The sequence below is a fragment of the Crinia signifera genome, chromosome 6, assembly GCF_055691185.1.
Source record: "Crinia signifera chromosome 6, ASM5569118v1, whole genome shotgun sequence".
Taxonomy (NCBI): Eukaryota; Metazoa; Chordata; class Amphibia; order Anura; family Myobatrachidae; genus Crinia; species Crinia signifera.
The window spans coordinates 112,689,487-112,977,844 of record NC_139222.1 but is presented as its reverse complement, the minus strand read 5'-3'; the positions used below and the strand labels follow the sequence as shown (position 1 = coordinate 112,977,844).

Genomic DNA, 288,358 nt, shown 5'->3' with positions numbered 1-288,358 from the left:
TGACGCTGGGCGGGCTGCTACATGTTTGTTCACAGTTTCTTTTGACAAAAACTTCTGATGGATGCGCTGCAAATGACGTAACAGTGAGGAGGTCCCAAGGTGCTGCACGTCCTTACCTCTACTTACAATAGCTTTGCAAACGCATGGCATGGCTTGACAGTTGTTGTCCGGATTTGGGTAGAAATAATTCCATACATACGAGGTGGATTTTTTGGTCTTTTGCCCTGGCATGACAATGGGCTTTTCCACACCCCGGACAACAACTGTCTCCGTCGGTGCCTTAAAACAAACAACATCATCCTCAACATCGTCATCATCCGCATCCCTCTGTGTGCCAGCTTCACCAACAGAATCCACATCCAATTCCTCAGAAGCATCCTCAATAACCAGGTCAAAATCTTGACTGGGGATGCTCTTGCACACACTTGCAGAGGGCATGCAAATGGTGGAATGAACCTCCTCTTCACAAACAGTATTTGAAAGGTCCGGCTCACATATGGCATCCGCGGACACACTTAGACTCTCCTCTGGGATTTGTGACATTTGTGAACTCGCCTTTGTCTTAAAAACTTTCATTCTTTTTTTTGTAGTAGCAGAAGGGCTACCATCATTCTTCTGAGACGCTGTACCATCAGTCAGAAACAAAGGCCAAGGCCGTAGCCTTTCCTTCCCACTGCGTGTGGTGAACGGCATATTGCCAATTTTATTTTTCTCCGCACGTGACTTAATTTTTTTTTTAAATACTTTTATTTATTTTTCTGATTTTTTACACTGGACACAGCCTGTGACACTGGACACTGCCCCTGGTCACTGGACACTGCTCCTGGACACAGCCCATTACACTGGATATATGTCGTCCCACTGGACACAGGATATATGTCGTCACAGTGGACACAGGATATATGTCGTCACACAGGACACAGGATATATGTCGTCACACAGGACACAGGATATATGTCGTCACACTGGACACAGGATATATGTCGTCACACTGGACACAGGATATATGTCGTCACACTGGACACAGGATATGTCATCAGTCGTCACACAGGACAGGACACAGGATATATGTCGTGAGTGACTCGTGACACTGGACAATGGATAAGATATAGGCCGTCACACTGGACACAGCCCCTTGTATTACTGCAGCCCCTGTACACAGTGTACTACTCAGCAGCACTGCAGCCCCTGCGTGTGAGCACTGCAGCACTGAGTTAGTTAGTTAAATCCCAAAAAACACAGGGTTCAGGGCTAAATAAATCACAACACAGGGCTTAGGGCTAAATAAATCACAACAGGGCACGGGCCACAGGACAGCCCCTGGACAGTGGACACTGCAGCCCCTGCGTGTGAGCACTGCAGCACCTAGTTAGTTAAATCACACTACAGGGCTCAGGCCTATAAACAGTCACTGACTCTTAAGTCTACAACACAGGGCAGTGAGGGCAGGTCACGAAGCACAGCACAGCACGGAGCACATGGCACGGAGCACAGCACAGGGCAGTGAGGGCAGGTCACGGAGCACAGCACGGAGCACATGGCACGGAGCACAGCACAGGGCAGTGAGGGCACAGGTCAGGTCACGGAGCACATGGCACAGAGCACAGCACGGAGCACACGGAGCTTCCCAACCACCCTCTTCCCTCTCCAAGATTGGAGTGAAGATGGCGGGGCGCGCGTGCGTCTTTTATAAGATCCCGCTCCCGCGAGAATCCGACAGCGCGATGATGACGTTCGGCCTCGTTATTGGTCCGGAATTCAGGCGGGAACTCCCGAGCCGGCTCGGATCTGGCCCGGATCCCCGATATTCGGATCTGTCGGATCTCGGGAATCCGGACCCGCTCATCTCTAATTATTTTAGATTAAGACAGTGTTAAAAGGCAATTACTTGGAAAACACACGTAAACATAGCAAGATAGAATAAGATGAAAGTAGTTTCTCAAATTTTCCTTCATGATATTTCTTCTATCTCCATTATTGAAATTTAACCATTTGCTAATTTATGATCTTCAGGTGCAAGTGATCATCGTTATGCAATGACTAAAAGGGTGTATAAATAGTAAACAGCCTTACGGCATTCATTCCTATGAGCAAAGATATTCTGCTGTTGTGCCTCATAGCAGCAAAACCGGAGTGTTTAAACTGCAAGCCATAAATGTGTTATGTTAATTGTCTATAACCTACAGAAATGTACTATTTTTTAAGGTTTGGTGGTACAGTTTGTGGTGTATTAGTTGTGCAATTCTATGTGTAAAAAAAAAAAAAAAAAAAGGAGAACAGCGCATGAAAAATACCTGACTCATCTACTAGTCAATCTGGGGTCAATATAACATGAATTATATTAATTCCAATCAGCAGAAACCTATAATAATTATAGCTAATATATCATTTAGAGCATGTTTTATATTTGACTGCAAAATATTTTATATTTCACAATTGTCTTTATTCAGATTCTCGGACACTTACAGTAGTTGGACCTTTTTCACTTATTTAAATGACAATACAGTTCATTACAAATTTACAAACGATATACATAAATCTGAAATTCCTGCCATTATCACTACTCAGACAGTTTGAATAAATCCCACAAATAAAGATTAAATAGCAAGTCCGTTTCTGCTCTCTTTTCTAGTACGATGCACTCTTAAAATTGATCCTGATCTCCATGAGCTCACCAAACCTTAACAACATTTCTCTATCCTTTTTCATCTTTGTTCCAAATAATTGTCAATCAAATGTTACTTGGAATAATCCGTTATCCAGAATTCTCCTGGTCCCAAGCATTTTGGATACGGGATACTCAACCTGTAATACCAGCAGATGAACGGCTTTCCCGGCGATGATGCAGGAGCGCGCAGCAGCGCTCATCGCTGGGCAGCTTTGAGCTGAAAGCCGCTCAAACATGCTGGCAATAGTAAAGCATAAGTATCAGAGAATATGGGTCCTTCATATAATTTAGGCTTTCAGGGGGAATATATGAAAACCAGCTAGTTAAATATGGGTTAAGGGTCAAATATCAATATGCGCTACAAATCATATATTACCTCTATGGATATGGTCTCAGCCGCTGGGGAGAGCTCCGAGAATCTGCCGGCCTCTCATCACTGTTTTTTTGTTCCTGTGCCTGCACACTGAACTGGCATTTAACTCTGGCATCTCTCCACAGGTGGTACCTGCCAGCTTTGGACTTTGGCCACCTACATATTTTCATCAGTCTGATGACTACTGACCTAACCAATGTGATACTTTCTCTAGGACACCTGACTCCAGCAGCACCTATAAGAGGAATTCCTGGAGGGATGGCTGATTGCCTGTGCAATGTCTCACCTACCCAGCAGAGTATTGCTCAGGTCTATGCTCTAGAGCAGGCATGTCCAAAGTCCGCCCGGGGCCAATTGCGGCCCGTACCGTCATTTCAAGTGGCCCGCAGCCTCCAGCCAGAAGCGGGCGGAGCATCAGATGCAGGATGCACAGCACAAGACACTAAAGGTGGGGTCCCGGCGAGCACGCCTTTACCTTGCTGTCTGCAGCAGTGAGGAGGTGCCGGCCGCCACAGTGAGATGTGTTTGGCGGCTTTCGGGAGAGTGAGTGTCCAACCCCTGGACATTCAGAGAAGGGGCAAGCTATGGGTCAGAGTGAATGGGTGCATAGTGGGGAACATACAGTGAATGGGGGGCATACAGTGAAGGAGGGGCAGGCTGGGGGACATACAGAGAAGAATGGTTAGTCAGGGGAATATAATGTGAAGGGGCAGAGTGGGGGACATACAGTGAAAGGGGGAACACTGGAGGACATAACGTGAATAGGGGCAGAGTGGGGGACCATTCTGATGTGATTAATGATTCAAAGAATGTCAGGCTGAATGGTCGCCCCCCACACATTTTCACCTCACCAAATCTGGCCCTCGTCGCAAAAAGTTTGGACACTCCTGCTCTACAGTGTCCTAACACTAATCCTGCACCAGTGCCCACCATATTCTGTCTGGTCTCCAGCATCACCATTTCCAGTCCAGTTCTCTCATCCACCCATCACATGACCTAGTACATGTTTGTAGATTAATGTAAATGTAGCTGCCTCTCAAATATGATAAAAGACGCTCGCCGCATATGTATTAGCGGACTATGGGGCTAATTTAGCTAGCTCAACAGAAGTACAAAAATCGCAATCAAGTGATTTTCATACTTCTACACAACTGCAGTCACTGTATTGCGCATGCGGGAAGCGCAAAAGTGCTATTGACATACCAGAAGGATGCAATTGCAATTTTATGTGGGGGCGGCAACGGGGCGTTGATGCTTGAGTTGTTGGGGGTGGTTCGGACATTACAGGACTGTTTGTGCGTAATATCTTATGCAGCTTCTGTGACCCCCCCAAAAATGGTGGCTTGTGCCTGCCTTCGCAGCCAGGCTGTGAATGCAAGCAGGTACCCTTAACAGCTGGATCAGTTATGCAATGGCATTGAATTGCGATTGCATCGCAGGGTGGCATGTTACATGCTGGGCAGCCTAGCCTTGTCCTGGGCGGCCTAGAGCATGCGAAAGACAGCAGTTGCAACTGATCTTGAATCAGGCCCTGTATGCAGTTTTGGAGAACACTGAAGCTAAAGCTGTGTACACACGGTACAATCAGCATGAGATTTTGACTATATAGTCAATATCGCATCGGGATCATATGCAGATCGCACAGGTTTTCTACCTTGCGATTCCGATGCACGCTCCAATGACAGCACAAATCGAAACCCAGATAGACAGGGCTGCAATGACTATATAGTGCAAATCGAATGTAGATAGCATGAATTGTATGCAAATAGTACAGAGATAACAAGGGGATCTGGGTTGGTCTCTAGGCTATGAAGACCAGCCACAGCAGTAGCGACTTAGATGCCACGTACTTGCACATACGATCATGCAGCTATCAGAAGGTCCAGGACTGGGTCCAGGCAGCCAGACAGCCAGGGTAGCCCCAGCAGCAGAGTGAGATCTCCCCAGGATGGTGCATATGGGACAGCAGCCATCAGCAGTGACTCTGGTGCGTCACCTCTGTCATGCTCGTGTCAATGCTGTCCTGGCTCTGTCATTTCTGTTCTTCTCCACTGTACTATCTCTGTCATCTCTCTCTTGTCCCTAACCCTCCTCTCCAGTCACCTCTGTCCTGGCTCTGTCACCCCTGTGGCCTATTCCTTCTGTTCTGTTCCTCCTGAACTGGTTCTGTCCCTGTCACCTCTATCTTATACCTGTCAATTCTTTGCTGTCCTATCACCTATGTATTGATCAAGTCCTGTGTTGTACTGGCCCTGTCATTTTGGTTCTTCCCCACGGTACTATCCCTGTCATCTCTGTACTGGCTCAGACTCCACTGTCCTGTCCCCTCTGTTCTGTCCTGGTCTTATCACCACTATCTACTATCCCTTCTGTTCTTTTCTGGCCCTTGTCCCCTCTGTCCTGGTTCTGTCCCTATTACCACTATCTTATCCCTGTCACTTATGCCCTAACCCTGTCACCTCTATCCTGGTCGAGTCAACACTGTTGTGGCCCTGTCATTTCTGTTCTTCCCCACTGTACTGTCCCTGTCACTTCTGACCTGTCTATAGTATCTCTCTCTCCTATCCCCTCTGTTCTGTCCTGGCCCTGTCACCTTTGATTTTGTTCTTTACACTCTTTCCTGGTCCTGTTGCCCATCCTATCCACTTCGTTCTGGGTCTGGTCACCCTTGTCCTGTTCCCTCTGCCTTAGTGTTGTCACCTCTGTCCCGGTCATCCCTGTTTTGCATGTGCGTGTGTACAGGGGAGGGGTGACTAATTCTCTTTTCACGCACAGGGCACCAAAGTTTCTAGTTACAGCACTGGTTGTCACCGACTCATGTTTTGCTATACTGACATGTGCTATTCTAAGTAGTTTCCTTAAGGCTATGCAGATTGTCTCCACTGAAAAACATACATTCCATCTATTAGCCAATGGCCAAAGCTTGTCTGGGTCAGGTGGCTTGCACTGCCAATCAGGACCAAATATATGATGGACAGGTTCTCATGTGCTCTTTATGTGTGTTGTTCCCAATAACAACTAAAATGATTAGGGAGCCAATTGCTTAATTTACTATACTGTCTAACTCATGGGTCTTCAACCTGTGGCCCTCCAGATGTTATGAAACTACATGTTCCAGCATGCATTGCCACATTTTTCCCTATGAGAGCATGCCAAAACTGTCATGGCATGCTGGGACATGTAGTTCTACAACATCTGGAGGGCCACAGGTTGAAGACCTGTGGTCTAACTGTATAGCTAGATATGTCTAGTTGTTTATAGCTGATATTTTATGGTAAATTAATGTTCAGTTCCTATTTTAAACTGGATTGTACATACATATAATTTTTGCCATGTTCATGAAGGCAGGATATCAGAAATACATGCATCCAATACATTTCTTGTACAAATTGAATTTGTATATCATATTCTAAGAAATTTCCAATTTAGCTGGACGGATTCATTGAGTACAGTATCTGGCACCTTGCCAGATGATAGCTTGATTACCTCTTTGAGGACCAGATGTATCAAGCTTTAAAAAGTGATAAAATGGAAAGTGATAAACAACCGGCTAATCAGCTTTTATCTGTAATTTTTCAAACCCGGACTGTAACATGGCAGTTAGAAGCTGATTGGCTGGCTATTTATCACTCTGCATTTTATCACAACGCTTGATACTTCTGACCATTTGTGTTCATGGTTAATCAGAGGACGTATGAGAAGTAAAATGAACCCCAAACAATACACAGTACAACCCTCCAGTTTTTCTCTGGATCCTCACCAACTGTTTTCATTGTCTTGGTGGGAATGGAAGCTTCCAGCTTGTTCAGAAATCTGTCTTTTAACCCTTTGAGTGCCAAGTGAGTTTGACAAAATAGGCGTGAAAATTGTCAAGCACACATTTTTATTCATCATAATGACCTGTAATGTATATCTTATATAGGAAATATTATCTTTTTTTACAAAATATTTTTATTTGAAATGATATAACAAATGTGAGCGACGCTGGCATTTTTAGCAGATATTTTGCACATCTCTCAGATGTTGGCACTCAAAGGGTTAATAAGAAGTATACAGGCAATTCTAAAAAAAATCATGTTAAACCAGATACCTTGGGCTTTCAAACCTCTGGTGTGCTCCCACTGTACACATTCCTGAAATAATCAACATTTCAATATTGGGCATGGCGGACTATCGTCAGAGGCATGCTACCTGCCAACTCCATCAGAAGGTGACAAATATACTGTAGCAACCAAACATGGTTTTTGAAGCTTTATAAATCTAAAAACATTGTTGTTCCCACCATTATCCATGGGAATGGCAGGGGTATCATTTCCCAATGCCTTTGTGATGTCTCCTGCAGATACTTAAAAAAATATGAAAAATATATGGAAAATGTCAATCTAGTATTTTTTGTAAAAATAAGGAATAAGGAAACCGGAGTACCCGTGGTAAACCCACGCAAGCACGGGGAGAATATACAAACTCTGCACAGTTAGAGCCATGGTGGGAATTATGAATAAAATGGAGCTAGGGTGGCCAATCCCGGGATCGGGATCGGCGGGATCCTGGGATTTGGCCTCAAAAAGTGCGGGATTTCAATCCCGGGATTGGAATATCCAATCCCGGGATTAGACTGCGCATGCGCAGTCTAATGCCGGGCAGCGTCTGAGCACTCGCTCAGACGCTGCCCGGCTCCTGAATCCTGACCTCTGCATGCAGCCAGCGTAGCGTGACAGTAGAGGTCACGCTGCGCAGCCTTCTCCTGTGCCCGCCCCCTCTCGTCTCCTCAGCACGCGCGCCCACCCGCTTCCTTTCCGGCCTGCCCTGCCTCTTCGTTCCGGCCTGCCCTGCCTGCTAAGAAGGAGGTGCACGATCCTGGAGGCACCGTGCACCTCCGAACCCACTCCCGGCCGGCCGCCCGCTAATGTAAGTAAATGTGCGGGTCGGCCAGTGTGGGGGTGGGTATCCACAAATATGCAGCACAGCACAGGTAGGGATGCCAATCCCGGGATCCCGAGATTGAGCATTTTTCAATCCCGGATCCCGGGATTGAAAAAATGCCCCGGGATTGGCATCCCTAAATGGAGCCCCTCTCCAGCTTGCAGGGGCTGATGATAGCCAGTACACACCTGACTCAAATGTAAAGCTTATTTGGCCAGGCTATGGCAAAAAAAAAAAAAACAGACTTAGTTAAAATTGCTCAGTACACTAAGCAGCAGCCTGCCCCTGTGTATGCCCAATAACTCTCCCTACATATTACATCTGCCCCACCTGCAGTGCAACAGGGTTTTTTCCATATTATAAAAAATGTGACTGCATACCAAGAACACGCCCATGTGATACATCTGTTACCCCTGCTTTTATTTATGTTAGTAGTAGGTGTTAAATGAGATATTAAAGCAGGTATATTTAGGTATAGAGCTAATAAATGTTGATATTCCCACCTATAGTAGATGTTAAGGAACTGTATGTATGCATGTTATTTGATTTGTAAAATTGGCATTATTAATATCTTATTAGAGAAATATACACTGCATCACGGCCAGCCTAGTGCTGCTTGGGAGCTGTGGAGGTTGAGCATACTTCCCAACACTTTGTCCCCCCCGTGGTCAGGACTTCTGTGCGACCTCGCATAAAGGGTGTGGGGGGGGGGGGGGTGGCTTAGCAGGAATGGTGTAGTGGCGTGCGGTGGGGTGAGGCAGGTGAGGCACAGCCTTTCCTGTCATACTAGCGTATATGCCGGCGTTTTGAATTGATAAAGTATGTCAAAAATACAAATAATTTATAAAAAAATTATTATTTTTATTATTCTAATCATTTTTATAATCAAAACTGTGGAGTAAAATGTCTATGGCAGGTGAGGCAGTGCCTCGCCTGGCTACCTTTTCTGCACATCTTTTATAAAAACTCAGTGAATCTCCAGCAGTGTATACTGCTGCACATGTGTATAATGCTGGCATGTACCCCATGGCTCATATATTGTGTGCATATCTGGCTCTGGTACTTGCCAGGGACTCTTGAGCCATTTACTTCACCGCACTTCCCTGCAATGGTGCTACCACAAGTTACGCATCCAATTTTTCACGCTGAAGGGTATGGCCAGAGCTTTGTAAGCTGCTTGCCATACCCCTTGTCCATCTGTCTCCTGTGAAATTTGCAAATTTGCACAACAGCGATCAGGTCTGTTTAACCCATAGGCCGACACTGGTGAGGGTGCGGAGTACCTGTTCACTCCTCAATAAACCGTTGGGGGAGAGAAACACTGGAGGACAGATGCAGCTGGGGAAGCCATCAATCAGTATCACACCCTACCTTAGCTGTCAGATGAGCAAATCTGACAGGAGATATATCATAAGAGACAGGTCAGACTAGTTATTGTGTGACAGGGAGCTGCCATTTCAACCCTGGTGTAATTGTGCATTAAAACTATTGAAAGAGTCTATTGCATGACATCCATTTCTAGAATAAGTGACAACTCCAGTGGTGGGGTTGCGGCACAGTTCTAAACTCAAGTAGGGGAGTCACACCAACTGCCATTCCAAACGGACTCACTGGAAGTTGGTGTGACTCCCTATTTGAATTTTGAACTGTGCTGCAACCCCTTTTCTGGAGCCAGTACTGGCAAAGACCTGCTACACATGTAACAACCCGAGCTGAGGTAAAGTAAGCAGCTGTCATTTCTTTTACACATGAGAAACTTGTTTGTACAGGCAACTGTTCTATCTCTTCTCACAGAGGGCTGGAAGCACTTAACTCTGCCAGTGCATCATGCCATATATCACATCCATGATAATCGCAAATGCACTAACATACTGTATGCAGTTAATAACGCAAAGGATAGCTCTTCCAATATGAGGCTCACTAGGCATGTGCAGAGTGATGCCAGCGGCTGCAGGGCATGCTAGGATGGATTTGCCACATAAAACTATATTCCACCATGTGCCATAAGGCTACGCACCATCCCAGGGAGGATCCTACTATTAATCGTACAAAATTCCAAGTGGCCACTAATTACCAGATTGCAGGACATCCATTGATGTGCCCCAACGACAACAGCTACGAAATGTATTAATGTAGATATGTCAGTTATAGTAATATAGAGACTGTAGCCATGAGTAACTATTTGCAGAAATGTATCCGTCACAGGAAATACTGGTGTGTATGTGAGTGTCGGTGAAGCAGAGGATTTGGATTAAATTGTGTGGTTATAGGCACATTATCATAATAGTATACAAATGGATTACAATCCTTTTGGTGGGAGGCCTCAGTTCTCAATCTGGAGCACACATAATTCCTTTTGAGCCTGGGTTTAAAAATGTCCAAGGGACTATTATGAGAAAGAGGTGGTGGGACCAGTGCTGTATGGGTGTGGCCAATGCCATGTAGACCATGTTCACTACCAGCCTTAATGTCTCCCTAAATATGTAATTATTATGTAAATAAGTACAAAAATGGCATAACTTTGTGTGGAAAATAGAAATACATTTTACTACTAATGATTTATGGCCAACCATGTGGCCAGCTGGTGGCTAGAGATCATTATGCTGTCACATACCTCCCAACTTCTCCTTCTGCTAAGTAGGAACAAATGCGCACACCATAAATAAAGGGGTGTGGCCTCATGACTAGGGGGCATGGTATATGATCACGCTGGGGGCATGGCCAGCGCTCTAGGAGCTGCCGTCAGTGTATGGGCGTATGGGCACCTTAAGTGCAGTAACCTCCAAAACTCACTATGGTTTTTGTCAGGGCTTAAAATGATCCTGGAATGGTGATAGAATGACTTCTTCTCTGCCACCTAATCCTTCCCCCCTCCCCACCTGAAAACTGGAATGCTTTTCTGTTATAATGGTGAGGTGAAACTAGTTTAACCTCCACCTTGGACATGCACAGTAATTATTTTACTTTAACCCCCTTGTTCTATTCACTTGACATGTTGTGGTAGTAGGTATTCAAAAAGGTTTCCTCCACTTACCCTCTCAAATTGCCACCCACTGTTAGAGACGGAAGTTTACCTACAGACCTTAGACTCTAAATATAAATTTAATAGAGCTTATTCACAGGTAACAATATAAAATGTTTGTAAATGGTTTCAGATTTATTTTATAGGAACTGATCACTAGACATCTTTTCTGGAAACCTTTAAAAAAAAAAAAAAAACAGGTTAACTTGTTTTACATTCAATTGATCAACAATACAAAATAAGTTTAATGCTAGCAAATTACTTTTATGTTGCTAATGACAATATACTTTTAGCACTAAATTAACTTTTGCATTCTCTTCACAACAAATTACAAAAAATAAATAGCAAAATACAGTAATAAATTATACTGTAGTATATATAGAACCTTTGTCTAATTAAAGTTCGAACTAGACCATGGTGGTGCACAATGTTACTTTGCTCTTCCCTGTAATAATTGTTCTTCCCTGTAAAAAGTGCAAGTTAACCGACTCAGCTGCAGATGCAGTTTTGCTAAAGTAGCAAAACTGCAACTGCTGTCTCCCGCATACTGGCAAGCCTGCCCAGCATGTAAAGTCCCTCCACTCCCTATAATGCAATTGCAACTACAGTGCGACTATCGCTGAAATTGCTGAGGTTGCAGCAGATGCGCAATTTCATCCCTGTTGCCCAGAGGCAGTATAAATATTTTGCACCCCCGACATTAAAAAATATATATTATTAGTATTTTAACCCCTTCATGACAGAGCCAGTTTGTGCCTTCATGACAGAGCCCTTTTTTTCAAATCTGACATGTCTCACTTAAGTGGGGATAACTTTTTTTTGCTTTTACTTATCCCAGTGATTTTGAGATTGTTTTCTCGTGACACATTGTACTTCAAGTTAGTGGTAAATTTTGGTCGATACAGTCTGTGTTTTTTTGTGAAAAATACCAAAATATCGTGAAAAAATGGAAAATTTAGCAATATGCAAAATGTCACATTTTCTGCTTGTGAGACAAATAATCATACCACTCAAAATAGTTAATAACTAACATAGACCATATGTCTACTTTATGTTGCAATCATTATTTCAACTTCCTTTTAATTTTTTTGGACACTAGGAGGCTTCAGATATGACTAGCAAATTCTCAAATTTTCAAGAAAATTTCAAACACTGATTTTTTTAGGGACCAGTTCAGTTCTGATGTGACTTTGAGGGACTTGTATGTGAGACACCCCCATAAATGATGCCATTTCAAAAACTGCACCCCTCACAGTATTCAAAACAGCATTTTGGAAGTTTGTTAACCCTTTAGGTGTTTCACAGGAATTAAAACAAAGTGTAGGTGAAATTTCAAAATTTCTTTTTTTTTGCAGAGTTTCAATTTTAATACATTTTTCTAACGAATACAGTAGATTTTACTAGAGAAATGTGACTAAAAATTGATTCCCCCAATTCTTTTGTTTTCAAAAATATCCTATATGTGGCCCTAGTGTGCACGTTGACCAAACCACAGGCTTCATAATAGAAGGAGCACCTACTTGATTTTGGAGCCTCCTTTTTATGAGATTTTTTTTTAGGCACCATGTAGGTTTCTAGGCACCATAAGTGCTAAAAGTTAGGAACCTCCCCCACAAGTCACCCCATTTTGCAATCTACACCCCTCAGGGAATTCATCTAGGGGTATAGTGTACATTTCAAACCCCCAGGGGTTTCACCAATTTTGGTACAACTGGGATGTGAAAATGGAAAATTACATTTTTTTACACAAACATGCAGTTCTGGCTCAAAATTTTTCATTTTCACAAGGAATGAAGGAGACAAAGCACCCCAAAATCTGTGCCCCAATTTCTCCCGAGTACGGCAATGCCTCACATGTGACCAAAAAATACCAGTTGGGCGCATGGCAGGACTCAGAAGGGAAGGAGTGATTTTTGGATTTTGCAGCACAGATTTTGGTGGAATAAATGGTGGGTGCTATGTTGCACCAATACAGTGGAACCCCCCCACAAGTCACCCCATTTTGCAAAGTACACCCCTCAGGGAATTCATCTAGGGGTATAGTGTACATTTCAAACCCCCAGGGGTTTCACCAATTTTGATACAACTGGGCAGTGAAAATGAAAAATTACATTTTTTTACACAAAAATGCAGTTCTGGCTCAAAATTTTTCATTTTCACAAGGAATGAAGGAGACAAAGCACCCCAAAATCTGTGCCCCAATTTCTCCCGAGTACGGCAATGCCTCACATGTGACCAAAAAATACCAGTTGGGCGCATGGCAGGACTCAGAAGGGAAGGAGTGATTTTTGGATTTGGCAGCACAGATTTTGGTGGAATGAATGGTGGGTGCCATGTTGCATTAGCAAGACTCCCAAAGCACCAATACAGTGGAACCCCCCCACAAGTCACCCCATTTTGCAAAGTACACCCCTCAGGGAATTCATCTAGGGGTATAGTGTACATTTCAAACCCCCAGGGGTTTCACCAATTTTGATACAACTGGGCAGTGAAAATGAAAAATTACATTTTTTTACACAAAAATGCAGTTCTGGCTCAAAATTTTTCATTTTCACAAGGAATGAAGGAGACAAAGCACCCCAAAATCTGTGCCCCAATTTCTCCCGAGTACGGCAATGCCTCACATGTGACCAAAAAATACCAGTTGGGCGCATGGCAGGACTCAGAAGGGAAGGAGTGATTTTTGGATTTGGCAGCACAGATTTTGGTGGAATGAATGGTGGGTGCCATGTTGCATTAGCAAGACTCCCAAAGCACCAATACAGTGGAACCCCCCCACAAGTCACCCCATTTTGCAAAGTACACCCCTCAGGGAATTCATCTAGGGGTATAGTGTACATTTAAAACCCCCAGGGGTTTCACCAATTTTGGTACAACTGGGCAGTGAAAATGAAAAATTACATTTTTTTACACAAAAATGCAGTTCTGGCTCAAAATTTTTCATTTTCACAAGGAATGAAGGAGACAAAGCACCCCAAAATCTGTGCCCCAATTTCTCCCGAGTACGGCAATGCCTCACATGTGACCAAAAAATACCAGTTGGGCGCATGGCAGGACTCAGAAGGGAAGGAGTGATTTTTGGATTTTGCAGCACAGATTTTGGTGGAATAAATGGTGGGTGCTATGTTGCACCAATACAGTGGAACCCCCCCACAAGTCACCCCATTTTGCAAAGTACACCCCTCAGGGAATTCATCTAGGGGTATAGTGTACATTTCTTTTTTTTTAACATCAATAGTTTTTATTGAAGAATTTTTACATTTTGTATAGCAAAACATAACAATTGGGGGTGGGAGGGTGAGACAAAAAGGAGAACAGGGGGGGGGGGGGAGTCACTCTATCCGATCATAGTCATAGAACAAGATTATAAAGCAAAATTAGGCAACAGGCAATGTCATATGGCTATACAATCTCCATACGTGATATGTACTGAATGTTAGTTGTGAATAAGAGGCCGTCCTAAATTGAGTCAGTTGGATCTAGCTTGAGAAGGTTAGCACCCTCCCCAACTGTGACAAAAGCCCTCCACGGGTTCCAGCGAGCTGGAAAATCGTGTGTAGAGAGATAAGTGGGGGAATAATCTGTCTCCATCAGGAAGTGCGACTGGACCTTATGAACAACTCTAACACAGGGGGGTGGAGTTACTTGCTTCCAGCACTGTGCCAGCGTAGCCCGGGCCGCAATGCATATATGGCCCAACACATAATGTAATTGGGGGGGGACTGAGCTTGGGAAGCAGTTCAGGAGGGCAATGAGGGGGGAAGGCGATAGCGTTAAGGTTAGTGCTTTATTTATGAGGTCGAAAACATCTTCCCAAAAGGGTATTATACGAGGGCATGACCAGAAGATGTGAAACTGATGGCCAACTTCTCCACAGAGGCGCCAGCAGAATTTGGAAGAGGAGGGCCATATCGTGTGGAGTCTGTCGGGTGTGAGATATAACCTATTCAGAAGCTTGACGTGCATCTCGGAATGATTCAAGCACTTGGACATTTTATGTGAAGAGTTGAAAATTTTTCTCCATTGTGGTTCCTGTAGTGTACAACCAATATCTTCCTCCCACCTGATCTGTGCTTTGGTTTTGGGGGCCGGGGTCATTTCTAAAAGGGTTCTATACCAAAAGGAGATTCCTCCTTTGGACTCGCCGTTGGAGAGTCTGTCAACTATGCTTACATTGTAAGATATTGGTACTGTATCTCTACCCGAGAGGCTACTCCACCAGTGGTTTATCTGGTAGTATTGCAGTCTATCTGTGTCAGGTAAGTGAAAACGCTTTTGTAGACCTTGGAAGGAGATAAGGGTCGGCCCATTCAATACATCAGCCAACGATTTGATCCCCTTAGAGATCCATTTATGTGGGTTAAAAGTAGGGATGATAGCGGCTATAGTATGAAGAGATAAGGAGGGCATGTTGTGGAAATTATTAGAGGCGGCCCTAGTCAATCTGTCCCAGGTAGCCAGGGAGGCCCGTGTGGCAGGAAGGAGGTTCAAATTTTTAGGGCGTAAATTGGGTGGGAGCCAAAAAAGATCTCTCACGGGGAAATGGGGGCAGGCCTCGTCCTCCAGACTCGCCCATCCCCGGGGGTCATCTTGAGTAAAGAGAGTTTGAAGTTGGGCCAGGAGGGCAGCTTCTTGATACATTTGTAGATTAGGAAGGTTTAGGCCACCCTTACTTTTGGGTAAACACATTTTGGTGCGGGCTAATCTACAGGGGCGCGATGCCCATACATATTTCATCATGATAGAGTTTGCTTTGTCAATATATTTTTTGGGGAAAGTATAGGGGATTGTGCGGAAGAGAAACATCAGCTTAGGGAGAAGTGACATCTTGAAGGCTGCAATTCGGCCGAGCCAGGATATATCGTAATGGAGCCAGGATTTGCAAAGGGACAATATTGAGTTAAGGAGAGGGGGAAGGTTGACCTCAAAAACCTGGGAGGAGGTAGGAGGGATGCGGATTCCTAGGTAGCGAATTGCTGTGGATTGCCAGTTGTAGGGGTATAAGGGTCGCAGAGAGTTAATGGAATGATCTAGATTAATGGGGAGAGCATCGGTTTTTGTTGTATTGAGTTTGTAATAGGAAGCTGAGGAATATGCGTCCAATATTTTATGCAATTGTGGAAGAGATGTAGCCGGCTGTGAAACTAATAAGAGGACATCGTCAGCAAACATACAAAGTTTATGGGGGGTCGAGCCGATTAATGGTCCTGGAAATAGTGGGTCTGCACGGATCTTAGCCGCCAGAGGCTCGATAGCCAATATAAATATAAGAGGGGACAGGGGGCATCCCTGCCGAGTTCCGTTATAGATTAAAAAGGGGTCAGATAGGAAACCATTACTAAAAACACGCGCGGATGGGGAGCTGTAGAGTGCAAGAATTGAAGAGAGTATTTGGTTGCGTAAGCCAAATTTCAGCAACACCTCACGCATGTAAGTCCAGTTTAAGCGATCAAAGGCCTTCTCTGCGTCTAACGACAACAGGAGAAGGCCCTGGTCTGGGGGAAGAGAGTCGATAATGTTGAAAACCTTACGTGTGTTGTCTGATGCCTGTCTTCCCGGGACAAAACCCACTTGGTCAGGGTGAATCAATGAAGGGAGGAGAACTTTTAACCGGGAGGCAATTAGCTTAGCATAAATTTTTACGTCTCCGTTCAGTAGGGAAATTGGACGATAATTTTGGCATAGGGCGGGGTCTTTTTCTGGTTTAGGTATGGTGACAATTTGGGCTTCCAACATCTCCCTGGGGATATTGCCACAGGCGGTGATCTCATTATAGACGCTCACTAGGGGGGGAGCAAGGAGATCTTGGAAAGAGATATAAAAATCATTAACGAAACCATCCGGGCCAGGCGCTTTGCCCTTGGGTAGGGATTTAATAGTGTCGTGCACTTCTGCAGCGGTCCATGGGGCATTTAAGGATTCTAGTTGTAATTGGGTAATTGAGGGGAGATTTAAATTGGCCAGGAAGTAGTTAATAGACAAGAGATCCGGTTGAGGTATGGAGGTATCAGCAGATAGGTTATAAAGTTGAGAGTAATATGATGCAAATTGGTTTGATATTTCAGAGGGATTGGAAATCTTTAAGCCCGAAACAGTCTTAATGAATTTAATCCTATTTCTAGCCTGTTGTACCCGGAGCTTGCGGGCCAGCATTTTTCCAGACCTATTACCGACTAGGTAAAATTTTTGCCGCAATCGATTGAGGGCTGCTTGTGTGCGTGTTGTAAGAATTTTCTGGAGTTGAGATCTAACTTCGGCTAGCTGTTTCTGAAGAGATCTTGAGGGCTTACTTTTATTTTGTGTTTCAAGGTTCTTTAATTTTAATTCCAGATCAGCTATGGTTTGATGGTGTAACTTTTTAAGTCTAGCTCCTGCCTGTATCGCTGCTCCTCTAACAACTGCCTTTAAAGAGCACCAATAGTTCAGGATAGACGTGTCAGAGGGGGAGTTGCATTTCTGGAATGTGTCAATCGACTCTTTGATGATCCCTTTAGAGATTGGGTCGGCCAATAGGTAGGGAGAGAGTCGCCAAGGGCGGGGGGGTGTAAATTGGTGCAAAATGTCCCAGCGAAAACTAATCGGGGCGTGGTCCGACCATGTGATTGGTAGGACATCGCTAGATTTAGCTAATTGAAGGGTCCATTTATCTAAAAGAATGTAATCGATGCGGGAGTACGTATTATGGACAGGGGAGTGATAGGTGTATTCTCGCCCAGAGGGGTTATGAACCCGCCAGACATCATAGAGGTCATACTCTGCCAGGAGGGTCCGGAATGCAAGGGAACTTGAGTTGAGGGCCGAAGCTGAGGCAGAAGTTGTAGTGGACTTATCGAGTTTGGGGTCCAGGACCATATTGAAATCTCCCATCAGAAGAAGGGAGCCCTTACGTACTTTCTGAATTTCTGAGCATAATTTACGTAGGAATGGTATTTGATTTGAATTGGGGGCGTATAGCGAAACTAGAGTAACTGGTTTATTTTCCAGGGCTCCTGTCAGAATAAGATACCGTCCATTCTTATCTGCTACTTGGGTATGTAGAGTAAAGGAGAGAGGGCTTTTAAACAATATGGCTACTCCATTTCTCTTGAAGGGGCCATTGGCAAAGTATCCATTAGTATAATGACGGTCCTTAAGGACCGGGGGACGGAGGGCTGAGAAATGGGTCTCTTGAAGTGCTACAATATCGGCTTTTTGTTTGGCAAAGTATCCTAGAGCTAATCTGCGTTTATTGGGGGAGTTCAACCCCTTAACATTGAGGGAGAGTAATTCAATCATGAGAAGCTTTAAACGGTACTATAGAAGTACTGCGGCTCACAAACCCTGCTGGCAGTAGCATTGTGAAAATTAGGGGGATATAGCCCTTCGTAGTAATGTGAGTGACCTGGGGGATGGAGAAAGGGAGGTGTACAGGGAAGGGGGGAGACAAAAACCAAGACATCCCAGTATATCGGGATGGAATGACTACTGCAAGGTAAAGGGGAACGTGCAGTAGTTCACTGAAAGGGGCAAACATGTGGCCTAGCGCCACCACCCAAATAAGTAACAGTATGACACATATTTAAGTAACAATAGCAAACCTATACGGTCAAATAGCGATTTAGTAACATTTAAGATATAATAGATAAAAAGAACAAAAGAGAAAAAAAAAAAAGAAATTAAATAATACACTCAAGTTGCAACTCTGTGAGCTAGAGGGCTCAGAGATAGAAGCAGGCAACATAGGATTCAACTTACAGTTATAAACAGACCACTATCAGAAGGAGAAGATAGAGTCCCAGTGGACTCCATGCCCGGCTGAACAGTTAATGAAGGTACCGCCAAGAGAGGGAGTCCATGTCAGGCAACGGCCCATTCAGATTGAACTGGAGGCTGTTTCTTCTTTCCCGGAGGCAGGGTGACCGAGATGTCCCATTCCATTAGTAGCTTGACGCCTGCGTCCAGAGAGGTGACCGTGTATGAGGTGTTATCATAGGAGATAATAAGCTTCACAGGGAACCCCCATTTGTAGGGGATCTCCTGAGAGCGTAAAGCCGTGGTAATGGGAGCTAAGGCTCTTCTTTTAGCTAGAGTGAGAGCGGAAAAATCTGGAAAGAGCTGTAGACCGCCAAGGCCATCAGAGACCGCTGCTTCTCTGGCTGCCTTTAAAATTCGTTCTTTTGTTGTGAAAAAATGCACCCTTAAGAGGGTATCCTTCGGCAGCGATGAGGCGACAGAACGTGGTCTGGGGAGTCGGTGAATCCTATCGATGAGGAGATCTCTCTGGTCTAGGTCAGGTAGGAGTTTGCGGAATAAGGTTATGGCGTATCCTTCCAATTCGCTGTTCGCCACTGAGTCTGGGATGCCCCGGATCTTAATATTATTCCTCCTGGAGCGATCTTCCATATCCGCTATCTTATCTTTGAATGCTTCAAGGTCGGCTTGTTGTTGGTCATGGGCCGTTATAAGATCATTATGGGAGGAGACCAGTTCTTCTAGTTTCTTTTCCAAGTGATCAGTACGTTCTCCGATGGCGTTGACGTCTGCCTTCACCTCGCAAATTTTGGCAGAGAGGTCTTGTGTTATTTCTGATTTAAATGCACTGAGAGCTTGATACAGGATTTTCACAGTGAGGGGGGCCTCAGAGTCAGGGTCAAAGCCCGGCGCTGAGGTGGTGGATTGCGAGGTGGGAGTCGCAGAGGTCGGGGTTGTTACGACTGCATTAAAAGAGGGAGTGGCAATTTTCTGGGAAGGAAAGGTCACCTTCGGGGGGAGGATGTTCTTAGCTTTTTTACCAGGCATGTTGATATATATCACAGGACTCAGAGATGAGATAGTTTGATGTAGCTGAGCAACTTGAGAGATTGTGGAGAGGTTTAGGTAAGCATTAACGCTTTGGGTGGTGGATTGTAGAGTGCATATTACATTGGGGCAGCTCTATCCACAGGAGCAATGAAGTGGCCCATGAAGTTGGGAACCCGCATTACCCTAAAGGGAGTGCCGGTAGGACTCTAATGCACCCTATATAGGGGGATGTAAAGTGATCCTCCAAAGGGATGGGTCAGTGTCCTGCAGAGGATATACTGCCCTTCTGGGTCAGGGTTGCAGCACCCGACCTTCCTGGGTGCAGTGCCTCTATTATATATGCAGGCACCAGAACTGTATAGGCCCTTGAGAGGGGGGCAGGGGTTGGCAGAAGGGGACAGCAGCAGCCACAGAGTTTAACCCCGAGGCGGGGGGGGCCCTCACCTCCCAGCTCCGGGCTCACTATGTCTGTGCTGGTATAGGCAGGGCACCACAGAGAGGGAGGGGGGAGATCTTATCCCCAGATCTATATATTCAGGGGGTACCTGTGGTCAGCAGACGTATTAGCTGCCCCCAGTGATGCCAGCGGTGCAACTATCAGAGCACAGTAGGTAGGATGCGGGAGGAGGGGGGCCCGGCCTCAGACAGGCCACGGAATCCGGCACACAGCGGGAGCTGCAGATAGCAGGGAGCGGAGGGAGAGTGAGACTCACCGCTAATTGAGGCCGCCGAACGGGATGTGTGGGTGAGCTGCAGCGATCGGGGCACGCTGCGTCAGTGTGGCGGTGGTCCGTGATGCGCGTCCTTACTCCAGGTCCCGGCTCCAGCTACCCGGATAGGCCGCAATCCGCAGACGCCGTGAGAACGGCGCCCCGACTCCGCGACACAGACAGCCGGCACCGGAGGATGGATGGATCGCCAGGGGTCCGGTAAGCAGCTTCCCCGGGTGTAGATGCCACTGCTAGGGGATATCTAAGCTTGAAGGGTCCGGAGCGCAGAGAGAAGGCTGCTCGACTCTATGGCTGCCAGGCCACGCCCCTATAGTGTACATTTCAAACCCCCAGGGGTTTCACCAATTTTGGTACAACTGGGCAGTGAAAATGAAAAATTACATTTTTTTACACAAAAATGCAGTTCTGGCTCAAAATTTTTCATTTTCACAAGGAATGAAGGAGACAAAGCACCCCAAAATCTGTGCCCCAATTTCTCCCGAGTACGGCAATGCCTCACATGTGACCAAAAAATACCAGTTGGGCGCATGGCAGGAGTCAGAAGGGAAGGAGTGATTTTTGGATTTGGCAGCACAGATTTTGGTGGAATGAATGGTGGGTGCCATGTTGCATTAGAAAGACTCCCAAAGAACCAATACAGTGGAACCCCCCCACAAGTCACCCCATTTTGCAAAGTACACCCCTCAGGGAATTCATCTAGGGGTATAGTGTACATTTCAAACCCCCAGGGGTTTCACCAATTTTGATACAACTGGGCAGTGAAAATGAAAAATTACATTTTTTTACACAAAAATGCAGTTCTGGCTCAAAATTTTTCATTTTCACAAGGAATGAAGGAGACAAAGCACCCCAAAATCTGTGCCCCAATTTCTCCCGAGTACGGCAATGCCTCACATGTGACCAAAAAATACCAGTTGGGCGCATGGCAGGACTCAGAAGGGAAGGAGTGATTTTTGGATTTGGCAGCACAGATTTTGGTGGAATGAATGGTGGGTGCCATGTTGCATTAGCAAGACTCCCAAAGCACCAATACAGTGGAACCCCCCCACAAGTCACCCCATTTTGCAAAGTACACCCCTCAGGGAATTCATCTAGGGGTATAGTGTACATTTCAAACCCCCAGGGGTTTCACCAATTTTGATACAACTGGGCAGTGAAAATGAAAAATTACATTTTTTTACACAAAAATGCAGTTCTGGCTCAAAATTTTTCATTTTCACAAGGAATGAAGGAGACAAAGCACCCCAAAATCTGTGCCCCAATTTCTCCCGAGTACGGCAATGCCTCACATGTGACCAAAAAATACCAGTTGGGCGCATGGCAGGACTCAGAAGGGAAGGAGTGATTTTTGGATTTTGCAGCACAGATTTTGGTGGAATAAATGGTGGGTGCTATGTTGCACCAATACAGTGGAACCCCCCACAAGTCACCCCATTTTGCAAAGTACACCCCTCAGGGAATTCATCTAGGGGTATAGTGTACATTTCAAACCCCCAGGGGTTTCACCAATTTTGGTACAACTGGGCTGTGAAAATGAAAAATTACATTTTTTTACACAAAAATGTACTTCTGGCTCAAAATTTTTCATTTTCACAAGGAATGAAGGAGACAAAGCACCCTAAAATCTGTGCCCCCATTTCTCCAGAGTACGGCAATGCCTCACATGTGACCAAAAAATACCAGTTGGGTGCATGGCAGGACTCAGAAGGGAAGGAGTGATTTTTGGATTTTGGAGCACAGATTTTGGTGGAATGAATGGTGGGTGCTATGTTGCATTACCAATACAGTGGAACCCCCCACAAGTGACCCCATTTTGCAAACTACACCCCTCAGGGAATTCATCTAGGGGTATAGTGTACATTTCAAACCCCCAGGGGTTTCACCAATTTTGATACAACTGGGTAGTGAAAATGAAAAATTACATTTTTTACACAAAAATGCAGTTCTGGCTCAAAATTTTTCATTTTCACAAGGAATGAAGGAGACAAAGCACCCCAAAATCTGTGCCCCCATTTCTCCAGAGTACGGCAATGCCTCACATGTGACCAAAAAATACCAGTTGGGTGCATGATAGGACTCAGAAGGGAAGGAGTGATTTTTGGATTTTGCAGCTCAGATTCTGGTGGAATGAATGGTGGGTGCTATGTGGCATTAGCAAGACCCCCGAAGCACGGTGAAATGATGAACCTAATAATCCATAGATGTGTGGTATATTTTGAAACACTCCTTTATACATAGGCCGGGTTTGTCGGGGCAAGTTTCACAGTGGAAAATAGTTTCCTTTCTTATTCCCTTTTTATAGCAAACTTTGCACCTTTTTTGTGTCCTGCCCTTTCTTGCAGTGGAGGGGATTTCGTTGGGAAAATGCTGCCCTGGTACAATACGGGGGCCAGTACTAGAAGTACTGGGGCCCTCTGCCTGCTGGTTCCCAAATATTAGGCCCTTTATGACTTCCTCTTGAAAGTGCATAAATGTCCCCCTCTGGCCGGTAGAACGGAATAGCACGTAAGCGTTATACAGTGCCATCTGGATGATATACACGGCCAGCTTCTTGTACCAGATATTTGTTTTCCGCAGGGCACTGTACGGCTTCAGTACCTGATCTGAAAGATCCACTCCGCCCATGTACTTATTGTAATCTAGGATACAATTTGGTTTTGAGGTGTGGGTACTGGTACCTCGTACAGGGATGGAGGTGGTACTGTCTCCATGAATTGTTGTCAGTATAAGGACATCCCTCTTGTCCTTATATTTGACCAACAACATATTTTCGGTGCATATTCCCCTGCTTTCACCCCTTCTCATTACTTGGGCAATGTGCGTTTTTGGGAGGCCTCTTTGGTTCTTACGCACAGTACCGCAAGCTGCTGTACCTCTTGAACCAAGGGCCTTAAACAGGGGGATGCTGGTGTAAAAGTTATCCACATAGAGGTGATAACCCTTATCCAGGAAGGGGTGCATTAAATCCCAGACAATTTTTCCACTAACACCTACGAGGGAGGGGGGGCATTCTGGCGGTTCAATTCTTGAATCCTTCCCTTCATATACCCTAAACTTGTGGGTGTACCCTGTGGTGCTTTCACACAGCTTATACATTTTTATGCCATACCTTGCCCTCTTACTGGGAAGGTACTGGCGGAATTTAACCCTTCCTTTAAAATGTATAAGGGACTCGTCGATGCTAATACATTTATCAGGGATGTATAGCTCTGCAAATTTGGCACTGAAATGATCAATGACCGGCCTGACTTTGAATAGCCTGTCAAAGGTGGGATCATCTCTGGGTGGGCACTGTGCATTATCGGTGTAATGTATAAATTTATGGATTGCCTCAAAACGAGTCCGAGTCATGGCCATACGGTAAAATGGGGTGCTGTACAGAACATCTGTACTCCAATATTGCCTAATTTGTGGCTTTTTTACTATGCCCATATGAAACACCAGACCCCAAAACGTCATCATCTCTACTGCATCTACAGGGGTCCACCTAGCAAATGATGACGTGGGGTTTTGAGCAATAAACTGCTGGGCATATAAATTAGTTTGGTCCACCATTAAATTTATAAAATCATCAGAGAAAAATAATTTGAAAAAGTCAATTTCTCTGAGACCTGTGGAATCAAATTGGATTCCTGGCATGGCCAAAAACTCAGGAACCTGGGGCTCAAAATTGTCTGGTGGTGGGGTCCATACGAGATCAATTATTGGGGGGGGTCTCAGCTGCTCTACGGGGGCGTCTTTGAGGGGGTCCCTCATCACCAGAGGAGGAAGAGGAGCTTAAGACGAATCCTTCAAATTCCCCGCTTGCCTCACTGGCTGTGTCAGAATCAGAAGCAAGCATGGCATATGCCTCCTCCACTGAATACATTCTTCTGGATGACTGGGATGACATTTGGGATGACATTTGGGATGACATTTTTATTTTTGTGTTACTGGTAGTGAAATGTTTCAACACGTGTATAGTGTAGGGGGGGGTACAAACTTTATTTCAACCCGGGGGGTATGTAGTGTGTTGTGTGTATGTAGTGCAGAACAAAAAAAATACTTTATACAAAAAAAAAAAAATTGAAGGGGTTAAAAAAAATAAAAAATTGAAGGGGTTAAAAAAAAAAAAAATTGAAGGGGTTAAAAAAACAAAAAAAAAGGTCCTGCGCCAAAAATTGAGCACAGATGTTGGTCAGTAACGTCTGTCACTGAACAGCGCTCAAAGGCAACAGGAATTTGATAAAAAAAAAAAAAAAAATAGATCAACCCTGTGCCGAAAAAGCTGATCAGTGATGTACGTCACTGATCAGCGCACAGTGGCCACAGGACACCCACAAAATCACAGTGTGTGTAAAAAAAAAATTAAAAAAAGACCACACAGCACCCACAAAAAAAAAAAAAAAAGGTGATCAGTGATGCGACACTGATTACCAGTGAGGGGCAGCAGGTGCACAACCTTTGGTGCAACTGGCAGCAACTGACAGGTATATATAAAAAAAAAAAACCTCTGCGCCCCCAAAAAGTTGCTGATCACCTCAGATATAGTGATCAGCACAAAAGGCGGGGGTAGCAGACACAAAATATACACTCTCTATCACTCTCTGTCACTATCTCTCTCTATCTCTCACTATCTATCACTATCTATCACACTGCAGCAGCAGCACTGACAGTTATATGTATAAAAAAAAACCTGCACCCCCAAAAAGGGGGGGGTAGCAGACACAAAATATACACTCTCTATCACTCTCTGTCACTATCTCTCTCTATCTCTCTATCTCTCACTATCTATCACTATCTATCACTATGACACTGCAGCAGCAGCACTGACAGTTATATATATATATAAAAAAAACCCTGCACCCCCAAAAAGGGGGGGTAGCAGACACAAATCTCTCTATCTCTCACTATCTATCACTATCTCTCACTATCTCTCACTATCTATCACTATCTATCACTATGACACTGCAGCAGCAGCGACAGTTATTTATATATAAAAAACCCCTGCACCCCCAAAAAGGGGGGGTAGCAGACACAAAATATAGCTCTCTCTGTCACTATCTCTCTATCTCTCTCTATCTCTCTCTATCTCTCTATCACACTGCAGCAGCAGCAGGAAGTCTCAGGAAGTCAGATCCAGGAAGCGTCCAGCACGCTACAAGCAGTGATCAAGTGATCAGGTAAGGTATTTGCAAGGATCAGGTAAGTATTAGCAAGGATCAGGTCAGTATCACGACAGATAGGCACGGTGACCGCTCTGCACGCTACTCCAGACCGGAATGGCGTCTGCAGCGCAGTCACCGTTAGTTTAAATGTCGCGCCTTGGCTGTGATTGGTCCGTGGGTCCCACGGACCAATCACAGCCTTGGGGGCAGGTGGGGTGAGGGTGGGGTGAGGTGTCATCGTCACCGATGACCCCCTCATGCCCCCTGACGCCCGGCGGTGATTGACACCTGTGTTACCAAGCGTCTGATTCGCTGGTAACACAGGAAACCGCTATGAATGGCTGTTCACACTGAACAGCCAATCACAGCGATCGCCGACGGGGGGGCGACATCGCAGCCCCCCCTGGGCATGCAGGGACATGTCTGCTGTCAGGGACAGCAGACATCGTCCCTCTGTCACTGCGTCTCGAGACGCAGTGACAGTTTAAAGTCATGACGTATATATACGTCATGTGTCGGGAAGTACTTCCCGGCCATGACGTATATATACGTCAAATGTCGTGAAGGGGTTAACTGATACCCACCTCTACATCCCTGACCTCTCTATACCCTGTACTACATCCCTGACCCACACTATGGCCCTTATTCAGAGATCGCAGTACAAATTTGTTCTCAAAATGGGCAAAACCATGTGCACTGCAGGTGGCGCAAATGTAACATGTGCAGAGAGAGTTAAATTTGGGTGGGGTGTGTTGAAACTGAAATCTAATTTGTAGTGTAAAAATAATGCAGCCAGTATTTACCCTGCACAGAAATCAAATAACTCACACAAATCTAACTCTCTCTATACATTTTACATCTGCCCCACCTGCAGTGCACATGGTGCCCATTTTGAGAACAAATTTGTACTGCGATCAGATCTGAATAAGGGCCTACATCCCTTCACTACATCCAGTGGAACAGCTTGTAGATTGTGGGTCCAGGTGCAAAAATATAATTTAGGCCTCCCTCTTCCACACCTAGGCAAGTTCACATTATGCAACATAATAGTGGGTGACAGGGAAAGAAAGAAAGTGATAGTGTAAGCCAAGGGGAGGCAGAGTGGTTGACAGGGAAAGAAAGAGGGTGATAGTGTAAGCCAAGGGGAGGCAGAGTGGGTGACAGGGAAAGAAAGAGGGTGATAGTGTAAGCCAAAGGGAGGCAGAGTGTGACAGGGAGAAATAGTGGGAGACAAGGGAAGGACATGGATAATATAATTGAGTTCCACTAAAGGCACCACTATATCAATGCAATCACTGACTGGGGGTAGCTATAATAGGTATTATAAATGATGGGTGATCTTATAGGGAATGGGGGACATGCTACAATAAGGTTGGGGGTGGGGGGGTCAGTGTGTGCCTCCCTCAGCTATGCTTGTGGTAGGTGGATGTTATACACTGTACGTAAAATACCTCCCCCCTCCATCTATTGGAATTTGAAATAGGTGGATGTTATAAAAAATGGAAATAAAAATAGTGTAATGAAGTACACTGGAAGACCCCATGTTTCTCCCTGTGTGTCGGCTGAATCCTCTCTTCTCTGTTTGTCTGACGTCATACTCATGTTTGTCATGATGGGCCACAGGAACAATACTGCAGGACTGTAGACACTGGCGTGTGCTGGAGTACCCAACAGCTGTCTAATAATTGACAGTATGCCGAGAGTATTTAGTCAGTCCAGCTCTTGGATAATTTCATCAGAGTTTGCGCTCTGCTTGAAATGCCCTTTATACAGCCTTGTTAGTGGGCCCTCTGGGACCCACAGGGCCCTAAGCAGCTGCTTTGGTTTCCTTGTGGTAAATCCACAACTGAATGTATAGCTACTGTAGTGGCAGGTTTGTGTTTTGCTAAAGCAGAAATCAGTAGCATAAGCGTATTCACTATGTGGTCCACTTTGCCTGCAGCTGTAGCTATTTGCAGTGCTGAAACTCTTGTTTCTGTCCATGCCGAGATCATTTTGTAAAAGGCATCTGGAGCATCATCTCTTTAGCTAAGACCACTCCACCCTTTTGTCAGTCACTTGCTACTTGCCATCAAATAATTCCTGGTACTGCTGCTGTAACACAGGAATTCCACTCTGTCCCTCCGTACAGCTAAGCCTCCTTCTCCATGTAAGTGCTCCAATTTTGTGTAATTCTGAAGCTCCCGTAGTGTGCCTTGAGGACAATGGTTGGTCTCCCCTATTCTACTGGTTAACTTACTCTACTCTCTGGTAACTCATTTTGCGCTGGGACATTGGGCCTTATTCTGGTCTGTGCGTACTTTCCCGCACTCTTTCGGATGGCGTTTTTTAGCCGTCTGCGCATGCGTGGGCAACGCTATGCGCATGTGCCACGCAAGGTCTCCGTACTTGTTCTCACCAATACCGTACAGAAATGTGCACCGCATTCACTCGGGAAATTTGGGCGTATTATGGGCGTCATTCGGAACTACACAGGGGCGTAGTTTCAAAGTGGGCTAAACTGGGCGTAAACATGGGCGTACACGAGGGAGTGCACTCATTCTGGTACGCGTACATTCGGACAGCACACCGAATGCACGCGAACGAAAAGGCAGGAAACATGCGGTCTTCATAAGTATTGCTTTGCGGACACCACTCGGTCATGCGCTAGGCATTCGGAACGCCCAATCACTACGGGCGCACCTCAACCAATGTCAGCTAAACACAATACAATCCACTCCTTTACTCATTACTCATTAATTACACTCTTCTCATTGCTTCAATTGGAAACCTTGTAGCTTAAATGGACCATTACTAAACACACAAATATATGCTCAAAGCACGGCTGCATTTTTGACACACATTTACACTGCAAGCAATGGACAGAACTTCCTATCACTAATATAAATATACATGTCACTTGTACATTTACCAATAAAACCACACATTTGGGGATCAAAATATTAATTTATTACACTAACGTCAAACACAAAAATGAAAAAACATGTTTTAGGACACATGCAACAAATTAAAGGTACCATACCAGGAATGTTGGCAGAAAACTAAATATATAACAAGGTATTAATTACATACATAGCCACAGCAGAATCATTAGGAACACACCAGGTGGCTTCACAACAAAAGTATAGCACCAACACTTCAAGTACAGCATACAGTAATGGCAGCCAAAAGAGGCCAACAGAGGAACCAAACACAGCATTCGAACCGAGGGCAAATGTGGGTACCCTGTGCACGGGATTGGTTTGCACACAGGAGGCTGACACACACACAGCAAAATGAAAGATTTGGGAAGACATAAGGGTGGATATTAATGTGGACACAAGTTCATGTGCGGGGCTTTTTGGCCTTGGAAGGGCCCTTGCCACGTGCAGCAGCAGCTCCTCGCCCACGGCCACGTTGGGATGGTGGGGCAGGTGGGGCAGATGATGGCGAAGGGGATGATGCTCTTCCCCTTCTGCCAGCAGGGAGTGTTGGTGGTGGGAAAGCACCAGAGACGGCTGCTAATAGGGCCCGATTGGTGGTAGCTAGGTCTTGGAGGAGGTCATTCATCCGGCAGGATTGATCTGCCAGCACCCGCAGGCTGGCAGCTATGGACTGCTGGGTGCTGACAAGACCCATCATGACCTCCTCCGTCCTACGCATCCGCTCTGATGCTATCTCTCCCTGCTGGTGAATCTGCCCAAGCAGCTCCTCCCACCTGTCCACATCCTGTGTGGCCGGTGGCTGCTGCTGCTGCTGCACATGTCTGGCAGTGGTGGCAGGTGGCACAGACTCCTCCACCTCCTGAAGACTTGCCTGACCAAACGGCGGGGATGCTGGTAAAAGAGAAAATTACAATTACAACACATTCAAACAAAATTAGTAACAACTACTTATGCCATGCCAAATAATTACCTTCAACAAAAGCAGCAAAGACTTCCGCTGGGGCCTCGCTATCCATGTTGCTCACCCCCCGGATCTCCTCTATGGCTATGCAGCCAACTGCCATCTCTTCCAGGGGGGTGAGCTTCAATTTTGCTGGCATGGGGCCAGCCCCAGAGGTTTGGCTGCGTTCCCGCCGTTTGGTCAGCTTCTTCTTCAGGTTGGTTTTGAAGTCATGCCACCTGCATGCAAAGTTCTCATATGAATACATGTCACCCCTGACGTTTGATGCAGCATGCATTGGAATCTGCTACCGATGTCAACGTGTGCTTCATTCTACATAACTTACATTATGTGAAACTATCAACCCAACACTTAGAACAAACATTCCCACTCAACCTCCAAAAAATATAGAAGAAGAGACATGCCAATCATGTCTGTTGCTCCTAGCAACGTGACCGACCATTCGCCAACTCCATCTAACATATAATACAAACATTACTGGTCTACTTCTGCACAAATGTAGCACACTTTAACTTGCCTCTTCTTCACATGCTCCTTCTCACGAACTTGTGGAGCTACCACATTAATCTCTGCGGTTATGTCCTCCCAAATCTTCCATTTCCTGGTGTGTGTCAGCTTCTCCTGTGGACACTCTATCCAATCCCTTGCACGGGGTACCAGAATGGCAAGCTCCTGCAGTTCGAATGCCATGTTCCTGGTGTCTGGATCCTCTGTTGGGCTCTTTTGACCACGACCACAGCCACGGCCACGCCCACGGCCACCTGTCGCTGTACCTGAAGTGCTGGCCATGCTACTATCTTGGGAAGCCACCTGCTGTGTTCCCAATGATTCTGCTGAGGCAGAAGATGGGCCAGCTGCCCTGCTCTCCTCCAAATGCCTGTTGGTGGAGGGGCACATAGGAGGTGCTAGAGTCCAGGCGTTTCAATGAGGCTATGGATCTCTTGCTCTCCCTCAGAATGAGAGCCTGCCATGTTTGCAACACCATTTTGTGGTTCTAGCTCACCTTTATTTGTGTCAGTGGCGTACTTCAGCCCCACCCTGGAATGTTGTTGTTTTTTTGCGGCAGCATTCCGTACGGCAGCGTTCCGTACGGCAGCATGTGCGGCGCATAGGCCACGCCCATAGTAGCGACAATTCGATTTAACAAAACCTGGCGTACCTTCAAAGTATAATTTAGGTGAAATGTTGTAAGATTTACTATAATGGCCACCTCCAACGTTATGAAATCATAAATGCTATCTGTGAATGTTCATTAGTACTGTGCTATTGTTGTCAATGTCCTAAAAATGTAAGTAACCCAATCCATTTGAAAATCCAGCCCACAAGTCATGCAATAGTCATCACTGATGTCATGCACAACACATGTGATAGGCCTATATATAGTGGTTTGCTGCTAGATTCATTTGTCTCCAGATCTGTATTGTGCCCGGGTCTAAGGTAAGCTCTCCCATGGTCATTGTAGAGATGATATACATTAACAATGTAAGGGTTATAATGGATGCACCATTGGTTCACATATTACTGATTTTTTGTTCAGCAAAGGCTTGTTAGCATTAATGAATCATGTTACCTGGCCACCATTTAACACACAGGTGTTAAACCTGTGTGCCACCATATATTGGTGAACTACATGTCACAGCAATTGTTGAAATGTGTCATACTTCAATGTGAAATACTGTTACAGTTCACAATGGAGGTTATTCATGTTACAACATTCCCTTTCACACCATCAGAAGGCGCAAACTTTGCTGTGCCATGCATTTTCACCCAACATATTCTTTCAATTTGTCATACATGTGTCAGACTACATGATTTCATGATCAATTGTTCTTACATATACTACTTAATTAGTGTTTAGGTGTTAAATGTATTCGAGATATTTGTGTTTACAAAGTTGTGTGGTGAGGTAATATTATTGTTACATCATTGTAGATCATTATGGATATTCGGGACTTCACTGGGCGGCCGTCTATTGTACGTATGGATTCATCTAATTATACTAATTTTTTGGGATGAGCATTCTTTGCATAGGTGTTCCATTTTATTTGATCATTTAATTGTAGGTTGCTGAAGCAATGATGGACTTCATGGCTAATGGGCTAAGGGCACTTGCGGCTCAACCCACTTGTCGCCCAAGGAGGCCAGGACGTGCAAGAATCTTTCGCACACGGGTGACACTCTTTGGGATGCCCGATGATGAGGTACTCACTAGGTACCGGTTACCCCCACATGTCATTCTAGATATACTCTCTTTAATTGAGAGTGATCTAGAACCTCTTCATGGGCTCACGACGGCAATTCCGCCTCACACTCAGCTGCTGGCGGTGTTGCATTTCTGCGCCTCAGGATCAATCCAACAAGTAGTGGCAGTACTTGCTGGAATATCCCAGCCTGCTTTCAGCAGAATCCTGAGGCGTGTGACGTCAGCCATGTTTAGGCGCAAGGGGCACTTCATGGCCATGTCTTTTGCACAAGAGACCCTTCACAGAAGCCAGCAGGCATTCCATCAAATTGCTGGCTTCCCTAATGTGATAGGGGCTGTGGATGGCACCCATGTACCATTTGTGCCTCCATCACGAAGTGAGAAGATCTATAGGAACCGAAAATTGTTCCACTCACTCAACGTGATGGTGGTATGTGGCCCATCCATGGAAATTCTCACCTTCAACTCGAAGTTTCCCGGAAGTGCCCATGACTCTCATGTTATCCGACAAACCGGGATTTCGCAGAGACTCCAAGAGCTTGAAGGCCGTGATGCGTGGGTTCTGGGTGACTCCGGTTACCCATGTACGCCCTGGCTACTTACGCCGTACAGCTCCCCAGCACCAGGCCCACAGGAGGCATTCAATAGGGCACATGTTGCCACCAGGCAAGTGGTGGAGCGCTCAATTGGCCTGTTAAAGGGTCGATTTAGAGTGCTCCACCGGACTGGTGGTGACTTACAGTATGCGCCTGAAATGGTGTCGAGGATTGTGGGCTTGTGTGCATTCTTTCACAACATAGCTGTGCGGCATGAGAAACCCTTTGATGAGTGGGAGGTTCCATCTGAGCCGCAAGATCCTCCCCTGCGCCCATCCCGCTACCCGGAAAGCCGTTGTGGATACCAGCTGCGGGACTCTGCTGCCCAAAGATTCTTCAGGTACATTTTTGAATGTTGCACAGACCAACCCAATTTCTGATCAATTACACCCATCAAGGTGGAAAATGATGTTAATTTTGTGTCCTCCAAATTTAAAATTAGCCAGCATGGGCTCTTAATGCCAATATCAATAGCACTACGTATTATGTTTAAGTTGTATTGGTTTAAGACCAAAATTGCAGGTCACACTTATACCTTGTACATAGATTTGAAAATGTTTTTTTATGTTTCCAATATTGTAGCTGAGCTTATCATCCATGTCTGGTGAGTAGATTGATTTTCATACTTTTTTCACCATGTATGTGTGGTATGTGGTGGTGATTATTTTATTTGTAGATGTAATATTTATTATCACATATATATATATATATATATATTGTTGTGTGTTTATTTTTAAATATATTTGAAGTAGGAGCTAGGCAGGCAGGCAGGCAGGCAGCCAGCTTAGGTGTATTAGGTGTCCAATATATGTTGCCATGCATTTTTGAAAGCTATTATGTAGGATGGATTGACCTTAGAAATTGTTTGGTGTATGGAAGCGGATTAGTGCTGCACTTTCACCTATCTGGCAATGTGACAAGGAATCATGAAGTAAGGGGTAGAGGGAATAGCCTAGCCTTTTAATGTGGTATCTATCTATCTATCTATCTATCTATCTATCTATCTATCTATCTATCTATCCCCTTCCTGACAGAGCCAGTTTTTGCGTTCCTGACAGAGCCCTTTTTTTCAAATCTGACATGTCTCACTTAAGTGGGGATAACTTTTTTTTGCTTTTACTTATCCCAGTGATTTTGAGATTGTTTTTTCGTGACACATTGTACTTCAAATTAGTGGTAAATTTGGGTCGATACAGTCTGTGTTTTTTTGTGAAAAATACCAAAATGTCGTAAAAAAATGGAAAATTTAGCAATTTGCAAAATGTTAAATTTTCTGCTTGTGAGACAAATAATCATACCACTCAAAATAGTTAATAACTAACATAGACCATATGTCTACTTTATGTTGACATCATTATTTCAACTTCCTTTTAATTTTTTTGGACACTAGGAGGCTTACAATATGAATAGCAAATTCTCAAATTTTCAAGAACACTGATTTTTTAGGGACCAGTTCAGTTCTGATGTGACTTTGAGGGACTTGTATGTGAGACACCCCCATAAATGATACCATTTCAAAAACTGCACCCCTCACAGTATTCAAAACAGCATTTTGGAAGTTTGTTAACCCTTTAGGTGTTTCACAGGAATTAAAACAAAGTGTAGGTGAAATTTCAAAATTTCATTTTTTTTTGCAGATTTGCAATTTTAATACATTTTTCTAAGGAACACAGTACATTTTACTAGAGAAATGTGACTAAAAATTGATTCCCTAAATTCTTTTGTTTTCATAAATATCCTATATGTGGCCCTAGTGTGCACGTTGACCAAACCACAGGCTTCATAATAGAAGGAGCACCTACTTGATTTTGGAGCCTCCTTTTTATGAGATTATTTTTTAGGCACCATGTAGGTTTCTAGGCACCATAAGATGCTAAAAGTTAGGAACCCCCCCACAAGTGACCCCATTTTGCAAACTACACCCCTCAGGGAATTCATCTAGGGGTATAGTGTACATTTCAAACCCCCAGGGGTTTCACCAATTTTGATACAAGTGGGCAGTGAAAATGAAAAATTACATTTTTTTACACAAAAATGCAGTTCTGGCTCAAAATTTTTCATTTTCAGAAGGTATGAAGGAGAAAAAGCACCCCAAAATATGTGCCCCAATTTCTCCCGAGTACGGCAATGCCTCACATGTGACCAAAAAATACCAGTTGGGTGCATGGCAGGACTCAGAAGGGAAGGAGTGATTTTTGGATTTTGCAGCTCAGATTCTGGTGGAATTTTGGTGGGTGCTATGTCGCATTAGCAAGACCCCCCAAGCACCAATACAGTGGAACCCCCCCACAAGTGACCCCATTTTGCAAACTACACCCCTCAGGGAATTCATCTAGGGGTATAGTGTACATTTCAAACCCCCAGGGGTTTCACCAATTTTGATACAACTGGGCAGTGAAAATGAAAAATTACATTTTTTTACACAAAAATGCAGTTCTGGCTCAAAATTTTTTATTTTCAGAAGGTATGAAGGAGAAAAAGCACCCCAAAATCTGTGCCCCAATTTCTCCCGAGTACGGCAATGCCTCACATGTGACCAAAAAATACCAGTTGGGTGCATGGCAGGACTCAGAAGGGAAGGAGTGATTTTTGGATTTTGCAGCACAGATTTTGGTGGAATGAATGGTGGGTGCTATGTTGCACCAATACAGTGGAACCCCCCCACAAGTCACCCCATTTTGCAAAGTACACCCCTCAGGGAATTGATCTAGGGGTATAGTGTACCTTTCAAACCCCCAGGGGTTTCACCAATTTTGATACAACTGGGCAGTGAAAATGAAAAATTACATTTTTTTACACAAAAATGCAGTTCTGGCTCAAAATTTTTCATTTTCAGAAGGTATGAAGGAGAAAAAGCACCCCAAAATATGTGCCCCAATTTCTCCCGAGTACGGCAATGCCTCACATGTGACCAAAAAATACCAGTTGGGTGCATGGCAGGACTCAGAAGGGAAGGAGTGATTTTTGGATTTTGCAGCTCAGATTCTGGTGGAATTTTGGTGGGTGCTATGTCGCATTAGCAAGACCCCCCAAGCACCAATACAGTGGAACCCCCCCACAAGTGACCCCATTTTGCAAACTACACCCCTCAGGGAATTCATCTAGGGGTATAGTGTACATTTCAAACCCCCAGGGGTTTCACCAATTTTGATACAACTGGGCAGTGAAAATGAAAAATTACATTTTTTTACACAACAATGCAGTTCTGGCTCAAAATTTTTCATTTTCAGAAGGTATGAAGGAGAAAAAGCACCCCAAAATCTGTGCCCCAATTTCTCCCGAGTACGGCAATGCCTCACATGTGACCAAAAAATACCAGTTGGGTGCATGGCAGGACTCAGAAGGGAAGGAGTGATTTTTGGATTTTGCAGCTCAGATTCTGGTGAAATTTTGGTGGGTGCTATGTCGCATTAGCAAGACCCCCCAAGCACCAATACAGTGGAACCCCCCCACAAGTGACCCCATTTTGCAAACTACACCCCTCAGGGAATTCATCTAGGGGTATAGTGTACATTTCAAACCCCCAGGGGTTTCACCAATTTTGATACAAGTGGGCAGTGAAAATGAAAAATTACATTTTTTTACACAAAAATGCAGTTCTGGCTCAAAATTTTTCATTTTCAGAAGGTATGAAGGAGAAAAAGCACCCCAAAATCTGTGCCCCAATTTCTCCCGAGTACGGCAATGCCTCACATATGACCAAAAAATACCAGTTGGGTGCATGGCAGGACTCAGAAGGGAAGGAGTGATTTTTGGATTTTGCAGCACAGATTTTGGTGGAATGAATGGTGGGTGCTATGTTGCACCAATACAGTGGAACCCCCCCACAAGTCACCCCATTTTGCAAACTACACCCCTCACGGAATTGATCTAGGGGTATAGTGTACATTTCAAACCCCCAGGGGTTTCACCAATTTTGATACAAATGGGCAGTGAAAATGAAAAATTACATTTTTTTACACAAAAATGCAGTTCTGGCTCAAAATTTTTCATTTTCAGAAGGTATGAAGGAGAAAAAGCACCCCAAAATCTGTGCCCCAATTTCTCCCGAGTACGGCAATGCCTCACATGTGACCAAAAAATACCAGTTGGGAGCATGGCAGGACTCAGAAGGGAAGGAGTGATTTTTGGATTTTGCAGCTCAGATTCTGGTGGAATTTTGGTGGGTGCTATGTCGCATTAGCAAGACCCCCCAAGCACCAATACAGTGGAACCCCCCCACAAGTGACCCCATTTTGCAAACTACACCCCTCAGGGAATTCATCTAGGGGTATAGTGTACATTTCAAACCCCCAGGGGTTTCACCAATTTTGATACAACTGGGCAGTGAAAATGAAAAATTACATTTTTTTACACAAAAATGCAGTTCTGGCTCAAAACTTTTCATTTTCAGAAGGTATGAAGGAGAAAAAGCACCCCAAAATCTGTGCCCCAATTTCTCCCGAGTACGGCAATGCCTCACATGTGACCAAAAAATACCAGTTGGGTGCATGGCAGGACTCAGAAGGGAAGGAGTGATTTTTGGATTTTGCAGCTCAGATTCTGGTGGAATTTTGGTGGGTGCTATGTCGCATTAGCAAGACCCCCCAAGCACCAATACAGTGGAACCCCCCCACAAGTGACCCCATTTTGCAAACTACACCCCTCAGGGAATTCATCTAGGGGTATAGTGTACATTTCAAACCCCCAGGGGTTTCACCAATTTTGATACAAGTGGGCAGTGAAAATGAAAAATTACATTTTTTTACACAAAAATGCAGTTCTGGCTCAAAATTTTTCATTTTCAGAAGGTATGAAGGAGAAAAAGCACCCCAAAATCTGTGCCCCAATTTCTCCCGAGTACGGAAATGCCTCACATGTGACCAAAAAATACCAGTTGGGTGCATGGCAGGACTCAGAAGGGAAGGAGTGATTTTTGGATTTTGCAGCTCAGATTCTGGTGGAATTTTGGTGGGTGCTATGTCGCATTAGCAAGACCCCCCAAGCACCAATACAGTGGAACCCCCCCACAAGTGATCCCATTTTGCAAACTACACCCCTCAGGGAATTCATCTAGGGGTATAGTGTACATTTCAAACCCCCAGGGGTTTCACCAATTTTGATACAAGTGGGCAGTGAAAATGAAAAATTACATTTTTTTACACAAAAATGCAGTTCTGGCTCAAAATTTTTCATTTTCAGAAGGTATGAAGGAGAAAAAGCACCCCAAAATCTGTGCCCCAATTTCTCCCGAGTACGGCAATGCCTCACATGTGACCAAAAAATACCAGTTGGGTGCATGGCAGGACTCAGAAGGGAAGGAGTGATTTTTGGATTTTGCAGCACAGATTTTGGTGGAATGAATGGTGGGTGCTATGTTGCACCAATACAGTGGAACCCCCCCACAAGTCACCCCATTTTGCAAACTACACCCCTCAGGGAATTGATCTAGGGGTATAGTGTACATTTCAAACCCCCAGGGGTTTCACCAATTTTGATACAAGTGGGCAGTGAAAATGAAAAATTACATTTTTTTACACAAAAATGCAGTTCTGGCTCAAAATTTTTCATTTTCAGAAGGAATGAAGGAGACAAAGCACCCCAAAATCTGTGCCCCAATTTCTCCCGAGTACGGCAATGCCTCATGTGTGACCAAAAAGTGGCAGGACTCAGAAGGGAAGGAGTGATATTTGGATTTTGCAGCACAAATTCTGGTGGAATGATGGTGGGTGCTATGTCGCATTAGCAAGACCCCCAAAGCACCAATACAGTGGAACCCCCCCACAAGTGACCCCATTTTGCAAACTACACCCCTCAGGGAATTCATCTAGGGGTATAGTGTACATTTCAAACCCCCAGGGGTTTCACCAATTTTGATACAACTGGGCAGTGAAAATGAAAAATTACATTTTTTTACACAAAAATGCAGTTCTGGCTCAAAATTTTTCATTTTCATAAGGTATGAAGGAGAAAAAGCACCCCAAAATCTGTGCCCCAATTTCTCCCGAGTATGGCAATGCCTCATATGTGACCAAAAAATACCAGTTGGGTGCATGGCAGGACTCAGAAGGGAAGGAGTGATTTTTGGATTTTGCAGCTCAGATTCTGGTGGAATGTTGGTGGGTGCTATGTGGCATTAGCAAGACCCCCGAAGCACGGTGAAATGATGAACCTAATAATCCATAGATGTGTGGTATATTTTAAAACACTCCTTTATACATAGGCCGGGTTTGTCGGGGCAAGTTTCACAGTGGAAAATAGTTTCCTTTCTTATTCCCTTTTTATAGCAAACTTTGCACCTTTTTTGTGTCCTGCCCTTTCTTGCAGTGGAGGGGATTTCGTTCGGAAAATGCTGCCCTGGTACAATACGGGGGCCAGTACTAGAAGTACTGGGGCCCTCTGCCTGCTGGTTCCCAAATACTAGGCCCTTTATGACTTCCTCTTGAAAGTGCATAAATGTCCCCCTCTGGCCGGTAGAACGGAATAGCACGTAAGCGTTATACAGTGCCATCTGGATGATATACACGGCCAGCTTCTTGTACCAGATTTTTGTTTTCCGCAGGGCACTGTACGGCTTCAGTACCTGATCTGAAAGATCCACTCCGCCCATGTACCTATTGTAATCCAGGATACAATTAGGTTTTGAGGTGTGGGTACTGGTACCTCGTACAGGGACGGAGGTGGTACTGTCTCCGTGAATTGTTGTCAGTATAAGGACATCCCTCTTGTCCTTATATTTGACCAACAACATATTTTCGGTGCATATTCCCCTGCTTTCACCCCTTCTCATTACTTGGGCAATGTGCGTTTTTGGGAGGCCTCTTTGGTTCTTGCGCACAGTACCGCAAGCTGCTGTACCTCTTGAACCAAGGGCCTTAAACAGGGGGATGCTAGTGTAAAAGTTATCCACATAGAGGTGATAACCTTTATCCAGGAAGGGGTGCACTAAATCCCAGACAATTTTTCCACTAACACCTACGAGGGAGGGGGGGCATTCTGGCGGTTCAATTCTTGAATCCTTCCCTTCATATACCCTAAACCTGTGAGTGTACCCTGAGGTGCTTTCACACAGCTTATACATTTTTATGCCATACCTTGCCCTCTTACTGGGAAGGTACTGGCGGAATTTAACCCTTCCTTTAAAATGTATAAGGGACTCGTCTATGCAAATGAATTTATCTGGGATGTACATCTCTTCAAATTTGGCACTGAAATGATCAATGACCGGCCTGACTTTGAATAGCCGGTCAAAGGTGGGATCATCTCTGGGTGGGCACTGTGCATTATCGTTGTAATGCAAAAATTTAAGGATCGTCTCAAATCGAGCCCGGGGCATGGCCATACGGTAAAATGGGGTGCTGTACAGAACATCTGTACTCCAATATTGCCTAATTTCTGGCTTTTTTACTATGCCCATATGAAACACCAGACCCCAAAACGTCATCATCTCTACTGCATCTACAGGGGTCCACCTAGCAAATGATGACGTGGGGTTTTGAGCAATAAACTGCTGGGCATATAAATTAGTTTGGTCCACCATTAAATTTATAAAATCATCAGAGAAAAATAATTTGAAAAAGTCAATTTCTCTGAGACCTGTGGAATCAAATTGGATTCCTGGCATGGCCAAAAACTCAGGAACCTGGGGCTCAAAATTGTCTGGTGGTGGGGTCCATACGAGATCAATTATTGGGGGGAGGTCTCAGCTGCTCTACGGGGGCGTCTTTGAGGGGGTCCCTCATCACCAGAGGAGGAAGAGGAGCTTAAGGCGAATCCTTCAAATTCCCCGCTTGCATCACTGGCTGTGTCAGAGTCAGAAGCAAGCATGGCATATGCCTCCTCCACTGAATACATTCTTCTGGATGACTGGGATGACATTTGGGATGACATTTGGGATGCCATTTTTATTTTTGTGTTACTGGTAGTGAAATGTTTCAACACGTGTATAGTGTAGGGGGGGGTACAAACTTTATTTCAACCAGGGGGGTATGTAGTGTGTAGTGTGTATGTAGTGCAGAAAAAAAAAATACTTTATACAAAAAAAAAAAATGAAGGGGTCAAAAAAAATAAAAATTGAAGGGGTTAAAAAAAAAAAAATTGAAGGGGTTAAAAAAAAAAAAAAAAAGGTCCTGCGCCAAAAATTGAGCACAGATGTTGGTCAGTAACGTCCGTCACTGAACAGCGCTCAAAGGCAACAGGAATTTGATCAAAAAAAAAAAAAATAGATCAACCCTGTGCCGAAAAAGATGATCAGTGATGTACGTCACTGATCAGCGCACAGCGGCCACAGGACACCCCCAAAATCACAGTGTGTGTAAAAAAAAAATTAAAAAAAGACCCCACAGCACACACACAAAAAAAAAGGTGATCAGTGATGCGACACTGATTACCAGTGAGGGGCAGCAGGTGCACAACCTTTGGTGCAACTGACAGTGCAACTGGCAGGTATATATATAAAAAAAAAACCTCTGCACCCCTAAAAAGTTGCTGATCACCTCAGATATAGTGATCAGCACAAAAGGCGGGGGCAGCAGACACAAAATTTAGCACTCTCTATCACTCTCTGTCACTATCTCTCTCTATCTCTCACTATCTATCACTCTATGACACTGCAGCAGCAGCACTGACAGTTATATATATGAAAAATAACCCCTCCACCCCCAAAAAGTTGCTGGGGGTGCACAAAAGGGGGGCAGCAGACACAAAATATAGCAGTCTCTATCACTCTCTGTCACTATCTCTCTCTATCTCTCTATCTCTCACTATCTATCACTCTATGACACTGCAGCAGCAGCACTGACAGGTATATATATATATAAAAAATACCCTGCGCCCCCAAAAAGTTGCTGATCAGTTAATTTATACTGATCAGCACAAAAGGGGGGGCAGCAGTCAGTTATATAAAAAATATATAGCACGATCTGTCACTATCTCTCTCTATCTCTCTCTATCTCTCTCTATCTCTCTATCTATCTCTCTATCTATAACTCTATTACACTGCAGCAGCACAAAATATAGCACTCTCTGTCACTAGGCCTCTCTATCTCTCTCTCTCTATCTCTCTCTCTCTCTAACTCGATGACACTGCAGCAGCACAACACAGCACAACACAGCACAGGATGTCACAAGATGAAGCAAGATCCCAAGCAGTGATCAGGTAAGTATTGAGCAAGGTTCTGGTCAGTAAATGGCGACAGCTGGGCACGGTGACCGCACTGCACGCTATTCCAGACCGGAATGGCGTCTGCAGTGTAGTCCCCGTTAGTTTAAACCCCCCTCCATGGCTGTGATTGGTCCGTCGGTCCGACGGACCAATCACGGCCTTTGGGGGCGGGCGGGGTGAGGTGGGGTGACACCAGTGTCACCCTTACACCCCGCGGTGATTGGTGCTGTACTTTACAGCACCAATCACCTCCGATCCCGTGTCACCGGCGAACGTTATTCGCCGGTGACACAGAAAACGCTGTAATTGGCTGTTCACACTGAACAGCCAATCACAGCGATCGCCGACGGGGGGGCTGCATCGCAGCCCCCCCTGGGCATGCAGGGACATGTCTGCTGTCAGGGACAGCAGACATCGTCCCTCTGTCACTGCGTCTCTAGACGCAGTGACAGTTAGAAGTCATGACGTATATATACGTCATGTGTCGGGAAGTACTTCCCGGCCATGACGTATATATACGTCAAATGTCGGGAAGGGGCTATCTATCTATCTATCTATTCTATCTATCTATTCTATCTATCTATCTATTCTATCTATCTATCTATTCTATCTATCTATCACGCAGTTTAGCTATTAATCAGTGACATGCAGGTATATATGTATGGCAAAATGTGGCATGTTTTAGTGGATGTAGCTTTCTAGTAGATTGGTGAGTGTTAAGGCAGGAGAAGTGTGAGTGAGGCTCAAGTGTTGTTGTGATTTTGATACATACATTGGCAATTTTATCAGTCACATATTCTGTATTGTAAGCCACTGTGTGTGTGTGTGGCACCATCATATTTTTTTTCCCATTATAAACACTATTGCCGATGTAATTGTTTGTATGTATGATTTATCATGCTGTAGGTACTTAGGATTGACTGTACAAGGTCTACCTGAATAGCATAATTAATGTTGAACCCCCTTTAACATGCCCACAGATGACCAGAGGGAAGAAGGCGAGGGTGTGAGAGGGGCCCTCCTAAGGCTGCGGCAGCACCTACTAATAATGGCTGCAGATGTGCAGGACCTCTGCGACCTCCTGCTCTGAAGCATTTAATTTTTTATTTTTGTGTGTTAATAAATTTGTTGTTAAAAGTTAGAAGTGGTCTGTGTGTTATTGTATTATTTTACAGTATAAGTATAAATATAAGTATATAAGTATAAATAGTGCTGTTTATTTATGTAAGGTGCAAAAGGTATATACAGTATATACTGTAGATGGGTTTATTGCATACAAGTGGTTGAAAGTGAAGGGTAATGTAAAGATGTACATAGTGTGTTGATGTGTATGTGTGTGTTTGCATGTGAAGAATAATTGATGATGTAATATGCATACATAACACATGGGTGTAAAGGGGCGAGAAAGAATGTGGTGAACTTAGCATGATGTAAGGGTTAATCTAAAGTGGTAGTAAAGTGTTTAATTATCAATTAGATAAATAATAGATGACCATTAAAAAAGATCCCTTTTTAATGAGGTTGCCTAATTGCATAAGTGAGTCATGTTACAGATTTCGGTGTTCAGATAATAGTGTTGAATTGTGCGTAAATACACCGCATCGGTGCGTATGGGCAGGTTCCCGTCCGTTCTGACGCGGGAAGACCGTGCATATGCTGTAAGACCGTGCAGAATATGTGTGTGTCCACCGCACACGCAAAGGTTTGGATGTCGTCCGTAAACACGTCCTCTTCTTAAAGAGTGAGTCCGTCCGAATGCGGAGGACCAGTGGGCGTTTTTTCGTACGATGTCCGCACAGCGTGGCGTGCGGACCTCTCCGAAATAAAGCGGAAATATACGCACCAACCAGAATAAGGGCCTTTGTTATTATGGTGGGTAGTAACCCGTCAGATTTGCTGCTATTTATGAATAGGAACTCTGAAACATAAATAGCAACAATAATGATTGTAGTTTGTTGGGTATGGATAAAAACCGGACCAGAACTAGACCACCGGACCGGACATCAAACTCTGCATTTTGGAGCTAGTAGTGTCTGGTCCGGGGGGTCTCCTGTCCAAGGGGCTGCCTTTCACTCCTGTCACCAGGGAGAGGAGGAAAGGGAGAATAAAACCTCCCTGTATGGTCCGGGCATGTAGCAAAAACTGGGAGGCTGTAATCTCCCCTTCCCCATGTCCCTGGTGAAAGCTATCACAGGGACATCCCCGGACAAGACACCCACCGGACCGGACACTACAAGCTCCGGACTGCACATTTTGATGTCCGGTCCGGCGTCTTGTCCGGGTCCGGTTTTGACATAGTCCCTAGTTTGTTGCATATTAGCTGCCTAGGACTTGGGCATCACCAGGACCATTTACATCAAACTCTACAGTCTCTCCCTTTGTCAGACTTTGAAAAAAAAATTGGGTTGTCCCCCTGTATGGCCATGTAGTGTACAAAGATAGATTTATCCCCATTGCACATAGAAACAAAACGTTTAGCCTATAACTTTCCCTTGCACTGGCTGGCGTAACACGGTCCCTATACCATAAGTATTTCCTGAATAGCTAGGGAGCCTTGGTGCCCTAAATTAATGGGGCGAGGTAATGGGAGTAAATTAATGTGATGTCATTTGAGGCACAGACAGCTTCTAGGCTACCACATGTAACATCACAAACTGGACAGTACAAATATCAATAAATAAAATAATTTAATGATAAATGTCAAATATTATACACTTCACATTACATTGTTATCTACATACATTAAATAGACTATTTTTATGTAACTGCTGCTGCTTTCACACCACAAAAACGGCATTGACACTGTAATTTAAAACGTTTTTTTTTTTTTTTAAATGGGTAAGACAGCCTTAACCCCTTTTACACCGCATATCTTAAACGGTATATTACCCGTTTAACTGCGGTCTGAAGGGGGTATTACCGTTTCAATGCCGTTTTGTCCCATCACATTACACAGGGACACTGGAATGGGTAGGACCCTGCTTTTTAACCTGAAGAAAGATAGAGTGAAAAGGTATAGATTGCGCTTAAAGCAGCTCGCTATTAAAGTTACAGTGAGAAGGGTAACACAACACCCTTTGAATGGAAATGTGAGAAAGGTAACTGTGACTTAGATGGTGAGCGCTATGATTGAAATGGTAGTACTCCCCTGTTTTGATGATTCTTTATGGTGCTCCTCAGTGGTATTGAAGGAGCCATATATGTAAGAAAAGAAGGTACTTGTTTCCTAGCACGGCCACAATCGCATTGATCTTGTGCCCTTAATAGTGGTATGCGATGGCCCCCGACGCGATGGACCCGATTTCCTATTGAAATGCATTGAAAAGTTAAAAAATTGCGTCGGTCGCGTCGCATGCGGCTAAATAAGCATTAAATGGTCCCGACGCGATGCCCCCGATTTCCCATAGGGAACAATGTTAAATGCCTCAATTTACCCAAATCAACAGGGAACAATGTTAAATGGTCCAGAAACCCCCCAAAACACCCCTGAACAGTGAAATGGCCCCCCAACATTAGTTAACGCCACCCCACGATCAACGTGAACCCTGAAGCGGATACCTTCACAGGTAAACGCGTCCCCTCGCGGGCTTCACAGGTGTCCGCGTCGCCACGGACAACTGTGAAGCCCGCGAGGGGACGCGTATAACTGTGAAGGTATCCGCGTCCCCTCGCGGGGCTCGCTGGCTCGCTGCGCTCGCCACACTATTCTATTCTCAACTCCACGCCGACGTGGATAGTGGTGGTATGAAAAGGTCGGAGGACGCGTACCGCCGCCCCTCGCGGGCTCGCTGCGCTTCGGGTTCACGTTGATCGTGGGGTGGCGTTTACTAATTTTGGGGGGCCATTTCACTGTTCTGGGGTGTTTTTGGGGGTTTCTGGACCATTTAACATTGTTCCCTGTTCATTTGGGTAAATTGAGGCATTTAACATTGTTCCCTATGGGAAATCGGGGGCATCGCGTCGGGACCATCGCATGCGATTTTTTAGCACGCATGCGATGCGACCGATGAGATTTTTTTACCTGCGATGCCCCAGATTAGAATCGGTGTGGCCGTGCTAGGAAACAAGTACCGAAAAGAATTTATAGGGACACTTCGTGTAATACTGATTGGTTAATTTCAATGTTATACATTCAGTCGGGAGTATCCCCTTATTCTAACACATATAGGTTTAATAGGACTGAATACGGGGAGTTATCCCCTTTCTAATAACTCACAGGTGTCGGAGTTAATCAGGCGTGTCTCAAGGTTCTTGCTTTATCCGGGTTATGAATATAAATGATTCTTCAGTCACAACTAGGACAAAATAGTTTGACTTTTATTACATAATGTTAAAATACCAAGTGTAAAACAAGTGGGGTACTCATCTTGAGGGTTCGCAGGGGTCAGCTGAATGATGGTATAACCAGGAAGAAACGGGGCCCCGTTTCCTGGAGTAGTCCTGCTTTTTAACCATTTTAAATTACCGGTTTTCTTGAACCGGTAATATCAAAACGGACCTTTCACAACGCACATATTACCATTTTGAAACGGTAAAAAAATTGCATTTTACTTGGTAATAAGTGCGGTCTGAAAGGGGTAAACATCTCCTTACAAGGATGCCATGTTCTAGCAGGGTATTACATAAGTGTCAATTTCTGTATGAAGAGCCTGAAAGGTTCAGGGAATTGGGACCAGATATCACTAAAAAGCTGGCTGCTGATCGTCAGTAAGTGGTTTATTATAGATTGCACCTTCATCAGAAGCTCCCTCTATGTATCCACCATGTTATTGGTTTATATAGTTAGACAAGCTCTTACATCCATCTCTCAATATTCAATATAACATGGACACCATATAAGTGTACCGCGTCCCCTTGCATGACTCCCTGCAATGCCATGCTTCGGGAATGCACCCAGCACACTCTCCCTCCCGACCAGTGCGAACGCATTGGCGAATCTATATACATCATAGAATTTATTTACGATGCCTTTGAGGAAACTTGGGGGGGGGGGGGGGGGGGGGGGGGGGGCTAGGCAAGATTCTGCTGTGATTTCCAGTGGCAGGTGCAGCCAAAGTGTGCCCAAGTAGTGATCTGTCGGGCAGCTGGAGGCCCAATCTGTGTTCAGTCGGCAGGGTGGCTAGAGGCTCCTTTGCTGCACTTCCACAAGCCGGGTGTCAGCTCCTGCTCTTGCGGCGGAAACTCACCGCGTTTGTGCAAATTACGCTGGGTTATGTGTGCGGCTTGCACAGAAGTCTCTCCCCCTGGGTGAATGCTGTGGAAAGGTGTGTGGGGCCCTTGAAAGATGCGTTTCGCAGTGCACCGGGCGGCTGTTTCAAAAGAGGGCAGCATCCCTCTACCATAGAGGCTGCTGGTATATAATACACACAGCACTCACCCATAGCACCAAAGACATTTTTGGTATTTAAAGTATTAATTTTCTGCAATCAGGTGTCACCAGGTTCCTTATGCAATCTGAGCTGCAGTTCTGAAAACTCTGGATGAGCACCACTGGGTTTGCGTAAATTTGAATAAGGCTGTTTGCCAGCCTGACTGCTTGGATCCTGATGGCTTCCTGGTGTTCCATATTTACTCAGTTTTAAGCCCCATACACACAGGGTGACTTGTTCTGCTGAGCTATCTAGTTAGCACAGATCTCTTAGCACACATTGTAGACCGCCCATACACAAATAGCGATGTGTGCTGAGCAGTCGGTGCTAACCAGTGCTTTCTTTACCACATGCAGGTGATCTATCCAGACTTGACTGCATGTGCTAAAGATCCGATTGGGCAATGATGTCAAGCAGGACCGTGCATCGTCATCACTATAGAGCATACACACAGAGTGATCCGTGCTGAATTTCTAAGTGATCTGTCTCGAAATCACCCTTTGTCTATGCCCTCTTAGTGCCCAGTCTCATAGCTCAGGTGTTACTCTGTTTTGAGCCTTGCACCAGTCATTATCTTATCAGTCACACAAATCTCAGCTACTCCTATGCTTCCTACCTCTCTGCCAGTACTCATGCGCCATGCCTTTTTATTGCCAACCCATTAACACCAGTCATGCTTGGTCCTGACTAGGGGGTCCTGATCAGTGTGATGTCACGGTGCAGTCTATAACTCAAGTCCTAGTATATCTCCTGTACCATGTTACACTTGTCTGTCCCTCAAAAGTATGAGAGATACACTTGTTAGTTTTCCTGCTCTCAACTTCTCAAGAGACTCCAGAGGCGATGTTCCCGCCATTCCTGAAGGTAATGTTCTTACAGTTAGTGCCAGAGATAGTTGTGCCAATGTGACCACGTAATATACTGATGAAACCCATACTTTATGTTCAGTACATTGTGCTACATCACCATTTGAGTCCATGGATTTATTTAGTCTTCGTTGCACTTTCCAGAAGTCCAAACTTCATTAGATGCAAGGACAAATATAACAGTTAAATACCCATTGTTTTGTGCAAAATTTCCTGAGCATGCATACACTGTGCTCTTTGTTACAGTGGTGTTACATCATGTGTATAAGCCTAAAGAGTACAGAACCCTAAATCAGGCCCATGCTACAGCTGTGAGGCAAGGATGGTCCCAGCATCCAGCTACATCACCCTTCCAAACACACATTGACCTACACAGGAATATTGCCACGCTGTGTCATGGCATAATACTGTTTTGATCTTGTCACATGACAATTTTTCTTAATTTATCACAAAATGTTGATAATTTATTAATAGGATGCAGTAGTGTACCTCTGCCTGTGCCAGTGCTCCTGTATGTGTGGAGCCTGTGCCACAATACATTCTTCATAAGCTCCAGTAACTACATGGTATATATAACTCCCACGGAGGACTGATGCCCATTACTACAAATATCAAAGTGAAGCTTCATATGTGCCAATTACGATTATAAATGTCATTCTGTCAGGAATGTAACAAGGCTTATTGTTTTAAATGATCATTTATGTCTTTGATGATCAAAGCCTACAAGCCAATCCTTTATGACAGATAATGAGTAAGCCCAGGCTGCAAGAACAGTGATTGGCTCAAATCTGTCAGTAAGATGTTCTCAACTGTGGAATGTTTTATTTCATTGTGTTCAAAGAATTCCAAAAATATACTGATACAGAACAGTATGAACCTAACTTTCAGTGACATTATTTCTATTTTCTGATTTGTTACATCAATTTAACTAGAAACTAACTCTTTACAGGTTTCCAGGGATAGACCCGATAGTGCATCTGGTTAATAGACCACTCGTTGCAGCCAGGAAGTGCAGCTTTAAAGGATTGAGACCATAACATACGGTTGTTGCGTACACCTCCGATGGTGGATTAGCTGTGCAGAGCAGGTCCTGCGTGGTCATGTATATGGGCCCCAGGGTATGCAGCCTGATTGACTGCAGGAGTTTGGAGGCAGGTGGAGCTGAGTGGCATTCCTGAAAACAGGAAACAATCACACCCATTGGGGGTAATTAAGACCCGATTGCTCGGCCGTAAATTTGCAGTGACCAGTGTTGAGATGGATGCCGCCCTGTGCAAATGGATGTGTATGGCTCGGACTTGGTGATGTCAGCCTCGTAGCACCCCCAGTGACATGTAGTATCTGGTCTCCTCAGGAAAGTATGCCTGAAGTGAAATTGTGTCTGCAGTAAGTAGACACATGGAAAAATGGGGAAAGGGGGAGGGGATGGGGGCCAGGTGCACAGGACTAATTTGCTAGCAGGTAAGAAGGTTAAACTCCAGTCAACATGTGAGTGAGTAAATTATATTATAATCTCGTTGTGGAGGTGCTCCCGGGGAGTATGGTAAGTACAATTGGAAACGGGTTGATATTCAAGGGAGAATATCAGGAAAGAAACTCCCGGGTGGGGCACTGCCTTCTATAATATAAACGTATCAGTCTAAAATATCAACTTTATTAATACTAAAATTGATCCTGTTAATGGATCAAGAGACGAACATGAGACGAGGACATACAGATAACATGAATAGAAAAAATTGAGAAAAGATCGTGAAAATATGATATCTGGGTCTGAAAATGGGCTAAATGCCTCTGTTCAATATGGCTGTAATATCAGCGTATTCCTGTAAAGGATTATTTCAGACTAAGCACGTCTTCAATTAACCATATTGGTTATCATAAGCACATATCTAATAAATGCGTAACAAATGGCACACTGTCTGGCAGTACAACTTATTGTTATCTTAATTACTTTCTAATGGTCGAAAACTGTGTATAATCTCACTCTAATTGGACTGCAAGATCCAAGAGAAATTGAGAATTGTGGTGAAGTACCTGGGTTGAAAATGCTCGCCTAGTGGCTGCTGCCTGTGCATATGATGGCAACCGGACAACTGCACAGTTGAGCGGACTCTGCGAGCGTCACAGGTACAGGAGTTAAGACAAAAAGGAGGTTTCTGCTGTCTCCAGGGGTGACCAACCTGGCCCTGTTATACAGTGACAGCGCAGAGTCAGGTAATGGGTCCCCTGGGGATGAGAGAACCCCGACTATGGGAGATGCCAGAAAAGAAGAGCAATTTCACTTTAATCCCAGGTATACGCTACTGTCCAGTGTGTACGCATGTAGACGTAGTGAACAATGGTTGAGCGGTATATCTGGGTAGTGAATTGCAGAAGGAAGCACAGGGTGCACTCTGGTATTGTTCCTAGTGTGTCGCTGCTATACCGTGCAAAGGTAGTAAAAAAAGGAGGAGATTTCAGAAAATGCACAATCTGTACTTCACATAAGACTGAATATCTTGCTCTAATTGGCCGCAAGCCCAAGAAAGAAATGGGCTAACAAAAATTGATACAACTCCCAGTCAGATGGATATCTATGATAGAATATACACAATGGTTTAGAATGCAGTCCTGGTCTGTAGTCTTGTGTCGGCACACACGATGTGTCGACCTTACCCAAATACACTATATTCAATGTTGAAATTTTTGATGAATGGAGGGAACAAGTCCCACGTATGTGACAGGGTGAAAATATATATGAAGGAAAGAATCCCCTATAAATACGGAGTCACACTTTAAAACCTTAAGTCAATCAATACATTCAAATATAGCATCAACTCGTATAGGCAGGGTGACAGGGTGGGGTAATTGGAGAGAGAAATCCTCCATGCAATACAGGTTCACAATTTAGTGCATACAACTCCCAATCAGATGGATATCTATGATGGAATATACACAATGGTTTAGATTGCAGTCCTGGTCTGTAGTCTTGTGTCGGCACACACTATGTGTCGACCTTACCCAAATACACTATATTCAATGTTGAAATTTTTTTAAATGGAGGGAACAAGTCCCACGTGTGTGACAGGGTGAAAATATATATATGAAGGAAAGAATCCCCTATAAATACGGAGTCACACTTTAAAACCTAAGGTCAATCAATACATTTAAATATAGCATCAGCTGGTATAGGCAGGGTGACAGGGTGGGGTAATTGGAGAGAGAAATCCTCCATGCAATACAGGTTCACAATTTAGTGCATACAACTCCCAGTCAGATGGATATCTATGATGGAATATACACAATAGTTTAGAATGAAGTCCTGGTCTGTAGTCTTGTGTCGGCACACACTATGTGTCGACCTTACCCAAATACACTATGTTCAATGTTGAAATTTTTTAAATGGAGGGAACAAGTCCCACGTATGTGACAGGGTGAAAATATATATGAAGGAAAGAATCCCCTATAAATACGGAGTCACACTTTAAAACCTAAGGTAGATCAATACATTTAAGTATGGCATCAACTGGTATAGGCAGGGTGACAGGGTGAGGTAATTGCAGAAAGAAATCCTCCATGCAATACGGGTTCACAATTTAGTGCCTAGGTGAATCAACATGTGATATCAATAAATATAGGTAGGGGGTTGTATTGCCATAACCCTGTAATTCCAACCATTAAAAAGCAGATAATGACAGTATTGCCCTGAGGGCTGTTGGTAACTCACGGACACCGGTTCCCGGGTGCAGCGCTGGGAATATCGCGCTGTCAGGGCAGTAGTAGTAGCCAAGTAGATATGTGTGAAGCGTGCAGGGTCCCGCTTGTACACAGCGGGGTCCTAGGACACCGAGACGTACGTTTCACTTAGGAAGCTTTCTCAATCGGTGTAGAGGTGTGCTCTGGCGTTCAGTATTTAAATGATTCTTAGCCAATCCCAAATGGGGGCAGGTGAAAAATGGGAGGGAGTAGGATCTGAGCCTAATTGGAAGTGCATGTTGAGGCTAAAAAGCATCCTGAAATAAGTTAAATGGAAGGTTTCTAATTAATTGATTAATTGATAAATCCATTTAACAGATGGAAGGAGGAAGGAAAAGGAAAGTGAAAGGGTATTGACTGGGAGAAATGATTATGTTTGATTTTCAGAACAGCGTAGAATTCTTATAATAATTATGACCTTATTAAACCCCGTAGGGAGAATATATGTGGCGAAATTAATTAATTAATTAATTAATTGTATGAGATGGAGGTAAAAAGTCCCCAGAACAGTAGAAGCACTAGCTAAAAACATATATGCGTATATATGGTAGGAAGTGCTGCATGCTAGGCACAGTATTGCATTGGCATTTAATATTATGATTGATAATACATATGTCATGAGGATGTTTGTTCATAAACTCAATTCTTCCTATAGTGAAAATAGCAATATGCTGAGTATATAGTGCGTATAGTGACGTTTGAAAGTTATATAAATAATGTATTATCAATCATAATATTAAATGCCAATGCAATACTGTGCCTAGCATGCAGCACTTCCTACCATATATACGCATATATGTTTTTAGCTAGTGCTTCTACTGTTCTGGGGACTTTTTACCTCCATCTCATACAATTAATTAATTAATTAATTAATTTCGCCACATATATTCTCCCTACGGGGTTTAATAAGGTCATAATTATTATAAGAATTCTACGCTGTTCTGAAAATCAAACATAATCATTTCTCCCAGTCAATACCCTTTCACTTTCCTTTTCCTTCCTCCTTCCATCTGTTAAATGGATTTATCAATTAATCAATTAATTAGAAACCTTCCATTTAACTTATTTCAGGATGCTTTTTAGCCTCAACATGCACTTCCAATTAGGCTCAGATCCTACTCCCTCCCATTTTTCACCTGCCCCCATTTGGGATTGGCTAAGAATCATTTAAATACTGAACGCCAGAGCACACCTCTACACCGATTGAGAAAGCTTCCTAAGTGAAACGTACGTCTCGGTGTCCTAGGACCCCGCTGTGTACAAGCGGGACCCTGCACGCTTCACACATATCTACTTGGCTACTACTACTGCCCTGACAGCGCGATATTCCCAGCGCTGCACCCGGTAACCGGTGTCCGTGAGTTACCAACAGCCCTCAGGGCAATACTGTCATTATCTGCTTTTTAATGGTTGGAATTACAGGGTTATGGCAATACAACCCCCTACCTATATTTATTGATATCACATGTTGATTCACCTAGGCACTAAATTGTGAACCCGTATTGCATGGAGGATTTCTTTCTGCAATTACCTCACCCTGTCACCCTGCCTATACCAGTTGATGCCATATTTAAATGTATTGATCTACCTTAGGTTTTAAAGTGTGACTCCGTATTTATAGGGGATTCTTTCCTTCATATATATTTTCACCCTGTCACATACGTGGGACTTGTTCCCTCCATTTAAAAAATTTCAACATTGAACATAGTGTATTTGGGTAAGGTCGACACATAGTGTGTGCCGACACAAGACTACAGACCAGGACTTCATTCTAAACTATTGTGTATATTCCATCATAGATATCCATCTGACTGGGAGTTGTATGCACTAAATTGTGAACCTGTATTGCATGGAGGATTTCTCTCTCCAATTACCCCACCCTGTCACCCTGCCTATACCAGCTGATGCTATATTTAAATGTATTGATTGACCTTAGGTTTTAAAGTGTGACTCCGTATTTATAGGGGATTCTTTCCTTCATATATATATTTTCACCCTGTCACACACGTGGGACTTGTTCCCTCCATTTAAAAAAATTTCAACATTGAATATAGTGTATTTGGGTAAGGTCGACACATAGTGTGTGCCGACACAAGACTACAGACCAGGACTGCAATCTAAACCATTGTGTATATTCCATCATAGATATCCATCTGATTGGGAGTTGTATGCACTAAATTGTGAACCTGTATTGCATGGAGGATTTCTCTCTCCAATTACCCCACCCTGTCACCCTGCCTATACGAGTTGATGCTATATTTGAATGTATTGATTGACCTTAGGTTTTAAAGTGTGACTCCGTATTTATAGGGGATTTTTTCCTTCATATATATTTTTTCCTTCATATATATTTTCACCCTGTCACATACGTGGGACTTGTTCCCTCCATTCATCAAACATTTTCAACATTGAATATAGTGTATTTGGGTAAGGTCGACACATAGTGTGTGCCGACACAAGACTACAGACCAGGACTGCACTCTAAACCATAGTGTATATTCCACCATAGATATCCATCTGACTGGGAGTTGCATGCACTAATTGTGAACCTGTATTGCATGGAGGATTTCTCTCTCCAATTACCCCACCCTGTCACCCTGCCTATACCAGTTTATGCTATATTTGAATGTATTGATTGACTTAAGGTTTTAAAGTGTGACTCCGTATTTATAGGGGATTCTTTCCTTCATATATATTTTCACCCTGTCACATACGTGGGACTTGTTCCCTCCATTCATCAAAAATTTCAACATTGAATATAGTGTATTTGGGTAAGGTCGACACATAGTGTGTGCCGACACAAGACTACAGACCAGGACTGCACTCTAAACCATAGTGTATATTCCACCATAGATATCCATCTGACTGGGAGTTGCATGCACTAATTGTGAACCTGTATTGCATGGAGGATTTCTCTCTCCAATTACCCCACCCTGTCACCCTGCCTATACCAGTTTATGCTATATTTGAATGTATTGATTGACTTAAGGTTTTAAAGTGTGACTCCGTATTTATAGGGGATTCTTTCCTTCATATATATTTTCACCCTGTCACATACGTGGGACTTGTTCCCTCCATTCATCAAAAATTTTCAACATTGAATATAGTGTATTTGGGTAAGGTCGACACATAGTGTGTGCCGACACAAGACTACAGACCAGGACTGCACTCTAAACCATAGTGTATATTCCACCATAGATATCCATCTGACTGGGAGTTGCATGCACTAATTGTGAACCTGTATTGCATGGAGGATTTCTCTCTCCAATTACCCCACCCTGTCACCCTGTCTATACCAGTTTATGCTATATTTGAATGTATTGATTGACTTAAGGTTTTAAAGTGTGACTCCGTATTTATAGGGGATTCTTTCCTTCATATATATTCTCACCCTGTCACATACGTGGGACTTGTTCCCTCCATTCATCAAAAATTTCAACATTGAATATAGTGTATTTGGGTAAGGTCGACACATAGTGTGTGCCGACACAAGACTACAGACCAGGACTGCATTCTAAACCATTGTGTATATTCTATCATAGATATCCATCTGACTGGGAGTTGTATCAATTTTTGTTAGCCCATTTCTTTCTTGGGCTTGCGGCCAATTAGAGCAAGATATTCAGTCTTATGTGAAGTACAGATTGTGCATTTTCTGAAATCTCCTCCTTTTTTACTACCTTTGCACGGTATAGCAGCGACCCACTAGGAACAATACCAGAGTGCACCCTGTGCTTCCTTCTGCAATTCACTACCCAGATATACCGCTCAACCATTGTTCACTACGTCTACATGCGTACACACTGGACAGTAGCGTATACCTGGGATTAAAGTGAAATTGCTCTTCTTTTCTGGCATCTCCCATAGTCGGGGTTCTCTCATCCCCAGGGGACCCATTACCTGACTCTGCGCTGTCACTGTATAACAGGGCCAGGTTGGTCACCCCTGGAGACAGCAGAAACCTCCTTTTTGTCTTAACTCCTGTACCTGTGACGCTCGCAGAGTCCGCTCAACTGTGCAGTTGTCCGGTTGCCATCATATGCACAGGCAGCAGCCACTAGGCGAGCATTTTCAACCCAGGTACTTCACCACAATTCTCAATTTCTCTTGGATCTTGCAGTCCAATTAGAGTGAGATTATACACAGTTTTCGACCATTAGAAAGTAATTAAGATAACAATAAGTTGTACTGCCAGACAGTGTGCCATTTGTTACGCATTTATTAGATATGTGCTTATGATAACCAATATGGTTAATTGAAGACGTGCTTAGTCTGAAATAATCCTTTACAGGAATACGCTGATATTACAGCCATATTGAACAGAGGCATTTAGCCCATTTTCAGACCCAGATATCATATTTTCACGATCTTTTCTCAATTTTTTCTATTCATGTTATCTGTATGTCCTCGTCTCATGTTCGTCTCTTGATCCATTAACAGGATCAATTTTAGTATTAATAAAGTTGATATTTTAGACTGATACGTTTATATTATAGAAGGCAGTGCCCCACCCGGGAGTTTCTTTCCTGATATTCTCCCTTGAATATCAACCCGTTTCCGTAAGTAGACACATGTAAGTACCATAGAGATTATAGTTCTGGTGGTATCCACCATGTAGTTTGTGTCACTGATTGGACTAGTAAAATGCTATAGTTTTATGTTTTCATAAATACCTGTTGTGTTTCAGCCCTTACTTTAAAAACATACAAATCTACAACATCTAACATACTTGGCGATGGAAATCACAGCATCGTAAAAGCCATGCAGCTTGTGTGGTGGCCACTACACAGACAGAACCAGTAGTTTTTCTTACAGGTACTCTGTGCACGTACTGAATGTGCAGGAAAATGTGTCATGAGGGATTATGGGAGACATTGTCACACATGGCACGAGGACATGCACTGAAACTAGAGGGAGGAAGATTTAGGAGAAATGTGAGGAAGAATTACTTCACAGAAAGAGTAGTAGATAAGTGGAATAGCCTCCCGTCAGAGGTGGTAGAGACAAATACAGTAGTACAATTTAAACATGCTTGGGTTAGGCATATTGATATCCTTACAAAAAAATAAGGATCAAATATGGTTTGAGGTAACATGTTTAAAAAAGGGGCAGACTAGATGGGCCAAGTGGTTCTTATCTGCCATCAAATTCTATGTTTCTATCATAGGGACTTGGTCATGTGCCCTCCATTTCCAGGAACTCTGGTGGTCAGATTGATAAACTGCATTATAACATTGTATTGTATTGCTGCTGGAAGGTAGTTTTTTAATTTCTTACTATTGTAGCTTAGTTATTTTATTGTATTGTTTATTATAAATGTCGACCTAGACATTGGGCGGTATTCAATGAGAATACCTGCGAGGTTCAGTGAATCCTTTTTTGGATTCGCTGCACATTCGCGACGTTCCGGAGCCTCACCGGCTCCAGTATTCAACGGGCGGTATTCAATGAGCCTGATTCGCCATGTTTTTATGGCGAATTTGTGCTGTTTGGCGAATTTTGGACTAAAACGGTGAATCACCCTATTCAATGACCACATGGCGAATACATTTGAAGGTTTTTTTCGCCATGATTCACCGAGTAGCAATCGCTATCTTTTGATGGAGAAGTGGAATGTGAACTTTTAAAATAAAGTGTTTTGTTTTTTTACATTTGGTGTCAAAAAATCAGGAATTTTATTCTGAGGAGGGGCATGCTACTTTTATTCATGTACTGTAAGCACATGAATATATATTTAATTTAATTTTTTTTTTTTTTACACAGCAGCCAGCAGGGGGCGCCGGAGCTGAGCCGCTCATTACATATTCATATATTCACTGCACCCGATCGTTACGATCGGGTGTAGTGAATATAGGTCCCCTGCTGGCACCCCCGGGGGGCAGCCTGTGCTGCCTGGCACCCGGGGAGCCCACCTCCCCCCCACAAACGTTCTGGGGCAGGCAGAGAGACCTCCATCTCTCTGCCTGCCACCGTCCTCATGCTCCCTGCGGCATTCGCCGCAGGAGCTCATATTCGCTGGTCAGGGGCTCGCTGCCCCTGACTCGTTGAATACCGGAGCCGGTGAGGCTCCGGAACGTGGCGAATGTGCAGCGAATCCAAAAAAGGATTCGCTGCACCTCGCAGGGAGCCTGAGGACGGTGGCAGGCAGAGAGATGGAAGTCTCTCTGCCTGCCCCAGAACGTTTGTGGGGGGAGATGGGCTCCCCGGGTGCCAGGCAGCACAGGCTGCACCCGGGGGTGCCAGCAGGGGACCTATATTCACTACACCCGATCGTAACGATCGGGTGCAGTGAATATATGAATATGTAATGAGCGGCTCGGCTCCGGCGCCCCCTGCTGGCTGCTGTGTAAAAAAAAAATATTTTTTTTTTATTAAATATATATTCATGTGCTTACAGCACATGAATAAAAGTAGCATGCCCCTCCTCAGAATAAAATTCCTGATTTTTTGACACCAAATGTAAAAAACAAAACACTTTATTTTAAAAGTTCACATTCCACTTCTCCATCAAAAGATAGCGATTGCTACTCGGTGAATCATGGCGAAAAAAACCTTCAAATGTATTCGCCATGTGGTCATTGAATAGGGTGATTCACCGTTTTAGTCCAAAGTTCGCCAAACAGCACAAATTCGCCATAAAAACATGGCGAATCAGGCTCATTGAATACCGCCCATTGTCTATCATCTCTACCAGCGGTTCCCAACCTTTTTTCTCTCCCATACCCCATATTTTTTAATTAGGAGTACCCCTCTCAATTTTAAATAACCACAGTACTTATAAGTGGAGTCGTAGTGAGCGGTATGCATATACTTACATTATGGAGTAGTTGAGGAGTAGTGTGCAGTCAGGAATCGGGTGCCTCTGTTAGTTCCCACTAATGCCTGTAGGATTAATGCTGCTGCTTCCTCCACCAGTGTCAGCACAGGGCAGATGTACACTGGTGTCTGAGGACAGCAAGTGTAGCTCCCAGTGGATTTCTGGTTGGGCAAAAGCACAAGGAGACAATGATGATGCTGCAGATGGAACCGGGAGTGATGGGACGTGGTTCATTTCCACGGCAAGTGGAGACTTCTTCCGCCATGAGGAGACTTCTTTCGTCATTACCAATATTAAGTTCACATACCCCCAACTGGTCTGCGGTGTACACCCAGGAAGACTTGTAACCCAGGTTAGGAACCACTGATCTATACCATAACCACTTAAACAAGGCTTTCATTTAGATGCTAGAAGCTAGATCCTGGAAGCAGAAACACTCACTGGCACAGGAACATAGGGTTTACTGCCCTATAACAGAAACAAGAAACAATCAGCGGCTTCCAGGGAGACCGGTCTCCTAATGATCAAACAGATTGCATCTGTAAGGTTGCACACACACACACACACACAAGGCATCTCAGCTGCTAAGTAACAGCCGAGAACCATGAATCGCCATAGCTGCCTGCATCCCGGTTGCCTAGCAACCATCAGAACCATCAGCCAGTGCGGCTGGTATGACGTGGCATCCCAGTTGCCTTGCAATGACTGTCAGTCAGCTATGGCAGCAGCTCATCACAGCATTACATTACCCAGCAGTGACAGCTCCAAACTGGGCATAGGAACAGGGCTCCCCAATGCCATCCATGGTCCCAGCACCGGTACAAAGAAGTTGACAGGCGCCAGGCCTGGTGCATGCACAGTACCAGTGATGGTACTGCACAAAAACCTGGCTTCTATGGTCTGCAGCCCACAGAGGCCAGTTAGAGCGGTATATCTCTAAGACAGGGGTGGCCAAACCGGTCCTCGAGATCTACCAACGGTCCACGTTTTTCAGGTTACCTAGCTGGTGCACAGCTGTAGTCATTACTAACTGTCACATATTAAAACCTGCTGCATTCATTCCTACTATAGATCCACAGGTTGCCTGAAAAACATGCGTTGGTAGATCTTGAGGACAGGTTTGGCCACCCCTGCTCTAAGGTATAGGAAGTCATTGCAGTCTCACGGACTGCATCTGGCTTCACGACTGCTGTGAGGTGGTGGATTTTAATGTAAGATGGGGGGAATGTCAACCCTTTCCATTTCCTACTACTCTGGGTATGTTGACCTTTTTTTATCTGTCGACCAATATTGGTTAACCTATTGACTGTCGACCTATTAGCTGCATCCCTAGTAACTACACCATGACAGTCTTAACTTAGCTTATTTGAAACAATTATAAATTAATTTAGATTATACAGATGGAGCCACAGGCAGCGGGTGCGCCAGCGCAGCAAGGCAACCAGACTCGGCGTGCCATTTGCTGGAAAATGGACACGCAAGTGTCTTACACACTCATGTGTCCATTGCCGCGAATGGTGCGCATGAGCTTCTCACGAGCATTCTCTGAATGGCATGTTGAGAGCGGCTCAGATGAGAGCGCCTCCGATTGTAGCTGTCTACACTGTTAAATTAAATTTGATTCTGTTGCTGAATTCTTTATAACCATTTAGAAGAGAAAGAAGAAGAAGCTCCATTTCCCAAAGAAACAACATTTGTACAGTCAATCTTACATACTCATAAATATATCAATCAGTATCTAACACATGTTAAGTCACTTATTTCAATATCATCTTCACTGACAAGTTGAAACAAATACAAGCGGCTATAAAGAAACTAAGGTTCTGAAAATTACACTTCTTTCAAAGTATTTCTTATCAAATAAATACAGTAAAATAGTTTATTTTTATTAATAGTCGGTAAAGCTTAAGGTGTGCACACACAGTACGATTTTTGCTAGTGGCCTTTTGCTAGCAATTAGACAAAACCACATGCACTGCAGCAAAGGTGGGTTTTCCACAAGACAACCTAGGCCCCAGCCTAGGACACGGCAAGGTCCCAATGGGCCTCATAAAGATATCCTGGCCATCCAAAATGTTCCCAAAGTAGGATTGCGTGACTACAGTGTGACATGATGACATCACATGTCCACACTTCCAAAGTCCCTTTGATGTTCTTTGATAGGATAACACGTGTTTGTAAAGGAAGAGGTCAATCCGTTTACTTTAAATGTGTCAGCGATATTAAGCCTACTTCCAAACGACCTTGAGCCCGATTCAGATTTGTATGCAATGCTGATTTTCATACAGTTGAGCATTTATTGGCAATCACCCGGTCGACCACTAATGGTCAGCATACCCTAGGTTGACACATTGGCATAGTCAACACCTAAAAGGTCAACACGATTTTCTCATTTTTTTTTGTGTCTATCGACAAGGAAACCCATTTAAGTGTACCGCGTCCCCGCGCAAGACTTGCTGCGCTCGCCCTGCTTCAGGCACTGTGCCATGCTGAGCTCGGCACACTATTATAATCTAACTCTATGTCCACTTGGATGGTAAAGTATGAACCAAGTTGGTCTAAACAAAAAAGACATGAAACAAAACTTGTGTCGACCTTTTCAGTGTCAACCATATCAATGTCGACCTGTCAATGTGGACCATTTATAGGTTTCAACCTAGTCACTATTAACCATTAGGGGTCAGTCTAGTGACGGTCGACCTAGACATTGACAACCCAGGGACCGGATACAGGTAGGAGAGTGGCCCAAACTGATAAATTGTACAGCGCCCCATGAGGTCTTAATCCATCTCTGCACTGCAGATTGTGCAGAGAGAGAGAGAGAGAGTTATGGCCCCCATACATTAGGCCGCCTTGTCCTAAGGACAAAATGGACCCAATTCTCCTGTGAGCCACCAGGCAGCTCCCCGGGAAGCTCACATATGATTTGGCACCGCACTTCAGTAGCGCATGCAGGGGGGGGGGTTTCTGAGTACCCAGAAACCCCCCAGGAGGCTGAAAGCTGAGTGTCCCCTCTTTCCATGGGTACAAGAAGTTTAAAAATCGGCCCTTGGGAACCGGAGATATCTGACTTCAAATCAGTGGTCCCCATCCAAGCCTGTTAATTGCTCTTCCCAGTCAGATATTTCAGATTCTGCCTGACTTAGAGTTTTTCTGAGGGTATATTCCAAAAGCTGGGACTCTCCCCCTTAGATGGACACTAGTAGCTTGTCTCTACTGTTCCCAGAATCAGAGATCAGCCTTCCAGCAGCTGGTACTGCTCCAGCTCCACACACCTGGTATGTAGTTTTATATTCTCGTTGGCAGATTGTTCTAGCTCCTGAACTCTGATCCCCTAGGCCCCAGTACCATTTGGTAGGAGGGATTCTCTAGTTTTTAATTCCATTAAAATCTAAGAAATCTATTTCTGGGAACTGGAGATATCTGCAGTCAAGCAAGCTGTCCTCCCACCAGAAAATTATGAATAATAAGCCCACTCCACTATACACCCCTCCTCTGTGTTTTAAACATCCTCTACCACCCTGGAAGTTACAGTATGTATCAGGGCCCCTTCATTCAGCCCAATGCCCCCTTCTCCCACCTCATCTCCCACAATCTGTGCAGTAAAGGGGACTTTAGTGGAAATTACTGATCCAGGCCCTACATGTTAAGCGGTTGATATAATACCCCCTACCACCCGCAGGACATCAAAGCTTCCCCCAACCCTACCGCTGGAGGATCGGTAGGGGCCACAATACATTGCTATGCCCAGGGGTCTACACTGCTGTTGACGCCCCTGTATGTATGTGATATATATATATATATATTATATATTTATATATTTTATTATTATTATTTATATACATTTGGTCTATCTATAATACTTTTACTGAACCGGCATATAGTGGGTCACCTAAGTGTCCATCTCCGTGCTTTGCTCTGCCCCTCTGGAAACCCCCTTCTGAAAATCCTGCGTTTGCCCCTGCACTTGATGTGCCATTTTTAACATGTGATAAATTGTATGCGTTTTATCCCATGTAACCAGGGAGCTGCAATGGGCAGTGTGGATCAGTGGGGCGGGTGGCAGGTGAGGTGCAATGGGGTGGGTGGTGATCAGTGGGATTGGCATGCTGGGTATTCGAATTTTAAAAAAATGTGTAAAATGACTGGCCACCCAGCATCTATTCCCTGCAGACAGAGGGGCGGTAACGGCAGAACAGGGCGTGGCCATGCGAGTGATGCTATTTGAAGGCCAGGCCCCCTCACTGTAAGGTCACATCCCTAAATTTAACCATGCGCAAAAGTCCCTCTTCAGCATCATAGAAAGTTAGAAGGTACTGTATGCTATGCAATACTGACTTAGCGGAGCTGCTCATCAGTATCGGCTGCTTGTTCTACACAGTGCAATTTTGGCTAAACTTCCAAGCGATTTTGACTAGATATAATCACACCATGTGTACACCCCTTAGTTTTACAATGCCATCAATTTTTGTAGTAGACATATGTAAGTTGCCTCCTATTTACATAAGGGGTTAAACCTACAGTATCAACCTCTCTACTTCTCGGCTTTTTGGCTAAGCTCAAGTGTAGTATCTGTTCTGGGACCCCTCTTTTTTTGCCTGGGAGTGGTGAAAAGTCTGGCTGAGTACCTTCACCTCTGCCAGTGGTAGGAGGTGTTGTTTCCGTAAACCCACTGGCGAGAGGGGGGGGGGAGAAACACTGGGCCTAGTAGTTTGGCTCTCTTGATGGGGTTCGTAGCCCCCCGAAGGATGAGACAGCGAAAGGCTCAGTCTAGTATCCATTCCCAAGGAGCGGAGAAAGGCTGGGACTGAGTAGAAGGCTCCTGTTCCAGAGGTTCGTAGCCTCTGATGGGGAGATCGCGAAAGGCCCAGCTTAGTACCTTAACCCTGGGATCGGAGAAACACTGAGACTGAGTAGATTGCTCTTCCGAGGGGGCCGTAACCCCTAAGGGAGTCTTCCGAAAATCCCAGTGGAGTACCCATTCCCATGCCAGGGGCTGGAAAGTGCCCTACGATGGGAGCAGAGAAACCTTGGTCGGACGCTGATCGGTCAGTTGCTTGGAGTCCGAGGCTGCACTGTGTCCCCGGGGAAACTCAGGGGTGCCGAACATGCACGGGTGATCCCAAAATCACCATGCACTAGTAAGCACTTGCACTGCGCACTTCCCTTCAGGTAGCGCTTCACGTCCTTACCTTGTCCTTTTGGATGGGGTAGGACAATTTTTCACACCCACACCCCGGCCTTCTGGCTGAGGTATCTTTATTATTTATTTCTCTTCCCCTCTCACGTTCGTCACTTTTCACGTTCCTTGTTTTTTGTAGTTTTGTCACGTTTTTTTGGGTAGTGTGGTCGACCCTTTTGGGCCTTCCATTTCCCCAATGTGCCGAAGCTCTCGCCTTTTGGGGAGAGCTTCGGTCCCCCCGAGGACGACCCCGAGCCGCAAGGCGGAGGGAAGTCTACTGAGGGTCTCTCCAAACCTTCGGGTGCGGAGGACCCACCGTCCTAACCCTTCCGGGGGTTGAGGAATGAGGGTCTCTCTAAGCTTCGGCAAGAGGACCCACTGTTCCCTATTTTCCCCTCTTCGGCCTTATGGTTGAAAGGGGTTAGGGGAAAAACAGGGCCCTTCTCCTTCGGTAGAAAGCCCACTTCGATCGCACAGCCCCCTTTGCACGTGTTTAGGCACAGCACTGGTGGTAGGGAGCACACCTCGGGCTCCTGAGTTTTTTCAAACTCATCAACCTCTCTACTGTATTTATTTTACTATTTTTGTATCTATTGCAGACATGTTACATATTTCAAATTAAAATATTGACAGATAACAACATGCCTGGTTTTACCCTTTGATAAACTATCCAAAAACCATGTATTGACCATTATATGCTGTGTGGCCAACATATTGCATATAGTAAATATTATAAGCAGAATTATTTTAAAAACTTATCAACTGAAATTCTTTCCTTGGAGGTCTGGTCACATGAAAAGAAGATACAATTCCCCCATCACGCTGCAGACAAGCCACAAAATAGATTTACATCCCACATAATAAAATAAATAATATCCGATTGTTATCGCGCACATGACTTATTTTGTAACGTATTGTTTTAAACCAGCAATTATGCATGAAATTGGATATTTATCCACAATCGCCTTGCTGGAGGTGCTCCTTGGAACTGCATACTTAGGGAGAAATTTACTAAGATGAGAGTTCTATTTCAGATCGGATGTTGCTATTGGCAACCAGATACTATGGGGATTATTCTGGTTCACTCGCAAAGGCAAATTCACTCTCAGGTGGACAAAACCATCTGCACTGCAGGTGGGGCTGATGTAATATGTGCATAAGGACTTATAGATTTAGGTGAGTTATTTTGTTTCTGTGCAGGGTTCAGTTTGAAGTACAAACCCTACCCAAATCTACAGTAATTCTCTCTGTGCAAGTTACATCTGCTGCCCCCCCTGCAGTGCACATGGTTTTGTCCATTTGAAAAAGAATTTGCCTTTGCAAGTGAACCAGAATAATCCCCAATCTATTCTCATGTAGTAGGTGCTAAATAAATAAGTAACTACTGATAGGTTGCCCATAGCAACAGTCCATGTGAATAGAACTCTCAGGTTAGTAAATCAACCCTAAATACTCAAAATTGTGACTGATTGAGGGTTCAACCAAAGAAACTAGTTCTTTGCACGAACTATCCATGCAATGGCAGCCTATGATTGCAAGACATCGCATGCTGCCCTAAAGGTGATTGATGCCCTGCGGGCGGAAATGCAGCGTTTTTCTGCAGTGTCGTGGAACCGCATGTATCCTTGCGTAGGCAGCCATCGCTGGCTGCTTGCAGGGTGGTTTACCACCCTGAGGCCGTTTGGGGGTGGTAAAACAGCTTTTCCTGGGAGTACCCCAATAAAATGCAGGTGCTTCCCAGCTGTTGGGTGGGAGGGCTGATGCGGCCTCATTCTCCCCACGGCCATTGCAGGTCCGAGTAAGTCCTGAGGTTTGATGGTTAATGATTGGGAATGGATTTCCCCTCATGTGCACATCTGCGAACAAATTTGCAGCCATGCACATGGGTGGGAATTCATTTGTGCCCGGCGGCATGGAGCGGGGTTTACCTGATCACTGGGCTCCGATAACTCGCAGCCTTGCGATCAGGTCTGAATTGGGCCCTTAGGGCTTTCTCTTAAATCCAGAGTTGTTATCCCCCTGCCCTTGAAATGTACATAACAGTTAGGGCTATTTCATATGCTCCGGCTCCTGCTGGGCAGCGAAACCCTGCACGGCCAAGAAGCCATGCCGCACTCAGGAGATTAGAATGGTGGGGATGGCCACAGCCAGGCAGCCGTCCCTTCCAGTGGTGGGATCCGGCTGCAACCGGGAGCCGGGCCGTGGGCGTCCCGTGTGAATGGACACAATTGTGTCCATTATTAAGTACAGTGTGCGGTTTTCGCCGTGCAGGGTTTCGCCGCCCAGCACGAGCCGGAGCGTGTGAAATAGCCCTTACTTGTTCCTGAAATCGATTATGTCTCAACCTTAAAACTTGTACACTCATAATGTTATTCCTACATGATTGAAAATGATCACTTTTATTATTCAAATATATATTTGAAACCACATTTTTACTATACAATATTTGCTAATTTAAATTTTGTTTCCCACCACTGTTATAGCTACAGTCAGATAGTTATTTCAAACTAAATTGTGACATAAGTTTCAGTCCAAAACCATAATGCCCAGTTCACATCAATATCCTGGTTCTGACCCAGGAATTAGATCATGGTTCCAGTCTGGGTTGGACCCTGTTCCTACCATAACTCCGACCATGTCCCTGGCTAGTGATGTTTATACTGCACTTGGGAGGAGTGGGACTGTTCTTCCAGCACTTGGAAATTACTTTATACTCATAGTAAGTAAGCTGTCACATGGAAGGTCCTGTTACCTCTTGTTCTTCCCTCTACACCAGTCTAATCACCAGAACTCTATCCCCTTTTCTCCTACTCTCCTTCAATGATTCTGCTCATCTATACATTGGATACAAGAACATTGCGGATCATGAATGAACTTGACTTGCCATTGACACACCACTTGATTCTCCTTCAAGCTACAGTGAATTGCCCTCACCTTGCACCTTTTTCCTACCCAATTTGTGATTTTGTGGTATTCTTTTAGTCAAGGTACAGTATGTACTTTATGTCTTAGCTGTTATGTATTGGGTTGTATTTATTTATTTATTCATTAATTCATTCAATTTTTGAGGTGTGACCAATGTCCTAGACTTCAATCCTTAGAATGTTAGACTTGCCTGATGAGGTTACCTGGTAAGGTGGGTAGACCAGGGCCAGATTTAGGGGTCAGGCCGCCCCTAGGCATAACATTTTTGCCCCCCCCCCATGCAGGAGGACCCTGGTGAGTATGGATTTTGGGAACCAGGACCGGCCCTTGAGTTTTGTGCTGGTTTTAAAAAATCCAGGGGACCCCTAGTTGGTTTGCCCCGTGATTTTTTTTAAACCAGGACTGGCTCTTTAAGCTTAGGGCTGGTTATGCTCAGGAGGGTGACCCCACGCTGTTTTTTTTCATTGGTTCTGTCAAAATCCCCTATCCGTACCTGGTCTGTTTGTGTGGCGATTTTTGGTAACGTTTTCTCGAAATCGCATACCATTAAATTTACAAATTGTATACTTTTTAATGGGAAAACATCTGCAAATTAAAATGTGTTGAAAAAAATCTTCAGTTTAGAATGTGCAAATTTGCGGCAAAAAGTGTGATTTTTTTTTTGTGTAATTCACATCCCATTAAATTGTCGGTTTTTGAAAAACGGGCGACTTTGGCATTTTTGACAAAAATTGTAAAAAACACAAATTCGCATCCCAAATGTCACTTAAGTATTTAAGAATATGTAGGTGAAAAAAAAAAAATATTCTAGGTTTAAGGTTCAGCTTTAATGTGCCACATTTGTGGACATTCCAGGGGTTAAGTGTATTTGACAAACATAGTCACCGCAGTAATAAATCTCTTATCCTGTTCAGACTTTGGGTGTTTTTCAAGGTCATCACAATGTAGCACGTCTAATGTTGATTACTGGGTTGTGTCTATATTTGCCATGCCCAAAAATAAAGGCCAGGCAGCCTGGGGATAGATAATATCATCTGCACACACCTTAAAAAGGAATCTTGGGAAACAGAAATCAGATAAACCTAGACGAGACTGCTGGAAAGTGGAAACCATAGGGATCGTTATAGGTAATTATTTCTCAAAATAATGAAGCTCCTGCCTATTCTATCACATACTGGGCCAGATGCACGAAGCTTCAAAAGTGATAAAATGGAGAGTGATAAACCACCAACCAATCAACTCCTACCAGACATTTTTCAAACACAGGCTGTGACATGGAAGGTAGGAGCTGATTGGCTGACTGTTTATCACTCTCCATTTTATCACTTTTGATGCTTAGAGCATCTGGCCCACTGCATTATATAGTATGCAAAACAACAACTCTTATAATAATAGGAATGTCTCAGATAATGGGCCAGATGTACTAAGCTTCAAAAAGTGATATAGTGGGGAATTATAAAAAACCAGCCAATCAGCTCCTACCTGTCATTTTTTTAAACCCAGCCTGTAACATGGTAATCAGGAAATTATTGGCTGGCTGTTTATTACGCTCCACTTTATCACTTTTTGAAGCTTGGTGCATCTAGCCAATAGAGATTAGAGCATTGCAGGCACAAACACACATTTTAATTCTTCATGATTTTGTGTAATATACATATATAATATATATTATTTATAGAAGGTGATTTTTGGTGACAATAAAAAAAAATTCCCCTTCATACTTAACCAAAATCGATAAATGAGGCACCATTTTAAAGATGTCTCCATTTTAATGTTCTCAGCTTCTGATGAATTGTTAATTTACAATTGCACATTGTATTGTTTGTTTAAAAAAGTAAGTTAAAAATTGACTATGGCACAATAAGCTCTGCCCCTCCACCTTACAACTTGCCCCCCGGGCTCAGTGTATGTCTCCCCCACTTGAAAGCTAAATACATTAGCCCGGCTTGTCCTAGGGACAAGTCGGACCTGATTTCCCAGGCAGCTCCCCGGGAGGGGAACACCCGATTAGGCACTTGATGTGCCAAGTTTTGAATATGATAAATCGCCATGCGATTTATCATATGCAACTCCCGGGGAGCTGCAGTGGGAGATGCGGGCAGGGGGAGAGCCGGGCAGAATCAGCGGGCGAGGGACACTGGGGAGCTGGGCATGGTAAGCTGTAAAAAAGGCAGCAGGCTGGGGGGGGCGCTGGAGAGCCAGGCAGGGGACACAGAAGCAGCGCGCGGGGGGACGCCGGTGAACCGACAGGTGAGCTGGGCAGGAGGATCGGGGAGAGAGAGAGAGGGAGGGAAGAGAGAGAGAGAGGGAGGGGAGAGGGAGGGGAGAGAGTGAGAGGGGGAAGAGAGAGAGTGGGGGAGAGAGGGGGGGAAGAGAAAGAGAGAGAGAGATGGAGGAAGCATGGGTAGGAGAGAGGACTAGGGGCAGAGAGACAGTTTGGGTAGAGCAGGGAAGAAGGAGGGGGAGAGAGCAGGATTGGCACTGGCACCCACCCCCCCTTCCCTATAGATGGTGCCATATAACTGCTACTTAACCCCCATTACTTACAGGTGCCCCCGTGTAATTACCCCCCCCCCCCACACCCAGTAAAGGTGCCGCTGTGTACATCCCACCCACCCCCAGGGCAGATGACGGTACCTCTGGTAGCACTCTGCCGGGTCTCAGTACTGTCGGGGCCTCCCAGCACGCCACCTGATCAACACCGCGCCGGGTCTCTGTATCATGAGCCGGGAGCTGCACCCACGCTGGGTCTCCAGAGTCCTCACATCAGCGCCGGAAACAGGCGCTTTCGTATGTCGCGCTGGGGCTGGTCAGTGGTCACTACTAGAGAGTGACGTTACCATGACAGACTAGCTGGAGTCTATACTACAGTGCTGCGCTGTCCCTGGGACACTGGACAGCGGCGCTGTCTGCCTGCCGCCGCAGCATTACTTAAAAAATTAAAGGGTGCAGGGGATGTTTGCTTGGCCCCCCCAGCCGCCGGGCTCCATAGCAACTGCATCCCCTGCACCCTCTATTGTTGCGCCACTGGCCTCCGTGTCCCCTGCCCGGCTCTCCAGCACCCCCCAGCCCGCTGCCTATTTGACAGCTTACCCTGCCCGGCTCCCCCTGCAGCTCCCCAGCATCTGCCGCCGCTGACTCGTCCCCCACCCGGAGGCTGCACATAAGATTTAGGAAATGTTATGTGCAGCCAGTCCGACTGCTAGACTCTGATCCGATGCGCACGGGACTGCGCATCGGATCGGAGGGGTTGTCAAAACATGCGATTTGGGACGATTTCCTGGCCCGATTCATCCGAATCGGGTGAAATCGTGCCCAAATCGGATAGCTCAGCCTTGCTGCAGGAGGCGCACACGCGCCACACGGACCCAGTCATAGGCAAAGCCGTAACACCGTGTCCCGGAGCCTTTGCGCTCCGTTCAGATCAGACCTCAGTACAAGCCACTCGTACCACATCCTTGCTTACAAAGCTGAGGCTGAGGACTAGGAGTTGGGGCATACAAAGGCGGTGGGAAGAACGGCTGCTTACCTTCCGGACAGGTGCAGCCATCAGTGGGGATCACAGCAGAGGCTTCTTTACACAGGCACTAATGCGTCCTTCCTTGTCTATACTAGCTAAGCCCGCTCAAAGCAAAAGTTTCGAAAGCTAGTCCTGATTGCCTCTGTGTTTCTGTATGTGTGACTGCCTCTGTGTTTCTGTATGTGTGAAAAAGGAAGAGATGTAGTTTCACTCACTGCCAGCAGATGGCGATTTTTCGGTTACAAAAGGACACTAGACATATATATTTTCTATACCATGATATTATCACATATGGGTGTGTTAAGCTTTAAAAAGGATTTACACCAGCTCCTCAACATCATAAGTGGTATATTGTTTGTGTTACAAAAAATGTATTTAAAAAAATGGCAATCTGTGGGACAGTGCAAATTAGTTTTATATTAGGTGCATGGTGCCTCTGGGCGTGTGCACCTCCTCAGCAGCAGGAAAAGGGGTGGGCAGTGCCACCGCTGGACAGCAGCAGCAGAGCTGCATAGAGTGGGTGGGCACAGGAACAGGATGGCAGCAGGGTGGGCAGTGTGGCCTGCGCAGCATGACCTTTTACTGTCACACTGCGCTGGCCGCACGCTGGTGTTGGACCAGCTGGGCCGCTGCCCAGCATTAGACTGCGCATGCGCAGTATAATCCAGAAATCCCGGGATTGAAATTCCGGACTTTTTGGAGCCAAATCCCAGGATCCAGCTGATCCTGGGATTGGCCACCCTAACTACAATGTTTATTATACTCTTATCGAACATTTATTTCCCAGACTTAAATTGGCTACAGTATTTTTGAATACATTTTTTTGCTGGTTACTAACAGATAACACCATTTATATGGGAGAGGAATAACTCACATACTGTCCTACCACACTGTCTACGCTGAAACTCTTCCCACACTTGGAAGTGTTGGACTGGGCTAGTACTTGAATGGGAGACCACCAGGTAATACCAAGGTACCGTATGTAAATCCTGTGGCTCCACAGGAATCATTGCATCCAGGATTAACATCTACTGTAACTGCTAAACTGACGGTCGAAATACCGACGCCGGAATCCCGACCGCCGCAATGCCGACAAGGGGGGCCCTGGATCGCCCCCCTTGCAGGCTCGCTGCGCTCGCCACACAGTGGGCTACGCTCGGCACACTATTTTATTTTACCTCTATGGGTGTTGTGGACACCTATAGAGGGACAAAGTGCCGACATTGCGGCGGTCGAGATTCCGGCATTGGAATATTGCCCGCATTCCAACTGGGATACCTCTGCTATATCATTCCACAATCTCTACCCAAGGTCTATGACCCATAATTTACAGTACGTTACCGCAAATATAACCACATGGTTAATCAGGCGGTACAAATAGGTTATCAAATATTGCTTACATTCCAGCTGCTATGATACACTGAAACACTGTTCCACTGTTCTACCTCCATTGCTAATTAATAGCTATATACAAAGCAAGTATTTTGCTATGTGCTATATTGCATGCAATAGGGGTTATATAGGCATTTTTCTTTTTAAAGTGATTTTTAAAATGATTTTTTAGCAATTATTATAACAGAATATTCTTGGCAAGTGTGCTCCCACACAGAGGTAACTTCTTCCCTCCTACTGTATACAGTCTCACTCCATAAAGTATCTGAATTTTGAATCAGAATTTTGTGGAACAAGTGAAAAATGTATGGATCCATGTGAATTTTTTGCTGCAGGTGAGATAATATTTTAACACTTTCTTAACACCCTGTGATATGCTATAAACATAAATGCTATAAAATTGGTAGTTCATACTGTACAGTATCTACTCTCAACAACATTTGTAATATGTGTTATGTGTGAAAAAAAAAAGCAAACTTACAAGACAATTTTATATTTTCAAACAAGAGAGTTGTCAATAAAATTAAAATGCCCATACATGTACAACATGTTAGGAAATCTGTACATAGTGGGTATCCAATTACCTGTGGTCATTGAACACTGGCAATTGGTTCACTGGCAGCTATCTGATTAGCCCTGATGCTATGCCCTGTGTCTAACAATACCTGCACTTAACCCCCAATAAGCAGTCACCAGACCCGGTAAAAACGTCCTGGATACCGTGATACTGACCAATGGTCAGAAAGTGATACTGTACCACTTCACAGTAGCAACACCATATTTTAGGGCAGACAGTGGTATCACCCAGCTATAAGGCAGACAGTGGCAGCACCAAGTTATAGGTGAGACAGTTGCAGCACCCAGTTATAGCGCAGACAGTGACAGTACCCGTTTTAGGGCAGACAGTAGCAGCATCTAGTTATAAGACAGACTGTGGCAGCACCCAGTTATAGGGCAGACAGTGGCAGCACCCAGTTATAGGGTAGACAGTGACAGCACCCATTATAAGGCTGACAGTTGCAGCACCCAGTTATAAGACAGACTGTGGCAGCACCCAGTTATAGGGCAGACAGTGCCAGCACCCAGTTATAGGGCAGACAGTGGCAGCACCCAGTTATAAGACAGACTGTGGCAGCACCCAGTTATAGGGCAGACAGTGCCAGCACCCAGTTATAGGGAAGACAGTAGCAGGACCCAGTTATAAGGCAGGCAGTGGCAGCATCTACTTATAGGGGAGACAGTGCCAGCACCCAGTTATAGGGCAGACAGTGGCAGCACCAAGTTATAGGGCAGACAGTCAGCACACAATTATAGGGCAGACAGTCAGCACACAATTATAGGGCAGACAGGGCACCCCTGGATTGATATAACAGAATAGCCAGGGCACCCTGGAGTAAGACAGCAGACAAAGCAAGGACCCACCCAACGCCACCACCCATACTCTCCTATGCTGGAGTGAAGATGACGCCGATCGGCGGAGACTTAAATAGGATCCAAAACCTGTGAGAATACGACAGCAGGATGATGCCATTTTGCCTCGTTCTGTGATCCGAGTCTCGCAGGAAACATAGAGCTGGTCTCGAATCCCGCCTCGAATTGTGAAGTTCGGGGTGTGTGTGTGTGTGTGTGCGATGGGGGGTGTCTCGAATCTCGGATATCCGAACCCGCTCATCCCGAGTTAGAAGCCGGTTGTGATTTACAAAATGCTAAGTCCTGTTAACTCTGAAAAGTCAGAGTAAACTCGCAGTTTTCCATCACTGAGGGTAAGTGATGGTACTGTATACTTATTATGTCAGAACACTTTGTAACACCACTTGGACATTATGTATAATGACTAATTAGACAATTGGAAGTTTCCAGTTTTCTTAATAAGTTCAATAATTACAAGTTATTTTTTGTGGTTTAAAAAAATGGTCTCATTTGACCAAATTAACTCTTGTTGCTTTATAGAAGTCAATTCTATTAGAATTTTTTTAAACAATAGCTTTTTACATTTTAGTCACCTCAAAGTACCCCCAAAACATTTCCTACAATTTTTTCATATGAAAGTAAGCAAAAAAGTTAACTTTTTATAATTATTTTTTTTAACTGTTTTAAAGAAATGCAAGAATCAGCCATTTAACACCATTTAAATACCTCCAGTACCTTCCTCATAACCACTAACTGTATGACTTTTAAATGAATTATAAATTTTTTTGGGGTTCCACGAAGGTCACCGAACTTTTTCATCCAATATACTCATATCCCATATGGCTGACAATTCACAAACTCCGTCTGCGAATACCGCTAATATGCATTTTTAACTGGATAGGAAAACTCTCAGGAGCACTTATACTTTTGAAGTCATGACATGACTTACAACTCACACCTGATTGGATAGGCCTTAAATGATCGATTTTGACTTTCTATGTGTTTTCTCTCCTAAATAACAGTTTTTGTATAGTTTAATATATTATATGCTAGTTTGACATGTTACAATATCACCCACCCTCACAGAACAAATGTTGACAGTTCTCTTTCAAAATTGGTTTACGACCAATTGATGCTCAACACCCACTGTGGCTCCACCCATATTATTCACCAAAGTTATCACCTACTGTAGAGGTGTGAACTAAAAGTTGTGCGTTCTCCCTTTCAAACCTGTCTATGATTTTCTAATTGAGCATCCACATTATAGGTTGGCAATGTCTTGGCAACGGTTAATAAGTCAATACCATACAGCCGACATTGACAAGCTTGATACAAACAAAAGTCAACAGAAGCAAAAAGACGACTTTCCATGTGACATGGTTGTCACATGAAGAGGTTAACATGAGTTTTTTTGGTTTTCTTCTTGTCCTGAACCTTTTCATACTCTACCATCCATGGTGACTCCTATTGGGAATGGTAAAGCATGGTAAGTTAAGCGATACACTCAATTGGAGTTTACAGTATGTTGTCAAATCTACAAATTGACACACACAAAAACATAAACCTTATGCTGATCTTTTCATGTGTCAACAACTTCTGTGTGGACTTTTGCTTGTGTCATCCTTTTGTACAGTATATGTAGACCTTTTAGTATTGACCTAGACATTGCTGATCTAAGAAACCACACCCTTCTATCTGAACAGCAAAAACTACGTGTCTCAGGTTTCTGTCATGGTAAAAAGTTCATGCAACCTAGTTTTTGGCTAACTGAACCTAATTAAAATCAGATTAAAAAAAACAATAATGTAAGTGACACTTTTGGTCATATCAATTGTTTAAAGTCTCTTTAAATGACACACAAGACAATATTTCAGCAGCCATTTCAGTTTTGAAGGCAGCAGAGGTATGTATGAGCAATTTTCCAGAATTTACGACTTACAAAACATTAGCAAATCTGCATAACCAGCTACTCTGCTACTGCGAGGAAGGGGGTGGGGGTTGTCATTCTGAGATGGATAGAGTCACACACAGGTGAAAAGAATGCTTGCAGGGGTGTCATCTTTCAGAGAATACTTACTATAGTGTAGATCTCCCCCCACTTGACTTTGCTGCCTTACAACTTGACCATGCAGGAGATTGCAGGGAAACTTCTCGGAATTGTGGTAAGAAAAAAAAAATATTCTGCAAAAGAAAAGTTGCATGGCATTTAATTGTACTGATACTGACATTTAATGCACTCTTTTTCACACTTATTTTGATTGTGTTATCATAAGAGCCAAGTGATTTTCTTTCACTAGATTCAGCAGATCAATATTGTTCATGTTGTATTAGACATAGGGATAGAGTACATGGCTTTTTGCAATGCAGTGTGATGGGAGTTAGAGGAAATGTGAGGTAGTAATTCAAGTATTTAATTGTATAATTGTTTTTATCACAGGACTGTGGTATGTCAGTTTGTTATATCAAATAATTAGGAGATTTACTCGATGAACGCTAAGCCATCTGTCATTCTACAGGGATGAATCACGGAGCTTTGTAAAAACACCAGTGAATATGTAATGCAGAAAAAGTACTGTATCATACATAGACTTAATATCACCTGGAATACTAGAAAATGCTTCATGACAAGACTCACAAATATGCTCTGAAATTGTACCTGCGTAGAATTTGTGGTATTCAAAGAGTTGTAAATATAATGACCAGTTTGATCAGTAAATCAGCTGCTAAGGATAGTACAACCTCACTGTACTGTATGGTTCCAGATTGATAAATTACACATTTGCATACAGTACATGATTGGTGGTATACTGTAGCAACAGTTCTTCCTGGAATGATAAAAACAGTTCTTTTTGAAAAGTTTTACTGTAAAATTAATGATTTTAATAACCAACACATTTGATCCCTACGAATAGGAGGCTGTTATACTGAAGCCTGAGAACAGAAACTCAAATCACAATGTTACAATCATGGGGGGAGATTCTCTAAACTAAAAATGCGGTTAATACATCTGCCCCAATGATATTTAACACTAGCTAATAATCAGGCCCGGCAACAGGGGGGGTCAAAGGGGACAGCTGACCCGGGTCACAGGGGCCACAGAATCAGCCACACATTTGTGCAGTCAGCCGCCCGGTACCCGATTGCTGTGGGTGACTGACACATACCCCCCCCCCCCCCCCTAACAAGAATATATGCGGCTGCATATAAAAAAAATAGAAAATAAATAAATTTAAAAAACGGCGTGCCCCCCCACGGGCATAACCAGCACCAGGCTGAAAGAGCTGGGGCTGGTTTTAAAAAATCAGAAAACCAACGAAATAGGGGTTCCCTGTATTTTTTAAAACCAGCCCCAGGGCTGGGCCTGGTTCCCAAAATATTGGGACAAAATGAATAGGGGTCCCCTGTATTTTAAGAACCAGTCCCAGGCCCAACCAGCCAGCAGGGTAATGCCACAGCCAGGGCGGAGACTTTTTATACAAGTCCCCCCCCCCCCGGCCAAAGCATTAACCCTACCGACCAGTCAGCCTGGCCAGGGGTCCTGGGGGAGTGGGGACCCCCCAATGAAGGGGGTACTGGGCTGAAAAAGTGTAAAAAAATAGAATGATAAACCATTGGGTTTTGTTGTGGAACTAAGAGTCCCAGCAAGCCCGGAACGCGTACTGGGACTTGGATAACCACAATTTCTAGCATGCGGCCCATTAATGGGCTTGCTGGGCTCTTAGTTCTACAGCAAAACACTCCTGGTCTGGTGTCCTGGTGTCCTGGTCCGGTGTTGGCGTCCTGGTCTGGGTCCGGTGTCCGAAGAAATCCATAGGGGACCTGTGGAAGCAAATTATACTTACAAGTCTCCTCCGACAGGATCACATCCTCTTTGATCCATGTAGGCTCCCCAGGACTTGGCAAGAAATCAACCCGAGTATGCGAACCAAGCCGGACTGAGCAGGAGCCGCACAATGTCTTTGTTTACATTGTGCGGCTCCGTCCCACGAATAGCACTATTGGTCGGCTTGCGGCCTAGCGGCTCCTGATTGGCCTGGGGCTGGTTCTTAAAATATGAGGACCCCTATTCATTTTGTCCCCCATATTTTGGAAACAAGGCCTGGCCCTGCTGCTGGTTTTAACAAATACAGGGAACCCCTATTTAGTTGGTTTTCTGATTTTTTAAAACCAGCCCGGATCTTTCAGCCTGGTGCTGGTTAAACCCGTGGGGGGGGGGGGGGTATTTTATACGAATTAGGCTTACTAAATTTCCCCCATTGGATCTTTCACATCTAAATATGTTGAATAAAATGTGTTCAGAAAGGAGGACAAGAAAAAAAAAACACGTTTATCATGGCACTAATTTTCTTTTTATATACAGTAATGTGTAGTTTAAAGAATCATAGAAAACAAAGTTGTTACCTTAAGCTGCACACTGCACTCCTGATGTTCATGTGAAAAATTGTTTGACATAGTTGTTTTTAATTAGGGGAATGAACAATAATGTACAGGTGAGTGAGCGTTCAGCATTCCCTCCTGTGCCTCCTTACAAACCCCTCTCAGTATGAGCCGTGAGGCATCTGAACAGAACCATGGGCCTTATTCTGGTTCACTCTTAGAAGCAAATTCCTTCTCAAATGGACTAAACCATGTGCACTGTAGGTGGGGTAGATGTTACTTGTGCAGAGAGAGTTAGATTTGGGTGGGGTTTTACTTTAAAGTGAGATCTATATTGCAGTGTAAAAAGAAAGCAGTCAGTATTTTCCCTGAACAGAAACAAAATAACTCACCCAAATCTAATTATCTCTGCACATTTTACATCTACCCCCCTGCAGTACACATGGTTTTGTCCATCTAAGAAAGAATTTGCCAGAAGGAGTGAACTAGAATACCCCCCCATATGCTTAATGGATTTGGCTTGAGCCAGCCACTGTGTTACAGGCACTTATCCTCTGACCCTGAATCCTGTTCCTCCAGTTACAGTATGTGCATGCACCAGCTCGTTCTTTGCTTACACCTTGTATTTAGTATCAATGTCCAGAAACATTGGCAGGTTTCAAAATTGGGTACATAGAGTAGAAATGTCACTTAAGTTCCTTATTATTGACCAATACATAATGATCATTGCTTTTTTCTGATTCCTAAATGTCAGATGCAATTCTTATTAGCTATTATTTTTTGTGGGATTTGAAAATGAATACTAATTGAAGACTATGTAAATACAACAATCACAATACAGCATAAAACAAATGAATCAATCATGATTTAGAAGGATGCCCAAGAAATTTTAATTGACTCTGCTGCTGCAATTAGCATGAAAATGAGCTTGGTCAAAAGTAGTTAGAGATATGCACTACTGCAACAAAACATATTGTGGTTATTCTGCCCCATGTCAGACCTGGTGTGACATGTAGTGTGAGACTGAGATACAGTATTCGGTTATACTGAGGTATAAATATTATATATTAATTTATTGTCTCTGTTTCTATGGGGGTATTTATCAAAGAGAGGAGAGAGATTATAAAGTACTAGTCACTCAGTTCCACACCTTACATTTTACAGGCGGTTAGAAAAATGACAGTTAGGGGGCAATTGTTTGCTACTTTATATCTCACATTTCTTTTGCTTTCCACGCTTTGAAAAATAGCACCCAACCCATGTGTATCCATTTTATTACAATATAGCCCTCTTTTAGGGGATGATTTCAGTGGCGTAACTATAAATTTTGCTCCCCCCTGCCATAAAATTTTGCGGCGCCCCCTCCCCCCCCCCCTATGTAAAAAATACAGTGCACTCCGAAAGAGAGACATGCCATCTCACAAGGACCATACACAATAGTAATCCCATTCCAAATTACACCACACAGTGGCACAACAGAACCAGTGGCGTAACAACCATTTGGTACCCTGTGCCAGAAAGGAAATTGGTGAGTGCACCACCACCACACCTAAAATAAGAGAGTGCGCGCCGTAGGCGCGCGGCAAAATGTAGGAGCGATGCTTCATGGGGAAGGGGCGTGGCCATATAAAAATACTAATAACATTGTAATGCCCATTATGTAGTACGCCACACAGCGTAATGCTCCTTACACAATATAGCGCACACCATAATGCCCATATAATATTACAACACACATTATGCTCTACGCAATGCCCCGAGTACACCTACACATGACTACATAATGCCCAGAGTTACCGACAGTAGTAGCGCTGTATATATATGATATAGATCCTGATGAAGAGATTAAAAACTCTTGAAACGTTGATGTAAGCAGGCGTCTGTCTCCTTTATTCTGAAAAGTCGCCGGAGTGCCGCCCTACCACCACGATATATTTGGGGACGTGCTTGTCTTCCAGGGGAAGGCACCTGGTGCTGCTGATTTTACACTGAACCGTGAAGTGCCGCCCTACCACCACGATAGTTTATATATATATAAATATATATATCTGTACAAACAATAGAATGAGAAGGAGCGCCCAATAGTGCATTAAAATTGTATTTTAATAGACATAAAAACATCCATCCTGGATACAAATAGTGGGGACTCATACCAAGATATAAAACACTGTGGACTGGTTACCAGTACCACACGGCATATGAGTAAATACCACGGCAATACAGCTGGGCATCCGTCTGATCCAAGGTCCCGCCGGACATCCACATGCTGGCTTGCAGTGCAGCGATCCGGGAGACCAAAGCCAAAGTTTTAGCCAGGTGTCAGATGTTTTTATGTCTATTAAAATACACTTTAAGGGCGAGATGTACTAAAGGGAAAATGTGGTAAAACCCCCGTTTTACCGCATTTTCCTATGTACTAAAACCCGTTCGCAGCGGTTTCGCAGGGCAGGGTATCGCCACCTTTGGGTGGCGATACCCTATAGAAGCCTATGGGCTTCTTTTCGCCGCCCGCCGCGTCGCCGCAACCCGCCGCCTCGCCGACCCCCCCTTTCCCCCCTCCCTTGGGCTTACCTTCTTGCAGGTCCTCCTGGACCCCGGAAGGTAAGCCCTTCCTCCCCCTAGCAACGCAGCCGGACGTCCTTCCGGCTGCAGGGGGAGGAGGAAGCGCCGGGGACAGCTTGCTTAGCTGTCCCCGGCGTGGATGCTGCAGAAGCCGGCTGGGAGGTGACGGAGACCCCCCGCACACCACAGTACAGGTATCGCGGGGGGCCTCCGTCACCGCATTGCGATGCCAGCCGCATATGTTAGTACATATGCGGCGGCATCGCGGCGGGGGGGGCGCGAAGGGCGGCGATGTATTTTAATACATCCCGCCCTTAATGCACTATTGGGCGCTCCTTCTCATTCTATTGTTTGTACAGATTTTTCACTCTGTGGATCCTGGAGTTGTTGCTTGTAGAGAAGGGAGCTGTGGCCATTACTGAACGGTCCTAGTGTTCATTAACCCTTGTCGGTCTGAACAGGAGGCTCAGGACCACTGGTCAAGTTCAAATAAGTGACTTTACAGCCCCTATACTCGCTTGTTATATATATATATATATATATATATATAACGCACACAGTTACCGACAGTAGCAGCGCAACTTATACTGTACATAACGACCACACCAGTTGCCGACAGTAGTAGTATCACAACTTATAAATAATGCTCACACCAGTTGCCGACACTAGTAGCGCTGCCTGTACATATTTCCACACCAGTTGCCGACACTAGTAGCGCTGCCTGTACATATGTCCACACCAGTTGCCGACACTAGTAGCACTGATTATACATATGCCCACACCAGTTGCCGACACTAGTAGCGCTGCCTGTACATATGTCCACACCAGTTGCCGACACTAGTAGCACTGATTATACATATGCCCACACCAGTTGCTGACACTAGTAGCGCTGCCTGTACATTTGACCACACCAGTTGCCGATACTAGTAGCACTGATTATACATATGCCCACACCAGTTGCCGACACTAGTAGCGCTGCCTGTACATATGTCCACACCAGTTGCCGACACTAGTAGCGCTGATTATACATATGCCCACACCAGTTGCCGACACTAGTAGCGCTGCCTGTACATTTGTCCACACCAGTTGCCGATACTAGTAGCGCTGATTATACATATGCCCACACCAGTTGCCGACACTAGTAGCGCTGATTATACATATGTCCACACCAGTTGCCGACACTAGTAGCGCTGATTATACATATGCCCACAGCAGTTGCCGACACTAGTAGTGCTGCCTGTACATATGTCCACACCAGTTGCCGACACTAGTAGTGCTGCCTGTTCACAATGTACAAAGATGGAGTGCCTCTCAGCAAGCGCTGGGACTCGCCAGAACACCCCCCGCTAGCGACCCGGCGCTCCATCTGACTGGGATGCGCGTCCCTTTTTCCTGGAGGCAGGGGACTTGAGCCCGTGAAGCGGAGATGGGCAGGTTTAGGGGGGGGGGGGAGTGGAAAGGTGGGATCAGGCGGCATGGGGACACATGCGCATCTGGTGCGCACACGTTCCCTTCCGGCGGCTGGCAAATCTATCGCCAGCCCCTGTAAGAATGACAGGCACTCCATCAGTATGTATATATATATATATATATATATATACACACATACAGATGGAGTGCCCGTCATTCTTGCAGGGGCTGGCGGGGCAGATTCGGCAGCCGCCAGCCCCCGAAAGGGAACATGCTCCATGCTGCCTGATCCCACCTATACAGTATTTATATATTTATTTTAAATAGTACTGGTGTAAAATAAAAAAAAACACACCTCTGTTCTTAACTCGTTTGTGACTGGGACACTTTCTCTTTCCTGCTGGCTTCCCAGCTCCTCTGGCCAGGCTCTCCAGGCTCCAGCGTGTGTGATTGCATAGCAGCTGAAGCTGAGGCAGGGACCAGCAGACACTGCTGCTTCCCCTGCCTCGTCTGACTGACACTAGAAGCCCGCCCACCCGCATCCCATTGGATGTTTCTCCTGACCTCCCTCCCATTGGGCAACCCACCCGCCCATCAAATAAATATATATTTTTTTCAGTGACAGATCCACTGTCATGGCCGCGCCCGTGCCGACTCGCCTGTGATCAGCAAGCGCACGGGCAGCGGCAGGCGGCGGTGGGCGGGCGGCAGCGGCACAACACCCAGCCGCATACTGTGTACTGTGTTTGTGCCGGACACTCACTTGTCCGGCACCCGCCCCCGCTCCCACTGAGTGAAGTGTGACAGACTCTCTGTCTGTCACACTCACTTGTCCAGCACCCGGCGCCCACGCAGCCCCCGCTCCCCCAAGCAGTGGCGGGGGCTGCCTTATGCTATCTCCGCCCCTGGATGATTTATCACCTTCCCCATCCTCAGATGCGGTTGAGCTGTGATAAGATCATCACAAAATGCAATGCGATAATTGATTACATTGCATGGATGTATTCATTATCGCATACAGGGACAGAACTTGTGAGAAAGCTCTGTTCCTGTGATGCCAGTTTGCAGCCATATCGGGGTATTTGTCACAAACTCACGCACCCACCCACTGCTGGTCATACTTACCAAACAAAGTGGATCAGTGAATTGAGTTCCTGGAGGGCTGCCGGTAATTGGAGATTCCTCTGTGCCATCCTGCGCTGATTAGGTAGCCACTGCTTTACAGCATCACTTTACTGTACCAGGGATTACATACGCAGCAGGGATCCCTGATGACTGGCAGCCCTCTCTGGAGCACCAATCACTGACCTGGCATTAATAAATGTATATTTTGGTTAATTATATATATATATATATATATATATATACAACCACAATAGTGTTTAGGCGCCCTAGAACTTATTTAATAGTGATTCCTTGTCTTTCCTTATTCTAAAAGAACCATACATGTAGTTTTATACACATAAAATTTATTAAAACGTGATTTTCCTTAAAAACACATATAATTTCTTCAAATCTTGTCATGGAAGTACATTCGGTACTTATGTATTATCTGGGCTCCCATGTTAAATGCACCCCATTTTTTCATACCCCTACTATCCAACTACGCATGGAGTTGATTTTATATAGTGTGGCGAGCGCAGCGAGCCTCCGTGCCCGAAGCGTGGCGAGCAGACGCGGTCTCATAAGAAAAACTGGAGCCCAGATATTACATAAGTACCATACATTCTTTAGTTTACAGATGGAATCAGATACCCGTATATATATATATATATATATATATATATATATATATATATATATATATATATATATATATATATATATATATATATATATATATATATGTATATATATATATTTATATACCGGGGGTGGTTTGGCACTCCTGCTAATTCTCTTGATGGCCCGCGGTGCCCTCCTTAAATGAATAGTCACTGTGCGCCCTATATCCCTGGAACCAGGTATAAATAAGGCAGGCGGCACTCCAACGGCATTAGGTGAAGAAGATATGCTGTTTATTGCATTGCAGTAGTAGCCTACGTTTCAAGACCAAAGTCTTTTAGTCAGGGCGTGCAATATCAAAAGAATAAAGTGCTGTGTGTTGTGCAGAAGAATCAATACATTGTGATTTCTTACCTTAAGTAGCGTACTGTCTGTGTCTCATGCTATCGGTGTCCCGGCTTCTGTGGGAGCCGCTTCCGGCTGCTGCTGCTCCGCCCCACCTCTGATGCGGCCGTTGCCAAGCAACGCTGGTGGCTTGCGCTCCACCATGTTAGCTGGACGTCCTGTGTGTGCAGAAATAAATATAAATAAGACCAGGTTTAAAGATGCGCTGGATGTTAAGTGCTGTGAATAAAACCAAAACATAAATGTGCCGCTACTTGTGCTACCGTATATTTAAGAAGTGTTGTGCACTCAGGAATGGATTAATACCTTAACTCATTATTTTTAAAGTGTAAGCCATTATTGGCCTTTACTTGAAGAGATTTAATGAAGCATCTAACTATGTTCCTCTAAGTTTTAAATGTGTATTTATGTGTAAACAGGTACATATAAACCTGATGTACATATGTAGAGCCTATTGAAAAAAGTGTTGACATGCATTATCTGATTGTGTCGACAAACATATGTCAATACATGTTATACCATCAAATAGACATATATCTAAGCAAAAACACCTAATTTCAAGGGTTCTATGCAAAAAACTCTACAAAGAAAACCTGAAAAAAAGGAAAAAAGGTTAAGACATCTTCTGAGGGCCTTTCTCTTGTGTTCTGTATTGTTCTTTAAATGAAAGCGTTCCAAGAGATTTTTTCGTTCAAACTGGTAGGTGCAAGTGTCTTAAGTTTGTATATCCATTCGGACTCCCGTTGGTTAAAAAGTTTCTGTCTGTTGCCACCCCGTGCCAGGGGGGGAACATGATCTATTATCATGCAACGTAAGTCGGATAGAGTATGACCTGTTTCCTTGTAGTGTTTTGCTACCGGTTGGTTAATATCTTTCCCCTTTAGTATCCCTGTGATGGCTGATCTATGTAAAGCTACTCTTTCCCTAAAGGTGCGTATGGTCTGGCCTACATATTATTATTATTATTATTTTATTTATACGGCACCACAAATGTTTCGCAGCGCCGTACAAAGGAACAATACAGGGAGACAAAGCTTGGCATAACATTAAATAAATAACAAAAATACAGTACAAATAAAGAGCGCCACAGTTCAATACACATTACAGCTTGGATATAAGTAGTGAGGACTCAATCAACATACAAGTAGAGGCTAGATGCCAATGATGGAGATGAGTATGCGGACGAAGATGGTCACTGAGTGTTGGAGTATAGGAGAGCTGTGAGTGACATGTGAAGAGAAGTGGGCTTTGACAACAGGAGGGAAGAGGGCCCTACTCGGAGGAGCTTACAATCTAGTAGGAAGGGGAGACAGACAGAATACAAGAGGTGCAAGCAAGTGGGTGGTGGTTAGATAGCAGGATGTAAACAGGCAAGAGGTCGGAGATCCATCTGGTTTATGCAGTGGAAGGGTACGCTTTGATGAATAGGTGAGTTTTCAGTGCCCGTTTGAAGCTTTGCAAGGTCGGGGAGAGTCTAATGGAGCAAGGGAGTGCGTTCCACTGAAGGGGTGCAGCACGGGCAAAGTCCTGTACTCTAGCATGGGAAGCAGTGATCAGGGTGGAGATCAGGTACATACACCTTGTTGCAGGGACACTTGATAATGTAAATCACATATTGGGATTTGCAATGTAATACGTGTCGGATCTTATACTTTTGTTCCGTTCCGGGGTGTTTGAAAAAATGTCCCGCTTCCATGTGCGAACAGGTTGTACACGAAGGGCACCTCTAGCACCCGGGTTTTTTCTTTTGTATGTCGAACATCTGATTATGGGGCTGTTTTGTGATGTTGGTCTTAACTAATAAGTCCCTTAGGTTCCTTCCTCTCTGGTAGCTCGGCATGATTTTTTTTTTTAAAGCAAGGTAATTGTCGATCGCTGGTGACTATAGGCCACACCGCGTTGAGTGCTCTAGGAAGTACCTGGCTCGCCGGAGTGTACGTGGTCACAAAAGGGATTTTCTATTACTATTACTATTACTTTCTATTACTATTATTAGTCAAAAAAGGGATTTTCTATTACTATTACTTTCTATTATTAGTATTCTATTACTTTTTTCGTTTTGTCTTGACCTTGTAACAATTGGCTCCGAGGAATTTGTAACACTTGTTGTTTTTGTTGTTGCAGAAGCTTGTTGTCATATCCTCTTGTTTTGAATTTGCTGATCATGGAATCTAAACTGGGTTCCAATTCGGACCTTTCACTGGTGATGCGGGCTGCCCTTATCATTTGAGACTTGGGCAGTCCTTTTTTCAATGCTGGGGCATGAAAACTACTGTGTTCCAACAAGGTGTTCCTATCTGTATCTTTATGATACACCGTAGTTGAGATAACGCCTTCCTTGATGGTAATAGCAACATCGAGATAATTGATGGTCTGCAAGCTTGTATTGTGTGTTTGATTGGACTGTCCAATTGATTAATGTTCATAATTATATTTTCCAGCTGTTCTTGTGTGCTGGCCCATAATAGCAGCAGGTCGTCGATAAATCGAGTATATAAAATAATGTTTGAACTGATGTGGGGATCTGTGAAAAAAAATTCATTTTCTTGTTCAAACATAAAAATGTTGGCGAGAGATGGCGAAATGTTGGAACCCATAGAACAACCTGTTAACTGTAAAAAATAAACACCATGGTGTAAAAAATAATTCCGGGTTAATGTCAGTTCCAAAAGCTCAAGATAAAGGGAGATGTCCAGGGCACTGAAATTGACTTTATGAAGAAAGTTGCGCATGGCATTGATCGCTTGTCCGTGTGGTATGACTGTGTACAGATTTTTTACATCCATGGTACATAAAACAGGAGTTTGAGGGAGATTTTTGATGTCTGATAATTTGAGCAGCAATTGAGTGGTGTCCTTTAGATAAGATTTTTGTGTCATTATGTAAGGTTGTACCAGAATATCCAAGAATTGTGATATGGGCTGAAACAAGGATCCCCTGGCAGATATAATGGGTCTGCCAGGGGGATTGTGAATGTCCTTATGGATTTTCGGGATAGTATAAATGACCGGGTCACTGGAAAATCTTGCGTCAAGGTCTGGTATACCTTTTTGCTGAATAAATCTCTTTGAAAGGCTTGTTTAAGAACTGTGTCCAATTCCTTTTTGTATATATTAGTTGGGTCTCCCTGCAATTTCCTGTAGGTGCTGGTATCTGACAGAAGGGTGTCCAAATTTTGTATATATGTAGCTGTATCCTGTATTACTATACTACCACCCTTGTCAGCTGGTCGTATTGTGACAAGGGGGTTATTGGACAATGTTTTAAGAGCAGCTGCCTCCTTCTGGCTGATATTGGAGTATTTTTTATTTGAGTTTGCATCAAATCTTTGTACAGCCTCATCCACAACTCTGACAAACGTCTTGATAGATGGATTCTGCGATTGAGGATCAAAGGTGAAATGTCCATGTTTAATCAAAAAATTTTCATGTACATCTTTTTTATTTTGCGTCGTGTGCTGAAAGAATTATTTTTCCCTCATTGATCTCTCAAAACGATGTAAGTCCACCTGCCAGTGTAATTCTTGATGACGGTTGTTTGGGACAAATGATAAGCCACGGCTAAATAGTTTCTCCTCATCTTGAGATAGTGGGACCGACGAAATGTTAAAAATTACGCTCTCTTTTTGTTTGTTGGTGGCTTTGTGGATCCGCTCCGTTTGCCCGCCTCGTCTGGTGTAGGTGGTGCTTTTCCTCCTGTGCGGGCCCTGGTGAGCCTTCCTAAAGGGAGTGCCGCACCTCCTTGGTTATCGTCTGAATCCTCAATAGCGAAATCACTATCACTAGTGTTTCTGTAGGACTCCCTGTATTAACGACCCCTCCAGTTGTTTTTCTGGTGCATCTGATTTCTTTTGCGGGTCGGTTCTGATCCACTGAGCCAGCGGTATACCCGGCCATCCTCATAGTCAGCTTGCACTGTGTCCCATTTCTTTTTCTTAAATTTTTCTATTTCCTTCTTATGTTGGTCCACTTGTTGTTCAAGTTTTTCCCATAATGCTTGGGATTTTTTATCAAGTGGCAATTGTGTTTGCTCAGTGCGGGCTTCCGCTATTTTGTTTCTCGTGGTCTCAAGGATCTGTCTGGATTCATTGATAACCAGAACCATCAGGTCCTGGCTGCATTTATTTAAAATGGAGATCCATTTGAGGCAGAATTGGGGGTTATTCCTCCCGATGGTTGGGATATTACTGATGCGGAAGGTATTCTTTGTGCTCTATAGTAGTCTGAAAGGGTTGATCCATGCAACTGGAAATCAACTTCCTTTTTTGTAATTTCAAAAGAACGTTATACAGGTCTTCAGCTGACTTTAGGGGATAGCATGGGGCTCTGGTCCTCTTTAAACAAGATAGCATCAACATGTTCTGGAGTAAAAGAGAAAGTGTGGTTAAGGTGCTTCTGTATCTCCACAAATGAAATGTCTTTTTGTAATGCTGATTCTATTCTTGAAGAAAAGTGCAAGTGCCCAGGTGCAAGTGCAAAAGTGCAAGTGCAAGGTAAAGTGCTTGAATATAGCTGGTGAAGAAATTACACTGTCTGATGACAATCTGTACAATCCATTAAAATCGTCACAAATGGCAAAGGTGCAGGTGCCTTAACTCTTGCAGGGGGAATCCCCTCCAAGCCAAAATACTACCGGGGGTAGTTCGGCACTCCTGCTAATTCTCTTGATGTCCCGCGGTGCCCTCCTTAAATGAATAGTCACTGGAACCAGGTATAAATAAGGTAGGCGGCACTCCAACGGCATTAGGTGAAGAAGATATGCTGTTTATTGCATTGCAGTAGTAGCCTACGTTTCAAGACCTCTCTGGAGCACCAATCACTGACCTGGCATTAATAAATGTATATTTTGGTTAATTATACATATATATATATATATATATATATATATATATATATATATATATATATATATATATATATATATATATATATATATATATATATATACAACCACAATAGTGTTTAGGCGCCCTAGAACTTATTTAATAGTGATTCCTTGTCTTTCCTTATTCTAAAAGAACCATACATGTAGTTTTATACACATAAAATTTATTATAACGTGATTTTCCTTAAAAACACATACAATTTCTTCAAATCTTGTCATGGAAGTACATTCTTTAGTTTACAGATGGAATCAGATACCCGTATATATATATATATATATATATATATATATATTTTTTTTTTTTTTTCCCCCCTATTATTGGTTATCACAGGGCTCACTTACAAAATTCATGTAATGTAAACTATAAAAATGTCACATGAAAATTGACCTCGTTCAGTCATTTAAACTTTTCCATTCTATTATATTAAATTATTATTTAGCTTATCACCATTTGTATCTTATATTAATCATGTTGGAAATGTTTTGAAATTTTTTATCAAAATTCATTATAACTTGAGTTCAAGGGTGAGAACATGCTCATACAAGAAAAGTTATTATATGCTCACTCAATGTTGCAGCTCGATTTCATATTTCTTTTATTTTTAAATAGTATAAATTTTTTTTAAATACAATAATTATTGCGTTAATAGCAAGCTCTTGCGCATGCCCAGAAAGCCGACCGGGGGGAGAGATGTTTTTTTTTTTTTAAATGACGCAGTGACGGGCGCCTGCTTCTCCATGTTATGCAGGATAAGCGGGACACATTATTTTTAACACTTAAGGCCACCCATACATTATGCGATCTGGGTCCAATTTCACCCGATTCGGATGTATTGGGCTGTGAAATTGCCACAAGCATGTGCAGACATCCCATAAGATTTGGTAAATCTTATGTGCAGCCTGCAGGTGGGTAGGGGACGCAGCATATGGGAAGCTGGAAGGGGTGCGGAGGGGCAGGGGAGGCGGCGATGGGTCCCGAGCGCTGAGCGGGGGGGAAGGGGGGGGGGGCTGCAAGTAGAGAGCCAGGCAGGGGAGGCAGTGGGCGCACTGGGCCGGACGGTGAATGCCGCAAAGAGAACAGAAAATGGGGAGCTGGGCATCAGCGGCCGCACATAGAAAAGAAACACATAGAAATGAATGGACAGTCAGTGATTGGCTGAGAGCGCTCTCAGTCAGAGAGTTCACAGCCAATCACTGACTGTTCGTTCATTTCTATGTGTTGTTTTCTATGTGCGTCTGCTGCTGCACAACTTCCCATAAGCTCCCGATTCTCTGTTTCTCTTGCGGCATTCACTGCCTGGCCCAGTGCACCCACTGCCTCCCTTGGCCGGCTCTCTACCTGCAACCCCCCCCCCGCTCCGCTCCACTCCAATTGGCGTTCGGGTTCCCATTGCCCGCTCCCCTGCCCGGCTCTCTGTTGCAGCCCCATCGCCCCGCTCAGCTCCTGGCTCCCCCTGCAGCGATTTATCACATGCAAAATTTGAAAGCAGTCCCCCGGGGAGCGTTCAGTATGATTAGGTCGGCGTAATGTATGGAGGCCCTTAAACTGGATGTTAATGCATCTGCCCCAATATTCTTCACCAAGATAGGCCAAAGGCTGGCTGGCTAAATGAAGCACCAGAGCAGCAGCACAAAGGCAACAGTTATTTCTGTTTAAAAATATAAAATATTTTGAGTGATCGAAGAAGACACAATCTTACTACCGAACATTTGGAACAGTACCTGATTGTTTATGTTTTCAAGAGCAACAAAATGTTAAATGATAGTTAATTATCACTATTTTATTCTACTGCTTACTAATTGTATGTTGATTTTTAAATAAATAAGTTACAAATTACTTTTTTTATTAATAAATGGAGCATAGTAACACTTTTCATGCATTTTTTAAGTATTTTTCAAGCATATTTACATGCATATTTCAAGCTTTTTACGTTGCATATAATCCTGTCTCTAGTTATAACTTTCCAGGCATCATTCAGATATTCTCGTAAGTTTTTAGTATTTGTTACTGTACATAGTTACATAGTTGCTAAGGTTGAAAAAAGACATTAGTCCATCCAGTTCAACCTATTTAAAGGTTTCAGAATACATTTTAGCGAGGATCCCTGCTGAAATATCTTCCTATCTTTATTGATCATTTGGATGACCCAATGACTGTTATGGTCAATACTGGTCCACTTTTATATATTATAATTTATGGTTGTATCCCTGGATAATATTTTTTTTTTTAAAAAGTCTGCCATCACAACCTTTTCCGGCAGAATGTTCCATAATGTAATGACCCTAACTATAAAGAATCCTTTTCTTCACCGGGTATACAATCTCCTCTCCTCTAACCTTAGCGGGTGCCCTTGTGTCTTGTGCCCAGTCCTTATAGTAAACAGATCACCTGACCATTCACTGTATTGACCCCTGATGTATATGTATATGTTAATCTTGTCCCCTCTTATACCCCTTTCATACCAGAAAATGCAGGGACTTACCCAGGAATACAATCTTTGGATCAAGCAGGGACATTCCCAGGTTGGCCCCTTTCACACCAGCCTTGTCCCTGCATTTTCTGGTGTGAGGGGCACTCGGCAGCTCCGTGTCCCCAGGTCCCTCTAGCGATGGGCAGGGGTGAGTGGCAGGGGTGGGGCTCACCCGGCAGCTCCGTGTCCCCAGGTCCCTCCAGCGATGGGCAGCAGTGGTGGGTTAGGGGGGCACAGCAGCAACAAGTCACAGGACCATAAGGGCAAGCGGGGAGGCAGGGATCAGGAGGGCCTGACGGGGGACGCCTCAGCAGCATGAGCATGGCAGCAGCAACAGCAGATTCACATCCAGGACTGGGAAGCCGAGTGAGGTACCTTTCACACCGGCCTGTATCCCGAGCTAGTCCCGGGAGCAACCTTGAAATCTTGAGACATTGGTCCCGGGAACCTTTTACACTAGCGTTAGATGCGGGTTGTTCTCAGGCCAAACCCCGGAATTTATTTTGGTGTGAAGGGGGTATTAGTTGCATAAACATACCTAAACCTCTCTTCCTAGCTCATTGACTTAAAAACTCTTAATCAATTTAGTTGCCCTTTTCTAAGTCCTCTCCAGTTCCAAAATATATTTTATATGAAGCGGTGCACAGTATTTCACGCTGAATTCTAGGTAAGGCCGCACCAATGCTTTATATAGTGGCAATATTATGGTGTCGTCTCTAGCTTCCATGTCTCTTTGTATGCAAGTTGAAATCTTGCTGGCCTTGACTGCTGCTCCTTGCTGCTAAGTTTATTGTCAATGTACACCCCCAAGTCATTCTCCATTAATGATTCCCCTAAGTTGCCCACTGGTTTCTATTCTCAAAAAGCATGACCTTACATTTCTCTATGTTGAACCTCATTTTCCATTTTGCTGCCCAATCTTAAAGTTTATTTAGATCTCTCTGCAGGGTGGCAAGATCCTAGTCTGATTTTGTGGACACTATGCTTAACCCTTTGAGTGCCAAGTGAATTTGCCAAAATTGGTGTGAAAATTGGCAAGCAAAATTTTTTATTCATCATAATGTAATGTTTACCTTATATAGAAAATAAAATCTTTTTTTTACGCAACATTTTTATTTAAATTTATATAACAAATGTGAGCGATGCTGGCATTTCTAGCCAATATTTTACATATCTCTCACAGCGATGTTGGCACTCAAAGGGTTAATAAACCCTCTTCAAGGTCATTAATAAATATGTTAAAGAGAAGAGGCTCCAGAACCGAAACCTGAGGTACACCACATAATACTCTAACCCAATTAAACATGGAGGGATATACACTCTACAGGAAAGACAGGGAAAATAGAAGGGGCGGGGGTGTGTGCCTATATGTAAATAATAACTTAACATCATGTGAGAAAAATATGAGCACAGACCTGGAAGACGACAACTCGGAGACAGTGTGGGCAGAGATAACCGACAATAATAAGAAACCAAAAAACAAATTTATAATAGGGGTATGCTATAGACCACCAAATATAAATGAAAGGGAAGAGTCTCTTCTTTTAAACCAAATCAAACAAGCATCAAATCAGGGTCAGGTATTAATTATGGGGGATTTTAATTTACCCGACATTGATTGGGAAAACGAAACAGGTAAATCAGCAAGAAGCAATGGGTTCTTAAGCTTACTTAAAGACCAGTTTATTACACAAACGGTAGAAACTCCAACTCGTGATGAGGCGCTCTTGGACTTAGTATTAACAAATAACACAGACTTAGTTTCAAACACAAAAGTAATTGAATAATTAGGGAATAGTGATCACAATATGGTTTCACTGGAAATCAACTTCAGTAAATTACATCAAAAAGGATCTGCAAAAATACTAAACTTCAGAAAAGCGAACTTTGAATTATTCAGGGAAGCCCTAACAGGAATTGGGTGGGAAACGGTTATGGAGGGAAAAAATGCAGAGGAAATGTGGGATACTCTAAAAAAGGTGCTTGATTCACTAACTATTGAATACATTCCTAAAGTAACTAAAGGTAAATTCAACAAAAAAAAGCCACCATGGTTGGACAAAGAAGTAAGGTCAGCTATCAACAATAAAACCAGAGCCTTTAAATTCTATAAAAATAACTTGAATGAGGAGGCGTTCGCAAAATACAAAGAATCAAACAAAACTTGTAAAGGGGTAATCAAAGCAGCTAAAATATTATATGAAGAGTGCATAGCCACTGAAAGCAAAACCAACCCAAAGAAGTTTTTTAAATACATAAATAGTAAACGTTTAATTAAGGAAAACATAGGCCCACTAACTGATACTAGTGGAAAAAGTGTTACTGAGGACAAGGGAAAAGCAAAACTGTTAAATGAGTTCTTCTCATCAGTATTTACTAAGGGAGAGCAGACTGTGGAACGAACATTTACCACAAACGGGAAAAATAAGCCAGATCTCATTGTGGATTTCACGCCAAAAGAAATAATACTGAGGCTAAGCAAACTCAAAACAAATAAGTCACCAGGGCCAGATGGGATTCATCCGAGGGTATTAATGGAATTAAGGGATGAACTAGCTACCCCCCTACATTATATCTTTAGCAAGTCACTATCGTCAGGTATAGTACCAAAAGATTGGAGAATAGCAGAGGTAGTGCCAATATTCAAAAAAGGAAAAAAGGAAGATCCAGCTAATTACAGACCCGTTAGTTTAACATCAATTGTGGGTAAACTATTTGAAGGATTTTTAAGGGATGGTATCCAGGAATATTTAGATCATCACCGTCTACTCAGTACTAACCAACATGGGTTCGTGAAAAATCGTTCATGCCAAACTAATCTACTAGGGTTCTATGAAGAGGTTAGCAAAAACCTTGATAATGGAAATGCTGTAGATGTGATTTTCCTAGATTTCGCTAAAGCATTTGATACTGTCCCACACAAGAGATTGATTAATAAAATGGAGAACCTAGGATTGGGTGAAAATATCTGCAGATGGGTAGGGAATTGGCTATGTAATAGAGAACAAAGAGTGGTTGTATCAGATATGATACCGGTACTAAGTGGAGTGCCCCAGGGTTCGGTTTTGGGGCCCATTTTGTTTAACATTTTTATTAACGATATTGGGATAGGGTTACTCAGCAATGTATCCATCTTTGCGGACGATACAAAACTTAGCAAAGTCATCAAATCACCAGAAGATGTCACCATGCTTCAAAATGATCTTGCAATTCTAGATGAGTGGGCAAAAAAATGGAAGATGAGGTTCAATGTAGATAAGTGTAAGGTTATGCACCTTGGGAGACACAACCAGTGTGCAAGTTACAACCTTAGCGGAGAGGAACTGGGTAATTCCATACTTGAAAAGGATCTAGGAGTCCAAATAGACAGCAATCTAGGATGTAGTGCCCATTGTAATGTAGCTACAAAGAAGGCCAACAAAATTCTGGCATGTATTAAGAGGGGAATGGAAACTAGGGACTCAAGGGTAATTATGCCACTATATAAAGCATTGGTGAGACCTCACCTAGAGTACGGAGTACAGTTCTGGGCCCCACACTATAAAAAGGACATCATAGAATTAGAAAAAGTCCAAAGGCGAGCAACAAAGCTTATTAGGGGAATGGAGAATTTAAGCTACGGGGAGAGATTAAGCAATTTGGGACTATTTACATTAGAAAAGAGACGTTTAAGGGGGGACATGCTCAACATGTACAAGTATATCAAGGGCCAATATAAGGAACTGTCACACACCCTATTTTCTACTAGAAAGGAATCTAGGACGCGAGGGCATGAGTATAGATTAGAAGAAAAAAAGATTTCATTCAGCTAGTAGAAAGAATTTCTTTACGGTCAGAACAGTCAAACTCTGGAACTCTCTTCCCAGAGAGGTGGTAACGGCTGGCTCATTAAATGCGTTCAAGGCAAAGTTGGACAAACATTTACTGGAGAAAAACATCCATGGGTACAAATAAGAAATATAATTTGTCTGTAAAATACCAGAACCTACCAAATCAGCAATGGATATCTATACCAGGTTGAACTAGATGGACGCAAGTCTTTTTTCAGCCTTACCTACTATGTAACTATGTAACTATGTAATTTGAGAAGGCCGCTATACCTATGTATTTTGTTTTTCTTGTTCATGGGATTGACTAATCCCAATTTTATAGCCACAGCTCAAAATGAATGAGGCCTCATTCATGCAGAGCTGTTGCCCTGAACACTTGTCTGGAAGGTGAGAACGCCTTCTGAACAAATTTCGGACTCTGTATCGAATTTAACGATTCTGTATTTCAATTAAGACAGCAAAATTCAACAGGAACATTCCCTGGGTCTGCATTAGACCGCACACCAGGTCCACACGAAGCAGTCATTACTATTTTTAACCTACCAAAGGTATAGCAATTTATGAAGATTGAGAGGTCTCATTTACTAATTTACCATCCAAATGAAAGATTACAAGTGATACTGCCCATAAAGAGATTATTTTCACATCAAGTTGGTCTATTCTATAGTATAGAAGAAGAAGAATAGCGATATTTCTCACATTTTTCCTGAGGAGAATCAATTAGAACTCCACTCCATGCCTCAGGCACTTCAACCATACAAGGACCCAATAACCAGCTCGTTACGAATACCTGCTTATGAAAAGTGTTATTCGTAAACCCCAGATGAAGACCCAGGAAGGGACTAAACGTTTTGAGTTTTCTCATTTTGCTATGTTTCCAAGTTTCTGAAATTATTCAATGAACTTCATCACAATCTGGAAAAACTGCTACCATTGTTTGAAATAAGAGACTTTTAAATAAACTTTTGTAATTTATGGACTTCTTTTGATATGCAAACAATTTAAGGCTATATTGGTCTTAGTGTAAAGATCAACACTAGGGGCGCCATCTGACAACGGTACTCCATCTCTTATATATTTAGCCAGATCTGTCACTCATCCCCGTGTGTATAACGTTCCCGCCCAGCGTTATACAAACCCCCCCAGGGAAAAGACCAGTGTTATACACACCACCACCCCTTGACATCACCTCCCCCCACCCAGCCAGGGCTACAGTACACGCCCACCTTCCACCATGTGTAGGTGAACGGCACCCCCCCTCCCGCGATTCGCTGCCCCTCCCGCAATTCACGGCACCCCCGCATCCCCCCTCCCGCGATTCGCGGACCCCCGTGACCCCCCATCCCTCTATTCATGCCGCCCCCCCCTCCCGTGATTCCTGACCCCCCCCATCCCGCGATTCACGATCCCCCTCAACCCCCCCTCCTGCAATTCGCGGACCCCCCGCGACCCCCCTTCCCGTGACACACCTTGATAAAGCCAATTCTTGGCGAAACGCGTTGGTGAACTAAGAGGGTGCTCTTATCTAGTTTTGGACCTTTGCCATTTACCATTACTTTGATCCGGACCAGTCTCCTTGTCTATTATCCCAAAACATCACGGATATCTATTGGGAATCTAACAAAGGACCCATCCAGGATTAAACCCGAACAGAGGACATTATTCTAATAGGAGATTAACACTCCACATCTATTCCTACCGCGGGTGACTCTGGACACTTGGTTACCTTATGACCCAGCTACCCACAAGGAGACATTATAGGAACGGACCTACCTATCAGTGGCTACATAAATACGGTACCGTATCTACTGGACAATTTTTATTACCCCTCCATTGATTTTACCTGGTGAATTTTTTTTATCTATATCCATATGTCATACCCCTTGTTCTTCTATATGTTTTTTAAATAAATATATTACTTTTATATTCCATTGGCACACATTTGTTTATTACCCCCCCATTTTTAGCGCAGTGTACCCCCCCTGTTTTCTCTGTATTTTATAGGAGGTTGACACACTGCAGCTTGGCGAAGCACCCCATATCTCTTGCTCCCCCTACGTGAGGCGGTAACTTTACCCCCTCTCCCCCCAGCTGACTCAAAAACACCCTACTATACTATTGCACACACACCTAAACAACACGCACGCACACCCCCGCCACACCCACAAATGTCACTGTACCATCCACACTATCAATGTACATCTTACTCTGTAACCGCTTTTTAATTAAACAAAACAATGCACACCCCCTTCCAAATCATATGCTCTCTATTTAACACATTTCACCTATAACTCAGGTTGCAATACAGGCCATCTTTCATACAATTCTAACCATATTTCTCACAATACAAACGTTCAAAAATTAAGGGGGCAGAGCCCCTTACGACGGTGTGAATAGCGCCCGTAGGGCGCGATGAATAACCTAGTATATATATATATATATATATATATATATATATATATATATATATATATATATATATATATATATATATATATATATGGTACTCCGACAAGCGGGGGGGGGGAGCGGCACTCCGCGGTCTTCAGTGATAATAATAGTAAATCACAGCAAGATGCCATCTTGCTGTGATTTACTATTATTATCACTGAAGACCGCGGAGTGCCGCTCCCCCCCCCCGCTTGTCGGAGTACCAGATATACTGTGGCTGCAAAGCCTCCTGGAGGTGGCACCAGGGCATCTATTTTTCTGTGATTTGGAGTGCCGGATCATCCCTGTATTATATATATATATATATATATATATATATATATATATATATATATATATATATATATATATATATATATATATATATATATATATATATATATATATATATATATATATACTATAGAAGCTGCAGCATGTCACCATGGTTCTCATTCTTATTAACTCGTTCGGATACACACTCGCACGTAGCCGAGGGAACGGACCACAAATGTACACGATCAGCGAAGGCACGCCCATAACACCGGCGAACCCATTTGTTTGAATCTAAACACAAAGGGGAGTGGCGTGCTAACGCACCTACGCTAACGTGTTTACACGAATCCCAGGCTGTCCGCTCGGACATCCAGCGGGTGCCGAGCGAACAGACTCTGCGGGTGTTTCACATGCCACAGCACAAATTCCCTTGGAAGTAATTTTCAACCCATTAACCAATTAATCTCAAATTATGCTGTTTATTGGATTCCATTAACTAAATTCCTTCCCCAATTACACTATAAATGAACCCTTATTACATGTGTCTTTCTTGTGTTCTGAATGTGCCACTTTCCTAAGTACCTCTCACAGTTGACATGTGTAATTGTGTGTACTATTGTCCCAACATGACAGGCACCCTTGTGTTTTAAGGTTGCAGATTTTGAAATGGCACATAATAGCAGTTAAGAATGCTGGTGCAATTGTTGGTAAAAACAATAAAATATATAAGAGATATGAATGCAGAGAAGTGTCAATGGTTGCATGGGTGTGTATTGCTGCATGGGTGTGTATTGCATGTAGGTGTATGTTGTTTATCAATTGTGCACGTTGAGCGCCCCTGCGAATCTGGGTCCGAGAAGCAGCTGGGCTGCGAGGCGCGAAACTGACTTTTACAGAGCGATTGATTTTGATCTTGATCAGTCTGAGCACTCGCACAGTGGAGCGAAGCCACCGCCCAGCACATGTAGCTACCACCCCAGTATACGCCCTAGTTACCACCCAGTTTTGCCCAGTTTTGTGGCTGCGCCCATCAATATGCCCACATTACGCCTACTCTTCTCAAGTTCATTCGCTAGCCCATTTCTAATCGTAAGGTCACGAGCGTGCACGGCTGATCAAACATTCGTTTGCTTCTCTGAAATATTAATAACACACCATTGAACCTTTTATCAGTCTGGATAAACCACCTGTATTGTGTGGAATAAGAGTATATGTTGATCTAATTACTAAGGTCAACAAAAGGGCTCCATCTTACAATTGCTATCCATACTTTCCTTTACTTCCCCCATCCAACAGGGGATCTTGTAAGCCAGGCAGCCCGGACGCAGTTTGTGGCGCGAAACAGGGGTCTGCTCTCTCTCTCTCTCTATATATATATATATATATACGCCCCTATGTTGTAGTTACTTGTGAGGATTTTTGGTTGGTGCTAAAGCGCTACGCTAACCCCGATGAGACCCGGCCCTGACAACGGTGCTTGCTGTATCGTTTGTCAGTGGCGGCGGGTTACCAGGGCACGACGGTAGCACGACGTCACTTCAGATGTAAGCCCCGGCACTAGGAGACCACTGTGCGCATGCGTGATCGCGTCATTAGGGCGCATTGGACGCATGCACACGTCATGAAAAGCCGGGATCTGTGACATGCTCGGAGGTGTGTGATGCATCTGAGCTACTGATTGGAGCATTGACCGGACACTCCATATTTGGAGATCCGGAGGGTGGCACTTTGCATCACAGATATCGTGGACTGGTGTAACTAATCAATTAACTGCACAGTGGTGATTGGTTTAACCTGATTGGCAACTGCTATATAAACCAGACTGGGGCACTGACTTATTGTGGGTCAGTCCAGGATGAAGGCTGGATAAGCCGAAACGGGCTTGTAGACTGTCATATTGGTGATTATGTATATTCTCAAGCCTTACAACAACAAGTTCACTTGAGAAAGGGGTGTGATATCCCCGAAACGTTGCGAATAAAGACTGCACCTGTTTGCACAGAAAGTTGTCCGGAGTGCCGCCTGATTCTCTTTTGTATGCAGAGGTTGGAGGGGCTCTTCTAGCCTGAGGAAGGCACCGGGACCAGTATACTTGTTTCAATACCGGAGTGCCGGTCATAATTGAGAGACATATATATATATTTAAAGATATAGGAAGCAGGAACAGCAACACTCCAGGGCTGAGCTGAAAGCTGAGGTGAAAGCTATGATATGCGCTGATGATCCATCCTAAAAGCTCCTTGATAAAGGTCCGGTTATGGACCGAAACGTTGGGGCGTGATGGAATATGACTTGCTGGAACAAAGACTATCATTGTGATTTTTACACCAAACCAGTGACTTTACTGTTTTCCTAAGGAGAGTGTACAAATCCCCCTCACACATGTTAACCTCTTTTGAACACCCCAACAGTTATCTTTGATTAAGAGTGAGTGCGGTCTACCCCTGTCCTATATACAGTATATATATATATACAGTATATATATATATAACGAAGTTATGCAGGGCGGCACTCCACAAGAAATAAAGTTGGTGCAAGGTCCATAAAGTTTTTAAATACAAAGCACTTACCCCCCACACTCTTAGTGAAGGATCCAGACCAGCACTCAAACGTAGGTGAAGAAAAAGAAGTTTTTATTCCATGCTGTGCAGTACAATGAACAGCTACTTGGCCCGACGGCCGTTTCAACTGGACTCAGCCAGTCTTCGTCAGGGTGAGTGTGGGGGGTAAGTGCTTTGTATATATATATATATATATATATATATATATATATATATATATATATATATATATATATATATATATATATGGAAAAGCAAAAGATACCAGAAACCGCGCCCTGGTGCCGAATAGCAGCACCTCTGGAAGACCCCTGTTAGCTAGGGCCAAAGCAAGAAGAAATACAGAAAGAATCAGAGTGCACTATAATGAAGTACACAATTTAAAGTCCAAGTGTTTAATAAAACGGCCTAAAATGGCTATGAAACATACATAATAAAATAATAATGTACACTATATATGATTACACAAAGAATTCAGATCAATCTAGTGAAGTGGCTGGCCCAACGCGTTTCGTCATCTAAGTGACTTCATCAGGGGCATTGAAACATGTTGATTAATTTTGAAGGGCAAAATTGCACTGTAAATAAAACTCAAATTTCAACTGATGAAAAAATAAGAACAAGGAGAGGAGGACAGTGGAGAGCAATATAAAACAGAATACATTCCAAGTGATCAGTAAGATTTATTATCTCACAGTATATGAATGAACGGCCTTAACACTCAATTAGGCAACTGGTAGAGGATTTCATTATACATGCATCAATCAAATAATTTACTTGAGTATCATTGGAGTCTCAAGTCTCTTAATTAAACCTCCTCCTATTGGAATAAACCACCACCGTCACCTGATAAATATCAAAGAGGTGGGATAAAGAATAGTATAAGGACTCACATGTCATCGAACATCAAATTATTTGATCTTTAGATGGGACCGAAGATTGCCCACAAACACTCTGTTTCTCAGAATTTCAATGAGGGCACTATCACCCCTAAGATCCGTGGATCAGCAAAACTTGAGAAACAAGCCAAAAGGGAGTCTCATTTAATATACATGTAAATACACACCATATGGCCTTATATGTGACAATGATTAAAAACATGGAGTAACATTGGCTAAGAACACTACTAGAAGGGTACTTACATATAATGGAGCCAGGCTCCCTCTTGCTGGTGAATCGCCAGATTGTCTCTGCTGGCGATCCACCAGCGGCGAGGCGCTCCATCTGACTGAGACGGGGCGACGGGAACCCTGTCCGTCTCCGTTTCAGGGAGACGGACAGGGTTGGGGAGGCGGCGGGAGGGGAGCGGGGAGGCGGTGGGGACCCCGGGTGTCCGCCGGCAAGCCAGCGGGGACCCGGGGGAAGCGCCGTCGGAAGGGGACTCACGCGCATCTCGTGCGCATCTCATGCACATCTCGTGCGCGCGCGTCCCTTTTCGCAGATCAGATGGCGGCTGGCGGGGGATGGTGGCTGGCGATTCTCCCGCCATCCCCTGCAAAGACCAGGTCAGCTCAATTTGTAGTATTGGGTGACCAGATGTGTACTCAAAAAGATCCAAGTACTGAAGGACTGCCTGAAGGTACCCATAGCTATTTATAGGGACAAGTAGTGACATCACTACTTGTCTATTTATAGGGAAGAGTAGTGACATCACTTCCTGTCTATGCTAACTCAATGATAGTGCAAATGCGCTCCTATATATACTATAATGCTTTAATAATAATTGGCTGTTTCCTAATATATAATAGCCCGAAGACGTGCTGAATGGTGCCCAGGTCTTGATATTCTGGGTGTCTTCAAACCAAATAAAAACCTTAATAAGGCTTGTGGAATGCAGGGTGATACCGCCTTGCATTCCAAATGGGCACCTTATTGTTTGAGCGGTGGAACACATATGCGCTCCTCCGCTGTGCGCTGCTTCTACTCGCGGCTGAGTTAAAACAAATCATAGATCGTGGTGAGTGTTGACAATCCCGGAGTGCTTTATAGTGAATGTGGGGCATTATTCGCTTCCCACATAAAAAAATCAATTGGACCGTCAGATACTGTGACCGATCGGGGCGGATATGACGTCATCCCGTAATAAGGAACATACTGACAGGTCCTGGAACGCATCTTGCGTTCCACAAAGCGGAACTACTTTAGATCTGCTGAAAAAATAAGGCTAGTGTTTGATATTATGTGTAAAATCTACAATTTGTAGATTATCAGTGAATTTATTGAAAAATAAATCAGTGTGTGTGTATAAATTATTTACATATCCTAAAAATGTGATTCTAGTGAGAATGATGTATTCCTATAGTGTCCTGAATATGTGGTTTGAGTGGATCATAGACATTAATGAGCCAGTAACTAGTACTCATATGAACGGCCTCCTAATAATCAATCATTGTCACATTTACATCGAAATCTTTATAACTATGGACAAAAAAAATGGGGATATACATATTAGAATTAAATAGTAGTGTAAAAAAAAGTGATAAGGCGCGGAAAGAGCTATGGGAGTAAGATAATACAGCTACAGAAAGGCCACATTATCCACTCCTTCATTTAAACCCTTTGGGGCAAGTGAGTTCAGGGAGTAAATCCAAAGGCTCTCCTGTTTAATCAGTTCTTGGCCCTTGTTACCCCCTCTTGGGTTTACAGGAACACGTTCCAAGATGGTGAACTTAAAATTATCTTTAGTTACGAAAGAGTTATGCTTATCCAGAAAGTGTCTGGGTAGACTGTGTACTTTTATTTTTGATGTTGCGCATGTGTTCCTGGATTCTTATTTTGGCCTGTCTTATGGTCTTCCCGACGTAAATCAAGTTACAACTACAGGTGATCTTTTACACCACGTAGTCTGAATTGCAGGTGACTGCTTCTGTGATTTTATATTCTTTACTATTTTCCAAAGTGTAGTGGAATGGGGCCTTTTCCAAGAAGGGGTAACAAATACACTTGTTGCACGGCATGGTCCCAGGTTTTTTGTTCAAGAAATGAGTTCCTTTAGGGATGGATGGGAGTTCTGGTTTTAATCTGCTCGGTGCCAAGATCGATTTCAGATTTTTGGCTCGGCGGTAAACAAGGTTTGGCCTTGGGGGTAGATGTTGACCTAAAATAGGGTCCCGTAAGAGGATAGTCCAGTGTTTTTCCAGTATCTTTTTAATTTGATAATTCTCACAATTGTATTGTGTCACAAAAGGTCTGCTTTTGAATTATTTTTGTGGTTTAGCCATTTTTATCAGCAGTCCCTCCCTCTAACGTAAGAGTGCTTTTAATCTTGCTTCCTCTACAAATTCAGCCTTATACCCTCTTTCAGTGAAACGGTTGAACATAAGCTGTGACTGAGACCAGTACTCATTATCCTCGCTGCAATTTCATCTTATTCTTAGAAATTGCGCGTATGGTACGCTGTTTTTCCAAGCTGGGAAGTGGCAGATGTATTAAGCTTTTACAAGAGATAAATCCAAGGGTGATAAGGAGAGATAAACGTCCAGCCAATCACATGCTAACTGTCATGTTACAGGCTGTGTTTGAAAAAAGTCAGTAAGGAGCTGATTGGCTGGACGTTTATCTCTCCTTATCACACTTGCATTTATCTCTTGTTAAGGCTTAATACATCTGCCCCAATATTCCAGACAATATTATTTCTGGTACTTCATAAAACACTTGAAAGTAGCAAAGAGATACAGTATATCTTATCTATCTATCTATCTATCTATCTATCTATCTATCTATCTATCTATCTATCTATCTATCAGTATCACATATCCCAAGTTACATCTTGTCTTACATTTGGGTGCAATGTACTCAAAGTATAAAAAAGAACTCTCAGCTAGTAGTCCTCTCATAGCACTTAGAGAATATAATAAATGTCACAATGCATCATGACGTTTATTGTATTTGCTGAGTGGTATGAGAAGACTGCTATATAATATATATATATATATATATATATATATATATATATATATATATATATATCCATTAGTTCATTAGCAGAGCTCATAATACCAGCAAGGAGTACATTAATAGAGCCCATTATAGCAGCAAGCATGTCACCATGGGAGCCCTGATCCAGATTATTTTGGATTTTTGGTATTTTGGTATACTTGCAAATCCTAATGATTTATCTTCATAAAAACAGAATGCATTTGTAAAAATATTGTATAAAATTACTTCAGATTATAGGTAAAAAGTGTATATAGTGTACATATAGTATGAAGGTAATTTTATACAGTTCAATAGTTTTATAAAATTTTGTGCATGAAACAAAGTCTGTTTACATTGACGTGCGGATAGGATGTGACTATAGCAGTCATGTTCAAAAATGTTTGGATTTTGGATATTTGATTTTTGGATTCGAGAGTGGGAGGCTCAACATATATATATATATATATATATATATATATATATATATATATATATATATATGTATATATATATATATATATATATATATATATATGTATATATATATATATATATATATATATATATATATATATAATGTCTATAAGGCAGATCCACATTTAACCTCTTCAGTGGCAATCCCGAGAATTTTCCCGGGCTGTGCCTCAGTGCCCAGTCTGGCAAGCCCGGAAAATTCTCGGGATTGCCACTAATTAGAGCCGGCTCCCTCCCCTCCACCGCGCTTCCTCCTCCCCTCCCCCCCCCCCCCTTATGACAAGCCGTCTGCCGGGGGCAGGACCGCGGCGTCGAGCCGGACAGCAGCTGATTGACAGTTCAGCGGCGCTGCCCGGACCCGGGGAGTCAGTGGTGTTTTTTTTTTTAGGGAGCGCTCTCTGTAAAAAACTGAAGGGGTTAATGAAGAGATTTTGTGCTGGTGAAATTTTGAATTAGAAAAGTAGGCTGTACGCACAGGAAGCTGACCTGCTCCAAAACAAAAAAAGTTCTCACACTACTAATTGTACACAGAAAACATCGGACATATAAGCCACGTGACAGAAAAAAAGTAAAGACTGTGTTCTGCTTATATGCTCCGTGTTCTATATTTTTTGAGGAAATTCAAGCCCTTCTGACTACAAAAATAGTTACTATTCCAGCAAATAGACACAGAATTAACCACTGGAGACGGACATTGGCTACTTACAAAGGTGTTTTCTTGCTAAGACGCGCTCAGAAACTAGGAGAACATTTCATATTTTACCTTAGGCTCTTCGTAGAATTCTGTTTGTTCATGTTATGTGAGGCCCAGAAAAAAGCCCAGGGCTTTTTCCAAGATCTATTCAAGGTCGCAAACAGACAATAGTTTTCAAATGAACACATACATTTTCTTAACCATTTCAGGGTTTTCTTTTTAGTTTTAATTGCAGTTACCATTTAAATGTTGCGGCCATTGTCATGGTGTCCACATAGTCAGTTCATTCCTCATTGCAAATATGTCATTTGCATTTAGACTAGAGCTTACTAGGATATTTTTTCCTCAGTCGAAGAATATTTAATAATAATATTGATGTCAATATTCATGATTTATTTATATATCTTTATATGTGAACCTGAAATAATACAGAAAGAAGACAATTTATGCCCGGAAACATTGCTGGAAAAATCTCATGCTAAACTTTACATATTTCTTCAAAATTCATAAGCAATATAAAGATGATTTTGAAATTAAGGTTAAGATGTTTATGTCACCTATAGTTAGGGCATATTTTTAAGTTGTATATATGACCTAAAGTAAGCACAGTATACTGCATGGGGTGTGGTATGACTGCCGACAATCAGGATCCTGACATGGGAATCCTGACTGCTGGTGCTCCAACAGTGGGACGGAGCACAAAGAAGCCCCTTGCGGGCTCGCTGCACTCCCCACGCTGGGGCTCGGTGGCTCGCTTTGCACGCCACAGGATCTATTCTCCCTTATGGGGTTGTGGACCCCCACAAGGGAGATTATCCCCTGTCAGTCGGGATCCCCCCTTGTCGGAGCACTGGCAGTCAGGATTCCAATATCGTATACTTATACCTCCCAACATGACCCACTCCAGGAGGGACAAAATGCTCTGTTTCTAGACTTTCCTCTGAATGTATGATTGCCATCACCTGTTCCGAACAATGTAATTGATAAGAAAGAGCATTGTGTCCCTCCTTGAGAGGGTCATGTTAGGAGGTATGTATACTGACTGTCTGGATCCCGATTGTCGGGCAGTCCTCCGGCACCCATACTGCATGAGCTGACAACCGTTTTTCAATTTGGAAAAATAGTGCTCTAAACTATTGCCTCGATACCACTTCCTGTTTCATCATTTTAAAGCTTGGCAGGAAGTGAAAGCTAAATTTTTTACTTTGAAACAATATTACAGCACTTTTAAGAATACTGTAATCAGCTCAAAGATCTGGAATTTTTCAATGCTGATTCACCAAAGTAAATAGGCGAGGCTCATCTGTAACCTAAGAGCAGTTTTATAGCAGGGCATTAATGAGCGACTCATTGCACAAATGAGGTCATGACCATAGGTGCGCTCACATTGAGTCTTAGGGGTTCACAGGCACCCCCTAATGCTGTGCACACCTTAATAAATGCCTCCCTGCTGCTAGCAATAAGTTTTACCAAAAAAATTTGGTTTTTAGAACTGTATTCTATTAAAAGAGCACCCATTGTTAATTGTACTAGATCAGGGGTGGCCAACCGGTCAGAGGTAAAGAGACGAAAAATATCGGTAGTCAAGCTAAAGAGCCGACATCATGCGCCAAAAAAAAGGCTGTAGTCTATTTTGACCACTTGGGTGGGTGTGATACAAATATGCCTCCAATAGTGCCAGATACACATATGCCCCCCACGGTGCCAGGTATGCACCACACGGTGCCGGGTATGCCCCCACAGTGCCAAAAAGCTGGTATTCCCCCACAGTGCCACAAACTGCTATGTCCCCACAGTGCCACAAACTGCTATGCCCCCACAGTGCAAATTTCCCAGCAGCAGCACTCACCATTGTTGCTGCTGCTGCCAGGCGAGGAGAGGACAGTCTGGTGTCCCCCTGCAGTCCTCCTGTCATGTCACCGATGGGAGGAGAGCACAGCACACCGCGCTTCTCCTTCACCCTCACTTTCCTGTGACTGGGCCGCCCACCAATCGAAGCTCGCTGGCCGGCTCCTGATTGGCTGCTGGCCCACGAGCTCTGATTGGTGGACGGCCCAGTCACAAGGATGCACAGTAAGGGGTAGGAGAGATGCACGATGCGCGCTCTCCTCCCCTCAGAAGGAGAAGGGATTCAGGGAACCGGCAGCAGGGGGGACAGACGGTGGGCGGCGGTCAGCAGTGGGAGCAGGAGCCGCACTTTACAAAGAGGAGAGCCGCATGAGGCTCAAGAGCCACAGGTTGGCCACCACTGTACTAGATCATTGTCATATCACTACATACCTGTGTCATCTATATATGTTTTTGTCTTTATTTTCATACATTGTTACATAGAGTAATGAGAAGATTAAAACTGAAACATGCAGGAGATGCTAGTAGACACGCATGAATGGGCGTGTTAGACACGCCCAGTAGGTGGTGCTAGACCCACCCCTTTGATGGTGCACCCCCTAATAAAATGTGCTGCGTACGCCTATGATCATGACATTACAAAAAGAGGCCAGGACCAGGAAGCTAAAGACTGATCAGTTAAGCTGATTGTGCAGAGAGAGAATTAAGTCAAGTCCGGTGGATTTAAGTCTTCGTATACCTTCCAACGTCTTGAGAAAGAAGATAAGTGACAAGTTGGTAGAGACATATCATATATATCAAAGTGCATATGTTTGTTTAACATCAAGTGGAGGCTCGTCAGGGAGGGAGGGTTTGGAGATAACCACTGTTTTAATATTAACTTCTTCGCTACTGTTACCAAGATTGTCAGAAATGGGATATATCGAGCAGTGGGCCCGAGAGGTTCCATAAGTCGAAATTCGCAAAAAGTAGAGGGATGGGATTGAGATGTGGAACTTTGTATTATTGAAGGAGATTATCTTATTCCAAAATTTCTTGATGTATCCACATGTCCACAGATTGTGGAACAGAGTTGCCGAGCCCCCCCCCCCCCCCCCCGACATTTTCTACAACATCCTGACTCCTCATCCACATAATGTTTTCTCTGTCCCTGGGAGCCGTACGCCCTATTAATTGTTTTAATGTGTGTCTCTTGCAATAAAAATTATTTTAGGTAAGTGTCATGGGATAGAGTTCCAGGTAGGTCCTTAGACCATTATAGGGTGGTTTGTGACAAGACTGTTTGGGTGAGCAGGGCAAGGTATTTATAGTAGATATATCTGGTTTTAAATTTCTTGATTTGGAACTTGGATATAATCTTATAAAGGGGGTCTTGTATGGATTGTGTGAAGGAGTTGGTTGGAAGGGATTTGGCGTAATGCAAAAGTTGCATAATTGAGAATAGAGCACTGTGAGGCAGCCCAAAATATTCCCGCAATTGCGAGAAAGTCCTATTTCCACCTTCAGGGCCAAGGACTTGCGGTTGAAGGCTGCAGATTGTATTCCTGGGGTAAACATTGGGTTTCCCCAGATGGGTAGCCAGGGGGAGTTAGATAGATCTTTTTTGTGTGTTTTGCAGAGGGAATGCCATGCCTCATAGGTGTCCCTAAAGATTGTGTGTGAGTAAATTTTGGTGGGAATGGCTTCTTGGGGGAATGGAGTAGGGCACTAGGGGGCAAATTTATTAAGCTTGGAGAATAGATAAACTGGAGATAAAGCGGATAAAGGGTAAAAGGAGATAATGCACCAGCCAATCAACTCCCAACTGTCTATCAAACACAGCTGATTGGCTGTGCTTTATCTCCTTTTACCTTTTCTCTGCTTTATCTCCAGTTTATCTCTTCTCCAAGCTTAATAAATCTGCCCCTAGGTGAGTAGGGAAAGAACAGTTTCTTATCTAAAGCTGGGATAGAGTAGTGATCAGTATCTAATAACCAGTCCAGAGCGTACCTATTTAGCAGGGTTTTAGTGTATAAGATCAGATTTGGGAAGCCAAGTCCTCCGAATGTTTTAGGTTGTTGCAGTTTTTGCAAAGAAATTCTAGATTTTTTGGAACTTCAGATAAATGAGGTGCATTTTTTTGTGAGCATAAGCACATCTGTATTAGAGATTTTTATAAGTAGCAATTGCATTATGTAGGTGAGTTTGGTGAATAGGACAGTTTTTATAACCTCTGTTCGGCCTAGTAAAGAGAGGGGTAGGTCCTCCCAACCCTCCATGGTTCTCTTAATTTTCGATATAGTCGGAGTGAAGTTTATTTTATAAAGGTTTTCTATTTTATTGGGTATTTAAATGCCTAAGTATTTTATGTGAGATGATTGTGGGCGAATAGTATTTAAATCCGGATTGTTAGGGAATTGGGGGGTAGGCCATAAAGCATTAGTAATTCTGACTTGTTGATATTAATTTTGGGCAGTACGGATGGTGTAATGGTTAGCATTACTGCCTCACAGCACTGAGGTCATGGGTTCGATCCCTACCATGGCTCTAACTGTGCGGAGTTTGTATATTCTGCCCGTACTTGCGTGGGTTTCCTCCGGGTACTCCGGTTTCCTCCCACAATCCAAAAATATACTGGTAACATAGAAACATAGAATTTGACGGCAGATAGGAACCACTTGGCCCATCTAGTCTGCCCCTTTTTTAAACATGTTACCTCAAACCATATTTGATCCTTATTTTTTTGTAAGGATATCAATATGCTTATCCCAAGCATGTTTAAATTGTACTACTGTATTTGCGTCTACCACCTCTGATGGTAGGCTATTCCACTTATCTACTACTCTTTCCGTGAAGTAATTCTTCCTCACATTTCCCCTGAATCTTCCTCCCTCTAGTTTCAGTGCATGTCCTCGTGTTCTGTTGCTCCTCTTCCTGTGAAGAATGTCTCCCACCTGTACCTTGTTAAAACCCTTGATATATTTGAAAGTTTCTATCATGTCCCCCCTTTCCCTTCTCTGCTCTGGTAGGCTAATTGACTCCCAACAAAATGAACCCTAGAATGTCTGTGCATGTACATGTGGTAGGGAATATAGATTGTAAGCTCTACTGGGACAGGGACTGATGTGAATGTTCAAATATCCTCTGTAAAGCGCTGCAGAATATGTATGCGCTATATAAGAAACTGTTAATAAATAAAATAAATAAATAAATTTTATAACCAGAGAAGCTTCCAAACTGGCATATAATGTCAATGGCTATGGGGATGGAATATTGGGGGCTAGACAGGAATAGTAGCATGTCGTCTGCAAAAAGAGATAGACGCATATCATTTTCACCCAGAGATATACCTTTATATTGAGGGGATTAGCAAAGTGCTACTACCAGGGGTTCCAATGCTAGGGCGAATAATAAAGGCAACAGGGGGCAGCCCTGTCTCGTGCCCCGCAGGACCTGGAAGGGTTCCGAGATGGTGCCATTGCATATGATTCTGGAGGACGATGATCGATATAGGGGTTTTAACCATGATATACTGTAAACATCTCTGGGAAACCAAATCTCTGTAGGGTGAAGAATAAATGATCCCAGTGTACCATGTCGAAGGCCTTCTCCGCATCCAAGGATAATATAGCTCCTGTAGCCTCTGACATGGTACCCTGGGACTCCCACACCATGGAGAGGACCCGTCTGATATTCGTGACTGGGTGGCGACCCATCACAAATCCAGTTTGGTCCGGGTGGACAAACAAGGGGACCACAACCTTAAGCCTATCGGAAAGAATTTTAGTCAGAATCTTATAATCAAGATTTAAAAGGGAGTTGGGTCTATAAGAAGCAGGTTCTTTGGGACCTCTTCCTGGTTTGGGAATCACCCAAATATTTGCTGCATTAAAAAAGTCTGGGACGAGATCACTGTGAAGAAGAGAATTGTACATGGCCACCAAACATGGGGCCTTATTTTGGTTCATTCTTTCTGACAAAATCCTTCTTAGATGGACAAAACCATGTGCACTGCAGGGGGGCAGATGTAACATGTGCAGAGAGAATTAGATTTGGGTGAGTTATTTTGTTTCTGTGCAGGGTAAATACTTACTTGTTTTATTTTTACACTGCAATATAGATCTCACTTTGAAGTAAAACCCCACCCAAATCTAATTCTCTCTGCACAAGTAACACCTGCCCCCCTGCAGTGCACATGGTTTTGCCCATCTAAGAAGGATTTTGTCAGAAAGAATGAACCAAAATAACGCCCACTGAGCTATATGGGGAAGAAAGAGTTTATAATAATCAGAGGCAAAACCATCTGGGCCGGGGGCTTTCCCTGACTGGAGTTGGGATATGGTTAAGGGCATTTCTTGGAGTGTGATATCGGCTATGAGAGATAGTTTTGATTCTTTGTTCAGTTGGGGTAGAGTAATTTGTTCCCAAAATTGTAGTCTTTGGGTATTATCTGAAATAGGGAGGGAGTACAACTGCGAATAAAATGTATTTAATACATCTGCGATTTGGTCATTGGAGGTGGTGAGGGTGCTATCAGGACGTTTCAACGGGTGTATCGTGGATGTGGGCTTTTGGCCTTGTATTAGGTTTGACAATAGTCTACTTGACTTGTTTCCGAATTTGTGAAATTTGAATTCCTTACGGAATGTATATCGCGCTACTAGTTTAGAGTTTTTCAAATATTATTTTATCTTTTGCATACTCTGTGCGTGATAATGGGGACGGTGGTTTTTAAACTCCTGGAATGATTTAGTTAGGTTCTCTTGAGCGGATATATAGTCTGAAGTCGGTTTACGTTTTTGGTAGGTGGAACATGATATGATGGCCCCACGGAGTACTGCCTTTGATGTTTGCCAATATAAAATGGGGTCTTTATGTAGTGTTTCATTATTAATGTTATAAATTCCCATTCCTTCAGTACTGCAGCCCTCTGGGTGGCAGAAGTTGACAACGAGGATGGGCAACGCCAGGAAATAAATGTCGAACTCTCTGTAGATAGTTTAAATTTAACCCATGTAACTGATGACGCTTGACTTGTATATTCCGTGATGCAATTTTTCTCGTGACAAACATAAACAAAATAACATGTGTATCAGTGACACAAATAATAATAAAATGATGGGGGTGAAGTTAACCCAGGGGGAAGAAGTTGTACCGCAACTCACTCTGCAGTGAAGTGTTACAGGTGTATAACGGTTTCTTTTATAGGTTCACCACTGCGATGAATGGGGAATATATACCAATGAAGTGATAGCAATCTCTGGTGCGTACCGTACTCACTGATTAATCAGGAGTTCTGAAGCATTCAAAGGTTTCTTTCAACTTCTGGCAGATTAGATCAGATCAGATGCGATTTAGCGACTTTTCAACTGATTTATCTGCCCAATCCGTCAGAATCGGGTGAAAAGTGTCCAAAACGTACTAGTGTATGCTCAGCTTAAGTTTGGTGGGGGTGTTGGTGCTATATGCTAGCTGAGTGAGGGGTGATGGGTACTGGTGGCTGCTGCTGCTGTGTACTGTGTTGCTGGGTGGTGGCTACTGTAGTGTGGGAGTGTTGCTGGGTCATAGGTGGGGGATGCAGTTCAAATCTTGGTGGTCGGAATCCCGGTGTTCAAAATCCTGACGCCGAAATCCCGACCGCCGAAATCCCGACACTTTCTCCCTCCGACGACACACATAGAGGGAGAATAAATTAGTGTGTCGAGCGTATTGAGGCACCGGGCCTGCTGTGTGGCGAGCGCAGTGAGCCCGCAAGGGGGGCGATCCACGTCCCCCCCCTTTTCGGGATTTGGTTGTCGGGATTTTGAACACCGGGATTCCGACCGGAACTAGTGTTGGTGCAGCTGGTGCAATGCACTCGCACCTGCGACAGTGAAGGGGCCAACAGTGGATGGCAGCATCATTGAGCCTGCTCAGACTATATCATGTTCTTATACTGCACAACATTAATACATTTGGCTAAGTGGAGCACAGTTCTTTTATGCTCTTGAATTTTACCCATACAATTAATGTATTGTTATCCTCCAGGGCTATTTTTCAGCAGGAACTCAGTTCCTGAACCTCTAATTAAACACCATCAGGAACTGAAAATGTACTTTTCATGAGATAAGTTATATTTTAAAGTCATCTGTTAGTGCCTTTGTGTCTAAATACAATATATACGTATATCTCTCCCTCCTTATCTCTATTATTTTTATTTAATTGATCCAACCCCAGACCTGGAGTTCCTGAACCTATTTTTCCAGAAAAATATGGTTACTGTATAAAATGATCACAGGTCAGTGGTATTATTATGAGTGGTGGCAGGTGTATGTCTATTAAGTAAGTATCTGATGTAATTTGCTATTTATACATCTTCATGTTAATCTTTAAAAGTTACCCTTCTTGTCATTTTGAGGCAATTTAATTTCAACAACAAAAGCACTTTAATTTACTCAAAGACTAGTAACTGCTTTTATTCATTTTAATCTACTGTTTCACTGGCCTTCAAGTTATTAGGTTAATTAAAAGAAATATAACGCAGCAAAGTAATACTTAAATTATATTAGTAGAACCCATTATAGCTGTTCTAGAAGAAAGACCAATAAAATGGTTGTAAAACATATTAGGATATCAGCAAACCTCTTGCTGTGATGTCACATAGGAGGAGAGTTAGGGTAAGAAAACATGGGTTAAAAACTGTTTAAATTGAATAAAATATTATTAGTATTGGGCGATCAGTTAGTGGCTTATTTACAATTCTGTGCAGGGTGTAAAGGTCCTAAACATTTTGCATGAAGAGAAAGTGGTCGATCCTATTAGTCCTGAAGGTTACGGATGATTCGCGTGTGCAAATCATCACAACACCGGGTGCTCTTTACAGTGGGCCAAATTCACTGAAAAGTGCTCGCACCTCCATAGGGGTGCAAGCAATTTCAGCTAATTCGGCCCTGCTAAGGGTGCGTGTTAGGCTTAATTCGGGTGCCGTTTTTGGCATTAAAATGGCACCTGAACGGGACATCGCACTCTTTGGGACTAATAGGATCAACCCCAAAGAGTACTTTCACACTTTTTATCGCTGCTGAAGTAGGCAGGTATACTTACCCCCCAGGACAGCTGTTACAATGTAGAGCTGTCCCAGCAATTAAGTGCCAACATCTCTGTGAGAGATGTGCAAAATATCTGCTAAAAATGCCAACGTTGCTCACATTTGTTATATAAATTAAAATGAAAAATGTTGTGTAAAAACATTTACAGGTCATTATGATGAATAAAAATGTTTGGCAATTTTCACACCTATTTTGACATATTTCCTCGGCACTCAAAGGGTTAAATTATTTCCAGGTTTATGATTAATAATTGTGCATGGATGGTCATCGTGCCCAAGTTTCAGAGAATTAGAGGGTTCCTCCAGATCCCTCTCCAGAGATTTTTTTACTCAGAAAGGCCAATTGCTCCCCTAAACCTGCTCCCCTAAACCTACATCTTACAGTCCAACCCTAACCATGCTCTCCCACAGCCTAACCCTCCCTGCTAGTGCCTAACCCCTGTACTCTGCTGCCTAAACCTACCCCCAGCCTAACTCTAACCCCCTTTCAAAGTGCCTCACCCTCCCTCACGACAACCTAACCCTCCCTCCCCACATCCTTACCCTATCTTTCCCCTGTAGCCAAACCCTAAAGGTGGCCATACATCTACAGATCGAATGTCAGATTGGGCTGGTTGGAACAAAAACCTGGTAATGGATGAGTGACAGTTTTTGGTAGTTTGCCAGCATTTCAAAGCAAGTGGTCAACTGTCATCCATTACCAGGTTTTTGTTCAAACCAGCCCAATCTGACAATCGATCTGTAGATGTATGGCAGCCTTAAGTCTGCGCCCAGTGTCTAATTCTAACACCCCTTCCCCGCCATATTACCATAACCTACCCTGCATGCTTACATTCAGCATCACGGCAGTCAGAATTCCGGGGCCGGCATCTTCATTGATTCATCGGTATAGTAACCAACGCCAGTGCTGGGGGGCTGGGTTTAGTCACCCATATCCAAAAGTCCACAATACTGAATATTATGGAATCAAACATTTTCTAAATGTGACTGAGATAGTGACACCTTTATTTTCTGAGTGGCCAGTGTACACAAACTCTGCTTCGCGTCCTCTGACTCTTTCATTACCCCACTATCCACGTCGGCGTGGAGCTGACTTTATATAGTGTGGCGAGCGCAGCAAGTCACCGAGCCTGAAGCGCGGCGAGCGCACTGAGCCCCACAAGGGGCCACGGATTACTTTACATGTATTCCGCATCCCCTCGCGGGGCTCGCCACGCTTCGGGCTCGGGGGCTTGCTGCACTCGCCACACTATATAAAATCAACTCCACGCCGACGTGGATAGTGGGGCAATGAAAATGTCGGAGGACGCGTTCTGCCACCCCTCGTGGGGCGAGATGCACTCACCATCCTTTGGCATGCGTGGATAGTGGGGGGGGGGGTGCGTTAAACCTGTTTTGGGGACATACAATCATATTATTGTATACCTAATGTCATGGCATCGCACACCCTATAAAATCGCATGCGATAGAGAAGTTAAGAAATAACTGAAATGTCAGCTCTCAAACTAAATCTTAGTGGTGGCATGACTATTGGTTTACAAGTCAGTGTGAAATCCATATTTGGGGTATTAGTCCATTTTAGAAAGACCAGATTTTTTTTTTTGGGGGGGGGGGGACGGGATGGGACGGACTTTTCAATTGATCCTTTCATGCCAGATGGATCTTTTCAAAACAAAGTCCCAGTGAAATTAAGGCCAGTGTGTAATTTTTTCACTCAATATGATATACAGTATATAGGTGGAGATGAACAAACAATCATCAATTATTGTAGTTAACATACATTCTACAAGCAAATCCTCGGCTTTAACAAGTCCTTCCAGTTTCCCCCATTCCTCAATAAATGTTGCTGTTCTTATAATTGATGACTTCACACACTATTCATGTGAATTTCCAAAGAAAGGGGTACCTGAGTGCAACGAAATGCTAAAATATGTTACATTGTTACATAGTTGCATAGTAGTTTAGCCTAAAAAAGACATACGTCCATCAAGTTCAACCTTTGGTTAGAGGGTTGGGTCTATTTGTTATATCTTTATATATGAATTGTGTATTTTGATTTGATTTTGGACAAATTATTGGTTGGTTGAACCCCTGGATGTTTTTAACCAATAAATGTTTGTCCAACCTTATTTTATGTGTATTTATTTTGTCTGCCGACACCACCATTCCAGGAAAAGAGTTCCATACTTTAACTTCCCTGACTGTAAAAAAATGTTTTCCTTCTAAAGGTACGAAATCTTCTCTCATGTAGTCTAAACACATGCCCATGTGTCATAGGCTCCTTCCTCAAAGCAAAAAGGGTACTTGAGAGTTTGTACATTTTTCCAGTTCTATGAGGTCCTTTTGTACTGCAGAGCTCAGAATTGCATTTTGAATTCCATATGTGGTCTAACCAATTCTAAATGCATGGCCACCATTAAGTTACAGCAGGTGGTACTGGGTTTTACTGTGCTGGGTTCTTTTATGATTTGTCATATATTGTGACCAGTTTATGGCTGACTGACGTTATTGACTAATATCCAGCAGGCAGCCTTGTAGATAATGCTGTCAGCATTTAAAATGTAGCTCTGTCCGCTTGCCAATTGACAGTTGTGGACTGGCTCCATCTCTGTCCCAGCTGTCTCTGTCCATATCTGTCCCTGCTTCCCCTCTGTCTTAATCCATGTGGCATAATGTGAATTTTGGCTGAATCCATGTGATATAATGTGATTTTCGGCTCAATCTGTGTGGATTAATGTGAATTTTGGCTCAATCTATGTGACAAAATGTGAATTTTGGCTCATACTGTTTGAATGTTGGCTTTCTTCGATGTGGCATAATGTGAATCTTTTACTCATTCCATATACATTTAGGGGGGAATTTACTAAAGGAAATTTGTAAAAAAAATAGGTGTATTTGTATCCAGAAATACACTTATTTTTGACATTTACTATTCCGAAAATATGTCAATTCGTATTAGTATTGATGTGCTATCAATACGAATACAAATTGCTGTATTTTCGGGATAGTAAATGTCAAAAATAGGTACTCTTTACTTAGAAGGGCGCCCATCTCGGCCATCTCGGGCATTGAATGCACTAAAAAATCAGGTGCGATGCGACAGACGAGATGCCCGAGATTTCCCATAGGGAACAATGTTAAATGTCTCAATTGACCCGATTTTCCTGTTCAATGCCTCAATTGACCCAATTTTTCCATAGGAAACAATGTTAAATGGGCCACAGAGGCCAAATAGGCACCCTGAAGTGAATAATGGCCACCCGAATTGTTAACGCCACCCCACGATCAACGTCAACCCGAAGCGTGGCGAGCGCAGCGAGCCCGCGAGGGGCGGCGGTACGCGTCCTACGACCTTTTCATACCTCCACTATCCACGTCGGCGTGGAGTTGAGAATAGAAAGTGTGGCGAGCGCAGCGAGCCAGAAGCGTGGCGAGCGCAGCGAGCCCCGCGAGGGGACGCGGATACCTTCACAGGTATCCGCGTCCCCTCGCGGGCTTCACAGCTGTCCGCGTACGCTCGCCACGCTTCGGGCTCGGTGGCTCGCTGCGCTCGCCACACTTTCTATTCTCAACTCCACGCCGACGTGGATAGTGGGGGTATGAAAAGGTCGTAGGACGCGTACCGCCGCCCCTCGCGGGCTCGCTGCGCTCGCCACGCATCGGGTTGACGTTGATCGTGGGGTGGCGTTAACAATTCGGGTGGCCATTATACACTTCAGGGTGCCTATTTGGCCTCTGTGGCCCATTTAACATTGTTTCCTATGGAAAAATCGGGTCAATTGAGGCATTGAACAGGAAAATTGGGTCAATTGAGACATTTAACATTGTTCCCTATGGGAAATCTCGGGCATCTTGTCGGTTGATCGCACCCGATTTTTTAGTGCATTCAATGCCCGAGATGCCCGAGATTTTTTACTAACGATGCCCACGATCAAAATCGTGGGCGCCCTTCTAAGTAAAGAGTACCCAAAAATAAGTGTATTTTCGGATACAAATACACCTATTTTTTTACAAATTTCCTTTAGTAAATTTCCCCTTTAGTGTCATTCCGTGTGGTATAAAATGGTTTTTGGCTCATTCCATGTGGCATAATGTGTAAGGGGAAAGTATCAGGTTACAAAATGTGTTTAAGAGGTATATGGTGTGGTACATTGCACTCAAGGACACTCCTCCTTTGAAATAGCCACACCTCCTTTGTGTGCGCATAACTACAGTTCCGTCTCTGTTGGCAGCTGATAATTAAAGTAGTTAAAACATAGAAGTTTTTTTTTTCCGGCACTCCACACATGGTGGAAATGTGTATTCTACTTTTCATGTGATGTTGCTATGGGCAACCAATCAGATGCTGTCTACTATCTTCTAGAGGGTGCTAAATAAATAGGAAGCAGATTCTGATTGGTTGCCCCATAGCAACATCACATGTGAAGTAGAATACACATCTTAGAAAATTTCGCCCACAATATGCAAAATAACACACAGGCATTGGTTTTGCATTACTGCTTTTTCATGTTTACGAATGGTATTTTTAGAGTGCAAGGGTTGGATAAGGTCAATTATAAACTTTCTTATACAAATATTCTCTCTTTCCACTTTCAGGTTGTGCTTGTTGCATTATCAGATCAGCACCAAAGCCATGCTTCCTCAAGAACTGCAAGAAGCGCCATCAACACCCATAAGGTAAATGAATAGACTCAAGTATTATGAAAAGTACACAATTTTACACAGGGAATAATATCCCATAGTATACTTTACAAATGTAATAGGTGTGGATTATTAGACCCACCATGGCCCTAACTGTGTGGAGTTTGTATATTCTCCCTGTGTTTGCGTGGGTTTACTCCGGGTACTCCGGTTTCCTCCCACAATCCAAACTTATACTGGTAGGTCAATTGGCTTCCAACAAAATTAACCCTAGAATGTCTGTGTGTGTACATGTGGTAGGGAACATAGATTGTAAGCTCAAATGGGGCAGGGACTGATGTGAGTGTTCAAATATTCTCTGTAAAGCGCTGTGGAATATGTGTGCGCTATATAAGAAACTGATAAATAAATAGACAGTGTCTAGGTAGACAGTCGATAGGTTGACCCCAAATGGTCACCATGCAATAGGTTGACAGGGTCAAAAGGTCAACATGTAAAATGTGGAAGGGGTCAAAAGGTTGACAGGGTTAAAAGGTAGACACATAAAAAGGCCGACATGAGTTTTTCACTATTTTAGGTGTCAATGTTGACACCTGCCGACATGTACCTCCAATTAGTGTAACATTTACCCTTGAATAGATCTTTGTTTGGCACACTTTATCATTCTCAATTGTAGTCCTTGTGAATGGTAAAGTATGAAAAAGTCCAAAAAACGTAAACATTTTTAAAAATCTAATTTTGACCTTTCATGTGTCTACCTTTTGACCTTGTCCACCTTTTGACCATGTCAACCTTTTTCATGTTGACCTTTTTAAGGTCGACCTATTGACTGTTTATCTAGACACCAGTGGCGTATTTCTAATGGGTGCAATGTGCACGGTGCACACGAGCCCCTGAGTCCCAGGGGGCCCCACACTGCGCACACTGCACCCATTTCTTATTACTTACCCTTTGGAGCCCACAACAAAGGCAGCAGTGCTGCCAAAATTGCCAGAAAAATGGCTGCTGTGCCATTTTTCTGGAGGTCTGCGCATGCATAATAGAGTCGGAGTGCTCTAGTGCTCAGACTATTGCGCTGGGTGGTTGGGACGCTGTGGCTGGGGGAGAGGAGGGGGGTCAACGAAAGGCTGCACACGTGCCTCCTCCTTTCTTAAAGCGCCCCAGTAACAAACTGTAGAATTATTCACTGGTTTCAGTTGAATTAATTGTATAAACAGAATAACCGGCATCCTTGAAATATTAGATATCTTGCACTCAACAAAACTGGGTCCATAATCTATGGGTTGTGCAGCTACTTAACGTGTTCTCATTGGCTCAGCAGTCATTTCAATTACAAAGCAAGTGGACACACACAATGATGTATTATTATTATTGTTTGATTTATATGGCACCACAAGCTCCACCCAAAGGGCATGGCTAGTTCCATATATGGAGGGATTGTGTAAAGAGATTGTGAACGTGGGACCTAGAAGCATGGGTGTCCATGTCGACTGTGACGACATTAGAGTAAAAAAAACCTCATGTCGACCATTTGACTGTCAACCTTCCCCATGTTGACCTAATGCTTGTGTCAATCTAATGACCCTGTCTACCTTTCCCATGTCGACGTTCAGTCATGTTAACCTTCCTGCATTCATTTATGTCGACTTTGATGCATGTCAACCCAGTGGTGCAGATTTAATGCTTATCGACCTAGTTATGGTTATGATCCAACCCCAGGAGCTGCCTGTGCCTCCAGTGTGAAGCCGACCATACTTACATGTTTACATTTTCTTAGAATATATAAGAAATAAATATATAAGAAACAAATGTGCATTACCTAGTCTGAACACGGGGCTGCCGAGCCCCAAAATGTCACTTTTTTCACCTGCACATGGATTAAAAATAATCCCTTGGATTTAACCACGCATTTAGTCTCCGAGTGCTGCTTCTTTCTTTTGCTATATTGGAGGCTGCAATACCTCATTGTTGATTGCCAGGGAACAACCCATCTATATATATATATATATATATATATATATATATATATATATATATATATATATATATATATATATTCATTCTAAGAAAATAAAATAAGAACACATGAGGAGTGAGGGCCCTGCTCGTGAGAGAACATTAGTACATAGGATCAATTGGTACTGATTAAAAACAAACAAAACTTTTTGCCATAGCTGAGAAATACGTCAAGGTTGCCAGCCACAGCCCCCCCCCCCCCCCCAAAAAAAAAAAAAAAACGACCAGCTCTTTTCATCTGTGTACTGTATCCAAAATTGTGGCCAGAAACCTGCTATTGCTTCACTGACTTATGCTGTTAAAGGATTGACACAGAAAATCCATCCTCAAGCTGCGGTGACTAAGGCGCCCTCCTTCCTGTTGTTATCACCAGCTCCCGCCCAGGGCCGGTGCTAGAGTGTCCGGCGCCCTCCTGCAAACCATAAATTTTGCAGGGCCACGCCATTACCTGCGTGCGTGTCCCCTGACCCCGGCCGCCGGGGGGGCTCCTCTCAATCACCACCGGAGTATCCACTGTATGTAGCGCTGTAGCACTAGCCCCGCAGTCAGCCCTACAGACTCCAGCTACAAGTCTGTAGTGATATGACAATGTTCTAGTACAATTAACAATGCAAAACGCACAAAATTGATTGATGGGTGCTTCTTTTAATGGAATACAGTTCTAAACAGCAAAAGTCTTTGGTAAAAGGTATTGCTAGTGGAAGGAGGGTTCATAAGGGTGGGCACAGCATTAGGGGTGCCTCTGCACCCCTAAGACTCAATGTGCGCACACCTATGCTTGTGATGGTAGTAATTGTAGACGGACACTTATTAGAACGTAGCAAGGAAAATTTGTATCATGCACAGGACAAGACAAACATGGAACAGAATAATTAATGAATAACCAACGTAACTTAATTTTGTATCAATCATATACGATAGTTACTTAGTGTTGGAGGTGCCCCCAGGAATCAAGTACTCGGATACTTTGAAGAGGGAGAAACAGCCGGACATAAACCGGTCATACACCAACAGTGTATGCACTAATTAATAACACCACTAACTGCCACTGCTCAGACATAAATTTATTCTGACACTAAGTGGCAACAATCCTTTATTGTCTATCAAATTTGTTTATTATAGACAGTTTATTATATGTAAATCATTTTTCTTTTTTTGAGCCATTATTTTAAATAATTGGAATTAAAAGCTACGTTTTATCTCACTCATTGGGGCAGATGTATTAAGCTTTAACAAAAGATAAATCCAAGGGTGATAATGAGAGATAAATGTCCAGCCAATCACCTGCTAACTGTCATATTACAGGCTGTGTTTGAAAAAAGTCAGTAAGGAGCTGATTGGCTGGTCGTTTATCTCTCCTTATCACACTTGGATTTTATCTCTTGTTAAGGCTTAATACATCTGCCCCAGAATCTCTTACAACAGAAAAGTGTGCCTCCCACAAGGAATCCCTCCTGTGAACAGCTTCCCACTCTCTAAGAGGTTGGCTGTTTCTCCCTCTTCAACTTATTAGAACGTGTATATTTCATAAACTATACAATATAATCAATGTGTGAGTGTAGGATGACTTTAGAAAGTAACAAATCTTGCTCGTCACATCTGCCGCATGTACTGTAATTACATTATTGCTTATAGTTTCCCATCTGCTTATTTGTTACCTCTCATCAGCCAATTTAGTATTTTTATATTTCTGTTCTATGTTTTATTTATTTTTACATTTCAAAAAGTAGATACCTGCAGGGCCTGTAACAAATCTCCTAGGAGATGTCTTATGTTGTCAGCCCACTGTAAAGCTAAATCTGCCATCATTCTACCAGGTGCCTGAATATCTATGTGGACAACATATTAGTACTAAGCACTCCCAGGAAACATTTCTTCCAGGATGCAAAAACCAGCAAGTAACTTAGTTGTCACCTTCCAAAACCTTGAGGATTATATTTCTTGCGCTGTGCAGTAAACGTAAGAATAATTTGGGAAATTTAATTGAAGCTTTTTTATTTCAACACAAAATCATAAAACGCTGTCACTCAGAATGTTATTTCCACTTCCTTTTCTAAAGACAGCTGGATATTACAACATTTATGTGTAAAACACACAACTTTGTGTATATTGGTCCCTTTATAATACCAGAAAACATATTAGACAAAATGAATGGAATAGTGCTAACATTTTAATCTCACACAAGTCCAGCACGATATCTTTGTATACACATAGAATACTCAGCACCAAAATCCAGATTTATTGCTCCAGCTTCTTCCAATTTGGATAAACGCCAGGTCTGAGGGTGATTGATCTGTTGGAAAAGGAGGAAGAAGGAGCACTGTATGGTGCATTAAAAGAGTGTTTTATTTGGACCACTAAAAACAGATCCTGGATACAATACAAATATTGCTCGTACCAATAAGTTAAATGGTGTGGCATGGTTACCACATGGCATATATACACAGTACCAGACATCTTTCCCGAAATGCACGCGTCTCTGTGAAGCTGCACATGCTGGGTCGTGCTGCAGTGTGATAGGAGGAGCCAAAGGCCACTGGAAGATGAGGCTGGATACACCAGCAACACCCACACCCACCCTCCTGTAGAAAGAGAATTTAAGAACCGGTACTCCAGATTTAAAGATCCAAGGAAATTTTATTCAAGGCATGAAGAAAATACACAACAAGGCCCGACAGCCATTTCAACTGCGCAATGCAGTGTACCTCAGGAGGAGGAAAACTGGAGGAGGAAAACTGCGTTGTGCAGTTGAAACGGCTGTCAGGCCTTGTGTATATATTTTCTTCATGCCTTGAATAAAATTTTGAAGGATGTTTAAATTTGGAGTGCCGGTTCTCTTTCTACAGGAAAGTGAGTGTTAACATTGACTGTTCCCCGCACACAAATGCCTATTACTTACTAGATGCTGCAACTGAGTGCAGCCTTCAGCGACCCGTTATGTATACTTTACCCATTCACCAGCAGCAGTGAGCTTTTTGCAGGACGAAAGAGACGTCACTCAGCTGACTGTTTACATTTTTTTGTATTGAAATATTTCATCATAGTTAAAAAAAGACATCAACATTTGAAGGCCTGAACGGCCTTTTCATCAGGTCGATACAAAATAAGTTCACAAAGTTTCTTATTTGCACTTATTTTTTTTTATCGACTCAATGAAAAGGCTGTTCACATCTTGAAATTGTGTCGTCTTTTACTATGATGAAGCTATTCAATACAAGAATTTAAAAAGTCCACTGAGTGCTGCCTCTTTCATCCTGCAAAATCTCCACTGCTGCTGTTGAATGGATATATATTATTATGTATTTGTGGGAACCCCAGCAATTTCTTACTACATTAATCATATATATATATATATATAGCAAGGTGAAAAGTTTGCACCCTTTGGGAACATATCAAAATCAGGTTTAAAACGAACATCAAAGTTCTTACCACTGGAATCAAAGAACAGTTAAATTGACGTGGTCTGCAAACTAGTCAAGAAAGATTTGTGCGCTGTGAATACCAGAAAGGATAACAAGCAACAGAGAATTTTTAGGAACCTAAAAAATGCATATAAAGGAAGCACACTAGTGATAATAAACAGATCAGATTATGAAAAAGTGGTCTAGATTGTTGAATAATCAAAAGTCTTGCCGAAAATTGACCAAACATCCTACTTAGATTTCATAGATGAATTATGACCCATTCTCATGAAAGAGCTTCAGCAAGAAATCATCCATAAAGAGGAGTATCAATTCCTGATAAAGAATAATCCAATCATTCTGATCCATAAAAGGTTGGTGGATCTCCTCTCATCTTCGCAGGGATTGATTCCATTACATCAAATTTATTAGAATATGTAGAGATTTTTTTTGAAGAAATATGTACCTGGAGTAGAATCTTACATTAAAGAAAATAATGTGGTCCTCCAAACTCTCAATTATGTAACCTGGAAAGATGACTATACAATAGGTGGGCTACAGTGGATGTCCGGTCCCTGTACACATCTATTGACCACCAGAAGGGTATAGAATCATTCAAGGAATTCCAGTTGAGAGATTCATCATTAGACAATGGTTACAAGGATTTTATATGTATTTTGATACATTTTATCCCAACTGATAAGTATTTAAAATTTTGGATCAATTTTACATTTAAATATGCAGAATGGCTATGGGCACAGTGTTTGCCCCCAACTTTGCCAACTTGCAGATGGGAAGCTGGGAAGGCAATAACACACAGTATATAAGTTATATATTTTTATAGAAATTGATTTTATAGATCAGTTGGGACAAAATTAATACAATTTATCATTCACTTTAAAATGAGCTATGAAGCAATTGAATATCTAGACTTGGTACTAACAAATACTGGAAATAATATCCCTACCAAGAACTACATAAAATTGGTAGATACCAATTCCGATGTCAATTTTAAGGGTAATCATCTGAGTAAGTGGAAAACTAATATTCCCTATTCATAGTTTTTATGAATTAAAAGGAACTGCACAAAAAAAACAGATGAGGAACAACTGGAGGTGTATCGGAAATGTTTTGTAGATAGAGGTTACCCCGATGGTATCATGGAAGAAGCAGTGGAAAGAACAGAGAAGAAAGATAGGGAGAAGATCTTCTAAAGGATAGGAAAATTGAGATTGGTAAAAATTAAATAAACGTCATTACAACGTATAGTACTGAGAAGGATAAAAGAAAAGTGATGAATATACAATGGGACATACATATTAAACAAAATTCTTCCACCAAGACCTAACATTATCTTCAAGAATGCTAGAAATATAAAGGATATCCTGGCCGCAAGCATGCTTCCAGTGAACAAAACTAAAACCAAAAATCTTTGGGACTAAGTGAAAGGTTTTTATAAATGCAATATATGTAGATTTGCACACTCGGGCATCAGACATTTACTCCAATGATTCAAAAATGTCTAAGCTCAAGGGCAAGATGAACATATCGCACATGTCATGTTTACAATTTTTCACCTGAAAATAGCAAATATAATAGGGTGTGATTTTTAAACAAAGTCAGAATTCGCTGGCTCTTTTTGGTAATGGAAATCTGTGATTTTTTTTTAGTCATGTGCGTTTTCTTTAGTAACATGAATATGTGATTTTTTGCGTAATGGCAGTGTGCAGATTTGTGCTAAAAAAACAACAACAACAAAAAACAGCGTGGGGCCCCCTTCCGAGCATAATTAGCCCTGGGTTTATTGAGCTGGTCTAGGTTCCCCAAATATGGGGGAATAATATAGTGGGGATACCCCATATTTAAGAAACCAGCACCAGGCCCTTGGACAGGTCCTGGTTCCAAAAATACAGGGGATAAAAAGAGTATGGGTCCTCCATATTTTGGAACCAGCACTAGGCTCCAACAGCAAGTGGTTATGATTCCATCAATAGGGATGCCGGTGGTTAAAATTTTGGCACTAGAATCCCGACCTATAGCCACAACCCCGGCACCGGCATTCCATCATCAGTAGAAATGCAGAAACTGACAGCTGACATTCAGATTGTAAGAATTCCAGGGTGTTGGAAAGTCAGGGTTAGACTGTGTGTGTGTTTTTGTATGTGTGTGTATGGGGGTTTAGGCCAGAGGTTACCAAACTTTTACGAATCACGCCACCCTAGAGTACCGGAGATTTGCTGTTTCACACCTAGACCAAACATTTCATATTGAGCACAAATAGAAAAAAATATTAAATTAAGTAAATTGAGATTTGAATTGAAATATTTCATGTGGTGAGGGACAGGATTTGCTTCTGTTTGTTCCAATTTTTTGTAATTGGAAGCCACAAACACTGGTTTTACCATTGACCTTAGATAGTTTTAGGGTAGGGCATTTGGCAATCATAATTTATCTAATTGTCTGCTTCTGCCATAATAAGAGTCATGCCCAAGTATGTTTTTTTCCCAGTCATCAATAAACAAATGTTTTGTGGCTTTCTGATTATAATGACATAGCAACTAGTGCGATTCTATATATTATATTCTAGAAGGTGGTAGATATGATAAGTAGAATCTAATTGGTTGCTATGGACAACATCTCCAATTCTGTAAACACTTTAGTAAATCTATCCTTTGGACTATATTTAATGTATATGTTAATGCATAGAACTGTGCCTAAAAATACATAGAAACTTATGCTCAATGAACAGTTGCAAAATGTGTCCCACTGAATATATAGGGCTGGTTTCCAATGGTTAGAAACAAAGGCAGATTTTCCACAAACATATGCGCCTGCCTAGGGCCCAGCTGGTAACAAGGGGCCCCATAAAGATATCCTGGCTGTCCAAAATGTTCCCAGAGGAGCATTGTGTGACTACCGCGTCACGTCATGACATCACATGGACCTGGCCACAGTCCCTTTGATGTTCTTTGATAGGATAAAAATCATTTGGACAAACAAAAAGTGTCATCCACTGTATGTGGGCAGTCTTGTTACTTTAAATGTGACACCGGTATTAAGCCTACTTCCGAAAGACCTAGCGCGTGATTCAGCAAGGCCAATGCTCACGCAGCTAAGCATTTATTTATGGAAGAATGTGCACACACCAACGTACTCTATTGGTGCCGGCTGCAAGCAGAAGTAATAATATAGTGCTATGGATTGTTTGTGGAAAAACCCAAACCGGTATCTTGCCTAGGGCCCCAAATGAGTTGTTGAACCAATAATGTAACCACTAGTTCCAAGTAAATTTGAATTCATTTTCGTTCAGCTCACAAAATACCCCCCCTCGCTCATTAACATGTACACTTTTAGCCCCATAATCAAATAATATCCCTGCAGCAATTACTGAAAAGTTGTATGAAAGAACAGGGTGCAGTGGTAAAGGTCCCATAAAAGTAGAAGCATTTTTATTATGAACAGCCACTACCTAGTTAAAGCTCGCAGTTGTTTGGGAAATATTAAGCTCAACACAACAAATTTCTGTTCTCATTATTTCCACATAAATGATGTTTTTATATACTTGCAAATTGACAAAAAACCCTGTACAATGTTAGTCATGTAATGGAACATATGCTGATCAGACGGGATGAAACTGTTGCTGTGTCAAGCAGATATATACAGAGTGCTCCAGTTCATTAGTACCTGAAAGAAACAGACTGCTTTTGACAGCTATTTACTGTGCTGCTGAGTGTTCCTGGGAGCTTGTATCAATTCCATTCCTCCAAAATAATATCACAATTAATCTTTATTAGGCGGCAGAACATCGCATGCCACTTTTTTAAATGTAAATACCTCAGTCTCCAAACACTAATCTATATTCAATATTTAGCAGGCACCTAGACTTTCATGATAGCCAGCAAATGAATTCCAATGAATAGTTCTTCCTCTGAATGTAGACAGAGATATGTCAGCTTCTTATACTGTGCCCATCCAACAATGTACAAATGGTAAAATGATACATGCAGGGTCTCCTAGAATTATATGTCCTAGTCTTTCCAAAAGTCTTTGTAAGTATGACATTGGCTTTTAAAAGAGTACAAGGAAAATAAAGGTATGCCATTACTATAAGTTTAGACCTGATGGCATTGGGTTTAAAAGGTGACAATGATGGTGGCCATAGACTATAGATGGGATGGGCAGATAGTATAGAATCCTTGATATATTTGACATTTTCTATGATGTCCCACCTTTCTCTTCTCTGCTCTAAACTATACATATTACGATCTTTTAGTTTTGTGATGTAGGCCATGCACCATTTTAGTTGCCCTTCTTTGTACAGTCTCTAATGTATTTATATCCTTCTGGAGATATGGCCTCCAGAACTGAACACAGTACTCTAGATGAGGTCGTACCAATGACCTATACAGTGGCATTATTACTTCTTTCTTTCTACTGCTGATTCCTCTAACTATGCAACCAAGTAACTGACTTGCCTTCCTCATTGCTTTGTTACATTGCCTACTTGCCTTTAAGTCACCTGACTTATAGTGACATCTAGATCCCTCTCCTCCTTAGTAGTTTCCATTATAATGCCATTTATACTATTAGTCTTTGGATTTTTGAGACCCAAGTGCATGATTTTCCATTTTTTTCATTAAAATGTAGTTGCCACGCTCTTGACCATTCCTCTAATGTACCTAAATCATCAATCATTTGTTTCACCCCTCCTGGTGTGTCTACCCTGTTGCATACCATTTAGGTATATATGCAAAAAGGCATTTTTTACCCTCAATCCATTTGAAATGTCTCCAATAAAGTTATTAAAAGGCAATACATTTTTTTTTACATGATCTCCCCCCAGCAAACCCATGCTGCTTAGGTTCATGTAAGTTGCTGGTCCGCCCATCAAAGCTCCCTGTAGAGGATCCGGTGTCCCTCAAGCAGAGGATCCCACACAGCTGTTTTCTGTCTCCACCGCAGCCTGCGTCCCTTAACAGCCAGCAGCTCCTTTGTCCCACAAAAGAAGGATTCCGCACAGCCAGTCCCCGCCAGAGCCCGCGCCCTGTCAAAGCCAGTGGGGCAGCAAGGATGCACTCTCTACTGAGCCTGTAATACAACCCTTGGCAACAACGGTACATTGTGCCCAGGGCCGGATTAACAATGGGCCTGATGGAGCTACAGCTCCAGGCCCACTCCAAAATAAGCCCATTTTTTAGCTGAAAGCCAGGGCTTTCCAACGAGCCCAACCCCGTGTCGCTAGCCTCCGGGAACCAGAGATACCGCCAGGCAATCTGGAACGTTTTCTTCATAACATGGGACACGCTAATTCCGACCCCCACCTGGTTCCAACGGCTGGCATTTCCCCCTCCAGCATCACAGAAGCTTGAGGTCCTTCAATCTTATACCAGGCTGGTCCATATGGGTTCATTGGTTTTAGAGATATTGCGGGTAAACCGATTTTTTCATTTCTGAAATGTCATTTCATGGCTGTTCATGTTGTTTGAGGACAGATTTCTCTGGAACCAAACGGCCCAGTTTCAGTTTCATTCGAAGCCCACTTAAAAGTTCTTCAATATGATACTGGTCTCATGTAAATGGGTCAGTTGGTTTCGAAGATATAGCTGGTTGTTTAAAGGGGGGCAGGGTTCTCCCCTCACACCAGAATATGCAGGGACTAGGCTGGTGTAAAAGGGGCCAGTCCCTGCATTTTCTGGTGTGAAAGGGGTATTATTTCAAATAGCCGGGACCTGCAGTGCTCTAGCTACAGCCTGGTTGTCAATGGCTGGCATTTCTGCCCGGTGGCAGCCGTCCCCCAGTTATCGCAAGCATGTATTTACCCTTGGCAATGAGCATGTAATTCCACATGGCAACTAGCATGAAACCCCTGGTAATGAGCATGGAACCCCTGGCAATGAGCATGCAGGTAAGCAGCACTTACTGTATGTAGAATATTTTTTAATAGGCATTATGGTGTTTGGCATAATAGGTAATGGACATTATGGTGTGTGGATTAACATGTAATTGGCATTATGGTGTACATTTTTAATGAGTGCCTTTGGCACGCAATTCCCCTGTTTATGAAGCATATTGTGCATTATTGCTCAATCTGTTTGGTATAGTGTGCATTTTGGCTCAGACCATGTGGCAAAATGTGAAATTTGCCTTAATCTGTGTGGCATAACGTCAATTTTGACAATCCGTGTGCCATAGTGTGAATTTTGGCTCATTCCATGTGGCATAATGTGTAAGAGGCAAGTACAGTATAAAAGGGTTACTATTGTGTTGCATGATTTGTATAAGGGTTATATGGTGTGGTAAACTTAGGTGACCACATAAAAGGCGCTGAAATGTTGTCTACCAAGTTTCGGCTTTCAGTATTTTTTTATGACTGGAATGCCGCATCACCCCGTAAGTATCTTAGGACATCGACATCCTGCGGGTGCACCTTAGGAGGGCATCCGCCAATATATCTCCCTGCATTTTTCCTATGCCAGCCTCCTGCCTTTTGCAGGCATATATAATTAGTTGAAAGTATTTTACACAAATGAGCAGACAACCAAACAGAACACTGGTCACCCCCCCCCCCCCCATTATTAGGTGCTGGCCACAACCCATATTATTGCGCATAATAGGCCCTTGATCATTTTCAGCTCCAGCCAATTTAGACCTTAATATGGCACTGGTTTTAAGGGCACATTTAAAGGATGGAAAGCTAGGGGTAAGTTTGTTAAGCTTAGAAAGCTTTCCAGAGCTTTAGAGAAGTGCAGGAAAAATCTTGAAGGTTTGAGTTAGAAGTGGTGATCAGGGTGAAAGAGTGGTAGTGGTCAATATTGGATCAGAGTTGGAGGGTTTTATGAAAATCAGAGGTTAAGGGTCTAAAAGGAAGTTGGTTTGAAAAAATAACACAGAAAGAGAAGAAAAAAATGAGTTGGGCAGCAATGTAGATGATAGACTAAAGAGGGGAGAAGCATAAATTGGGTAAGTCGCAGATGAGTAAGCTACAGATATTTAGGTATAGTTTTACTGGCATCTAGGGTGAGAACGGGTTTAATCATGAAAATATTCCCCAATTCCATAGGGCTCATTGGAACATATTTACCCACAAGTTTTTACATCTATAACAATCTATAAAACTAATAGCAGTAAATTTTGAGACAGTGAATAATCAATTCAGCTATGCAGCTAAACAATAATGAGTGTCATTTACCAAAGAAAGCACAGAAAGATCATGGTGACGAGAGAAATTGGAACCGCAGATGGTAGAATAAAGTTCAGGAAAGATCGTTTTTTAAAGTAAAAGGACAGGAAAAGCAGCAGTAATAACTTAGAATGCAATGTAAAGGGCAGGGCAGGCAGCAGTCTAAAACTTGGTTGCTAAAGAAAGACCAGAGAAGGCAAGGAACACATTCCAGAGTATGTGGGCTAAACAACAATCCAGTGCAAAGTCAGTCTAGAAGGAGCTTGATCGCAGATAGAACTAGCAAGGCGGAACTTGATTAACTGTAACTTCACTATAAAGAGCAGGGACACAATAATAAAACTTAAACTGAGAAAAGTCCTCTCAAACAATGATGGACTACAATGTATCTGTAAAGTAGAACTATGGCGTAGATGTATTAAGCTCAGTGAAGTGATAAAGTGTCTGGTTTTTTATCACTGGCAAATCAGCTCCTACCTGTCATTTTTCAAACCAAGCCTGTAACTTCACAGTTAGGAGCTGATTGGCCAGTGATAAAGACCAGACACTTTATCACTTCACCGAGCTTAATAAATCTGCCCCTGAGTCACCAGAGTAAATGACAGATGTTTGCAGTGAGGCACTCTGAATCAACTTTTAGGGCCAGATATATCAAACTTCAAATGTGATAAAATAAAGAGTGATAAACAACCAGCCAATCAGCTCCTACCTAACATTTTACAGGCTGGGTTTAAAAAAATGACAGGCAAATAGGAGAAATGTGACGAATGAATGATATAAGATAACAAGTAAATATATGTATAAGAGAGAACCTATAACAACTCTTCACTCTCCAACAGAGACTTATTCGCAGAGCGCCACTGAATCGTCAAAAAAGAGACTGGATAATTGACACCTTCACACTTCAAGAAGAATTACCTGGCCCTTACCCAAAGCAGGTTGGCACGGTGAGCTCTCAGAAAATAAATATTTCCATTTTCTTTTTCTGTATAATAATGATTTATGGTTTATTTATGGCATAAATTAACCATGTGCATCTGTGGAGATTTTATTTATTAAATGTGGCAATACTGTGTTTGTAAAGCTTTTCATTACTTTGTAGAAAATAAGTGGCAGACACAAAAGAGTGTCTGTCGCTTTAAGAAGCGCGGACCTGCTCAGTAATTAAATGACCAAGTTTTTAGTAAAGAATATAAAGCATTTTATTAAAATAACATAGCATAGTAATTAATAATTCCCCCCCTCTTTACAATTCATGTGCACAATAACAACAGACAAACAGGACAGACAACAATGAACATATAATAATAAAAGCTTGATTAGCTGAGAATGCCGTTTGGTACAGTCACTTAGCTTGTGGCAATGAATGAGGCAATAAATGAGGCTTTGTGCAAATTAGCTAGAGGCTTTATAAGGTGTTTCATATAGTTACCGGCATAGGCGAATCTAGAAATATGCTAATTGGTGGTCCTAGAATATAACGTATTTTGCCGCGCGCGCCCCAAAAAGGGGGCATGTCCTATTTCAAGGGGGTGTGGCTTAATAGGGGCAAGTCACTCCGGGATTTTCTAACTGCTATGAGGGCATGCCCAGCGCTTTGTGACCAGCTTTCTTAAATTGCATTAGAACTGGGAAAACTATAACTACAATTACAACATTTTAAATATAATGAATAACCTATGACCACAACGTGAAGCTCCATTATACATATGCCCCACACCTTGATGCTCATTATACATATGCCACATACATGATGCCCATTATACATATGCCCCACAACGTGAAGCTCCATTATACAACTGCCCCACAGCGTGATACTCCATTAATCATATACCACACACCGTGATGCCCATTATACATATGCCCCACAATGTGAAGCTCCATTATACAAATGCCCCACAGCGTGATGCTCCATTATACATATGCCACATACATGATGCCCATTATACATATGCCCCACAACGTGAAGCTCCATTATACATATGCCCCACAGCGTGATGCTCATTATACATATGCCACATACATGATTTCCATTATACATATGCCCCACAACGTGAAGCTCCATTATACAAAAAACCCTCAGCATGATGCTCCATTAATCATATGCCACACACCGTGATGCCCATTATACCTATGACCACAACGTGAAGCTCCATTATACATATGCCCCACACCTTGATGCTCATTATACATATGCCACATACATGATGCCCATTATACATATGCCCCACAACGTGAAGCTCCATTATACAACTGCCCCACAGCGTGATGCTCCAGTATACATATGCCACACACATGATGCCCATTATACATATGCCCCACAACGTGAAGCTCATTATTAATGAGCATCAAGGTGTGGGGCATATGTATAATGGGCATCATGTGTGTGGCATATGTTTAATGACTCATTAAACATATGCCACACACATGATGCCCATTATATATCAGTGAAAAGAGTATGCAGGCTAGAGTCACAGGCCGCTAATTTACCTACTGCGCACAGTTTAAAAAGAAAGTTTACAGAATACAGGCATTAAATAGGAGCAGCGGCGGTGGCGGCGATAAATGAGCCTGGCATGAGGCAAGGGAGAAGGCGCAAATTCTAGCGCCGGGGACGTCACCTAATCCAAACAAGTGACCTCCTGCCGCCAAGCGAGGAACCGCTACACAGCGGGGGAGCGGCAGGAGGTCACTGCCGCAAAGTAAGGACCTGGAACCCAGCGCTGGGAAAGATTAAACTTTTTTTTTAAACCATTGGTGGCCACTGGGAAAGATTACAGCCTTTTAAAAATAAAAGCCATTGTGGGCACGGCCCCTGCCCAGTGCCAGGCCAGCCCAGCAATGGCTTTTATTTAAAAAAAATAGCTGTAATCTTTCTCAGTGCCCTGCCCAGCTGCACTGGGAAATATTAACTGGGCAGTGGCCATGCCCACAATGGCTTTTATTTAAAAAAAGGCTGTAATCTTTCCCAGCCTGCCCAGTGCCCAGCAATGGCTTTAAAAAAAAAAAAAAAGTTTAATCTTTCCCAGTGGCACTGGGCAGGGCAGTGGGAAAGATTACAGCTATTTTTTTTTAAATAAAAGCCATTGCTGGGCTAGTGGGCTGGGTGGCCTGGCACTGGGCAGGGGCCGTGCCCACAATGGCTTTTTTTAATAAAAGCCATTGTGGGCACGGCCAGTGCCAGGCCAGCCCACTAGCCCAGCAATGGCTTTTATTTAAAAAAAAATAGCTGTAATCTTTCCCACTGCCCTGCCCAGTGCCACTGGGAAAGATTAAACTTTTTTTTTTTTTTTAAAGCCATTGCTGGGCACTGGGCAGGCCAGTGGGAAAGATTACAGCCTTTTTTTAAATAAAAGCCATTGTGGGCATGGCCACTGCCCAGTTAATATTTCCCAGTGCAGCTGGGCAGGGCACTGAGAAAGATTACAGCTATTTTTTTTAAATAAAAGCCATTGCTGGGCTGGCCTGGCACTGGGCAGGGGCCGTGCCCACAATGGCTTTTATTTTTAAAAGGCTGTAATCTTTCCCAGTGGCCACCAATGGTTTAAAAAAAAAGTTTAATCTTTCCCAGCGCTGGGTTCCAGGTCCTTACTTTGCGGCAGTGACCTCCTGCCGCTCCCCCGCTGTGTAGCGGTTCCTCGCTTGGCGGCAGGAGGTCACTTGTTTGGATTAGGTGACGTCCCCGGCGCTAGAATTTGCGCCTTCTCCCTTGCCTCATGCCAGGCTCATTTATCGCCGCCACCGCCGCTGCTCCTATTTAATGCCTGTATTCTGTAAACTTTCTTTTTAAACTGTGCGCAGTAGGTAAATTAGCGGCCTGTGACTCTAGCCTGCATACTCTTTTCACTGATATATAATGGGCATCATGTGTGTGGCATATGTTTAATGAGTCATTAAACATATGCCACACACATGATGCCCATTATACATATGCCCCACACCTTGATGCTCATTAATAATGAGCTTCACGTTGTGGGGCATATGTATAATGGGCATCATGTGTGTGGTATATGTATACTGGAGCATCACGCTGTGGGGCAGTTGTATAATGGAGCTTCACGTTGTGGGGCATATGTATAATGGGCATCATGTATGTGGCATATGTATAATGAGCATCAAGGTGTGGGGCATATGTATAATGGAGCTTCACGTTGTGGTCATAGGTATAATGGGCATCACGGTGTGTGGCATATGATTAATGGAGCATCATGCTGAGGGTTTTTTGTATAATGGAGCTTCACGTTGTGGGGCATATGTATAATGGAAATCATGTATGTGGCATATGTATAATGAGCATCACGCTGTGGGGCATATGTATAATGGAGCTTCACGTTGTGGGGCATATGTATAATGGGCATCATGTATGTGGCATATGTATAATGGAGCATCACGCTGTGGGGCATTTGTATAATGGAGCTTCACATTGTGGGGCATATGTATAATGGGCATCACGGTGTGTGGTATATGATTAATGGAGTATCACGCTGTGGGGCAGTTGTATAATGGAGCTTCACGTTGTGGGGCATATGTATAATGGGCATCATGTATGTGGCATATGTATAATGAGCATCAAGGTGTGGGGCATATGTATAATGGGCATCATGTGTGTGGCATATGTTTAATGACTCATTAAACATATGCCACACACATGATGCCCATTATATATCAGTGAAAAGAGTATGCAGGCTAGAGTCACAGGCCGCTAATTTACCTACTGCGCACAGTTTAAAAAGAAAGTTTACAGAATACAGGCATTAAATAGGAGCAGCGGCGGTGGCGGCGATAAATGAGCCTGGCATGAGGCAAGGGAGAAGGCGCAAATTCTAGCGCCGGGGACGTCACCTAATCCAAACAAGTGACCTCCTGCCGCCAAGCGAGGAACCGCTACACAGAGGGGGAGCGGCAGGAGGTCACTGCCGCAAAGTAAGGACCTGGAACCCAGCGCTGGGAAAGATTAAACTTTTTTTTTAAACCATTGGTGGCCACTGGGAAAGATTACAGCCTTTTAAAAATAAAAGCCATTGTGGGCACGGCCCCTGCCCAGTGCCAGGCCAGCCCAGCAATGGCTTTTATTTAAAAAAAATAGCTGTAATCTTTCTCAGTGCCCTGCCCAGCTGCACTGGGAAATATTAACTGGGCAGTGGCCATGCCCACAATGCAGTGGCGTAACTAAAACTTTTGCGCCCCCCCGCCGGGACAATTTCACCGCCCCCCCCCCCCCCCGGGACAATTTTGCAGCTGCCCCCCCCCCCCCGTTAAAGGACCCCCCCGGGAGCTGGCAGGGGGGTCCGTGCGGCGCGGAGGTACCTGTATTAAAGGAGAGCCTGGAGGTCCCTGCGCCGCCTAGTATGATGCTGCCGGGGTCCCTGCGCCTGCGGCGCTGAGTATGATGCTGCCGGGGTCCCTGCAGTGAAGTGGAAATAACGCGCTATCTCCAGCGGAGATAGCGCGTTATTTCCACTTCACTGCAGGGACCCCGGCAGCATCATACTCAGCGCCGCAGGCGCAGGGACCCCGGCAGCATCATACTAGGCGGCGCAGGGACCTCCAGGCTCTCCTTTAATACAGGTACCTCCGCGCCGCACAGACCCCCCTGCCAGCTCCCGCTGCACCCACATGCAGTGGGGAGCTGGCGGAGATCCACCAGCGCCCGCAGCCCCCCGGCGCCTCCCCGCCACCGCGGGGGCTGCGGCCTAATTGTTACGCCACTGCCACAATGGCTTTTATTTAAAAAAAGGCTGTAATCTTTCCCACTGGCCTGCCCAGTGCCCAGCAATGGCTTTAAAAAAAAAAAAAAAGTTTAATCTTTCCCAGTGGCACTGGGCAGGGCAGTGGGAAAGATTACAGCTATTTTTTTTTAAATAAAAGCCATTGCTGGGCTAGTGGGCTGGCCTGGCACTGGCCGTGCCCACAATGGCTTTTATTAAAAAAAGCCATTGTGGGCACGGCCCCTGCCCAGTGCCAGGCCACCCAGCCCACTAGCCCAGCAATGGCTTTTATTTAAAAAAAAATAGCTGTAATCTTTCCCAATGCCCTGCCCAGTGCCACTGGGCAGGGCACTGAGAAAGATTACAGTCTTTTTTATTTTTATTAAAGACATTGGTGATAGGCATGATTTTACACTGAAAAATTTGTCTTACCAGCGCCCACTGCACTAGTGGCAGAGTGAGTGGAGCCTCGAGGTCAGGTGCCCAGGACCAGGAGCCGGCCGGGGATCAGTCTAGATAGAAAAGCCACAGTACTGGCAGGCAGTCACTCAGGCGACCCCCATGTGCTGGCTACTGGCTGCTGGCTGTGATGCTGCTCCACACAACCACACCGTGCGCGCCAGCTAGCACCCGCCGCAGCAGCACAGCACGTGCAAGAGAGGGAGGACACCGCGTCACGCTGTGAGACGGATGGAGGAGAAAGTCACGTGGCGGCGGCGCAAGCTCCGCAAAGGACCATGGGAGGAGCTGCGTGCAGTTGGGCATGCGCGCAGCCATCCCGTCCAGGGTCCTGCCGGCAGTGGTATCGATAATCCAGTCATAAATAATATTTAAAGCTGCAGGCACCGATCTAATGGGTGGTCCTGTGCACCCCCGGACCACCCCTTAGATTCGCCTATGGTTACCGGTCCTGTACACTTGATTTGCGCTGTTTTGGATGGTAAATAGAACTCAGGTCAGTCTCTCCACGAATTACCAGAGATGTACTCCGGAAATAGCTGCAATGGGGACCTTCTCCTGCTGGACCAGCCAGCTAGGTAATTATTTGTAATCCACGTGTAATGCGCTTCTGCAAGATCAATGCAGGACCAGCGGTGAATAGGGCTCAAAAACGCGTTTCTCCGCCTGTCACTGGAATCGGCGGCTTCCTCAGTCTGAGCCCATTAGTGTGAAACAAGCATTTTTATAGCAGCGATGTTCGCGCCTTTCCGTTTACCCGCACTTCCGGGTTTGCACTCCAAGCCTCACTATCATTCTCATATACTTATAGGCTCCCGTGGCCATTTTGTTTATTGCGTTTCAAGCCTCACTTGTGCTCCGGGATCGTAGCCATTATTTGCCCACAAATACATGCCTCATTTACATATCTAGAAAACGGATTTAATTCTTTAACTATATTCATAGTTCGCATGCCCATTGAAAGTCCACCATGCCTCCATTTCATGCTAATTTATGACTCTTTGTTTATTTTGTTATGGATACCACAGCAACTGTCATATCTGTATAATACTCGGCAGTCCTTAAAGGGACATACTCACATAAAAAAGACAACAATAACAGCAACAAAAAAATCCCTCAAAATATACTAATAAACATGACATAAATATTTAATAGATAATAATAAATAATATTAATAAATAATCAAGATCATAATGGTCATAGAAAAATGATGATAGATGACTATTTAGAGAAACTTTTAAATTTCAGCAACACTATTTTCATATATATTAGGATGGAAATGTAGCCGTCCATAGAAATATGGATACATTAGGCAGCATGCATGGGATCAACTCATAATTTTTAAAAAAAATATATATATGTGTACATATTCCAAATAATAATAATAATAATAATAATAATAATAATAATATTAAAAAATAATAATAAAAAACGCAAGTGCATGTATATACATTAACCCCTTCCTGACAGAGCCAGTTTTTGCGTTCCTGACAGAGCCCTTTTTTTCAAATCTGACATGTCTCACTTAAGTGGGGATAACTTTTTTTTGCTTTTACTTATCCCAGTGGTTTTGAGATTGTTTTTTCGTGACACATTGTACTTCAAATTAGTGGTAAATTTGGGTCGATACAGTCTGTGTTTTTTTGTGAAAAATACCAAAATATCGTGAAAAAATGGAAAATTTAGCGATTTGCAAAATGTTAAATTTTCTGCTTGTGAGACAAATAATCTTACCACTCAAAATAGTGAATAACTAACATAGACCATATGTCTACTTTATGTTGACATCATTATTTCAACTTCCTTTTAATTTTTTGGGACACTAGGAGGCTTACAATATGAATAGCAAATTCTCAAATTTTCAAGAAAATTTCAAACACTGATTTTTTTAGGGACCAGTTCAGTTCTGATGTGACTTTGAGGGACTTGTATGTGAGACACCCCCATAAATGATGCCATTTCAAAAACTGCACCCCTCACAGTATTCAAAACAGCATTTTGGAAGTTTGTTAACCCTTTAGGTGTTTCACAGGAATTAAAACAAAGTGTAGGTGAAATTTCAAAATTTCTTTTTTTTTGCAGATTTGCAATTTTAATACATTTTTATAAGGAACACAGTACATTTTACTAGAGAAATGTGACTAAAAATTGATTCCCCCAATTCTTTTGTTTTCATAAATATCCTATATGTGGCCCTAGTGTGCACGGTGACCAAACCACAGGCTTCATAATAGAAGGAGCACCTACTTGATTTTGGAGCCTCCTTTTTATGAGATTATTTTTTAGGCACCATGTAGGTTTCAAGGCACCATAAGATGCTAAAAGTTAGGAACCCCCCCACAAGTGACCCCATTTTGCAAACTACACCCCTCAGGGAATTCATCTAGGGGTATAGTGTACATTTCAAACCCCCAGGGGTTTCACCAATTGTGGTACAACTGGGCAGTGAAAATGAAAAATTATTTTTTTTACACAAAAATGCAGTTCTGGCTCCAAATTTGTCATTTTCAGAAGGTATGAAGGAGACAAAGCACCCCAAAATCTGTGCCCCAATTTCTCCCGAGTACGGCAATGCCTCACATGTGACCAAAAAATACCAGTTGGGTGCATGGCAGGACTCAGAAGGGAAGGAGTGATTTTTGGATTTTGCAGCTCAGATTCTGGTGGAATTTTGGTGGGTGCTATGTCGCATTAGCAAGACCCCCCAAGCACCAATACAGTGGAACCCCCCCACAAGTGACCCCATTTTGCAAACTACACCCCTCAGGGAATTCATCTAGGGGTATAGTGTACATTTCAAACCCCCAGGGGTTTCACCAATTTTGATACAAGTGGGCAGTGAAAATGAAAAATTACATTTTTTTACACAAAAATGCAGTTCTGGCTCAAAATTTTTCATTTTCAGAAGGTATGAAGGAGAAAAAGCACCCCAAAATCTGTGCCCCAATTTCTCCCGAGTACGGCAATGCCTCACATGTGACCAAAAAATACCAGTTGGGTGCATGGCAGGACTCAGAAGGGAAGGAGTGATTTTTGGATTTTGCAGCACAGATTCTGGTGGAATGAATGGTGGGTGCTATGTCGCATTAGCAAGACCCCCCAAGCACCAATACAGTGGAACCCCCCCACAAGTCACCCCATTTTGAAAACTACACCCCTCAGGGAATTCATCTAGGGGTATAGTGTACATTTCAAACCCCCAGGGGTTTCACCAATTTTGATACAAGTGGGCAGTGAAAATGAAAAATTACATTTTTTTACACAAAAATGCAGTTCTGGCTCAAAATTTTTCATTTTCAGAAGGTATGAAGGAGAAAAATCACCCCAAAATCTGTGCCCTAATTTCTCCCGAGTACGGCAATGCCTCACATGTGACCAAAAAATACCAGTTGGGTGCATGGCAGGACTCAGAACGGAAGGAGTGATTTTTGGATTTTGCAGCACAGATTTTGGTGGAATGAATGGTGGGTGCTATGTTGCACCAATACAGTGGAACCCCCCCACAAGTCACCCCATTTTGCAAAGTACACCCCTCAGGGAATTCATCTAGGGGTATAGTGTACATTTCAAACCCCCAGGGGTTTCACCAATTTTGATACAAGTGGGCAGTGAAAATGAAAAATTATTTTTTTTACACAAAAATGCAGTTCTGGCTCCAAATTTGTCATTTTCAGAAGGTATGAAGGAGACAAAGCACCCCAAAATCTGTGCCCCAATTTCTCCCGAGTACGGCAATGCCTCACATGTGACCAAAAAATACCTGTTGGGTGCATGGCAGGACTCAGAAGGGAAGGAGTGATTTTTGGATTTTGCAGCTCAGATTCTGGTGGAATTTTGGTGGGTGCTATGTCGCATTAGCAAGACCCCCCAAGCACCAATACAGTGGAACCCCCCCACAAGTCACCCCATTTTGCAAACTACACCCCTCAGGGAATTCATCTAGGGGTATAGTGTACATTTCAAACCCCCAGGGGTTTCACCAATTTTGATACAAGTGGGCAGTGAAAATGAAAAATTACATTTTTTACACAAAAATGCAGTTCTGGCTCGAAATTTTTCATTTTCAGAAGGTATGAAGGAGAAAAAGCACCCCAAAATATGTGCCCCAATTTCTCCCGAGTACGGCAATGCCTCACATGTGACCAAAAAATACCAGTTGGGTGCATGGCAGGACTCAGAACGGAAGGAGTGATTTTTGGATTTTGCAGCTCAGATTCTGGTGGAATTTTGGTGGGTGCTATGTCGCATTAGCAAGACCCCCCAAGCACCAATACAGTGGAACCCCCCCACAAGTCACCCCATTTTGAAAACTACACCCCTCAGGGAATTCATCTAGGGGTATAGTGTACATTTCAAACCCCCAGGGGTTTCACCAATTTTGATACAAGTGGGCAGTGAAAATGAAAAATTACATTTTTTTACACAAAAATGCAGTTCTGGCTCAAAATTTTTCATTTTCAGAAGGTATGAAGGAGAAAAAGCACCCCAAAATCTGTGCCCCAATTTCTCCCGAGTACGGCAATGCCTCACATGTGACCAAAAAATACCAGTTGGGTGCATGGCAGGACTCAGAACGGAAGGAGTGATTTTTGGATTTTGCAGCACAGATTTTGGTGGAATGAATGGTGGGTGCTATGTTGCACCAATACAGTGGAACCCCCCCACAAGTCACCCCATTTTGCAAAGTACACCCCTCAGGGAATTCATCTAGGGGTATAGTGTACATTTCAAACCCCCAGGGGTTTCACCAATTTTGATACAAGTGGGCAGTGAAAATGAAAAATTACATTTTTTTACACAAAAATGCAGTTCTGGCTCAAAATTTTTCATTTTCAGAAGGTATGAAGGAGACAAAGCACCCCAAAATCTGTGCCCCAATTTCTCCCGAGTACGGCAATGCCTCACATGTGACCAAAAAATACCAGTTGGGTGCATGGCAGGACTCAGAAGGGAAGGAGTGATTTTTGGATTTTGCAGCTCAGATTCTGGTGGAATTTTGGTGGGTGCTATGTTGCATTAGCAAGACCCCCCAAGCACCAATACAGTGGAACCCCCCCACAAGTGACCCCATTTTGCAAACTACACCCCTCAGGGAATTCATCTAGGGGTATAGTGTACATTTCAAACCCCCAGGGGTTTCACCAATTTTGATACAAGTGGGCAGTGAACATGAAAAATTACATTTTTTACACAAAAATGCAGTTCTGGCTCAAAATTTTTCATTTTCAGAAGGTATGAAGGAGAAAAAGCACCCCAAAATCTGTGCCCCAATTTCTCCCGAGTACGGCAATGCCTCACATGTGACCAAAAAATACCAGTTGGGTGCATGGCAGGACTCAGAAGGGAAGGAGTGATTTTTGGATTTTGCAGCACAGATTCTGGTGGAATGAATGGTGGGTGCTATGTTGCACCAATACAGTGGAACCCCCCCACAAGTCACCCCATTTTGCAAACTACACCCCTCAGGGAATTCATCTAGGGGTATAGTGTACATTTCAAACCCCCAGGGGTTTCACCAATTTTGATACAAGTGGGCAGTGAAAATGAAAAATTACATTTTTTTACACAAAAATGCAGTTCTGGCTCAAAATTTTTCATTTTCAGAAGGAATGAAGGAGACAAAGCACCCCAAAATCTGTGCCCCAATTTCTCCCGAGTACGGCAATGCCTCATGTGTGACCAAAAAGTGGCAGGACTCAGTAGGGAAGGAGTGATATTTGGATTTTGCAGCACAAATTCTGGTGGAATGATGGTGGGTGCTATGTCGCATTAGCAAGACCCCCAAAGCACCAATACAGTGGAACCCCCCCACAAGTGACCCCATTTTGCAAACTACACCCCTCAGGGAATTCATCTAGGGGTATAGTGTACATTTCAAACCCCCAGGGGTTTTACCAATTTTGATACAAGTGGGCAGTGAACATGAAAAATTACATTTTTTTACACAAAAATGCAGTTCTGGCTCAAAATTTTTCATTTTCACAAGGAATGAAGGAGACAAAGCACCCCAAAATCTGTGCCCCAATTTCTCCCGAGTACGGCAATGCCTCACATGTGACCAAAAAATACCAGTTGGGTGCATGGCAGGACTCAGAAGGGAAGGAGTGATTTTTGGATTTTGCGGCTCAGATTCTGGTGGAATGAATGGTGGGTGCTATGTGGCATTAGCAAGACCCCCGAAGCACGGTGAAATTATGAACCTAATATTCCATAGATGTGTGGTATATTTTAAAACACTCCTTTATACATAGGCCGGGTTTGTCGGGGCAAGTGTCACACTGGAAAATAGTTTGCTTTCTTATTCCCTTTTTATAGCAAACTTTGCACCTTTTTTGTGTCCTGCCCTTTTTTCCAGTGGAGGGGATTTCATCAGGAAAATGCTGCCCTGGTACAATACGGGGGCCAGTACTAGAAGTACTGGGGCCCTCTGCCTGCTGGTTCCCAAATATTAGGCCCTTTATGACTTCCTCTTGAAAGTGCATAAATGTCCCCCTCTGGCCGGTAGAACGGAATAGCACGTAAGCGTTATACAGTGCCATCTGGATGATATACACGGCCACCTTCTTGTACCAGATTTTTGTTTTCCGCAGGGCACTGTACGGCTTCAGTACCTGATCTGAAAGATCCACTCCGCCCATGTACCTATTGTAATCCAGGATACAATTAGGTTTTGAGGTGTGGGTACTGGTACCTCGTACAGGGACGGAGGTGGTACTGTCTCCGTGAATTGTTGTCAGTATAAGGACATCCCTCTTGTCCTTATATTTGACCAACAACATATTTTCGTTGCATATTCCCCTGCTTTCACCCCTTCTCATTACTTGGGCAATGTGCGTTTTTGGGAGGCCTCTTTGGTTCTTGCGCACAGTACCGCAAGCTGCTGTACCTCTTGAACCAAGGGCCTTAAACAGGGGGATGCTGGTGTAAAAGTTATCCACATAGAGGTGATAACCTTTATCCAGGAAGGGGTGCACTAAATCCCAGACAATTTTCCCACTAACACCTACGAGGGAGGGGGGGCATTCTGGCGGTTCAATTCTTGAATCCTTCCCTTCATAAACCCTAAACCTGTGGGTGTACCCTGAGGTGCTTTCACACAGTTTATACATTTTTATGCCATACCTTGCCCTCTTACTGGGAAGGTACTGGCGGAATTTAACCCTTCCTTTAAAATGTATAAGGGACTCGTCGATACAAATAAATTTTTCAGGGATGTACACCTCTTCAAATTTGGCACTGAAATGATCAATGACCGGCCTGACTTTGAATAGCCGGTCAAAGGTGGGATCATCTCTGGGTGGGCACTGTGCATTATCGGTGTAATGTATAAATTTAAGAATTGTCTCAAATCGAGTCCGGGTCATGGCCATACGGTAAAATGGAGTACTGTACAGAACATCTGTACTCCAATATTGCCTAATTTCTGGCTTTTTTACTATGCCCATATGAAACACCAGACCCCAAAACGTCATCATCTCTACTGCATCTACAGGGGTCCACCTAGCAAATGATGACGTGGGGTTTTGAGCAATAAACTGCTGGGCATATAAATTAGTTTGGTCCACCATTAAATTTATAAAATCATCAGAGAAAAATAATTTGAAAAAGTCAATTTCTCTGAGACCTGTGGAATCAAATTGGATTCCTGGCATGGCCAAAAACTCAGGAACCTGGGGCTCAAAATTGTCTGGTGGTGGGGTCCATACGAGATCAATTATTGGGGGGGGGGTCTCAGCTGCTCTACGGGGGCGTCTTTGAGGGGGTCCCTCATCACCAGAGGAGGAAGAGGAGCTTAAGGCGAATCCTTCAAATTCCCCGCTTGCATCACTGGCTGTGTCAGAGTCAGAAGCAAGCATGGCATATGCCTCCTCCACTGAATACATTCTCCTGGATGACTGGGAGGACATTTGGGAGGACATTTGGGAGGACATTTGGGATGCCATTTTTATTTTTGTGTTACTGGTAGTGAAATGTTTCAACACGTGTATAGTGTAGGGGGGGGTACAAACTTTATTTCAATCCGGGGGGTATGTAGTGTGTAGTGTGTATGTGGTGCAGAAAAAAAAAAATACTTTATACCAATAAAAAAAAAAAAAATGAAGGGGTTAAAAATAAAAAATTTAAGGGGTTAAAAAAAAAAAAAAAGGTCCTGCGCCAAAAATTGAGCACAGATGTTGGTCAGTAACGTCTGTCACTGAACAGCGCTCAAAGGCAACAGGAATTTGATCAAAAAAAAAAAAATATAGATCAACCCTGTGCCGAAAAAGATGATCAGTGATGTACGTCACTGATCAGCGCACAGCGGCCACAGGACACCCACAAAATCACAGTGTGTGTAAAAAAAAAATTAAAAAAAGACCCCACAGCACACACACAAAAAAAAAAGGTGATCAGTGATGCGACACTGATTACCAGTGAGGTGCAGCAGGTGCACAACCTTTGGTGCAACTGACAGGTATATATAAAAAAAAAAAAACCTCTGTACCCCCAAAAAAGTTGCTGATCACCTCAGATATAGTGATCAGCACAAAAGGCGGGGGCAGCAGACACAAAATTTAGCACTCTCTATCACTCTCTGTCACTATCTCTCTCTATCTCTCTATCTCTCACTATCTATCACTCTATGACACTGCAGCAGCAGCACTGACAGGTATATCTATATATAAAAAAAAAACCTGCGCCCCCAAAAAGTTGCTGATCAGTTAATTTATACTGATCAGCACAAAAGGAGGGGGCAGCAGTCAGTTATATCAAAAATATATAGCACAATCTGTCACTATCTCTCTCTATCTCTCTCTCTCTATCTCTCTCTATCTCTCTATAACTATCACACTGCAGCAGCACAAAATATAGCACTCTGTCACTAGGCCTCTCTATCTATCTCTCTCTCTCTATCTCTCTCTCTCTATCTATAACTATATCACACTGCAGCAGCACAAAATATAGCACTCTCTGACACTATCTCTCTCTCTATCTCTCTCTCTCTATCTCTCTCTATCTCTCTCTATCTCTCTCTATCTCTCTCTATCTCTCTATCTATCTCTCTCTCTATCTAGCTAGTACACTGCAGCAGCACAATTTCACAGGAAGGCACAAGTAGCAACAGGATCCAGGAAGCAGTGATGAAGCAGCGATCAGGTAAGTATGGAGCAAGTATGGAGCAAGGTTCTGGTCAGTATGGCGGCAGGGAGGTACGGTGACCGCACTGCACGCTATTCCAGACCGGAATGGCGTCTGCAGTGCAGTCACCGTTAGTTTAAATCCCCCTCCTTGGCTGTGATTGGTCCGTCGGTCCGACGAACCAATCACGGCCTTTGGGGGCGGGCGGGGTGAGGTGGGGTGACACCAGTGTCACCCTTACACCCCGCGGTGATTGGTGCTGTACTTTACAGCACCAATCACCTCTGATCCCGTGTCACCGGCGAACGTTATTCGCCGGTGACACAGGAAAACGCTGTAATTGGCTGTTCACACTGAACAGCCAATCACAGCGATCGCCGACGGGGGGGCGGCATCGCAGCCCCCCCTGGGCATGCACGGACATGTCTGCTGTCAGGGACAGCAGACATGTTGAAACTGTCACCGCGTCTATAGACGCGGTGACAGTTTAAATCCATGACGTACATTTACGCCATGTGTCGGGAAGTGCTTCCCGACCATGACGTAAATGTACGTCAAATGTCGGGAAGGGGTTAATAAATACATATACACAGTAAATCAATGCTCCAATCATTTATTTAGTATAATCAATTAATTAATTAGTTAACCCCTAAGTTCGAACCCCCCTTTCCCCCCTTTTCCCACCCCCCTCCCCCTAACCATCCCTTATTATGTGGTATTACTTGTTGATAACCTTCTACCCTTCCATTAAATTCCCAACCTCCCCCACAATAAATTGAACTAAATTAAATTAAATTAAATAGACACTCCTATATAGTAGTTTACCATAATGTCATAATAACATTACAATCTATTACAGCATAGCAACCCCATATATCATAAATCATATATGCTACATAATACATATTAATAAAATATCTCCCACCCTGTCTACAACCACTCCCCCTAACCAGGATACCTTGCTACTTTTTTGCTACTGACATAGCACCAACAATGAAATTTTATATACCGTTTAGCTCTATTGTATCATTTAATCCCAATGGGCTCAGGGTTTTCAAACAGAAAATCCAGTAGGCCTCCCTCCTACACAGTTGAACATATCTATCCCCACCTCGGGGTGTACTCACGATGTGTTCAATCCCTACCATATGAACCCCCTTCATAACTCCCCTTTGACAACCAGCCATGTGTCTATAAAGACTGTTAGTCCTACTCATTTTTGTGATGTTTCTTTTATGCTCCATATATCTAATATGGAGGCTGCACCCGCAAGTTAGGAGATAAATTATGTATTTTGTCCTACAGTTAATGAAGGTTTTGATTGGGAAGGTTTCACCGGAGACATAGGATGAGAAGCTGGTGTATTTTTTCTCAGAGGTTAGACAGGAGCTGCATGAAGCCTCTAGCTAATTTGCACAAAGCCTCATTTATTACCTCATTCATTGCCACAAGCTAAGTGACTGTACCAAACGGCATTCTCAGCTAATCAAGCTTTTATTATTATATGTTCATTGTTGTCTGTCCTGTTTGTCTGTTGTTATTGTGCACATGAATTGTAAAGAGGGGGGGAATTATTAATTACTATGCTATGTTATTTTAATAAAATGCTTTATATTCTTTACTAAAAACTTCGTCATTTAATTACTGAGCAGGTCCGCGCTTCTTAAAGCGACAGACACTATTTTGTGTCTGCCACTTATTTTCTACATCTTGCACTACCTAAGGCAGTGGCGTAGCGTCAGGGGTCGCAGCGGTCGCACCTGCGACCGGGCCCCTGAGCCAGGGGGGCCGATGGCAGCAGGTCCCCCCGGGCCGCTTACTTAGCCAGTCACAGGTAGTGTTCCCGCTAGGCTTATTTTGCAGGGCGCTGCGCCCTGCCCCTTTAAAACCCGACGAATTCCGCCCTGCCCTTTTTTGGCCACCCTGCGCCCTGCAGTTAATAAGTTAGAAGCAGCCCTGCGCCCTGCACAGATAATACCCACTGCTGAAATAACTGTCCCTCCCCGGCCGTTGCCGCGCGGCGCTTCCAGTCTCCGCCTGTTCCGCACTGTGTAAGGGGGGCGTCACTAGGGGGGCTGTGTGACACCAAAAAGAGCCGCAGCAAGCCCTTCTGTGTCCGCTGACGCCCGCCTGCCGTACACGGAGAAGTTTGCACAGCCCTCTCCGATGCCCGCACACCCCCCTCCACCTGTGGATGTCCATACCCACACTCGCAGTCCGCCGCCGCCGGCACACACCTCCCTCCGCCATCCGCACTCAGCCTCCGGTAGCCTTCACCACATTGAAGAGAAGGCTGGGGAGGAAGAACAAGGACCCTGGTCCCTGCTCCGGGAAGAGGAACCCTGCTGGCGGTGGGAGAGGGAGATTTATCACTGTGGAGTGGAAGCCTGCGCTGCTGCCAACGCGAAGCCCTATGCTGATGTGGGCAGAACAAGGTAGACTACACATTCAAAGTGTCACTATGCTTTAAAAACCCTGCTCAACCTTCTGCCCCCCCTCCTATCGCCATGTGTGCCCCTACCCACATGTTCCTTCCTGTGTGTTCCTGTATCCCTGCCCATAATTTCCTCTGTCCCTGCCCATCTAATCCCATATCCGTGTGTGCCCCTGCCCATATGTGCCTGTCTCTCCCCATGTGTGCCTCTCCCCCTGCCCATCTGTGGCCCTGTGTGCCCATTCATGCCTCTCTCCCTGTGCCCCCGAATTTTGGCTCAATATTTGGGAGTGTATGTAACTTTGGCTCAACCGTGTGGCAAAACATCAATTTTTTTCATAATCTGGGTGGCATGACATGAATTTTTGCTTAATCCTGGTGGCATGACATGAATTTTTGCTTAATCCTGGTGGCATGACATGAATTTTTGCTTAATCCTGGTGGCTTGATGTGAATTTTGGTTCAATCTTGGTGGCATGATGTAAATGTTGACTCAATATATGTTGCATAACGTGAATTATGTGAACTCTGGCACTGTGGGGGCATATCTGGCACTGTGGGGGCATATGTGTCTCTGGCACTGTGGGAGCATATCTGGCACTGTGGGGGCATATGTGTATTTGGCACTGTGGGGGAATATCTGGCACTGTGGGTGCATATGTGTATTTGGCACTGTGGGGGCATATCTGGCACTGTGGGGGCATATGTGTCTCCGGCACTGTGGGGGAATATAAACAGACCAAGATTTTAATTTTGTTGTATGTAGGGGGGCCCCAAGCTGACCTTTCGCACCAGGGCCCATGAACCTTTAGCTACGCCCCTGACCTAAGGGATTGACACTCCCTATATAAAGAAGCAGCGATTATCCTGCCCAGCTAAATAAATAAATAATTGATTGAATCACTGCCCCTGTCAAAGTGACAGATCTATGTATACTTTTTTATGGTATTAAATAAATACCCATTGGGGAAGCTATAAATCACCTTTTGGAACTAGAGATCTAGCACGATTAGCGCTACGGAGTGGCCCTAGGGTCACTAAAATTTTTCTGGTGGTTTTTCATTACTTTGCTTGGAGTCCACCTAACAATGTAACATGGAGGCTTACAGAGGTCCTATTACAAGGAAAGGACAAAACACCAAGACGTCAGTACGGAGTTAGTGCAAATTTAAAGTCAATTTGTGAAGTGAACATAAATGTGCACCACTCTTGCCAGCAAGGAATTACCTCACATATGCACTACTGTATGTCATATTACATAAAAGCTCAAATACAGTTGGACAAGCACCAGTTTTTTGTTGGGCAAATACTAATTTTTGTAATGCACCCTTATGGCTGAAGCGGGAGGGAAGTGTAGGTTAAGTACAATAAACATGGATGCACTTGAGTCTACCCTAATTATGGGCCTTATTCTAGTTCACTCTTTCTGACAAAATCCTTCTGAGATGGACAAAACCATGTGCACTGCAGGGGGGCAGATGTACCTTGTGCAGAGAGAGTTAGATTTGGGTGAGTTATTTTGTTTCTGGACAGGGAAAAGACTGACTGCTTTATTTTTACACTGCAAAATATATCTCACTTTGAAGTAAAACCCCACCCAAATCGAATTCTCTCTGCACGTAACATCTGCCCCCCCTGCAGTGCACATGGTTTTGTCCATCTAAGAAGGATTTTGTCAGAAAGAGTGCACTAGAATAAGGCCCTATGCTTCAGTATTTGTGACCTTATGGACCCTTGCTGATTACACCAAGCGATCACAGACTGGCTTTGGGCCTCAAAGGACTTGGTCAATAGGGGATCCCCTTTTATCATCAGTAACCTTCTGTTACTGACTCCATCCACTGCACAGTTAGCGGGTATCTTGCTGCTATCACCAGGCTCCTACCACATAGTTACATAGTAGGTAAGGCTGAAAAAAGACTTGCGTCCATCTAGTTCAACCTGGTATAGATATCCATTGCTGATTTGGTAGGTTCTGCTATTTTACAGACAAATTATATTTCTTATTTGTACCCATGGATGTTTTTCTCCAGTAAATGTTTGTCCAACTTTGCCTTGAACGCATTTAATGAGCCAGCCATTACCACCTCTCTGGGAAGAGAATTCCAGAGTTTGACTGTTCTGACCGTAAAGAAATTCTTTCTACTAGCTGAATGAAATTTTTTGGTACTTATGTAATATCCGGGCTCCCGTTTTTCTTATGACACCGTGTACCCTCGCGGGGCTCGCTGCGCTCGCCGCGCTTCGGGCACGGTGGCTCGCTGCGCTCGCCACACTATATAAAATCAACTCCATGCGTAATTGGATAGTAGGGATATGAAAAAATGGGGTGCATTTAACATGGGAGCCCAGATAATACATAAGTACCAATTTTTTTTCTTCTAATCTATACTCATGCCCTCGCGTCCTAGATTCCTTTCTAGTAGAAAATAGGGTGTGTGACAGTTCCTTATATTGGCCCTTGATATACTTGTACATGTTGAGCATGTCCCCCCTTAAACGTCTCTTTTCTAATGTAAATAGTCCCAAATTGCTTAATCTCTCCCCGTAGCTTAAATTCTCCATTCCCCTAATAAGCTTTGTTGCTCGCCTTTGGACTTTTTCTAATTCTATGATGTCCTTTTTATAGTGTGGGGCCCAGAACTGTACTCCGTACTCTAGGTGAGGTCGCACCAATGCTTTATATAGTGGCATAATTACCCTTGAGTCCCTAGTTTCCATTCCCCTCTTAATACATGCCAGAATTTTGTTGGCCTTTTTTGTAGCTACATTACTATGGGCACTACATCCTAGATTGCTGTCTATTTGGACTCCTAGATCCTTTTCAAGTATGGAATTACCCAGTTCCTCTCCGCTAAGGTTGTAACTTGCACACTGGTTGTGTCTCCCAAGGTGCATAACCTTACATTTATCTACATTGAACCTCATCTTCCATTTTTTAGCCCACTCATCTAGAATTGCAAGATCATTTTGAAGCATGGTGACATCTTCTGGTGATTTGATGACTTTGCTAAGTTTTGTATCGTCCGCAAAGATGGATACATTGCTGAGTAACCCTATCCCAATATCGTTAATAAAAATGTTAAACAAAATGGGCCCCAAAACCGAGCCCTGGGGCACTCCACTTAGTACCGGTATCATATCTGATACGGCACCATTCACAACCACTCTTTGTTCTCTATTACTTAGCCAATTCCCTACCCATCTGCAGATATTTTCACCCAATCCTAGGTTCTCCATTTTATTAATCAATCTCTTGTGTGGGACAGTATCAAATGCTTTAGCGAAATCTAGGAAAATCACATCTACAGCATTTCCATTATCGAGGTTTTTGCTAACCTCTTCATAGAACCCTAGTAGATTAGTTTGGCATGAACGATTTTTCACGAACCCATGTTGGTTAGTACTGAGTAGACGGTGATGATCTAAATATTCCTGGATACCATCCCTTAAAAATCCTTCAAATAGTTTACCCACAATTGATGTTAAACTAACGGGTCTGTAATTAGCGGGATCTTCCTTTTTTCCTTTTTTGAATATTGGCACTACCTCTGCTATTCTCCAATCTTTTGGTACTATACCTGACGATAGTGACTTGCTAAAAATATAATGTAGGGGGGTAGCTAGTTCATCCCTTAATTCCATTAATACCCTCGGATGAATCCCATCTGGCCCTGGTGACTTATTTGTTTTGAGTTTGCTTAGCCTCAGTATTATTTCCTTCGGCGTGAAATCCACAATGAGATCTGGCTTATTTGTCCCGTTTGTGGTAAATGTTCGTTCCACAGTCTGCTCTCCCTTAGTAAATACTGATGAGAAGAACTCATTTAACAGTTTTGCTTTTCCCTTGTCCTCAGTAACACTTTTTCCACTAGTATCAGTTAGTGGGCCTATGTTTTCCTTAATTAAACGTTTACTATTTATGTATTTAAAAAACTTCTTTGGGTTGGTTTTGCTTTCAGTGGCTATGCACTCTTCATATAATATTTTAGCTGCTTTGATTACCCCTTTACAAGTTTTGTTTGATTCTTTGTATTTTGCGAACGCCTCCTCATTCAAGTTATTTTTATAGAATTTAAAGGCTCTGGTTTTATTGTTGATAGCTGACCTTACTTCTTTGTCCAACCATGGTGGCTTTTTTTGTTGAATTTACCTTTAATTACTTTAGGAATGTATTCAATAGTTAGTGAATCAAGCACCTTTTTTAGAGTATCCCACATTTCCTCTGCATTTTTTCCCTCCATAACTGTTTTCCACCCAATTCCTGTAAGGGCTTCCCTGAATAATTCAAAGTTCGCTTTTCTGAAGTTTAGTATTTTTGCAGATCCTTTTTGATGTAATTTACTGAAGTTGATTTCCAGTGAAACCATATTGTGATCACTATTCCCTAATTGTTCAATTACTTTTGTGTTTGAAACTAAGTCTGTGTTATTTGTTAATACTAAGTCCAAGAGCGCCTCATCACGAGTTGGAGTTTCTACCGTTTGTGTAATAAACTGGTCTTTAAGTAAGCTTAAGAACCCTGTTTCCAGATACATGGTATCTGGAAACATGTTACTGCTCAGGTTCCTACAACCAGCACCTGAATACTGCTTACTGATGTGTATGCGTCGACACACTGCTAATAGACCTCCTGACTGACGAAGCTGGTGCCAAACTGGTCATTGACCATAGGCCAGGTCTCTGCGTCATCAGCCCAGAGAGGAGACACTGCAGGGCAATTCAGGTGGGAAATAATGGTGTCATCATAAAGCCCTAACTCCAAAGTAGGGAAAGACCTGAAATTTGTGGGTCTGCAATGTTGGGCGGAGCTCAGGGCTGGCTGAAAATATTCAAGGGCCTGTTATGAGAAGCAGAGGTGGTGTGTGGCCGATGCTGTGTAAGTGTAGCCAGTGCCATATAGACTTGCTGACCCCATACAGTATCAGCTGTAATATCTCCCTAAATATGTAAAAGTACATATAATTGGCATAATTTTATATGGAAAATAGAAATACAATTTAATACTTGTGATGTTGGCCACCAATGCGTCTAGCTGGTGGCTTTAATGTTGATGGGTCTATTTTTTATGTGGAGGCCTTGAGCTGTAGCTCCATTAGTGATCTGTGCCTGGTGGAGTTAAATGATGTAATCCAGCAATTTAAACCCACCCTTTACCCGTGGCTCACGCGATTACCAGTGAGTTAGATACAAAGCAGCCAGCTTCACTAAGAAGCGAGCAGGAGACGGGAGACCCGCCTACTCTCCTGGGGTTGTTGGAGGCTGCCCTACAAATTGGAAGCTTCCTGGAGCTTCCAGAAGTGTGGTCAGGTATGACATACAGTATATACATCCAAAGTCATTTCACTTTCCCAAGTGTTTGACATACCTGTATAACTGTCTCTTTCACAAAATGTTAATAACATTTCAATTGCATCCTTCCTTCACTAAAACCAGTTTGGCTTATTCAGACTCTGAACATCTTCTTAGGATCACCTTGATATTCTTAAACCCCACAATACTGTTTTGCATAGAGGCACACAGTAATGCAATGCAATGCATTCAGAGCAGGCCCTAGCCTAAATGATGCCCTAGGCAAGATTTTGGCTGGTGCCCCCTAGCACCACCACTAGTTCCGCCTCTGACCCTGCTCCCCTTTCCCAGCACCATCAACCCTCATCATAGCAGTCATCATTTTGGTGCTCCTACCTGCAATATTTTAAATAGAAACAGTGCACACACAGAATGTAGGCATGCTGCATATCATTTTAATCAGCAGAAGCTGCTGGTGCCCCTAGGCATTCCAAATGCCCTAGGCATTTGCCTAGTTTGCCTTTGCCTAGGGCTGGCTCTGAATGCATTTTAAATGTGCAATTCTACAAATATGTAGAGCATTAAATATACTTTAGCATGTCATTAACCCTTGTACAATAACAGTGTATTGTGCTTAGAGCAGATTTATCTATTTAAAACATAGCAAATATCCTACGTGTTTAATCCTGTGCCTCAGGCCTCTGGCCACAGTATTCCAATATTTATTTCTGAGCATGGAAAGTGGTTATGAATGTGCATGCTATGTATGTGAAGCAGGCCATTAGTACACTCCTCTAAGCCAGGTGCACATGTTAAGTTTTTTTTAGATGTATTTAATGGTAACATATACAATGAAATACACTTTGTTTCCTGCATGAATTTGGTAGACAAGCTCATTTTGCTTTTAAGAAACTGTTGTTTATCTACAGAAAAGAAAACAAATTAAGTGTGACAGCTGCTAATTAAGTAGTATCATGGGCAGGTCTGGCTCTACCATTATGCTGCTCTGCCTAGGGTGCCGGAATCTGAAGTGCACCATTGATTCTGCCTATCAGAAAACTAAGGATTTCTCAGAGATAGAGGCCCTGATTCAGGATGGCTTGCTAAGCAGCGAAGATTTTTCCCCTGTTCACAAATATCAGTCAGTCTTGATTGACCTATATTTGTGGCGTGCAGCTTTGAGAACGGGGTGGTCAGTGACATCATGTAACATCAGCCGTCTGCCTCTGGCAGGCATCAGCACGCATGCACTCGCATGGGAATGCCCAGCACAAGAAACGCCCCCCCCCTGCCCCTACACCCGATGCTTGCGAATAGCTCGGCAACTAAGCAAGTCAATAGGAATCAGGCCCTTAGTGCACTTCCTTCACACTTTCAACTTAGGGGCACAGCAGAGTGCCAGGGCCCGGGGTTGGGGGGTGGATGCGGCACTTCTGCCCGGTAGCACCAGCTTTCCCCACAGCTCTTCTACCTGGCCGGAATGTGTCACTTCTGCACGGTTGGTTGACGTCAATTCCGCCCATTGGCGTCCCCCTGCAGCCGCCCGGCGGTTGTTATAGCTACAGGGGACGCCGGGCGGCGCGCACGCTCGGCCACCTGAAAATTATTAGTGACAGGAGCAGGAGTAAACGGTGGTGGCTGATTGGCCTGAAGATGCCTTTTAAGGGATAAGGCCTAACTCAGCCCCGCCAGTGATAATGCCTAGTTCAGGTGTTCATTTGCCACTCAGCAGGTCCTGGGTCACTTTCCCCTGCAGCTGCTTGAAGTCAGCTGGATCTTTTTGCAGCCTTGCGTGCAGGGGCAAAATCATTCATTGGTCACCGACCATCTTATGGTTTTGCAATCACTCACAGATCTGAGACACCTCTATCGTGTCTTAGATCTGCGGGCTCCCTGTATGTGAAGCGGGCGGGCAGCTGACATCCGCTGACGTCAGCTGCCCACCCCCCGTACCCGGGTCACAGGCACATTTACTTGGGAACGCACAGCGTTTTCATGGGAAGGCCCATGCAATGCTGGACCTTCCCATGGGTGCAGGATGGAGAACAAGCAATTTGCCATGCCCTCTCGCACCGTGCAGCTGCACATCAAGTCAAGTTTTATTGTCATCAGCAGAAGGAGAAACTCTCCCTGCAGACGAAATTGTATCATACATAAAATACCAATACAATAAAAGCAATATCCGCATATTACATACAAAAAAAAGAATACATAAAAGATACATAAAACCAAACATCATTCAAGTATTCAACATACGTACTGCTGATGGTATGAAACTATTGTGCAAACGGCTTGTACGTGCCCTTAGGGTTCTGAACCTTTTTATCGAGGGTAATTTCTCGAATGAACTAAAAAAGGGGTGGCTGGAATCAGCTAAAACATTTTTAGTACGCTTTAAAATTCTGGAATTATAGCGCTCCAGTGTGGTTGGCAGCTGCACTCCAATGATTTTGCCTGCGGCCTTTACAATACGTTCTAATTTCGAGCGTTCTCTAGCCGTGCAGTTGCCAAAACAAACAATGATACCGAAGGTCAGGATACTTTCGATCGAACATCTATAGAAATTTGTCATGGTGGGCCTGCTCACGTCAGCCGCTTTTAGATGCCTCAAGAAAAAGAGACGCTGTTGGGATTTTTTTTATTTGAGTCAGAACATTGCCAGACCATGACAGATTAGCTGATACCTGAAGACCCAGGAACTTGACTGACTCCATAATTTTTACATCTACCTCATTTATGCACACTGGTGTCTTCGGCACAACTAGCTTTCTTCTGAAGTCAATCACTAATTCTTTGGTTTTACCTTCGTTTAACACTAAATTATTTTCTCACTCCAGGCTACCAGTCTTGCTATTTTTTTTCTATAGTGGGTTTCATCATCCTCACTAATCAACCCCACAACTGCTATATCGTCAGCAAATTTCACAATCTTGACAGATGCACAGTCACACACTATCGCTCCCGTGTGCGAATGCGCAGGGAAGCGAATGGACCAGAATAAGGCTTGGGAAACCATGTACTGAAACAAGAAGCAGAGTCTTAGGCACTCCCCAGCTGTAGCACTGCCTAATCTTCAGCATCATCAATTGACAAAGTTAATGAAAAATATTTTTTTTAAATCAGACAATTAGGTTGGAAAGATATATTATTACGTTGGTAATTGTTTAAGTTGTCTTTCATCGTCGCCACTCACAATTTACATAATTTTGACAATACTATTGCAAAGTAATAAGATAGATCACAAGTAAAAATATTCATTTACATGAATAACAATTTAGGATGCGTAGATTTACTGATTGCATTGATCAGTCATGTATAATAATACAATTAGAGAACAACACTCTACAATGTAATCTTATTAAGAGACAACATACCCAACTTACTGTATCTAAAATAAATGGTATAGAATCAGGCTTCCAATCAAATTGGATAAGGTATATTTATTATACAGGCATATATTTCTGTACTGCCATATGTGTAAATACCATTAGGCAAATAATATTTTAATAAAACCTATTTATAAGAAATTCTGCAGACCGTGTGCTCTTAATTGTGTCAGCAGTTAGTATTATATTTATCTAAAATATGATTAGCAATATTTGATGATCTTAGGGACAATGAAAACATTATGTTTTGAAGATATAACATGGTGTCAAATCTAGCAGGACTATACTGTATATTAAACTGTGTCACCATAAATTATGGCAAAGTTCTGTACATGTCCAATTAATTACTGCAGTGGCAAGCTTGACCGCCGTGACCTGAATATTGAATACCCCCTTAATCAAAGTAAAAAAATATATTTGTAACTATTTTTAACATTGTTTAATTATTTTTTTCATAAATAATTAAATACATATGAATTTCTACAAAAAAAATAATAAAGCCAAATGATATATTCACGATCTGGAGCACAAAATAAATTTAAATGGATGCTTAAATACTTGGCAACAGATTGACTGTTCGCTAATGTAATACAGTAGATAAAAGGGGAAATCAAGAGAGTAGGGTCAGCCCAAATGCAGTCTCCATCCGGGCTCCTTCCTCTTTAGATTGTGGAGAAATAGACTCTGGGACTGTAGTTACCAATTTTTCTTGAATTAGGGCTCCTGGGAGCATTTTATTCATGGCACCCCTAGGATCATAAATTGTGAAGTAAAATGAAATGAAGTAAATTGTGCCTATCTGTCATCCTTAGGGTCATTTATGTGGTGGTGTACAGATGTGCTTCTGATGGACCACATGTTTTATGATTGGCAGCCACTAGCACTTGTTTGCCTATCACTTTGATCATAAATAATTTATCAGGTCTTGGTCCACCAACCAGAGGCACCCCTGCAAGTGCCTTGCAGCACCTTAGGGTGTATAGGCACACAGTTTGGGAACCACTGCTCTGTGCACTAGGATCACTAGGAGATCCTCTGAGTTTAGTGCACATGCGCATATCTCTGGGAAAATGCTGCACCATTTTCCTGGTAGTTTTCCAAATGTGCATGTATGAAACACTGGTAAAATGACGTTTTTTGCATGCGCAGATGGAATTTTATGCATGGTGGCTTCTGCAGAGCTGCTGCTGCCAATGTTGGATTTTGGAGGGTAAGTATTGAAAATGGGTGCAGGGTATACAATGTAGACCCTCTGGACATGGGAACCATTGTGTACTGTACACACTGCACCTATCACTGCATTTATATATCTGGTATTTGCTAAAGAGAAGGAGATAAGAGAGAAGCTAGAGCCTACCAGCCTTAGGACTTTCAGCATTGGCAAAAAGCTTTGATTTTGTTAAAAGCCCAGAAGGATCTTTTGATCATTCACTGGTAGGCTGTAGCTCCTCGTCTTCCTCATTGAGAAGTTCAATGGCAGGTCGAAAGCTACAATATGAATATTCTGTTTTGCTGTGATTGCATCTTATCAATTGTGATGTCCCTGTAGTGGCTTCTTCATAAATGCCGATTGTGATGTCCTTGTAGTGTCTTCTTCATAAATTACCCTAAAGCTTCACCTCTTATTTCATTGTACAGTATAGTGTAGATTTAACATTTTAAATGTAGAAATAGTTTCTATTAATAAATAAGCCGCAAGCACAGATATGCTTTCTCACTGAAATATGATTTTACTTACAATCTTGTGTAGGACATGTAGAGCCTAGCTTAGAAAGTTTATTTTCCTGCAAACTGCTATATTGGAGAATCTGAGAGAGAACACAATGGTAGCTGGCACTTCATAGCATGTACATAGACAAATCACATCCTGAGATTGTCATACTTGGTTATTTCTCAAAACTTATGATTTGTATTCCCAATACTAAACATGAAAGAGAATGTTTGGCCTGTTTACATGGGATGTATACCAAGAAGCAGTCAAACAGTCTGGTGTATAACTACATAAAGCATTTAAACCCCTCATTATATAGTTTGTAGCCATTTTTTGTTCCATGGATCACACCAACACACTCAGCTGCCACTATAACATATTGGGGCTAGATTAAGCATGGAATATATATTATATTTAGCTAGACACAGATATACAGTAGACCATGGGATTCGCATGAGGCCCAAACAGAAGGGTTTAATGCACCCAGGGCCGGTGCAAGGGTTCACGGCACCCTAGGCAAAACCTCTGCTAATCCCCCCCCCCCCATTTATTTATTTACCAATTCTTATATAGCGCAGCAGATTCCATTGCGCTTTACAACAAACAAACTGGGTAAAGCAGACATACATGGAGGAAGGAGGGCCCTGCTGCAAGCCTCAGTTGCGCTCCATGGAAACTAATCGGGTAATGATTATGCAGTTTCCGGCTATGACCACTTTCTGCGCTCATTGTGAGACTGATTGTTTCATCCCTATTTAAGGAAAGCACCCCTCACTTGTTTTCTTCACCCACACCTTGACAAAGGGGATTGTGTGTGTGTATATATATATATATATATATATATATATATATATATATATATACACACACACACACTTGGCAAAGAAGGGGGCACTCCACTTTCAGATGAAATTATTTTTTTCATATATGTATGTATGTCCCTGTATCATATATATATATATATATATATATGTATATATATATATATATGTATATATACAGCCATACTACATGGGCTCTGTTATACACAGATACATTATAACCCCCTCCCCAGGCAGCCACTACTTCAAGTGCCATACCTCTGCAACAGCGGGCGGCTGCTCTGATTGATGCCCGCAGTTCTGTCACAGTGCCGCGGGTCCCGGTCCCCCCTTCTGCCTTCCAGAAATCGCGGAAACAAGTTTTTTTTTTAATTATGCAGTCTGCAGACGAGATACGGCTGGTGCTGATGACACTGACTAGCGGGGGGGGGGGGATGGGATGCGGGCGCTACCTCCCGCCGATTACCAGCTCGAGGGGGAAGGGAAGGGTGGGGGTGAGGTGCGGGCGCTACCCCCGCCGATGACACTGACTAGCTCCGGGGAGATGGGGGTGCGGGCGCTACCTCCCGCCGATTACACTGACCAACTACAGGAGGGGGGGGATTGCGGCCTCACCTGCACTTTACATGAAGGCTGGGATAAATGGCCGGTGCGTTCCTCCTGCTCCTCGCGCGGCAGCTGCTTTCCTGCAGCTCGGTACCGCCCTCCAGTGGCCGGCGCCCTAGGCAAATGGCTGAAGCTGCCTAGTGGTGGCGCCAGCCCTGAATGCACCTTACAGATCTAGCATGGCATATGGCATCTGTAATAATGAGTTTTGACAATTTTGGTGTGTTGGATATTCATATTCCATACATTGACACACCTTTAAAACTGCCTACAGCAGGGACACCTGCTGTTGTTAAATCATCACGTTGAATCACTTTATCTAAATATATAAAAGACAAGAAGAAACTCAAAGCGTGACATATATGCTATCTGTTTCATGTAATGTGTAAATCTCTGCTGCTTTCTTTCTCCCTTCCAATGCAATTTGTTCTACTGGCATAATTATGGTTGTAGCTTTAGTTTTTGCGAAATATCAGGCACTGACTTTTAGTCAGTGTGATATGAATGATAAAGATTGAAGAAATGTCTTCTAAAAAGGTCATTTGGAGCGACCCGCCACAACTCTTCTCCTCCTTCTCCCCCCCCTGTTGTGGAGCAACTCAGCAGCCGCATCCCCCCCCCCCCCCCCCCCGGAGCAGGTGAGCGGCGGGGATGAGCAGCCGGTATGTGGCAAGGCACTCCCCCCCTGCATGGGGCGCTGCCGTACCTGGCACCGGCCCTGGCTGTACCCCAGGAACTAAATTAAAACAACTTGTGCTTGAAGTCCGGGCCAGACTGGCCACAGGGGAAACCCACGGCCTGGTGGCCCACATCCTTCTCTATTTTTTACAGTCCATCCCTTTTAACCTGGTATATTATCATGCAATTTACTAGCAGCATTTATTATATATATTTCTCATGGGGCTGAGACCATGAACTCTCTATTGGCTAGCCGAACCTCTGTGGTGACTAGTACAGGCCCCTACTACTACATCCCCCAGCAGTCCCTTTTTCTAAGTCCAATATTGCATAAAGTCTTATAAGCACAGTCTAAGGCAGGGCTGGGCAATTGCGGCCCTCCAGATGTTGATGAACTACACATACCAGCATGCCTTGCATCAGTTTCAGCATGGCCACATAGCAAAACTAATGCAAAGCATCCTGAGATGTGTAGTTACATAGTAGGTAAGGCTGAAAAAAGACTTGCGTCCATCTAGTTCAACCTGGTAATTCATCAACATCTGGAGGGCCGCAATTGCCCAGCCCCGGTCTAAGGTATTAAGGATGAAATCCTATTACCCACGATATGCCGCAGCTTATCAGGGATTGTTTGGCTGCCTCAGGCATAGTCCCGAAAAGCAACCCCATTTTCATTGAAAACAGGGCCGCGGGCAGGCAAAAAAAATATCTTTTGTTGGGCAATCCAATAGGATAGTCTGATAAAAAAAACATTGGCGGAACATTTTGAAAAATCGCAAAAAAAAAAAATCTGTTTTTCGGTCCCGATATTTAAACAGGGGTACAAGTTGAATATCCTGTATCCAATACTGGGGTCCACATTCATTTTTGGTAATGAATTATTCCATATTTTGGAATATTTTTATATTTCAATGAGGTATCTTGAGGTATCTTGCATTTATGTTGTTTAAACACATGAAACACATGAAACACACACAAGTATATGCTAAATGTGCATAAAACAAGGTTCCAAAACATAATACAAAGTTTGTGTACTATCTCAGACACTGAATTTGAATGCCAAGCATTTATTTTCTTGCACATATTTACTGCCCGTTACATATCATATCTTCAGTAGTGCTAGTTACAGATGTACCCAGTAGTGCTAGTTACAGATGTACCCAGTAGTTTCAGTTACATATCATGTCCTCATTAGTTCCAGTTACAGATGTACCCAGTAGTTCCAGTTACATATCATGTCCTCAGTAGTACCAGTTACAGATGTACCCAGTAGGCTTTTAGCAACAAACAAAAAACAGTACATTTTGGAAACGATGGTTTTCAGAAATAATTTTGATAACGGATATTTGGATAAAGGATACTCAACCTGAAATAAGATGCTCACCTAAAGGTGCTTATGTATCTAGTAAAAGACATAGGTGAATGTGTTATTTAAAGATGGAAAAATCAAATTAATAAGTAAAATTCCCAGGTCTGAAAGATACTATGGGAGAAATGTAATAGGATGAGAGATTCAGAAAGTGAGATATTTGGTAAGAAATCTCCAGTTTTTTTAAAGTGGCAATGATTTACAATGCAAAATCAAACTGGTTTTGCAGTGTAAATGATTGCCGCTTTAAAAAAACTGGAGATTTCTTACCAAATATCTCACTTTCTGAATCTCTCATCCTATTACATTTCACCCATTGTTTTAAAGGTACTGTTCTGCTATTGTCCAGATATGTGATATGTCATGGTGGAAATCACAGATTAATTACAACTTATTAATTGTCTGTCTCTCATGACTGTTATCTGGCAGGTGAAACTGGAGGAAGGATTCAAACTCATTTACAAGCTACAAGGCAAAGGAGTGGATGAAGATCCCAAGGGGCTTTTCCACATAAATGAAATGCATGGAACTATCTACGTGCACCAGCCAATAGACTTTGAAACCACTCCTTTTTTCCAAGTAAGTTTTACAGAGTTATCACAGCAGAACCAAAATATGTTTTATCATAAAGTCCAACAGCTTCTAAATTGCTACTGCAGTAATCATAAAACTGTTTCTTCAGTGGGGCTCAGTGGCATGCAAAGTGGTTGTAGGTGCCGGCTTCCCCCACTGCCACAGAAGCCAGCTTTTTACTAACATACATTAATGCAAGGGTCTATTCAACTAATGCTGGATTTGTACATGTGTGCAGTCTATTAATTTAACTGTAGGTACTTGCACCAACTCCATGCTAGGTTGTAATATCAGAACAGACTTTCCCTCCCAATGAGCTTTTCCTGCACACCCATAACCAGTGGAGGCTACAGCAACGACTATGTGGTGTAGGGGGCATTTGCTATGCACATATATACTATACATGCATTTTATCATGTATGTAATATATGTGCTGGATGGATCACCTTGGGTGGGCAGCGCAGTACATATGGCGCCCAGGAATCAGCATAAGCCATAACACAGTCTTAAGCCAGCACTCAGTACAAACAAAATATGACAAGAAAATATGGGTGCCGGATGATGGTCCGACAGTGGGGATCCCAGCAGTCAGTATCTCGACATTGGGATCCCGACTACCGGTGCTACGACAGGGGGGATCTGGACACACAGGGGCTATTCTCCCTTTTGTGGGTCCATGAACCCATAGAGGAAGAATATAACCTGTGGCGAGCGTAGGGGCTTCTTTGCACTCGCCCCCCCACCCCCTGTCGGAGCACCGGCAGTCGGGATCCTGACGTCGGGATACTGACTGTCGGGATCCCCACTGTCAGAGCCCTATACCACACCCGAAAATATACACATTGTAGTCAGATATTACTCTTCAGTGAAAAAAGGTCACGATAATTAGGTAAATAGCACTGCCTGAACCTGTAGTACAGGGGTGGCCAAACCTGTCCTCAAGGTCTACCAACAGTTCATGTTTTTCAGGCAACCTGTGGATCTATAGTAGAAATGAATGCAGCAGATTTGAAAATGTGACCGTTAGTAATGACTGCAGCTGTGCACCAGCTAGGTGATTTGGAAAACGTGGACTGTTGGAGGACCGGTTTGGCCACCCCTGCTGTAGTGCATATGCATATCAGATAGGTTCAGAGCTAGAGATTCAAAAGGAAAACTAAGAGGATAAGATGATGATGATGCTTGTGGGAAAAGGAACATTATCAGGGGAAAGAAGGCCCTGCTTATAAGAGTTTGCCATCTATAAGAAACCCCCCCCCCACACACACACACACACACACACACACAAACACCGCTATGGAAATCAACTTCGTTAATTAGACATCCATTTAGTAAGCCACCAAATATCAAACAGATCTTGCATGACATCTTGTATCAACCCGTACTGCCTAAGCCTATTAACATAGCCATTGATAGTATATGTGAAGTGCAACAGTCATCTATACATTGGCATGTTAGTATTCTTTTATTTATATATAATTGCTATTGCTAGAACATAGGGGTTTATTCTAGTCCATTCTTTCTGACAAAATCCTTCTTAGATGGACAAAACCATGTGCACTGCAGGGGGGCAGATGTAACATGTGCAGAGAGAATTAGATTTGGGTGAGTTATTTTGTTTCTGTGCAGGGAAAATACTGACTGCATGATTTTACACTTCAATATAGATCTCACTTTGAAGAAAAACCCCACCCAAATCGGTACTTGTGAATTATCCGGGCTGCCGATTTTGTCCTTAACCCCTTCCCGACATTTGACGTATATATACGTCATGGCCGGGATGTACTTCCCGACACATGACGTATATATACGTCATGACTTTAAACTGTCCCCGCGTCTATAGACGCGGTGATAGTTTAAACATGTCTGCTGTCCCTGACAGCAGACATGTCCCAGCATGTCCAGGGGGGGCGGCGATGCCTCCCCCCCGTCGGCGATCGCTGTGATTGGCTGTTCAATGTGAACAGCCAATCGCAGCGTTTTCCTGTGTTACCGGCGAATATGACGCTCGGTAACACAGGTGTCAATCACCGCCGGGTGGGAGGGGGCGTGAGGGGGTCACCGGTGATGACCACACCTCACCCCACCTCACCCCACCTGCCCCCAAGGCTGTGATTGGTCCGTCGGACCAACGGACCAATCACAGCCATAGCGCGTTATTTAAACTAACGGTGACTGCGCTGCAGACGCCATTCCGGTCTGGAATTGCGTGCAGAGCGGTCACCGGCCAATCTGTTGTGATATACATACCTGATCCTTGCCTGATACTTGCCTGATACTTACCTGATCACCGCTGGTAGCGTGCTGCCAGCAGCTGGATGCTTACTGGATCTTGTCACTTCCTGTGTGCTGCTGCTGCAGTGTCAAAGAGTGACAGATAGTGAGAGATAGTCAGAGATAGTCAGAGATAGTGACAGAGAGTGATAGAGAGTGCTATATTTTGTGTCTGCTGCACCCCCTTTTGTGCTGATCAGTATATCTGTGCTGATCAGCAACTTTTTGGGGGTGCAGGGGTTATTTTTTTTATATATATACCTGTCAGTTGCACCAAAGCTTGTGCTGCCTTTGCAACTGACTGCTGCCCCCTGCTGCCCCCCCCTTTTGTGCTGAACAGTATAAATTAACTGATCAGCAACTTTTTGGGGGTCCAGGTTTTTTTGTTATATATATACCCTGTCAGGTTGCACCCACAGTTGGGTGCCTGCTGCCCCTCACTGCTAATCAGTGTTGCATCACTGCATCACTGATCTGCAGTTTTTTTTTTTTTTTTGGAGAGTGCAGTGGGGTTTTGTTTTTACACCCACGTTGCTTTTGTGGGTGTCCTGTGGCCGCTGAGCGCTGATCAGTGACGTACATCACTGAACAGCATTTTTGGCACAGGGAAGATATAAATTTTTTTCTGCAGTTTTTTTAAAAAAATTTTTTGGGGAGGGTGCTGTGGTTTATTTTTTTTAAATTGTTTTTACACCCACGTTGCTTTTGTGGGTGTCCTGTGGCCGCTGATCAGTGACGTACATCACTGAACAGCATTTTTGGCACAGGGTAGATATAATTTTTTTTCTGCAGTTTTTTTAAATTGTTTTTTTTTTGGAGAGTGCTGTGGTTTATTTTTTTAAAATTGTTTTTACACCCACGTTGCTTTTGTGGGTGTCCTGTGGCCGCTGAGCGCTGATCAGTGACGTACATCACTGAACAGCATTTTTGGCACAGGGTTGATATAATTTTTTTTTTTTTTGGATCAAATTCCTGTTGCCTTTGAGCGCTGTTCAGTGACGGACGTTACTGACCAACATCTGTGCTCAATTTTTGGCGCAGGACCTTTTTTTTTTTTTTTATTGGGATCAAATTCCTGTATAAAGTATTTTTTTTTCTGCACTACATACACACTACACACTACATACCCCCCGTGTTGAAATAAAGTTTGTACCCCCCCTACACTATACACGTGTTGAAACATTACACTTACAGAAACACAAAAATAAAAATGGCATCCCAAATGTCATCCCAAATGTCATCCCAGTCATCCAGAAGAATGTATTCAGCGGAGGAGGCATATGCCATGCTTGCCTCTGACTCTGACACAGCCAGTGATGCAAGCGGGGAATTTGAAGGATTCGTCTTAAGCTCCTCTTCCTCCTCTAGTGATGAGGGACCCCCTCAAAGACGCCCCCGTAGAGCAGCTGAGACCCCCCCCCAAATGATTGATCCCGTATGGACCCCACCACCAGACAATTTTGAGCCCCAGGTTCCTGAGTTTTTGGCCATCCCAGGAATCCAATTTGATTCAACAGGTCTCAGAGAAATTGACTTTTTCAAATTATTTTTCTCTGATGATTTTATAAATTTAATGGTGGACCAAAGTAATTTATATGCCCAGCAGTTTATTGCTCAAAACCCCACGTCATCATTTGCTAGGTGGACCCCTGTAGATGCAGTAGAGATGATGACGTTTTGGGGTCTGGTGTTACATATGGGCATAGTAAAAAAGCCAGAAATTAGGCAATATTGGAGTACAGATGTTCTGTACAGCACCCCACTTTACCGTATGGCCATGGCTCGGACTCGTTTTGAGACAATCCTTAAATTTTTACATTACACCGATAATGCACAGTGCCCACCCAGAGATGATCCCACCTTTGACCGGCTATTCAAAGTCAGGCCGGTCATTGATCATTTCAGTGCCAAATTTGCAGAGATGTACATCCCTGAAAAATGTATTTGTATCGACGAGTCCCTTATACATTTTAAAGGAAGGGTTAAATTCCGCCAGTACCTTCCCAATAAGAGGGCAAGGTATGGCATAAAAATGTATAAGCTGTGTGAAAGCACCTCAGGGTACACCCACAGGTTTAGGGTATATGAAGGGGAGGACTCAAGAATTGAACCGCCAGAATGCCCCCCCTCCCTCGTAGGTGTTAGTGGAAAAATTGTCTGGGATTTAGTGCACCCCTTCCTGGATAAAGGTTATCACCTCTATGTGGATAACTTTTACACTAGCATCCCCCTGTTTAAGGCCCTTGGTTCAAGAGGTACAGCAGCTTGCGGTACTGTGCGCAAGAACCAAAGAGGCCTCCCAAAAACGCACGTTGCCCAATTACTGAGAAGGGGTGAAAGCAGGGGAATATGCACCGAAAATATGTTGTTGGTCAAATATAAGGACAAGAGGGATGTCCTTATACTGACAACAATTCATGGAGACAGTACCACCTCCGTCCCTGTACGAGGTACCAGTACCCACACCTCAAAACCTAATTGTATCCTAGATTACAATAAGTACATGGGCGGAGTGGATCTTTCAGATCAGGTACTGAAGCCGTACAGTCCCCTGCGGAAAATAAAAATCTGGTACAAGAAGCTGGCCGTGTATATCATCCAGATGGCACTGTATAACGGTTACGTGCTATTCCGTTCTACCAGCCAAAGGGGGACATTTATGCACTTTTAAGAGGAAGTCATAAAGGGCCTAATATTTGGGAACCAGCAGGCAGAGGGCCCCAGTACTTCTAGTACTGGCCCCCGTATTGTACCAGGGCAGCATTTTCCTAACGAAATCCCCTCCACTGCAAAAAAGGGCAGGACACAAAAAAGGTGCAAAGTTTGCTATAAAAAGGGAATAAGAAAGGATACTATTTTCCACTGTGAAACTTGCCCCGACAAACCCGGCCTATGTATAAAGGAGTGTTTTAAAATATACCACACATCTATGGATTATTAGGTTCATCATTTCACCGTGCTTCGGGGGTCTTGCTAATGCCACATAGCACCTACCATTCATTCCACCACAATCTGAGCTGCAAAATCCAAAAATCACTCCTTCCCTTCTGAGTCCTGCCATGCACCCAACTGGTATTTTTTGGTCACATATGAGGCATTGCCATACTCGGGAGAAATTGGGGCACAGATTTTGGGGTGCTTTTTCTCCTTCATACCTTATGAAAATGAAAAATTTTGAGCCAGAACTGCATTTTTGTGTAAAGAAATGTAATTTTTCATTTTCACAGCCCAGTTGTACCAAAATTGGTGAAACCCCTGGGGGTTTGAAATGTACACTATACCCCTAGATGAATTCCCTGAGGGGTATAGTTTGCAAAATGGGGTCACTTGTGGGGGGGTTCCACTGTATTGGTGCTGTGGGGGTCTTGCTAATGCGACATAGCACCCACCAACATTCCACCAGAATCTGTGCTGCAAAATCCAAATATCACTCCTTCCCTTCTGAGTCCTGCCATTTTTTGGTCACACATGAGGCATTGCCGTACTCGGGAGAAATTGGGGCACAGATTTTGGGGTGCTTTGTCTCCTTCATTCCTTGTGAAAATGAAAAATTTTGAGCCAGAACTGCATTTTTGTGTAAAAAATTTAATTTTTCATTTTCACTGCCCAGTTGTACCACAATTGGTGAAACCCCTGGGGGTTTGAAATGTACACTATACCCCTAGATGAATTCCCTGAGGGTGTAGTTTGCAAAATGGGGTCACTTGTGGGGGGTTCCACTGTATTGGTGCTTCGGGGGTCTTGCTAATGCGACATAGCACCCACCAACATTCCACCAGAATCTGTGCTGCAAAATCTAAATATCACTCCTTCCCTTCTGAGTCCTGCCATTTTTTGGTCACACATGAGGCATTGCCGTACTCGGGAGAAATTGGGGCACAGATTTTGGGGTGCTTTGTCTCCTTCATTCCTTGTGAAAATGAAAAATTTTGAGCCAGAACTGCATTTTTGTGTAAAAAATTTAATTTTTCATTTTCACTGCCCAGTTGTACCACAATTGGTGAAACCCCTGGGGGTTTGAAATGTACACTATACCCCTAGATGAATTCCCTGAGGGTGTAGTTTGCAAAATGGGGTCACTTGTGGGGGGGTTCCACTGTATTGGTGCTTCGGGGGTCTTGCTAATGCGACATAGCACCCACCAACATTCCACCAGAATCTGTGCTGCAAAATCTAAATATCACTCCTTCCCTTCTGAGTCCTGCCATGCACCCAAATGGTATTTTTTGGTCACATGTGAGGCATTGCCGTACTCGTGAGAAATTTGGGCACAGATTTTGGGGTGCTTTGTCTCCTTCATTCCTTGTGAAAATGAAATATTTTGAGTTAGAACTGCATTTTTGTGTAAAAAATTTAATTTTTCATTTTCACTGCCCAGTTGTACCAAAATTGGTGAAACCCCTGGGGGTTTGAAATGTACACTATACCGCTAGATGAATTCCCTGAGGGGTGTAGTTTGCAAAATGGGGTCACTTGTGGGGGGGTTCCACTGTATTGGTGCTTCGGGGGTCTTGCTAATGCGACATAGCACCCACCAACATTCCACCAGAATCTGTGCTGCAAAATCCAAATATCACTCCTTCCCTTCTGAGTCCTGCCATGCACCCAAATGGTATTTTTTAGTCACATGTGAGGCATTGCCGTACTCGTGAGAAATTGGGGCACAGATTTTGGGGTGCTTTGTCTCCTTCATTCCTTGTGAAAATGAAAAATTTTGAGCCAGAACTGCATTTTTGTGTAAAAAATTTAATTTTTCATTTTCACTGCCCAGTTGTACCACAATTGGTGAAACCCCTGGGGGTTTGAAATGTACACTATACCCCTAGATGAATTCCCTGAGGGGTGTAGTTTGCAAAATGGTGTCACTTGTGGGGGGGTTCCACTGTATTGGTGCTTCGGGGGTCTTGCTAATGCGACATAGCACCCACCAACATTCCACCAGAATCTGTGCTGCAAAATCAAAATATCCCTCCTTCCCTTCTGAGTCCTGCCATGCACCCAAATGGTATTTTTTGGTCACATGTGAGGCATTGCCGTACTCGTGAGAAATTGGGGCACAGATTTTGGGGTGCTTTGTCTCCTTCATTCCTTGTGAAAATGAAAAATTTTGAGCCAGAACTGCATTTTTGTGTAAAAAATTTAATTTTTCATTTTCACTGCCCAGTTGTATCAAAATTGGTGAAACCCCTGGGGGTTTGAAATGTACACTATACCCCTAGATGAATTCCCTGAGGGGTGTAGTTTGCAAAATGGGGTCACTTGTGGGGGGGTTCCTAACTTTTAGCATCTTATGGTGCCTAGAAACCTACATGGTGCCTAAAAAATAATCTCATAAAAAGGAGGCTCCAAAATCAAGTAGGTGCTCCTTCTATTATGAAGCCTGTGGTTTGGTCAACGTGCACACTAGGGCCACATATAGGATATTTATGAAAACAAAAGAATTGGGGGAATCAATTTTTAGTCACATTTCTCTAGTAAAATCTACTGTGTTCCTTAGAAAAATGTATTAAAATTGCAAATCTGCAAAAAAATGAAATTTTGAAATTTCACCTACACTTTGTTTTAATTCCTGTGAAACACCTAAAGGGTTAACAAACTTCCAAAATGCTGTTTTGAATACTGTGAGGGGTGCAGTTTTTGAAATGGCATCATTTATGGGGGTGTCTCACATACAAGTCCCTCAAAGTCACATCAGAACTGAACTGGTCCCTAAAAAAATCAGTGTTTGAAATTTTCTTGAAAATTTGAGAATTTGCTATTCATATTTTAAGCCTCCTAGTGTCCAAAAAAATTAAAAGGATGTTGAAATAATGATGGAAACATAAAGTAGACATATTGTCTATGTTAGTTATTAACTATTTTGAGTGGTAAGATTATTTGTCTCACAAGCAGAAAATTTAACATTTTGAAAATTGCTAAATTTTCCATTTTTTTACCGCATTTTGGTATTTTTCACAAAAAAACACAGACTGTATCGACCCAAATTTACCACTAACTTGAAGTACAATGTGTCACGAGAAAACAATCTCAAAATCACTGGGATAAGTAAAAGCAAAAAAAAGTTATCCCCACTTAAGTGATACCTGTCAGATTTGAAAAAAAGGGCTCTGTCAGGAAGGCAAAAACAGGCTGCGGCGGGAAGGGGTTAAGTTTAGTTAATTTAAGGACACCCGACCGACGCGATGCCCGCGATTTAGCCCCAAATCGGGGGCATCGCGTCGGTCGTGGCCGTTATAAGGGGCCGTGACGCGATGCCCGCGATTTCCCATAGACAGTAATGTTAAAAGACACGATGGACCCAATTTCCCATAGACAATAATGTTAAAAGACGCGATGGACCCGATTTCCCATAGACAGCAATGTTAAAATAAAATGACAATGTGAAATTGGCCAATATGGGCATTTCACATTGGATATGTTTTAAAAAAAAATGTTTCATGGCCCCCCACCACCGTTAACGCCACCCCGCTATTGACGCCAACCCGAAGCGTGGCGAGCGCAGCGAGCCCGCGAGGGGCGGCGGTACGCGTCCTCCGACCTTTTCATACCCCTACTATCCACTAGGGCGTGGAGTGAGAATAGAATAGTGTGGCGAGCGCAGCGTGCCACCGAGCCCGAAGCGTGGCGAGCGGACGCGGATACCTTCACAGGTATCCGCGTGCCCTTGCGGGCTTCACAGGTGTCCGCGTCCCCTCGCGGGGCTCGCTGCGCTCGCCACGCTTCGGGCACGGTGGCTCGCTGCGCTCGCCACACTATTCTATTCTCACTCCACGCCCTAGTGGATAGTAGGGGTATGAAAAGGTCGGAGGACGCGTACCGCCGCCCCTCGCGGGCTCGCTGCGCTCGCCACGCTTCGGGTTGGCGTCAATAGCGGGGTGGCGTTAACGGTGGGGGGGGGGGGCCCATGAAACATTTTTTTTTAAAACATATCCAATGTGAAATGCCCATATTGGCCAATTTCACATTGTCATTTTATTTTAACATTGTTGTCTATGGGAAATCGGGTCCATCGCGTCTTTTAACATTACTGTCTATGGGAAATCGGGTCGGAAATCGGGTCCATCGTGCCTTTTAACATTACTGTCTATGGGAAATCGAGGGCATCGCGTCGCGGCTCCTTATAACGGCCACGACCGACGCGATGCCCATGATTTCGGGCGCGATGAAAAAATCGGCAGCCCGGATAACTCACAAGTACACCCAAATCTAATTCTCTCTGCACAAGTTACATCTGCCCCACCCGCAGTGCACATGGTTTTGTCCATCTAAGAAGGATTTTGTCAGAAAGAATGGACTAGAATAACCCCCATAGTACTGTAAAATAATAATGTAAGCTAGGTTTACAAATGGAATGTGTATTAATGGGACTGAAAAGAATACTCATTTGTGTCGCACTGTTCCCGTATTTAATACTGACTATACTTTCAGTTTTCTTGATATAAATGTTGTGTGGATTTAAACAATTTTAGCACCCCAATTAAAAACAATCACCTTTCCTACAGATAATTGCCCACAACTTTCCATCTGGCATATTCCCTTCTGTCAACAGCTGCTGTGTTATACCTCTCCACTGCCATTGCTTCTGATAGTCTTCTTACTTAATAGCACCGGCTGCCAAAGTTCTCTGCAACTTTCTTTTTGTTTACATGCAGTGGAGATTCAATGCAATCAACAAAACTTCTATGAAAGTGGGTACTAGGCTCGGTATTCATCTGAAGATTGTGGACATCAATGATCATGCCCCGGAGTTCAAAAACAAGACTTATTATGTTTCAGTTAATGAAAGCGCTGTGCAAGGTACAGTATTGAAAGACGACTTGATTCGCCATCTGCTCACTGCTGTCGGGTCAGCTCATTTGCTCTCCTCTACTTGCTGCTAATTGCACAGCTATGCACAAATTGCTATGTGATGTAATGGTAATAAACTGTGCCTGTCAGGCCTTTACACCAGTTTATTTACTTATGAAAAAAAAGTTTTTCATTTTTATTTTCGTAATAGCATTCTCTGAATAAATGCCTGGCCTTGTCCAATTTCAATGACATATGGTTGATACTTTGGGGGGATTCCAACTGTCGAAATGTCCCAACAGTCGGAATACTGGGCATTTTTGACTGATCCAACACTAACTACACAGTCAGAATTCAATGTCGAGTGTCGGAAAGTCCATAGATTGTCGGAAATGACAGAGGATTCTCGGAAAATCCATGGCTGTTTCCGACAAAACAGATCTGACTTCAGAAAAAGTCAGCTCTGACACCCTTTATTGCTGTCGTTAATGGCAGCATTGCATAGGTGAGTGCCGATATTTCCCCTGTCGGATTGACACCCCTAGATTGGTTATCAATCGGCATATTAAAAATGATTTTCTGCCTAGGGCCTTGTACCTTTCTCAAACCTTTCCCACTTATGTTCTTTCCATCTGGCTTCTGTATACACAGAAAGTGATGAGGAACTTTGTGTGGGGAGGATGAAGGCAAAGATTCAGACACCCTATATAGATGCAGACATATAGGTAGCCGCCACCTTCCTCACTTTGCATTTACTATCATGCTATTCTCCACAATAGGACTCTAGATTGGAACAAAGAAGTAAGACAAACCCCAGTAGATGCTGCCTTCTGTGATGTTACCTCATGGCTATCATACAGTACTTACCTCTACTAATTAATCCAATGATTACTCCTACTCCCATCTGTTCTACAAACCAGAGGATACTGGAAGATATTGCCTTATTTAGACCTGATCGCATTGTAGTGAATTTCCAGCAGCCAGCGATCAGGTAGACTCCGCCCCACTATAGTGAACTCCTCCCTTGCGAGTTAATGTGTACGCTATATGAATAGATGTGTACAGCTACCAAAGAATTCACAACTGGAATATGTCCATAACCATTCGTTAGACGCTTACCACTGATTGATTTTTCCTTTGGTCACCACTTATGGAAAATGCTTTGTAGCCCCCGATTTACTCAGTGGCTGCGATGAAATCCACCTAGTTGAGGCCATTACTGATGTCACACACCCTTCCCTAAAATGCTTGGGCACCCCTGCATTTTGCTTAGACACGCCAAGTATTTATTCAGCCACTCCTGCGTTTTCCTTGGCACTCCCATTAAACGGCTTGTTACCACCCCCGAACGCCAGCTTCCTGTCAATCACCTTGCGAATAAAAGTAGTAAAAAGTAAAAAAAAAAATAGCAGTATTTCATCTCTGGAAGGTGTCGCCATGCGGATTGAGGCCCAAATGCATGCGCAGTGTATTGATAATCGGAAACTGTTTTATGTTGAACAAGAGCGGTCTAGTACCACATGGCCATCTTTAGCCTTCTCTCGACCCTTTTACCACTCTATCATTCTGAAGTTCAAATTCTTTTTTTCCCTAGTTTTACACCTAAAAATATATTTTTGTCATAGTTTATTGCTGCTATTTGAAATCATATTATTGGGCAGATGTAATAAGCCCTGGACAGTGATAAAATGCAGAGAGATAAAGAACCAACCAATCAGCTCCTAACTGTCATGTTACAGTACATAGCCCTATGTCTACAGACAATCTCATGACCAATTGTTTTTTTACTTGACATTTTGAGGCACACTGGAAAGATAACAACATTTTATTTTACTATTAGAATTACAACTTCCATCTAGATGTGAAAATATATTTATTTTCATAAAATGTTTAACTGTAATTTTGTAATGAATGTTTTCCTTGAGCATAGCATGGGTGCAGAATGTCACAGCTAGACTTGAAAGAGATGTCAGTAAGACAGACATTGATGACATTGATTGTTTTTCTTTTTAATCTTTGGGGTGTGAGTATAAGTTAATTTCTTTCCATGACAATGCGATGTGTCTGTTATAGGTAACACAATCTTTACAATGTTGGCATATGACAAGGATGAAGAGAACAGTCCAAACTCAGTCGTGAGTTATTTCCTACTGTCTCAGACGCCCACAGATCCTAACGTGGAGTTTACCATTGACAAAGAGAAAGGTTTCATCTCATTTAAAGGGTGTCTAAATTATGAGGTATGGGACAGATGCACTATAAAGACTAACAGAGTTTGACTTACAGTACGTTCAAATTGTTATTTCCCATTATATAACCTGTAACAAACTGGCAAAGTATACACTGACTTGAAAGCTCATTCTTAAAAGTTGAATAAATACATTAATACAAGAGATCTGATTTCTCATAGGAAAAAGAGCGTACCAGAACCAATGTATTAAAACGACTTGCTCTTCCATTAAGCCAGGAATGTCCAAAGTCCGGCCCGGGTACCAATTGCGGCCCGTAATGTCACTTCAAGCGGCCTGCAGTCTCCAGCCAGAAGTGGGTGGCTGGAGGCTGATGTGGGATGCACAGCACATGACTCTAGAGGTGGGACCCCGGCGAACGCGCCTTTACCTTGCTGGCTTGCTGTCTGCATTGGTGAGGGGGTGCCGGCTGCCACTGTGAGACGTGTTTGCCGTCTTTCAGATGTGTCCAAATCCTGCTGCTGCAATTATATATCACCCTCCACCGCGATCACAGTGACAGCAGTGTGCGGGAAGGGGAGGGGGGCAGCAAAGGGGAAGCTTGCTCCCGTAATATGCGGAGCAGAGTAGGGCAGCAGCTAGAGCGCAAGTATCTGTCTCCTGCAGGGGAATATACAGTGAAGGGAGGCAGTATGTGTTACATTCAGAGAAGGGTGGGCAGGCTAGGGGACATAGTGAATGGGGGCAGAGTGGGGGGCATACAGTGAATGGGGTACATACCGGGAAGGAGGGGCAGTTTATGGGAATATACAGTGAAAGGGGAAGAATGGGGGACATACAGTGAATGGGGCAGGCTGGGGGACATACAGTGAAGGAGGGGCACACTGGGGGACATACAGTGAATGGGGGCATGCTGGGGGACATACAGTGAATGGGGGCATGCTGGGGAATATACAGTGAATGGGGGCATGCTGGGGGACATACATTGAATGGGGGCATGCTGGAGGACATACAGTGAATGGGCGCACGCTGGGGGACATAGAGTGAATGGGGGCAGGCTGGGGGAAATACAGAGAAAGGGGGTCAGGCAGGGGAATATACAGTGAAGGAGGGGCATGCTGGGGGACATACAGTGAATAGGAGCAGAGTGGGGGGCATACAGTGAATGGTGCAGAGTGAGGGACATACAGTGAATGGGGGCAGAGTGGGGGACATACAGCGAATGGGGGCAGAGGGGCACAGTGGGGGGCATACAGTGAATGAGCAGAGTGGGGGACATACAGTGAATGGGGCAGAGTGGGGGCATACAGTAAATGGGGCAGAGTAGGGGACATACAGTGAATGGGGGCAGAGTGGGGGACCATTCTGATGTGATTAATGGTTCAAAGAATGTCAGGCTGAATGGTCGGCCCCCACACATTTTCACGTCACCATATCTGGCCCTCTTTGCAAAAAGTTTGGACACCCCTGCATTAAGCCGGATCTTTTTTATATTTACGGTCTTCTCTTATCTGCATATTTTAGGATTAAGTATTGGGGTCATGATTGCTACTTTTTTATGCTTTAATGAAATGATAAATCGTACGTTTATTTTTCAATGCATACAATTCATATACAGAGTTCGAGCATTCCATCAAATATTGTGCTATTAAAATATACTTACTGTATACATGCTTTCAAGTACAGCAGTAAATGTATCATTGTACGAAAGCATTCACACATACATATTCATTTAATTGCCTATCACCACTGTGCTGGTATGCATTAGTCATGTATGAATAAATATGTGATTTAAAGTATATTATATAGATATATAAACATGCGCTAGAATCAGTGTATAGAGAAAAAAGGATTAAGAATTTATTTGACATACATATTTAACTGGCCAGTGATAAAAATAGACATTATAAAATCGAATACAGGTTGAGTATCCCGTATCCAAAATGCTCGGGACCAGGAGAATTTTGGATAACGGATTATTCCGTATTTCGGAATATTTTAATATTTCAATGATGTATTTTGAAGTATCTTGCATTTATGCTGTATAAACACATAATATACACACAAATATATTTTATTACCACATAAAATACACACAAATATATTTTAATTGTTCAAAAAACAAGGTTTCAAAACGTGAAACAAAATGTGTGTACTATCTCAGCACTGAATTTGAATGCCAAGCAATCATTGTCTTGCACATATATAGTGCCAGTTACATATCATGTCCCCAGTGATGCTGTTACATATGTCCCCAGTGAGTTTTTAGCAAAAAAAATTTTTTTTTTCACTTTCTGGAATGTCCGTATTTCGGAATAATTCGGATAACGGATATTCGGATACGGGATACTCGACCTGTATATACACAATGATGGTAACTAATTGATAATCTGCTGTGTCCCGGTTGGCTTGATTATATAGGTAGCCGGTGATTAGTTTGAAAAAAACTTTCATGGGACAGTTATATCCAGCTGTGCTCTCCACAGTGTGTCATCAATTATAGTTATTTATGGATACAATTTTCATAGTCCACTGTCTGGCCAGACAGAAAAAATAGGTGACCCAGTGTCTGCTGGTTTGCTGAACATTCAGCCACTGTTAATATGCTAGATTGAAAAAAAGTCAGTACTTGCTTTTTAGGCTGGCAGGTATGGGATCCCGTTTTGGAGCTCCAGAAAGGATAGTGTAGGTAGCATTCAGTTGTATGACGCGTTTCTCCGCCTCTTGTAGGGTGTCCGCGGCTTCCAACCGGGACACAGCAGATTATCAATTAGTAACCATCATTGTGTATACATTTGATTTTATAATGTTTATTTTTATCACTGGCCAGTGAAATATGTATGTCAAATAAATTCTTAAGCCTGATTCTGATTCTAGCGTGTGTTTATATATCTCTATCTTTTTTGTTGTCACTTTGGGAGCTGGCGATTCCCTCTCGCACTGCCTGAACCATATATGTATTAGAGTTTTTTATTTTATTTTATGTAAATTGTATTTTTAATTTCTGTATGGAGTTTGGTACACATTTGTGGATGTTAATAATATGTTGAAACAGAGTTTTGGGTCAACAGTGATAAGCGCCGGTTCTTACCGTGAAGTATATTAGTCTATTTTATGGTACTGTCCATGGATGTGCAATGTTACATACAAAATTAGTACAATAACAGTATATTAGTCCAGTGGAATGGAGCTATGCGGATCATAGGCATTCTGGAAATTGTGCGAATTGTAAGTTTTCCCAATGAACTGGACCATTTTGCAACATGACTTGGACTGGCCAGAAACATACCTCCCAACTTTACCAGGGTTGGAAGTGGGACCTGCTGCGCTAGTATACGCCCCCATACCCTGAGCAGCTGGGAAGCCCCCCAGATCCCCTCCTCGCATTTGCATATGCTGTTCTTTGCATAGTAGCCATGATCACAGGCTCTCCCAAGCAGCCCCAATCCACCCCTCCCTGCAAATGCACATGCTGGACATTGTTGCTTGAGGGTGGGACAGTGGTACAGTGTCCAATTGGCGGGACTGTCCTGTGTAACTGGAACAGTTGCAGAAATGAACACCACTTAGAGATTTCAGAAATCAGTATCTTCCATTTGACCTATGTGCATAAATGTGAACATAAACCAGCATAGAGAATTTGAACAGGGCAGTTGCATCATATAAACTATAGATAGCCCCGATATCCTCTTGCAGTACTTTGCTTTGTGAAATACTGTACCATGAGGGTCATGCCATATATTGTATTTAAGTAATGAGAGGTGACCTGAATGCAATTGTAAGCCAAGCGTCAGTGGCGTAACTATGGTGTGGCAGCCCTGGCTGTGGCTTGGGGGAGCCAGCGGTCTCGGGGCGCACTGAAATATACCTGCTGTCCTGTACGAATACACAGTTTGCTGTCACTTAGCAGTAGTGGGCTGCGGTGGCTGTGTACTGTAGCTGTGTACCGTAGCTGACACCCCCCCCCCCTCCCCAGTCTCCTCGCCTCCTGTGCACCTGTGCCCGCACACACTTCCGCTAGTATCACCTGGTGATGGAAGGCTACAGTATGTCCTTCCTTTTATACCGCATGTGCGGACGTCACTCGCGGGCACCACAAATTTTTTGGCGGGGGAGGTCAATTTAGTAAATTTATAGTTACGCCACTGCCAAGCGTAGTGTAAATAAGTAAGTAAGTTTCATTTATATAGCGCACTTTCTCCAACAGGACTGTGCATGTAGTGGTGATTTTTTTAATACTAAAATGATGAATAAAATCTATATTTTTTCATTATTGATTCACTTTATAAATTAATAAAACCAATTTTAGAGAACGGCTTCCCCATAATGTATTGAACTAATTAAATCTCTTCTTTTTTGCAGAGTTATAAAAATTACAAGCTGGTAATAGAAGGCAGAGACAACGGCGTGGACATACAACAGAGCAGCACCTGTGAGGTCCACGTTACTGTGTTAGACCGTAACACTAATCCACCACAGTGGTCCGAGCCAACTGTACGTATCTAACAGCAGATATAGGGGAGTGGGCTTCTATATCCAGCCCACTTTTTTTCTAATTTGTAAGTGTTGCTTAGATTTGCAGCCTGCTTTGTAGTGTAGTGTGGGCTGCAGAACAGTCATTTTGCCATATTACATTGGCTGTCTAAGATTATATGTTTATGTTGACTGTGTTGACATTCCGGTAACAAAAAAAAATCCACTTTTTCATTGTCGACCTTAACCATGTCGACCTAATGACCCCGTCGACTTTCACTCATGTCGACCTTCACTCATGTCGACCTAAGTGCATGTCAACATAATGTTGTCGACCTAATGCTTGTCGACCATTATGCTGGTGACCTACTGATCCACACCCGTGTCAAGAGATAAAGTACCAACCAATCATCATCTGCAGTAACGACTATTTAACAGGCTATGGCAGGGCTGGCCAAACCGGTCTTCCAGATCTAACAAACATGTTTTCAAACATACAATATGGTGCAGTTATTCTTTACCCACACATTCTTCTGATCCATGGGTGGTTCCATGTTTTCCCAACCACCTGTAGATCTAGATTCTAAAGAATGTGTCGGTTAAGAATGAATGCAGCACATGTTTGAAAATGTGACATTTTGTAATGACTACACCAGTGTACCAGCTAGACCAGGGCTGGGCAATTGCGGCCCTCCAGATGTTGATGAACTACACATCCCAGCATGCCTTGCATCAGTTTCAGCATGGCCACATAGCAAAACTAATGCAAAGCATCCTGGGATGTGTAGTTCATTAACATCTGGAGGGCCGCAATTGCCCAGCCCTGAGCTAGACGGTCTGGAAAACATAAACTGTCAGTAGATCTCAAGGACTGGTTTGGCCACCCCTGGGCTATGAGGTCTCCTGTATCTATTAAGGAATCTATGTACTAAGACTTAGGGAAACCTAGGTAAAGTACCTGTCAACCTAGGTAAAGTACCTGCCATTCAGCTCCTAACTGCCATGTGTTTGAAAAATTAAAGGAGCTGTTGGTTTGTACGTACTTTATTTCTCTCTGACCTCTTGGATACATGTCCCCTAAAATTTGTTAAGGCAATACCAGGGGACAACTTCTGCTGGAGACTTTGAAGATTGCCACAGCTGCAGTGATTTTATTTTTTTTAAAGTGTGCAATGTGGCCCTGTGTTTTGAGGCCCACTGTGCCCAGCGGAAAAGTAGTTCAATAAAAGGTTAATGAACACATATTGCATACGACATTTGTATACTTATGCGTAATTACCATACTAAGAGAATAATCAATGATACCATTCCCAGATTTTTGGTTATAAAGGTGAAAGTATTTCCTTATTACTGTAGCTTGCAACTGTTCTTAAGATATTATATTGTCAAGCAGCCTTTCTGTGAGCTGAACCAGATGGATTTGTAATTTGCCATAAGAACATTACTAACTCTTTTATTAACAAGTGAATTTGTCAAAATAGGTGTAAAAATTGGCAAGCAAACATTTGTATTCATCACAATAACCTGTAAACGTTTACCTTATATAGGAATGAAATCCGATTTTTTACACAATATTTTTTATTTGAATTTATATAACAAATGTTGGTGTATTATAATAAAGCCGCCGTTACATAGTTAGCGTAGTGTTCCTGCCAGAATCAGCGTAGTATTCCTGCGGCCAGCATAGTCAGCATCCCTGTCAGTATCAGCGTTGTGTTCCCGCAGCCAGCGTAGTTAACGTAGTCAGCAACCCACTCAGTAACAGCGTTGTGTTCCCGTAGCCAGCGTACGTAGTCAGTATGTTCGCGGCTAGCCAGAGCTTACGTAGTTAGTGTAGTCAGTCAGCGTTACGCAGTTAGCGTAGTCAGTCAGCACTTATTGACCATTTTAACCTGCCTGATATGACAGGTGTGAATGTTTTCCTGAAACACCACCACTATCCATGTCAGCCAGAAGCGTGGTGAGCGTAGCGAGCCCCGTGAGGGGCCGTGGTACGCGTCCCCCCGACCTGATCATACCCCCACTATCCACATCCGCTTGCCATGCTTCGGGCTCGGTGGCTCGCTGCGCTCGCCACACTTTATAAAATCAACTCCAGGCTGATGTGGATAGTGAGGGTATGTACAGGTCAGGAGGATGCGTACCGCGTCCCATCACGGGGCTCGTTACGCTTGCCACGCTTTGGGCTGACGTGGATAGTGGGGGTTACGCTTGCCACGCTTTGGGCTGACGTGGATAGTGGAGGTTTGACGGCATTTACCAGATTTTGACATGGAGCACTGGCAAATGTGCCCTTTTTTGTGCACGAGACACACGTTCGCCACATCCCATGACCCTGTCCGGATCGGGTACACTTGTGCATATGAGACGCTCACACGTTCAACTAATATGGAGCGCCTCTCTGCCAGCGTCTGCCAGGGTTGGGGATCAGGCCATTCCCGGCGCTGTATGTGAAGCGCGTCCTCCGATGCATCTGCCAGGGCAACCGACCCTGTGGACACCGGCAGCTTTACTCATTACTTTACACTACGCTGACTACATAGCTCTGACTACACCAACTACGTTGCGCGCGCCGGCGCTGTGATAATACACAAGTACCCAAATGTTAGCTACGCTTGCATTTTAAGTGGGTATTTTGCACATTTCTCACAGAAATGTTGGCACTCAAAGGGTATAACATACCTCCTTTTTATAACAGGTTCACAGTTATCTTAAAGGCTGCAGTCTCGAGAACTTTGGTTTGTCTCCCAAAATAGCTGGCTCACCTCTGCATAAACATCAGGCGTACTTTAAAAATATTTACAGACATCTGATTTGTTTTCTCATCTACAGCTTAGTACCAGTATAGCTGAACGTGAAGAGAATGTAACCATTTTGCGACTCGGTGTAACAGATGGAGATACCAAGTTTACCTCTGCATGGAGGGCAGTGTACTCTATTGTGCATGGCGATGATGAAGAAAACTACAAAATCAAGACTGATCCCATAACAAATGAAGGGATTCTTACTGTAGTGAAGGTAAATATACAGAAGTAATATATGTACAGACCAGTACAAGAGTGCATACCATGGGTGACATTCTATGGGATGAGATAAATGCGCATTTTTTTTATCGCACCACTTCAGCCTTTTTAAAATCGCAAGATTGGCCCGTTTTTCGCATATTTAATAAGATGCGAAAAACGGGCCAAATAGTGCGAATAGGTGCGAGGTGGTGCGATGTCTTTAGTCCTGAAAATGTGCGATTTTCATGTCTGAAAATCGCACGTTTGCAGGAAAGCGCAAATTAAAATTAAAAAAAAAATGAGCGCGGGGTCCCCCGCCCGAGCATAACCAGCCCCGGGCTCATTGAGCCGATGCTGGTGACATAAAATCAGGGTCCCCGACAAATAGGGGTCCCCTTGATTTAATGAAACCAGCACCAGGCTCAAGGTCCAGCGCTGGTTCCCAAAATACGGGGGACAAAATGACTAGGGGTCCCCCGTATTTTAAGAACCAGCACCAGACCCAACCAGCCAGCAGGGTAATGCCACAGCCGGGGGACACTTATTATATAAGGTCCCGCGGCCAAAGCATTAACCCCCTGGCTGGTCAGCATGGGCAGGGGTCCTGGGGAAGTGGGGACCCCCCCAAAGAAGGGGTCCCCCCCTCCAGGACTTACCAGCCCATGCTGAAAGTCCAGGGCTGTCCCCGATGCCCCTGGGCGGTGGGCATCGGGCTGATGTAAAGTGTAAAAAAAAGAATATAAAATATTGTTTTCTACTGTAGAACTATGAGTACCAGCAAGCCTACCCCGCATGCTTGGACTTGGAGAACCACAAGTCCCAGCATGCGGGGCATTAAAGGGCCCGCTGGCACTTGTAGTTCTACAGTACAAAAAATAGTGAAATAAAACACACTGACACCCTGAAAAATAAAAGTTTAATACACACATAACACACACACTGATACTTACCTACCTTGAGCCCGTAGGTCGGTCCCTGGATCCTGGGTCCGGGCTCTGGGGCTCCAGGGCAGAAGAGTCCGGTTCCGGGGCCTTGGTCCTGGTTCCGGGGCTGATCCGGGGTTCCGGGGCTCCTGGGCTGAAGAATCCGGGGTCTAGGATCCGAAGTAGTCCACAGGGGTACCTGAGGAAGGAAATCCTACTCACCTGGTCCCCGGCGACGACATCGGCATCCTCTCTGGCAGACGCGCTGCTCCCGGCTGGTACCCGCTCTCGGACTGAAGAGGCGCAGAGATTTTCATCTTCCGCGCCTCTCCTCCGGATGATTCTATTGGCCGCCTAGCGGCCAATCAGGAGCCGACTTTCTCGGCTCCTGATTGGCCGCTAGGCGGCCAATGGAATCATTCTGAGAAGAGGCGCGGAAGATGAAACATCTCTGCGCCTCTTCAGTCCGAGAGCGGGTACCAGCCGGGAGCAGCGCGTCTGCCGGAGAGGATGCCGATGTCGTCGCCGGGGACCAGGTGAGTAGGATTTCCTTCCTCAGGTACCCCTGTGGACTACTTCGGATCCTGGACCCCGGATTCTTCAGCCCAGGAGCCCCGGAACCCCGGACCAGCCCCGGAACCAGGACCAAGGCCCCGGAACCGGACTCTTCTGCCCTGGAGCCCCGGAGCCCGGACCCAGGATCCAGGGACCGACCTACGGGCTCAAGGTAGGTAAGTATCAGTGTGTGTGTTATGTGTGTATTAAACTTTTATTTTTCAGGGTGTCAGTGTGTTTTATTTCACTATTTTTGTACTGTAGAACTACAAGTACCAGCGGGCCCTTTAATGCCCCGCATGCTGGGACTTGTGGTTCTCCAAGTCCCAGCATGCGGGGTAGGCTTGCTGGGACTCATAGTTCTACAGTAGAAAACAATAGTTTATATTCTTTTTTTTACACTTTACATCAGCCCGATGCCCACCGCCCAGGGGCATCGGGGACAGCCCCGGACTTTCAGCATGGGCTGGTAAGTCCTGGAGGGGGGGGGACCCCTTCTTTGGGCGGGTCCCCACTTCCCCAGGACCCCTGCCCATGCTGCCCAGCCAGGGGGTTAATGCTTTGGCCGCGGTACCTTATATAATAAGTGTCCCCCGGCTGTGGCATTACCCTGCTGGCTGGTTGGGTCTGGTGCTGGTTCTTAAAATACGGGGGACCCCTAGTCATTTTGTCCCCCGTATTTTGGGAACCAGCGCCGGACCTTGAGCCTGGTGCTGGTTTCATTAAATCAAGGGGACCCCTATTTGTCGGGGACCCTGATTTTATGTCACCAGCACCGGCTCAATGAGCCCGGGGCTGGTTATGCTCGGGCGGGGGACCCCGCGCTCGTTTTTTTTTTTAATTTTAACTGTTTAATTTTTTTTTTACACCAGAACCCTGCACAGAACATTGCGATCTGTGCAGGGTTCTGGCTAATTCGCCCATCAGAACCTGGTCTGATTTTTGGGCGAATTATAGACACACTTTATACAAATCGCATACCATTAAATATGCGATTTGTATACTTTTTCATGTGAAAACATCTGGATGCGATGTGCTGCGAAAAGCAACCATCGCATTTCCAGTGTGTCCAACTTGTTGGCAAAAATCGCACTTTTTTCACATTTTCGCAGCTCATTAATTATGCAAAAATGGGAAAAAATGCGATTTCGGCCGTTTTTGCGAAAGTAATCGCAAAAGTCTATTTATCTCATTCCATAGAATGTCACCCCATATGTACTGTACTGCAACATGAGCGTTGTCTACTGAAACATTTCACACTGGTTAGTTAATGTTTCATAACGCTCTCTTCTGACTTAGTTAAGTGACTCAAGAACATGTTTGTTTGCAAAAAGTCTTCGTTTTTAGTGGCCTTATATCTCGTTTACATTTCACAAAATGGTTGTTTGTGAATTTTTTTTATATGTAAAAGCAAAATATTAGTCTCTTCCTCACCTCCACCCGATACATTTCCTATCACGTTTCACTCCAACTAATCATCTCCATCTGTTCCTCCCTCTAGACAAGCTGATTAGTCATCCCATTAGCAAAAGCATGCATATATTTATTTCCATCGACACACAGTCAGAGCGCATATATTTCCTCTAGCTACGCCTGTCTGAGTAGTCTAAGCCTAATCCATGCTATTCTGCAGTGATGTCTGTGCTGTACCGTAAGTGCCTACTCTCCCCAATTAGGGATCTATCTCCTAACCTTTAGAGGGAGCAGACAATGCTGCCCAGAGAGCATCCAGTTGCCACAAGAAGACATGGTATGTATCATAGCATCAAGCCCCCATGCTTAAGCGCCTAGTGAGATGCTTAACTGGGGAACCCCTGAACAGAGTCCTGATGGGGAATGGGTAAGTATACTTAACTTCTTCCCCTACCTCCTAACCCTCACTACTTGCAGCCTAACCCTAACCCTTCCCCCGCCGCCAAGATTAAACCTCCTCATTAGTGCCTAACCCTAAGTTCCCCCTAGTGCATACACCTTACCCCTCCCCCCGCACCTAATGATTTCTTACAATCCGGACGCTGGCTGTCGGGAACCTAACATCGCCATATCCACTGATGTTGGGATTCTAGTGCCGGTATTGTGTCCTGCAGTTGGGATACCAGTGCTGGTATTTCAACCACCGACATCCCACCGACATCCCAATTGTTGCCATGCTTTTGGTCGTGTGTCGATTATTTGGGAGTGCCGCCGGTGGAACACACATATATATATATATATATATATATATATATATATATATATATATATATATATATATATATATATATATATATATATATAACATGTGTGTGTGTATATATATATATATATATATATATATATATATTAGGGCGGAGTGAAAAAACTGAAATTGAGAAATTCAAAATCGGCTAGTGTGGAAAAGTTGTGACTTGACCTGAATAAGAAACGTGCAAAAGCATTTTGATCTGAGTCAACATCTTCTGTTCTGGCAAGAGGCCTGAAGTTTAACTTTTTTGGTGAAAATGACGAAAACTATGAAGATGCTCCAATCTAGTTAAAACTATGTCAGGATGTCTTAGAGTGGTTCATTAATATACTTTAGCTTAGTAAAAGAGAGTACAAGCTTTTCCTAGTGCAAAGTGACTGACTTTGGTGGGAGAAAAAATCCCTAATAATTGACCTATTTTCATGGTCACAATTGTGAATATTGTGTGTTTTCTCCTGAACGTGTTTATAATAGAAGAAGCACAAATACTCTAAATGGAATTTCGGTGACACTGTGTGAAATATAACACTGCATAATGGCCCTTAATCAGACCTGATCCCAGTACAAATTTGTTCTCAAAATGGGCAAAACAAATGCTGCATTGCAGGTGGGGCAGATGTAACGTGCTGAGAGAGTTAAATTTGGGTGGGGTGTGTTGAAACTGAAATCTAAATTACAGTGTAAAAATAATGCAGCCGGTATTTACCTTGCACAGAAACAAAATAACTCGCACAAATCTAAAGGTGGCCATACATCTACAGATCGATTGTCAGATTGGGCCGGTTGGAACAAACACCTGGTAATATCTGAATAACTGTTTTTTGGCAGTTTTCCAGCATTTCAAAGCAAATGGTCAACTGTCTCTTGCTCTCATACATTACCAGGATTTTGTTCCAACCAGACAGATCGGACAATAAATCTGTAGATGTATGGCCACCTTAAATCTCTCTGCACATGTTACATCTGCCCCACCTGCAGTCCAGCATTTTTTTGCCCATTTTGAGAACAAATTTGTACTGCAATCAGGTCTGATTAAGGGACATTATGCAGTGTTATATTTCACACCGTGTCACTGAAATACATGAAATTGGATTTATGCTGCTCTCTTTGCAGTGCATATACAAAGATAGACAATCCTGTGTATATAAATAAGAAATAACTGTTGCAGTCTGTTATTGAAAAACAGTAACTGTTACAATAAGTATTACAAGTAAGTGTAAACTGTCTAATGTATCATTTTACATATCACTTCTGTTTATTGACAGAAAAACAGTGTTGCATCCCCTATACTGGGAACATGATTGGGCTGCATTACAGCAAATAATTATGCCAAAGATAAGCCAATATATTAACTGTTAAATATGTTGAAGTGTATTATGATGTAATAGATTGTAAGCTTGCAGCAGGGCCCTCTAACCCCCAAGTCTGTCTGTCATTACCCAGTTTGTTTTATCACTGTCTATTATTGTAAAGCGTAAAGGAATCTGCTGAGCTATATAAGAAACTGTAAATAAATAAATAAACAAATACATCTAATGTTTAGGGAAAAACAAAACAAGAACATTGATTAAAAAAATAACAGGTTAATCATTCTATGAGTGGTGTCCAGCAGTACATATATGCCAATCACTGTGTTCATTTCTAGACAGCAGGGCCGTCTTAACAGCAGTGTGGGCACCTGGGCAAAGCAATGCACTGGGGCCCTTACCCATTCTCCCCTCCTAGGGGTGGGGGGTGCTATCAGCAGCAGCTTAGATGCCCCACGGGTGGCAGGGGGTGCTCTATCTTCCATTCACCATGTAGGACATGGAGCAGTAACTTCTGCTAATTACTCCTTTACTGCACAGGTGGTGGGAGGGAGAACACTAACGTGTGGAAGGGGGCACTGAGCTGTATGAAGGGTCCCTTGTAAATGACTTTCATCGAGGTAGGGGGTGTTTTATACACATGGGACGGTTGGATAATGGAGTGGGCTTAATATTCGTCATTTTCCGGTGGAAGGGCAGCTTGTTTGACTGCAGATATCGCCATTATCTGGAAATAGATTTCTTAGCCTAGTATAAAAACCTAGAGTCCCAACTTTCAGGAGGTGCTGGGAACTTGGGTATCAGAGATCAGGAGCCAGAGCAATCCATTGACAAAAATATAAAACTACACCAGACGTTTGGAGCTGGAGCAGGGACCGGCTGCTTGAAGGCTGATATCTCTGGTTCTGGGCATGATAGAGACTAGTGTCAGAGAGAACCTGAGAAATATGACTGGAAATTGTAATTAACAGGTCGGATGTGGACTGCTGCTTTGAAGTTGGATATCTGCAGTTCCCCAGGGCCAATTTTCAAAATTCTGGTATCCCTGGAAATAGGGGATCCTCAGCTATCAACATAGAGCCCTTATACGCCTGGGGCCCCTGGGCAAGTGCCCATTAAGCCCATACAAAAAGACAGCCCTGCTAGGCAGGATTGATCAGCAATACTTATTACAGCATAATGCACTTTAATGTATTTAACTGTTAATACATTGGCTTATCTTTGGCATAATTATATGCTGTAATGCAGCTGCAGGTGGGGCAGATGTAACATGTGCAGAGGGAGTTAATGTGGCCATACATCTACAGATTTATTGTCCGATCTGTCTGACAATACTGGTAATGGATGAGAGCACTTTGCTTTGAAATGCTGGAAAACTGCCAAAAACTGTCATTCAGATATTACCAGATATTTGTTCCAACCAGCCAGATCTGACAATCGATCTGTAGATGTATGGCCACCTTTAGATTTGTGTTGAGTTATTTTGTTTCTGTGCAGGGTAAATACCTGCTGCATTATTTTTACACTGCAATTTAGATTTCAGTTTCAACACACCCCACCCAAATTTAACTCTCTCAGCACGTTACATCTGCCCCACCTGCAATGCAGCATTTGTTTTGCCCATTTTGAGAACAAATTTGTACTGCGATCAGGTCTGATTAAGGGCCATTATGCAGTGCTATATTTCACACAGTGTCACTGAAATTCCATTTAGACTATTTGTGCTTCTTCTATTATAAACACGTTCAGGAGAAAACACACAATATTCACAATTGTGACCATGAAAATTGGTCAATTATTAGGGATTTTTTCTCCCACCAAAGTCAGTCACTTTGCACTAGGACAAGCTCGTACTCTCTTTTACTAAGCTAAAGTATATTAATGAACCACTCTAAGACATCCTGACATAATTATAACTAGATTGGAGCATCTTCATAGGTTTCGTCATTTTCACCTAAAAAGTGAAACTTCAGGCCTCTTGCCAGAACAGAAGATGTTGACTCAGATCAAAATGCTTTTGCACGTTTCTTATTCAGGCCAAGTCACAACTTTCCCACACTAGCCGATTTTGAATTTCTCAATTTCAGTTTTTTCACTCCGCCCTAATATATATATATATATATATCACCTAAAACAAACAGAGGGGGCGCTTCATGGTGTAATATCGTTTTAATAAAAACGTGGAAATCACTTTAAAAACTTTTCTCCCACGGAGAAGATAAAGCCCGTACCGAAGTAATCATCCGGTGTGGGCTGAATACCACAAGATATGTAAAACAATCCACTGGTTCAATACTGCATGCCCAGAATTTTAAACGTGTCACTCACGGTACCACTCGGCAAGACGCCGGCGCCTCAGCGTCTCAGCAGCGGGGCTTCCAAACAGCGTGAACACAGCGGACTCACAGATGCGTCACACAGACCACGGGGGCGTGGTCTGTGTGACGCATCTGTGAGTCCGCTGTGTTCACGCTGTTTGGAAGCCCCGCTGCTGAGACGCTGAGGCGCCGGCGTCTTGCCGAGTGGTACCGTGAGTGACACGTTTAAAATTCTGGGCATGCAGTATTGAACCAGTGGATTGTTTTACATATCTTGTGGTATTCAGCCCACACCGGATGATTACTTCGGTACGGGCTTTATCTTCTCCGTGGGAGAAAAGTTTTTAAAGTGATTTCCACGTTTTTATTAAAACGATATTACACCATGAAGCGCCCCCTCTGTTTGTTTTAGGTGGAGTTTACGTTTGGAGTCCCGTGGGAATCGGGACATTCAGAGGGGAGCTGCACCTAGTAAAATTCATTTGGACTGGTGTGGATTATACATCCAAAGAACTTGTTTCCTTGGACTGAACGGACTTAATAGTGTCAGCGCACCTATATTTGTTTTGTATATATATATATATATATATACCGGATTCAGTATGAAATCCTGGCGTTCAAAATCCCGATGCCGGAATCCCGACCGCCGAAATCCTCGCCACACAGCGGGCCCGGTGCCGAGCGACGCTCGGCACGCTAATTTATTCTCCCTCCAGGGGTGTCGTGGACACCCACGGAGGGAGAAAGGGTCGGGATTCTGTACGCCGGGATCCCGACCGCCGGGATTTTAACTGCATCCCTATATACCACCACAATAGTGCTAAATAGCGCCCAGTTGTTACAATAGTCTTTCTTGTCTTAAACCATCCATAGACACATTTCACAAATAAAAAAACATTTATTGTAAAATCACTTTTAAAAACAATTAGTTGTTCACACAGTTGTTTCTCAACAGAGGATTTTCTTTTAAACAATGGATGTATACAAATACCCGACGCGTTTCTTCTCGCTACGAGACTTCATCAGGGGTGCTTTACATATATCTTAATAGATCTGTATGGAAGTTTCTCAATAATGAACAATTTTCAGTATTGGTATTACTGTCAATGGCTCAGAAATGACTCCTCATTGGATGTATTATAACTTTAATATACAGTCTGTTTACTGGTCCATAGTCATTCTTCTCTTTTAAATATGAAGAATATCGATTGGATGTTTGGTTTCTGATAGATCAGGTATTTGTGCGATCAGTGCGCCTCCATATACATAAATGTCTGTGATCAGGACCACAATTCAGAATTATTTCTCCAATGAATAGATAATCTTATAGTCCTTAGACATAAACTTTCAAAGGAACAAGGAAACTTCCTGGTATCACCAGCAGTAGTGTTCTCCTCTGTGTCACAGAGGAGAACACTACTGCTACACTACTAATTGTGGTCCTGATCACAGACATTTATGTATATGTAGGCGCACTGATCGCAAATACCTGATCTATCAGAAACCAAACATTCAATCGATATTCTTCATATTTAAAAGAGAAGAATGACTCTTGATAAAAGTGCACGGGCACTAAAACGTTGACCACAAGCTGGGCATCTGTTGTATTTCTTTCCCAGTCTGGGAGTGCCGCCGTCCACACAACCCTATATATATATATATATATATATATATATATATATATATATATATATATATATATATATATATATATATATATATATATATATATATGACTTAGTAGGACCGGCACTCCTAGCTGAGCACAACCAGCTGCCAGGCTCATTTTACAAACCAGGGGTGTAATCCCTGGTTTGCATGCGACTGTGCAATACCTTACATCTCTGAATCAGGTCCATTGTATGACACAGGTTATATAACTACTTCCCACTCAATTTAGTGCACAAGTATTCTGCTCATGTAGTTAGGACCATAGGTTCATTCACTTATCTTTTTTATATATAATCTTTGTTTACTTACAGCCCTTAGATTTTGAGAAGACCACCCACAGCAATCTCTCCATAATGGTAGAAAATGAAGAACCACTTTATAGTTGCAAAATCTTGCAGAAGCCCCTATCAGGATTGTGGGTATTAGATTCATCAAAAGGTCGATTAGGAAAGTCAAATCCGACAGGAAAGATTACAGTTGCTGTAATAGATGTGAATGATCCTCCCGTATTTAAACCTCAAACAATCCTGATCACTCTGGAAGAACATTCTATAGGACCGGGCTCTGTGCTGACAACAGTTGTGGCCAAGGACCCAGATATCTCTGCACCAAATAAAATTAAGTAAGTATTCACTGGAAAATAACTTCTGTAATATCGGTATTGAATGGGAACACTGGTTAATGGCACACTGATAAGGCAAATCAACATACTGGGTGCATTTGTTATATACTTGGAGAGAGAAAGGCGGAAAATCAAGAAATTATGTTAATTACCTGCACTCGAATGATAAGACAAATATTGTATATACAGTATGTATACATACATATATCTCTCTCTCTATATATATATATCTATATCTATATATATATATATATATATATATATATATATATCTATATATACAGAATTGAGGTGCGCTACAAATTTTATCACCAATGCCCACTTATTTGGTGGCTATTTAAAAGGTAAGTCAAAGAAGTAAAAACAAATAGACATTTATTAAAGAATACAGAATGTAGATTTTCTTCAGATATGCATTTCCATTATTCAAGATGTGTCACATAAGAAACACTCCGCTGAGGACAGGTGCAAAAATATATTTAGGGCCTCTGCTCCTTTGTCGGCACCAAGTTCATAATAAGCCACATGACGCTGGGATATAATTGCCTACTCTCCAGGCCCTGTGTGAGACACATACTCCCTGGTATCCTGGTAAGAGTGGGTATCCTTCCAGGATTCCTCCCACTTTTTAAAGAAGTGGGCAAAATGGGGAGATAAAAAACAATGAATTTATATTCCCTGTGAATAAGGTGAGACCTATTGATGCAATTTTATGACAGAGAGGGCAAGGCAGAGGGAGACAGGAGGATTTTGGGGTAACAAGGAGAATTCGAGTGCGGCAAGGAGAGGCAACGGGTAACATGGAAAGGCAGAGAGGTCCTACACAGTCTAAACATCAGGGTGAATATATTTTTGCAGGGGTGGGAATGGGGCCTACTGTATGTTGTGTCTGTGAAGGGAAGCCCCATCCTCTATGCGCTCTAGTTTGGCAATTAATTAGGCAGACTCTGACACCTCCAGTTACACTAGCTGTGATTGGCCTTTCATTCACAGACAGTTGTGAACCAGAGAAAATGTACAGCTGTCTGTGAGTTAGAGGCAGTATTCTATGTGATCATCAGTGCTGATCAGGGGTTAAAGTGAGGGGGGGATGGGGTGCAACTGAGTTCCGCCACCTCTAATGGTAATTGGGGGGGGGGGGGGGGTGTTATAGGAATAGAGTTCCACCACCTCTCCAGGCTGCTGACAATTATAGCCCCACTGTATGGGATTTAGAATCAGCCCATGCCAGCTGACACATTAAAATTACAGTAGAAATGAATATATTGTAGTAGTTTAACATGACAGTCATGGACAGTATCCCAGATACTAGATGACTAGAAGTCATCCTGTGAGCAGACATGTATTTGTGGCTGCCTGCTACCTACCTAGACTTCCCCATTACACTACTTTTTCAGGTACATTATAGAGAATGATACAGCAGAATGGTTGTCTATCAATGAAGACACTGGCGTTATCACAACCAAAGCGGAACTGGACAGAGAGTCTGACTATGTGAAGAAGAACAAGTATGTTGTGAAAATTCTGGCTGTGGATGATGGTAAGTACTGTATAAGTATGGGCTCATTTTATGGTCAGACATTTCAGGGACAAAAGTGCTGAAATTCACCACGAAATTAGCTTTGACCATTCCCTGTAATTATTCTCCCGCCAAAGCAATATGGCTGCATTAGCGGAGAAACATACGGAAAGTGGCACAAGCTGAGGGATAGACCGAGGGTGTTCCTTGCTGGCGAGAGGAGAGAGTGCTTCAAAGTTTGATCATGGACAGGGGTGCCATAGCTGATTCTGCAATTTTGAGCTTCATAAATAACTAGTTAAAGGCCCATCAAAATGATGACTTCTGCAATGTACTATCACTTTCAGCTGTGACAGTTTTTACTTGCACTTTGTGCTGTGACAGCTTTTAGCCCACAAACTCGCCACCCCACCCCCAGGGCTATATGTACTAAGCCTTGAAAAGTGATAAAATGGAGAGTGACCAACAAACATCTCTTACCTGTCATATTTTAAACCCTGCCTGTGACATGGCAGGTAGCAGCTGATTGGCTATTGGTTTATCACTCTCCATTTTATCACTTTTAAAGCTTGGTACATCTGGTGCCCAGTCCTTATCTGTTCCTACCTCCAATCTCTGTCTTCTCAGCTTCCAGCAAGTTTAAAATAGATCAGTGACCTTGCTTTCACTTTCCGTTATGCCACATTTTCTGCACAGAGGAGTAATTTGGTCCAATGAGTGGCTTCTAGTGGTCAGTGGCGGTACTTTACCTCATAGAGGTGAGGAGTAGTTAGACTTTTATATATATAGATTGTTAGTTAATGTGTTTCAGTTGAAAAGTGCAGCAAGACAACATTGCAAGTGGCTCTATCAGATGTGCAAATATAACATAGCCTATGTCACTGGTTCCCAAACTGGGTCCCTTGGCACAATGGGGTACATTGGAGCAATTACAGGGTTGGCACAGGTTGGTGGTCCAGGACAAAGTCAAAAAATATATGGTAAATATGTACTAGTGGCTGCCAATCATAGAATATGTGGGCAACCAAAATACAACCCCAGACTTTTCCACAAAACTGAACCCAAAGATGACAAATAAGCACTATTATTTATTAATACAAATATTAATGATGATGATGATAATAATAATAATACAGATGGAGTATACCTTATCCAAAATGCTCGGGACCAAAGCGTTTTGGATAACGGATTTTTCTGTATTTTGGAATATTTTTATATTTCAATGAGGTTTCTTGAGGAATCTTGCATTTATGTTGTACAAACACATCAAACACATAAAATACACACAAATATATTTTAGTTGTGCATGAAACAAGGTTTTAAAACATGAAACAAAGTTTGTGTACTATCTCAGGCACGGACCTTGAATGCCAAGCAATCATTTTTTTGCACATATTTAGTGCCAGGTACATATCATTTCCCCATCATTTCCCCAGTAGTGCCAGTTTCATATAATTTCCTGAGTAGTGCAGATTACATATCATTTCCCCAGTAGTGCCAGTTACAGATGTATCAAGTAGGTACTGTAAGTACATTTTGCAGACTATGGTTTTCGGAATAATTTGGATAACGGATATCTGGATAAGGAATGCTCAACCTGTAAATATAATGTAATCATTTTTGCTGAATATCTCAATTAGAAGCTTCTGGCTTAAGCGTACAGTAAAAAAGCTAATAATCAGCAGGTGCATACACACTGGACATTTATGGCCAGTGTGTATGCACATTGATGATGCTGAAAAATCGCTGTGTTGATTTTGAATATCGCTCAGTGCATACACACGCCCGTGCAAGCGATTTTCCCGGGGTGGACGACTTTCCATAGCAGAACACTATGGAAAGCGGTGATACCAGCAGATGAGAGGCAGCAGCCGGTGGTGATGCGGTAGTGTGCATCAGCGCTCACTGCTCATTGCTGGGCTGTACACACTGGCCGGCTTTTGCGCTAAAAGCAGCTCAAACGGTAAAAGTGAGCAGCTTTTAGCTCAAAATCACCCAGTGCTTCAAGAAGTTTGGGAACAACTGGCGTATGTAATTATAAGTCCATCCTCGATAACATGTATGTATATTCCCAATTCCCTGTGTTTCAAGGAGTTCCTGCAATGACTGGCACAGCCACAATGATAATTAACTTGAAAGACATTAATGACAATGTGCCCAGACTGGAAAGCCCCTACTTAACAACGTGTGAGAATGCAGAAGAGGCTCTTCTCTACGCACCCATCACTGACAGAGACCTGGAGCCTTACTCCGGTCCATTCTATGTCCAAGTCCTGGATAAAGACATTGACAAGAAACCAGTCAAACTACTAGACTATGATGGTAAGAAAGAGATTTATCAGTCAGATCTGTTAAATAACATTTTCCTAACTTGCCATAGAGTTGTGGTTAGTCCTTGGCACTATATGTTGGCACTCTGTGTTGATATACTGACTTGTTATACTATATTATTTACAGATTACTTTAGGTTGCTTTGTGATATTCTATATGCAATTCCCAAACATCAAATTATTTTTTCCAGTCTTTGAAAGTATGACCCATCCACAACTTTGTGACTGAAACAGGATAATCGAGCCTGGCGCTGATGTCACAGATCTTCCATTAAAATAGTTGGGTACACCCCCAAACGCATTGTGATTAGATTCATTAGCTATTTCAGTCGCTATTTTGACTCGGACATTCGCAATACGATCTGTACACAAGCACAGTCATTCGATAATCACTGCAATCTGCAATCAACTCTGAATCAGGCACTTGATTTCTCAAAAATTTGGGAAAAACAGTTTAATTTGGGCCAATTTTTATTCATATAGTATTATTAACATTAATAACATTATTTCCCAGTTAATTTTGCCCGCTGAAATGGCATCTGATAAATTTCTGAAATTTGATCCAAAACACAAAATTTGGATTTAAAATCCAAGATCTGACACTACGAGAAGATCCAAAACTGGAACTTCAACTCAGAGCCTCGAAATTTGGGTGGGTTTCAGATTTTTAAAAGAGGAAACCGCACATCTTTAATTATCATACAGTGGGGCAGATTTAATAAACCCGGTGAAGAGATAAAGTGGAAGGTGATAATGCACCAGCCAATCAGGTGTGATTCAAAAATGACGGTTGGAAGTTGATTGGCTGGTGCATTATCACCTTCCACTTTATATCCACTTTCTCTCTTCACTAGGCTTAATACAACTGCCCCTATGTTATTTAATATGACTTCTCGGTTCAGTTTGAAATAGTCTCTGTTTTGCAAAATGTGATTAATGGAGGACACTATTGGTTTTTGAACAAATTTTATATATAGAATATCACCCTCCTCAATTAGCGCTCATATTTTAGATATGTACAATATGCTACAATACACTATTAGATCTTTCACTTAAATAATAAATAATAAAGACATTTTTATAAAACTTGAGTGAAACAGGAGTTGACTTAAGGAAAGAGAATTACAGTCATTTCTGCGAAAATGTCTGACACACTGTATGGTAGTTTCACCTGCCCACAAGTTACCTGTTAAGTAGAGGTGATAAACAGCGGGGAACTACTGTAGCTAATAAACCTGAAGATCTGGTTGTTAGAAGAATGAGATATACCTGCTAGCACTGAAGGTTAAACATGTAACTTGCTAGGAATCATCTTGCAGACTGTGAATGGAACCCTTCAGGGTACACTCCTCATTGTGTGACACTTGAAATTCTTTATTTTTCTGTATTGCTCAACTTAAAGGGAACATTGCCTAGCCACCCTTTCTATTACATGCAGGAAAGCCATATTGCAAATGCCACCTGAGAGACCAATACCTTGAATGAGGGAACTGCATTTATACCTCACACTGATATATTACAGTTTAGTGGCAGATTCTTAGTTGAGGAGTTAAGATAAGCAAAGTAAGGAAAAAAAACAGAATGTAACTATGCACCTTGGCAATACAGTGTTATAATGCGGGTGGGGCATATTTAAAATATGCATAGATTTACATTTGTGAAAAGTTATGTCCAATGGGTTCTGACAGGTCAACCCGTGTAAGTGACACTGCATGGCTCAGGGTATAAATATATGTGAGCTACCTGGATTTTAGGGCAGTGTGAATGTGTAACCCTTTCAACTTCAAGCCCTATGGAGAGCTGACTCACTGGCGTTTGGAGCGGATGTCATCTTCGGTTCCAGCATGCGGTGAGAACGGGTTTAAGAATGTGGTGTAAATGGTGTATTACTTGCTCTTTTGTGCTTTACTCACAGTTTAAGATCAGGCCTTTTATTCATAACAACTTTTTTTTACCGATCGTTAAGTAGCAGCTAGAAATCATGCAGTATTCCATTGTCTGTCACTGAAATCAGACTGCATCTAATTAGAGTTTCATTACTTTAGCAGTTCTGGGAAAACATGAATAGATTTTGTTACTTAAGAACTATCAACACTGTATAAATGTTATGTAAATGTTTTGCTAAAAAGCACCTTTTCTTTAACATCTGTGAATGCACAGATTTTAAAGTCAGCAGTAAGATCTATGGCCTGTAAAAAGTGAGACAGATTATAAATGTAGAACACAATAACATAATAATAAATAAACTCCTAGTGTATGTTTCTAAACCATTTCCTGATTACTAACCGACCATAAATCATAATGCAGGGGCATACAGTAACTTCCAGAGGCAATGGAGACGCCTGCCTCTGGGCTCCAAGCCCTAAAGGGGCACCTGCTGGTTTATAGTGGGATTCAAGTGTGACCGCAGCTCTGTTAACGCTGCTGCCCAGTTAATCAACTCTGTCCTAGTAGCCCTGGTAATGGGATGTGCCTAGCATTTCGGGGGTGGGGATGCCACTATTCATAATACTAATGACAGCATCCAGGCTACCTAAGCTGACTATAAGTATGCAGGGTGGGTTTTGGTTAGGTCAGGAAAGGAGGGGGTTAGATTTAAGCACTATGAGGGGGACATAGGGTGAGGCTGCAGTTGGGAGGCGGTTAGGGTTAGGGTATGGGGAGGAACAAGTAGGGTTAGGTACTTAGAAGGTAAGATTAGGGTCAGGCTGCGGATGGACGGGGGGAGGGGTTAGGTTTAGATACTACCAGCGAGGGTTAGGGATAGGCTTTACGGAGGGAATCTTGTGAGTCTTACCCTTACCCACGGCCATTGTCACCAAAAACTACCTTGCCTGTTTATGATGTAGTTAAGAATTAAATTATCTGAGTTTTTACTGCATATGGTATGGACTAAAACCGATACCCCATAGAAGCCTATGGGTTTCTTATTGCGACCCCCTACCACCTCGCACAAATGCACGCCGCCCCCTTCACCTGTGTCCAGGCAGCCTCCTGCTGTGCTGCCTGGACCAGTGACCTCCTCCTCCTTAGCCCTGTACTTCCCCTTCCCGTTCTTCCCGTTGCCGGCTGCTTTGCAAAGGGCAGCTCTTAATGCAAGAGCTGTCGTTTGCAATAATAATCCCATATGTTAGTGCATATGCAATTATTAACGAGGCGGTAACCGGTGATGTGCAGCGGAGAGGGGCTGCAGATGTTAGTACATTCTGCCCTGAATGTTATTTTACTTGTGTTTATGTAAAGCAGATTTTATTTAAATACTATAAAAAGTGTTTATATGGCATGTGTAGTTGTAAACCATAGTAGAATCCAAGTGTGGACTATCAAATCGACAGTGTCTAGTTCGACAGCCAATAGGCCAACCACCATTGGTCGCAGTCATTAGGTCAACACATAAATAGTGGACATGGTCTTGGTCAACATGGACAAATGGTTGACACAACCAAAAGATCAACATGTAAATGGCCGATGCAGAAAAAGGTTGAAACAAGGTTTTCACGTTTTTGGTGTTTATCTTAACATGGACACTGTCGCACTCTCGCGTGGCCCGCTATGCTTTGAGCACGGTTATATTCTCCCTCTAGGCCCACTGGGATTAAAAAAAATCATGAAGAACTTGTGTTAACCCTTTTCTGTCGACCATTGACATGTCAACCTTTTGCTTGTGTCGACCGTTTGCAAATGTCGACCTAGACCATTTCCACCTTTTGTCATGTCAATGTACAGTGGTTTATCTATTGACTGTCAACCAATCAACCAACCAGATACCGTAGAATCCTGCATGCTGCAAAAATATACAAACTGGTTTCTACTGTACTGTACCTTCTTCTGCAACTGCAACTGCAACTGTTTCTAGATACTTTTCTTTTGCTTAACTCATGATTAGGCAAAACTGGTTATGTTGCAGCCCTGGGCTATGACACACACCCCTGCCGAGCACTGGTCCTGTACTTCTCGACAAGATCTTCAACGTTAGCAAATTCATAATGTCCAGGACACCAAATACTATAAACGGCAGATGGAAAGTAGGAATACAAAGAAATACCATACGCAGGGCTGCCATAAGACATTGTGGGGCCCAGGACTGACACAATAGGCAGGTCCCCCCTTCCCTTTCTCAAACTGTTGGCATACCTGATGAGACATGTGTCTGCAGCACCGGTCGCACTGCTCAACCTCCACATCGCTTCTAGGGAAATGTGAACTTTGTTTATGGTAAATTATACTTAATAGACTCCTGAGCCCCCTTTCTGTCTGGGCCCAGGAATGATGTCCCCACAGTCCCCCCTGATCCCTGACCATACGTCCAGCATCTGGAGTGGCTGGAGTGGTGCAGTAGTACACACACAGCCACAAAGCAGGTGACTGAGAAGTGAATATGGCCACAAATAACATGGGTGTAGATTTAAAATCAGGGCTACATCGTTCTTCATGATCCCAGTTTCGCTTTACCACTTTTTCGTGGTGAAGTGGCCCAGCACATCGCCTGGATGTATTATTTGCAAAGTGTTCATTATGGGAGTGGGTTATTCCCACCCGACAGGGATACGCATCCTCCCAAAACGGCTGGTGCACTGTCTTTCTTTGATCTACTGCGCATACGCCGGTTTGCGTGTTTCACGCTGTGTCCTCAGCGCATGCGCAGTTGTTTTCAATGTTCAGCATCGTTTACTGGTCTCCGGCGTCTTCAAATTGAAAATGCGCATGTGCCGGGTAATGTTCGCAGGGGATGCTGGGATGCTGTATACCTGTTTTAATTTGAAGACGCCAGAGACCAGCAAGCGGCGCTGAACATTAGAAGTAGGAGACCCGCAGTGCCAGAAAAAGATGTCGATCCGGTTTGGGGCTCCACAAAGAATGAAGCCCCACAATGACAGATAATACTTCAGAGTATTTTAAAATAACGCAGCTGCGCTGTCTCCTCCACCGTAGTGCCGCCCGTTAAACACCCGCGTTGCGGGTGTCATATATTAGGGAAAGCGTTATCCCCTGCCATAACGCACAGGGATAGTGCATATTCCCTTGATTGACGCTTCATAAATCCACCCCATGGTGTGGTGACATGCTCCAGTCTCATATAGGCCATTGGGGAGGCATGCAATACATTTACTAAATCTTCCACAATACATATACAAGCCGAAACACGTAAGTCATAAAGGTGACAGTAGAAAATAAAATGCAAATTGACTCGAGGTCTATCATTTTAGCATTGTTTTACAGTTGTACCTGTAATATAAATAAATGTAGACATATTTTATGTTCTTGTTCCACTATGGAGCCACGCTCATGCTGACATAGCAAGTGAGGATATTTTAGTGCCTGATTGTACATTAAAAGTGCCTTCCTAATGTCTGTGTTTCAGATGATGTGATCAAGATTAAGAAAGAAAAGGATGCTTATCAAGGCAACCATACCATACACCTAGAAATCTATGACCGGCAAGGGACTATCTCTCTTCAGAACATCACAGTGCATGTATGCGACTGCTTGGGTGGTGAGGCCTGTGTCCAAAAAATTATGGATTCACCATCTCTAAGTGGAGGTGCTATTGTACTACTACTGCTGGCTCCTGTACTTTTTCTTTGTGAGTATTTCATTCATTCTTGAGGCTGTTAAGATTTATGTCAATATAAATGATTAGCATTGCACATGTGTGTTCCAGAGTATTTAACCCTTTGAGTGCCAACGTTGCTGTGAGAGATGTGCAAAATATCCGCAAAAAATGCCAGGGTCGTAGTCGAGGAATATGAATCTCTTTAGTTATTTTGGGCAAATAATCTGAAAGTCAATTCATTGAAGTTTAGTTAAATATTACGACCCGCTGTGAGAGAGGATGGCATTTGTAGCGGATATTTTGCACATCTCTCACAGCAACGTTGGCACTCAAAGGTTTAAAGCATTTTTGGGCACCAGGCAGTTTACCAGCTGTATTTGGTATTACAGCAAAGCATTATGGTACTTGTAGTTCAACCGCAGGTTGGTTACTTTTGTTTGTTCCAGAAAAACACACTTTTTAAAGTTTTATTTGAGTGCTTTCTGTCTGTATTCTCTCCTTTGATAGCCTAGGAGGCAGATTCAACAGGCTTCCTCATAGCATGAAGGCAACATAAGATAGTAACAGTACTGTAGATTTAGTGTGAGAAAGGGTGACACATGTCAGTATGATGCATACTTGCCTACTTTTGAAAACTAGATTGAGGGAGATTATGGTTGGTAATAGAATTTTGCACAGCGCCCCATTGAGGGGGCGTGTCATGCTCCACCCAAAGGGCATGTCTAGTTCCATATATGGAGAGATTGTGAAAAGAGATTGTGAACGTGGCACCTAGAAGCGTGGATGTGTTCAGCTACATCTGAGAGGAATCTTTTAAAATGACTTATATCCAAATGTAGATGAGTCCCAAAGCAGTTAGTAAGAGCTACTACAGTATACTTCAGGGCTGGGCAACACCGGCCCTCCAGATGTTGATGAACTACACATCCCAGCATGCCTTGCATCAGTTTCAGCATGGCCACATAGCAAAACTAATGCAAAGCATCCTGGGATGCGTAGTTCATTAACATCTGGAGGGCTGGTGATGCCCAGCCCTGGTATACTTGGTAAGGTGCTGGGAAATGGTGCAGATGATTCAATGTAAATGTATCTCTCTCTCTCTCATTCCTTTTTCCCCCAAAAAATGTAACAGAGTGATGTGGGCTAGGTGAAATGAGGGAGATTGGTAGACTAATGAGGGAGAGAAGGAGATTGCTGTTATTTCAGGGAGTCTCCTGCAGAATGCAGGAGGGTAGGCAACTATGATATGATGAGATGTTTACTTTATTGTGAGTGGAGGGAAGACTTTAGGAGTATAAACCACACATCCTGTGAGACGCTGCCATTAGTGTTTCCAACCCCCATCATTAATGCATATTCAGGGCATATTTGATTCATATTTGCCTTAGCTAAACTACAGACTGCAATTCTAGAAAATGCATTTAACCAGAGAACATCCAACTTGCTTATGTTTAAAATTGCTATTATGTTACAGTCTGTGTGCATTATTGATTTGCTTTTGGTACTACAAATAATGACTGGTGATAAAATTAATGTTTATTTTAAATTATTTCTTGTTTGCTAAATCAATATAAACATCCCAAACTTGGCCATTTGCCTTACTTTAATCTTTCCAGCAGAGGGCACTGTTGCTTCTCTCAGTTTCTCGAGATAATTCTGTTTTGTGTTATTTCTCCATTGTAAATTGCAAGCCCCCATCCTTCACTTGTTTCAGCTAAAGGCTATTTACCAGTCTGACTTTTTCTTGTACATTGCCCCCTACTGCTGTGTTTCCTCCAAGTACTCACATAGATGTATTTATTTCATTGATACAGTACTTTGTTTCCTGTTGTGCAAGATAGAAACTAAGAAAGTCATGACCCCAATGGAAAATGAGCCTCTTAATACAATCATTGCGTACAATGAAGAAGGTGGTAAAAAGGATTGTGAGGTACAGTATGAAGCATAATGGGCCAGATGCAAGTGATAAAATGGAGAGTGATAAACAACCAGCCAATCAGCTCCTACCTGCTATGTCACAGACTGTGGGGGAGATTCTCTAAAGCAGAAATGCGGTAAAAACCCCATTATCTGGGTTTTTACCGCATTTCTATATGCTGTATGGCCCCTCCGCAGTGGCAGCGCTGCGGAGGGAATCGCCAGCAAAAGCTGGCGATTCCCTGCAGAAGCCTATGGACTTCTTACCGCAGCGCTGTTTGAGGGATCCGTCACGGATCCCTCCCAGCATGCCCTGCGGCCGGCGCCGGCACTCTGCGCATGCGCAGATGGACTCCCGGGTCACAGACCCAGAAGTCCAGCGCCGGCGACGCATCGCAAGGGACAGCTCTTATCGCAAGAGCTGTCCCTTGCGTTAATAACCGCATATGTTAGAACATATGCCGTTATTAATAATGCGATGTCCGGCAGTAATGGGCAGTGGATGTTACAACATCCCGCCCTGTGTTTGAAAAATGTCATGGCTGGTTCTTTATCACTCTCCATTTTATCACTTTTGAAGCTCAGTGCATTTCTTCCAATGTCCGCTGCAGATATATAATCCCTGGAAAATGGGTTCTATTTCAGATGGGATGTTGTTATGGGCAACCAACCAGATACTATTATCTTCTAGAGCAGCAGTGTAAAACTCATGGCCCTCCAACTCCTGTGGAACTACATATCCCAGCATACCCTGACACAGATTTTACATAATGGATTGCTAAAACTGTGGCAGGTCATGCTGGGTCATGTAGTTCCACGACAGCTGGAGGGCTATGAGTTTGACACCACTGTTCTAGAGGGTGCTAAATAAAAAAGTAGATTCTGATTGGTTGCCCATAGCAACATCCCATGTAAAAGAGAACTCCTGTCTTAGTAAATTTCCCCCTTAGTATAGTACTCTCTTATTATTTATATAACACTAAAAGGTACCACATTGCCATGCAGGATGGAACATACAGCAAAATGATATTCTGCAGGGATGATAAGCAGGGCAGTAGTAAACAAGTTAATATCTTTATTTATAAACATAATTATTTCTCACGTGTTAAGGTGCCCACACACGGTACAATAATTCTGTGAGTTTTGAACTAGATTGCAACACATAGCATGAGATCAAATTGTATGTGATTTCCGTGCAATGCAATCCAAAGCTAGTTAAAAAAGCAAGGGCTGCACAGACATTATGTGTGGTGCGATGGAATGCTCGCAGGGAGGGCTGGTGCTAGGCATCGGAGCGCCCAAGGCGGGGAGGGGGTGGGGGTGCCCCGGTACTCAATCATTCACCCACTCCACAGGGGGGATCGCCCCGGCACTCACACGCTGTGTCGCTCCATGGGGGGAGGGGATGCTGACTGCCACGATGCTCCCCGGAGGGAGGCACCAGTGATGCTGCGCCGTGACGTTTCAGGGGGGGGGGGGGGCTTGCCGGGTGATGCAGGTTGCCGCGACGCTCCCCAGGGGGGATGGTGGCTTGGTGGGTGATGCAGCGGCCCAAGTCGCTCCAGGGGGTGAGGGGGAGTAGTGGCCTCAATCAGCGCCGCTCACCTCCATCCGGGGGGGGGGGCACACCCTTGCACCGTGTATGGGCACCTTTACAGAATTACAAGCAGAGAGAAGGCCCTCTTGTAAGAGCTTACTTACCAGAGGATGCTTTATTTACTGTTGTAACAAAGCACTTTAACACTATGGAGCACACATATCATTATTGCTATATCCTTGTCAAAAAGTATAATTATTTGTAAGTGCAAAATTGCAATTTTACCCCCATATATTGGTGTGGCACATGTAAGTGATGCTCTACTGCCCCAGCATTATTGAGTGGTAAGGGTTTACTGTCCACCTTTCTGGGATAGTTTCTGTGGTTGTGCACATACAGTACATACATCATTTAGCGCCTTCTGCTTCCCAATGTAGAAATAAATCTATACTGTATGTATAAAAGTCAAAAAAATTCTCCTGACTTCTGAGGTGAAGTACCGCCAGTGACCACTAGGGTCCACTTGATGGACAAAATTACTCCTTAACAGAAAGTGAAAGCAACATGATCTGTTTCAAACTTGCTAGATATTGAGAGAGAGAGAGCTGTATAGACAGAGATTGGAGGTAGGAGCAGATGGGGACTAAGGGGGGTATTCAATCGTTATCGAAATGGTTTTTTTCACGTGTTTTTTTTCACTTTTTCACATCGGAGAGTCCTCAGCTATTCAATCTAGTCATTTTTCGAGTATGTGAAATGTTTTTTTTCACGATGCATTTTCGTTTGATTCGGTAGCGATATTTCCACTTTTTCACTTTTTTTTATAGCTTTTTTTCGACTTTTCACTCAGACATATTCAATGATATGATACCGATATGAATGTTTCCGCGTGTATGCTCTTCTTCTCAATTTTCCTTTCACCATGTCACGGGTGACGAATTCATAGATTCAACTCTGTATTTTGTTAAGTAATGGCTCGTTTGATCTCCAGAATAAAATATATGTAGGATTGTTTGCCCTTATTTTGTTTTTTTGTTATTTGTGTGAAATATTAGTTGTTTTATTACAATTCACTTCCCAGCATTGATGCCATTGCAGTTGATTCCCAAGTGCCAGAGACAGGCCCTAGTTCTCAGCTGCTGTGGGGAAATGGTAAGTAGCTGATTCATGTGCCCCTGCACCACTGGTCTTTAATCTGTGACACTCCTGATGGAGGGCCACAGGTTGAAGACCCATTCCCTAGTTTAAACCCAAAACAAACCAAGGGCGCATGCGCTGTGTGCCAGGTGTAACTCGGTGCCATGTCTGTCTATAACAGGGCCACTACTGACCAGCTCTCTATGTTCCCATTAATGTTTCCCCTTGCAGGTCCTTACGTCTCCTGCTGCCTCCGCAAACAGCCCTTTGCAGTTTGATGTCTGCCTTGATGCCATTGCAGTTGATTCCCAAGTGCCAGAGACAGGTTTCGCTTAGCGAAAAAGTCACGGCCATTTTTCGATACATTTCACTTTTTTCACTTTTTTCACTTCTTGCTGTCTCCGGAAAAAAAACCTTTGAATACCTCGAAAAAAAAAATAGCGAAAAAGGATTCTTGATGCGAAATAAACGAAAACATATTGTTAAACGTAAAATAGTTTTTTTCGGAGCACATTGAATACCCCCCTAAGCCGTCATTTTGATGGGCTCTTAACTATACTACTGTATATTAAAAGATTTAATTGATTCAAATACACTATATCAGTGGTTCCAACCCTGGTACTCAAGTACCCCCCACAGTGCACATTTTCCAGGTCTCCACACAGAATCACAAAGGACATAGGTGCAGATGTATTAAGCCTTAACAAGAGATAAATGCAAGGGTGATAAGGAGAGAAAAACGTCCAGCCAATCACCTGCTAACTGCCATGTTACAGGCTGTGTTTGAAAAAAGTCAGTAAGGAGCTGATTGGCTGGACGTTTATCTCTCTTTATCACCCTTGCATTTATCTCTTGTTAAGGCTTAATACATCTGCCCCATTATTAGCTCCACCTGTGGATCTTTTAAAATGTGTCTGAACAATGAGTGCACCTGCTGGGTGACCTGGAAAATGTGAACTGTTGGTGGTACTTGAGGACCAGGGTTGGGAACCACTGCACTATATAAATGCTTACCAGTATTTATTAAATGATACACACTATCCTTTGGAATGTAGGGATTTCCAGGTTTATGATCCTACTGATCCCTCTCAGGAATTGCTGTGTAGAGAAGCCCATAGACTTCTATTTATCATCATAAACTACTGTATGCTGCCTATTGGGTACAAGCTCTGAAAAGTTTTCCATTCCAGAGCTGGACACATATGGGTATTAGGTCAAACCTCTGACTATGCATTAGTTGTGCCCAATGCCTGCTGCAATGCTTGTTAATAGATTTCTCCATGATATAGAGCATTTGAAAGGTTATAAATATGTGATGCAATAGGGAAAGCTGAATTATCTAAGTCAGGCAAGTACGTTTGACATGGAATTACATAACATTACCAGAGTTACCTCAGTTCTTGGCCATTGGTGAGAGTACAGGGCGTTTTGAGAAGAATTTTAATGGACTTAACAAAAGCTGGCCTTAACATTTGCTCCATGTTATATCACTTTATGTATGATCTTTTTATTAGAATCTATTTATCTTTATGACAGAATGTGTCATAATTAAAAAAAAAAAAACGTATGTGATATTTTAATATATTGGGTAAAAGTGAGTGGCTGATACAAATGTTTCACACATTCTATATACATTTATTTAGGCATCAGCTATTCCGGGTGGAGTTGGAAACATGAATGATTTTGGAGGCAATAACCAGGTAACATGAGATGCTTGTTTTCTTTACTTGAGAACATTCTCAGTATTCTACTGTTACCTAGATAATAAATTCCTATCTGGTACATAAAATGGAGGAAGGTATACTGTACAATCAGCAGTGTCTACAAACTCAATACACTCCTAACAGTTGTTCAAAATATAATTTTGACCAATCTATCATGCGGTCATGCAGAGTGGTTAGTCCTGGCTTTAGTGGTTATACACTAATCTACAGTACCCAGCATGTTTTTTGGACTTTTGGAGAAAATTGGAGCACCTAGAGGAAATCCAAACAAGAAGAACATACAAACTACATACTGTGTGGTGCCATGGTTGTAATAGAAACCGTGGCTTTGATGCAGACCACTTTAGGCACTAATTTGCAGCTGAGACCACACCCCACATACTTATTACCAACAACACAAGTTGCAGCCTATCACCTGACCACCATGGAGCAGTCAGTAAGCGCAGGGTCAGAGACTTTTGTAAACCAAGCCACACCGGAGGCCTTACACACTGGTCTTTGTCTAAGATAACCGCTGAACACCTTTTGTGTAAACACCCCAGTTTACAATATAGAAATGGTTGAAAGTTGAAATGTTCTGCATCTCCAACTTTGGTCATAATGGCACTGCAGACTTTTTTTCCCCATTCCAGTGATCCTGTGGACCAAAATGTATGATTACTTACTTGCAGTTACAGTATATGAATGGTTACATGAGTTTCAAAGAACAAAGTACAGGAAAGAGTTTGGGGAAATCAAATCTGACTGCCTGTAGATGTCTTTAGTAATAAATGAGGGAGAGGTAAAAGTACCAAAATATCCTAAAAAGCGCTGAGTAATGTATTTAAAATTGAACTTCATAGAGGACATTTAAATCTTCAGTAAACTAATGTGTTAACAGTAATTTTAGCATGTGCTTCAGCCATAAGGTATCTATAATTAATAATGATTTCAAAATCAAACTATTCTGGATTACAATTCTAATCAATTTTTCACCATTTTTATAGGAGGAAATGGATGGTCTATTTCATAGAGCCAGTACAAAAATATATGTGGTAAGTAGATCTCTGGTATTTACGAGAGAGAGAGAGAGAGAGAGAGAGAGAGAGAGAGAGAGAGAGAGAGAGAGAGAGAGAGAGAGAGAGAGAGAGAGAGAGAGAGAGAGAGAGAGAGTGAGTGTGCTATTACTCCTAAGCAGTTTCACAATTTGAAATGAAAATCGCAAATCAGCAAACTTGTGAAATATTTGCAGGTCTGTAGTAAAAGCAGTAGGAATAAATTTACATACTTATGAGTAAAAGCTGACTAATTAAAAAGAAAAATTGTTAGCATTTTTTTTTATTTTAAGCAGATCAGCAAGCTCAACTATTTAGCTAGGTACCCCAGAGACACCAAGCAGGATAAAGGGGGACTTTTGTTTTGGTACTTGTAGTATCACAATCCATTTATTTCTGTTTTCATTACAATTTAAAAGGTTTGGAATCATCATTTCATTGCAGAATGCTCAAGAAAATGTTTACACTTCATTTATGGTATTTTGCTCTGTATTGAGATCTATTTGACAAAAAAAAATGATTTTTACGAGAAAGCTTTATGTTACTATGTTTTCTTTTTTTGTGGTGAAGCATTGCACAAAATCGTGTTGTCATTCACATTTTTGTGCTACGTATTGAAAATATTTCAGCACTACAGAATATATACCACCCACCTTCGGGCAAGTTTGTTCAACCCTTCTAACAATTTAATGTCAAACAATATCACCCAATTTGAGGATCAAATAAAGTATGTCACTTGTACCATTACACATAATATATCAATACATTTCAAATATATAGGTACGGTAAAATCTTTAGCCCTTTACAAACATAAAACATCATAGAAACATATATGTAAATATATATATATATATATATATATATATATATATATATATATATACAGCCAGGGAGTTCAGCACTCACATCCAGAAGTGTTGAAGATAGGGGTGCACAACAAGGGTCATCCAAGCCAGATGGCCAAATAATAAATGCAGGTGCTTAATGAAAAGCGGAGGCACTCACCAATTGCAGAGGAGTCAGTCACTTTTTATTCAGTGGTCATATCAAAAAAGTCGACGTTTCGACCCATATAGGGCCTTTGTCAAGACAGAGTACAAAAGATCCATGGGTACACCAAGAGAGAGGCAGTAATACTGACACATATGGCAAAGCATCTATATATACACACTTCCTCCCTTCATTAGTGCTGCAGCACATCAGCTGTGCACAAAACATACTGATAGGTCAATCACAATGCTCACTTAATTAGGCTACTGGGCAATAGGTGAAACAGTACAGAAATAACTTAGCAATATAGGTAAAATAATAGCAACATAGGTACTTACTAAAGATGTTATAGGACTAGCGTTGCTGTTAGAAGAAAGCTGATAAGAAGCACAATAGTGCGCCTCCGAAACCGGAAGTACGCGTGCGTGTCACCTCACACAATGGTGACACGCAAACCAGGCAGCGCGGCTAATGGAGTCAACAAAACGTCAGAGCGACGCGCCGATGCGCGTCACACGCAGAAGCCTGTTGCTAGAGAAGCAGCTGGTAACCAGGCTGCACCTCCGATACCGGAAGTGCGCGTGCGTTCCAAGGAGATGAAGTGGAACGCACAGGGGCTAAGTGCTCAAACGCCCATAATGCCTTAACAAAACGATGGCTAAAAAAACACCAATAAGGAATTTAGGCTGAATAGCATGCAGCATTAGGAGGGGAGGAGTCTGTACAATGCATATTAGGATAAAAACATATATAATGAAAACATCTATAACAAAATAACACACACAAAACATATAATGGATAAAGACATAAGACAACAATTAAGAGACCATTGGGACAGTGTCCCATAGTCATTGCTAACACCAGTGGCGATAGAAAAAATCCCGGTAATATATGTGCCAAAAAAGAGAAAAATATATAATTCGTTTTTTAGCAATATGTCCAGTGGGAGCTTTATTGTAAGAATATACCAAGGTGGTTATATTCATTTAACCCTTTCGGGTCAATGGTGTTTAGTCGTGCTATCCACCTTGCTTCAAGTTTCTTGAGTTTTAATTCTCTGTTCCCACCACGTGGGTCCTTTGGAACATGATCAATGAGCATGCAGCGTAGAGTAGATATTTGATGGCCCAATTTTAGGAAGTGCCTTGCCACAGGTTTGTCTGAACTACCTGTGGCATAGGCAGCACGTATGGATGTACGGTGATTGGCCATACGTTCCTTAAAGCAACGGGTTGTCAACCCCGTGTAATACAGCCCACATGGACACATCAAAATATAAATAACAAAGTCCATGCTACATAAAAGTTTTTTCTTTATCTTGATCTTCTCACCACTGTGTGGGTGAGGGAAAGTCGACCCAGCGATCATTGAATGGCAAGTGGTGCAGGACGTGCACCTGAAGCATCCAGGCTTGCCACCTGATAGCCAAGTAGTGGCTTTTGGTGAAGGATGCATAGTGGGACGCATCAATAATTGGCGGATGTTGGGACCTCGCCGATAGGCACTCATAGGTGGTATCCTCGTATCTAGCTTGAGAGCAGGATCGGTGCCTACAATCGGCCAGAACTTTTTATAGATGGCTTTACTCTGTCCAGATGTATGGTCATACGTGCTGACATGGACCATTCTGTTGGCGGCTTTATTCATTTTGGTCTGTGTACTGTTACGGTACTTTGTCCGTGCTTTTCTCAGACATCGGTTGATGACCACTGGTGAGTACCCCCTGTCCAAAAAGCGTGCCCGCATCTCATCAAGCTGTAGCTCAGTGTTTTCAGCATTGGAATTAATTCTTAGTACCCTAAGGAATTGCGATATGGGCAGGCTCTCCTTCAATGAAGTAGGATGTTGACTGCTAGGATGTAAAAACGTATTTCGGTCAGTGTCCTTTCTGTATAACGTTGACCCAAGGCCTGAACCATCTTTGAACAGTCTCACATCTAGAAACTCAATCGTGGCAAACTGTATATTGGAGGTAAATTTAACTGGCTCCTCAAGGTTGTTAAGGTGTTCAATCATCAAATTGAAATCATTCTCAGTGCCAGACCACAAAATAAAAACATCGTCAATGTATCTGTAGTAGCGGAGTATCTGATGACCAAACATGGGGTAAATGTGGTTTTGTTCATACGCAGCCATGTACAAATTAGCGTATGATGGCGCTATATTTGAACCCATGGCGGTTCCATTTTTTTGCTCATAAAACTCCGCCCCATACATGAAGTAATTTTTTGTAAGTATCAGATCTACAAGACCAAGTAAAAATTCAATGGGTGGCTGTTTGTGGCCACTGGCAACCAGACAATCCCTTAGGGAATCAATGCCCTGCCGGTGTGGGATTATGGTGTATAGTGATTGTACATCCATAGTGCACAACCACACACCGGCAGGGAGTACATCAATCTCACCAATTTTGGTCAGAAAGTCCCCCGTATCTTTCAAGTAACTACTGACACTTTGAACAAGCGGTTGGAGAAACTGATCAACATAGACCACAAGCGGCTGGAGGAGTGAACCCATTGCGGAAATAATGGGCCGCCCTGGGGGTTCCTCCAGCCGCTTGTGGATCTTGGGAAGAGTATAGATAATAGGGATCACAGGGTGATCAACAGTAAGGAACGACAAAGTCTTCTTATCGATCCACCCCGCATTCAGTCCCGCAGTCAATAGACCATCAATGCACTTTTTTATGGTCATGGTGGGATTCTGCTTGAGATGGGTATATGTTTGCTGATCGTTTAGTTGCCTCAGTACCTCGCGATCATAGTCGACCCAGTTTTGTAGAACAATTGCCCCGCCTTTATCGGCGGGGCGGATGACTATATCCCTATTGTTTTTGAGAGAAAGGAGGGCTTGGCGCTCAGGGGTGGAAAGGTTTGAGTACCTTGGTTTAGATGTAATTTGGTCACTGGCTTCTTTAAGCACCATCCTAGAAAATGTGGAGATACTAGCATTTCTTGATACTGGGTCATAGGTACTGGGCTTTATGCAACGATTAGGGGGTTCCAGATTGTTGACTGAATCAGCAAACTGTTCCCTCAACCTAAGCTTACGGCAAAATTTATAATGGTCTACTGACCACTGAAACTGATCATGCGGGGTGGTTGGTATAAACGATAACCCATATGAGAGAACTTTCTGTTCAACATCACTGAGCGGGTACGAGGAAAGATTAAATATCATGTCTGCTTTTTGGTTTTCCGGTGATACCTTACCCTTCCACCCTCCCCTCCTTTGGTGGTTCCTTGTTCTCCGCCTGACTGGTAAGGCGGGTTGGGGGGTGGTCGTTGGTTGAAAAAAGGTCGCTTACGATGGCCAGAGCTATCTGAGGTATCGCCCTCAGAGGAAACACCTTCAGCGAAGTGTGTCCTTTGCCGATATGGACGCGGGGGGCGTCGACCCCTGGTGTCGTTAGAATCACCGGTCAACCAGCGATAAACCTGGTGATTTTTGTAATCACTATTCACAGAATCAAGTTTTTTACGCTTGAACTGGACAAGATCTTGGTGATACGTATCAACCTGAGTTTTAATTTTTTCAAGCCACGCTTCGCTTTTATCGGCCGTAAGTTTTTTCAAATGTGTAGTTTTGAAGCTTTCAAGCTCAGAGCGTACCTTTTTTAAATCAATCCCAACCTCCTCTATGACTAATAGAATGAGGTCAGCTGAACACTTGTTCAGGACTCCACACCACCTTGAACAAAAAGAAGGGTTGTTACGCCCTAGGGTCGGGACATTATGTACCCTAAACCCCCTGGGTATCTTCTTGTTCCGGTGGTATTCACTGAGAAACTGACCGTGAAGTAACAAGTCAGTCTCACGTTTACGTAAACGTAATAATTTGTGGTACAGGTCAGAGGAGGTTTCGGCTGGTAAATCATGAAATTCTATTTGTTCAAAATAAATTTTATCTGCGTCATCATCTGTCAAAGATATAAATGTATTTTGTGCGGACGCCAGTAGAGCCTCATCCACTATATTGACACCAAATTGTGTCATAGTGTAACACCGGCTGAACTGGAGTGTGACACACGACAGAGGTATCGTACAGGGAAGTTAGCTGGTAGTCAATTAAAGGCCTAGCAACAAGGTAAATATATAAGTATTATCACATAAGTGGTCTGGCCATATGGAAATACTTATTAAATACAACAATCAATGGTCTGGCACTGGAAAAACATCAGACAGGCGCATATACCATACAAGACAAGAGGATTAATTGAAGAAAAAAGGTAGTCACTTAGAGGCCTAGCCGCAAGAGAAATGAGTAAACTTTACTTCATAAGTGGTCTGGCCCTTTAAGAGTACTTTTAGATACAATAATCAATGGTCTGGCACTGGAAAGACAACAAATAAGCACATATAACATACAACATACGGGACAAGACAAACATCTTTTTCGCCACTGGTAAAGCAAAAAACAACCGGGTAAATCACAGTTAAAAATACTGTTTATGGCACAAGTCCATCCGTCAGTATAGTGCACTCTGGTATATCCCCTTCAGATTCATAGATAAACAGGGATTCTTATCAGGTAATCCAAGTGATGGGTGCGGAGCAAAATGAACACAGTCTCTATGTCCATAAATACAGCCAGGGAGTTCAGCACTCACATCCAGAAGTGTTGAAGATAGGGGTGCACAACAAGGGTCATCCAAGCCAGATGGCCAAATAATAAATGCAGGTGCTTAATGAAAAGCGGAGGCACTCACCAATTGCAGAGGAGTCAGTCACTTTTTATTCAGTGGTCATATCAAAAAAGTCGACGTTTCGACCCATATAGGGCCTTTGTCAAGACAGAGTACAAAAGATCCATGGGTACACCAAGAGAGAGGCAGTAATACTGACACATATGGCAAAGCATCTATATATACACACTTCCTCCCTTCATTAGTGCTGCAGCACATCAGCTGTGCACAAAACATACTGATAGGTCAATCACAATGCTCACTTAATTAGGCTACTGGGCAATAGGTGAAACAGTACAGAAATAACTTAGCAATATAGGTAAAATAATAGCAACATAGGTACTTACTAAAGATGTTATAGGACTAGCGTTGCTGTTAGAAGAAAGCTGATAAGAAGCACAATAGTGCGCCTCCGAAACCGGAAGTACGCGTGCGTGTCACCTCACACAATGGTGACACGCAAACCAGGCAGCGCGGCTAATGGAGTCAACAAAACGTCAGAGCGACGCGCCGATGCGCGTCACACGCAGAAGCCTGTTGCTAGAGAAGCAGCTGGTAACCAGGCTGCACCTCCGATACCGGAAGTGCGCGTGCGTTCCAAGGAGATGAAGTGGAACGCACAGGGGCTAAGTGCTCAAACGCCCATAATGCCTTAACAAAACGATGGCTAAAAAAACACCAATAAGGAATTTAGGCTGAATAGCATGCAGCATTAGGAGGGGAGGAGTCTGTACAATGCATATTAGGATAAAAACATATATAATGAAAACATCTATAACAAAATAACACACACAAAACATATAATGGATAAAGACATAAGACAACAATTAAGAGACCATTGGGACAGTGTCCCATAGTCATTGCTAACACCAGTGGCGATAGAAAAAATCCCGGTAATATATGTGCCAAAAAAGAGAAAAATATATAATTCGTTTTTTAGCAATATGTCCAGTGGGAGCTTTATTGTAAGAATATACCAAGGTGGTTATATTCATTTAACCCTTTCGGGTCAATGGTGTTTAGTCGTGCTATCCACCTTGCTTCAAGTTTCTTGAGTTTTAATTCTCTGTTCCCACCACGTGGGTCCTTTGGAACATGATCAATGAGCATGCAGCGTAGAGTAGATATTTGATGGCCCAATTTTAGGAAGTGCCTTGCCACAGGTTTGTCTGAACTACCTGTGGCATAGGCAGCACGTATGGATGTACGGTGATTGGCCATACGTTCCTTAAAGCAACGGGTTGTCAACCCCGTGTAATACAGCCCACATGGACACATCAAAATATAAATAACAAAGTCCATGCTACATAAAAGTTTTTTCTTTTTTTTTTTTTTTTTTTTTTTTTTTTTTTTTTTTTTTTGTTATTTATATTTTGATGTGTCCATGTGGGCTGTATTACACGGGGTTGACAACCCGTTGCTTTAAGGAACGTATGGCCAATCACCGTACATCCATACGTGCTGCCTATGCCACAGGTAGTTCAGACAAACCTGTGGCAAGGCACTTCCTAAAATTGGGCCATCAAATATCTACTCTACGCTGCATGCTCATTGATCATGTTCCAAAGGACCCACGTGGTGGGAACAGAGAATTAAAACTCAAGAAACTTGAAGCAAGGTGGATAGCACGACTAAACACCATTGACCCGAAAGGGTTAAATGAATATAACCACCTTGGTATATTCTTACAATAAAGCTCCCACTGGACATATTGCTAAAAAACGAATTATATATTTTTCTCTTTTTTGGCACATATATTACCGGGATTTTTTCTATCGCCACTGGTGTTAGCAATGACTATGGGACACTGTCCCAATGGTCTCTTAATTGTTGTCTTATGTCTTTATCCATTATATGTTTTGTGTGTGTTATTTTGTTATAGATGTTTTCATTATATATGTTTTTATCCTAATATGTATTGTACAGACTCCTCCCCTCCTAATGCTGCATGCTATTCAGCCTAAATTCCTTATTGGTGTTTTTTTAGCCATCGTTTTGTTAAGGCATTATGGGCGTTTGAGCACTTAGCCCCTGTGCGTTCCACTTCATCTCCTTGGAACGCACGCGCACTTCCGGTATCGGAGGTGCAGCCTGGTTACCAGCTGCTTCTCTAGCAACAGGCTTCTGCGTGTGACGCGCATCGGCGCGTCGCTCTGACGTTTTGTTGACTCCATTAGCCGCGCTGCCTGGTTTGCGTGTCACCATTGTGTGAGGTGACACGCACGCGTACTTCCGGTTTCGGAGGCGCACTATTGTGCTTCTTATCAGCTTTCTTCTAACAGCAACGCTAGTCCTATAACATCTTTAGTAAGTACCTATGTTGCTATTATTTTACCTATATTGCTAAGTTATTTCTGTACTGTTTCACCTATTGCCCAGTAGCCTAATTAAGTGAGCATTGTGATTGACCTATCAGTATGTTTTGTGCACAGCTGATGTGCTGCAGCACTAATGAAGGGAGGAAGTGTGTATATATAGATGCTTTGCCATATGTGTCAGTATTACTGCCTCTCTCTTGGTGTACCCATGGATCTTTTGTACTCTGTCTTGACAAAGGCCCTATATGGGTCGAAACGTCGACTTTTTTGATATGACCACTGAATAAAAAGTGACTGACTCCTCTGCAATTGGTGAGTGCCTCCGCTTTTCATTAAGCACCTGCATTTATTATTTGGCCATCTGGCTTGGATGACCCTTGTTGTGCACCCCTATCTTCAACACTTCTGGATGTGAGTGCTGAACTCCCTGGCTGTATTTATGGACATAGAGACTGTGTTCATTTTGCTCCGCACCCATCACTTGGATTACCTGATAAGAATCCCTGTTTATCTATGAATCTGAAGGGGATATACCAGAGTGCACTATACTGACGGATGGACTTGTGCCATAAACAGTATTTTTAACTGTGATTTACCCGGTTGTTTTTTGCTTTACCAGTGGCGAAAAAGATGTTTGTCTTGTCCCGTATGTTGTATGTTATATGTGCTTATTTGTTGTCTTTCCAGTGCCAGACCATTGATTATTGTATCTAAAAGTACTCTTAAAGGGCCAGACCACTTATGAAGTAAAGTTTACTCATTTCTCTTGCGGCTAGGCCTCTAAGTGACTACCTTTTTTCTTCAATTAATCCTCTTGTCTTGTATGGTATATGCGCCTGTCTGATGTTTTTCCAGTGCCAGACCATTGATTGTTGTATTTAATAAGTATTTCCATATGGCCAGACCACTTATGTGATAATACTTATATATTTACCTTGTTGCTAGGCCTTTAATTGACTACCAGCTAACTTCCCTGTACGATACCTCTGTCGTGTGTCACACTCCAGTTCAGCCGGTGTTACACTATGACACAATTTGGTGTCAATATAGTGGATGAGGCTCTACTGGCGTCCGCACAAAATACATTTATATCTTTGACAGATGATGACGCAGATAAAATTTATTTTGAACAAATAGAATTTCATGATTTACCAGCCGAAACCTCCTCTGACCTGTACCACAAATTATTACGTTTACGTAAACGTGAGACTGACTTGTTACTTCACGGTCAGTTTCTCAGTGAATACCACCGGAACAAGAAGATACCCAGGGGGTTTAGGGTACATAATGTCCCGACCCTAGGGCGTAACAACCCTTCTTTTTGTTCAAGGTGGTGTGGAGTCCTGAACAAGTGTTCAGCTGACCTCATTCTATTAGTCATAGAGGAGGTTGGGATTGATTTAAAAAAGGTACGCTCTGAGCTTGAAAGCTTCAAAACTACACATTTGAAAAAACTTACGGCCGATAAAAGCGAAGCGTGGCTTGAAAAAATTAAAACTCAGGTTGATACGTATCACCAAGATCTTGTCCAGTTCAAGCGTAAAAAACTTGATTCTGTGAATAGTGATTACAAAAATCACCAGGTTTATCGCTGGTTGACCGGTGATTCTAACGACACCAGGGGTCGACGCCCCCCGCGCCCATATCGGCAAAGGACACACTTCGCTGAAGGTGTTTCCTCTGAGGGCGATACCTCAGATAGCTCTGGCCATCGTAAGCGACCTTTTTTCAACCAACGACCACCCCCCAACCCGCCTTACCAGTCAGGCGGAGAACAAGGAACCACCAAAGGAGGGGAGGGTGGAAGGGTAAGGTATCACCGGAAAACCAAAAAGCAGACATGATATTTAATCTTTCCTCGTACCCGCTCAGTGATGTTGAACAGAAAGTTCTCTCATATGGGTTATCGTTTATACCAACCACCCCGCATGATCAGTTTCAGTGGTCAGTAGACCATTATAAATTTTGCCGTAAGCTTAGGTTGAGGGAACAGTTTGCTGATTCAGTCAACAATCTGGAACCCCCTAATCGTTGCATAAAGCCCAGTACCTATGACCCAGTATCAAGAAATGCTAGTATCTCCACATTTTCTAGGATGGTGCTTAAAGAAGCCAGTGACCAAATTACATCTAAACCAAGGTACTCAAACCTTTCCACCCCTGAGCGCCAAGCCCTCCTTTCTCTCAAAAACAATAGGGATATAGTCATCCGCCCCGCCGATAAAGGCGGGGCAATTGTTCTACAAAACTGGGTCGACTATGATCGCGAGGTACTGAGGCAACTAAACGATCAGCAAACATATACCCATCTCAAGCAGAATCCCACCATGACCATAAAAAAGTGCATTGATGGTCTATTGACTGCGGGACTGAATGCGGGGTGGATCGATAAGAAGACTTTGTCGTTCCTTACTGTTGATCACCCTGTGATCCCTATTATCTATACTCTTCCCAAGATCCACAAGCGGCTGGAGGAACCCCCAGGGCGGCCCATTATTTCCGCAATGGGTTCACTCCTCCAGCCGCTTGCGGTCTATGTTGATCAGTTTCTCCAACCGCTTGTTCAAAGTGTCAGTAGTTACTTGAAAGATACGGGGGACTTTCTGACCAAAATTGGTGAGATTGATGTACTCCCTGCCGGTGTGTGGTTGTGCACTATGGATGTACAATCACTATACACCATAATCCCACACCGGCAGGGCATTGATTCCCTAAGGGATTGTCTGGTTGCCAGTGGCCACAAACAGCCACCCATTGAATTTTTACTTGGTCTTGTAGATCTGATACTTACAAAAAATTACTTCATGTATGGGGCGGAGTTTTATGAGCAAAAAAATGGAACCGCCATGGGTTCAAATATAGCGCCATCATACGCTAATTTGTACATGGCTGCGTATGAACAAAACCACATTTACCCCATGTTTGGTCATCAGATACTCCGCTACTACAGATACATTGACGATGTTTTTATTTTGTGGTCTGGCACTGAGAATGATTTCAATTTGATGATTGAACACCTTAACAACCTTGAGGAGCCAGTTAAATTTACCTCCAATATACAGTTTGCCACGATTGAGTTTCTAGATGTGAGACTGTTCAAAGATGGTTCAGGCCTTGGGTCAACGTTATACAGAAAGGACACTGACCGAAATACGTTTTTACATCCTAGCAGTCAACATCCTACTTCATTGAAGGAGAGCCTGCCCATATCGCAATTCCTTAGGGTACTAAGAATTAATTCCAATGCTGAAAACACTGAGCTACAGCTTGATGAGATGCGGGCACGCTTTTTGGACAGGGGGTACTCACCAGTGGTCATCAACCGATGTCTGAGAAAAGCACGGACAAAGTACCGTAACAGTACACAGACCAAAATGAATAAAGCCGCCAACAGAATGGTCCATGTCAGCACGTATGACCATACATCTGGACAGAGTAAAGCCATCTATAAAAAGTTCTGGCCGATTGTAGGCACCGATCCTGCTCTCAAGCTAGATACGAGGATACCACCTATGAGTGCCTATCGGCGAGGTCCCAACATCCGCCAATTATTGATGCGTCCCACTATGCATCCTTCACCAAAAGCCACTACTTGGCTATCAGGTGGCAAGCCTGGATGCTTCAGGTGCACGTCCTGCACCACTTGCCATTCAATGATCGCTGGGTCGACTTTCCCTCACCCACACAGTGGTGAGAAGATCAAGATAAAGAAAAAACTTTTATGTAGCATGGACTTTGTTATTTATATTTTGATGTGTCCATGTGGGCTGTATTACACGGGGTTGACAACCCGTTGCTTTAAGGAACGTATGGCCAATCACCGTACATCCATACGTGCTGCCTATGCCACAGGTAGTTCAGACAAACCTGTGGCAAGGCACTTCCTAAAATTGGGCCATCAAATATCTACTCTACGCTGCATGCTCATTGATCATGTTCCAAAGGACCCACGTGGTGGGAACAGAGAATTAAAACTCAAGAAACTTGAAGCAAGGTGGATAGCACGACTAAACACCATTGACCCGAAAGGGTTAAATGAATATAACCACCTTGGTATATTCTTACAATAAAGCTCCCACTGGACATATTGCTAAAAAACGAATTATATATTTTTCTCTTTTTTGGCACATATATTACCGGGATTTTTTCTATCGCCACTGGTGTTAGCAATGACTATGGGACACTGTCCCAATGGTCTCTTAATTGTTGTCTTATGTCTTTATCCATTATATGTTTTGTGTGTGTTATTTTGTTATAGATGTTTTCATTATATATGTTTTTATCCTAATATGCATTGTACAGACTCCTCCCCTCCTAATGCTGCATGCTATTCAGCCTAAATTCCTTATTGGTGTTTTTTTAGCCATCGTTTTGTTAAGGCATTATGGGCGTTTGAGCACTTAGCCCCTGTGCGTTCCACTTCATCTCCTTGGAACGCACGCGCACTTCCGGTATCGGAGGTGCAGCCTGGTTACCAGCTGCTTCTCTAGCAACAGGCTTCTGCGTGTGACGCGCATCGGCGCGTCGCTCTGACGTTTTGTTGACTCCATTAGCCGCGCTGCCTGGTTTGCGTGTCACCATTGTGTGAGGTGACACGCACGCGTACTTCCGGTTTCGGAGGCGCACTATTGTGCTTCTTATCAGCTTTCTTCTAACAGCAACGCTAGTCCTATAACATCTTTAGTAAGTACCTATGTTGCTATTATTTTACCTATATTGCTAAGTTATTTCTGTACTGTTTCACCTATTGCCCAGTAGCCTAATTAAGTGAGCATTGTGATTGACCTATCAGTATGTTTTGTGCACAGCTGATGTGCTGCAGCACTAATGAAGGGAGGAAGTGTGTATATATAGATGCTTTGCCATATGTGTCAGTATTACTGCCTCTCTCTTGGTGTACCCATGGATCTTTTGTACTCTGTCTTGACAAAGGCCCTATATGGGTCGAAACGTCGACTTTTTTGATATGACCACTGAATAAAAAGTGACTGACTCCTCTGCAATTGGTGAGTGCCTCCGCTTTTCATTAAGCACCTGCATTTATATATATATATATATATATACTAAGTTGGCCAATTCCCACATTGGTGCACATAGTTGGGGTTTGCAAACCTTGTGTGGAGATTTAACAGTGAGAGGAAACAGAAAATGTTTGGGTTGTAGTTCAGTAACTTCCTGTTGAGCCATACTTCCTGACTTCTCATCTCCCCTTTGCGGAAGACCGGGGAGAGGCATTGCCGGGAGAGGGCAGCAAGCTCACGCCTCACAGAAGCAGGGGGGCGTTGCCATCGCTGGGAGGGGGAAAGGGTGGTCCGAGGGCGGAGCCACGGACAGGCTGCACGATCGGGGTGTGTCTAGTGTGAGCACGTCATTTTAGCCCAGCCCCCCACAATGCAATGCCTGTATTTCAGGCATTGCACTGCAGGGGGTGGGGCTAAAATGATGAGATCGTGTCATTTGACCCGGAGGGGGGTTCGCGGGAGATGAAGGGAATTGCGGAAAGGGGTACATACATGTAAAATGAGATGTAGTACAATATAGTCAGTGCTGCCGAGAGGTCTGTCGGGCATGGTCTAATTGAGGGAGGCCTGGCAATGTGTCAACATTTTTAAAATGTTGACATTAGGCTGTGGGCAATGGGGTTAGGATTAACTTGCAGGCAAAAGTGTTATGCTTAGGCTGTTGGGGAAGTTTAGAAATAGGCACTAAATGAAGGTATAGGGAATAGGGTTAAGGATATCGGATAAATACTTTCTTAAATGCCTAAGATTCAGAGGTCTGACCTAGAAGTGACATTGAAATGAACACCAGGACCTGGTAGATGCCACTGGAGCTGCTTAAGCTACAAGGAGCAGGTTGTTACCCCTGGGCAACCAGGGCTGATATGTTGTCATTCTAACATGCAGATATTTCAACACTGTCTACATGCATCACCTTGGTCAAGGTGAACATTATGACTATATTGACAGTCTCATGAATTTAAACAATGGCCAAGTGTAATAGCTTTCAAGTTTGGCGGCAGTGCAGGATGCCGGCCGTACTCTGAGGTTTATTTAACGGGGCAATAATTTACAAGGCATGGTTTTGCCTTGTAAATGATTGCCCCTTTAAAAAAAAAGTTTGGCTACTACATTTGGCCAAAAATGTTTAGTTTTTTTGGCCAAAAGTCTGTTTTGTAAACTGCGTTTTCCACACTTGAAGATGTTACACATAATGATGGTAAAAAAATCACTAAATTTGTATATCCTTTACTTAAATGCTAAATTATTATGGATTGTCCTGTAAAGAAAAATATTGTTTATTCTCTTTGTGTTGCAGGCACCAAATGTAGTTGTGCATAGTAAGGGAAGAGTAGGTCGCTCCAATAGCATGCAGGTAGGTGTTCCTGTGGTAAAAGAGAGCATTATCACTTTCTATTCTAGTGACAGCCTTTATACACAGTATAAATAATCATTAATAATTATAGGTCCAATCAAAAAAGAACCTGACTGGAAACAGAGTTGGAGCAGAGACGTTTGATCGAGCGAACAGACGACGACATTCTGTAAGTAAAAGCCAATCTAGAGCAGACAAGGGGCATATTTTGGGAGAGTTGTGTAAGAAACAGCAAATAACTGTGCACCTTGGCAAATCAATATTGCATTGCAGCTGGGGCATATTTAAAATATGCAGAGAGATTAAGTCAGAGGTCTATGTCCAAACCAAACTTGCCTTCCTTAATGGTCTCCTCTCTGAGACAAGCCCAGAGAAGACACACTGCAGGACACTTCAGGGAGAGGGACCGGCCTGACTCATTGTTAAGCCCCACCCCTGTCATGGCAAAATGTCACAGTGTATGTGTCCATGAGAAGGGGGTGTGGCTAAACAATGAAGCTTTGCATAATATACAGAGATGCTAATTCCAGGTGTTATCTCCTCTTTCAGCCTGCTTCAATAGTAAGTTAGCATGATGCAGGAGATTCGGCTACTCTTCCCTGGGTGCAGGGTACCAGGGGAATCACAAGGGTTGATGTCACCCGGTGTAATAAGTCCTGGTGTCACCCCCCACCTCCATAGACCTCCTCCCATATAACACCACACATAATCCTTAGTAATGTTTTTGTGCTAGTCTTACTTGTAAATTATAATTCCTGTATATTACTGAATATAATGGCAATAGTAGTATTATAAATATAACAAAGTTAACATTATACTGTACCTTAAAATCACAATATCATATGCACAGCCTCCCACAGCCTAACTAAGTCCTCCCGCCTATTGGCATTTTAGTAAAACAAACAGGGTCATTTCTAGGCGATTTGGTTCATAATGCGAATAGTTAGAAAATTAGCCTCCACCTTCATTGACAATTAAAAGGAAAAACACATTTGAGAGTGCCTTACAGAAGATAGACTCGACATTCGCCAGCCGACAGAAGGGGGCGCGCGCACATGAGAGGCTCGTGCACACGTTCTGTTGGTGCCCTCCGCCGCCCTGAGCAGCTCCCCTGCAGCCCGCCCAGCTGATTTATGTACCATAAATGATTTGCCATTTTTCCTTCCTTACACATTATGCAACAATACCACATTATGCCACACACTGTAATGCCCCTTAAATATTATATAACACATCATAATGCCCATTGCACATTATATATTATACATTATACAACACAGTTATGCTGCTGACACCATTTTATGTCCCACAGTAAGGCTTCTAATTATGTTTAAATTAACTGCTTGTTGCCCCTGTGGTGCCACGTCTAAATACAATGCCCCCTGTGGTGCTGCTTATACATACAATGCCCCTGTGGTGCCGCTTATACATATAATTCCCCCTGTGGTGCTTCCTATACATACTATGCCCCCTGTGGTGCCACTTATACATAAATGCCCCATGTGGTGCCGCTTATACATATAATGCCACCTGTGGTGCCGCTTATACATACAATGCCCCCGTGTCTCCCTATAACACTCACACTCAGTGACTCCTGGTCACTGACAGTAAGTGACCAGTGTCACCACTAGTAAGTAATTGCCCCCCAGCCCCAGCCACTAACAGTAAGTGGCCCCTTGTCACCCGCAGTAAATTACTCCATGTCACCAGTTGTAAGTGCCCCCCAGCCCCTCTGTCACTTGCAGTAAGTGCCCCCTTGTCACCTGCAGTAAGTCTTCCAGTGTCATCAGTAGCAAGTGCCCCCCCCCCTCCCACTTGGCATCAGTGGGGCATAACCTCCTCAGGAGGAGCTGCTAGTGTGGGTTTATAGTGCTAGGTCCTGGCTCAAACGCCAGTGCAGCCTGTGAACAGGAATCAGCCTTTTCATGGATGACTTCACTGGCTCTGCCTTGTCCTTCTCCCTGGCCCCCTGCTCACTGCTGCACAAGCTGTAGCTGCTGTATGCAGCAGATTAACACAAGCCCAGGAGATCCTTCTCTTCCTCTGCCTCTGGAATTTCGCTGCATAGTGGGGTTGCTGAGAGCAGCCCGACTGTGCTCCATCCACACACGCACAACACTGGTTCTTGGTTGTGTGGGTGGGTGTTTGTTTAGGTGCGGATGCATGGTGAAGGGCTAGGTGAAGGGCATCTGAAGGTGCGGATGCTGCCAGCAGGGGTGTTGTGCAGCTATTTTGGTGACGCCACTGTGGGGGACTGCCGGAAAAATCAAGAGTCTCCTGCATCTTGCTGCTAAATTGTAAGCATAAAGCTGACCAGCATTTGTGGACTACATGAAAAATCTGGAAAAATCATATTGCCCTGCATACAAAAAAAGGATGTATCTGCATGTCTTGCATTGCAACATGGTTTGTCCAGATTTACTGTAATTTCTGTTTTTTTTAAATTGGAGCCCAGCTAATCCGCTCCAACTGTACTGTTTCAAAAACATTGGGCTGAAGCCATACTTGCCTACTCTCCCAGAATGGCTAGGAGGCTCCCAAAACTCAAGTGGCACTCACGCTCCCTCTGGGACAGCAGGCAAGTCTCCTGCATTGCGCTTCCCTGCCATCTACCCCCACTCTCTGCTGAGCATCGCTCACCCCTCACCCCCACAGATAGGGTGATGACATGATCTGTACTAAATTCCATCATTGTAGCCCCACCCCAGCTTTAAAATGCTGGTAATGTCGGCATTGTAAAGCAGGGGGCGGAGCTATGATGGCAATTGTGTATCCCCACCCCCCAGACTGTCTACTGTGTGCCTCTTCTGCTGTGAAAAGAGATTTAAATAGCTAAAATTCATTGATAAATGGGCCCCTTTATTCCCAACTCAGAATCAGACCTGTTTCAGTGACGGAAAGATAGATATTAGCTCTTGAGAGTTCTGTGGTGATAAAAAATGTGGGGGAGAATTATTGTGAATTGTTACAAAACTGATGTGTAGGTTCAGGCTCTTTGTAAGTGATGGTGAGCAAGGACACAAAAAAGAAGGACAAAGCAAATGATCACAAATAACGCTCATGTTGCCTTCACTGCGGTAATCATTTATATAATATACTGTATGTAACTAGTATTGTATCGTTCTAAACTTCAGGTGCTGTTTCCCAATCTATGTCTATTGTAACTGTAACCATGGAGATGTGCATGTTTTTTACAGTTATACAGAGAAAAAAAGCCTTAATTTTGTGTAATGTTTTTTTTCAGAGTTACATGGAGAGAAGACGAAACAACATTGATCGTACAAACTCCTTGAGGCATTCTGTAAGTTTCCATTAAAAAGATAGGACAAGCTTCTTCTACTAAATATATAACATATAACAGAAGAAAAATCAAGCTATTCCCAAAACCAAAGAAAGACTTGTCACAAATATAATATTGCCATGAATATATAATAAGGACATTTTGAGTTAACTGCATAAAAATCCACCAAAGTATTTTTGAAAATAAAAAAAACATGAAATCTGTTTCCTCAGTAAAGATAAAGAGGTGCATGCAGGCATGTGCAGCTGTAATTTGAGTCGACAGTCATTAGGACAACCTATAGTGTTCATGCAAAAGGTCGACACAAGCATTAGGTCAACATGAAAACTGTTGACACGAAAAAAGGTTGACATGCGTTTTTCATGTTTTTGGGTGTCCATGTCAGCATTAGTTGACATGGACACTGTATAAGTGTACTCTATGCCCACTTGCATAGTAAAGTATGAAAAACCACCTTTTTGATAAAAAAACCTCATGTCAAACTTTTTCATGTCGACCTACTGCTTGTACACTATAGGTCGACCTAGTGACTGTCGACTTAATGCTTGTAGACCTAATGACTGCATCCCTTTATAGGGGACTTCTGGAAATATGCTATGGCTCAGCCACCATCTTGTGCACAGTGGTGTGCCCTGCCAGCATATCACAACAAATGCTCTCGTACTGTACATTAGCAGAAATGCTGGTCACCTCTGTATAACCTCAGAAAATGATCCCAACACTCCTGCATTTTTCTAGCCACTCTCTGTTACCTCTTCCCAAGTGCTGCCTACTCTTAACTCACTTTGCAAATATATCCTCCAGTGGCGTAAGTTCGTCCCAGTTGCCCGGAGGCAAGATGTGTATTGCCCCTCCCCCCCCCCCCCCCCCCCCAAACACACTCATACACACAAAAAACTTGAGGAGAGAAGCCCGGCGGCATATGACTCCATTGCCTCCCAGAGTTCTGCCTCTGATATCCTCTGTGCATGTGCTATGGCGTTTCATTGGCAGCACCATGTGCTGTGCAGCTTTGGCAAAAAATTGCTCCAACGGATCTGATTTTCACATTACATGTACCTCTGAATCAGGCCTTTTGTGTGTGAGGCAGATCATTGCCGGTGATTAACTGGGGACGCTCTTGCTCAGGAAGGGTGAGAAGAAATAGGTCCAGCAGGGAGATAAAGTTTTGTTTTAACTGACTTGTTCATAGTTTACCATCCCAGTATACATACAGGGAGAATAAAATAGTGTGCTGAGTGCAGCAAAGCCCTGTGTCCATATCAACCTATGTTGGCAGAGACACCACAAAAAGTGAAAAACTCATGTCAACCTTGTCACTGTCAGCCACGTTCCCATTGAACTTTTGCTTGAATTGATCTACTGACCCTTTTTAGGCATCTAACTAGAAGCAATTGACCATTAGTGGCTGACACGTGATTGTCGATCTAGACATCATCGATCTGATATATCATAACTGGCAGGGATGTACTGTATACAATAAAAGGTAAATTGTGAACAGGTGCGCACAACACACATGCAGCTTATCTACAGTTGAGGTGACATCCAATAATCACCTTACATAGAACATATAGCAAAACAAGTGTGAACTGTAGAATTAGCGCTTGTGGTGTTCTCAAATAAACACAGTCCGTGTGAAAATAATCACAAAGAGTTAATGTCACCAATTAGAGGTATCCTTGAAAGGTAGGATTATTGCTGGTAGAATCCTCCAAATGTCACATCCTCAATAGTGGCATATACCATGAAATGACACAATAAAGAAAAATATAGTGCAAAAACTTTTTTAAACAAATGAATTTAATAAAAAATTGCACTTACAATTTTAATGCTTATTAAAAGCATATAGATAAAATTTGCTCAAGGCAGGACTGCGGTCCAACAGAAGGTTCTGGGGAACAGACTAACACCAGGTCCGGATACTGGGAGAAAGCTGGAGCCCAGAGGTACCGACAGTAGAGTCCGTTTTGCAGCGATGAGTTATGAAGCGAGACACGCCAAATGCATTTCGGACACAAAAGGTCCTTCCTCAGCAGCGTGTCTAACAATGGCCCTTATTCTAATCGGCTCGGTACGGCCCGCGTGCGGCCGTACCGCCGATGTTTTTGTTCTGCACATGCGCAGAGGTCATTCTGCGCATGTGCAGCCCCCTTCGCCGCAGACGGATTTCGTCCGCCGCAAAGGGGGCGTATAGGGGCGTGAGGGGCTTCAGCCCCTCATTTCCCTATGTGTACGCCCCGCGTTTCATGGGCGTTCCCATGCAAACGCGGGGCGTGTGCATGGTAATGAGGGCATGACGCCCTCATTACCATGACATGGGGGCGGAAAGCTGACGTCGCCGGATGTCAGCTTTCAGCCCCCTTTCAAGCTCCCACACGGACGATTGTCCGTGTGGTCTGAGCTTGCGGGAGCTGCCGCGGCGTGCGGGCCTGCCTTCGATGGTCGTCGACCATCGAAGGCAGGGGGCAGCTCCCACCATGGTGGAGGCGTAGCCTCCACCATTTTTGTGCGGATCGCCAGCCGTCCGTGTACGGACGGCCGTGGCGATCCGTCGGGTGGGCGGCCCTTGGTTTGTGCGGTCGGAGCCCCGTGTGCGGCTCTGACCGCACCAACCAGAATAAGGGCCAATGTCCTGGGAGCTCCTTATATGCAGTGTCCAATTAGGACCAAACAGACAAACTTGCTTCCGCCTTTCGGCGTATTAAAATGGCCGTGCGTTCCACCTCAAAAAGAATGGAGCGTTCCACACGCGCTCCGGCTAATAAGACTTTGGGAGAGAGGCACTTCCGCCTTTCACTCCACAAAACATGGCCGTGCGGTCCACCAATGTCAGCTGGTGCGTTCCAACACACGCTCCAGCATAAAGAGAGTGTCCAATGTTTATCAGACAACGAGTGGAATAATTTAGCATAAAAACAAGGAATTTAAGAATAGGAATAAGTAAAACGATAACATAAATGGTGTCATTTCATAAAACCTGAAGAGATGGTCAGGGAATAGCTAAAAATATCATTGATTAAAAAATTTATAGCAGCATCACAAATATTTATAGCAGCATATAATTATTGCACAAAAAATAGAGATTTTTAGCAGCATACAAGATGAATGAATAAATACAAATAAAAATGACAGGGATATTAAAGAGCAGCAAATAATGAGTTGGGCTAAGACAAGAAATGTTTCAATTCAAATTCCCCGTTAAACCCCTCGGGTACAAGGGTGTTCAACCGGTAGATCCATTTCATTTCTGACTGCGCCAACCTCTTGTCTAAATCTCTTGTGCGCCATCTGGGGGAGATTAATTGAATTCCCCAAAAATTTATAAGGTAACATTCTTTAGACTGATGATGATTTTTGAAGTGTTCAGACAGCGTATGAGTGGTAAGGCCCTTTTGAATATTATAAACGTGTTCGGCAAGCCTAACTTTAAGTGGACGACTAGTTCTGCCGACATAAAAAAGATGGCACGAACATTCTAATAAATAAACAATATTTTTGGAATGACACGTTATAAATTCATTAATTTTGTATTTCTTTTTATTGACCTCAAAGTCGACCATTTTGCGGTGGGTGGCTTTTACCGACCTACACATGAGGCATTCACCACAGCGGTGGAACCCTTTTGTTTTAATACTGTGTCTTGGGCCAACATCAATGGTGCTCTTCACTAAATGGTTCCTAAGAGACGGAGCCCTTCTGTAAATAAAGATTGGCTTATCAGGAATTATATTGCCAAGAATTGGATCCTGTTTAATCAGGTGCCAATTTTTCTTAAAAACAGTCTCAATTTTTGAGTGAAGCTGGTTAAATTGTGTGATAAAGGCCCATTGAAACTTATTATCTGTTGTTTTAGGTTCCTTTACTTTCAAGAGATCACTCCTTTCTATAGTTTTAATTTTATTAATTGCTGTATTTAGAACATCCGAGGAGTAGCCTTTCACCGCTAATCTCTCTGATACATCTTCTATTTGTTGGTTACATACCTCCACATTCGAACAATTGCGTTTTATTCGAGTGTACTGGCCAAAGGGAATTCCTTTGAGCCAGTTAGTGTGGTGTTGGCTTGTTATCTCAATGTAACCATTCGAGTCCGTAGGTTTTCTGAAGGTTTTTGTATTGACCTTTCCGTTATCAATATATATTGTTAGGTCTAAAAATGATATTTCTACAGGACTCATATTAAAAGTCAAATTAATAGAGAAGTCATTTGTATTAAGATCATTACAAAAAGTTAAAAGGTTCTCCTGACCATCTCTCCACACAAAGAAAATATCATCAATAAAACACTGCCAGAGCACCAGACCCGCCCCCAGAACGCCACCCTGCCAAATCCTAAGGTGTTCCCAATAGGACATGAACAGGTTTGCGTAACTAGGGGCGAATCTAGTGCCCATAGCAGTTCCAACGCACTGCAGATAAAAGCTTCCGTCATGGTAAAAATAGTTATTTGATAAAATAAAATTAATGCTTTCCAGAATGAAATTTTTCAAATCTGTATTAAAAGTGGACATATTTAAAAAGAAGGAGACTGCCTGTAGGCCTTGTTCTTTGCGAATAATTGTATAGAGTGTGCTTACATCTGCACTGCAAAGAATGTCTCCTTCACGCCACTCATAATTGGTTAAATTTCGAAGTAAATTTCCAGTGTCCTTTAAATATGCTTTTGTATTGGACACTAGTGGCTGTAAGAAGTAGCCCACATAAGCAGAGAGGTTGCTCGTAAGGCTATTACAGCCTGATACAATAGGCCTCCCCGGAGGTTTATTGGCATCTTTATGAACCTTGGGGAGGACATAGAGGGAGGGTACAGATGGTTCTTTAATGTTTTAAAATTCAATCTCCTTTTTTGAAATAACACTTTTCTCTTGAAAGTAAAGGAACCTAAAACAACAGATAATAAGTTTCAATGGGCCTTTATCACACAATTTAACCAGCTTCACTCAAAAATTGAGACTGTTTTTAAGAAAAATTGGCACCTGATTAAACAGGATCCAATTCTTGGCAATATAATTCCTGATAAGCCAATCTTTATTTACAGAAGGGCTCCGTCTCTTAGGAACCATTTAGTGAAGAGCACCATTGATGTTGGCCCAAGACACAGTATTAGAACAAAAGGGTTCCACCGCTGTGGTGAATGCCTCATGTGTAGGTCAGTAAAAGCCACCCACCGCAAAATGGTCGACTTTGAGGTCAATAAAAAGAAATACAAAATTAATGAATTTATAACGTGTCATTCCAAAAATATTGTTTATTTATTAGAATGTTCGTGCCATCTTTTTTATGTCGGCAGAACTAGTCGTCCACTTAAAGTTAGGCTTGCCGAACACGTTTATAATATTCAAAAGGGCCTAACCACTCATACGCTGTCTGAACACTTCAAGAATCATCATCAGTCTAAAGAATGTTACCTTATAAATTTTTGGGGAATTCAATTAATCTCCCCCAGATGGCACACAAGAGATTTAGACAAGAGGTTGGCGCAGTCAGAAATGAAATGGATCTACCGGTTGAGCACCCTTGTACCCGAGGGGTTAAACGGGGAATTTGAATTGAAACATTTCTTGTCTTAGCCCAACCCATTATTTGCTGCTCTTTAATATCCCTGTCATTTTTATTTGTATTTATTCATTCATCTTGTATGCTGCTAAAAATCTCTATTTTTTGTGCAATAATTATATGCTGCTATAAATATTTGTGATGCTGCTATATATTTTTTAATCAATGATATTTTTAGCTATTCCCTGACCATCTATTCAGGTTTTATGAAATGACACCATTTATGTTATCGTTTTACTTATTCCTATTCTTAAATTCCTTGTTTTTATGCTAAATTATTCCACTCGTTGTCTGATAAACATTGGACACTCTCTTTATGCTGGAGCGTGTGTTGGAACGCACTAGCTGACATTGGTGGACCGCATGGCCATGTTTTGTGGAGTGAAAGGCGGAAGTGCCTCTCTCTCAAAGTCTTATTAGCCGGAGCGCGTGTGGAACGCACCATTCTTTTTGAGGTGGAACGCACGGCCATTTTAATACGCCGAAAGGCGGAAGCAAGTTTGTCTGTTTGGTCCTAATTGGACACCGCATATAAGGAGCTCCCAGGACATTGTTAGACACGCTGCTGAGGAAGGACCTTTTGTGTCCGAAATGCATTTGGCGTGTCTCGCTTCATAACTCATCGCTGCAAAACGGACTCTACTGTCGGTACCTCTGGGCTCCAGCTTTCTCCCAGTATCCGGACCTGGTGTTAGTCTGTTCCCCAGAACCTTCTGTTGGACCGCAGTCCTGCCTTGAGCGAATTTTATCTATATGCTTTTAATAAGCATTAAAATTGTAAGTGCAATTTTTTATTAAATTCATTTGTTTAAAAAAGTTTTTGCACTATATTTTTCTTTATTGTGTAATTTCATGGTATATGCCACTATTGAGGACGTGACATTTGGAGGATTCTACCAGCAATAATCCTACCTTTCATGGATACCTCTAATTGGTGACATTAACTCTTTGTGATTATTTTCACACGGACTGAGTTTATTTGAGAATACCACAAGCGCTAATTCTACAGTTCACACTTGTTTTGCTATAGGGATTTACTGTATCCAAAGGAGTAGACAGAGACACTGTGGTGGAAATAATAATGATACAGAAGGTACTGTAGAAAAGTACAACTAGATATATAGAAAGAAAAATTGGTACTACACTTTTTTCACCCATTTACCTATCTTGACAGTCTATCACTTACCCACTAATCTTGCTTAGTTTCCTCAACTAGGAATCACTTGGCATCTTGTCCCCTTCCTTGACATCATGTTCCCTGTCACCATATACCCTCCCCCTGAATCCCGTGTGACCCTGTAAAGTCCCCATTGTTTTAAGTACAAAAAAAAGTTTGAATAGCATTGAAACATATTTTTATTGTGAAAGAAATCCCAGAAAGAATACTAAACCCTCCCCACTAAAATCATATACCCAATACACTCAATATACAGTGTAGAAATAAACATGGCGCCATGGTACAGATAGGGAAATATTTGTTGTTTGCATCGGATGCAGCCAAGAAGTGGAGCTCTGGAGCGCTGACAAATAAGTAACCATGCAATTGCGGGTTCAATAAACCCTTTGCTCAGACCTTGTTTTATTTTTTACACTTCAAATAGTTGTATCTCTCTCTTTCTACAGGCAACTTTGGGATACCGTCGCTCTTTGGTATCTGGTAACCATTCGATGCTTAGAATACATTCAAGGACTTTGGAAACATCGTTATTACAGGTAAAAATTCCCTAGATCATGGTGTTGCAATAAATACATTAATATATTGAATTGACATGCAGATGTGTTCTTTTAAACTACAGTATGACTTTAGTCTCAGCAAATAGCATATCTGGGTGTGCTAGGTTCCAAGCTACTTGGCTGTATTGATCATCTTTATTGCTCAAAATGTGTGTCTCTTAACCACGCAAATAAATCAATGGGCACAACAAAACAACATGGCTATATTGCACTGATCAATTTGATTATTGCCATTTCTTTCACTGCCCCTCCACCACTGAATGTTTGAAACAGGAATTGGATTTGGATAGTATCAGATTTGAGTGGTTCCGCAGGTGACCTGTAAAGTGGTCTGTGTGCAAATCACAGCACTCTGGAGAACTGTATAAGTGTAATTTTTTTCTCTGTAGGCATGCTGAGTAATGGCTGCAGAAACACTTCCTGTATAGCAGACTTTCTGTATAAGAAGGGGATGGTAGTGATGCAACTTCTGCCATCCACATACTGCTTACATCTACATGAATGACCAAATTGTAGAAACAACACAATCCATTTAAGATGAATTTTGTATAATATGTTCGTAAACTAAAGTCAAAAGTAAATGGCATTTTGAGGGAAGCCATTCTTGAGTAACAAAGTCAGTGTACTAAGAAAAAGCCTTTCCCACTACTCACAAAACAAGAAGTAAACACATTTTTTAAATGCATCTGACCCCCTCATTAACCCCTTGAGTGGTGGGTTTTCCTGGGGCAGGACAAACCTACCTGGGCAAGTTTGTCCTGCCCCAGCAAAACCCACCACAGATCATAAGCCGCCGCCGACCCCCCCCTCACCTTCGCTCCGGTGTAAGTACGCCGGAGCTCCCCTGCCGCCGCTGCCCCAGCCGCCTGTCAGTCATCAGACAGGCGGCAGGCTCGGGGATGTTTTGCGGTGGCTCAGGAGGACTTGGGTGACTGAACTCTCCCGAGTCCCCCCCGAGCCACCCCGAACATCCCCGAGCCTGCCGCCTACGTCACTACAGGATGATTGGCGGCGGGGAAGCTCCGGCGTACGATCGCCGTGTACGCCGCAGCAGAGAGACCTGGGGGGCAAACAAGAGGGGTGGGAGTGACTGAGGGGGGGACCCCTAAGGTAGTGTGCCAGTGGTGCTCCGATGGAGACACCACTGGTGCGCACCTACATAGTGGTATGCCCGGAAATTTTCCGGGACAGCCCGCTGCGGCAGCGCAGCTGAGCCCGGAAAATTTCCGGGCATACCACTTAAGTGGTTAAGGCTCATACACACAAGGAGATTTTGAGCTCAAAATAGCTCACTTTTCCTGTTTTGAGCTACTTTGTGTACTAGTGTGTATGGACGGGTGAGTTCATATGCATGCTCCCGCATTATCGCCGGCCACGGCCGAGTGAGACACTTTCCATAATCTCCTACTTCGGAAAGGGATTATGAAAATTGCTTGACCGGATGAAAATCCCTCAGTGTGTATGCACTGAGCGATTTAACAGCTGGCGATTTTTATAGTATTGCTTATGGGCAAAGACGCACAAGGTGTATGCACCTTGAGACCAACAGCTAGCTTCTGGTACCATTCAAAGGAGCGCAGGTCTCCCTCTACAGACAGAGCAGTGCGGGACTGTCCAAATGACTGTTATCTGACTGTTATCTGACCAATATATATTTACTATGATAACCTCTGTTCCGTCTGCCACCAGATCCTTTACACTCACATATACTCTTCATGTTTAGCACCTTACGCTACAGCAGTGGTAGCAACTACGGTCCTCGAGCGCTACCAACAGTTCACATTTTCCAGACAACCTAGCTGCTGCACAGGTGCACTCATTACTAGCTGAAACATTTTCAAAGATCCACAGGTGGAGCTAATTACTTCACTTGTGATTCTGTGAGAAGACCTGCAAAACATTAACTGTTGGTAGCTCTCGAGGACTGGAGTTGGCTACCCCAGCTCTACAGTATCTTGCTGCTTTATCCTACTTCCATCCCTTGTTTTCTTCACACACAGAAAGACCATAAGGCGACATATCCTACTGAAATATACCGATTGTAAACGATTGTATTGTTCTGTTTTTTTAATGACAAAATACAAAAGTTAACCTTCATTATTTAGTGCATCATATAGATATGACAGTTAATGCTGCAAGCTTCTTGCAGGAGAAGAAACATTTCTATTTTAGGCATCTAATGATTGCTTCCAGATCTCTAAAAACACAAATCAGCAAACAGAGAAAATAATGATTCTGCAATAACAAATTACTGTCTTTACACAGAAAAATGTTTTTCCTAAGTGTGATGTCTTCAGGCCACTATACTATGCTTTAAGGAAACTACAAATATAATTATCCAACAAATTAAAAAAATACTGTAGATAAAAAAAATAAAAAATAAAACCACTGAACAAAACAAAAGTATCATTTTGCTAAAGTTACAATTGCTTGAAATGGATTTATCATGCAGTAAGATCTTACAGTACATCCACTAATTCTACTAGGATGAGCAATTGAGTCATGTCTAACCATTGATGAGGTGATCCTGGACTCACCTCCCACAGACATTCACACCAGAAAAGAGAGACTGTATATACTGTAGAATGGATGTATGTCACCCTTCACCCTCATTTTGTTCTGAGCCAGCTACAAAATCAATGTGACTGTTGATCTGGCCATGACAATGCACATCAGTACTGTTCCGTCAGTAACCAAGGTGTCCTCCCTCTTCTCTGGCTGCTAGCCAAAGAGATGTTTGACTATTCAAAAATGACCAATGGATGCATTTGGTTGCTCCGAGCCTTTCTGGAAATTTTGTCCTTAACTGAACAATTTTGGTCAAATTCATTATTAACATTTCTTTTTTGTGGTTTTACCTGATTATATCTACTGTTTTCTTACACATATACATTGTATGTTTACCACAGAAACTCAGATCCCAGGTGAATGATCTGGAAATATACAAACCTCAAGTATTTGCAGTGGAAGGCGACTCTTCTCGAGCATCCTCACTTGAAAATATAAGTATCACAGACAGTAGCGTTCACCTCTCAAGTCTGCAGAGTTTTGGGTCAAAGTTCAACATTCTGGAAAACCTCTGTGAAGACCACATGATGAACCTACCCAAGCCCGAGACTACAACATAAGCAGTTTTTGCAATCGGAATTCAGCATGGGCACTGATAGATAAAAAAAACAACATACAATACGCCATAGTTGTTGTGGTGATTTAACATTGAAATTGGCAGATGAAGTATGAACAAACAGCTAGAGTTCACTACTTGTTTTTGAAAATGAAGCGCATTTTCATTTACATCCTCATAATGGGGATTTAATGTGTGACACTACACTACAAAAGGGCACTCCATTCATTGTTTTATTGGGAGATGGTTCTAGTGAAAAGCTGTCTATTTTCCGGGCTGTCCCTTTCATAAGCTCGTGGTAATGGTATGTCATCGAAGGAACTACTGTATTTTCGATGTGCACATTTTGCAAGTTGTGGTTGGTTTATTTTAGATTTGCAGCCATTCTGTAGCCGTATAGGAGATGCACAGTGGACCAAGGTCTGGGAAGGCCCAAACGATTGATTCCCATCTTTAAAATTAAAGTGACATGATGTGAAGTAAATTACTCTACCCCCAACAGTAAATTGTTTCAAGCTAAATGCAGTAAAACAGTTTGACAATCATCTTTTGAAGAAATAAATGGCATAGCAGAAATAGAGAACAGGGATATATATAATTGCATACAAATTTCACTCTGATACCTACAGTCTTCTCGAATGTAAATAGTGTTTAATATGGTGATCGGGATTTAATAGTGGTGTAAACTGTGCTGCCTACAGGAAAAGTATTAATAGGAGAATGTAGTCATGGATGGTTCTGTAAATATTGATTCACTCTGTAGGAGATTATCTGATGAGGGATGATCCTTTGATAGAAGGCTGAATTTGTTCTTAGTTAAAAAAAAAGTTCAGAAAAATAGGGTCAAATACTAAATTGTTTAGCACTGGAAACATGGGCCCGACTCAGAAGGGATTCCATTTGCATGTGGACACAGCTGAGCTGCATGAATATGCTAATGAAGCTTCCTGCATACATAGACACACCATAACACCACTGCTCGGAGAGTCCACTGCAAATACGCCACTGGAGTCTTTAGAACTGTGGCCAAAGACACGGTCTCAGGCTCATCCAAGCGCCAGAAGTGGTTGTGACATGCCTGCGTTTGATTAGCCACCCCTATTTCCTCCCATAAATGCTCAATATCTCTAATTAACTTTGTGAATAAATCTGCATTGCATCTACCCCCTAATTGATAAATGCATTTCTCAAATGCAAAAATGTCAGCATTGTGTCCACATCTAAATCAAGCCTCATGTTACCAAAATGACTTATAGGTTAAATGTCAATCATCTCAGAAAGTCATTTTATGATATTTTGTCAAATGCTGTGGTGCTAAAATGTCCTTAATGTAAAAAGTAATTCCAAAGGGTCATTTTTTTTTAAATATAAGGTCATCTTTGAAGTAAAATATTTCAAAAGTTGTTTTATGGTGGAAATAGTTTGTATCAAATCAGTTTAATCCAAGTCAATTCTGGAGCGTTGTATTTTATTTTATATTTTAAAACGTGGGACAGTTCAGAAGAGATTTAGCTATTATTTTTATAGACATTCTTTTGATTACATTTTCATTAGACGTTTGATAATTGCCCCTCCTTCTCCCTTTTAATGTACAGTCTATGGCAGAGGTAGAACTCTGGAAGGCAATGGAGACATCTGCCGCCGGGCTCCTGCTCCCAAGGGGGCACTTCTCCTCCCCCTGGAAGTTGAATTCAGTTATTTAAAAGCCAACGAGATTGCTTCTGTGGCTGGAGTCTGAAATATATACTGTATGTGTTCTCTATCTATCTATATTTTTGAACAGACATATATATTTTATATAAATTTATATAGGGTTGTGAGTGTGTGGGGGGGCACCAATATATATCTTGCCTCCGGGCAACTGGAACGAACTTACGCCACTGGTCTATGGACATCACTGAACTTGTATTCAGTAATAACAACAGCAAGATTTAGATGGAATGAGAAGGTATAATACTGTACTTGAAATAAAACGTTTACAAATTTGGCTATGACTCATTTATGATGGTTTTTGATTTGATAACTGAAAAATGTATGTGGATATGCAACTTGTTTATTTTGGCACACCCAAGTCTCAATTGAGGAAAGGGGAGTCTAGTGTGGGTAAGTAATGACAGCAAGTTAGATGAGCTGCAAGACACCCACATCCTGAATACCTGTAGGTCAGACCAGTCCCATTATACACAATGGGGGTACATTTACCAAGATGGAAGTCTTATTGAAAATTGGATATTTCCAATAGTAACCAATCAGATTCCACTTCCTATGGATGTAGCACCTCCTAGAAGATAACAGATATAATCTGATTGGTTGCTATGGGCAACATCCCATCTTCAATAGAACTCCCATTTAAGTAAATATACCCCAATGGTGCAGTCATCCTCTTCAGTATTCTTCATTCCCACCAGAGATTATTGGAAATAAATGCAGGTGTTATCTCATTGTAACTGGACATTTAGATGCAGGTTTAGTTATACTTGTGTTCAGCTGTACCCCTGATTGCAACCAAAAAGCAATATTACTGTGCTCAGTAAAACACAACAATGGGAATCTTTAATTGTTATGAACTACTTCAACCATACCTCTCACAGTGGACTAGATTTTTAGTCCAGACCCTCTGTTGTCCCAGCCAAGGCTTCTGCTCATACAGTATATGAATAGTTCAGGGGTCCTCAAACTATTTTGTTCTGGGACCCCATCAGACAATAAAAATAATGACATGACCCCAGCAAGTTACTGCAGAAGGTCATCACATCACATGTGTAGTCAGCAGACAGCACATACATGGCAGCATTGTGGTTGCGCTAAATGATGTGAGGAGTCTGACATAACAGACAATTCAGCAGATTTTTCAGACACCTTGAATCACTGACTGAGATTAGAAAAGTCATCAGCCTGATAGTCAGCAACATGGAGATGTCACCCCATGCTGAGAAGGTCTGGACCCACTTTGGGGTCAGGAGCCACAGTTTGAGAACCTCTGAAATAGCTCATTAGTACACAATAATCACATCACATTTACATTATTATCACACACACACACAGCATTGATATCACATACACACATAAAATTAGTACTGTATCTCACACACTATTAACGCTACTTATACACATAGAGAAATTACATTAATATCCCAAATGGCTTTCTGATCTGCATAGATTGATGTGGCAGACTCATCTGACTGGGTGTGGTATGATTTACCGACAGTCGGGATACCGACAGTCATTATCCCGACGTCGGGATCCCGACTGCCTGGTCTCAGACAGCGTGGCCAGCGCAACAAAGCCCCTTGCGGGCTCGCTGCGCTCGCCACGCTGCGGGCACGGTGGCGAGCTACGCTCGCCACCTATTCTATTCTCCCTCTATGGGGGTCGTGGACCCCCACGAGGGAAAATAGCTGACGGCCGTCGGGAACCCGGCCGTCAGTGTTTTAACAGTCGGGATCCCGACGTCGGGTTAATGACTGTCGGGAGCCCGACTGTCGGGACCCCGTCCGGCAGCCCATCTGACTGCAGTGGCCACGTTCTGTTGACTGCAAGAGGAAGAGTGCAGGGTTTGATATGAAATCTCTCAGTCACTATCCCATAAGTCAGTATCCTGACAGTAGCATCCTGGGGGTCAAAAACCTAATGGATCATGGTATGTATTTTAAACCTCTCTCTAACCCACTTCTCTTACTACTGAGCAATATCCTCCCTTACCCCTGCAGCATAACCCTAACCCCTGTCTTTACATTCAGGATTCATCAATATTCTGACCATCAGGATCCCGCTCTCAGTATTCTGACTGTTGGGGTCCTGATCACATCCCAGGGTAAACATCTGTGTGGAGCAGATGAAGGAGTATAATAAGGAGGAAATATGAGTGCCTTTGCAAACATCTTATATAGACAAGGCTTAGAGCCTTTTCAAGTCTTGAAAAGTGATAAAGTAGAAAGTGATGAAACTCAGCTGTTCCTAACTGTCACTTCTCAAAACAGCCTGTAACATGTCAGTAGCAGATAGGCTGATGCTTTTTCGCTGTCCACTGCAGTTTTAAGAGCACATTCCAACTAGGAACCAATGCTTATACTTCTTTTTTTTCAATCAAAGGCTATAAAACCCCAAAAGTAGTGTGCCATAATTAACACATCACTAAAAGAATGAGTCAGCATTAAGGGGGTCATTGTGGTTGGCTCACTACACAACTAAAGTTTGTTGCTTAGTGCCACACTCCGAATATCCCCGCCAGGGCCGGTGTAAGGCTTTTCAGCACCCTAGGCAAAAGTTCAACCTACTGCCCCCCCCCCATACTGCCACCAATACCCACCTTCCAACCCCTTAAAGCATACTTGCCTAACATTCTGGAATGGCAGTGAGGCTCCCAAAAATCAGGTGGTCCTGCCAGCCCCCTGGGAAGGTGGACATGTCTCCTGCTTTCCCTGTAGGCCCCCCTTTGCCACCCACAACAGAGTACAAGGAGGAGGGGGCAGCAAGGTAGGCAAAAATGCTTCAAGGAAAATATGGAAGTGAAGTCTTAAGAGGTTCCACAGCCACCACCTGCATTAAGTACAACAAGGATCCTCATAGATATCATTGATTTTTTGATAGGCAGTCTTGGTGGCGCCCCCCCAGATCCTGGCACCCTAGGCAGCTAAAGCTGCCTAATGGTAGAGCCGGCCCTGATCCCGCACCTTCGTGAATGGATGTTTTGCATAAATATACATTTGCAGGTTAGTGTGCGGGGGCTGAAATCATTCATTGGTCGCCAACCATCAAATGATTTCAACCATGCTCACAAATCTAAGTCAATCTGTGCTGACATAAGGTGCCCATACATGTACCAATTATCCGGTAGTTTTTGTGCTAAAATAGCATCGCATCGCACAAAAAGTACCAGGTAATCGGTACGTGTATGGGCACCTTTAGAGTTGTGGAGCCCAGGTCTGCGAACTCCCCCGGCAGGGAGGAGCCCGCCTGCATTCACATGGGAATGCCCAGCGTTTTGCTGTGCGCGCCCAGCGTTTTGGTGGGTACGGCCAGGAAATGCAGGGCGTTTGCATGCAAACATCCCCTGCACACCTCAGTCCTGCTCCCCTCTGCGAGCGCCAAGGCATTTGTGCAACTCGCTGAAGGTGCCCGCACAGAAGCCCTGCACATGTGCATATATGACTATGCACATGCGCAGTGCTAAAACATTGGTCTCTGGTGCAGACATGCTGGGGACCGAATGTATTAAAATGAGGGCCTAAATGTTGTTGACAGCCACTTCAAAAATTGCAGATACATGGACTTAATTGTCACAAGGCTTTTCAGCTGTAATGAGAGTTGGTCAAGAAATGATCCTTTAAATGCCACAAAAGTCTGGACAATTACTGTGCGCTTGAAGATCAAAAGGAAAAGAGTTATCAATGTACTGCACAATAAAAGAGGTAGTGTAAATACAACAGCAACTTGGTGCCAGCAACTGCACATCCTGGACACTCAGACTTCCGATGGCAGCTTCAGATTCTATCCAGCTGTTGTATAGTAGACTGGGTCACCTAGGAAAGAAAAGGATTTCAACTCAAAGAAATATGCTTAAATTGGATGGAGGTAGGTTCAGAGGAAGTGTAAGGAAACATTACTTCACAGAAAGGGTAGTGGATAGGTGGAATGGGATGCTGTCGCTAGGTCTACAAGCATTAGGTTCGACAAGCATTAGGTCGACACCACAAGGTCGACATGCATTAAGGTTTTGGGAGTGTGATGCCAGTACAAGCAGGCTACATTCTCAGACACATAGCTGCTTTAACAGGGGCCTGCAACTGCTATAGGGCGGAATTCTCTAACATTTAGGGCCGCATATCGCCGGCTACTGCAGACATAATTATCGCATATGCAGGACCGAAACTAGGTGTTTCGGCGCCCGGGGTGGCAGTCATTTGGTTCGGGGGGGGGGGGGGGGGGGGACGGGGACGACGACACACACACCAAATGACTGCCTTGGGGACAGGCAGCGGGGGTCCGGGGACTGGAGTAGGTTAACTCCGGCTCCTAGCGCTTCCGGGCGGTGGGCGGGAAGCAGATTTTGAAAAGACTTGCCGGACGCTGATTGGCTGAATTCAGCCAATCAGCGTAGGGCAAATCTTTTCAAAATCATCAGCGCTTCCCGCCGCCAGGCAAATAGAGCTAGGAGACGGAGTAACGAGTGAGTGAAAGCTGCCGCTACACCAGTCCCTGGACCCCCGCTGACAACATACCTGTGTGCAGCCAGCGGGGTAGGTAGCGTCCAGGGGTCCAGGCACTGGTGTAGCGGCAGCCTTCACTCACTCCGTCTCCTAGCGCTATCTGCCTGGCGGCGGGAAGCGCTGATGACTTTGAAAAGACTTGCCAATCAGCGGCCGGCAAGTCTTTTCAAATTCTGCTTCCCGCCCACCGCCTGGCAGCGCTAGGAGCTGGAGTTCACCCACCAGTCCCCGGGACCCCGCTGCCTGTCCCCGGACCCGCTGCCAGGACCTCACACTAGCGCCCCTCCCCCCTCCAGCGCCCGGTGCGCATGACCCCCCAGCCCCCCCCCTAGTTACGGCCCTGGCATATGCACTAAAAATTGCGATAATTATGGCAAAGTACAGCTCTTGCATTAAGAGCTGTCCTTTGCGTGGGGGGGCGTGGTCACGGAGGCGCGCGAGTAGGAGAGCGTTCTTACCTCCCTGTCCCTGCTGCCTGAGAATGCGTGCTCCCAACCCGTGAGTGATAGCGCCCAGCAGATGAGTGCTTTACTCGGCTGCAGAGTTCAGCTGTGTCCCTGGCGGTGGAGGCGCTCCGAGTGACGTCAGAGGCGGGAGATGTGCCTCCGGCTGTGAGGGCTGAGACGCGTACCGGAGCTGCGTGTGGAACGGTGTGGAGGCTGTGACGAAGCTCCCTTCTTTGGAGCTGTAGGCTGACAGGGGAGGACTACGGCTGTTGGTGGAAGCTGAAAAGGCTGATTGGAAGTGGCTGCTGTTTCCGAGGGAGGTCTGAACGGTGCGGTTTACGTCCTGGGCAGTGGACACTGCTGGGTGAAGTAAGTGAGACCAACCTGATTGGAATCAAGACTGGTGGGATTGCGGTATCACATTGTGGGGTGTCTTCCCCTGTGAAGAGTTGCCCCAGCAGGTGTGAGAGGCCTGGCGGTGTTTAAACTCTAAAAGTGTCTGTTGGAAAAAACAGCAGATTAAGAATCCCCAGCAAGTGTCCCTCCATTTCTAGAGACTTTAGGCACCTGGTGTGAGAGGCCCGGTGTGAGGCAATATAATCCCAGGAACGAACAGTCGCAGTCGAAGTCCCCCCCCTGTCTCCTCTCTGCATGAACTGGTGCTATAGTGTTAAAGCCTGATGCAGGACTTTTCTTTTTCATTCCTTTTGAGGCGAGCCTTTTCCACACCTGCAATATGATACACCAGGTGTGAGAGGCCTGGTGTAAGGCAATATAACCCCGGGGACGAACAGTTGCAGTCGGAGTCTCCCCCCCTGTTTCCCATCTGTATGAATTGGTGCTACGGTGTTAAGGCCTGGTGCAGGACTTTTTTTTTTTTTTTTTTGAGGCGAGCCCCTTCTACATCTGTGATAAGATACACCAGGTGTGAGAGGCCTGGTGTAAGGTAATATAATCTCAGAGACGAACAGTTCAGTTGGAATCTCCCCTCGCTAAGAGCAGACCAGAGCCTGGGGTAGTTGTGAGCGGTTAAAACGGCCTCTGAAGTGACTCTCTGGAACTACCCTAAATATTTTTCACTGCTCCTGAAGCCGTTTTTTTGTTTGCTAGCCTTGATATCCTGGAGAGAGGGTGCGAGGCACCTACACCTATATTTGTGAATATGGGTAAAACTGGCCAAAATACGGCTGCAACGAGATTGGAAAAATATGCCCGCACTCAGACTCAGGCCGGGAGTAGCTCCCACTCCAATACACCTGTAACAACACCTGTTAAAGGAAGCAGTCCTCAACAAACAGCTGAAGTTACCTTACAGCAGGTGTTGGACGCTGTGAACAATTGTGAATCACGGCTAATGGAGCAGCTGGGGAAAGTGCAGTCTGACATATCTCTGCTGAGGAATGATGCACAAAAACTCAGAGAAAGAACGACAGAAGTTGAGAACTGAGTGTCACAGTTAGAAGACACGGTTTCTCCCCTACAGTCCCAGGTTAACTCAATATCAAATCAGCTTAAAGATATGCAAAAAAAGCTCTTGGACATGGAGGGGAGACTGCGCCGTAATAATGTGCGCTTCATCGGATTTGATGAGCATGCCGAAGGAAGGGACCCTGAAAAGTTCCTAGAGAATTGGTTAATTCAAACGCTTGGCAGAGAGGCTTTTTCAGGTCAGTTTGCGATTGAGCGAGCCCACCGGATTCCAGGACGACCACCAGTGCCAGGGGCCCCACCACGTACCCTCATCGCAAGAATATTACATTTTAAGGACAGGGACTGTATTCTTCGTTTGGCTCGAGATAACCCTAAAGTATTGTTTAATGGAAAGAAGATCTCCATGTTCCCTGACCTCCCGATAGAGGTTCAGAAGGAGCGTGCAAAATTCTGGGACGTAAAAAAAAGACTGCGGGAACTGGGGCTGAGTTACTCGATGTTATACCCCACAAAATTAAGAGTGGTGGCAGATGGTAACACCAAGTTCTTTTTCTCCCCAGAAGAGGCAGCCAGATGGCTGGACGAGTCTCGCCCGGGGGGGAAACAAGTATTAGCAAAATAATGTTCTGTGTTTTTTCTGCCTGATTGATTGTGTATATTAATTGGGTAGGTTGGAGCTTAAATTTTGTTTGTAAGATAAGTTGAGGGTTGGGCGGCAGGGACGGGGAGGGGTTTGCTTTTCTTTGTGACCATTAATTAATTGTCCCATCGGGGTTGGAGTATGGAAGGCCCATTGAGTAAGGCCTGGATGTGGATCGATATTTCTTTGTTTTGTTATGTTGGGGGTTTAGGTATGTCTACAGGGGTAGGCCATACAGGGTGGGGGGGGGGGGGGCGGGGTGCTTGTGTATATGTGGTTGTTAGTCTATTTGTGTCACTTATTCCCAAATTCTACTCTTTTTAATCAGGAAGTACTGGTTGGTTTTGATCCTCTGGTAAATACAGGAAGGTACCCGACCTATATAGTTCCCCTACTATTACAACTGTGAAAGTCTTGACTTGGAATGTTAGGGGGATGAATTGTAAAATTAAGAGGGCTATGGTATTGAGACAATGCAAGTTTTATGATGCTGACATTATTTGCTTGCAGGAAACCCATTTGTGTGGCAATAGGGTACTTTCCCTCAAGCGTCCATGGATAGGTACGGCATACCATGCCTCCTTCTCATCAGACTCTAGGGGTGTTTCGTTGCTCTTTAAAAAATCTTTGTTACTGGATCCGGGAACAGTGAAAATAGATCCTGGGGGGCGCTATATATTTTTGGATTGCCGTATCAATAGTGTGGCTTTTTGTGTCCTGGCGGTGTATGTTCCTCCTCCTTTCTCTTATGATGTCATCAAAGAGGCAATGAAATTTATGGCTGGGATACCTGACTGCAGAGTAATCTGCTTGGGTGACTTTAATAGGGTTTTGGACCCGAGTAAGGACAGATGGAGGAGGGGGAGTATATGCGGTAGCAGGGAGTCTAAAAGCTTTGCTGACTTTATTAAATCAATAGGCTGGGTTGATCCTTGGAGGTTGAGATACCCTGATCGCCAGCAATTTTCGTGTTTTTCATCCTCCCACAATGTTTTTTCCCGTATCGACATGATATTCGTTTCTGAGAATATGCTTGATAAGGTTAAATCAATAGATTATAAAGCACGAGGTATCTCCGACCATTCACCATTAGTAATGGAGGTAGAATTGGTACAAGACTCCGGATGTAGGCACTGGAGGTTACAGCCTTTTTGGCTCAAATTATTAGAAGATCAGAGGGGGTTGGAGAACCAGATGGTTGAATTTTTTCAGTTGAATCAGGGGGTTGCTTCTGAATTGTTGGTATGGGATGCATTTAAGACTTTTTTACGGGGGTTGTTGATTAAGAATATTTCCTTACTTAAAAAAAAACATCGTGTGAGGGTAGAATGTTTGGAAAAGAAGGTGTGCGATCTGGAGGTGAATTACCTTAAGAGTAAATTAGATTCAGATAGGGAGGCGTGGCAACATGCCCAACAAGAAAGGGCATTATACCTGCAAGATGTCACCTGCAGTAGGTTAGTAACGGGGGCACATAGATGGTACTCCAATGCGGATAAGGCTGGAAAATGGTTAGCATGTATGATAAAACAAGATCGTCCTTCTACAATAATCACAAAAATTGTGCTAGAGTCAAGGGAGGAGGTATGGGACACCCCAAAGATTGCGCAGGCGTTTGCAGATTATTTCTGTAAAACGTATAAGTCACAGTTAAGCAAGGGGTGGGAGGAACTGGGCAAGTATTAAGAACGGGTGGAGGTCCCCAGAATCCCGACAGATATGAGAGATCTGTTGGAGGCTCCAATTACCTTGGGGGAGGTAGAAGAAGCGATTAAATCATTAGCGGGTAATAAAGCCCCTGGGTTAGATGGGTTTCCGGGGGAAATATATCAGAGATTTGATAAGATACTTGGTCCTCAGCTTCTGAATCTATTTCAAGCAATGGAGATAGAAGAGGATATCCCCCCCTCGATGTCTGAAGCTTCAATTGTTTTGATACTTAAGAGTGGTAAGGACCCTTTTCAGATGGAATCTTACAGCCCAATCTCGTTAATTGGTGCTGATGCTAAGATACTGGCCAAAGTTTTGGTGAATCGTATAAATAAAATTATCAATTACATTATCAATCCAGATCAAACTGGTTTTATGGCCGGTAAGTCAACATCGATTAATCTGAGGAGGGTCCTTTCATATATCCAGATTGTAGAATCGCGAAACATCAATGCGGCAGTGGCTTCATTTGATGCCATAAAAGCATTCGACTCTATAGAGTGGGACTATTTATGGGTAACTCTTAGGAGATTTGGCTTTGGGGAGAGGTTTGTTAAATGGGTCTCTCTACTCTATAAAAACCCTAGGGCTAGGATTACAGTAAATGGGTATACAACCCCCCCCTTCCCTCTCTCGAGGGGTACCCGACAGGGGTGTCCCCTTTCCCCGCTACTCTTTGCGGTAGCAGTGGAACCACTAGCATGCTTATTGAGGAAAAGCATGGGAAGTATGGCATCTGGCTTTCCTCCATGCTTTAATTTAGTATCGTTGTATGCGGACGATCTTTTAGTCGGAGTACCCAATCCTGAAGCTGCTATTCCCTCTATTTTGGACCAGCTTGGGGAATTTGGTAATTACTCCGGTTTAAAAATTAACTGGGGGAAATCATATTTGATGCCCCTGGGGAAGGGGGAAGGGGATGTTAGGTTGTCAGTAGACTTCCCCGTACAACAAGCTGCGAAATTTAGAGACCTGGGGGTTTATATCTCTAATCGCCCTGTAGATTATATTGTGGATAATCTTATTCCTCTGATTAGGGATATTAAGCATAAATGTAGAAGCTGGGTTAAATTACCGCTTACCCAGATTGGAAGAGTGAACTTAATTAAGATGGCCGCTGTACCTAGGTTAATATATGTTCTTCAACATTCACCGGTCTATATTAAAGATCTTTATTTTAACAAAATTAATAGTATTTTCTCTTCCTTTATATGGCGGTACAAGCAACCTAGGATTAAACTGGAAACCCTATATAGGGATAGGAACAATGGGGGGTTAGCAGTCCCCAATATTAAGGCTTATTATGTTGCCGCGCAATTGGTTCACTTAAGTACCTGGTTGAGGGATGGTGAGATTACCAAGGAAGCATTGGAGTTGATACATTGTACAGGAGAAAATGTGACACCGAACCAGTGGCTGATGTTAAAAGAGTTACGAAGTAATGTGCCCCCGATCTTAGTACAGGCAGCACGGAATTGGAAATGGGTATGTAAGATCTGCAGCTATGATGGTTATGACCCGGATACCCCGTTATTCTCCCTTCCGATGCTAAAAGATATAAAAGAGCTAGTCGGTAGCGCAATTTGGGGCAGGGTTGGCATTGAAACATTGGGTCAATTGTACCGTAATGGTCAGTTAAAACCCTTCCCAGAGCTACAATCTGAATATAATTTACCGGGAAATATGTTGTTTAGATATTTCCAGATAAAGAGTGCACTTACACAAATTGGAGATGTAGGGGGTGATTAATATTATAGAGAATCCCTGTAAAGGATTTATTAAGAAACTGAATGGGGGGAAGCGCCTATCAAAGCTATATAAGTTCTTATCGTCCTTGAGTCAAAGTAACGATCTACAGGGCTTAAGAGATAAATGGGCTGTGGACGTCCCAGGTGTGGAGGAGTTAGAATGGAGACAGATATTGGCTGCCCCAAGTAAAGCCACTATGGGAATGAGAATTCAACAGGTGCAATTTAACATTCTACACTGCATTTATATTACCCCGGTTAAATTAAAAAAAATGGATCGTGCCCAATCAGATAGATGCCCTAAGTGTGGGTTGATGGAGGGATCTTTTTGGCACCTTATATGGGATTGTGAGGTTTTACAAAAGTTTTGGGATGAGGTTAAAAGAATACTGGGAGAAATTGGAATTAACCAGAGGTTCTTATCAGCGCAAAACCTGATTTTTGGGGTATGGGAAGTAGGCCATGGGGAGTCTGCGGAGAAGCAATTAGTTGCCAATATAGCAGCGGTGGCAAAAGTTATTATTGGCAGATATTGGTTATCATCCCGGGAACCGAGTGTGCAAGAATGGCTGAATCTGGTTAATGATATATGTAATCATGAGAGGTATAACTTTGCTATTAGAGGAGCTATCCCCAAATACATGAAGATATGGGGACTGTGGATCCGGTCTAGTGTCTATAAAATGTCACAACAATTAAGATAAATAGCGGTGTAGTGTTTGCTTGGGTAAGTAGCTGGGTGAGGAGGGGAGGGGGAGGGGAGGAAGGGAGAAGAGAGAGGGGAAAAAAAAAATATATTTTTTTTTTTTTTGTTCTCTTCACTCGTGGTCATATATATTATGTGAGATCTGGGCAATAATGCCTATATCAAATGAGAATGTTTTGTGAGATTTGGGCAACAAGCCATATATTAAATGAGAATGTTTTTGTAGGTAATATGCGCACATATATTTAGAAATACACCGGCACATGATTTCTGTTTGTGAATGGGGGTAGAGCCGTTGGTAGGAGAGAACCCCCTCTATGGTGTGGAATTGCGTTTTTTTCTTTTTTTTTGTGTGTTGTTCTCTTCACTCGTGGTCATATATATTATGTGAGATCTGGGCAATAATGCCTATATCAAATGAGAATGTTTTGTGAGATTTGGGCAACAAGCCGTATATCAAATGAGAATGTTTTTGTAAGTAATATGCGCACATATATTTAGAAATACTGTACACTGGCACATGATTTCTGTTTGTGAATGGGGGCAGAGCCGTTGGTAGGAGAGAACCCCCTCTATGGTGTGGAATTGTGGTTAAGGTGGTCTTTTCCTTTTTTTTTTTTTTTTTTTTATTTGTTGTGTCTCTTTAGTATAGAGATCATAAGTGGTAATTTAAGCACTAATACAACACTTGAACACAATTCACGATTAGGGAGGAAAGAAAATAGATAGACAAAGGTATTAAATCCTCATAGCCTTGATGTGTTTTTTTTTTTTCTCTCCTTTTTTCTCTCTCTCCCTCTCCTTTTGTTTTGTTGAGTCTCTTTATTATGTCTTAGGTATGAAATATACTAGTCTAATTGTATTTGCCCGATAATAGGGGATATATAGGCCCCCAGAAAGTAACGCCTAAAGTTATGATAACCCCAGAGTGAGGCAATAATGGACAGGGTGTTGGTTTAAAAATATAAAGATCCAATCAGTTGGAACTTAGGCCGGAGTAGGTGACTGTCTAATTGTTTGTGTATGTATTGTATGTATTAACATATTATGTGTAATCATGTATTAGTACAAGATTTTGTGATTTTTTTATGTACTTGTCTTAGTGTTAAATGTGGTATTGTTTTTTTTAAAATGCATAAATAAAACTGAATAAAAAAAAAAGAGCTGTCCTTTGCGCTCTGGCCAGCGATGTGCAGTGGGTCCCAGCAGCTCCCCTCTCCTATCCTTACCTGGCTTCTGCTGCTGCAGGGGGGGCTGGCTCTCCTTCTCCCTGCACCCGGAAGAGGATCACAGTGCAGGGAGGAGGAGGTCACTGGTCCAGGCAGCACAGCACTGTGCTGCCTGGGCACAGGTGAGGGGAGTCGGCGGGGGTCCCTGCGGGGCGGCTGTGGCAGTAACCCGGCAGGGGGTTTAGTGCATCCCAAAATGCAGTAAAAACCCTGATAACAGGATTTTTACTGCATTTTTTGTTTAGAGAATCCCACCCATAGCCAGCAATGATGTATGCAATGTGCTCCGAAGGCAGCATGTGTATAACTGTGTGCAGAAAGTGTGCTTCTCAGGGGGCATGCTGAAACTGGCATTTTTGTATTATCGTACTCGTATCTCTTGTGCTGGACGCAAATGCAGATTCAGCAGCGTTCACCTCTAATTAAGGCTTAACTCCTCCTAAGTGGAATTGGTAATAACCCAAAGTGGGGGGTTTTAGCGCAGTTTCAGCCAATGATAAGTCACGTTGGCTGCTCAAGAAATATTTTCCTTTGTAAATCCCAGCCCATTCCTTTTTGGAACTGGAAGCAGAAAAAGAGCTTTGTAGGTGATGTATTGTTGCAGGAATTCTTTTGACTAGCTGTCACTTTGCATTATCTTTATTTTACATCCTAGAACAAAGAGCTAATATTATCTGAACGTTTCATAAATGTTCATGTTTGAGAGATAAAGCCACTGTGTCAGAGGAGCTGTAAGAAGGTAAAACTGAGCTAACCAAGACCAACCGGGGCTCCTGACACTTTTCTGATCTGTCTCATTAGGGTCCAAGTAATCAAAGTGTGGGATGGTTAGGCAGGAACATGTCAAGATGTTGATTCATAAAGGCTGGGAGATAACAGGGCTGTTAGCAACTTCTCACAACACAGCCAATAGCAACGGTTTCCCTGACGTGGTGCAAATTATATTTAAGAATAATGAGGCAATTGGTGGAGTTGTGACTTTCTCCTGCTGTGACAGAGATGTGCAGAAAATAAACCAGACATCATGTATTTGACAATAATTACTTTGTAAACAGTCATGTGCAGGGGATATTTCTGGATTCAGGCTTGAACACAGCGCTCCACACAATCATGATATCAGGTGGGTGACCATGACCAGTATAGGGAACTAATGTATATTATATGTAATGCCAGTGGAGGATTGGCCCTTGTGGGAAAAGGACCATTTTACAGTTGGTCGGCCCATAACACATTAGAACCGGGTCAGGCGTTCATCCCACTGGGCTGGTTAGGCCGCAGACCACGTGACCGCGTTCACAGCGGTTAGTGGCCGCAGCTGCAGGGTTTTGGCCAAATCCAAAATGGCCATGGGGGGGGGGGGGGGGGCTGCTGCGCTTCCTCGACTGCGCACAGCACCTTCCATGGACATTTGCAGAGCTCATGGCTCTGTTCTCATCTCTCTGATCCCCGGAGGCAGGGGCAGTGGGAGCTCCGCCCCCTCCACCCAGCTGCCAAATCTCCGCCCCCCCTCTGCCTGGCAGCTGGAGCTGCATCTCCCCTCTGCCTGGCGCCTCCATTGCCCCTCTGTCTGGCAGCTAGGTCTCCCCTCCACCCGGCGTCTCTTTCCCTCCCTCCACCAGCTCCAGGCAGCTCCGTCCCCTCTCTTCTTCCTCTGTCCCGGATGTGTGAGATGCAGTATAGGCTGCAGCATTGCCGATTGCAACTGTGCATATGGCACTATGGAGGGCATCATGTGTGTGTGGCACTACAGGGGCATATGTGTCTGTGGCACTACAGAGGCATATCAGAATGTGGCACTATGGGGGCATTATGCATCTGGCACTATGATGGCATTATGGGCATTATTCTGGTTCACTCTCACATGAGACACAGCGGTGGGTCCCGGGTTTGTCGCAGCCTTACTGGTGTTCCTCAGTGCAGACATCGTCTGATGTGATCTGCCACCTCACAATCAGAACGCCGTACCGCAACAGAGCCTGGACACGGAGCTGCGGCTGTTACCCGCTGACAGTCAGGAGGTTCCAGGCGTGTGTTGGAGAGCCAGTTCCTGACCTGACAGACGAGCCGGAGACCAGCGGTGTTGACGTCACACACCACGGCTCTGACTCAGCGAGCTCAGTGGAGACTGACGCTCACTTGGTGCAGCTAATTGGAAAAAAAATCACACAATAAGCGCCTTGAGTCCTGTTGGAGAAAGTGCGCTATATAAATAAAACTTACTTACTTACTTACAATATTTGTGGGGAGAGGGAAATGGGAGTCACAACTAAGGCTGACTGGTCAGCGTACGCTTCGCTAAGGGAGCTTCATCAGGACCTGAATCAGAGCCGTGGTGTGTGACGTCAACACCGCTGGTCTCCGGCTTGTCTGTCAGGTCAGGAACCGGCTCTCCAACACATGCCTGGAACCTCCTGACTGTCAGCTGGTAACAGCCGCAGCTCCGTGTCCAGGCTCTGTTGCGGTACGGCTTTCTGATTGTGAGGTGGCAGATCACATCAGAAGCCATCCGCACTGAGGGACACCAGTGAGGCTGCAACAAACCCGGGACCCACCGCTGTGTCTCATGTGGGTCACATTATTGATACTCATTAGCATTGTACCCAATTTATAAATTCATACGGGGCACGTATGGTTAATTTAACTGCTTCAGTGTGAGATTGAATGCAATTGCACCAGATTAGATACAAATACTCAGTCTCTCCAATAATGTGTACACATGTATTGCACCCCACTCTGAATTCTTGTGGGGTATCTGAAAGATTATTTAATCATAGCAATGCAAAGTGTAGTGCACCTGCAGCATATTGGAAACCAACAGTCAGTCTCCCTAATACAGCCACCAGGCACAATAACTAATTAAGTGGATTCTGACCCTGATTTCTTAAATATCCATCAGTGGGGAGAAACATTGGGCTCACACTAAGTTGGGGTATATTATCCTTTTTAAACCACATTTGTGTTTCATGTGTGTCAATTTGTTTATTGTGTGTCCATACTTCGCTATTTTTTAGTAATAACAATAAAAGTAAAATTTTAAAGAACCTGATCTCCAGGTGCATCACACAGTGACATACTCTCTTTCTTCTGTTCCTTAGATTTACATACATCAGCAGCCCTAAAGTTGATTTTTTTGGATTTGTTAGTTTAGATTGAGGATGGAAATTTTCAACAGAAATGTTTTGGGAAACTCACAAACAAAAACACCCTTATGAGATCAGATAGCTTTCGTCCAAGTCATTAAAAAGGGGTTTACTCTACTCCCAGCTTCTTCTAGTGGTGAGAAATACATCAAATACCACAAAAATGCCAACACACACACGGGCTGGTTTACAATCCCAATCCGCTCCTCTGTAATGCAAAACAGAGTTGTGTGAAAGCAAAACATGCTGCAATATTTTGCATGGCCACGAGATGGCAGTGATGAGCTTTTTTCCGAATTTCTCTTCCTTACTGGTTATTAATAATGTGAAAAGTAACTAATTATCAGTTTATGTTAGGTGAGTTTAAAATGATGCACTACATACTTATAAGTGGAGATTGATCAGTGAGCATAACAACAAAGCAAGAAACTTTTAGAATCTTGAATATAAGAGCTAAGTCATCTGTCGTGTGTACAGTACATTTATGCCTGTTATCTGTCAAATATGGATATTCAAGTAAAGTGGGAATATAAAAAGACAATAGAAAAGGCCCCTATACTGTACATGATACAAAAAAAAAAGAATTTCTAACACAATAAAAATACACAGAATTGTAAAATTACTCTTGATTGTAACCTAGACACTTGCTGCCTTTTGTGCTAGTACTGTACATGCATTTTGGGAGCGATATATCAAATCTTGGAAGGAGATAAAGTTGCAAGGGAAAAAGTATCAGCCAGTGAGCTTTTGTCATTTTGCAGGAGATGCTTGAATAATGACAGACACTGAGATTGCTTGGTGTGTAGTTCTCTCCATATAATCTCTCTCCAAAATTAGATTCTGTTCACAACATTTTAATTAGGGATGTGCACCTGCAACTTTTAGTGTATAGTGAAACATGTTTTGGATCTGTATCTCCGGAAGTGATCTGGATCTGTTCCAAAACACCAACCTTCAGTGTTTCGTATTTTGGATCTGTATTTTTTTTGGAAAACAAAAACATAACAATTGCTAAAATCACAGAATTTTTTTTTTTTTTTGCTTTTACCACTGTGGTTGTCACAGGGAGCAGCAGGCAATGGCCCTAATGTGGATAGAGCAGGTTCAGCAGTCAGCGGAGTCATAGCCGCTGGTGGTGTGCACATGGCCGGAGTATGGTCGCGACAGGAGGCGCCCGGATTTGATGTGAATCTGATTTGAAGTGAGTTGGCTGGTGGTATGGGGGGGGATTAGGGGCGGGACATGCGGCAGTGATAAACAGAGAGAGGAGCTAGATGCCTTGAGACACCATGCCTGCACCCCATGGGCCGCTACATGCACGCCTCTCCACGCTCTGCAGGAGGGAAATAGCAGCCGGCAGGGAAATCAGAGGGGAGAGGGTGCCTCAGCGTCCTGACATTCCTTGGTGGAAGGGGAGGAGAGTCTGTCCTCACCACTGACAGTCTCTCCTCCGGGTGCAGAGCCGCCTCCAGGCTTCCTCCGTCCAGTGACAGTGCTCCATCATTGCTGCTGCTGCTCAATGCTCTGCACTCAGACACCATCCTGCAGCCCGCCTCCTGCTCCACCTCCTACTCAGAACTTGAGAACTCTCTTGAAACTGTGATCTACTATTTCCTAATTTGAATGATTATATAATGATTAACTATTTAGATATTGAACTATCCTGATTGAGTATATATTCGACTTTCTGTGATACTGGACACACTAATGGTTGAATAATCTGTATGTTTTTAATCATATAATTTAGTGTTTTGTTACATATATATTTATTTTTGTGTTATTATCTACTTAATTACTTTATGAATTAGTTGATTTGAATTAAGCGGAGCATTGTCCTTAAATACTGCCCTGATAGGAAGACACAAATTGTCTTGAAAAAGTCTCCAGCACTTGGGAGCCAAAAGCCATTGACGTCATATCTGCTTAGGTCACATCTGGAATTTGCAGTCCACAATCCAGCACAATCTATTGCCAGCCGACTCATCAGGTCATCCCAGTGCAGCCCCAATTCCCACACAGCTCTGCTACGCTGCCCCCTCTGGCCGCTGACCTGCGACAACGCTCATCAAATTCATCACAGTGCAGCTGCATGCTCCACACTGTGTCACTGACTGGCTTTTTTTCTTGCCAGTACAGTTACGGAATGTCTAATATGTCTACTAGGATGCTGTCACCAATGTAAACCTCCACCATTTTTTCAATGGTTACAGCCTTGTATGCAGTGACAGTAGACATGTCAGCAATCATTGGCAGGTCCTTCAGTCCAGACTAAACTTGCTCCTGCCTGCCCTGAAGTTTCCTCGCAGCCACATATGTGGGAGAAAAAGAAGGAGGAGCTGTTGTCGTGTCATGGTCCGCTTCAGATGACTGTCTTTGCACCAGTGTAGACTTGCGTTTGCTGGAAACAGAGAAATAACATACGCTTTAAACTGAGGATTGAGCATGGTGGCCAGAATGTATTCCTCTGACTTTAATAGACTGACCACTCTCGTGTCCTGGCAAAGCCTATGAAGGGCTTCATCCACAAGAGCTGCATGCTTTGTGGAATCAAAATGCTTTAGCTCCTCCTTCACTTTCTCCAACTGCTTCTGCAACAGCCTGATCAGGGAAATGACCTGACTCAAGCTGACAGTGTCGGCACTGACTTCACGTGTGGCAAGTTGAAATGGCTGGAGAACCTAAAAATTAGTCTCCACAGCACTTGAGTCAGGTGCATCCCCTCTCTTTAGCCATAGATGGCTGTGTAGGCTTGAATGGCCTTTTGCTGCTCCTCCATCCACTGCAGCATATTGAGGGTGGAGTTTCAATGTGTCACAACCTCTTGTTTGAGGTGATGGCAGGGCAGATTCAGGAGTTTTTATGTCACTCCAGCCTTCGGCAGGCAGTGGCAGAGTGGCGAAAGTGTCCCACAATTTTTCAGCCCATCGCAAGCATCTCCTGCATGCTCATGTCAATTTTGAGGAAATGCTGCACCACCAAAATATTGTGTGGGAAAAACATGGAACAGGTAGTTAATTGCCCATATTTAATGCCTGCACAATGTTGCAGGTGTTGTCCAATACCACTAACCCCCAGGAGAGTTTTGGGCACAATACCTCCATCAATCTTCTACATCCCACTCCACTGATGGTGGACACCGGATGCTCGTCTAACACCAACATACCTGTAGCTGTCAAGGCCGCAGTTATCTACTTTGCCATAGGATGACTGTTGTTGTACTTCGTCCTCATCGCAAATTACTGTTCAATTGCTTAGTGAAAGACGTATTGGTGTTCCGACTTCCCCTCTGGGATGATGAACGACTCCCAGCAGGAGCAGCAGTAGGCCTAGAGGAATTCCGGATAGAAGAGGAGTCAGTCATGCCAGTGACATTGCCTGCAGGACTACCTCCAATCTGGATTCAGGAGGAAATTGACAAAGAGCTGATGTGGTTTTTAGGCACTTGGATACAACAGGATATAGGGATTTAGGTGTCCCTGGACTGCTTATAGTCCTAGCCACAGTTTCTGAACTAAACAATGACTTATGAACTAACTTCAGGTAATGCATAAGTGAGGATGTCCCGGTCTTACCTCTGCTTATTGCAGTGTTTCATAAGTTACATATGGTAAAACAATTGTTGTCCGGATCTGGATAAAAATAATTCCAGACCAAAGAGGTGGATTTTTTTGCCAGGCATGGCGATGGCCTTTTGCATCCCACAGACAACAACAGTCTCGCCTGGTGCCTCATTTAAGTAAACCACATCACCATCAGAAGCATCCTCCTTGTCAACAGCTACATCAATATTCTCCTCCTGGTATACAACATTGACACCTACAATATCAAAATTAGGAACTGTACTGCTGGTGATCCTTCCAGCATATGCAGTGGGTGTATGGAGCCACCTTTTCCCATATAGTGATGGGCAGGCCAGGCATCACAACCACCACCCTTGGACTCTCCTTGTGGATTTGTGATACCATGTCTTTAGAAGGCACAGTTGTTTTCTGTGTTTTTGATGAGAGCTTAACCCTCTTAAAATTTCTAGGGAGTAGGGGGGGGGGGGGGGGGGGCTTTGATTGCCTTGTGAAGCTGAACCATTAGTCATGAACATAGGACATGGCCTTATACGTTCCTTGCCACTCTGTGTTGTAAGTGGCCTATTGGCAAGCATACATTTCTCCTCCTCCAATTTTTTTTTCTTTCTTCAACTTACTGAACTTTGGCATTTTGGATTTTACAGCTTTAGTGCAGCTTTAGCACCAGGAGGAAGTGGTTTTTGTTCTTTCATTATTTTATCCTCAAAAATTTTTGTTTTCCATTATCCATATTTTGGATTTATAATAATATGTGCCACACACATGGCAAAGCCTGTACAAATTAGACAGATTTAAAATAACCCTTTTATTTTGGAGTTATTTATTATATGTGGGCGGCACAGGAGAGTGTACCACACACACATACGGCAAAGCCTGAAAACATTAGACAGATTAAAATAAATCTTTTTTTTTTTAGAGTGTACACTAGAGTAATACTGTACGTCTGTCGGCTGTACCACTGCACTTAACGGCAGTATTAATGGACTTACAGTATGCAGCAGTACCAATAAACTTTAACGGCAGTGCAAACCTACAGAGAGAACACCCTGAGTCTGCTATCGCTGAGGTATGATATATTGACACACAGCGCGACTTTCTTCTGAGGAAACCGGTATTTTGGTACACCGGAGAAATGCATCAAGAGCCTCTATTCTAAAGCACTGACTGCGGGACATTTATCCCCAACTGCTATTTAAAGCCACTCCAGATGCCCCCAAGTCTGACCGTGACCTTACAACTGCCAGCAGACTCCTCCGGATGACCTTATGCTCCTGCGGGAGACGCAGAGACCGGGAGTATGGTCTCCTAACACCTGGGTGCCGGGGGTGCTTGGGAGCTGAGCGATACAAGTGCCGGGAGTACACGCTGCAGCTCTGTCTCCACCTCCCCCATATGCAGCGATAGCTTGGAAATACAGCTCATATACATCTCGGCCTAAAGACAGCTGCTTATACAGAATTGCAAGCCGACTGCATGAACCACCAGGTAACATGAATGGGCCCTGAGGCACCTAAAGTGCTGATCCACATTCAATGGAGCTGTAGCCTTGAGAACATCGGCTGAGGTACGGTTACCTGCGGACGGCAGGTCCCTCAGCCCCTGTGTAGCCCTTTATCACTCCCCCTGGCAGCCGCACTCCAAAAGGCATTTGGAATATAAAATTACCTAGTGTGTACACGGTAGACTCTGGAGGCAACTTTATTCCAACTGGAACTTCTATGCTGCTTTGCATAATCAATCTAAAGGGATACCAAGTTTACAAGAGATTTGTTGAACTCTGATCATCATTGGTGAGAATTGGTTCCAATAGTGAATTTTAGCTTTAAGGCAATTTATCTGAAACACTGTCTCTAAAGTTTTTAAAATGAATGTGCCCAACAGATGTCAGTGCTGAATGAATTGTTATATTTAATATAGAACTATCTATGTGTTATTAATACATTTTTATACTGTGACAACTGCGGTCTCTGCTTTTCAATTATCTGCGGTTTCTTTAACGGCAGTGCCACTGGTCTGGAATTATGCAGCAACGTCACTGGACTGGACTTATGTAGCAGTATCACTGGACTTATGTAGCAGTATCACTGGACCTTAACGGCAGTATTACTGGACTTATGCAGCAGTACCAATGGACTTTAATGGCAGTATATTATATACTAGTAGTAAAAACTACTAGTATAAGCAGGACAGTGGGCGATCGCACAGGCGGCCGAGACAGCGGGTAGAGGAGGGAAGTGGGTGGGCAGGGGGCGGAAGCAGGGCAACGCCTGCATTTTATGGGCCTCCTAACAAAAACGCTGGGCGTTCCTCGGCTCAGGGCAGGCGACTGACATCACATCAATTCAGCAGATGACGGGAATCTAAAAAGTAGGTATGGACGGCTGACAGCGTTTACCTGTTCTCTAGGCTGTGAACAGATAGTATTTACTACAATGGTGTGTATTCAGCACTGGACAGCGACAAGCAGAGTGTACCTGGGAAATATATACTGTATGTGTACAGCACATCCACACTGGAGGCTAGTTAAAAATGGGGAAAAATAAGAAGACCTACACTTCACCCATTGTCTTCCCTAAGCCTGTACAAACCGCTTCTCCTACGCAAAGGTGGCATCTTGCTTCATATACCATTGTGTACTGGTAAAAATGTAAGTGCACCTGTGCAAGTCAGTGAGCACAGTATAGAGCCAACAGTGCTTCTGAGCTTCATAAATGATGTCCTGTTTTTCTAAACTTCATTTGTTATCATGACAGATATAGACTTAAGAGCAGACAGAACTATAGTTGTCACAACTGGTATGACAGCTATGTAGGCCTGAGGGGACAGTGTTCCGGAGATGACAAACAGCCACTGCTTCAATTTTCTCTGAGACGGAATGGGGGCTAGTACTGAAAGCCCAAATAAGCCTATATTGCTCTTGTGCTGGCTTTTATAGGGGGCTTGGAGATGTACTGTAATAAAAAAGTCTAATTTATTAATAAAACCTGTAGATAAATCTTGTTAATGATAAAATGTGTTGTGTATGATAAATAATGCTCCAGCCACTCAGCCCATTAATGTCATCAGCTCCTAACTGACATGTGATTACAAAATTACAGTTGAAAACTGATTGGCTGGAGCACCATTTATCAAATGCAACATGTTTAATCATTCAAAAGTTTAATCACTTGCTTATAAACTGGCCGATCAACATCTTACTGTATCATGCAGCAAAGCATGTCTGGAAGCAGTGGCGTAACTACCGAGGGTGCAGGGGGTGCAGCTGCTATGGGGCCCGAGCTGTATTAAGGGCCCGCTGCTCCCCCTGCGCCCTGTCACACCACCATGCCCGGCCCGACTATTGCGCAGCTGCCGCCAAGAGAGTACCACAATGTGAAGGCTGCCGCCGAGATTCCGCTTCAGTCACCTCAGAGGTAGCTAGCCAGAGAAGAAGGCAGAGTGGCATCATGGGGATTGTAGTTTATCTTTAACTGGTCACACTTTGTGCAGTTAACGATAAACTACAAATCCCATGAGTCCATTGTGCACTGCTTTAATCCTGAGAGAGTGCTGACGCTGACTGTGACATCCTGCTGCATAATATGATAACAAAGATCCATGCTGGCAGTCCAGTCTGTGCAGGGAGGCACTGTGCTGCTTCCCCTGCACCCTGTCACACCTGAGCAGTGGTCAGCGCGGCAGTTACATGCAGGAGCGTGGAGGGGAGGAACGATCGCGCTGCAAGCATGAAACGGCAGCCGGCAGGGAAGGAGGACCTAGGCCACCAAGAGGAGCTGGACGGGTGAGTGGAGCTGGGGAGGAGAGGAAGGCTGCGTCAGGAGAGGTCGGATGAGTGGGGTGTCAGTGATCAGAAATACCATGGCCGCAGCAGCATGGATGGGACTCCAACGCACAGTGTTAGAGGCCCCATCAGTCACCTGCAGTCAGTGGACAGGTCCCACTGAGCACTGGAGTCCTGTCCGTGCTGCTGTCCTGGTATTATGGCAAAACTCCAAATCCTGTTTCACCCCCACCTCCCTGCCTTTTCACACCTGATATTTCATCCCCACAGTGGCAGGAGGGCTTTATTGAGACAACATAAGTGCTTGTAGCATTTTTGTAATCATTTAATAATTATTACAGTATTCCATTTATGTTTTTTATGTCTTTCTCCCCCTCGCTGTCCCTCGCTGGGGGCGGGGGGGGGGGGGGGCTTTCAGTATTTTGCTATCGGCCCCCTGAAGTTCTAGTTACGCCTCTGTCTGGATGCATAGCATACTGTACAGTGCTCTATGTACTAAACCTTAGAGAGTGATAAAGTGGCCAGCCACTTACAAATGGAGCGCCTCTCAGCCAGCACCGGGGATCACCAGAATGTCCCCGCTGTCGATCTCCGGTGGAGAGGCACTCCATCTGACTGGGACACGCGTTTGCCTCCCACGCACGTGCCTCACAGTTTTCCTGCGCCGAGGGACGGGAACCCTTAGGTTAGGGGGGGGGGGGGTGTAGGGAAGCAGTGGGGACTGGCGTACAGCAGCGGGGAGTCGGTGGGCACTGACGTGGAGCTCTGTGGGAAGGGGACGCCTGAGAACGTCCCCTTCTGGCGACTGGCGCTCCATCTGTAGCTCCTAACTTCCATGTTACAGACTGTGTTTAAAAACTAAAAGGAGCTGGTTGGTTATCACTTTATCTCCGCACACTTTATCTTTGTACATAGACCCCACAATGTTTCTTCTCGTATACTAATGTTCCATTTTGCCAGTCCTGTTCTCCACTTTGTTAGGCCGGCTCACACTGGACCTGATTCAGTTGTGGACGGATCTTAAATTGCAGCTTAAGCACTTACACTATACATTAGTAAGGGGTTATCAGTCTTCACATCTCACTTTACATTTGTCACAGGGGGAGGGAGAAGGAATATCGGTCACCTCCTAATCTGTTCTAAAATCCTATCTAGTTGTAGCTGGAAAGTTGGTAGCATCGTACTTTGCCTCAAAATGTAAGCAAACATCTCAGGGCCATTCCTTTAATGACAAATATATATGTCCTTTAAACCAAAGCAGATTGGTCAGTGGGGTTATTTTTAATGTTAAGATAGATAAATAATTTGTTGCACTGGACTTGCTTTTGTTTATGCATATGTTGTTTTGCACTTCACTTGACACATGCTTCCACCCAAATCTTATTCTCTATATTGTGGGGATCAGTGGCGGAAGTCTCGGAGGCAATGGAGTCATTTGCCGCCGGGCGCCACGTTTGAAGGGGACACTCAGCAGCCGACATCCATTGCCTCCGATAAACGCCACCCCCTGCGCGCCAGCCAGAATACTCTAATCAGAGCAGCAGTGCTGCAGTGATAGCAGGCACGCTGCTCCACGATCTCTGTGAGAGGAAGAGGAGGCGGGACTTCCTGTCACCTCCTGACAGACCTGTCCTGCAGCCCGTCCAGCTCTTCTTCACCTCCCACACACAATCTAAGTTCTGACTCCTGCTACAGTATGGACGGATGCTACTTTTATAGGTGAGATGCCAGTTGTAGTGTTATTATTACTACAGTTGTAGTATTACTACAGTTGTAGTGTTTATTAAACTATTTATGTGTAGTGTGTTTGTGTGTATCTGTATAGGTCTATGATTATATGCATGTGTTGCTTTTTTTTGCAGAATAAATTTTTATTGGGTTTTCAAAATAGAGGGAGGGGATACAGAAAAAAAAAGGGAAGGAAGGGGAGGGGCACAGGGTGTAAATAACAGTATGCAGAATAACAGTACCAGCGTATATTCAACAATAATCAGTAATAGGTGGGATTTGCAGGAATGAACAGTAGAATGATAAAGCCAAATTCTATTGGAACAACATAGGGAGGTCACAACTGTACATGCGTCGGAGGTCATCATGAGCCTCTAGAGATGAACTCCTGCCAACCTGTCCATTTCTTGAGCAATGAGGTATGGGAGGAGGAGTACTGGCAAAAAGTGGTTTCCATAGTGTAGTTGTAGGAAAGCTTAGTTTTGATAAGGTCCACAGGGGGAGGGATCGGTTGTTTCCAAAACTGTGCGATGGAGGTTTTAGTGGCAATAAAAATGTGAGTGATTAAATATCTATTGTTAATGGGGATTGAATCTGGAAAAATATGAAGGAGTGCGACCTGTGGGGACAAGGAGATTTGAAGACCAGTCACCTTCAGTATAAGGTCCTCAACCCAGCTCCAAAGGGCCCGGAGCAATGGGCAAGACCAAAAGATGTGAATCACATCCCCCACTGATCCGCATCCTCGCCAGCATGACCTAGATTGTGCTGGCCAGAATTTGTGTAGCCTGGCAGGAGTCAGATATATACGGTAAAACAGTTTTATATACATTTCAACATGGGAAATACATTTAGACATCTTGAAGACCGAGGAAAACAGGTGGGACCAGTCCTTAGCATCTAAGGAGAAATTAAGGTCACGTTCCCAGTTTGAGTGTATCAGAGTTTTCTCAGGTTGGGTGGAGGCTACTAAAGTGGAATACCAAAATGAGATGCCTCCCTTCCGGTAAGGAGAAGTGAGGCGGGAAAGGATGTGAGGGGGCACTTTATGAGAGGGGTCAAACAAAAGAGGGTATGCTTGCAGCCAATGCCTAATTTGCAGGTATTTATAGAAATCAGCAGCTGGGAGAGAAAAAGAGGTTTGCAGTTGTGAGAAGGACTTAAGGACACCCTCTGAAAACAAGTCACTGATCTGTTTGGCACCACTGTTACTCCATGTAGACAGATTTAGATCGGGAATCAAGGATGAAAGCCCTAGTAATGTCAAATTAGGTGACGGTAATGGTAACAATAAAAGTTTAGGGTGCTTTAAGGGTGTCTACCGATGCTCTAAAAGCCTGCGTAGAAACCGATCTAGCTTTGGGCGAGCACCATATTAGATCCATCACGGAGAGAGGGTTTAACATGCTTGATTCAAGGGCCACCCATGGTTTAAGGTTAGAGGGTGCTGACCAGTCGCTGATTTGATTTATTAAGCATGCCAGCTGGTACCATTCTAGGTTGGGATAGGATAGTCCACCAAGCTCCTTGGACATCATAAGGTATTTTTTTGCAATTTTAGGTTTTGCGTTGTTCCATACATAGTTATTGAGGACTGTCTGGAATTTATTAAGCCAAAAGGGTGGCAGGAGTCTTGGGATAGACCTAAATAGATATAGGATCTTGGGGAGAATCGTCATTTTGACTGTAGCCAGTCTGCCCATCCAGGAAAACTCATGAGACAACCAGTCCTTAGTAATGGCCGTTATTTGTTTCAAAAGGGGACCATAGTTAACCTCTAAAAGAGACTCTTCGGTAGCTGATAATCGAATACCCAAATAACATAGTGAGTGGGTTTGCCAGCTATATTTATATTTAGACTGCAGAAGGGATAGCGAATTAGGTGGTACATTCAGTGGCAGGACTTCAGTTTTAGTAGTGTTTAATTTATATAGCGAGGCCGATGAGTAGTTCTGGAGGATGTTATGCAACTCTGGGAGGGACGTCACCGGGTCGGTCAGGAAAAGCAGGACGTCATCCGCAAATAAACATATTCTATGATGTGATCCATTAATGATTGGGCCAGTAAGGAGAGGGGAGGTGCGTATGTGTTCGGCAAGGGGTTCCGTTGCTAAAACAAACACTAAAGGGGAAAGGGGACACCCTTGTCTAGTACCATTGCTAATTCGGAATGGGGAGGATAGGAAACCATTACTAGAAACCCGAGCACTAGGGGATGAATAAAGCGATAAAATAGCATGTAGGAAGCGGCCTGAAAAACCATACTTGAGTAAGACTGCCTTCATGTAGCCCCAATGGATCCTATCAAAGGCCTTTTCAGCGTCTAGGGAAAGTGTTACCAGGGAGGAACCAGAGCGGATATAATGTTCTAAGATAGCCAGAGCTCTCTGAGTGTTATCAGGTCCCTGCCGGCCTGGAACAAAACCAACTTGGTCTGGGTGAATTAAGCTAGGGAGCAGAGGGTTCAATCTATTCGCAATTAGTTTGGCATATAGTTTAATGTCGGTATTCAACAGGGCTATTGGTCTGTCATTTTGGGGATATGATGGATCTTTATTCGGTTTCAATATGGTGGTTATGCGGGCCTCGAGCATTTCTTGGGGGAACGCACCTAATGTAGTGCCAGACTCGAACACACGCAAGAGCACTGGGGTAAGGGTAGGTTGGAAGGCAGTGTAGAAGTTATTTGAGAAGCCGTCTGGGCCGGGGGCCTTGTCTTTTTTCAGTGACTTAATGGCAAGGCGAATTTCTTCCTCTGTCCAGGGGGCATTTAGAGAGTTGAGGGATTGGGCTGAAAGGGTAGGCAGGGATATATTAGAGAGAAAAGCCGAAATGGACTCTGTGGAAGGCTGGAGGATAGTATCATCCTCGACTAGATTATAGAGGCGAGCATAGTACTCTGCGAAGGCATTGGAAATATCTAGTGGGTTGTTGAGTTTGACACCAGCGGTGTTATATAGAGTTTTAGTTGAAGCTCGTATTTCTTTGCCTTTCAGTTTCCTAGCTAGAAGTCGGGATGCCCTATTTCCCTCTACGTAATATCTTTGGTTCAATCTGGCAATATTCGCGTTAACTTTGCGCAGCGTGTAAACCTCCAATTCAGTTCTAAGTTTCACTAATTCTTGGAGAAGGGAGGAGTTATTGGGGTCTAGCTTATGTCTACCCTCTAATAAAAGAATTCGATTCTCCAAGGATTTCTGCGTCGCCCGTTCCTGACGCTTAAGTCTGGAGGCAATTTGGATGACAGTCCCACGGATTACTGCCTTAAGGGCGCACCAAAAGTTGACAGGGGAGGTATCATCAGGGTTATTATGTTTGAGGAAGTCATTCAAGGAGGCCTGAATTGTTTGCGTAGCTTCTACCGAGGATAATAGGAAGTTATTAAATCTCCATGGTCTAGCGGCTGGGATTTTATGGGTAAGGTCCCAAGTTGCAACAAGGGGGGCGTGATCTGACCAGGTTATGGGAAGAATATTGGTTTTACGGATTTGTTGTAGGGACCATTTGTCTAGGAACATATAGTCTATTCTGGAGTAAGAGTGGTGTACCCGGGAGTGAAAAGTGTAATCTCTCATCGTGGGGTGTAGGGCTCGCCAGGCGTCAAACATACCAAATTCCAATAATAGGAGCCCGAAGGCCTTAGAAGTGTGTAGTGAATGTGAAGAGTGGGCATGACCGACAGGGTCGGTTCTATCCATTTTGGGGTCTAATACTAAGTTGCAGTCACCAAGGATGATTACCTGGCCTGCAGCTATTTTATTAACAGCGTTAAGGAATTTTCTGAGAAAGCGAAGTTGGCCCGTATTGGGTGCATATACGGAAGCTATGGTGACCGACTTGCCGTCTAATACTCCTGTTAATATTAGATATCTACCTAGAGGATCAGCGGTTTGAGAAGATGAGGTGAAGTCACAGTGACGGTTTATAAGAATAGCAACACCTCCTTTCTTAGTGGGGCCATTGGCAAAGAAGCCTGTTGGGTAATGGTGGTCAGACATAGAGGGGGGAGATTTAGAGGCAAAGTGGGTCTCTTGAATTGCTACAACATCAATTCTATGTGAATGAAAATAGCGAAGGGCAGTCCTCCGTTTTTGGGGGGAGTTCAACCCTTTAGCATTAATAGACATAAACTGTGGCATGGTTATGTAATAGGGGGGAAATGGCGTAGGTGTGACCAAGCACCCTTAACAAGTAAGCAAATATAAGATAAATACCCTGTGAGGGGATGGGGGCAACTGGGGGGGATGGGGGAGGGGGGGAGAGAAAGTAAACAAAACAAAAAAAAAGTGACTCTACCATGAGAGTCATGTAGGCCACAAAACAGTGTGGTGAAAATTGTGGGGGTAGTGGCATTGTTCCCCACCACCGGGAACTAAAAAATAAAATAGTAAAATCTTGCCTGAGCGATGCGGCTGTCTTCGGAGGGCCAGAAGAATAGGGGATTTGCCATTGGTCTAGCAGTTTCAGGCCCTCTTCTACGGAGCTTAGCACGACCGTCGAGCCATCTTTGGTTATTATTAGCTTGAAAGGAAAGCCCCATTTGTATGGGATGGAGGCTTGCCGCAGGGCTGTAGTGAGGGCCGAGAAAGATCTGCGTTTTTGCAGGGTGGTTGGGGAGAGATCTCCATATAGCTGTAAGGGGTCCAGGACCGAGGAAAGTAGGTTGGGGTCACGAGAGGCTCTTAGGAGGCGTTCCTTGGTCTGGAAGTAGTGAAGCCTTAGGATGGTGTCTCTCGGGGAGTCTTCCGGGGCATTGCGGGGTTTGGGCAAGCGATGAATGCGGTCAATTAGGAGTTGGGAGGGTGGAAGGTCTGGGAGCAGCCTTTGGAACAGGTCCCTGGCAAAATTCTCAAGCTCAGAGGGGCGGATCGTTTCTGGGATCCCACGGATCTTTATGTTATTACGCCTGTCCCTGTCTTCGATATCCGCCAGTTTATCTCGAAGTATGGATAGTTCAGCTTGCGTCGCATCATGGGCTGATATCAGATTGTTATGGGAAGTCACCATCTCTCCCATCTTCACCTCAAGATGGTCTGTGCGGTCACCTAACTCATGTACATCCTGTTTCAGCTCACGAATAGCTGACGTTATGTCAGAAGTAATGTCCTTCTTAAGGTCGCCTAGTAGTTGTAGCATCTTGCGGACCGTAATGGGCTCGTCTAAGGAGGTGTCGGCTGAGGAATTAGGGGGGGTCGGGACGGTAACTGGGGTACTAGGGTGTTGTTGAGAGGGTTGACCAGGGCCGCTTGCCATGCTAGGGGATTTAGATGCAGACTTGAATAAGCTTACTGGCAGCACTGCCGTAGGTGGTTTAAGCCGTTTAGGAGGCATCAGGGTAGTGGATAGCACCGTCTGAGGCAATGGTGGGCAGGGACAGGAGGCGTTCTGGTGGGTTGGTGTGTATCAGCTGTGGTGGTGGGGAATCACTGTTGAGGAGGTTAAAGCAGCATGCTAAGGGCTACAGAATATTCCTGCCAGCAGGAGCGAGCTCTTCTAGCCCCAGTGAGAGCATGGGACAGAGGGGAAGCTCAAAGAGGGTCCAGAGGAAGTCACCTATCCAGGCAGCAGTGGGATCCTATGCAGGCTCCTGGCTCGGGTAGGAAGGGACTCTGTCCCTGGGTACTGTGACCAGGCTCACCTGAAGATGGTGGAGGAGGCTGTGCGCTGTGGGGAGTGTTTCAGATACTCCCTGAGTGCCAGCTGGAAGATCCCCTTCGAGTGGGATGCAGGTTCAGGGGTCCGCGCTGTCTGTGGCTCAGTTCCGGATTCTGGGTCCAAATCTAGGCCGCGGCTTTGGCCTAGCTACAGGCCGCAACTCTCCGGGGCCTCCAGGAAGCTATCTGCTCCGTGGGCAGCAATCAGCGGCTCAGCGGGGACCCCGGGGGGCAGAGGGGCTTCCGGGATTCTTAGTAGGACCAGCCTGGTGGGCGGGAGGAGGTCGCGGGAGCGTCCGCGGCGGCCGGAAATTGAGGCCGCGGCTCCGGTCGCGATGTAGGCCTCAGCCGGCGGAATGCACCGCGCGGCAGGCAAGTTGTCGCAGCGGTCCCGGGAGTCTCCCTGCTGCTGATCGGCGTGGCAGGGGGAGGCAGGTGCGGGAGAGAGTCAGAGTTTTCGGGCGAATTCTGCTGGAGCTCAGGTAAGGTGCTTCCGACCTGGTCTCCGGTTAGGCCACGCCCCCCGCATGTGTTGCTTTGTGTGCATATGTGGCTGTGTGTTTACAGAGGTGTGTGTATATGCATATGTAGTTGTGTGAATACATGTGTGTGTGGTTGTGTGTATACATATGTGTATGTTGCTGTGTGTATTCATGTGGGTGTATGTGTATACATGTGTGTGTGTGGCTATGTGTATACATGTGTGTGTGGCTCTGTGTGTACATATGTGTGTGTGTGTGGATACATTATGTATACACACAACCATACACACACTGCAACATACACACATATGTATAATACATATAATAATACATATGTGTGTATGTTGCAGTGTGTGTGTGGCTATGTGTATACATATGTGTATGTTGCTGTGTGTATACATTTGGATGTATGTGCATATGTATCTGTGTGTGTGTGTGTGTATAAATGTGTTTGTGTTTGTATGTGGCAGTGTATATTTGTGGGTGTATGTGCATATGTACTGTAGCTACTGTATGTGTATACATGTGATGTATGTGGCAGTGTGGCTTCATGTGCATATGTGGCTGTGTATAAATGTGTGTGGCTGTGTGTGTGTGTATATATGTGTCTATGGGGGTGTGTCTACATATATATATATATATATATATATATATATATATATATATATTATTTTTTGGGGGGGAGGGGGGGGGGGGGGCAACATCACATTTTTCGCCTCCGGGCCTCTGTTATAAACTTACGCCACTGGTGGGGATATAAAGATTTCCACCAGCAGTGGCTTGAAAGACCCCTTGTACCTGACACAAATTCCACCACCACACCAACACAAGTGGATTACGTAACAAAGGGCAAGGGAACCGGATTAATAAATGTGTATGAGGAAGATGTACATATTGCAAATGAAGCAATTTAGAATAGATTACATCTGTACTGGCTGAACAAGAACTTACAGTACAGTAAATTAAGATATTTCTCTTTTTCAACAAATGTGATACAAGTCTGTACATTTACTCTTCAAAACTAACCTGTATATCCATCCTGAAGAGGAGACACAGCAGGTCACTGTGGGGGGGGGGCTTGTCATTACATCAGGCCCAGCCTCCTAGATGTGGAAATACAGGGATTTGCAAGTATGCTGGTAGGGAGCTTGGACTAATTACATACATACATTTGTTCACTCTTTCTGACATCTTACAAAACCATGTGCACTGCAGGGGGCAGATGTAAAATGTGCAGAGAGAATTCGATTGGGGTGAGTTATTTTATTTCTGTGCAGGGCAAATACTGGCTGCTTTATTTTTACACTGCAATATAGATCTCACTTTGAAGTAAAACCCCACCCAAATCTAATTATCTCTGTCCAAGTAACATCTGCCCCACTTGCAGTGCACATGGTTTTGTCCATCTAAGAAGGATTTTGTCAGAAAGAGTGAACATAGTGAACTAGATTAAGGCCCATAGAAACAGGCCTACCCTCCCAACATGACCCAGGACTCTGCCGAAAATTGGGTCCCTCTACCCCCCCCCCCCCCGGAATGGTGGGCAATCCTCCTGCATTTAGCTGGCTCCCCCTGCAGCAACTGATAACCGGTATTTACGGCTCATCTGGGAGGGGGCAGGACCAAATTTATGCAAATTGTGAAATTTAAACCCCTCCCCGAAGGGCTTCAAATGGCACCACTTACTGTGCTGGGACTGGGCATGATTATATCAAGCTTCATGGAAAGTAGGCAACCCTTTAGTAACACTATATTTGAATTACTGTGGACCCAACACCTGTAATATTCCTTACTGGTCCACTATTATACATTATAATTAATGGCTATACTGCATTCTTGGATATTTGTTTTGGCAAAAAAATTGTCTAACCCTTTCTTAAATATAAAAACTGAGCCTGCCATCGCAATCTTTTCTTGCAGAGTATTTCATATCTTAACTGCCCTTATTGTAAAGAATCCCTTCCTTTGCAGGGTATGAAACTTCCTCTGCGCTAACCTTAGAAAGTGCCCATATGTCTTGTGCACAGTCCTTATAGTAAACAGTTCACCTGACAGTTCTTTTCATTGACCCTTGATGTATTGGTATATGTTAATCATATCTCATCTTAGATGCCTCTTTTCTAAACTGAACATACAGTGCTATACCTAACCTGGCTAACCTTTCTTCATAGCCTAATGGGAAATATTTACTAAGCTGGAGGATCACACCCGAGCCACTATATGAATGTGTATGAACGGCTTTGGCCACGATCAGTCATACTTTCCGCCTGAGAACTCGGCACATTTACCAAGCTGCCAAGTTTTGAGGTCCTGTATTTGACGAAGCATTGCATGGATGTCTGATCCGTATAATGCTTCTCTGTGTAAAAAATGTGAATAATAAAAAAAAGAAATTGGCATGGGGTCCATCTTTGAGCAATGTTTGGTTTCCAAAATACAGGGGGAAAAGCAATTGGAGTTCCTCTGTATTTCCAAAACCAGCACTCCAATTTGCGGTCAGGCTGACAATGGTGAGGCTATGGCCAGGGTACCTTGTATAAAAAGTGATGTGGCATTACCCTGATGGCTGTTGGTGCCCAGTGCTGGTTACAAAAATACAGGGGACCCACTACTCCTTTTGATCTTTTTGTGCCCTGTATTTTTATAACCAAGACCTGTTGAAGAACCTGGGGCTGTTTTTTTAAATACATGGGTACTCTAATTGTTTCCTCCCTGTAGTTCAGAAACCAGGACCTGCTCAAAGACCCTGTGGCTGGTTATACTGGTGGTGGAGGACCCCATGCCATTTATTTTAAATTAATATTTTTTTTATTTTTTTACATTTTGGACACATTTCACTGATCCATGCATGCTTCATCCAATACGGATGAAAAATATGGTCTACTTTCCATTCCTATTTTGAGCTGAATTCATAGACGGATTCAGCCATATGGATCATAGTAAATTAGATGATGTGATAGAGTTCTATAGACATATGTGGCTGAATTCTATCGATGGCCTATTCATTTGTAATACCAATTTCCGATGAGCTTGCAGGTCATAAATAAAACCCTCGACAATTAGACCAAATTCATCCCTTAGAAGATTTGTTGAACGGTGGGTCCCGGCTGCAAATAGGATCGAATGGGTATGAATGGGTGCATTCGTACTCATTTGATATTGGTAAATTTCCCCCAATGACTCCAAACCCTTAATCAATTTAGTTGTCCTTCTCTAAACCCTTTACAATTCCAAAAGATCTTTTTATGGAGTGGTGCGCAGAACTGAACACTGAATTCCAGATGAGGGAGTCATACCTAGCCTCTAGGTCTCTTTTTATGCAAGCTAATATCTTGTTGGCCTTGGCAGCTGATCCTTGATATAAGGCATTACAGCTAAGTCTATGGTCAATGTGCACCCCAAGTCCTTCTCCAGTAAGGATTCCTCTATTTCTACCCTATTTCATTTATAAGTTGTTCACTGGTTTCTTTTCCCAAAATGAAAGACCTTACATTTATCTAATGGAACCTCATTTTCCATTTTTATGCCCAATGCTCCAGTTTATTTAAGTTTCTCTGTAGAGTAGCAACATCCTGGTCTGATTGTATTACCTTGCACAGTTTAGTGTTATCTGCAAAAATGGACACTTTGCTTAATAAAGCATCTTCTAGATCATTAAAAAGTATGTTAAAGAGAAGCGTCCCCAGCAGTGAACCTTGAGGTTCACCACTTAATACTTTAAGCCAATTTGAAAATTATCCATTAACAACAACTCTCTGTTCCGTATTCCCTAGCCAATTTTTGACCAGTAAGTACAAATGTTATTTCTTTAGACCTAGCTCCCCCATTTTGTAGATCAATCTCTTGTGAGGCACTGTATCAAATTCCTCAGCAAAACCTAAGTAGACCATGTCTACTGCGTTGCCTAAGTTCCCACTAAATTCTTCATAGAAACTATTTAAGTTATATAATTATTTTAATTTTGCAAAGTCACTTACACTCTATTATTGGTATTATCATAATTATTGCTGTATGTTGTTCCTCCCTGTATCTCCACTCTAATAAATACTGACAAATAGAAGGTGTTCAATTGCTCTGCTTTTTCCTTATCATCACTAGTGTATCATCATTTCTTAGTGGTCCCATATATTATCTATTGTTAACCGTTTCCAATGATATGCTGCCTTCACAGTGGCGTTGGCAGAGTGGGCAGGAGTCCAGGAGGGCGTTGAAGTGGAAGATGTCGTGAAGCAGTGGCACTGTGGCCACCAGGGCAGCAGCAACCGCTGAAAATAACAGCCTCTGTGATCAACCAAGGTGGCCAGCAGTGGGCCTATGGGAAACCCGGCGCACACTGTGCCCCAGATGAACTGCAGGGCAAGTGAGCGAGATGGGGTTGTCAAACATTAAGCTGTGCCTGTGCACACCCAGCACACCCTGTGCGCTCATCTATGCACTGGTCCCATTCTCCACTCACTTTACTGTTTGATACATCAACCCTTGGGATGCTCTTATCTTACCCAGGACTGGTTACAGGCAGGGCCGGCCCTACCACTAGCTTTAGGCAGCTGCCTAGGGCGCCAGGTTCTAGGGGGTGCCGCCAAGTCTGCCTATCAAAAAATCAATGATGTCTGTGACGATCCAGTTTGTACTTAATGCAGGTGATGGCTGTGGAACTTCTAAGACCTCATCTCCATACTTTCTCTTGAGGCATACTTCCTTACGTTGCTGCCCTCTCTTCCTGTACTATGTCATGAGTGGCAAAGGGGAGGGTGCTGGGGGCCTCCAGGGAAAGCAGGGGTCTTGCCCATCTTCCTGGGGGGCTGGGTGGACCACTCAGTTTTTGGGAGGCTCCCTGCCATTCTAGAATGTTAGGCAAGTATGCATTAAAGGGTTGGAAAATGGTTATTGGTGGCAGTATGGGGGGGGGGGGGGGGCAGTGGGTTGAAGTTTTGCCTAGGGTGCTGAGAAGCCTTACACCGGCCCTGGTTACAGGTACCGTATCCACAGTAATAATAATATCTCAGAGGAGCTACAATCATACAACATCTGCTTAATGGCTTCATGATACACTTTATGATATGAAGTATGTTTAACAAACATTAGAAACATCCTAATTAGTTATACAAGCTGTTCAATGCTACTCTTCTTGATTAGTGTGTTTTACTATTAATTAGATTTTTTTTATTTAACTAATTTTATTATCATATTTAAATACTTGACACTTGTTATTTTGTCCTGACTCAAGAATTTATGCAGAACCATCTGTAAGTGATTCCTATTATATTAGAGCTATCCTCAGTACTATACAGTATTTATTGGTGGTGAAAGTTGAGAGAACAATAGAAAAAGAATCCTATTTTTGAAATGGCAACTTCTAAATATTCTATATAATCATATATTTTTTGTATATAAGAAAATGCTTTGTTTTTTTTACAGGTTGAGTATCCCTTATCCAAAAATCTTGGACCAGAAGAATTTTGGATAATGGATTATTCCGTATTTTGAAATATTTTTATATTTGAAGTGAACGAGGTATCTTGAGGTATGTTGCATTTATGTTGTATAAACACATCAAACACATGAAATACACACACATACAGTATATTTTATTTGTGCATGAAACAAGGTTTTAAAACATGAAACAAAGTTATTGTACAATCTCATACACTGACTTTGAATGCCAAGCAATCATGGCTTTGCACATATTTAGTGCCAGTGACATGTTATTTCCCTAGTAGTGCCAGTTACAGATGTAGCCAGTAGGTTTTTAGCAAAAAATAAAATATAAAAGTATATTTTGGAGACTATGGTTTTCGGAATAATTTGGATAAGGGATACTCAACCTGTATCTAATGCTCGAGATCTACAGTACAAAACCCTCCTGCTTTCAGGAACAGGAACTGTACAGGGTAGAAGCCTGATGAACCTGGGGAGCTGGTCCTAGTGAATGCAATTATTTTCCAAGTGTTTGTATACTGTTGATACTCTACAATGTTAAATAATATTTTCCTTTGTGCAAAAAATCTATCTTTAGGGCAATTTTTCCACATTCCATATCGGCGATGCCGATATGATGTGATAAAGTTGCGTTAATCTGCAATGCGATAATTGATTACATTGCATACTGTAGATGTATCTATTACTGCATGCAGGGAAAAAGCTTGCGAGTATGCTCTACTCCTGTGATCTGCTTTACATTCTATGTGCTCACATGAGTCATCACCAAAATCACCTGTGACCACAGACATTTTAATAGAGGAGGAGGCTGATGTGCAGCCTCCTCCAGCCGGACCCCTCCTCTCTGTCAGAAGTAGCAGGGCCTGAGCACTGGAGCACTTAGACCCTATTGCAAATGTGCAGATCGAAAGAAGAATGGTTCCTTGGCCATTTTTCCTGGTGATTTCTGCTGCGCTGCCGCCTCTAATGCTGGACTCTGTAGGGCATGTATTTTTTAAAAAAAGAGGTGCAATATGTGCGATGTGGGCCCCCCCTGGGACTCAGGGGCCCATGTGCAGTAAGCAGTGGCCCCTTCAGCAAACTAGAGGAGGGTTGTCGGTCATCAGATCCTATTCCTACTGACACCCAGTACTGTAAAGTGAGCTGACACATCCCAGCATCGCTCTACTGCACCAGGGGTCAGCAGTACAGAAGCTTTGAATGAACGACAGCCCTCACTGGAGCTCCAATCACTGGGTGTAGGTAAGTATATAATTATTTTTTTTCATAGTGCTCAGCTTGTGTGTCAATTGGTCAGTAGACAGAGCAAGCTGTGCAGTAGTAGATATTATCTTAGCTGCTAACTGTCAAGTTACTGGCTGGGTTAGGAACTGGTTGGATTGTGATAAAGTATCAGCAACTTTATCACTTCATTAAGTGTCATTAAACTGTCCCTCAGTTTTAAAGTAAATTTGTGCATATCAAATATCCCTTTATAGATTATTAAAATTTGATCTGATTTACTAACAAAATGTGAATTAAAGGGATTGAAGTCATTTTCATCAAAACTGCACTTAAAGCCCTTTAATACATTTATGTGAAACTAAAATATTGTGATAAAGGTGTGAAAACACCCTTTTTACATAATTTTAGTAAAAATAGTGTTAATAATTTTGCCTCTTAACCAGATTGGTCTGGAGAATCTTATCTAGGCCTTAAGTGTCCTACACATGGGAGATGCTGAAGAGTTCTGAGCTATGCTAGATCATCAGAACGCTTCAGTAAGATCGCTCAGCACACAACGATGTGTCAGCGCTGTTTGCAGAGCGTTCTGTCAGGGCCATTAATCTCCAGTGAGAACAGTGGCCTTGACACTGGCAATTATAGATTTATCCAGCTTACTGGATATTAATAACCGGAAGATAGCGACATGCGGGGCTGCGCATCGCTATCACTATGGCCGCTACGCATGGAGCGATGTAGGGGCATTTTCTAAGCGATCTAACGAAATCGCTTAGAAAATGCTCCGAAATCGCTCCGTGTGTAGGCCCCTTTAGCCTTTTGAAAAGGAAATACCCTATCTAATCTTTTATAATGAGTTTGTCTTCCTCCAATTGATTGCTTTACTTGTCCAACAGTCCGTTAGGGGAATATGTATTAATAATTGTTAAACTGTAAATTGTAAACAGAATTTGCTATAGAAAAACTGCTGTACTGCTCGGACCAGTGACCTCCTCCTCCCAAGCACCATACTTTCCCTTCTGGGTGCAGAGAGGAGGAGGAGGAGGAGGAGAAGGAGCCAGTAAAGTCCCTGCAAGTAGCCAGGCACAGGAGTAGGGATAGACTACTCTGGCTGCTTTGCAAAGGGCAGCTCTTAACGCAAGAGTTGTCCTTTGCGATAATAATCGCATATCTTAGTGCATATGCTATTATCGATGCGTTAGCATACCTCCCAACATGACCCTCTCCAGGAGGGACACAATGCTCTGCTCCTGGACTTTCCTCTTAATGTATGATTCCCATCACCTGTGTTGAACTAGGTAATTGATAAGAAAGGTGTTTCACCACAGGTGATGGCAATCATACATTAAGAGGGAATTGCAGGAGCAGAGCAATGTGTCCCTCCTGGAGAGGGTAATGTTAGGAGGTATGCAATGTCATGTGTGCGGGAGCGTGCATCACATGGCAAGGCAAAAAATGCACCGTGTATGGGCACATTAAGAGCTGATTGACTGGCTGTTTGTCACTATCAATTTTATCATTTGTTGAAGCTTGATAAATCTGGCCTTCAGTGAGTTACTTCCCAAAATTTGAATATACTGCTCAGTGGGAATCGGACACTACATACTGTAGGATCGAAGCAGACACTGGGCGGAAGATGTGGAAGGGGGATCTATCTCACACTGTCAATACTCTGTAGGCTAAAATGAGTTTAAAGATGCTGGATGGAGGCTTCGTAAGTGGGATTAAAAGATCTCCCTCTACTATTCCACCATAGTCTAATATGATCTGAAGATGGTGTAAAGTGAAAAGCTTTGCTCTGCAGGGTTTAGTACATACTGTGGTAGATAGATTATAGTTCCCATTGATAATAATGGCGCCTGTGATTTGTCTTGCTAATTAGCATTTTGAATGACATTTCTGTGAAATCTTCTGTATTGTGCTGTTAGTACATAGCCATAAATCACAACATTATGCAGAAACTACAGTTTTTCAGTCTACATAATTTTATGGAAAAAAGCTTTCTACATTGGCCCCTTAGACACCTTATATACCATAAATATTGGGAAGATGTATTAAACCTGGTGAAGTGATAAAGTGATGATAAAGTAGTCAGTGATAATACACCAGCCAATCATCCATTAACTATCAAGTTATAGACTGGGCTTGAAAAATTATAGTTAGGAGCTGACTGCCTACAGCATTAGCACCTTCCACTTTATCACTTCATCAGGCTTAATACATTTGCCCCACTTTACTGTGTTTCTCCAAAAGATGTAAATTGGATATAGAAGCAGTACAGTACAGTATATACCTATAATTTTAGTAATGTGTTTAATTATTCTTCAATTTTGGAGTTAAATATTATGGGTTCTTCTTTCCCTCCTTCTCCATCAGCACATGGGCCTTCACATGAAGCTTAAAGCCTAGCTTAAGAACCAAATACAATTGGTACTAACATTGTTGTCGTTGACAATGTCTGAAAGGAGAATAAGATCTGTGCGAAGTGAAATATCCCACTGCCATGCTTAATTGTGAAAATGTCTGTTACCAATGTGAAGGATAGCTCCTCCCTCCTTGTTTGCTTCAATATCAATGTAGTAGTACAGTATGTGAGCCTGTCAAAATGTCACTTGAGAAATGAGTATGTGTCTGAAGTGATTGTGTGACTATGGAGACTTAGAGGAAAAGAACGAAGATGCGGACTGAGAAGTGAAGGGATTTCAGCAAAAGATTAGGCTGCAAGTTATGTGGAATCACCCCTGGAAGCAATCCCTCACATACCATAATGTTCCAGTAACAACAAAACCATACTAAAGGCAGACACCTAAAGGGATACTTTATAACAAGAAATACATTGCTCAGCACAACTTGACGATGAAGACTATTTGGCTGCTTCTCTTTATTTATTTGAAAACACAGATATTAAATCTTCCCTACAGTATGATTAAATGGAATTCTTGTCATTAAATATTTCCCTCTTTGCTTGTTCTATCTCCACACCTCTCCACTGTACATCGTATTCTTTTAACAGATATAATTTGCTTTAACAGTACAAAGCAGCTGTAATTATATATCTGAATAAAGTCAATTTGTTGCATGGAGCAATCACAAACTGCTCAGTAAATGAAGGGTTTAAATAAAGTAAACTGGCTTTGTGAGTGAATGTGCAGCTTAAAATTCCGGCAAAATTACCTGTGACATCATCCAGCGTCTTCTCGGCAAGTGCCTCTAATGGTGCCCACACACGCACCGATCCCGGCGGTGCGATGCTATACGATGGGGTGCGCGCTCCCGCGGCACCTCATCGCACAGTACAAAAAGTATGTGCTGCACATACTTTTTGTACTAGCTTTTTCTAGCATAGCATCGCATCGCATGCACATCGTATGCACAAGGCATACGATGCGATGCTATGTGTGCTAGTTAAGCCCACAACGCACGCCCGGATCGGTGTGTCTGTGGGCACCTTAACACTATACAACTGAGGGACAATTTGCCTGCCGAGGTGGCATCTTTTGCAGTTAAGCTAATTTTTTGCTGAGTATAGAGGGCTGGTTTTTATTAGCTTTAGGTGAGATTATTACAACTATGAACTGTTTGTCCTGCTTTCATATAGCGTATAATACATTATAACATCATTTTTGTAACTGTGGTTGCATTTGTGAAATAAGATGCTATCTTGCCTCCCTCCCCTCCCACAAGATTCACATCACGAATCAGTCTACAGCATAAGCCAGCAGGATCACAGTGATAGACAATGCTGGCTCGCTTAGCAGCGGTTACCGTCTTGCAGGGATGGCTTTTCTGTGACTGCTGGGAGATAATAAAGCTGCAGTGTACTATATATTTTATGGCACATATTATACAAATATGCTGTTCTGTTATTGTTGCATATGTGAGTGCTCCTTCTCAAGATTTACTGAAAGAAGTTTCTTTTTATTCTGTGGAGATTTTAAAACAAGTTTAAAGGGTGGATACTGCCGGTGTTTCATGAAAAAGAGGGAACGAGAGAAAGGCGAGTGAATAAATAGTATTTTAAGCAACTCCCTAGGCACGTTGCAGCCCAGTACAGAAGACCTGGTCAGAGATGCGTACACGTCCGACCTCTGACCCGGATCCCCTCCCGGTGGTCAGGAATGTGGTTGCTTGCGATACATCACATGTCAAAGGACCGCATGCAGTCCCAGGTGGCTCAATGAGGATGGGATGGCCAAAAACCGGTGAGAAGTCAAAGTAATGTATGGCCACCTTAAGAGTCCAGGTAGTCCCCTGCAGCCAAGGAAGAGTAGGTAACTCTCTCGCATTCTGCCTGCTTCCTAGTGAAGGGGAGAAGTACTAACGAACAAATTACATAATTTACATTTAAGGTTAATGATGAGCCAGCCTGTCCCAGCCCCTGAAGTTTTCTGAAGATTACTTAGGGGCACATTTATTAAGCTCAGTGAAGTGATAAAGTGTCTGGTTTTTATCACCGGCACATCAATACGACTACGAATTGCCGTATTTTTGGGATAGTAAATGTCAAAAATAAGTGTATTTCTGGATACAAATACACCTATTTTTTTTACAAATTTCCTTTAGTAAATTTCCCCCTAAGTGTCTTAAATGCAATTGATGATTTAAGTCCACCAGTTTAGGAAACATTTAAAAAATCTGTTAAGACTTCCACTGTCAACAGTGTCAAGTAGCTAATCCCTCAGTAATATAGATATGGGTGAAATTAAAGATAAAACAATGGACAAAACAAAGCACAGGACACCACAAACACCACAAATTAACAGACAACAATAACCAGAACATCTTAGCAAATCAATCAATTTAAAAATAAAATAACTACCATAACTAGCCAATATTCCATTGAGGCCTTCATTTCTTAAGCAGATAATCTCACCGCTGCAGGAGATCGGAAAAATGTTGGAGAGATCAGAAAAATGTGTGCCAAAGCCCTGTGGCAGGAGGCCGATGCTTTCAAAAACCACCAAACTGAAGTCCCATCGCATCCATATGCAAGAAACTAACACCCCATCAATTGCTGATAAAATTGTTAGTAGCAGAGAGCATCAACATTTCCTTTGCTTAGCTACTGTCAGGGAGATTTGCACCCAACCCTTAGGAGGTATTCAATGTGGGATCATGACTGTTGATCCGGCCCAACAGCCGTGGCCCAGGCCCATTTTAGTTTTTGCTCGACAACATATCGCCAGGCGGGATTCAATGTCCCACCTGATGATCAGCAAAAAGAGGGCGTGAATTGTCGCAATCACGGACAAATTTTGAGAGCCGTGTCCGTGCAAACGACCGTTTACATGGACACGGCTCTCAAAATTCATCCGTGATTGCGACAATTCACGCCTTTTATTGTCAAAACGGGCCCGACAGCTTTTAAAGTCAGACCTAGGCACCCACCGCTAATTCCCCCTTCGGAAATAATGGCGGGGATTGAATACCCCCCTAAAGCCTTCACAATAACAAAACATTTAGTAAAGTCATGATGACCCTTTACTTAACTTTAAAATGAAATTCCCACTATTCTGTGGGACTGCGTCTCAGGTGCTCGGAAAGCTGCTATGTTTGCACCTTACCAAGCAAACCTGAATTATGGTCATTACTTCACTCAGGTCAAACTAAGTATAAATTACTTTTTTTCTCTCTCTCTATTTGTTGGGATTGGTGTCTCGTTGTGTTTCTCATTAATCATTTATAATCTAAAAAAAAATTCCACTGGGATTAATAGGTCTCCTAATCTCCAATGACAACCAAATCAAATGATGCAGATTAGACCGTGGACCTTTCCAGTTATTGTGAGTGGGTATAACCCTAAAGGCTCAGAGTTTACCAGCCCCAACAGGAATTGGGCTTGATGAAGTGTGATATTGCACACAGCTGTGCACAAGGGCGTAACTAGATATTCATAGGCCCCATAGCAAATGTTTGAAAGGGCCCCCTATTTAGCAACTGGCGGTGATAAATGTATGTAAAACATATTACCTAAACAGTAAATATGGGCCCCCTTCAGCTCTGGGTCCCATAGCAGCTGCACCCCTTGCACCTATGGTAGTTACACCCTTGGCTGTGCACATTGCTGTGGTATCACACAGCCTACCTACCTTATCCTGAGGAAAACAGCAATTGAACTTGATGTGCAGAAGATGGGACATCTTGTCAACAGCAATAGAAATGGCAACATGACAAAATAGAGTTTGCATAAAAAAAAAAAAAAAAAAAATAACTGCCTCTGGGCCAGATGCACTAAGCTTCAAAATTGATAAAATGGAGAGTGATAAACAGCCAGCCAATCAGCTCCTGCCTGCCATGTCACAGACTGTGTTTGAAAAATGTCAGGCAGGAGCTGATTGGCTGTTTATTACTCTCCATTTTATCAATTTGGAAGCTTAGTGCATGTGGCCCTCTATCTGAACCATAAGGATCAATGCACCTAGTCATGAAGGTAGTGAGCTACAGATGTTGGACATCATGGCATCATGGCACAAAAGTCACAGCACAGCAAGGTAAAAGCACACTCCCGCTAGGCAATGAAGTGAATGGGAGTTGATTGTGATGTGCATGCATGCGAATGGCATGCTGTGTACACATTGCAGTCTTGCTTCAGAACACTGCTATATGCAGCTACACTATAGTGGAACACATCTGTATCCCAAGATCATAAAAAAATATTCCCTGTACCTATGGAGGAATGTGCTGAACCACACAAAAAGGCACAAGACAACTGAACACCTACTAGGCAAACATTTGTCTAAGTAAAACCTATAATCAAAGTGGAACCCTATGAACCTGAATGACTCAGGATGCAAAAGGAGTAAGTAGAAATCCCATCATTCACCTCCACACAGGCCTGTAACAACAAACAACATATAAAGCCAGTGTTGGACTGGTCCACAGTGGTGCAGGGGAAACCCCTGGTGTGCCCTACTGCCGGGAGTCCCCCCTCCCCTTCTAGGGAACAGGTTTAAGACTGTAAACTTGAAATATACTTTAGTGCATTGCCATTATTAATCTACATCAATGGTTCCCAAACCTGGTCCTCAAGTACCCCTAACAGTGCATGTTTTCCAGGTCTCCACACAGAAAAAGTGACCTAATTAGCTCCACCTGTGGATCTTTTAGAATGTGTCTGAATAATGAGTGCAGCTGCTGGGTGACCTGGAAAATGTGCACTGTTGGGAGTACTTGAGGACCAGGGTTGGGAACCACTGATCTACATTATAAATTGTGCACTAGTATGCCATGTGTTGGCCCATTAAGTCATGTGTTACCCTGTGCTTTCTGTGTCATGTTTTGCCCTTTGCCGTCTTTTGCCATGTGTTCCCATTAACCCACATGTGCAATTTTTTAGCATGTGTTGCCATGAACCCACATGTGCAATTTCTTAGCACTCCATGCCATCTGTGTCTTTGTTCCTTGTGCATGCCTCCCAAATTCGTCATCTGTAGAAAAGGGACACTCGTGCGATGGAGCCCGAAAAGGGGGCGTGGTCTATGCAAATTAGTGTGCCATCATGCCACGTCCCCGTTTTTGGTCTCTGCATCGCTGAATAGACGCTGTGCGCATGCGCACTGCTTCTATTCCCTTTATGCTGGGGGACTCCCAACTGAACCCCCTGTCGCCTCGGGACACTGCCGGCCCCGGGCAAGGTCGAGACCATCCCAAAAAACTGGGATGGTCCCGCGAAAAATGGGACATTTTGGAGGTATACTTTGTGTAACAATGTGCCCCCTGTTACATCTGTAACATAGTTCTTAGAGTACCACACCCTCACATTTTATATATAACTCTGAACGCTGACATGTGTTACACTGTCCCCTGTCTGCCTCACTGTGCCATGTGTTACCCTGTGCCGTGTGTGCCCCCCATGTTATGTATTACCCATGTGGCACAGTGTGGAGGCAGTGTGATTTGTGAGGAGTCATATATTGTCATCTCAGAACTGTATGCCTATAAGGCCATGATTACTGCCCACTAGTGTGCCGTTTTCAGAGGAGATGGGCTGTATATGGGGTGGTATGTAAACCTGGCTCTGATCCTAGCCAGTGTATTACCATCCATTGTTTTCACTGCATGTCACTTTAGGAATAGCAAATAAAAACACAAAAAAGGCACTGAAATTGTACTTTGTACTTAACTCAGTCTATGGGCCAGATGTACTAAGCTTGAAAATTAATAAAATGGAAAGTGTTAAACCACCAACCAATCAGCTCCTACCTGCCATGTCACAGGCTGTTTTTGAAAAATGAGAAGTTGAAGCTGATTGGCTGGTAGTTTATCACTCTCAATTGTATCACTTTTCTTAGTACATCTGGCCCTACTGTATGTCAGAAGACATATGCTGTAGCCTACAACCCAAGCCAATTAAAGAATCTACTAAAACACACGCCTGAGCCACTATTATCTTCTAAGACCAGTGATCAGCACCCAACCAGCCCCTATTGTAGAGGTTAAAACAACCTCTTTTCTTATGTCAATCATTGGGGTTCTTTTTCTTCCACAAAATAGGATAATCTTGAGGCCCCATGCCAGAGGTCTGCTGCTACTCTGACTGCTGCTGTTCCTTGCTGATAAGTGTGTTGATGGCATAGCGCAAAGACCACTGTGCTAGTTTCTCATACATATGCTGATAATACAGAGACCCAGCTCTGTCAATCAGCAGTTGTTCAAGAAACTAAGACTGTTCCAACTTAATTCTCACAGCTTTAACAAATAAAATGAATTATATTTTACAGTCTGGGGCAGTTTCTAGCTTTTTCTGAAATGTAGAGGCCCATTGCATGGGATCGCCACAATTCTGCTACTCGGGGCAAAGTTGGAGTTGGTTAAATAAACTGTGAATTAACATTTAAATGAACCTATCTGTATTAAATAAACTGCATTTACTTCTGTTTTTTTTACTTGTAGGGAACGAGCAGTCATGCAGTCACTCTCAACTGCGGGCATCTGAAAATACCAAATTAAATTTCATCCATGGTCATGCAATAAACAAATTAGATCATTATCTAAAAGGCTGGAACACTCTGATTGGCAGGAGCTTCTCTGGATCAATGGACAATTAAGCAAATGGAAAATTTTAGCATCTGTCTGAATTTTGAATCCTTTTAATCCAAGTGTGGAGTAAATTTTTCATTTCCTAGCAGGAGAAAACACTGAAATATATATATATATGTTCCTGACTACATGAAGAATTTACTGGTAAGTGGGTCAGGCAGGAATTAAACCAGTATGAAGTAATCCAAGTTATATAGAATTCAGAAGACATTTTGTACTTGTAAAACTTAAGGATAACTTTTAAAATGTCTTTGTATTTTCTGCCTCCCTACATTTCTCAGTGGAGTTAAGAGCACAGGAAGTCTGAAAATAAACCTTCCTTAAAAGAAAGGTTTATGTTCACTTCACTTTTCTTTATATGTTCAGGAAAGTATACAGACACATTTCATTTTGTATAAAATAATCTTTTTAGCATTTCTTAGAGCTAGACAACTGTTACTTGGACAATATATATTAAATATACTCCAATTTTATCATTTCTAGATGGAAAATACTTCATAAATACTTAGAATAGATAAATTGTATTCATGTGATTGGGCACAGAGGAGTAGGCTAAGGGGGATAGTAAATGTGGGGGTGATGGCGGTCGAGCTTCAATGTCCCGCCTGCTGGGGAGCGAGAAGGGGGCGTGGCCATGAGTTGAGGCTGGGAAGAGGCTAGCTGCAGCCAGCAGCTCATCACTTTCTGGTCATTCTCGGCAGAACAAGTCCGAAAGCTTGTGGTGTCGGGGTCGTTCTGCCGAGATACCCTGCTCAATGCTGTCGGGGAAGACAGCAATGAATAGGGCATGGCAGGCATCTCCCCGACGGGAGATGCTCGCCGGTGATTGAATATCCCCCTAAAAGTGGTAATACTAACATCTCTAAAAATCCTGCACTGCACAAGCCTGCAGAACCTTGCAAAATGATAGCCGCCATGCAATCAGCTGCAAATCCATTCACAAGCGCTAACCATCGAATGACTTTTCCAGTGTGTGCAGTCTGTGCGTAGACCAGACCTTACTCGGCCAGTGCGATAGAAACAGGTTGATCGGGCCACAACTGACGCTGCGCTTTCCCTGAATCTTCCCTGTAAATGGCCAGGAGACACCCACAAACGCCATCTTCCTGTCAATCAGCTTGGGTACAGCCAGTTATTAAAAAAAAGCTGCATGGAATTTGTCACAGGATGACCTGGTGCTTGTGTACTGTGAGATATACGCTAATTGCCTGGCCTGTGAATTCACAGCCAGGCAATCAGGTCTGAATAACCCCCGTAGTGGTACATTTTTAGGCAGGTGTGGGAAAAAATGCTGCAAAGTAAGAGGGCCTTAAATAAACAGAAGAGTTAAAAGTTTTTTTTTTTAGCAATTAACAAAATGCAAAAGTGAATGAACAGTAGAGAAATCTAAATCAAGTTAATATTTAGTGTGACAACTCTGCATTCAAGGAAAAGGTGGGGAAGGGCCCGCACAGCTGGATTAATTGTGATTAATTAATCAAATTTGTTGTAACCAACATAGAAACCACATGGTCATAAATACTGGTGGTTATTTGGTTGGTGGTGCGCCCAGCGTTCAGTAGCAATAACTGAGGGTGGGTTTGTTTTGTTTGCAAGATACAAAACAAAAGAAAGCAAACGCTTTTTGGGCGCACTCTTTTAGAAAAATGTAGAGTTAATTTATTTAAAACATAACTTTTATTGTGGACTTGTTAAAATAAGACGGCATGGCGCATAAATACAATAAACATCGTTCTGCATGTGCAATTAGTTTGGTTTTTGTTGTGTGGTACTTTTGGATAATAAATATTATATCATATATCAATAATTTGAAAAAGATGACCACACATATAATTTGTCATTCATTGCATATAGTCATCAAAGGTATAGTGACCTGAGTGACCAAAGGTGGCAAAAATGAGTTATTGGTCCCCAACTGTGAAACAGATGGGGTTTCCGTGACCCCACGTTACTAGGTAAATCTTATTCAATAATTGCTGCCTAAGTTGGCAAATAAAGTGAAACAATTGCTGCCTAGGTTGGCAAGAAATTATGAAATAAAGCAGTAGGCGGCTCCTGTGCTGTCAGTCAGTTGACTTGGATACCTAGAACAAAATACCACACCTGGACTTCTCCAGGGGTCACCCAACTGGATACTGCCCTGGCCCTTCACTGCTTGGCTTCCAAGTTCGAAATGGGTTTGGGCACTCAAGTGAGGTATGGTGGTACACTCGTTACGAGTTGGGTCACGACCCGACAGCTCAGGTTAACTGCTGAATATCACCATTTATTATGGATACTGGACCCAAAAAGTTGGGGCAGAAAAATTATGTAATTTGTTAGATATAGGTATATAAATATATAAGTCTCATATATATAATATATATATATATATATATATATATATATATAATATATATATATATATATATATATATATATATATATATATATATATAAGTTTCAATTCGTCACCAGCTGCCAGCTATTGAATTTCTGAGTGCATGCTTAAGCTCTTATGATCATTGGTGAGAGACTTATATATTTATATACCTATATCGTAACGAGTGTACCACCATACCTCACTGGAGTGCCCAAACCCATTTCGAACTTGGAAGCCAAGCAGTGAAGGGCCAGGGCAGTATCCAGTTGGGTGACCCCTCGAGAAGTCCAGGTGTGGTATTTTGTTCTAGGTATCCAAGTCAACTGACTGACAGCACAGGAGCCGCCTACTGCTTTATTTCATAATTTCTTGCCAACCTAGGCAGCAATTGTTTCACTTTATTTGCCAACTTAGGCAGCAATTATTGAATAAGATTTACCTAGTAACGTGGGGTCACGGAAACCCCATCTGTTTCACAGTTGGGGACCAATAACTCATTTTTGCCACCTTTGGTCACTCAGGTCACTATACCTTTGATGACTATATGCAATGAATGACAAATTATATGTGTGGTCATCTTTTTCAAATTATTGATATATGATATAATATTTATTATC

The 288,358-nt window shown here is 43.4% G+C and overlaps 1 protein-coding gene and 2 pseudogenes across 1 annotated transcript; 2 read left to right on the top strand and 1 right to left on the bottom strand.

Moving 5' to 3' along the window:
* The first annotated feature begins 87,355 nt into the window (after positions 1 to 87,355).
* LOC146009631 (cadherin-like protein 26) lies at positions 87,356 to 239,129 on the top strand. Its single transcript, XM_083150082.1, has 22 exons — positions 87,356 to 87,364; positions 87,614 to 87,745; positions 118,215 to 118,295; positions 131,696 to 131,803; positions 162,870 to 163,019; positions 172,940 to 173,084; positions 175,149 to 175,315; positions 179,627 to 179,758; positions 181,721 to 181,725; positions 182,575 to 182,755; positions 192,052 to 192,362; positions 193,760 to 193,902; positions 195,973 to 196,203; positions 201,574 to 201,795; positions 203,580 to 203,695; positions 208,000 to 208,056; positions 209,067 to 209,114; positions 223,424 to 223,480; positions 223,572 to 223,649; positions 226,725 to 226,781; positions 233,961 to 234,050; positions 236,981 to 239,129. The coding sequence occupies exons 1-22, from the start codon at positions 87,356 to 87,358 to the stop codon at positions 237,197 to 237,199; spliced, it is 2,739 nt and encodes a 912-aa protein (XP_083006208.1). The 3' UTR covers positions 237,200 to 239,129.
* Positions 239,130 to 287,470: 48,341 nt separating this feature from the next.
* Positions 287,471 to 287,589, bottom strand: LOC146011735 (5S ribosomal RNA; annotated as a pseudogene).
* A 336-nt stretch (positions 287,590 to 287,925) lies between these two features.
* Positions 287,926 to 288,044, top strand: LOC146011673 (5S ribosomal RNA; annotated as a pseudogene).
* The last annotated feature ends 314 nt before the right edge of the window (positions 288,045 to 288,358 follow it).

Excerpts from the sequence above, each read along its gene's own strand:
- LOC146009631 (XM_083150082.1), top strand. Across the intron at positions 163,020-172,939 it reads AAACCACTCCTTTTTTCCAA|TGGAGATTCAATGCAATCAA; the intron begins GTAAGTTTTACA and ends GTTTACATGCAG. Across the intron at positions 175,316-179,626 it reads AAGGGTGTCTAAATTATGAG|AGTTATAAAAATTACAAGCT; the intron begins GTATGGGACAGA and ends TCTTTTTTGCAG.